Source organism: Dipodomys spectabilis, unplaced genomic scaffold, assembly GCF_019054845.1.
Source record: "Dipodomys spectabilis isolate Male_0828 unplaced genomic scaffold, ASM1905484v1 ptg000231l, whole genome shotgun sequence".
Classification (NCBI taxonomy): domain Eukaryota; kingdom Metazoa; phylum Chordata; class Mammalia; order Rodentia; family Heteromyidae; genus Dipodomys; species Dipodomys spectabilis.
Window position 1 is genome coordinate 2009951 of NW_024870908.1, and position 270159 is coordinate 2280109.

The window sequence follows — 270159 nt, forward strand, 5'->3', positions numbered from 1 at the left end:
AGAAGGAGTCTGAGCCTAGAACCTGCACTTAGCTTCCATTTCCTTCTGAGAAGCACCTCCCCCGAAATGTATCTGACCTTGAGGGACCACCAGTAAACTTCCCCAGTGGGACTGACCCTGCTGCAGCACACACTGAGCAGCATTATCCAGAAATGGTTGGTGCAGAAGTTTGAAGACTTTTTGTCATCTTGGCTTCTGACGATAACCTGGGCCCTAGTTTTTCTGGCTATTTGCAAACTGTCCTTTCCTCACCGGTAGGCATTGCTGCGTATGTAGGCTAGCTTTCATTTCTTTTGTTCACAGCCAGAAACCTTGGGATCTGCAGAGCTCACTGACATCTGGAGGCAGCTGTAGCGCCAGTGTGTGGAAAAGGGAAGGCTGGAGGCGTGAAGACAGGAGGAATGGAGTATCCCGACAGAGGAGGAGGAAAGAGAAGAGGTGAGGTTAAAAAGAGGTGAGTAGGAAGAAGGAAGGAAGAGGAGAGGAAGAAAGAAGGGGAAGGATGGGGAAGAGATGAGGAAGAGAGAAGGAAGGCAAGACAGGAGAAGAGGAAGAGAGAGGAGGAGAGGGGGGGAGAGGAAGTTGGCAGGAAGGGAAGGGAGAAGAGAGGAAGGGGAGGAGGTGAGTAGATGGGGAAAGGAGGGAAATGAGGATGGGAAGTGGAAGAGGAGAAGGGGAGGGGAGAAAGAGGAGGAGAGGCAAAGGAGGCAGGCCAGGATGGGGAAGAGGAGGAGAGTGAGGAGAATAAGAGGAGGAAGAAGAGTCAATTCTTGAGAGACAGGAAGACCAGGAGAAAGCGAGAGGAAGAAAAGTGGGCCTGGAGAGGTGGAGGAGTAGAGGAAGAGGAGGAGCGAATGAAATGGGAAGGATGAGGAGAAGTTGAGGGGGAAGACAGTAGGAGAGGAGCAAGGGGAGAGGAGAAGGAAGGAGGCAGAGCAGGAAGAGAGGAAGTGGAGGGTGAAGAGTAGTAGAGGTGGAGAGAGGGAGGATGAAGGAGATTAGGGGGAGGGGGATGGAGGAAGAGCAAGAGGAGGGGAGGTAGAGGAGGGTGAGGAGCAAGAAAGGAGCTTGAGAGGGGGAGGGGGAGTCTCAGGAGGAGGGGAGGAACGAGGAGCAAGAAGAAGAAAGGAGTGGAGGAGAAGTTGAGTTTGAGAGAGGAAAAGCAGAAGAGTTTGAGGAGAGGGAGAGGAGAAAGAGGACCAGGATGAAGGAATGCAGGGGGGGAGGAGGGTGGGAAGAGGAAGAGAGGAGAGTAAAAGTGGACAGAAGGTGAGCAGGAAGAGAAGGGGAGACTCAAAAAGGACAGGAAAGGAGAAGGAAGAGGAGCAGCAGAGGAGGAGGAAAGGAAGAGTTTGAGGAGAGGAGGGGGGAAGAGGTGAGAAGGAGAAGCAGCAGAGCAGGATGCAGTGCAGGAAGAGGAAAAGGAGCGGCAAAGAGGGGGAAGAAGAGTGGGGAAGGAGGAGCAGAAGGTTAAAAAAAGCGGGGAGAGGAGGAAGGAGAAGAAAGGGAGGCTGAGGGAAGGAGTAGCAGGGGGAGGAGGAGGCGAAGTGGAGGGTGAAGAGGAGTAGAGGTGGAGGAGGAGGAGGAAATGAATAGGAGATAAGGAAGAAGAGCAGGAGAATGAGAGGAAGTGGAGAAGAGGGGATGGAGGAGGAGCAAGATGAAGGGAGGTGGAGCAGAAAAGGAGGAGATACCCAAAAGGGAGCGGGGAGCGAAGGCAGAGAATAGGATGGAGTAGGGGAGTAGGAGAGAGGGAGGAGGACGGCAGAAAGGAGGGGCAGAAGAGGAGGAGAAGAGGGGCAATCGGAGGGGAGGAAGAGTGGGAATGGAGGGGAGGAAGAACAGGAGAGGAGGAAGCAAAGGCGTGGAGGTCAAGAGGAGAAAGGAGAGGAGAGGTATAGGAAGCAGAGAGGAGGAGGGGGGAAGAGAGGGGGAGACCACCAGAAGGACAGGTAAGAGCGGGAGCAGTGCAGAAGAAAGTAAGAGAGGGAAGTGAGGAGAGGCTGGAAGAGGAGGGGGAGGAAGAGCAGAGATGGGGGATGAGGAGACGAAAAGGTAGAGGGGGAAGAGGGAGATGGAGAGGTGGGGAAGGGAAGGGGAGAAGAAGAGCAAGAAGGAGAAAGGAGGAGGGGGAGGATGAATGGAGAGGTGGAAGGAGGAGGGGGAGCAAGAGGGGAAGAGGAGGAGTTGGAGGGGGAGAAGAGAAGGTCAGCAGGAGAGGAGTCTCTAGAGGAGGAGGGGTGTTTTGAGAGAAGGGAAAGGAGACAAAAGGTGGAGAAGAGGGGAAGAGAGGAAAAGGAAGAGGAGATTAGAAAAGGAGGAAAGGATGAGGATGAATGGAGGAGAAAGAAGAGGAGAGAGAGAGAGAGAGATGAAAAGTGAGGAGGGAAAGAGAGTGAGGAGGAAGAGGAGGGGCGGAATAGGAGAGGTGGAGAGGACCAGTAGGAAGAGATGAGGGAGATAGGAGGAGAGGAGTGGAAGAGGAGGGGGAGGAGGAAGAGGACAGTGAGGACCAGAAGGAAGAAGAGCTTTAGGAGGAGGTGAGGGGGAGAGAGGAAGTTGACAGGAGAGGTGGAAGAGAGGAGGGGGAGAGGAGGTGCAAGAGGAGTGGAGGAGGGAAAAGGGGAGGTGAAGAGGAAGCGTCGAGGTAGTGCAGGAAGAAGAATGGGAGGAGGAGGAGAAAGTGGAGAGGAGGAAGAGCAGGGCAGCAAGAGGAGTGAGGAAGAGAGGTGAAGATGAGTAGAAGTGGAGCAGGAGGAAGAGGAGAGGGGAAAGTTGTAGAGAGGAAAATGAAGAGGTGGCAGTGATTACCAAAAGGAGGGGAGGTAGAGGAGGACCAGGAGGAAAGAGAGAGAGAAGGAGGAAAGGAGTCTTGAGAGGAGAAGGGGAGGAACAAGGAGCAAGAGGAAGAAAAGGAGTGGAGGAGGAGTTGGGTTCAAGAGGAGAAAGAGGAGGGGAGCGGTGTAGGAAGCAGAGGAGGAAAGGAAACGCAGAAGAGTTTGAGGAGAGGGGAGGAGAATGAGGACTAGGATGAAGGAATGCGGGAGGAGGGAGGAGGGGAAGAGAGAGAGGAAGGAGCAGGAGGATGGTGAGAAGGAGAAGTGGAAGAGAGGAGACAGGAGAAGGAAGAGGAGGAGGAAGGATGAGGGGAGGTGGAAAGGAGGGAGGAAGGCAGGAGGAGGAGCAGGAAGAGGTGAGGAGGTGAGGAGGAGAGGAAAGAAGAGGCAGAGTAGGATGGAGGGGAGGTAGAGAAAAAGGAAAGGCAAAGAGAGCGTAAGAAGAGGGGAAAAGAGGAAGAGCAGAAGAGGAGAGAAGCAATAAAAGGGGTAAAAAAGCAGGGGGAGGAGGGGAAGAGGAAGAGTGGGAAGGAAGGAGGGAAGGAGGAGACAGAGCAAGAGGAGGTGGAGGAGGAGGAGAGGAAGGGAAGAGGACTCTCAGGAGGAGGAAGAGGAGAGGAGGAAGAAAAAGAGTGGAGGAGGAGTCAGGTTCCAGAGGAAGGGAGAGGTGGAGGAAGCTGAGGAGGAGGAGAGGTAAAGGAAGAGTTTGAGGAGAGGTGGAGGAGAATGAAGACCTGGAGGAAGGAATGTAGGAGGAAGAGAAGGAGGGGAAGAGAGAGGGAGGAACACAAGAGTGGAAGACAGGAGGAGGAATGGAGGAGCAAAAGAGGGGGGAAGAGCAAGGGGAGGACAGCAGGAAAGAGGAGGAGGCGGAGAGGAAGAGCGGAAGGGGAAAGGAAGAGGAGATGGAAAGGTAGAGAGAGGAAGGAGAGAAGGGAGATGGAGGGGAGGGGAGAAGAGGAGGGGAGAAGAGCAAGAGAGGGGAGAGTAGCAGGAGAAGGATGGGAGGAGGTGGAGGCAGAACAGGAGAAAGAGGGAGAAAAGGGTGGAGGAGGAGCACGAGAGGAGACGGTGAAGGCAGAGCAGGAGAATGAATGGAGGGGAGTGAAAGGGGTGGAGGAAGAAAGGGGAGGAGGGGAGGAGGAGTTGGAGTGGGAGATGGAGAGGAGGTCAGCAGGAGAGGAGACGAGTCTCTAGAGGAGCAGGAGAGTGGCAGGATGCGGTGGGTGAAGAGGAGCGAAGGGGGCTTGAGAGGGGGAGGGGGAGGGGAGACGGAGACAGGAGAGGGAGGAAAGGAGGAGGAGGCAGAGCAAGAGAGGAGCCGGAGGATGAATGGAGCGGAGGAGGAGGGTGAGAGGAGAGGGAGAGGGAGGAGGTGGGGGAGATGAAGTTGGCTGGAAAGGTGGAAGAGGGGAAGAGCGGGGAGAGTAGCAAGGTGAGGAGGAGGAGAGGTGGAAGAAGATGGAGATGAGGGGAGGTAGGAAAGAGGAGGAGGAAGAAGAGAGGAGAGGGAAATGAGAGGTAAGGAGAGGAAGGAGGGGGGAGAGAAGGAGGTTGCAGGAGAAATGGTAGAAGAGAAGGAACAGAACAAGAGGATAAGAGAGGAGATGGAAGAGGAGAGGGAGGAAGAGTTGTAGGAGGAGTTGGGTCTCGAGAGGAGGGGGAGAGGAAGTTGACAGGAGAGGTGGAAGAGAGGAGGGGCAGATAGGAGAGGAAGAAGAGGAACAAGAGTGGGGGGGAGGAGGTTGGGGAGGAAGAGAGGAAAAGGAAGTAGAAGAGAATGAATGGAGGGGATAGAGGTGGACAGGAAGAGTTCGGGGGGAGGAAGGGAGGAGGATGGGGAGAGAGGAAGTTGGCAGGAAGAGGAGCGGGGGGGGGGGGGAGATGAGGAGGGGAGAGAAACAGGAGGAGGGAAGGAGGAGATGTGAGAAGGGGAGAGGAGGGGGAGGAAGACAGGAAGGAGCAGGAGGTGGAGAGGAAGACCACGAGCAGCAGAAGGAGAGAAGGGGAAGAGGAGGGAGATGAGGAGAGGTAGAATAGGAGATGAGCAGTAGGAAGAGAGAAATGAAGAGAAGACCACTAGAAGAAGTAGAAGAGGTGAGGGGGAAGGAGATTGGAAAGAGGAGGACTTGAGTTTCAAGAGGAGGTGAGGGAGATGAAGAGAAGAGAAGATTGAGAGGAGGAGGAGTGGATGAAGAGAGAGGAGCAGGATGAAGGAAGGGAGGAAGGGGAGAGGGGGATGGGAGGAGGGGAGAGAGAAAGTGGGTGAGGGGAGGGGAGAAGAGCAAGAGAGAAGAGGAGGAGAGTAGCAGAAGGAGGATGGGAGGAGGTGGAGGCAGGGCAGGAGGAAGAATATGGGGAGGAGGAGGAGAATGAGGTGGAGGAAGGGGAGAGGAGCGGAAGAGGAGGTGGAGACAAAGTAGGAGTTGGAGGAGAAGGGAGGAGGGGAAGAAGAGTCTCTAGAGGAGAAGGAATGGAGGAAAAGAGGAGAGTAGGAGAATGGCGGGATGAGGAGGGGGAAGAGGAGCAGAGGGGTCTTGAGAAGAGACAAAAAGGTGGAGGGGTAGAAATTGGTGAGGAGAAGAGGAGGGGAGAAACAGGAACAGGAGGTGGAGGAGAGGGAGGAAAGGATGAGGAGGCAGAACAAGAGAGGAGCCGGAGGATGAATGGAGCAGAGGAGGAGGGTGAGAGGAGAGGGAGATGGAGAGGGAGGAGGTGGGGGAGATGAAGTTGGCTGGAAAGGTGGAAGAGTGGGGGGAAAGGAGGAGGAGAGCTGGAAGAACAGGGGGAGATGAGGAGGGGAGGGAGGAGTTGCAGGAGAAGTGGTGGAAGAGGAGGAGCAGAACAGGAGGTTAAGAGAAGAGAGGAGGTGCAAGAGGAGAGGGAGGAAGAGTTTTAGGAGGAGTTGAGTCTCTAGAAGAGGGGCAGATAGGAGAGGAGGAGGGGGGAGAAGAGGCTCAAGAGGAGTGGAGGAGGGAAAAGGGGAGGTGAAGAGTCGAGGTAGAGGAAGAAGAATGGGATGAGGGGGAGCAAGAGGAAGAGCAGGGGGAGCAAGAGGAGTCAAGGAAGAGAGGACGAAAGGAGAGGAAAAGAAAATAGAAGAGAATGAATGGAGGAGATACACGGGGAGAGGAGAAAGACAGGAACAGAGAAAGAAGAGGAAAAGGAAGTAGAAGAGAATGAATGGAGGAGATACAGGGGGAGAGGAGGAGGACAGGAAGAGTTTGAGAGGAAGAGGAGTAGAGGAAGAGGGGGAGGAGGATGGGGAGAGAAGTTGGCAGGAAGAAGAGCAGGAGGAAGAAAGGGGAAAAACAGGACAGGGGAAGAGGTGAAGGAGGAGGAGTAGAAGTGGAGGAAGAGAGGGAGAGGAGGGGGAGAAAGACAGGAAGGATTTGGAGGAAGACCATGAGAAGGAGGAGGAGAGGAGAAGGAAGAGAAGTGGAGCGGGAGGAAGAGAAGAGGGAGCTAAAGAGGAGAATGGAGAAGAAGAGGGGAGCAGAGGAGGGGAAAGAAGACAGGAAGGAGCAGGAGATGGAGAGGAGGGGAAGAGGGAGATGGGAAGAGGAAAAGAGGGAGATGAAGATCACGAGAGGAAGTGGAAGAGGGCAGGAGGAGGAGGGGAAAGAGAGAGGAGCAGGAGTCAAGTCCCAGGAGGAGGTGAGGGAGATGAAGAGGAGAGGAAGAAAAAAAGAGGGAGGAGGAAGATAAGGAAGAGGAGTCTGGAGAGTGAGGGAGAAGAGTAGGCAGGAGAGGATGGAGAGAGATCAGTAGGAGAGGGGAGGTCTTTGGAGGAGGAGGAGACGTGGAAGAGGAGACAGAGCATGATAAAAGGAGGGGAGAAGAGAAGTCGGTGGAGGAGGACAGGAGGAGGAGATTGAGTAGAAGAGGAGGGAGAGGATGGTGACTCACTGGCCGTAAGGACCCGGGACCCTGCATCCGTCTGCCTCGGCTCTCCCTGGCTTCCTCTGCGCTCACATTATCAAAGCTGGCAGACCCAGGCTCCCGTTCCCGCAGGGCTGTGCCTGAATGCCTGCCTTGTGGTGCGGATGTGACAGACCTACCTCCTGCAGCCAGAGGTGGCGCTCTTCCACCCTTTATCATCTCCATGATCACCGATGGCGTAGCACAGGTGACGGTCCCTTCCATGGCCAGCTCCTCATCAGCAGCCGCTCAGGGTGGGCACGAAGCGGCTTGGCTGTGGTGGGTGTGGACCTTCTCCCCTGACCCCCCTCCAGGCTCACGGAGACGTCCCTGGGGAAGGAGGCCACCTGAAACCTACAGACGGAAAGGCATGGGATGAGACCCCGGTTGAACTAAACCGTCTGGACGGGCCCTCTGCAACTCTCCCAATCCTATTCCTTCCCTGCTTCACCAGCTGCAATACAGAGCCACTGACCTCTCCACCCGGCTTGCCAGGCACACCCCCCCCCCCCCCCCCCCCGTAACCGGCCTTCACCTTCAACGGGGCACAATCTACTTCCTAGTGTGTGATGGTAGCCAGTGGTCAAGAAACTCATAGGAGCACTTAAAAAAAAATCAGGATTTACCCAGGCTAAACAGGTGACCACAGAGCAGACGCATAGCATGATAGGAAGATAGCACCTGCTAAAAGATGAACTGCCTGCCTTCACTCCCAAGTGCGTGAGCTTCCCCCATAGCAACCCTTGTCAATGACATTCACTTCCTAGGACTCCTCTATACAGAAAGAATGATTGTGGGGAACTCTGGAGCCCAGCTGTGAGCTCAGGAAAGGGTTAAGAGGCTGGAATGCCTCCTCTTCCTCCCCCTCCTCCCTCTGGACCCCGGAAAGGTCAGAACAAGCAAGATGGATGTGTAAGTTACAATTAACTGTGCCCGATGATGTCTGAGTCACAGCTGATTGGACCCCATGAAGCTCGGGACGATGGGCGTAAGATAGATGTCTCCTGTTACCGTCACGGCTTCCCACGGCTCCCTCGCGAAGGGGGGTTATTACCACAAACGATGTCTGATGTTAATGACTGTAGCCACAAGATAGATGGATGCCTTGTCTTCTGCACACACCTCCGTAACCTTCCCTGAACGAAAGAAATAAACTTGCTTGGGGGCGCTCGAGGTCCAGCAGCCAGTGAGCGCTGGACCCCCTGGTTCTCCCGCTTTCCTGTTTTCTCTGTCTGCTCATTTCTTCGGCCCTGCTATCCCCTCGTGCTGTCCTTGCTTATGGCTTAGCCACCAATAATAATCGTTTATTGTGCCCCAGACCTGGTTCAGGGCAGAGCACCTCCCGGCACCGACTTTCCTCTCAGAACCATCTGTGCCAGGCATGATATCACATGAACAGCTCCTTCTCACCGTGGAGGAAGGATGCTTCCAGAAGTCACGTGACTTGACGCTGTACCCGAGAAGACTACGGCGGGCTGTCATGTGTCTACCCACAAGTCTAGGTTGCACCCCAAACCAGATAGAAAAGACTCTATGAAGACAGTGACCGTGATTCACGTAGTTCAGTGCTGGGTTTTGCCAACACGTTAAAGGTTGGCGGCTTCTGGGGGTTCTGCAGATGCCACACATCGTGCTTTGTCTGTCGCTCTCACACCTCAAACAGCAACCCTGGGAAGTCGTGAGTTCTCTTCCTCCCTTTAAACATAAGGAACCAGGTAGAGATATTCTTCCTCCACACAAACCTAGTCCCTGGCCACCGCGCCCCAACACCAAGCCTCACATTCTCCCCCAGTACATCTGCGACTCCAACCGGTCCTATCTGACCATCAGGCATCTGAAGGTCATTTCAAAGGGACCACGAGTAGCAGCTGGGAGGCTGCTACCGGGAACCATGGTGACCAAGAATGAGAAGCTGTAGTAAGAAGGTTTCACACAAGACCGAGCACTTGACAAATCTGTGGGTGCACAACACAGTTAAAGATTAGGTGCTGTGTGGTCCACCTCTGGAACAAACCCAGCTTGCATCCCTGACACTTTCGTTGCCTAAATAGCTCTCCATTTCCAAGCCACCTAGTAACCCCCATTCGAATTACTTTTTACGAGTTTGAGTATTTCAGTTCCAACATGTAATTCCTCTAGGAAGGGAGGGAAGGAAGGGGGGATAGAGGGAGGGAAAGAAAGAGGAAGGACAGAGTGAAGAGGAGAGGGAGAGAGTTAGTTGATGACTTGATGTTGGTGATGTTTTCCCAGGTATATGTCTATGCCCAAACTTAGCACACTGTGTAGATTCAATAAATACAGGGGTTTTGTATACCAACTATCCTTCAACAGAGCTGTTAAGAGAGTGAAAAGAATATCAAGGTGCTCTGATAACACCCTCGAAGGAATCCTACCTGAGAGGGACAAGTGACCCCCTAGTAACAGCAGAAGTCAGGCTGGAGATCCGCTCAGGGGTGCGCACAGCTCATTATTGGCACAGCCAGGTGAAACCCCAGGACCTCTGACTCCCGGCTAAACCTTCCTTCTTGCCACCTTACCCAACTCACAGCGTGCAGGGCCCCGGAGCAAGTCTGTGAACGTATAGTTTATTTTGGCATGGGAAAGCGCTGTGTGTGTCTGTGTGTGTGTTTGCTATGGAAAATTGGGAAAATATAGAAATAAAGAGAGTGGTGACAAAAATAAAGTGATCTGTTTCCCACCACCCAGAGAGCTGTAGATAATTTGGCATGTTTCCTTCTAGGCCTTTTTTTTCCCTTCCCCTTCGCATAGCTTTGTGTTTGTTTTCTTTTTCCTTTTGCTATACTTGTGAATACTCTGTGTACACAATTTGTTACCAGCCTTCCCACTTACATTAGAAATATTTCCACATGTTATTACAGACTGTTCATAAACAACTGTTTCCTTCTCAATAACCAATCACAACATACTCCTACCCAAGGTCAGCTTACTCACAGCCCTTTGGGAACCGCTATTAACCATTTGCACTTAGCGTTTTTCTTACTCTACCTCCAGATGGCTAAGGCACAGGCGACGTCTAGATTTCTCTACTGCAGGGTTTGTCTCTGCTTTCTTGCCATGATGTCACAAGAAGGGATTCCATCCTCAGCCCACTCCAGATGCGTCTTTTCTCCTTCCTCCTCTGCCCATAGGAAGAGTTTTAGTTTTAAGGCCTTTCTTGGTTCACAGTAGAATTCTTTAAACACACACACACACACACTTAACTCTCATTTCTATCTCGCTTTTCTTTCTTGGTACTGTCATTGTTGTTTATTGGGGTTTGAACTCAGGGCCCCATGTTTGCTAGGTGAGCGCCCTTACCACTTGAGCCTCATTCCCAACTGTATGCGTCTATTAACTGCATTACTATTTATAAGATTTTGGTAAGGCCTCCTCTTGTTATGCTCCCTAGCATTCTCAATTTCTAAACTGTAGTTGTTCTTTTAGCAAGTTTTCATAATGTGGCTATTTATCCTTGAGCCTAGCCAGACATTAATGCTTTCATCAAGACATTAACTTAATTTCACATTAATCAAGATATTGATGCCAGAACTCAAAAACACTTTTAAAAACTCACATGATTATAAGGAATGGGAATCTGACAACTGTGTAACATTCTTGTCACTGTGTCGTAACTTACCGCGTTATGGGGAATGTTTAGGTTGGATGGTAAGCAGCTTTTTGTTGGTTTGCTATAGCAAACTACACTGGGGATGACGATGCCTGATTTTCTGTCTATATCTCATGACTTTTTGTGTGCGACATCCAATAGTACATCCAACGGTGCCCAATGTACTAGGGATTCTTAATATCCATCAGATTAGTAGGCAGAGTACGGCCGTCTAGGCAGGTTGGGGGCCCTGGGTGTACAGCAGAACCGCCATCCACTTTGTCTTCTACGTGGTGAAACCCATGATTCATGAGGGAGAAGAGGAATCCTTCTGTCAGCTTCACTTGAAGAAGGAGAGGTGGAGAGAGAAAGGACAGAGACCCTGAAGGGACGAGGGGACAAACTATGGTTCATGGCGCAAATGTGGTCCCCCTCGCCCACTCAATTTTGTAATAAAGTTTTATTGGAACCCAGCCATGTCCATTTGCTTACGAATTGCTGGTATATGCACAGCAGTACAGTCATGTTGGCAAAGTGTCCAGGACCTGTGAAGCCTGAACTATTAAATGTCTGGCCTTTAACAAAATAATGGTAGAATTCTGGTTTAGAAGATCCTGAGATTGTTCCAACACGGGTTTCAGAACCCGAGAGAAACGGCTGAATGCCTATCTCAGAAGAATCAGTGATGGGGGGGGGAGGGCAAACAGAGGGTCACGATAGTGAACAGTATTAAAATACCTCATATGCATGTGTGAAAACAGAATAATGAATCCTATTAAATCATTCATGAACGGAGAGAATAAGGGAGGAAGAGGCTGAATATGATCAAAGTGCATTATGTGCGTGAATGGAAATACCACAATGAACCTCCTTTGTATCACTAATATATGCTAATTCTAATATACAGCCATTGTCTAATTTTAATATGTAACAAATAGGGTTCTGAGCCCTTTGCATATTTCAACTCACTTAATTCTCACAGTCATACTGGGAAGTAGTTTTCATTTCTACAGATGAGGGAGCTGGCACTAAGAAAGGAGCACAAATCATAAACCTGGCACATGGTAGAAGCAAGTCAACTCAAACAGTGTAATTCCTTAGAGAGGCAAAGTAAAGGAAAAAAACATCAGAGGAAGCAGCTTCTAGAAAGATGTGAGATGGGCCCAAAGGGAAAACGGGACAAATGAAGACTTGGAGAAGAGAGGGCAAGCATGCCGTCAAGAATCCAAGGTGGATCCTACGAAATTAAGGAGAAGGAAGGGGTGGGGAGGGGAGGGATGGGTGAGAACGTCGAAAGGGCTGACACTGAGCAAGAGGCATTCGTGAACTGCTTTGTTCAATGACAGCTCCTTGTACAGCTAGAAAGAGACGGAGGAAAGGAGGGAGGGAGGGAGGGCGAAAAGGAAGTCACACCTAGCGATGCAACGGGTGAATCTACCACACAGAGAAATAGAAGTGACCAAAGAGAAGGATCTCCACTCATGAAGGACAAATGCATGCGCATGTTGCAGAGTGGGTACTGTGTGTGTTCCTAGCTTGCGAAGCCCAGTTTTCTTTGCTTGCTACCCGAATCCACAGATGTGCCACGAAACATCTCTGTGTAATCGACACAGCTCTAGGCAGAGATGGCTGAAATCCCCCGAGTTGCCTAATGGGAATTTCACAGGGAAGCCGATCCATGTTGTCACTTAGGACATCAGAAAAAACGATCAGCTGCTTCCACGAGAGAATGGATGTCCAACAAATAGAAAGCAAAAGCTGATCCAACCCAATGCGCTGAAGGCTAAAGTCATCCCAGAACGTCCCTCTTTATTTTCATTGTCTACTGGGCCAGCGGTACCTCAGACTGAACTCTAGTTACTATCTGAATATCATGAGTGCAGGAAACATGACGATTAAATGGGGAACAAGGAAGGACCAGGAGGCAAACCCTCCCTGGTCTGTGATATAGAGAACCCAGAAAATACTTGCTGACAGTGAACTTCAATGGATGCACATTTGCAATAAAGTCTAACTAGAATTGCTAGCAAGAACATCAGCTGGCTCACCTTGTTATGGAAGTGAGCCCTTGCATTGGGGGGTGGGGGGAGGGTGTAGAAATCCAAACTCACCAGGTAGGTAAGAGGGATGGCTCTTTTTAAAAGCAAAAAATAAATCACTTCCACAAAGGCATTCCACCCGCAGTTGTTCATTTCCCTCCTATTAAAGGCACCTAAACAACAACGTATTGATTCTTGGGAAGAAAACAGTGAGGAGACAATCAAGTGTTCATTCAGTAAGGACTTGGAAGCTTATTACATTAGAGCTGTAATTCAAAAAGCGTCGGGAAGAACTTTTGTCTAATTATACGCAGTAATCAGGTATTTACGGAGCACTGTTAATTCTGCAACAGACAACCAGTTAATCATGTCTACTAGCGTCGGGCTTGGTGCTTTTGTGCATATACGGCGACTACAAAACAGGCATCGATCCTGGCTTCTTCTGGGACAAAAGGAAAGCCACATCCTCTTCCAGGGGTCCCAGCCCAGCCCATCTGAACATCCAAATCTTGCAAGCCACAATCATGAGGCTAGGCCAGACAGCGGACAACCAGCCTTAGGGGAATAGCACAGGAAGGGCCTCTCCAAACAAGAACGTGGATAGTGACAGAGGACATTAACATATGGCCATGTGCCACCAACAAGGGCCTGAGCATATATTATGAGGTACTGAGTGCTGGCAGCCTTGCTAGAAGATAGGAGCTACTGTTTTCCCTTTATGGATGACTAAGCTGAGCTTTGGAGTTGACAAGAACCCCAACTTCCTGGCCTCAGGGATGTGTGGATTTCCTTGCTGGGGGAGAAGTTTGCTACCCAATGGAGAGAGGCTCCTGTGGAGAGGACCACCACCAACCCATGAATGCGCCATCTTGGAAACGGTCTCACATGCAGGTTGAGGAGGGGTGTATATTGTTGGTGAGTTTCGTCATGACATTTACATATAATGTGCGTACAGTGTACTCTGATTCTGTTCACCCATCCATTATCCTCGTCTCCTCTCCCGTGGCTTCTTTCCATTTCCCAAACAGTCCCTCTTTGACTTTCATGTCCTTCTGTGCTTAATCTAGCCTGTGTCTAGGAGAGAAAACACACGCTATTCTTGCTGAGTCTGGCTTGTTTTGCTTAATGTGATGATCTCCAGTTCCACCCATTTTGGTTGTGCAAATGAACCACATTATCTGTACCCATTCAATAGTTAGTGAGTATCTAGGCCCATTCCTTAGTGTGCGCATTGTGTGCAGCGCTGCTGTAAACTAGGGTATGCAGCCGTCTCCGCTGCACGCTGACTGGCATTCCTTTGGGTAAATGCCCAGGTTTAGGAAGTATACAACAGGTCATAGAATTTTAGGAACCAAGAACTAACAAGAAAAAAAAAACAACAACAATTAGGCCCCACCACAACAAATAATCCAGTGAATAAATAGCAAACGGATAGACAGTTCTCAAAAGAAGAAACACAAATAAGCTAGACTACAGCTTCCTGAGAAACCCTGAGGAGGTGAACTGAAATTTGAGCCTCAAGCTTCAGAATTTGAATCTTTTTGTTGGAAATGACCGCCTTAGGTTAATTTGTTACACAGTAATAACACTGTGTGTGCGCGCGCGCGCGCGCGCGCATGCAGCTCTGTGATTGAATAGTGATATAGAGAAAGCTAAAGAACAAAGAACAGTGTGGCACATACCCAAAACCTATTGTTTCTTAAGAACGAAGTCCAGAGTGTGTCAGCACTTCCCCTGGGTGCTTGGAGGCTGGTGCTACTGACCTCCCAGAGTCAGTGAAGCTATGTGTGTTCCTGTGTTGGGTTTAATTTGGGGACTTTTGGACTCTGTTCAGATTTTTCTTGTGTGGTGTATGTGTGTGTGTGTGTGTGTGTGTACGCATGTGTGTGTGCACGCATGTGTGTGTGCCAGTTCTGGGGCTTGAACTCAGGGCCTGGATGCTGTCCTTGAGCATTTTTTGCTCATGAGTAATGCTCTACCACTTGAGCCACAGCTCCACTTGTAGCTTTCTGGTAGTTAATTGGAGGTAACTTCCTGCCTGGGCTGGACTTTGAACTGTGATCCTCACATCTCAGCCTCCAGAGTAGCTAGGAAATAAAACCTGCAAAAACACAGTGGATCAGACGCCATATTTTAACAAGATCTCTCTGGGGTGTCTCTTATGCACAGTCAAATTTGCAATCTCCTACAGGAGACGATGTCCTGATGTAATGGGAACATCCTCCCTCCGCCCGACTTCCTCAGCTCGGGAGGCTTTTTGACAAACCCAACCTCCAAGGCATCTTGACTCTACCAAGACACAAATTCTCTGAGGATTTTCCATAGTGAGAGGAGGCCTGTGAGGATTCTTATCTAGAGACCACAGATCTTCCAGGCTAGGGCTCAGAGGCAGCTTTGAAGGGATGGAAGGAAGAATTGGTGCTGGAAGGAGAGAGAAGAGGAGAGACTTTCACAGAATGAAAGTTGGCACAGAAAGAAGAGAGCCAGGAGAGGGGAAAAAGGAGAGGGGGGGAGAGGGGATAGAAAGAGGGAAGGGGGAAAGGGGGAGGGAGGGAGAGAGAGAGAGAGATCGCATCACAGGGCTGAGCAATGACCTATCTTGTCTATTTTGGCAGAACACAGATTTCTCTGCAATGAAACCTGGTCCCCTGGCTGGGGCCAGCGGGGAGGGAGTGGAGGCAGGAGACGGCGACACTGGTGCACACGCTTATCGATCCCAGATAGACTCCCGCGGGAGTACATCAGAATGATTTTTCAGGATTCGATTGGACCCACTCCTTTCTTCAAATTAAATTCCTTCACTGCGGCTCTGTTCCTCAACCGCCACCCAGTTCTGTCCTAAAGGGGCTTTGATGCCCAATTAATAAATAAGACTTCCAAGAAGCTGAACCCCGCAGCTGGCTGATTAGAGCTGGGTGTGTGGACGGCAGGACTGCAGCTGGGCGACTTTCCTCCCAGTGGGTCTGCCTGGAGGAGGAGGAGGAGGAGGAGGAGGAGGAGGAGGAGAAGAGGAGAGGAAGGGGAGGAGAAGAGGAGAAGAGGAGGAGGGGGAGGAGGAGGAGGGGGAGGAGGGGGAGGAGGAGGAGGGGGAGGAAGAGGGGGAGGAGGAGGAAGAGGAGGAGAGGAGGAGGAGGAGGAGAGGAGGAGGGGGAGGAGAAGGAGGGGGAGGGGGAGGAGGAAGAGGAGGAGAGGAGGAGGAGGAGAGGAGGAGAGGAGGAGGAGGAGGAGGAGAGGAGGAGGAGGAGGAGGAGGAGAGGAGGAGGGGGAGAAGAAGGAGGGGGAGGGGGAGGAGGAGGGGGAGGGGGAGGAGGAGGAGGAGAAGAGGAGAGGAAGGGGAGGAGAAGAGGAGAAGAGGAGGAGGGGGAGGAGGGGGAGGAGGAGGAGGGGGAGGAAGAGGGGGAGGAGGAGGAAGAGGAGGAGAGGAGGAGGAGGAGGAGAGGAGGAGGGGGAGGAGAAGGAGGGGGAGGGGGAGGAGGAGGGGGAGGAGGAGGAAGAGGAGGAGAGGAGGAGGAGGAGGAGAGGAGGAGGAGGGGGAGGGGGAGGAGGAGGAGGAGGGGGAGGAGGAGAAGAGGAGAGGAAGGGGAGGAGAAGAGGAGGAGGGGGAGGAGGAGGGGAGGGGGAGGAGGAGGAGGAGAAGAGGAGAAGAGGAGAAGAGGAGGAGGGGGAGAAGGAGGAGGGGGAGGGGGAGGAGGACGAGGAGAAGAGGAGGAGGGGGAGAAGGAGGAGGGGAAGGGGGAGGGGGAGGTGGAGAAGAGGAGCAGGAGGGGGAGGGGGAGGGGGAGGAGGAAGGGGAGAGGGAGGGGGAGGAGGAGGAGGGGGGAGGGGGAGGGGGAGGGGAGGAGGAGGAGGAGGGGGAGGGGGAGGGGGAGGGGAGGAGGAGAAGAGGAGCAGGAGGAGGAGCAGGAGGAGGAGGAGGAGCAGGAGGGGGAGGAGGAGGAGGAGGAGGAGGAGGAGCAGGAGGAGCAGGAGGAGGAGAAGAGGAGCAGGAGGAGGAGGAGGCGGCAGCGGCCGCAGCACAGGGCTCCATTTGCAAGGGAGTTCCAAAAACGGATCCTTCTTGAGAGGCGCTGGCTTTTCTTTGCAGCGCCCTGCATCATAGTACCCCACTGAATGGGGATGTGGGGGTGGCAGTGGCTCCAGGAAGCTTGCACATGTTGAAAGGCGGGAGTACCCGGGAGGAAAGCGAGCAAGAACCTGTTCCTCCCAAGCTCCATCCTCCGCTCTGCTCCCCCCTCCCCCCCCCCCCCGCCCCCCCCCCCCCCCCCCCCCCGCCCCGGCAGCTTGTGCTTGGCTGGCTCAGGGGCGCATCTGTGCGTGCTGGAGGAGGACGCCCCGGCTCCCATCTCAAGCCACCCATACGCTCTCTCACTTAGTCTTTGTGGTCATTGTCCCTGCAGGTCACAGATGGGGAAACTGAGGTGTGGGGCTGTTCAATGAGGGGGGGCCCCCTGTGCACGTAGCAAGGGTGTGTGCGAGGTCGAGTCAGGATCTGAACCTAGATCGTGTGGTCTTTATTTCTCTCTGTGTGTGGAGCCCAGCTCTTCTGGAATCTGAGTCACACTCCTGCCCGGCAGTGGCGGTGGTTTCCGGTGTGACTTTGAGCAAGTCATACCACATCTCTCTGGGCCTCTGTGGACGTGAGGGTCAGGGAAACCACAGACCCCATTTCCTGGGGTTGTGAAGATGCCACGAGTAGCTCCAGCCTCTGGGATCTTCAACGTTCATTTTTGTGCAGCGGGTCAATGAGATCTTGGCAGATGGACTTTTAGAGTGATGTCAGGGGGTGGGATCGTTCAGCTATGGGGGACAGCCTTGAGCGGATGAACAAGAAATCCTAGGCTACCCTCATGGGCATCCTCCTCCGGCACCCTCCACTGCAGCCTGCCTTGTTCTGACTGCTCTGAGGGGAGCCTAGGAAACTGCTCGTTACCCCCTCAGTGGACTGGACAGCCCTCTAGGCGCTGGACCCAGGGAGCTGCTCCTTCTGCCGGTGACCGGAACGAGAGGAATGTGAGCAGGAAAGCCGCCCGTGCCCTTCTGACAAACTTCCCATTGCTCTGAAAGCCATAATTAGGCCAGATCTCAGCACGGCAGCCAGGAGATGTTAGAGAGACATTTCAGAGCCTCCTTTCCCCCAAGGCCTAGTTAACGGAAAGAAAAGAACGGGGGAAAGCTCATTCAAAAGGCTGAGTATCAGCACTTCGCCCAGATAAAACATAGCTCTACAGTGCTGGGGAAAGCACTGTTGGGGGATCAGGAAGAGCTCTAGTCTTAGAATCAGACAGGAAAGTTGGGTGCTGGTGGCTCACACCTGTCATCCTAGCTACTCAGGAGGCTGAGATCTGAGGACTGCAGTTCAAAGCCAGCCTAGGCAGAAAAGTCCATACCACTCCAATAACTACCAAAAAGCCAGAAATGGAGTTGTGGAAGAGCATCAGCCTTGAGTGGAAGAGCTTAGAGACAGTGCTTAGGCTCTGAGTTCAAGCACAAGCATTCACACACTCATACTCTCACACACACACATACAAATCAGACAGAAGTGAGTTCAAATCCCAGCTCCACCTCTTACCAGTCCTAGGGTCACTGGAAAGTTCCTTACATATTCAAAGTCTTGATTCCTCTGAGGGTAACAAATAATTGCCTGTTTGATTATTGTGCTGACTGAAATGAGATAATCCAGATAAAGCATACTACGCAACACCCTGGACATAATCTCTTCATCTATTTGTGAATTATTGTTGTCGTATTACTGAGCCTATTAATACTCAATTTCAGCTTTTGGGGGGGTCACTGGAAAGAAGGTAGCTTAAAATCCCTCTACTAGTGTTTCCCCATCTGTAAAATGGGAATAATAATACTATTATCTTCCCCAAAGACTCACTGTGAACAGCCAGAGAATTCATTTCAGATAGGCTTTTAGATGAAAACGAGAGCAAAGCTTCTGCACCGCCTGGGTTGTAACCATTGGAGCGACATCACCATTATCTCCTACCATAACACAAACCTTCCCTTTCACTACGCTCCCCCTCAACTGATTCCTTCTATGACCTCCATATGCCCTTGAGTCTCAGCTCCCTGCTCTTGAACCAAGATGCGGTAACAGACACTGGGGAGTCTTTGTCTTCCCGTGAGGATAAAAACACAGAGACCACCAAGGCTGGCTCCCTGCACTGCAAGACCCAGTGGCCCATGGTGAGGATGGTATTTCTTTCCCCTGTTCTGGCTGTATGACTGAGGTTGAAGCAAAACTGATGATGTATGCAGGTTCTGAGCTGAAGCCTTAGAAGGCTTCATGTATTTCCACTAAATCTCTTGTGTTTTCTCTATCCCTATTGAGAAGGAAAATGTTAGGGGAATGTGTGTCCCAGGATAGAGGGATGAGAGGCACAGCAGGCTCTCTGAGTTGAGATGATCTTCCCAAGCTAAGATGTCCTGACTAACAGAGATAGACTCCAAGATGACCAACAGAGATACGAAGCAAGCCAGGAGAAATCAACCTAGGTTGGTCAACGCTGAGTGATCCCCACAGGCATATGAGATGCAATACTAGTTGATAGCTAAGAGAAGGGACTGGATCAGGGCAGAGCAAACCTTTTCTGATCCACCAGCCAATAAAACCACTGAGCAGCAGACAATGGCCCCATGACACATTTCACTCCCGTGCAGGGCACGGTCACAATGCCATCTGTCTTACACATGAGCAGAAGCACTGTGACACTGGGGCTAATTCATATGCGGGGGCCCCAGTTTCCAAAGTTGAGTAAGAAAGTCAGCTGTCACCTTGATGTCCCAATGTGTGCAGAGCATGGACAAAACTGCCAAAGCCCTGGGTGGACTTCCCCAGTTCCCATGGTACTCATCGCCTCCGAATCCTTGTACGCATGCCCACAGCATCACCAGGGCCTTTTGCTTTGTTTCAAGAGGTGAGCATGGAGGCAGAGACCGGGAGACCTGCAGGCGAATTAGAATGTAAAAGCAAGGGAGAGAACAGGTATGGAAATGGGTCACCACAGCCATGTCAATAACAAGAGATACCAGGCAGCTGTGGTCAGGCACAGTTCTGGCGTGTGCACGATGGATATTCAGCCAACAACCTTCTGAATTAGGTGCCATTGTTTCCCCTACTTCATACACGGTGGTGTGGGGGCCTGTGAGTGGATTAGTTACGCACTGTGCAGGTGGCACCATAAACCCAGAGGCCTGGGGATAGCCATAGTTACTCTCTGCGAACGCTGTCACATCTAAGAACCACACAGAAACCCATTCGAGCTAAAAATAAAAGCAATTAACAACAAAGCAGAGGGAATTCCTAGACTGAGGTCATTTATAGATTCAGATACAGGAATGTCTTGGAGTCCAAAGAAGGGGAATCAACAGAAGGCCCTGGGCCAGGGACCTTTCTATTTCTAGTATTTCTAGGAGGCTCAGAGGTAAGTCTGCAGGCGCACTGTCACCACAGTCCTCAGAGAAATGCACAACTGTAGACGTTTCAGCCCCAATTTCTCATTCTGTTTTCTGGCTCCACTCTTCACATCTAATTTGGAAGTTGGGCCTTCTCTTTTGATGTTACACATTCTTGGATATTCTAAGATGGCGCTTCTGGAAAGCAGATCGTTCAGATATCAAACTAAAGTGTGGACTGACACACATGTCTATGTGTAATCCCAGACTCTACTTACACCTGCTTATATTTTTCTCTTATAACACTCTGTGAGCATGCACACATGTGTGTGCACTCATACACACACACAATGAGAGCGATTCCAATTCTTGAGCAACACGAGGAGAAAAGCAAGCTATCAGCCACATATGGGCAAGAGAGTCAGGAGGTGGTGTTGCTGACTCTGGAGGACCTTTGAATTTCTAGGTGGCAGAGACAGAAAGACAGGCTTTGTTAGCTTCAGTTCCAGCCCAGCCCGTCTGGTCTTCAAGGATATAAATTTGCCTCTCCCTTTCATCAAGATCTAGAGTCTTATTTCCAAACACTTGGAGTTTAGGTTAGCCTATGGCTCAATACAGTGTAATACATGTGGTTGTGTGGGGTGTCAAAGGCGAGGGGGAGGGGCAGGCCGTGGCCACCTCTGCTCTTTTAAGATATTCCTCTGATATCACGACATAAAGAAATAGGTGTCGACTACAGGAGAAGCCAGGAAAACACATGGAACTCCCCAGACTGCAGTACCAGGCTTCGCCAGGCAGCAGCCGACCCTCTGCCTGGCAAGAAGTGAGCTGATGCCAGAGGCTAGCGTAGAACTCAGGTGTGCCTGTTTACTCTCCCATCCTTAGAGAGAATGCTCAGAATGGGAACTCTCCCCTACGGGAGGAGACAACTGGTAGACCACAAGAACGTGGGTCATAGAGTTGGAAAGAAACCACAACACGTAACACAAGGCAGATTTCCAGTGCCAGCTCAAGTCACCAACATGCATTTATAGGGGTGTGTGTGTGTGTGTGTGTGTGTAATGACCTCTCAGATCCTCATCTGTAGAATGAGCAGTGAGCAGTTTGGAGAAGCCAATCTCCCAGTCATCTTTCAGCTCTCAGAGTCCTGGATTGTGGGGTACCAATGGGTGTGCCTGCCTTGCTCTTTATCACGGCAGGAGTGCGGGGATTTGACTGTGGGGGGGGTGCTGCTCACTCTGTCAGCTCCCCTTCTTCTAAAGGGTAACATTGTCACTCACAGCGTATCGCGCTGTGAACTTCCCTTCATGGTTTACTTGGATTCGAGCTCCAATGAATCATCCCCAGGAACAGGCAACATGACAAAGGCATCACTAATTAATCGGCAGTGACACAAGAGAGCATGCTCCCTGGCACACAAGGTCCGCTTCTCAACTGGCCTCCAGCATCCTAGATCTTACCATGGGGGAACCCCATTCCATTCTCTGTGTTTTTCTATTGCCGAACAGTGTGGTGTGGGGGAGGGACGGGGGAGGGGGGGGGAGGATAACCTGGAGAAGTCACAACTCAGGAAGATACCTTTCTACCACTGACATCTTCTTCCTCAAAGCCAGCGTTCACGGGAGCAGCTCTGGTCCTCCCCCTCCCCCCATCTTCCATGCACGAAAGTGATGGCCATTTCATAATGCGAAACAAAACGTTGATGATTGCTCCACGTGTAGTGACTGTAGACGTGAAGATCAGGTCACAGCACAACACTACAAGTAGGCTCTGAATCTTTCCTTTCCATGGAATTGTCTATCAGAAAGACTTTTTGTTGTTGTTGTTTTTTGGTGCCAGTGCTAGGGCTTGAAATCTGGGCCTGGGCGCTGTCCGTGAGCTTTTTCACTCAAAGCTAATGCTCTACCAACTTGAGCAACACGTCCAATTATGGCGCGCATGCATGCATATGCATATGTGTGCATGTGTGCGTGTGTGCGCATGCGCTTAGTTAGAGATAAGAGTCTCACAGACTTTCCTGCCTAGGCTGGCTTTGAACCATGATCCGCAGATCGCAGCCTCCTAAGTGGCTAGGACGACTAACCACTAGCACCCAGTTCAAAGACCTCTCTTTAACACCCAGGTCGGTGCACGCTGCACCACGTGTTTGATGCTGAATCTCCAGTGCATGGAGCAGTCACTGTTCATTGGGTAAATGAATAAATCTCTCTTAAAAAAAAAAAAAAGAACCACACTGCCAGGCACTGGCGGTTCACTCCCCAAATCCTAGCCACTTCGTCTGAAAACCTGAACATCTATCCCCCGCATCCCACACCATCCTGGCCATCGCTGCATTCCCGGGTCAGCTCCACGGGTCCCGTAGCGTCAGCCTGCTTGCCCTTCCTCTGCGGTACCTCTTCCCTTTCCTCCCAAGCTTACCTTGGAGTACACAGGATCTCCTGCAGGTGTGACTGGACATAGAGTAGGCACACTCAACAGCACTGGAAGTCATGTCCTTAGCTACTCCTCTTTCTAGCCAGTGGTGAGAGCGTATTTGGAGCCTGCTGTGAATTACTTAATACTTGCTCGCTGAGACAATCATACGTACACCCCCAAATTTAAAATTCACGCACACATTCCAACTGCTTAGCGACCATACATCCTTCAACTCAGCTTACTTTAAAATAATAACAATAATAATAAAATAGGTAGGCACTGGTGGCTCATGCCTGTAACCCTAGCTACTGGAGACTGAGATCTGAGGACCATGGTTTGAAGCCAGCCCAGGCAGGAAAGTCCAATGAACCACCAGAAAGCCAGAAATGGAGCTGTGACCCAAAAAGTGGTAGAGTACTAGCCTTGAGCAAAAAAGAGCTCAGGGACTGTACTCAGGCCCTGAGTTCAAGCCCCACCACCAACAAAAAATAAATAAAAAGAGTAAAAGCAAAAACAACCCTACACAGCCTCCTTTTTTTTTTCTTAAGTGGGACTCGGTTGTCTGGGACTCTTTGAAGTATTGCTGTTATGGATTCATATTCAAGGTCAAGGAGTTTGTTTGGGCTTTACACTGACTTCATTAGCTTCTTCTTGAAAATCTATTCTATCTATCAATGTCTGTTGTTCTAGAATACTTTGATCTGCAAATGAAGATCTGGGTTTTTTTTTTAATCATTGATTGTCCTCCAGTGATAAACAAACCACATCAAAGCACGCAGAAGGATTTTGCAGATGACAAGCTCTTCTCCCTAATATATGTTTAATGTCCCCCCATCACTGTGAAATAAACAGACTCTGACGGTTGCCTTTTACCCTGGCAAGAGGTTCACTCAGCTCTACAGGCCTGATTTTTATCCCCACTTGGCACCTGTATACCAGCAAGAGTAAATTTAGGGACAAAAGAAAATGTTGGGTACTGAAAAAAAAATAGGACATAGAATTATAAGCAGAGGGCAGGGAATGTAGCTCGGTGGTAGAGTGCTTGCCTAGCATACAAGCAGCTTTGGGTTCAATTCCTCAGTACCGCATACACAGAATAAACCAGAGGGGGCGCAACAGCTCAAGTGGTAGAGTGCTAGCCGTGAGCCAAAGAAGCTCAGGGACAGTGCTCAGCCTCTAAGCTCAAGCCTCAGGACTGGCCAAAAAAAACCCCCAAAATTGTAAGCAGAGATTTCAGGGTTTTAAGGGCAGGACTAAAATGGAAGAAGAAAAGTTTATCTCTGTGGGAAAAGGAAAACAAGTCACGGCAGAACTGGAATGATCAGGAGGAGAAACTATTGGAGCCGGGAATGATGGGTAATGAAAACCGAAGGATTAAAGAATAGAGAGAGACAAGTGCTTAGCAGCATAATGATGGAGAGTTAAGCCAGTGAAGCGGGTTAAGCCAGGCCCTGGGTAGCAGAATTCTCTGACATTTGCCCTCAGGACATTATCTTGTGTACAGATCTTAGTCTCAAACACCCCGACATGAAGATACCCACAGTAGCCAGAGATTTCCGACGATTTACAGCACCCAGGAAAGGCAGATCTCCTATTCAAAACGTAAGTCTCCTAATCTACACATCTTAAAGGAAACCCCATTAGGTCCGAAACCTCTCTACTGTGCTCTTCTAAGATGACTGCCACTCATGATCTGCTTTCACTGCCCCCCCAAAAATAACCACCCCTCAAAAACCTTCTCAGACATTGCCCTTTAATTTCTGAAGGATCTCTGGGCTGACAAATGACTCTCCAGCTGCCGACATCTCTCAATCTGAATTCATCAATAATTATGAACAGCAACCAAGAAATGCCATGCATTTGAAGAAACCCAACAGTGCAGCAGAGGATTTCAAAATGTAATGAAGTCACTAATATGTAAGGGAGCAGTTGACACATTAAACCAAAGGAGACTCATTTGAGCATCCTCTTACTAGGAGGAACAGGCCACAAAAGGAAAAACAACAGCAACAACAAAAAAAAAAACCACCAGAAACTCTTAAATAAACAAAAATCCAAAACCATGGTTGTCAAAGTAAGAGGGAACCTAGGAGAGTCCCATACAGGCAAACGTTAAAAGCTGGACTGGGAGTTGGGCCACAGAAGCTCATACCTATCATCTCAGCTACTTGGAGGTGGAGATAGGAGGACCGTCACTTGAGGCCAGCCTGGGGGAAAGAACGAGACTCAATCTAAAAAGTATCTAAAGAAAAAGGCCGGTGGGAGGTGAGCAGGGAGGCTGTGGCTCAAGTGGTAGAATACTGACCTAGGAAGTGCAAAGCCTTGAGTTCAAATCCCTCGCACTGCCAAAAATAAGAATTAAAAAAGAAAAAAAAAACTTAAAACCTTGACTACCTGCTCTAAGGATTCTCTCCTAACTAGTTAAGAAAAAAAAAAAAGGCGAACATGGAGGAGATATGAAGACATCAGAGGGTTATCCGAAAGACCTGATGTCTATTTAGAAAATGTCCCAGAAAAGAATGAAAGACACTTACCAACTAGTAATATACAGGAAAGCTCTCCGGCAGGGCTGCACACAGACATTCGGCAATGATTCGCGAGGTATGCTACCGTTTGCATTGGTGACTGGTACATTAGGAACTATTTTTAAATGCAGAGAGAAGAAACACAGATGTCCCATCGGACAGGGCCTGGATGGCGAAGAGAGAAACCCTGTACTGGGCTAGTTTTCCTAAGGTCAGTGGCTATCAAACTTGACCCCACAGTCAAGTCAAGCAAGCGCTTTATCAGGCAGCACCAGACCCCCGTTCCTGGAGGTAAGGGGAGCCCTCGGGCAAGTTCTGGGGCCACACAGCAGCTCTCTTCTTGGAGACGATTCATCCAGCGTGTTGGGGAGAACTGAACACAGCAGCGCCCTGCGCGTCTGATCAGATGGGAAAAGCCGGGGGTCAGAGTTCAGGACACCTTGGGCGGGATGAAGTCGTAAGTCATCAAAGCGAGGGAGACTGTTGCAGAGGTATCCTTGACCTCTACAGCTGAGAGCAAACGTGTCCGTTCTCACGCGGGATCCCTGGAGATTCACCCGCGAACCACAGATGCAAGAGTTTGTGAGCAGACTGTAAACCCCAGGGGTCAGGAGTGAGCGCCTGAGCAAGTAAGTGTTTCAGGAGACACTGGAGCGCTGTCCCAGTGTGGGAAGAGAGATCGATCATGCGCACACACCTGTCCTGCACCTGTAGCCCGGCTGAGACAAAGAATGTTTCACCTTTTGATAAGGACACACACTAGAGTCCGAACTACCCAACTGCATCTGCACAGGACAGAGTTAGAAGGTGAAGTTAGACGAGTTAGAAAGTTCATGAACACCTCTTTATAGAACTGTCTTCCCACTCATCTGTAGATGGTGTGCTTTTAGCATGTGGTTGTGCGCATGCGCACATGCATGTACACGCTCGTGTGAGAGCATGCTGGCCTCAGAGCTTGAACGCAGAGCCTGGGTGCTATCCCTCAGCCTTATTTGCTCAAGGCTAATGCTCTACCATTTGAGTTGCAGTTCTACTTCCGGCTTTTTGGTGGTTAACTGGAGGTAAGAGTCTGGAGGACTTCTCTACTTGAGCTGGCTTCAAATTGCGATCCTCAGATCTCAGCCTCCTGAGTAGTTAAGATTATAAGCGGAAGCCACGGCCACCAGGCTTGCTTCTACCTTCTTTTGCACCTGGCCATGTGTGTGTCAGTTTAAATCTCGGCTTTCAGCGTTTACTTTTGTTTGTGTTTTTTTTCTGTATAGACCAAGACAGAGAATTCCCGGGTCATGTGGTCATTCCACTTTAAACTGTTTGAAGAACAGATAATGGACGTGCAAAGCACTTACGCCACTTTCCATCCCCACGGGCTGTGCACAAGTGTTCCATTCCCGCCAGCTCCCAGAGCTTTGCCACGTTGGTGTGGTTTTCTGAGGACGACAAGGCTGAGTCGCCGTTTGATGATCAGGTGTATGGCGCTTCGGTTTCCATTTCCATCTCCAGGTGATGAGCGATACTGACCATCTTCTTGTGAATTTGGTCATTTCCTTATGGAAAAAAATGTCCAATCAACTCTTTTCTCATTGTTTAATCAGGTGAGGAGGGTTTTGTCGCTGTATTTTGTTTTTGCTTTGTTTTGCGTCAGTTGTAGCAAGATATCAACTCCTTACAAGATGTATAATTTACAAAGCATTTCCTTCCATTCCCGGGGAACTGTGCCCGTGGATGCCCAGAATAATCTTTTATACATCAACACAACTCACTGCTGAGCACTTTACACTCGCTCATGAGCGACCTTGTCCCTGCTGCTTCAAACAACAACGGCTCGGCTCCAAGCAGGCCCTGTGGCCAGAACTGGACAGGCGGCTGGGCTCTCATATTGACATCATGATGCCTTGGTGCTGGATGGAAGGGGGGGTGCTCTCGGACCCCTGTTTGATGTCACCAGATTTCCTCCAAAGGATAGGGCTTTTCCAGCTGCTTCAAGATGGTATGGCCGGCGCTCTTCAAGCCTCCAGACTCCAGATCAGCCAGGCTGTGAGAGGGATCCAGGGCACGGGACAGAACCACTTTCTCCTTGCTCCTTCCAGGGTCAGCCAGGAAGCACCGGGCTCCCCTCTGCCTGCCTGGCTTTGTCTCTACCGCAGAGGGAATTAATGACCACTCAGCGCACAGCGGTCAGAGGTGGAACCATTCATTAAAATCCAAAGAATGCCATTGACAGGCCTGTGCATCCAAACTCCCGGAGCAAGAGCCCCTTCCAGACAGCTCCACTGATTAGCGGGGGAAAGGAAAGTTTTAGTTTTTTTCCCCAAGAGAAAATTAGCAGCATGAAGCACATTTCCTAAGCATGCATATATATATATATATATATATATATATATATATATATATACATGTCATATATTATATAGGATATATTATATAATATTAATATAAATATATTCTTATATGTAATATATGACATATATAATATATATTCTATCATATATACTATGTGACACAATATATATTACATAACCTACAACATATATAATATATATATTATGCTATATAATATATAACATATATACTCTATATAATATACATTATATGCTATATAATATATATTGCATATATACATTATATGCTATATAACATATATTGCATAATATATGTTATATTGTATATAATTATATATAATTTTATATTATATACTATATTGTATCTCATATCTTATATATTGTATATCATTTCTATATATATATATGTGCAATCAAATTGTAAGAACACGCATGGAAGTAGAACAATCTGTGTCTTTCAGTTGGAAATTCACCCAGAACTTCAAAATGGATTCACCCCGGGGGGAAAAGGAAGAGCCAGGATTACCGCATTTAAAACACCAATGAATGAAAGTGACAAGTTAAGGTCACGACCAGCCTGATGTCTTTTTATCAAGTGCCAAGACACCTTTGGATTCATCTGGTCACTGATGGGCAGATGCACGTTTTTTACTCTGTGTGTGTGTGTGTGTGTGTGTGTGTGTGTGTTTTAAGGTGCCTGCAAGTGAGACACCAGCCAGCCAATGCCGTGTGACACCAGTGTGGGCGATGGTCTTACCTCAGACAAGCTGAACAAAACGCCGCAGAGGCTGAAGGGCTTCATCAAGTTAACACAGCCAGGGATTGGCTCCTGGCTCCTAAGCAGTGTCACTGTGGAAGACACCTTTCCACCCGGGTGGGCAGAGCACGGTGCCACGCCCCACGGCCGCCCCAGTGCACTCCTGACACGTGCAGAGACCCCCGGGAAGCGACGGCACAGAAGCATCGCACCTGTGGGGCGGGGGCTCTGTTGCTAGTGCCATGAGGGAGCAGAGTCCTCAACACTTCTCGGACTTCCGGTGGAGGATGGGCTCCATCCCGGGCTTGCAGTGAAGGTTGTCCGGGCTTGTGCGCACGGTCTCCTTGCTCGGGTTCCACAGCACTGCACGTGCCATGGGGTGAAAGCGACCCCAATAACCTTAGTTCTCCAGAGTGTCCAGCTGCAGGGTGTGGCCAGGGAGAGGGGACGAGAGGGGACCCACATGGGGACAATCTGCTCTCCTGGCAAAGTACACAGGAGACCCCAGAAACTTGTGAGGATGCGGAAAATCCCTGTAAATACATGCACGGTTCTGGCAGAGAGAGAGATGATGGGTATTGACAGAAGCCAAGGAGGAGAAGGAGAAGGATATTTGGGGTGTATCTTCCAAACACAGGTATCCCCCCCACACTGGTTGGATATCTCAGTCTGTCCTAACAAAACGGGTAGAAACTCTATGGGCGAGTGTGCAGACCTGGGGTGCATCCTTCGGTTTTCCCTGTGTCCTCCTCGATTGGAATGACTGAAATCCCAGAGCACTCGCCGGAGTTTTGCTCTGTGAGAATTTCACTCACAATCCGAGAGCAAGTGGGCTTCTGTCACAGTCTCCAACTACCGTCGCTGCCCACGCCTCACACACACATTGCCTTTGCAAACAGTTCCATTGTGGTATGTCTTGCTGCATCAGGAAATTCACCCATTTCCATGATATACTTTGGGTCACTTGACCAAACAGTGCAACTGGAATTACAAATCGGTCTGGAATATTCACACACACACACTTGACCAAACAGTGCAACTGGAATTACAAATCGGTCAACACACACACACACACACACACACACACACACACACACACACACACACACACACACACACACACACACACACACACACACACACACACACACACACACACACACACACACACACACACACACACACACACACACACACACCCTGAGATTACTTATCTCCATTTTGGGTTCAATACTATTCTCACCCTTGGATCCAGGCAACCACTAATCTACTTTCTCTGATCTTTTTGCTTTGTTTTTTGTTTTTCCTTTCTTCTCCAATTCCCACCCCCCTCCCACCACCACCACCACCACCACCATTTTGCCTGGTCAGAGTCTGAGCCAAGACACCGGACGCCACCGCTCCACTCCCAGAGTGAAACACTCAACTTCCTCCCTCGAGATGTGACTTCCAACGGCTCAAAAGTGACTTCCTTTCAGGCTTACTTTAAGGACTCTAAGGCTCTCTGCCCTTCCCGGTGTTCTGTTCATTACCCATTCTCTTGATGAATAAGATTAAAAAGAAAACCTATATTTCCAGTGAGCTCATTATACAGCCGTACCACAACACCACGACGTACATACATTATTATCCTTATTTTCAGGGACTGTCTTTGCCCTAGGTTAATTGGCCAAGGTCATCCAGCTTCTAATGACAGAGCCAGCATTTCAGCTCCTCCAAGACCAGGCACTCCCTACTACAATCTGCTGGCTTCCCTCCGCTTTGCCTATGCATGGAGAAAGGCTTTCTGTGTTCCCTTTCAAGTGCAATTTAATTGTAAATGCATTCCTGCAAACGCTCCCTCTAGCTCCCTCATTCTCTCTCTCCGCTCCTCATTCTGCTGAGAGGGAGTCATTAGGAAGGTACATTCTGTTTTTAACTCTTCTCTGCATTGTACAGAAGGTCTCCTTCTCAAACTCTGGTGGAGGAACCCCGGGGGCTCCACCATGGTGCCTTTATAGCCTTCCTGTAACCGTTCTGGAAAACTCTGTCTTTGAGCAACTTATCACCCAATGGTACAAAGACCTGCAGCCTGCCTCAGCCACACCACTGCCCGCAGACCCTCGCCAGTGGGGAAAAGCGGAAACGAGAGGCACACTGAATGTTTTCATCAGATCAACAGTGGATCGTGTGGGTGTCTGGTGAGCCAAGCACGGCATTGCTCCACCTCAGCCCTCAGCAGAGCCCGGCAAACATCTCCTCCCAACGGGGCCGGCTTGGAGTTCACCACGGCAAGGTAGAGTGATAAGGAAGTTGGCCTCACGGGGGTCACACAGTGATGCCCTTGGACAAAAGCTCACTCCCTGACAAATGTCCACCTTGCAACTGGAGGACATCTGGCGGGTCAAGTTCCACCCACTCTGCAGGCATAGATTTTTTTTTTTCTTTTTGCTCCCTTCCTTGGATCAAAGCCTAGATCCCCTACTTAGAAAGTATATGGGCTTGGGGCAAGTGATATTGCCTCTCCGAGTTACTAGCCTTATAGCTTTCTTTCCCTATAGTCTTATTCTTTCTTTCTCTTTACCCATACCTCTTCAACTATAACATCCCCTTTGCAAATATCGATTCTGCTGCCTAAATATTCACAAAGGCTACAACTCAAACCATTAAAAAATATGTACCCTGGGCTGGGGATATGGCTCAGTGGTAGAGTGCCTGCCTTGCATGCATGAGGGCCTGGGGTGGGGGAATGACTTCTCCAAGATCACACAGCCTGTCAGCAACAGAAGATGCTGATTGGCAGAGGCTCACTGGGAAGAGAACCAATGGAGAGGGGAGATTGGGAGCATGGAGAATATGGGAAGACACAGCTCAGGTCAGCAGGAGTCGGAGCATGCCCAGAAAGATTCATGCTCTTTAACCACCACAGACGCAGTTTGCAAACCTGGTCTGCAAATTCGGGAAGTGCGGCCCCCATGAGTCTCAGTAATAGTTCTGCTGGGCACACAGTTGGTGGCTGCTGACCCACGGCTCTGGGAGTCCTGGCCTCTCTTTTGCCATCTGAAAGAGGATAGGTGTGTTGCAAAAAAAAGCCCATAACTGCTTTGTTGGCAGACCACTCCTCTCTCCAAGATCCATCTGGAGTCAGGACTTTCTGAACACCACACCACCCTTCGTTCCTCTTCCTCGCTCTATTAGATCATAGGATTGTGGGTATATTTTGTGTAGCCTTCCAAACTCTCATGGATACATCATATATGTTTACATATACACTTTTAGCTTTGGTTGGTCGTGGGGCTTGAATTCTGGGCTTGGATGCTGTCCCTCAGCTCTTCAGCTCAAGGCAAGCGCTCTACCACTTGAGCCACAGTGCCACTTCCGGTTTTCTAGTGGTTTATTGGAGATAAGAGTCTCACGGACTTTCCTGCCCAGGCTGGCTTTGAACCATGATCCTCAGATCTCAGCCTCCTGAGTTGCTAGGATGACAGGCGTGAGCCACTGGCACCCAGCCATTGACAATTTTTAACCTGGATGTCTTCTCACTCAATCATTGCTTGGCAAGGATTGATGGATTAGTGACAGGCCATGGTTCACTACAGATGCAAAAGCTCTCCAGCCAAGTGCTGGTGGCTCACACCTGTCATCCCAGCTACTCTGAGATCTGAGAATCGCAGTTCAAAGCCAGTCCAGACAGGAAAGTCTGTGAGACTCTTAGCTCCAACGAACCACCAAAAAGTTGGAAGTGGAGCGGTAGCTCCTGTGGTAGCACGCTAGCCCTTGAGCACAAAAGCTCAGGGATGGCGCACCCTGATCCTCAGTTTAAGCCCCAGGACTGGCACCAAAAACCACAAAACAACAACAACAACAAAGCTCTCTGTACACACGCCGCACCGTGCCACTGCCTGCCCCAGCAGGGGGCATGACAGGTTCTCAGTACATGTCACAAAATGCATGATGGCTTCCCCCAAGAATTGCTACGTTATTCTGCTTGCATAGTGACGTTGCTTTTTGGTTTTTTTTTTAAGTGAAAAGTTCTCCAAGATTGACATGAAAACCATTTCTATCTCATTAGGAAAGAAATATCACAAGAAATTGTGTGCCTTTACCCATTTCCGCCCCCCATACTGGAGGAGAAACACAGTGACATTGACACTGGACGCAAGGCCATTCATGCAATGGAGAGCAGCCCTTTGTTTCCTCCAGGAACGCACACTACCACGCTCTGCTACTTCTCACAGCCCAAGTTCCCCTTGAAGAAAAATAAGGCTTTCCTTATTCGTTCCAGCATCTCCATCATGTAGCGCCCAGCCCTCCGCCCCTCACCTCCATGCACGCCCCCCACCCCCAGAGTCTAACACACCAACGGCTCTGCAGTCCCCAGACTGTTCCAGATGCAAAGCTGAGGGGTGGGGTGGTCAGGTCGCGGGGTTCTCAAGGTCTCTCCCCCACCCATGAATTTGTATAACGACTTCATCCAGGCTCACCCCCCCCCCCAGCCTGCTCCCCAATTCCTATAATGCCTTTTCTCTCCGCGAACACATCCCTGGCGAGTCTGCCAGCTCCGGGAATCTTTTTTGAGTCAGAATAATGTCTGTTCCCCTCAAAGAACAATGCCAGGTGCTGCATCAAGAATCCAAGAAACAAGAAAAGCACACTCCCGCCACACCCCCCCCCCCCATATACCCCGAAGCCAGGTACCAAAGGCCAAGCTGAATTCCCACCAGCACCCTGCAGGGTCCTGTTAATTCAACATTACAGACTCTGTGAGCAGTATTACCAGAGGGTGCACAGAGAAGAGAACAGACCCAGGTTGATCTGACTCACTCCTAATGGCTTATAATCATCCAGCACGGATTGTATATGGATCGTGTCATTTTCTTAACCAGCCCTCATTTGGTTATGCATTTACCTTATAGTCTCCTTTCCAGCATTGTAAATAATACCACAATGAAGGGTGGGTTTTTTTTGATACAGAGAGAGAGAGAGAGAGAGAGAGAGAGAGAGAGAGAGAGAAGCATTGGTAATTGCTGTCTTGGAGGTTCTACAGTAGAATTAAGTACAGATCATTTTAAAGCCCTTGATACACAGTGCCAGATTGGTTTCTAAAAGGGCCATAGAAATTCACATTTCTGCCAGCAGTTGTGGGAATATCATTGGATCATACCCCTATATGTTTGGGTATTTCCTTCCTTCTTTCTTTCTTCCTTCCTTCCTTTCTTCTACCTTTCTTTCTTCCTTCCTTCCTTCCTTCCCTCACTCACTCACTCTCTCTTCCTTCCACCCTTCCTCTTTCTTTTCTCTTTCTTTCTTTCGTTTGTGGGAAATGTGACACATTTTCCAGCTGAAAATAGCACTGCCCATTCTCATTTGCCTTTCTTTGATCACTAGTAAGGTTGAACATTTTCCCATTTGTTTTTAAATCCATTTTATTTCCTCCTTGTGATTTCCATTTTCTTGTCTATTTCAGCCTTCAAGATCTTGGTGATTTTTTTTGCAATGATTTTTTATAAGCTCTTTATGTTAAAAATACCGAGCCTTGGCTTGCCATCTCTACTTAGAATATTGTCCCATATTCCTTCCTTTTGAAGATGTTAGAAACCAAAGACTCCTTCTTTACCAAAAAAAAAAAAAACCCAAAAAACAAAAAAACATTCATTCATGTTTTATGATATTGTTTACCAAAAGCTCTTTTGGATCTAGCAACTTTGTTCAGTTTTAGTTGAATCAGTTGCTTGTGTTTATCAAAAGAAATTAAGTTTTTTGCTCTGTAAGGTTTCTCTGTGTGTCTGTTTCTCCTTCTGCCTGTCTGTCTCTGTCTCTCTTTCGTCCTTCTGTTTTAGTGTTGAATCCCACATGGGATCAGCTGGGTTACTTATGAAATTGCTAACCACTATTTGTCCCAGTGGGGTCTACAGAATAAACCTTTTCTTCCCTCTTGGCTCCCGATCATGGATGAAGACCTTTTCCCCAGAGGGACTGGTTTTAATCGTCCCTTTCTCAGGTTGAGCCAGGGCCTGGTGATAATTCTTCTTTTCTCTTTCTTCCACCCACCACCACCACCACCACCACCTACTGAATTCCTCCTTCGGCACGGTCCCCAGAGCTAGCCTTGCAGTTCTAAGCACAGGGTTTTTCCATCCTAAAGGTTCCTCTTCTTGTTTTTGTTTGTTTAAGTTTTGTCTTATTTGTTTTGTGTTTGCAATGTCAGCCCACGTTCTGGGAGGTCTGGGCTTCCCTGTACAATGCCAATGGAAAACTGTCGCTAGCCCGGCTACCCGCGGGAAGATCGTGTGCTTGAACCTGCCAATCTTGCCTACATGAAGTCACCACTCCCTAGAGCACGCACAAGCCTCAAGGTGGGCACAGGCAGACGGAGCTTCAGGAAAACCGCGCCAGGCTCTGAGAACCAAAGGGTCTTCTTCTTAGGGGAAACAATTCACTTTGGTCTACCATCTACCACAGAACCAACTCCTTATCTTCCCAGAAAGAGAATCCGTGAACAACATCTTAGAATGTGTAATAAAGGTGGCAATATGTGGACATTTAGAAATAAAGAGGTAACTTTCTAGAAGAAACAATTAACCATCCGGAGTCCTTACCTTTGCCGGTACCCGCAAGAGGAGAGACAGGACAGGAGGCAGACTTCCGCTCCTCCTCAGAAAGCAGATGGAAACTTCTCACTCTGAGCAGACAATGACTTTGACATGAAGGAGGAGAAGAAAGGCATATCTTGAGAATCAGTCTCTGAACGTGACAATAAAGGACAAAAGACAAAACACACCCCTGCTTTAGTGAGCCGTCTTCCTTTCCCCCACCCCCCTGCTCTCATTTTGATTCCATATCTAAAGAGCAGAAATGTTCTCTGTCCAAGCCTAAACATTGGCACCCCTAAACACTGCTGGGTGCTGGTGGCTCACATCTGTAATCCCAGCTCCTCAGGAGGCTGAGCTCTGGGAATCGTGGTTTGAAGCCAGCCTGAGAAGGATAGGCGGTGAGATTCATATCTCCAATGAACCACCAAGAAGCTGGAAGTGGAGCTGTGGCAGAACATCAGCCTTGAGCACAAAAGCTCAGGAACAGCACCCAGGCAGGCCCCGAGTTCAAGACCTGGTGCATACGCATGCGTGTGTGTGTGAGCATGCGTGTGCGCCGCACATACACACACACACACACACACACACACACACACACACACAAACTCCAGAAATGCTACCTTTGTATTCAGCTTTCTTTTGCATCTTTTTTTTTCCAGAAATGGAACAGTTTCCTCTCCCATACTACACTGCCCACCCTTGGGAAGAAGGTATCCTTACCTTTGGCATCTACCACAAGGCTTGAAACTTATCTATACAGGGTGAATATTTACTGAAAGGAATCATGAATGAATGAATGGAGGGGAGAGTAAAGAAGGAGAGGAGAAGGAGGAAGAAAAAAGATGACTTTCCCCCCACTTACTGTTTTCCCTGTTGGAGGAAGGTAACGATTGAGTTTTCCCTATACAGAGTGAACTGGAAAAATCTCCAGTCTGGGACTCTTCTTCTGCACTCTTCTTCCGCTCCTCTCATGACTCCAAAACCAGAGCTGCCTAGCAACAACAGCATTCAAAGGAAGACCTTTTTGAAATACAACTCAAGGCTGGAAACAAGGGCCAGGCAATCCGTGTAGCCACATGGAGTATAAGAGAGACGGTATACAAAGTGAATTCTCACGGCACAAAAGGTTGGGCTACGCTAGAGGCCAGAGGCCGTATGGTAATGCAGACGCCAAGGGAAATGCTGCCCCTGCTTTCCCACAATCTCAAGGGTAAAAGCAGCCCTCAGGGCTTCCTTCCTCTCTTTAGTTACAGAAACGGACATGGGTGACGACAAATCACAGCCCACGAAGCCAAACATTCGAAGCAGAAGGGAAAGTAGGACCGGGGTTCAGAATCATGTGAACAGTTACATCAGCATTTGTCAAAATTCCTGCATCCAATTCCACTTTAAGAAAGGGGGAAAGGGGAAGAGCTACCACTTTCCTACTTGAAAAGGAAAACATGCCTAGGAGTACAGCGTCCCTTTCACATATTTTTATTTACATATTTTAAACTTTATTTCGCATCATTTATAGACTCACAAGAAGTTGCTGAAATAGTACAGACGGATCTCGGAGACTTGTCACTCAGCTTCCCCCAAAGGGGACATCTTACGTCATTCCAGGAACACGATTAAGACTGGAAAATGGACATTGACACACAGAACGTTCTAGACAGCCATGGAAGAATGATGGGTTCCGGATCATGGAGTTGGGGGTGGGAGTGGGGTGGGAAATCGACAAACCCCATGACCATGAACCCAATGAGTTAAAAAAAATCCTTGTCAGCTCCAGAGGTATTGATGAGAAAGGACAGTACAGCTGAGTTGGGCTCAGGAAAGTGGAGTGAAGGTTCTAGAAATGACATGAGGCAAATGATGGATCCACAGGAAGATCAGGGATGTCTGAGGCTCTGGGGGTAGCTGGAACTTTCTGCATGGTGTAGGGCCAGGAAGCATGGGCACCCAGGAGGCTGATGGAGAAGGAAGAGTGGAGAGTCCCAGCCATGGCTGCCTTTCCATCCTCTCCTGGCCGACCTTGGAACGTACAGTACTGGGCCACAACCGGCCTTCACGCCTTGGCGGCCCATCCTGTGAGAACAGCCAGCAGCGCCGCCTGCTTCTGCGGGGCTGCTGTCCATCATTCACTACGTCCTGAAAACGCGCTCACCAGCTCAGCATAGGGAAATTCTGCGAGCCTCACCGTGGACCCAGTGGAACAAACGAAGAAGATGGCGTCTACCTCTGGGAGCCTTTCTAGCCAGTGGAGGACACATCAGGGAAATGAGCACCATCAGGACTGTAATGTAGAGGGAGCCGTGGGTGAGCCACCAGCCATGAGTGTGTGTGTGTGTGTGTGTGTGTGTGTAAGGAAGGAACCAAGAGGTCACCAGAGAGCTTGGGAGGCCAGGGTCTGGTATCCAAAGGTTCAAGGACGTAACATGAAAGCCTGTGTGTGTGTGTGTGTGTGTGTGTGTGAGTGTGTGTGTGTGTCTGTGTGTGTGTGTGTTGCACTGGGCAGGTGTGGGGGGGGGGAGGCTCACTTCACAGTCAGCGCCATTCTTTGCAGGCAGCCAGCATCTCAAGGACCTGTTTTCTTCACCGGGTGACTGACAGCCTGTGTTCTGTCAAATTGTTTGGGGGCATTGGAGGGTGGTGAAGAGGTTGTTTTCCTTCTCTCCGTCTGAACCTCTAAGAGAACTCCAGGCTCTTATCTTGCTTTTCCCGGGGTCTCTGTGGCGGGGGGGGGGGGGGGGGCACCTGGGCTGGTTTAATTAGTGTCTACCGTTATCTGTCTGCCACTTCTGAGAATGTTGTCAGGTTGTTGTTATTAAGGTAGCCGCAAGGACGCGCCTGCCCCCGGCCGGCCTGCTCCCTCCCCCGACACCCTCCGCCAGGCGAGGGGCGCTTTGATTCCTGACTATGCATTCGTATTCGTGTCTAGTCTGGAGAATGCTGGGCTCCAGACACACGTGAGTATCTCTCACCCCGTCACAATTCTCCTGTACCCATCCCGGCCACGGGAAGCGTGATGGTGGACGGGAGAGCCACAGTTCACCCGCCAGCTGCTTCCGGTCCGAGGTTACAGGGCACTCAGAACCGGGGGTGCGGATTCTAAGAAGACTCCGGGGAACAGAATCGCAAGGCGAGCAGTCAGAGGCCCCCACCGAAAGAGGCTCAGCTCCACCAAAAGTCCTCGAGCTCTGTACACTTGGAGAGGACTCGGGGCTCTTTGGCTCGCGAGTTAGTGAGGATCTCAGTCTGAATCAGACTCTGACCTCTATCATCCATTTGGCTTTTAATGTCAGGGCCAAGCACAAAACAAAACTATCACCACCACCACCACCATCATCATCATCGTTATCATCACCTCTATCATCATCATCATTATCATACTCAAGAACACAACAACCACTACTACCATTATCATCACCATCAACAACACCATGACCATCACCAACATCACCATGATCACGATCACCATCACACACCAATATCACCATTATTAACATCATCACCAACATCATCATCAACACCAATATCATCATCATCACTATCACCATCACCACCATCAGCATCATCACCAACATCATCATCCTCATCAACAGCAGTGGCTAAGTCGGCCTGAGCCTTCCTAGTCATTCCTCCAACCATCCTAAACTCATTAATCATAAACTATGTCACACTTTATGACTAGATTCTGCAACACCGGCTTGTTTCCTTGAGTATCACTTTCCCAGGAATAGACTAGGCCTCCAGCATTACTCACTGAACCAGTAAGCGTAACAGAAGAAAATCAACTTTTACTAAGCACCTATTAAAAGCCATCTGCTTAAACACACACACACACACACACACAACTTATTTCCAATCCTCACACAAACCTTGAGACCTTCCCATTTCTATGCTCATTCCTTAGCTATGATAATAAAGACCTTCCCAGTTAAGAGACCTCACCAAGGGCACATTGTGAAGAACAGTAATGGATGGCATCCAAACAGAAGACTGTCCACTGAGCATTCCCTACCAGAACATCTATCTATAGAGAAACTTCTTTGCTCTAAGTCTAGGTCATCATACTTTCACCACCTCCAAAACAGTGTTGGAAGGGGAGGGGAATTCAAGTGAGGGAATGGAAGGTAGGCCAGGCCAGCTTGCCCTACCCCTACACAGCGGAGGGTCTTACAGACCCTTCCCTTAACCCAAGCCCATCCTCCTATCAGCCACCAACTAGGGGCGGGGCTGGCTTGGTTCGAACAAACCAATCACCATCTGACAGACTGCCAAGAGGGAGGAGAAGAGGGTAGAAGGAGGGACAATACCAAACAGCTGGCCACTGACCACCAGTTTCAGGGTCCCGCTGCTCAGGCTGGAGAGTGAGCTTTCCTCCCTCATCACTAAATGGACTCTTTAAAACTGTGCTCACCATACTGCTGGGGAACAAGAAGCCATCATGTGTGTGCATCAGTAGCAGATGGCCGGGTGGTGTCAGGAACACTAAATTACACGGCCTCAGGGCTGTTAAGAATATTTTTTTTCTAGCCAGATTCCAACCTCTTAACATGAAGGAAAGGTGTGAATTTTTTTTCTTCTCCACTTGCAAAACTGCTCGTCCCCACGGGGCGGGCGGGCTGAGAAGTCTGGTCACGATGTTTTTGTTTGCACAGGGCTGCTTAGGAGAGCTCAGAGTTGTAGGCAGAGAAAATGGCCAGCACTGGCTTTAAGTCACCAATAAGAGTAGGTATTTAAACTAGGTTTTCCTTCACAAAGCACATAATGAGAAGATTTCAGATTTTTATCAGGGTTCTTAGGAGCACACCCAGAAAGGAGTCTGAAATATTAAGGGGAGAGAGAGATTGCCAACTGCAAAGGTCAAATGACGGGCTTTTACATAAATGTTTGATCCCAGGGAAACGCTCATATAAGGGGAGGGGGACATTTGCAAATACACGGGGGTTGTATTGGCAGAAATATACTATCTGGAGAGAACACCTTTGTGAATGGCGTGGTCAAAGTAAGTGACATTGTTATAAATACAAAGCAACACAATAGCATGATGGCTGAACAAGTACCATGCACCAGATATCATCCTGCTCACTATCCTAGAACGTTACCTATTCAAGACCTTGGTGGGCTTGTTAGTGTTAGCCCACTCTTACTGGTCAAGAACAAGAATCCCTAAGCTGGGTGCTGGTGGCTCACACCTGTAATGCTCAGGAGGCTGCGATCTGAAGATCGTGGTTCAAAGCCAGCCCAGGAAAAATGGTCCGTGAGACTTTTATCCTAATGAACCACCAAAAAAGCCAGAAATGGAGCTGTGGTTCAAGGGGTATGGCACTAGGCTTCTGAGGGGTGTGTGTGGGGGGGGAACAGGGATAGCACCAAGGCCCTGAGTTCAAGCTCCAGGACTGGCACAAAAGGAAAAGTAGGAAGGAGATGGAGGAGGAGGAGGAGGAGGAAGAAGAAGAGTCCCAAAGATTAAGTAGCTTGCCACATAATTAATAAGAAGTAAGCCAGATATTTATTTAGACCAACTTAATTACATTCATTATCCTATGCAGTAACTAAGTCTCCAGAGTTATAACAAAGCACCTCCTATCAGTAGAAACTCTGTAAAGAAGAAAACATTCTTTGGGAAATGTTTCCATTCCAAATGGCTCAATTCAGCCAGAATGATGTGTGGGGGCCTGGGGGGCTCTGGGGGGCCCTGCGTGGGCTGGTGGGGAGGACAGGACGGGGGAGGTGGGACTTTGGACCGCGCTGCTGTGCTGCAGCTCCATCCATGAGCCCGGGGCCTCCGGGGAAGTCCTTTAGACACTGACATCACTGTTAGAGTCCTTTCCCTTTCCTTTTCAAGATGAAGGGGTCTTACTATGTAGCTCAGGCTGGCCTAGAACTCATGATCCACTTGCCTCAGCTTCCCAAGTACTTTGTCTCCAGGAGTGCACCACCACCATGCCTGGCTCAGAGTTGGAATTCTTAACACTGAGTTCAAGGACACCCAAGGCTGGCCTATGTGAACACCGGAGAGCAGACACTGCCTGCTACTGCATCAGGCACACTGTGTGTGAGTGTGTGTGTGTGTGTGTGTGTGTGTGTGTGTGCGCGCGGGCACGCATGCACGCACACGTAAGGAAGAGAGACAGAGACAGAGAGAGGGAGGAGAAATGGACACAGAAAGGCCAAACAGGAATATAGAAGGGGGAAACACAGAAACAAGAAGAACCCAGAAGGAAAGAAGAACAGAGGGGAAGACAGAGATCAAGTCCCAACCCAGACGACAGGGGCTGAGAAACAGGAGGGCAGTGGAGAGGTGGAGAGGTGGAAAGGTGAGCATAGTAGGCGTTACAAAAGCAAAATCAAGAGCCCCAGATGGGATGGGGGAGGAGAAGGGAGGGAGGGGAAGGGGAAGGGGAAGGGGAAGGGGAAGGGGAAGGGGAAGGGGAAGGGAAGAGGAAAGGGAAGGGAAAGGGAAGCAGAAGGGGAAAAGAAAGAAAAGGGAAGAGGAAAGAAAGAGGAAGAGGAAGGGAAGGGGAAGGGAAGGGGAAGGGAAGGAAGAAGATGGGAAGGGAAGGAGAGGGGAGGGGAGGGGAGGGAAGGAGAGGGAAGGGAAAGGAAGGGAAGGGAAGGGAAGGGAAGGGAAGGGAAGGGAAGGGAGAAGATGGGAAGGGAAGGGAAGGGAAGGGAGAAGAAGGGAAGGGAAGGGAGAAGAAGGGAAGGGAAGGGAGAAGAAGGGAAGGGAAGGGAGAAGAAGGGAAGGGAAGGGAAGGGAAGGGAAGGGAAGGGAAGGGAGAAGAAGGGAAGGGAAGGGAAGGGAAGGGAGAAGAAGGGAAGGGAAGGGAAGGGAAGGGAGAAGAAGGGAAGGGAAGGGAAGGGAAGGGAAGGGAAGGGAAGGGAAGGGAAGGGAAGGGAAGGGAAGGGAAGGGAAGGGAAGGGAAGGGAAGGGAAGGGAAGGGAAGGGAAGGCTCTTCTGCTGTTCACACAGTGCTGGTTCAGGTCTGATCTTTCCAGCCCAGTATTAATCGGTGGATCCATTACCAGACCTCGTTGCCTCTGGGCAGACCTGTTCAACAAGACAAGCAGCACTTAATAAGCTTGGAAGAGGCTGTTCCTTCCTGGCAAAAGTCCAGTCCTTCTACTTTTCCCCCTAAGACGTCCACTGCGGATGTGCTGGGAACCCCAGAGACAGCAGAATTTTGATGTCACATCAGGAGAATTTGCCCTGGGAGGCTGTTTGGATCTGAATGAGGTGATTAGCTGGGCGAAGAGGCCCCTTTCTGGAAAGATCATCATAGTAATTGCTGACAGCTCTCTGGGTGATGGATGGGAGAGTCCAGAAATAACAAGAATAATGAATAAGCAATCAGTCTATTCCTGGGTCTGCTATTACTGACCTTCTAATTGGGTGTCTCCGAGTCTCCTGGGGTTCCCTGAACTACATCACTGTTCCCAGAAGACCCAGCGACCACTGCTGGAGAAATAATAAAGCCCGACAAACATCCTGACTGGAATCCATGGCCATTCTGGACACACAGACAAATGGTCCTCTGGTCTCCCCTTCCCCTTCCCTAAGATGTGTAGAACCCGAATGTGGAAAGTTCTTGATCAGAGAATAGGCGTGAATTTGAATCCTAGCCCTGCCAATCCCTGGCTGCTAAGCTTCTACTCTTAGGTTCACTTCCATCTCTAAAATTAGGGTGAACATTTCCCACCTCTGATGATTTTTGGGGGTGGTAAAGACTAGTGCTATTATGCAAATAGCCTGGCACACAGACTTTCAATAAATGGTAGCTATTAGTATGATTATTATAGGGGCCATCTTTGGCAAGCACGCAGAAGGCTGGCGGGATGACAAATAAGATGGCAGGGCTACATTTTCGAAAACTACCACCCAAGTGTGCAGTAGCCCTAATTAGAATTCTCATTAAGTCCCAATAATGAGAAATGTGTGAGAAGACACTTTTCCATCTCCCAAGGGAAAACGGGAAGTGGAAAGGTTTTTAAGTGCAGGAAAGAAAACTTTGCAGTGGCGCCTTGACTTCGTCTTCTTTAAACCTGACCAGCGGTAACAGAAATCTCACAGAACTCTTCCTTGCACTCACCTTCTGACCTAGATGGGTGCACTTCCTCATACTGCTATCCCAGGGTAGCACTTGAGAATGGTTCCATTTCCCCCAGAGCCCCAGGATCGGATGGTAGCCCCCCCCCCCCCCCCCGCCCCCCTAGTCCTGGAGCTTCAAGTGCTAGCAGAAGAGCTCAAGTCTCTGATCAACGCCAATGCGAACGGCTTTGAAACAGCAACAAGAAGCTGCCCGCGGAATTAAACCACCAATGGCAACTCAATGGGCACCCGTGGCTCACGCCTGGAGTCCGAGCCGCTTGGGAGTCTCGTACATTAGCAAATCGTCTCCAGAGTGGAGAGGCAAAAAAAATGGTCCCAGTTAAGAAGTAGCTTTGCCAAAGGGGAGGGGTGTGTATGAGTGGGAACAGCCAAGAGGCCGGGGATGGGGGGAGGCCCTGGAGGAGAGCATGGCACTGATCCCTCAGCTCCCTCTGGCCTAGCAGGAAGTAGCCTGCCGCATTCCCCACCACCTGCCCTCCCTCTGTCATGGCATGTCACTCACTGCACGGCGGGGTGGTGGTCTCAGACCTGGAATTCGATTGGCGATCCAGCCTGGTGCCGGCCAATAGAAGAGTAACCCTGTTGGCTGCCTGCATATGGCATGGTGCAGGGAGCAATTTGGGAGCTGTCCTGAGCAGAGGGGAAGGGGGCTGGAGAAAGCCCACTCCAGGGGATGCATAGAACCTAACGTCGCCCAGGGGTAAGTGGATGCCAACCCACTAGGGACTGTCAGCAGAGCATGTCTGCTTCTCTGAGAACTGTCCACCGAGAGACAGAGGGAAGAATACGGATGATCACTCCCCTTCCTCTGTTGGTGAAGTGTAATTTTTTTGGCTTGTCTGCACGTTGGATGCGAGGAGGAAGAAAGTAGATGCTGGAAAGCTTGTGAGACTCTGATCTCCAGTTAACCAAGCAAAAGCCAGAAGTGGCATTGGGGCTCAAGTGGTAGAGCTCCAGCCTTAAGAAAAAAAAAAAAAAAAAAAGCTAAGCGATGGCACCTAGGCCCTGAGTTCAGACCCTAGTAATGACACCAAAAAAAAAAAAAAAAAAAAAAGTGAGATGAGATGTTTATCTTAAACCACTCCAGCCAGCCCCAAAGCCAGGCCCCCAAATGCCTCCTTTCGGCTATCTGACTAAATTATCCAAACTTCCTGAATTTATAAACCAAGGGAAACTCATTTTACTTACGAGAACTAGAAGGGTCAGGGCTGGGGGGGTCCCTGAATGTCTAGCAAGTAGAGGATGACCGGCCAGGGGACCCCCACAGCTGTTAACCCCGCCCAGATGTCTTCAGCGTTCTCTTATTCCCTTTTCCTATTTCCATGCACCTATCTTCCAGATTTTGTGCATCTTTAGTTCTAATGTCCAGAACCTAAGACTCTTTTCAGAAACTTCTTACCAACACAAACAGCAGGCCACACATTTCCCAGGAGTTCCTTTTGGCTAATGACTGGCAGCTACGTGCAAGTTCTGACAGGCAATCAACATCAGAACGCCCCTTCCAAACTCTTGGCTGGCTGCTTCTCTTCCTGTCCACTTCCAGCTAGTCTCTCATCCCTTTCTTCCAGGATTCCTTCTTTCTTTTCATATAGTATGCTTGTCTTTCCAACACCGGAAAAAGCAGAGATCCAAGCTACGTCATGAGTCTGGTTTGACAACCAATGATGCGAAGATGTTTCTTATTAGTAGCAACTCCTGTTGTTTGAACATCAGCCATGATTAACTGCTGTACACAGTTTATCTCACATGTTCAAACAACACTGCAAAGGTTCTGACTGTGTTTGTTTTATAGATGAGAACCATTGGAGCCCTGAAAAGATCCACTGTTCCCCAAAAGTCAAACACCTAGAAAGGTAAAAGGGGGATTCGAACCCATGGTTATCTGACAAAGAGATACCTTTCCTTGCTGTGTTATCTTCTCCAAGGCCCATGCTCTGTCTCAGCCTGGTTTCTGGAGGAGGAAAGGAGAAAGAGAGAGAGAAACAGAGACAGAGACGCAGAGAGAGAACAGCAGAATGTTTCTTGTGTTCTCAAAGCACAGAACAATGTCTGGCACTTAGCAGGTAGACAGTCTGCATTTTCAGAAGGAGTGATTGAATGAGGGGCTCTGAGTGAAAACACCACACTTTGAAGTATTCTGAATAGTTGGTCCAGAATCAGATGGATCATCACAAGAAAGAATCAAATAAGGCAGAGCTGTGAAATCCAGGTTAGAGCCTGGCTGACTGTAGGTAGGCTTGATCTGAGAAGTCGACAGAATTCTCATCGCTGTGCATGAAGCTCAGGAGACATCAGCACGCAAAATAAACAAATAAATGAAAAATAAAATCATAGCATCAGAAACAGCTTAAAATCACCAGAAAGTTGTTAAGAGGCCCGTGCATCACAAACAGCATCTTTAAACTCTTCTAGTTTCTACTCGTTTAAGATGAAGACAATGAAGTACTGTGTTTGGATACTGAGATTTTAAAGGGGAAAAAACCACCCTAAAAACAAAACCAAACAACCTAGGTGCCCTTTTGTAATGTGTTTGCAAGAGGCATGATAAAATTTGAATCTGAAGCGGAACCTTTGAGCTTTCAGGAGAGAGGAAAGATTTGAGGGGATGTGACAAAATTATTTCTAGCAACCGTGACATCTCTTGATATGAAATGCTGTCTTTGAACTGTTCCCCTACGGTGAGAAGAAGGCTGTGCGATCTGACAGGAAAATAAGGGTGATGCCAGGCTGACAATGAAGAGACCGGCTCCTTCCCTTCTATAGCTGTGCCACAATTGCAACATCCGGAGAGACCAAGTTGAGATGAGCAACATCAGCTCATGGAAACTTTCGGTCTCCTTCCCCATGGAATGGCGGCAGTAATGTGTTCCAGAGTTGCCAGCCACAGGAAAGATCAGGTAGGCACAGGTTTTAGCACAGAGTAAAAGTTTAGTTCGGAGGACGGAGACCCTGACGATCACCTAACCTCAACTGAGTGACCCATTAGATATCAGGCACGAGTCTCTTCTCTCTGGTCAAAGGACTTAGCCACTCTTAACAGCTAAGCCCTACAATCTCAAGGATTAACCACAACAGAAGGTTATGGCTCCTCGTACAACGAGCTCAGCGAGCGGTAGGAACTATGATGGTGAGGAAAGTCACTAATTCTTGACTTAGCAGAAATTATGTACAGCTCAGGCTGGCCGAAGCTCTGCCATCTTGAAGGTGGGTTCTAGGGTTGCCCCTAGCTGTTGGAGGTTTGTAACGGATTGGGTCTGAGATGGCCTGTGTCACGTCTACCTGCATTGTCCCACATCAGACAGATGCATGCAGTGGGGAAGGGCTGGGGGGGGGGGGGGCATCATTCACAGGAAATCGCCGCCAACTCTGTGTCCTGGACCAGCTGGATACTCGGATCCCGCCATGATGGAAACCTCTCGCTGAGCCCGAGGGACACAAGCTATGCTTATCCCCAGAAGATGGAGAAACGGAGGCACATGAAATACTCAGTAAGGGTGCTAAGGTTTGAACCCAGCCTCGTTGGTCCTGTCCGCCCCTATCCCTATCCCGGTGTGCTTTGGCTTTGGTAGTGGAGGGGACTTAGATCTCCTTCAAGACCAGAGGCTGTGTCTAGGCTGCACAGGCTCTCTTCGATGCTTTCCCTTGAGGAACTTGCATCCAGCTGACAGAATGTGTGGAGAAGATATCCTCTCTGTCATCAGATTTCTGAGTTACCCATAGAGCCTCTGTCTGGCTACCTTGGATAAAACACCATGATTTTTGGAGTCTCAGTGTCCCCCATCTTGGAATGGATGTGGGTCTCTCACTCAGAGCACAGGCAAGAGGAGGAAACGAGTCAGTGTGCTACTTAAACCAGAGTCCAGCATAGGTGACGCTCAGCAGTTGACAATGGAAGTTATTATTAAGAGTATTATAATGATTATTTCTCAAGGCTGAGGCTGAATCTACGAGGAAGACTTCAGTTTTGTGGGATAAGCATCTCCTATGATTGATTTCTTAAAAACAAAACAAACCAGATCTAAGCCCAATATGGTAGTACATACCTATAATCACAGCCACGTGGCAGAAGTGCAAAGGGTTTTTGGTCCAAGGCTGGCCCCAGACAAAAGTGCAAGACCCTCTGTGAAAAAAGATAACTGAAGCAGAATAGGTCTGAGAAGGTGACTTCAGTAGTAGACTACTTGCCTAGAAAGCCTGAGGCCCTGTGTTCAAATCCCAGTACTGCTGGGCGCTGGTGGCACACACCTGTAATCCTAGCTACTCAGGAGGTCTGAGGATCATGGTTCAAAGCCAGCCCTGGCAGGAAACTCCATGAGACTCTGATCTCCAATAAACCACTAGAAAACCAGAAGTGGCGCTGTGGCCCAAACGGTAGAGCGCTCGCCTTGAGCTAAAGAGCACAGAGACAGCACCCAGGTCCAGAGTTCAAGCCCCAAGACTGACAAAAACAAAACAAAACAAAAACAACAAATCCCAGCACTGTCAATCATTTAATCAACCAATCAATCTAGAATGTGATCATTCCTGGGAGGTCCTTACAATTGCCACCTTCTAAACACTAGGCTGGGGGAGCTGATGCTAAGCGGGAAGAAAGACATCACTGTTAACTGTCTCCAACATGCCTTTACATAAATAGGCTCCCCAGAGAACTTTCTGGAACTCTGACAGCAGCCTGTCTTTCTTATCAAGGAAGGGTGAAGAGCTTGCAATCACGTCTACATCCTCCCCAGTGTCCAGCTTGTCTCCTTCTAGAGGGAGTGCTGGGAACACATCACACAACCACTCTCTAAACATGGCCCGGTGTAGTTCATGGTGGGGGGCGGGGGGGGGGGGCGGAGGTGGCACTGACCTGCTTGGGCACCTCCATTTCTTCTCCTGTGTGTGTGGGAATGACAAAAATAATGTGACTTCACCGCATCGCTAACGGGGAGAATAGAAAGTAATTATTAGAATAACTAAATCGAAACCTTCAGTACTTACTCAAGCCTTGAGCTGATGAGTGTCTACCACCGTATTTCTCTACAGCAGTCCACACATAGGCATGGCTACTATTTCCCTCTTAAAGATTAAGGAGATAGGGGCTGGGACGGTGCCTCAGTGGTAGAGTGCTTGCCTTGCATGCATGAGGCCCTGGGTTCAATTCCTCAGCACCACATAAGCAGAAAAAGCCTGAAGTGGCACTGTGGCTCAAGTGATAGAGCGCTAGTCTTGAGCTAAAGAGCTGAAGGACAGCGCCCAGGCCCAGAGTTTAGGCCCTATGACCGGCCTAGAGCGGTGTCGCTACTGGAATCTGGGATGTTGGCACATCGAATCACTGTTCAGCAGGTGGCTGAAAACATGACTTGTGCTATCATTACTTTGAAACTGGTCAGTAGAGCTTGATTTTAATGCATTTGTTTTCTTTTTTAAAATCATATAAATTAGTGTATTACACATGTGGGTTCTTTCTAAAGACATGCACACAACTAACTTGAAGATAATGAACTGCTGGTGTGACTGTCCGTTCTTTACTCTTGCCTTGGAAATGGTTCTTTTCAGGAAAAAAAAAAAAAAGAAATCCTTAGGCTTCACCCGAAGAAGTCCAGGGCACAGAAGAGTTAAGACCCATGTTGGAGGTCCCTGTCTGATGGTCAGAAACACAGCAAGTCATTAGTGGAAAGCCAGGGATCTTCCAAGCCTGCACAGCAGAAGCCACGGCTGAATGGTTAAGATCATGCGTGGTAAAATGTGTGGTCATCAAGAGCCTGTCTTGGGAAGAGTTTAGGAGTTTGACTTGTTGGCCCTCTCTATCCCCACAGCCATGAGAAAGGCCAGTCTCCAATCTTGGGGATGGTGGGCCGCAGTGTGTGTGTGGGGGGAAGCTGGGGGGGTGGAGCTCAGGACTGGAGAGTAAACCAACCCCATCTCCTCCTTCTGGGGATGAAGAACTAGAATGATGAAAGAAAGCTATGTTCTGACTCCAGAAAAAATGGGAGGATTCACATTCAAATCAACACCATTGGCCACATCTTCCGGAGCCAATCTCCTATTCCTTAGCAGACACAACCTTCCAACGTCAGGCGTGAAGCTAAAAGCAGGGGAGGACTGTGCCTTCCGCTCCGATAACTCACCGCTCTGAGTTCCATATTCAGGATGGTTGTGTAAGCTCCTCAGAGTGGGGCCCAGAAGAGCTCGACAGCAGTCGGACAGAGTGTGTTACACACACAGTGTGTCTTGGTTTCCAATGCGGCTCCACCTCACCGCAACTTAATCCAGGGACTTTGAGGATCTGCATGATTTTTCTAGTTCCCAACCAACTCTCATACTCCTTAAAGCCCCAGCTCTGGGGTTCAGATGCCACCTCTGCCCACTTACTATGAGAGTTTAGGTGAAATACTCAGCTTTGAAGCAGATCTCTAAAGATCATCTCCAAAGCACAGCAGAACTGCTTGGCTATTTTGTGTAACTTGATGTGCACTAGAATTCCTCCCCCATCCCCCACCCCACTGGGGTTTCTCAGTATTGAACATTAGCTCTTTAGGCTTAATATTTCTATTTCCTGGTAGCAAAATCAGACTAGGATGTGGGGCTCTACAAAGATCAATGGGTAAGTCTAATGGCTTCACATATAATCAGTTTTATTGCCAGGTAAGAAATTCATATTAATATAGTGAATACATATGTTTACAAATAAACATTCTTAGAAAACAAACAAATGTTTTTTTTCTTCGTTGTAGGAAGTATTATTGGTATCATAAACTCTGCAGTTGTGACAAGTATTTAACACAAGTATTTACTTGCAGAACATATGGTTACTAAAATATTTGCACATAAAATATGCTCCATTGACACACACACACACACACACACACACATACACACACAAAATAAAATGAAATAAAAGAACTGGGGAGGGGAGTTGGATGGGGAAGGTCCTGGCTGAGCCCTAGGCAGATGGAGGCTGAGACATTTGAGGAAGAAAGTCACACTCTGATCCCACTGGAAGTCAGGGCACAGCTACGAGAAAGGAAAAGCTTGTGGTAGGTGCGGAATGAAGAAAGTCTCCAGTGTGATCTGGCTTTTCTCCTCCACATCGCTCCACCTAGGCTATTGGATACTGCTCTTAGAGCCTGGGGGGCCTTACCTAGCTCCATAGATCATCTGGTAAGTTCTGTCTCCCCACCCCAGAGGACACCAAAGGATGAAGTAATGCTGTCAAAGCTTCCTTCCTCACTTCATCCTTCAGAGACAGTTGGAAAGGAGGAATTAGAAGTACTACATGGGCCCATCCTAAGACAGCCTCACTTGAGATGAACTTGATCTTCATCATATTGACCAGGCCGCAAATCAACTTCGTGGGACAAAATTTACTATGAAAGAAACAGCATGAGGAAGAAATGAAATACTCATGATTTGGATATCCAGAGAGAGAGAGAGAGAGAGAGAAAGAGACAGAGATAGGGAAAGACAGACAGAGACAGAGAAAGAGAGAGACAGAGTTAGGATAACGATGAGATGAAGTGGGTTTAGGTCACAAAAGAGCCAAAGTGAGCTAGAAGGAAGTGGAGAATCACAGACATTTTTAACTGGAGAGAAGCTCAGAGAGAAGTGGTGTTTCCTGGGCCGTGTACCACTTCTATGCGCAGTGGACATGGTTGGCAGCTTGTAGACTCAGCACTATTAAACACTGATCTACAAAGCATAGGTTTCTGGTTTCAATTATGTTCTAGTCCATCTGGTTATCCAAGGAGAAAGCCACCACTGGGGGCCGGTGTCTTTAACTACGGTTAATTACTTTGGCGGGGGGGAGAGAGAAAGAGAGAGAAGACACACATATACAGAAACACAGAGCGAGTTAGAGAAAGACAGAGATAGAGAGATAAAGAGAGAAGGTCCTACTCTTGGTTTAGATCCTTCCATGGGTACTAGCTCTTGAGAAGACTTACTTCTGCTCTCTCTTCTTAACAATTGGTGTGGGTTTTCCTGTGTGTGGTGAGAATTGAGATGCAGATGGCGGTGTGTGTTGCAGCTCACCATGCCTCGTCTGTGGTGTGTGCGGCCTCCACCTGGACACAGGTAAGGCAGACAGACCACACCAGACCCCAGCTTTGTTCTGCTCCACACTGCTTTATACATGCAACTGTATATGAAGTAATTTCTTTGCAAGACTTCATTTTTTTTAAAAACAGGCCTTTCTGTCCTCTCTCTCTCTACCTCAAAAATAAATAAAACCCTTGAAAAACTCAACCTAGCCCCAATCCCTTCTACCCCATGATTCAGATGGGAAATTAAGGCCCAGAGAGCTCCAAGCAGAGAGCTCCAAGCTGTCACCAGGAAGATAACTATCTGAATTTATCACCTCCATCAGGCCAGGGTGGAGGAGGGAGCAGGCAGAACGGGATGAGGAAGTCCCAGACTCTCCTTGAACCAGATCCCGTGGGTGTTCTCGGAGGTTCCTGTCCATTGCTAAGACCTTTAGGACCGAGCTGAAATGAAATTTGCCTCTCTCCCCATGCACCCAATTGGGATTTAACTAAACTAGCAGGACGAAAGGAAAACCATCTTCGTTGGGAAACCAAAGGGCCACTGGGTGAGAGGAACCCATCTTGCCAACCAACCTGGGGCCATTTTGGATGAAGAATGAAGGCGTTGGATCCCTGCAGAGGTAATTGCAGAAGGGATCATGAAAAACCGCACGGGTGTCTTTAGCCCTAACGTTGGAAGCAACATCTCGGGGGGGGGGGGGGGGGGAAGGCAACGGACATGGGGGAAGGGTGAGGGGCTCCCCTATAAAGGAAGGATGGAAACAGCTACTACTGCAGGAAAGAAAAACAAAACAGAAGGGAGAAAGGCTAGAGGGACACAGGTCACACTTGGGGAACGAGACTCTCACTGAACAACAACAACACATTGAAGGCACCACCCACGCTTATGACATTTTTCAGTCCAAAGCAGTTGAAGTTTGGCGGCCATGGCGGCAGCAGCAACGCACTGGGGGAGTGGCAGGGATGGGCAAGGGGAACATCGGGGCAGTTCCTAGAGACTGGTGTCATGGTGGTCTCAGGTCTTGGAGGTTAGGGAGACACCCCAGAAATCAGAGGGTTCTGGGTCCCCGTGTTGCCTCCCGTTGACTTTTCCAGCTGTGTTTTTTGTTGTTGGTGGTGGTAACAGGTGATATCATTGTTGGCATCTAAGTCTTAAAGATTTGTGGACCAAAAATTAGTTTATTTTTGTAGCGAGAGTACATTTCCTGTCTCTTTTTGTTTTTGTAATGATCATTTTTTAAAAGTTTTTCTGTTTTCTCTCTGGACTCTCTCTTTCCCCCCACCGTAAAAGCCCAGTGCTCCCATTTCCATGGCAATGGTCTTTATGGGGGATTTCTAGAATGTTCCTCCCTTTCCATCAACATCCGTGGGTTCAGACTTGTGTGTATGTGTGTGTGGAGTGAGTTTGTGTCTTGTTCTTGATTTTGGTTTTGACTTAGACGGTAAGAAAGGTGCTATCAGTACATTGGAAGGGGGCTTAGGGGTGCGGGGTGGGGGAGACCCATTAACTGTCTTCAGGCTCATCCATATTCTGGGTCCACAGAATTTGGGGGGATTAGAAATTTTCTTAACATGTGGACAAAGTCTTCCCAGGTACCTCTTCTTCTGAAATGCGTTCTTCTCTCATTTCAACCCTTGTTCTTCCTCCCAGAAAAGACAGCATGTGGCCAACGGTACGTGTGCTCCAATGGACACAACTCTAAATTGTGCTACTTATATCTATCTATCTATCTCTATGTATATATGTTATTTTTTTTCTCGTCATGGATTTCAGTTTCAAGTCAGGAGGAAAAGGGGGAAAAAAAAGAAATTCACCCCCAAAGTTTGGGCATGTGACCTGGCCGCCTTGGGCCGGACACTGAAAGAGAGAGCGTGCCTCAGTTTCCCCTCGGCCGTATTGCTGAAGGCCAGCCTATGCTTCGGTCTCCCTCGTCTGCCTGCCACCACAAGTCAGGCGTGACGTAGAAAAGGCCCGATTCTGTGTCACCAGCAGGTTGGTGGTTCGGTTCCTGTGGAGACTGAGTGGGTATGGAGTCAGATGGAGGGGAGGGCAAGAAGGTTGTGGCTGGAGTGTGGGTGTTTGGGTTTGTTTTTTGCCTCTCTCAGTGAAGTATGGTCTCCAGGGTGCTCCCGGTAAGCTCAGACAGTCACTTCTGTTTTGCTGTTGGTGATGAAGTATGGCTGTGTGGGTGGGAAGTGCTGGGGGCGAGTTCCCAGGGGGTCACTGGACCCGGATTCAGCCATGCCAAGCTTGCCCTTGTTACCATATGCCTGTCGGCGGAGAGACTGGTCGTTGGGGTCCCAAGTCTTAAAGTTGGCGGTGGTGGTGTTGTAGGCCAGGGGGTGTGGTGCCATCTTGTTGGTGCCGCGGGACTTCTGTCCGTTCTGCTTGGCGGGCCCGTGTTCGGGGCTGAAGGCCCGGGGTTCATCCTCCACTCTTACAGGGTGCAGAGGTAGGTTCCCCTTGGCAGCCAGCTCAGCCAGGTGCCTTCGCTTGGAGTAGAAGTCATCATTGACCTTGTCAGCTGTATAGTGGGTGGGATGGGTGGATGGAGAAGGGGAAGAGACAGCGGAGACAGGGAGTGAGAGGAGAGAGAGGAGAGAGAAAGAGAGAGAGAGAGAAAAGAGTTAGGGATTGGCAGGTCAATCCAAGAACAGCATAAAAAGAAGCCAAAGGTCCACACGAGACACAAAGAGAAACTTCACCTGGAACAAGACAGAGGCCCTTTCACAGACAAGAGCAGAAACAGGAGGGTCGAGGGAACGCTCCAGGGGACCCCTAGACCCTCCCACCACAATCCTGGCTCTCCTTCCACCATTCCTGCCTTCCTACAACTGGAGAAGTGCTTCTTCATCATCGATAAAGTCCATCCTCACCGCAGAAAACAGTGAACATGTTGAGGGATGTTCACATCACCACCTACTCAAGACAGCCAGTATCAACAGATGGATATTATTTTCTTCTAGTCTCTTTAATAACACAGAGTTTAATTTGGGAATTTTTTTCCATTGGTTTGTTTTGTTGCTTTTATTAATTTCTTTAGCATGAAGTAGCAGACTTATGTTCAAATCCAAACTCTGCCACCTGCTAATGCTGTGACTTTGGGTAAGTTATGAAATTTTGAATCCCATTTTGGTTTCTGCACGAGGTACGTACTTGCGATAAAAATGGATGTTCCAGCCAGGTGCTGGTGGCTCAGGCCTGTAATCCTAGCAACTTGGGAGGCTGAAATCTGAGGGCTGAGGTTTGAAGCCCAGGGAGGAAAGTCCATGAGACTCTTATCTCCAATTATAGACACATACACACACACACACACACACACACACACACACACACACACACACACACACACACCACACACACACGTATATATTCCATAGGGCCATTTGGAAGGTTAAGTAATTTGATGTATATGAGGTGCTTTAGATTTAGTCTTAATCATTATCCCCATCTTTATAATACCATTTTCATTCTTCCCATACCATCCTGTCAAACACTCTCTATGTTGCTATGAAATTACTAATACACAAGATTTTAATGCCCACATACTACTTCAGGGTAGGATTGTCAACATTAGCCATTCCCCAAATGAGAGAACAACATACACCCATATTTTGCTATCACAAATAAGGCTCCAATGGGAATCTCTTGCCTCAATCACACAAAGCCTTTACACTGAGTAATGGGGCAGCTTTTAACATCAGCCTCTTGAGCTCCATCCCACGGGAAGGAGGAGGCCCAGGCTGCCTCCTGGAATATGACAAACCCACAGGTAAGCTACCCACAGTTATCACAGCCAATAACTGCCATATACCCAGTGAGGTCCTCCTGGATGCTACAGCCAGTCAGGTGACCTGCCCTCTGACCCCAGACACTCAGCCAGCCCTGCCCAAAGCATGCAAACCAGAGGAACTGCTCAGCTGACCCCACATCATCAGCCCAATAAACGGTTGCTATGCGGATCCATTAAACTTTGGGGGTCATTTGTTACACAGCTGCAGATAGCTGATACCTGCCATCATTCACAAAAGCCCGTAGGTAGGTAGAAAGGAGTGTAGGAGCTTCAAGAAACTGGGTGCAACTCTGTGTGGTTGGGTGAAGAAAACAAGGGCGACCCGCCAGGCACCCAAAGGCTCCTAGACAAGATCGTGACATTCATGCCTGTTTCTTTGTCTGAGCGTCACAGGACTTGGTGGTGTTTTATAGGAGAGGAAGACAGGTATTGCTGTAGTGCCCAGGACATGGAACAGTCCTCCAAAGAGATGTTTTCAAGATTATTTCAATACCTGAAGGTTCGGTAGATAAACCATTGTCCGATGATACAGTTTCTATGAAATTCTTTCTCCTCAGCATTCCTGGTCCCCCACCCTCCACCCCTACCCACCCACCGCCACCCCGATGTGGAGCCAGGCAAAGGTGAGGTAGAGGTGCACCTGGCCACTCTCTGCTTCTTGCAGTGCATCCCTGTCTTTGTATATTAGAAAGCTCCTTGCAAAAGAACTAACGGATTCACTGACACAGTCCTGTAAAGCCCCATTAATAAACGCATTAACCTAATCAGTGGGCAGATGGCTGACAAGCCGACCAGGAAACAGATGAGTGAGACTTCCAACCATACTGGCCTTCTCCGGCTTGATTTTTCTTCATTTAGAAAAGAGAGGGAAAGAGAGGAAGGGGGGGGGGTGGTAGAGAGGTAGGGAGGGGAGAAGGTGACTTTTTTCCAATAAGCCTAATTGCCTTGAAGGAGCCAGGGCTGTAAAATTAAACTGTATCTTCCTCCATCTGTCTCTCTCTTCATTAGTAGCAGACAACTTGCACAGGTGTGGGGCGGGATGGAGCCTCGCATCGGTGGAAATAGAGAGCTTCGCGTTTCCAATACAAGCTGCTGCACGTCAGAAGGGCTCAGCAGGTGGCCGCCCACCTCCCTTCTTCCCTTGGGCTGAAGATGTCTCCAGGAGGCCTTCCCGTAGCTCATTCTCACCTGGTGATGTTCTTGGTGATATTCTCCAGTGATGGAATTTTTTTTAACCTGGTAGGCAATGCCACCATTAGAGCTTTTATAATCCTCCATCTGTCTCTATCTTTGGTTTAAGAATCTGATGATTCCTAGTGCTGGTGGCTTAAATCTTGTCATTCTAACTGCTCACATGGCTGAGATCTAAGGATTGTGGTTCAAAGCCAGACTGGGCAAGAAAGTCTGTGAGACTCTTATCTCCAATGAATCACCAGAAAACCAGAAATGGTGCTGAGGTTCGACATGGTAGAGCACTAGCCTTGAGCAGAAGAAGAGCTCAGGGACAGCACACGGGCCCTGAATTCAAGCCCCACAACTGATTAACAAAAAAAGAATCAGATGAAATGCAGGGATTAATCTCATCAGATGCAAGCACAGACTCCAAATTATTTCAGTGGCCTCCCTCCCAAGTCTGCATGGCCCAGACTCTAGATCCTTGGTCATCCTCCGTTCTTCCCATACAGATGGAGAGCTCATCACACGGTGTGCTTACTTTAACTAGATCTGCTTCTATAAAGCACTGCCAACCAGGAGTCTTGAAATGACAGTGATACCTTCATTTAAGTTCTGATGCCAGGAGTCTGCAGTCAGGGCAATGGCAGGATCACCCTCCCTCTAAAGGCTCTAGCGATGGGTCTTCCTTTACCTCTTGTGGTTTCCGGTGCTTTGAGCATTATCATGGCAGCAGGAGCACGGTGGTGAGGAGCTATTCACCTCATGGCAGCCAGGAAGCAGAGAGAACAACAGGAAGTGGCCAACGACAAGCTATCTCATCTTCCCAGGGGAATCTCTCAGTAGCACACTTCCCCTATCAGCCCTCCCCTTCACAGCTCTACCACCTCCCAATATCCTATTCAAACTCTTAATCCAACAATGGACTAACCTAGTGATGACCACAGAGCCTCTGCAATCCACTTTCCCAAAGCCACGCCTCCATCAACACCGCATCTACTGGGGAGTAGGCCTTTGGCCTCTGCGCCTGTAAAGGATACTTCATACTCATCCAGCAACATAACATCTAGCCCCGTGACTGGTACAAATCTGGGGTACGACGTTGTACATGGTGAAGGAAGTCAAGCTTTAAAGATCTTTAGAGTCAGCGGGGTGCCAGTGGCTCATGCCTGTCACCTTCGCTACTCAGGAGGCTGAGATCTGAGGATTACAATTCAAAGCCATTCCAGACAGGAAAGTCCATGCGACTCTTCTCTGCAATTAGCCTCCTAAAAACCAGATGTAGAGCAGTGGCTCCAATGGTAGAATGGTAGCCTTGAACAAAAAAAGCTCGGGGATAACGCCCAGGCCCTGAGTTCAAGCCCCAGGTCTGGCATACACACACACACACACACACACAATCTTAGAATCTAATAGCACTCTCTAACATATTAGAAATGGGTAGGGTGTTTTATTACCTGACCATCTAGTCTGCACCAAAAGAAACAAAACAGAGTGGTCTGTTCTGCCCAGGGATTGAAGAGTTGCAGCTTTGGCGAAGGATTTGCTCAGGCTTCATGCGTCTTCCTGGCAGTGTAAAGAGGCCTGGATATCCTCTTAGCCGGCATAGCTCCGAGGAAGTAGAACAAAATCAGTTGAGAGAGGCCGACGGAGCTAAACAGAAGGCCGTGTGGACATGGCCTCGCTGCTGCGTAGGCACGCACAGTGTTGAACCCACCAAGCTCTCCGCTGGGGGACTGACGCTGGGTCATACTCCATACGCTTGGAAACACAGTGGCAGTAGGTACTCTTACTGGCTTCCTTTTAGAAAAGAGAAGGCTGAGGTTCTGGAGGCTTTGGAAACTCGCTGGGTGTGGACACAAGGTATCTGGCTGCGGTGCCAGCTTTTACTCCACAAGACACAGCCTTCGTCAGTCTGTCTGTCCACACTATGGAAGGGGGCGATGCGTCTCTGTTGAGGATCTACTGGCAGAGCGGTCTTCCTTTAACACGGCAGGGTTGAGAATCGTGTGGGTGAAACGCTCCATGTTCCCTCCTCCTCCCCGTGACACAGATGAATGCACGTGTGTAAACAGCATGTTCTCAAGAGAAAACGCCAATACCTCGTGGCCAGAAATTCAATGAAGCCCCAATATTTTCCCCCACCCCACACATACTCACATACAAGACCAAACACGTCTATTTTTTTCCCTTCTTCCTCAAACAGGAGGGGGGGGAAAAAAAAGCTAGAGCACCCGCAACTCTCCCCCATGGTCAGGCTCTTATTCTTCCAGTATCCCGTTGGCTCCTTCATCACCCGAGGTGTGATTTCCAGCATCTTCTGAGACACACTGGCCAACTCACAGATGGGAAGGAGGGCCTATTTTGTCCTGAATCTGGGCTGCACACGAAGTGATAGGCTTTTTTTTTTCTGCCCATAGAACTGAGAAGAGACAAGGTTTCTTCATTATCGCTCCAGGCTGGGCATTGTTCGGGAACCTTCCATCTTTTCCACATTTAGCCGGCCTCCAGTGACAACAGGGTTCATGGAGTTCTGCCTGCCACGTGGTACCAACTTCTGTCTCTAAGAGTCTAGTTCTTCTGTTCTCTGTACCCCACCGCTCAGAGAGCTCCGCTCACTTCCTGTGATGTCACAGCAGAGCCATGCTGTGGACTGGGCACCCCACACCAGGCTCTGGAACATGGCCACACAGCCCCGCTCCTCCCAATGCAAGCAATTTCCCATAAAATTACATGTGTGGAGAAGGAAAGAGGAAATGATGTTGCTGATAGCTCAACGCGTCACCGCGTAAAGCAAAATGTAGAAGGGTGAACTTCTGCTTCCAGTGACTTCCAGTGACTTCCAGTCCTCTACAAAACGGAGCGGGGAAGATAAACTTCGAGAGCAGACAGGCACGTGTTTCCACGTGGGACTCTTCCATCAACAAGCTTAAGACCGAGAGCAAGTCACCCCCATCTTCTACGCCTCACCTATGAAATCTGACATGAAGCCCCATTTCCAGAAAATGAAATAAATCTAAATGAAGTAGAAGGTGATGGCATGGAGGGTGGAGGGGGGGTAACAGAGAGTATGATGCCAATGTCATTGCCCGAATACAGGAAATGCAATAGATTGTAGCTGCTACTGTTGTCAGTGTTAGAAAACAAAAAGAATATTTTTTTTTTAAAAAAAGAGGATAATCAGATCTACTTGGCAGAGTGCAGTGGAGAAATAAATGAGACAAGGCAGGTAAAAGCTCGGTACATGATAAGTGGTTCATATCAGGACTCCCTTAAATGTATAACCTCATCTGAACGTTGCTGTAGGTAGCTACTTATCTCCTACCCTGCCCTCCCCCTTGGCTTCACATTCCTCCAGCTCCAAACTTGATTCTCCAGCCTTCTTGAAAATCTCCTAGCAAGATTTTTTTTCTTTACCCTGTGACCCACCCCTCACTACTGACACGCTAACGAAGCCACGCAAGACAATTCCCACCACAGCCAGCTTTCTTTAAGAGAAAATTGCTGTTCCCTGCCGGCGCTTCCCCCAGATTGGAATGATGGATGCCAAGGATTATGGGTAGATCTTCAGTGTGTGCCTCCGTGTTCTTCCCCCGTGGAGGGCCGGGACTCCTGCTGTGATGGTTAATCTCAATGGTCAAGGGTGACCTATGAGATTTAGTAACATGCACTTCTGGATGGGTCCGTGGGGATGTTTCTAGAGAGAGTTAACTAATGGGGAAAGACAGGCTCTGAATATGAGCAGCAACAGCCTACAGGCTGTTGGAACTAAAGGTGAAGGAGGAGAAAGCCTATTAATATAGGTATAAAATCAGTCTCTCCCTCTCTCTGTCTCTATCTCTCTCCGTCCCTGTCTCTCTCCATCCTGACCACCGTAACGTGAACTGCTCTGTGCTGCCCTCCTCCCATGATACACTGAAACCGTGAGCCAAAATAAATCCCTCGTCTCTTAAGTTGTTTTTCTAATTTTGTCCCAAAGACAAAAAGTCTCACACACCATCTGATGACACCACTGGGAAACTGCAGAAAGGTAAGAGCTGAGGCCCTAATCGGAGGAAGCTGGTCTTGGAGGAAATGGCCTTGAAAGGCATTTTGGGACCTCAGCCGTTTCTCTCTTTTACCTCCAGCCACCATGATGTGTGCAATTCTTCTCTCTCAATCTCTCTCTCTCCCCCTCTCAATCTCTCTCTCTCTTTCACACACACACACACACACACACACACACACACACACACACACACACACACACACACACACACACACCATGATGCTTGGCCCAAAGCAAGTTCAGTGGCCGTGAACTGAAACATCTGTAAGCCCAAGTTAAACCTTTCTTCCCTTTAAACTGATTGTCTCTGACACTTCGTCACAGTACGAGAAAGCTGACGGTCACACTCTGATGATAACCAACTATAGCCATGGTGGAACCCGAAGGCTGGAGGAGCCTGGGTCCCTGGGCTACCCCCATCAGCCTGCCCTCCCCCGCCCAGGGTCTCACAGGAGAGACAAACACGTATCTTCTTGTTAAATCTCTGTATTGGTGGGGCCTTTTGGTTAAATGCCAGACAATATTTACTTTGACTTAGATAGAAATGGTTTCTGGGTCTCTGCTCTTTCATTCCCCCCCCCCTCCTTCACAAGCTAAATTAAAAAGTAAAAGGGGGACAGTTCATAGTATGCATAGAACACACAGGCATCTCTCCCTCTTCTTTTGAAATGCATGTGGTAAAGCTATACAGGTTCCCAAGGTTGTCTCAGCAGGCAGAAGCAAGAAAGGCAGGAAGGAGGAGGAGGAGGAGGAGGAGGAGGAGAGGGAGGGGGAGGAAGAGGAGAGGAAGGGGGAGGAAGAGGAAGAGGAGGAGAGGGAAGATACAAAATAAGCTACCGAGGAGGATGGAAAGGGTTAGGGAGGAGGTGGGGAGATGGGAGACATGCCTTTATGACGGGTTATCTCTGTTTCACCTCACCCAAGGCCATGCGAGGAGAGAAAATTGTGTTTGAAGCTGGTCTTAATGGAGCCCCCACTACCCATCATCGGATCTTTCCTGAAGCATGTTCCTCTAAGACAGGAAACCAGAAAGGAGTGTCCCGGAGCCTGGCCCTTGACCATCTTCACCCTGCTTCATCCTGACAGCAGGCTCCTGCCATCTTGGCTGGGGTGATTTCTGGAAATGCTCCGGTTGGGCTTTGTGCCATGAGCTGCTTTGGCTGTGGCCTCTGCCGAGTCTCCTGCCGTCAACAGTCCCGAAGCCTCAGGTCCTTCATCTCTGGCAGCCCAGATCGGGCTCCTGCCGGCCATGGGGCCCCTCATCACGGGGCTCAGGACAGAAGGTGTTTTTCTTGCTGTCTTTCTGTCCACCTAGCATGGCGGCTCCATGGATGGAGAGTCTTCTTTTGGGAAAGCGATGGTGTGTTCTGTCTTCTGCTCCACCTCTGTGCGGGTGAAACTGTCACACACCCGTGGGTTCAGAAGAACTCGCCACGTTCCACTTGACTCCGTCTTCCTGGAATCATCTCAAAGTAGCCAGTGATGAGAGCGGGGTACTCTGGGGGCCAGGACATGAACGATTACTATGTCCTTCCCAGGGAAGGCAATAAAGGAAAAGGAAAAGCAGCCTCGTGTTTCCCAGCCCCTGGGCCTGGCGTGCTGCCGTGGGTAAGTTCCCATGTTCACAGACGCTGGATGAAGGACTTTTTTTTCCTTGTACCTCAACCGTCCTCACCGCTCATGTTTAGCTTCTACTCGCTAAGGATGAGACTCATGGAGCGAACCAAGCGAAGCCACCTTCCAGCCTCAAGCCGTCATCGAACTCGCCAACTCCCAGACAGATGGGTAAGGCCAGCTGACCCCAGAGGCCCCAGGTCAGCACATGGTTTCCTGATCTAAATACATGCTGAGCACCATATAATATTTTTGTCTTTTTATTGCCAGTCCTGGGGCTTGAACTTAAGAGCCCGAGCACCGTCCCTGAGCCTCTCTATGCTCAAGGCTAGCGCTCTACCACTTGAGCCATAGCGCACTTCTGGCTTTTTTTGTTTATATGGTACTGAGGAATCGAACTCAGGGCTTCATGCATGTGAGGCAAGTGCTCTACCTCGAAGCCACCTTCCCGGCCCATGCTGAGCTCCATACCTGGTAAGCCAGAAGATGTGAGGTCCTCTGGTACCCGGTATCATTGTGGACAGGAGATAATGGATGCAAACGCCAAGGCTTTGTTCACCTACTCCCAACAAGAGCCCTGTCGGGCCCCGCCCTCCTCCATTCCTACCCCCAGTGGTAGACAGCCCACCTCTCCACTTCTCCACCGCCCCCCCCCAACTCCCCAGTGACCATCACAGGCCATTTCTTTCCTCCTCCCATCGCGATCTGTTCAGAGTTGGGCGGTAATTCCAAACTTCCCATTTTATACCAAGTGGCCACTTTAGAACCCGTGACCCACCACACCCACGGACGCCCAACGAACACCAGCCACACCACGTGATTTCCACCTGAGTGGCCTCTGCCCCTCAGTCCTTCTGGAAAGACCACAGGCTCTCCTTCAAACGTCACCCTCGGCTCCCTTTAAGAATGTGTTAACAAAAGGTAGACTCGACGCCCGCTCCCTGCCCCGGATGATCAGGCGAGGGGACGCTGGGGTGCACCGGGCGGGCGGGCTTTGCTCAGCGGCGCATGCTTGCAACGTAGGAAGACACTCATCGTGATCTTGATGCAATGGCATTTTCTGAAAACCAGGGAACCATCTCCGCTGGTTCATTTCATGCCCTGTGGGTTCCCAGGGAAGCTCATCGGAGCTCTAATGCTTGCATGTGCTTTCCAAAAAGGCTCAACTCAGGAGCAAGTGGGATTTGATTTTTATTAAAAAAAAAAAAACTATATCACCTCATTCCACCGCCCTCCCTCCCCCTCCTCCTGCACGACATTCTACTGCCTGCTACCAACACCAATAACCCAAATCAGGAAATTGCACAAAGCCAGAACATTTCATGAACTGCATGCTGAAGGCTGCCTTTGGGTGAACAGGTCTCCCAGGACAGGCTAGGGGGGATGTTGGCAGTTCAGTGGAGCTCTAGCCCAATTACACATTTCTTGTGCCTCCTCTAGTCTCTCCTGGATACAAACAATTCTCACTGGGATGCCTCTGTTTCTTTAGAAGAACGAACGAACGAACGAGGATTTGTTGAAGCCATTTTATCTCCACGACTTCTATTGTTTTATTTTTTTCTAAGTTGTTGGCAGCCCTGGGGTTTGAACTCAGGGCTTCACTCTTGCTAAGCAAATGCTCTGCCACTCGAGCCACCTCTTCCGTCCTTTTGGCTTTTAGTTCATGTCTGAGGCAGGATTTCATATGTGTTGGTCTGGACCAGCCTCAGAACATGATCCTCCTACTTCTGCTTCCCGAGTAGCTGGGGTGACAGCTAAATGTCATTCTAAAAGCAGCTGAGGAGCAAGATGTAGCATGTGTTCTAAGCCTCCATTTCTCCATGGTTCATGCCTTTTTGTGTGTATTTGTGCCTGTACTGGGACTTGAACTCAGGGCCTAGGCATTGTCCCTTAGATATTTCATTCAAAACTGGTGCTCTAACCACTTGAGTCACATCATCATTTCCAGCTGTTTTTTTTTTTTTTTTTTTGCTGGTGAATGGAGATAAGAGTCTCACAGATTTGTCTGCCCTAGCTGGCCTCAAATCACAATCCTCTAACCTCTGCCTCCTGAGTAGCTGGGAGTTTAGGCATGAGCTACTGGTGCCTGGCAGTTCATGCCTTTCTAAATATGCTTCTAGAATTCTGGCCTGAGAAGCTCATATTCCAAACTCTCTTAAAGAAAGATGCCAAGGTAATGCTTTTTTCCCCACGGGACAGGTGAAGGAATCAAGGAATAAAGATTCTGGATAATTCAGCCATCAAGTCTCTCTGCCACTGCTAACAAGAGATAGTGTGGGAAACCAAAGCTAAGACCATCCCCTTTCTGATGCTCTTATCTTCCAGTTCTGGCCCAGCTCAAACCACCACTAGGAAAACAGTTTTATTTCAGCAAACATTTTTTAAAAAGGCATATTGGAAATATATATATATATACATATATATACATATATATATATGTCTCTATATATATACTGGCATGTGAAATATTGATGTTCTAGAACAAAGAATGTTTGCAAGTCATTGGGTCTTAGCAAAAGACAGGTGTAAACTTAAGTAGACATAAGAGTCCAGGCCCTGAGGATGGAGGAGGCTGGCTCAGGGTTTACATTTTTATCCAGCATCTGTGGTGCTTTTTAAAAAAATTTTGTCAGTTGTGGGGCTTGAACTCAGGATCTAAGCACTGGTCCTGAGCTCTTTTGCTCAAAGCTAGCGCTCTACCACTTTGAACACAGCGCTACACCACTTTGAGCACAGCGCTACTTCCAGTTTTCTAGTGGTTAATTGGAGATAAGAGTCTCTTGGACTTTCTTGCCTGGGCTGGTTTCGAACCATAATCCTCAGCTCTCAGCCTCTAGAGTAGTTAGGATTACAGGTGTGAGCCACTGCTGCCTGGCCAATATATATATATATATAGAGAGAGAGAGAGAGAGAGAGAGAGAAAGAGAGAGAGAGAGAGTGTGGCTTTAGGAAACACTGGCTGTCTGGGGGGACGGGGGATGGTGGGGGCAGTGATGACGGGTTTCAGTTTCTTCATCTGTGAAAGCAGGAAATCTGAGTGAAGTGTATTTCTTTCTGCAAAGACTCTCTCATCATCAGCAAGAAATATCTCTGAAGCGGAGGTTAGCAGACTTGGTGAGAACCTGCCTCTCTATGCATACCTAGTATCTACTCTGTACCAGGCTCCATGCTAAAACAACAGTACTCTCTCAGTACTCTCCTGAACACAGTAACTCTTCAAACTCCCCCACACACACATATCCCGCTTCCATGAAGACTGGCTACGCCAATCACCTCTGTTTCAACAAGGACAGAAGCAGAAGTTCAGAGGAGGTGAGTGGCTAGGCAGGGACACACACACACACACACACACACACACACACACACACACACACACACACACACACACACACACACACACACACACACACACACACACACACACACACACACACACACACACACACACACACACACACACACACACACACGTTGATTCTAAGCAGAACCAGAGACCCTTAACACACATCCTGGTGCTGGAAGTTCAGTTCACTCCTATACATGTAGCCTCTGATTCACATCAGGACATAGAATTCCTAGGACACACTTCACCTTGATTATAACTGTCTGCTGGGCTGGAAAGTGGGGTGTCTTCCGGCAATGGGATTTTTAAAAACAAGTTCAGCCCAGAAGTTTCTCAGGGCCCGACGTGGGTGGATCATCCGCTATAGCCACTAGGGGGCAACATCCATGACTACAACTCAAAGATGAAGAGGGAAACCCCAGCCACATTTGCAGGATTCTCTTCCAAAGCAAAGTCATGGACAGCACAGGCAGCGGCAAGAAACTCCTACCTCGGGAGGGCCTAGCCTCACATCTCTCCTTTCTCATCTAAACTCCCGAGCAACACCAAACCCCTACCAACCTCCAGCCATGCCCCTTCCCACTCTCATACTGGCTAGGTTTCCAAACACATCCTGTGGCACTGGATAGTACGATCTTCACTGATCTGATGTCAAAAAGCCTTTGGGAAAGGTGGGATTAAACTGTGGTTATGACTGCGGGATTTTTCCCCCCCTCAGCTCGGAGATGTTGCTCACATGATATTATATATAGCAAAATTATATCAATAACTGCCCTGCACTGGACTGAGTACTTTTTCACATTTGTTATTGCAACGCATGTTTTAAACATGACCTTATCTTCACAGCCGTAGGCAATACGGTGTCTCCGTTTCACAGGTCAGAAAGTGGTTCCTTGGAGAGGGAGGGGATGAAGGGCCTCTCATGCTGAAGGGCATGAGATTGGCAAGCAGGTGGTGTTGGTATGGGGGGAGGGGGCAGGATGGAATTGTGATCTATCAGAATCTAAGTTCATGACACACCAGCTTGTGTCTCCCTTTGAAGAATATGCTAGAATGGCAGCTGGGGTGGGGGGCTGTTTTAGCAAATGTGGAGGCCCTAAGTTCAAACCCCAATAATGCCAAGATACAAGAAAAAAGAGGCCACACAAGACTTCCCAAACCATTCCGGACATTACAGGAAAGAGATGCATGCCCCTGCTTGGCTGTCCATGGCCTATCAGCCTGGATCGGACCATTTTGTGTGACCATAGAGGATGTTACAACTATCTAAATGGTCCTTTAGCAGAATAAACGTCTCTACCCTTGATGGGTCTGGAGGCTGAATAGAAAACTCTAGAACCAAGACCCATGCCTCCCCTACCCTCCCCGCCCTGCAAGGAACTGGTACCTGGGCCTCTCTGAAACTGTTTCCCCGCCCCAGACAATTTACAATAAAGGTGAATTTAGCAGAATGAATGGAATTAGCTTTGTTTGGTTAAAAACAAAATAGCTTCCAACCTGTGCTTTTGACCTGTCCTAAACTATTTTCTGATCGCATCCGACAATAACCAGACCAGCATGAAGACAGGCATGATGCAGACCGGGTCTAACTGCTGTCCTGGGATCCGAATGGCTTTGTTTTTCACAGGGGAGAAATGGCGGGGGGGGGGGGCGGGGGGGGTGTTAGAGAAAAGCTTGATGGCTCTCAAATTAGTAGGTCTGTCATGTCCCAAATCATTTGCATTTCTAAAAATGGACTTTGACAGGTAAACAGTTATCTAAATAAGACCAAAAAAACAAAAAAAACCCCAAAAATCTTCTGTCTCTCTCAAGACGCCAACTGGCCAGTCTGGGGTTTCTCATTAAACACAAGATTCTCTTTCCCCAGGTGGGTGTGCAGGGGCCTCCTCCCCAAACCCAGATGTGTTTGAGCCCCTGGAGGCCTGGTCAAGGGGTGAGCCTTAGAAAGTGGGCCTCACGCCCTCATTCAATGGGCTACGGGCTCCGTCGCCTAGCAAGATTTCCCCAGTGTGGTGGCATCTGTAGAGTGGTACCCAGCCAGCTGTATGGACGCCCCCTAGGGTCTGATAGCCATTCAATTCCTGGGGCTCCACCCACAGCCTGGTGAACCAGAAACTCTGCAGTTTAGCCCGGGCATCTGTTTATAATAACCTTCCAGATGAAGAAGATCTATGCTAGAGGGGCTCAAATGTGAGAACCCCAGGTCCCGTGGTCCCTCCTCCCATCACGCCCTCAGCTACCCCGACTCCATTTTCTCCTCTCCATCATCCACCAACACCAGCAGGCCAACCATACTTGTCTGCAAGAGGCAGCTCACTGAATGTCTCCAGCCCCAGCCCACGTTGTCAGTCCCTCCCACCTGGCCCCCTCAGCCCCCCAACTTAGGAAGTCAGAACGGTCATTCGAGAAGGCAAAGTGGTCATGATGGTGGCCAGCCCTGCCTGCATTGTCTCCTAAGCCCCCTTGGTGCAAGGTAACTTGAAGTTCTACCTCCATCTCTCAGGGTAGCTATTTCCTTCCCACATGGAGATCCAGCCAAGCAGAAGGAAATGTGAGAACCATGTTTCTGGTGTGTTCTGAAAAGAACTTCTCCCGTCACCCTGACAGTGGGAAACAGTTTAGCCGTTCAAGTCAGATGGACACGGGTTCAAATGGTTGCTCTACCACGTAGCAGTCTGATGACTTAAGACAGGCATGAATTTTATTGTCACTCACACCCATGACCTCATCTCTAAATAGGAACGACAACACCTGGGCAGAATTAGTGACCAAACAGATGTGAAGGGCCATGACTCTGGCACAGACAGGAAATTCATACATTAATCGAAGCGACCACCTGACCACCTGGTTAACTGATGCACTCAAGTCGACTGGCGCCTTCATCCTGCCTGCCACTCACTTGGCAAAGCTGAGAATGGCTCTCATTCCCAACAAGCCTCGCTCTTCTTTCTGACTCCAAGCCAACCACTTGGTTGCATTTATTTCTCCATCAAAAGTTGTATTCTTTCCCTGAATTAATGTTATGTGTGTGTGTGTGTGCACGTGTGCACACATGCGCACGCATGCCGCCATTTTGCTTTGTAGTTTCCTGAGAGGAGAAATAATAAGCTCTGGAGGCCTTACCTGGAATGGTTTCGGATAGATGAATTCTCCTTCAGGCAACAGATGTTGGCAAGCAAGGGGTAGCACATTGTCCAACAACTGTCTTGGGCACAGACACAACACACCCCGACCTACGCACACGCACGCCTGTGCACATGTGCACAAACATGCACATAAAACCTACACGCTGGAACTTAAGACGGACTTGAATGTCCCGCTCAGGGTGCGCGTGCATGTGTACGCAGACACACACACACACACACACACACACACACACACACACACACACACGCACATCAGATCACACACAGACACCAGGGCTCTCTGGCCTTCACTGTTTAATGTCACATTAGACAACACCTGGACAACAGAACCAGAAAAAGCCAGATGGTACCTTTCGGCAACGTAAGTGTCGACACCGCCCAGTCAGCATCAGAATTGCCTAAAAGAATAACAATCGAGAGATGCTAATCCGTTTGCTGGGCAGTCTGTGTCTGTAGCACCCTCAGACCTCCACAGTCCTATCTGTGTCAGCTTTAGCTTCCAGGGGGTAGTACCAGGCCTCAGGGGACCCAGGGGCAGTGGACATAAAACTATGTAAGGAAAACCACATGCTGTGATACGCACATGCTCTATGGTATGAATGCCTGGCAGAAGATCAGAAAAAGGGCCTTGGACATACTTAGAAGTCTGTGCTTAATCTGAGATGGAGAATTGCTAAGCAGCAAGCCTGGTTTGAATGTTAGCTCACAGGAAGAAAGGAGAGTCAGTCCGCCCAGAGCCTGTGCCCTTATGTCCAGATGTAAAGTTTTACTCTGCTTTATCTGAATCCCATTCCAGAAAGAGGGCACATTTTCCTAGATGCCAGCTCCTCATTCTCTGAATGCCAGGTGCCGTGGAACCTGTCCAGCACAAAGCCTATGTGGAAAACATACTGTCCGGTGAATCAATGAATTCCATTTTCTCCAAACAGTGAATCTTGCTAAACAAGAATGAAATTCCCCTCAACATGGAATTATGTGAGAATCCCATCATGAGTTATATGGTGCTTCGGGGAACAGAGGTGTGTCTGGAATTTTTTTATCCTAAGTCAGTTTCTTCCCATAGGATTCCCTTTCAGATGTAACCAAATGAGACCTGGAAGACTCTCATATTATTATCAGAATTCCAATGTGACCCCAGCTACAAGATACAGGAAGATGAGGAAGATCACAAACCCTGTCCTCAACGATCCTCTTTACATAAGACTGGGTTTTACTAAAGTGGGGGCTTCTCCCTATTGGCTGGATGCCTGACCAATCAGCGAGCGCTTATCAGCCAGCATCTTTTCTGGACTTAGAGGAGTCTCTCTGGGAGTCTCACAGACCAAGTCCTGAACACTTTCTTCACAATTTCCCTGAGATGATTATCAGGCTGCCAGCCGAGAGGAGATGCAGGGAACAGTCTGTGATCTGAATGCAGGGCACAGAGCCAGCCCCATTTAAACAGTTCTGGTTGGCCTCCCGGCCATGCCAAAGGACACACTCAAATGGCCACATTATGTCCTTGCAGGATCTAAACTCCACACCCTCTTCACTGAAGAGCGAGCACCCGTGACAGGAGAAGGGTGAGGATGTTAAAATTAAGCGGGCCCTGACTGGTAATGACTTACTGTTTCTTCTTCCTGGGAGCCAGACACAGCTGGAAATAGTGAGAGAGATTTTCCTTGGCGTGAGGCTGATGGGTCCTTGAGTCACTGGTTCCACGGAAGTCATCCCACCCCCAAGGCCAATCTATCACCACCTGCCTTGAAGGCAGGCGCTTCTCTTTCTGTGGCTTGTGTTCTGACTTGTCAAAGCCAGGCTTCTCACTCTCCTTCACACCTCCGTCAAATAAAAAAAGGTCACTCCGGCTACACAATGAATGCCCACGGCTCTCCGTTCTAACTTCATGATACTCGTGGACACCAGATGAATATATTTGGGTAAGAAAACAACAACTACAACAACAACAAGCTCATTCAGATGGGATTGGGATGGACCCAAGATGTAGAAAAGATAAAGGCTATGAGGGACCGTTTGATACCATGACTTATTCATGGGGGTTGGGGTCGCTCTAGTGTGAGCATCTTTCGAAAAACCACCCTGTGGTAAGAAGATGATCTGTGTAGTTCACTGTAAATGAGGATACCCCAAATCTGCCGTGCCTTGATTGGGCTCAGCATCATGGGAAAAAATCTTTCCCTTCAAACAAAGAGAAGCAATTTATACCTCAGCTAATTAAGCCTTGTCAAAAAAAAAAAAGCAGGAGAAGGGAAGAGGTGACTCATGTCAGTGTTTTAAAAAAAGGGGGTGCCTTCCCCAACAGGTCTTTGCCTCATTCTAATACTTGGGAATCCCAGAACTTTCTCCGCAGAAGAAAAAATCATTTCGTGGTAGAAACAGGCTTTTTCTGAGTCAGGAAGCCTTGGATATGAGCCCAAATAGTCACACTGAACCTCAGTTTCCCAATCTATGAAGCGTAGGAAGTGTAGGACTAAGGCCTTCCTCAAAGTGTGCTGTCTGGGCATTCCATTCCCTTAGACTTCTTTCTTTTTTTTAAAGAGAACGTTAAACTAGCAGTGATCAATCTCTGGCTGAAAGCATTGTGCCTCTCTTCTGGCTTTCCACAGCAAGGACAAAGAGTGAGTATCTGCCACATTGGAGTTATTGTTGCTGAGGGTATTTTTTTTTATACTATTGGAGAAATGTAACAAGATTCTGGTAGAACAGTCAATCATCTGTCAAATAGCAAAACAGAAAATGTTTTCTTAAAATAAGATTCCTTTTTTTTTCATTTAAAAAGAAAAACACGAAGGCATAACAGCATTTCATTAGCTATGTACAAATGCCGGTCCATTCTGTCCATTCTAGCCAGGGCTGAGGTCAGAAATCTTCCTCAGCCTAAGAGTTCAATGCTCAGAAACTTAAGGGGTAGGGGGTCGGGGGAGACTGGACAAGGAGCTAAAAGGAGATGAACATTAATGCGCAGGCAACTTCCTGCTTCCAACATCTACCAGAAAAGGATAGATCTTTATTTTCCCTGGTCTTAAAGGTAGGAGTTCCTCTGTGCCTGAACCATTGAGTAACCTTGAGAGGATATTTTCACAAATGCCTCTATCTTGCTAACACTGACCTATGAATATCCACAGGCCGTTTCCCCAGCGTACAGCACCGGCCAGGGAATTGTCCTCTCTAAACCTGATAGAGGATGATTTGCATGAACCAACAAAAATGAGCTAGTAAAGAAGGCGGGTGGGGAGAATTTGCCTTCAAAATGCCCTCCCCAAAGGAGGCCATGGATGGAGGAGATAGGTTTTGTGGTCTGCAGCAATGCTAAAAACAAGATGCAAGTGGTATTGTGCAATCCTGTAGTTCTTAAATGAGAATAGGGACCGCACTGGGGAAGCACATCTTTAGCTCCCTCGTTTTTTTTTTCTTTCCCCCACATGAAGAAGTGAAATCCTAAGTCCTGAGTGATCAGCTCTTCCTCCGCTGGCTAGGTTTGAGCTGCGGCCTGAGCCAGGACAGAGCCTCTGACTGACTGTATGACCAGCGTTCGGGATATTAGACCCTCCCGAGAGAAATTCGCTTTTCCAGCCTCATTTCTGACCTGTGCAGTGAGCAGAAAACTCGCAGAAAATGATGCAAACCATTAAAAAAAAAAAACTTTTCTCCTGGGTGGTAATGATTCCACTAATGAAGTGCATTTCATCATTCACACCACAATCACATTATGCCTTCACAAAGAACTCTGGAAAGAACATTTATTATGGGAGTTGTGGTTCACGGATGCGGGCAGATGCTAGACTCTGAATAATAGCTGGGTCATTGGAGACATAAAGACCCCTGTGCTTCTGTGAAAGCCCCGAAAAGTCCCCAAGAATCTCAAGAAAGAAGAGGAGTCCTACCAAGCATATCTAGGAATGGGGAGGGGTCCCCAAGAGAGCCCCTTCTGTCTTCTAAGGTTGTGTCTTTAGTTCCTCAACTATTGGTTCTTGTCAAAGACAAGCTCATTCATCCATCCAAGAAAACTTTCAGGACTTCAGACTTGTGGGGGGAGCAAGCTACACCAAGTGTATTCTTATACTGCAAAATTCAGCTGCAGATGTGTGTTGTCTAATGCAGCCCTAAACAGAAATCCTGGAGAGAGAAAAAAAAATGAGGGAGCTGTATGGGAAAACATCCATCACTCATCTACCCAAAGACTAGAGTGCTGGGAAGAAGAGACTGGGCCTAGGTGGAAAGAACAAGTTGTATAAGACAGTGGGATTGGTTCCGAGAGAAATATATGCCTGGGCTGATTTTTTTTAATGTGAATACCTAAAGAAGAATCAGATATCACAGACTCCGTTCGTCACCCAGCGGTGGTGCTCAGAAACGGAGGTGGGCCATCAAATCACATCTGAAGGCTCCAACCTTTCCATCAGCAGTGAAGATGTCCTCATTCTTACTCTCCTAGGCAGTCGCCCTTGACCCTTCCTATTAACACGTGCGTGTATTTGAGCATCCTCCGGATGCACGTGCTATGCAAACACACAGAATGGACTAGCGGGTTCTCGGGCGTAATGAGGGCTGAGTTGGGCACAGACATGAAGTGTGAGACTTGAATAGAAATAGTCAGAAAGACCTTGCGGGGCTACAGGCTTTGAGAAACCCCTGTCCATTTTACATAGCCTGAGACCTTGCTGTGACGTTGGCATCATACATTTGGATGGAATCATCAGAACCCAGGAACACGAGTATGTAAAGATAGGCTTCTGGCACACACACTAATGACCTAGTCTGTGCCTGCCCCTGTGTGAGGCCCCCAGTAGAATTCTCCTGTGAATCTCACTATTGTAAGTCATAGATGGACAGACAGCGCAAGCATCACAGACACACAGTAGTGTCTACACTTGACCTGCCTTTGAGTTGATAAGGGAATCGGAATATTCCAATTGATTCTAATAGAATCAATCCATATCCCATCCAATTTCTAATGAGGGGCTTTGCAGTGGCAGGGGCTGTGGGGGAGGGGGAAAGAAAAGAAGACGAGTAATTGAGAAGAAAGGAAAGTATGTGGTCAGTGGGGTTCTCTGGACATCTCCAAAGATGTCCAGGAACCAGAAGTATGTGGGAATCAATCAATTGTATAGACAGCTAGAGAACAGAAGGCCCTCCATGGATAAAAGGGAATTATTTCATTACTCTGGGGATGACGGGCAAGGGCTGTGGAGCTGTGGAAGGAGAATACTGGCAGGAGATCTGAGCACAGGGAAAATGGCGTCTCAGCGGGCCACACATGGAGCAACTTAGATAGTGAGAGATTCTGTTAAGGGAAGGTGAGGAAATGCATGATGAACAAATAGCTTTTCCAGACTAGACTATGAAATATTATTTTTATGGGCCTATGTATGCCCACTTTATAGAAGACCGAGGCCAAAGGAGAGGTCAAGCATTACCCAAGGTAACACCAAAGAAGTGGTAGAGCTGGGATCTGAACCTGCATCTGCGGTTAAGTGAAAAGGCTGACCTGAAGATCTCTCCTCTGAGATTGGAGGACACAGTGAGGAGAAGAGAGAGGCATTTCCATCTGGGCTAGAAACGCAAGAGAATGGGGACAACAGGAAGGACAACCCACAAGAGGGAGTTCAGGAAGTCCGGGTGATGGAATCTGGTTCTCCTGGATGTGAGGCAGAAAGAAAAGCCGAAATCGACCTCTCTCAGCCCGGGCTTCCCATGAGACACACCTAGCTTGTGAAAACTTCCCAGGTCTCAACTCCTGAAATGTCTGGCCTGGGTGAGACCGGGGTATGGGCATGCTTCAACGGCTCTGTGCCTGCGTCTACTGATGGGAACCACAGTGAAGATTACTGGCAATCCCCCCCCCCAACCCCGGGGTTCAGGAGCCACTGACTTCAGCTGCGGTCCTGGTTTCCATCCCAACTAGCTCTTTGGGGAGCAAAGCGTTCAGAGGCTCAGTCATTGCCACAGTCACTGTGGGAAGAGGGGGAGACCAAATGGGGAAACCAAGGCAGTGGTGGGGTCACTTGTGAACCCTGGATTAATAACAACAACAACAACAAAACACCAGCTCACTTCTCAGCTCTGTCGCCCACGGCGCTCCAATTCGGGGGGGGGGGGGGGGCAAGTCAGAGCCTGCTCGAGTCTCTGTGTCCGACAGCTGGGATTAAGAACTGTGCCTTCCCCTTCGGCTCAGCAAGGCCGGGTAGGTAATAAAGGGTCTAATGAAGAATTATACAAAACCCACGGTATAGCCCCAGGCTGCCCTCAACAGTTAAGCCACTTCTGTCTGGAAGGAGCGGAGCTGCCTGAGACCAGATTGTGGGATTGTGCATTGCTTGTGGGCGGGACTGGGTAGGGGAAGGCAAGGCCTGGCTGAGCTTGAAAGATCCAGACTCTGCATCTGGGCATGCTGAGGGTTCGCCAGGGCAGAGAGGAGATGCTCAGGGGGACCCCATGAGCATCCAGGCCCTCCCCCATCTCCAGGAAGGACCTCTCCCCACACAGGTACCACCCCCCCCCCACCCCACACAGGTACCGCCCCCCCCCCCGCCCCAATCACCCGGCTCCACCCTACTCCTGACCACCACATCAAAGCTGGATGTGAGCTGTGTCAGAGGAAGTTGCTGAGGGACTCTGGTTCTCAGAACCCCAGTTCCCAGGTAGAAGATAGATGGTAGATAGATGGATGGATAGGTAAGTAGGTAGATAGATAGATAGATAGATAGATAGATAGATAGATAGATAGATAGATAGATAGATAGATAGATAGATAGATAGATGATAAATATAGATGATGATCTCAATGATAATGATGATGGTGGTGGATGGTGATGATAGAAAGGTAGATAGACAGATGATAGGTGTAGATGATGATAAAGACACCTAGATGAAGAGATAGATAGATGATAGATAAATAGATAGATAAATGATAGATAGAGAGAGACAGAGACAGAGAAAAAAGAGATATGAGAGTAGAGAGAAGTAGAGAGAAGCAGAGATGGGGAAAAAAAGAGACAGAAATGATAGAAAATAGAAAACCCAAGAAGGCTGGAGAGAGAAGGGGGGAAGGAGGGAGGGAGGGAGGGAGAGAGAGAGAGAAAGAGAGAGACCTAAAAGGAGACCAGTAGAGCAGAGAGAGGAGGAGGCAAACAGGCCCGTGCAGGTGGCCCTTACCGACTGCCTTCAAGGAGGCGTACTTGTTGAGCTCTTTGCCCGGTGGCGGCTGCTCATAGGGGTTGGAGATGTGGCCCAGGTTGGGGTACGAATGTGGGTGGCCCATCTGTTGGAGAAGAGGCGAAGTGGGCACCGCGTTGTTCATCTGGGTGGTATCTGGAAGTGAAGGAAGACAGAGCAATGGTCATTTCTGTTCGCCCATCCTCTCTACCATGATCACATCCCTCCTGCCCGTGAGGGGACAGGAATGGCAGAGCAGCAGATCACATACAGGTGTGTCAGCAACAACCAACTTCATAATCTTCAATGGGGAGTCACGGGGGGCCGACAGGTAGCCCCGGGGCCAAGCATGCGACCAGCAATGTCCCCGCCTCCACACACCCCCTCCTTGGGTTTGTGTGACCGGCAGGGTCCTGCGGTAGAGGTCATTTTTGTCACCAAAACAATATCCGTACAAAAAGATGCTCAATATGAATAATAATCAGAACGGATGAGGAGCAGAAGAACACAGGAAGCTGTTCCTTTGCCAGGAGGCTAGGCAATATTGGAAGGACCATAGGGCATCAGAGCTGGCATTGGCATGGAGGACAGAGAGGCCTCATAAAATCATTGGTGGGTGTTTGCTGGCCTGCTTTATCTGCGGACAGGAATTGAGCAGGGTGTAGTGAAATGGGAAAGCACATGAACACGTTGACCAAATAATACTGCGTCCGACACAATGAATGTTTGAGGTGATGGATAAGCCAATTATCCCCATCTGAGCATTACCCAGTATGCACCTGGACCACAACGTCACACTGTATTCCTTACACATGCATAAAATTATTACGTGCCAGTTAAAAATAATATTTAAAAACTGACTGAACAAGGCGTAGAGAAAGCCCAATGACATGGGTACGCCAACAAGCTAATGGCTCAACGACAGATCTTACTTTTGTAAAATATACTTTATTAGCTGGGCATCAGTGGCTCATACCTGTAATTCTAGCTACTCAGGAGGCTGAGATCTAAAGACTGCAGTTCAAAGCCAGTCCTGGCAGAAAAGTCCGTGAGACTCTTAGGTCCAATTAACCACCAACAAAGCTGAAATTGGCACTGTGGCTCAAGTGGTAGAGTGCTAGCCTTGAGCTGAAGAGCTGAGGGACAGCGTCCAGGCCCAGAGTTCAAGCCCCATGACTGACTCTATATATATAATTGTTAATGTTATTGTAGAGGTACTATACAGAGGGGTTATACTTATATGAGTCAGGCAATGAGTACATTTCTTTTTGGACAATGTCACCCCTTCCCAGTTTTTCCTTCCCATCCCCACCTACAAGTAGTGTAGCTCATTTTCCACATAGTGTTTAGTGAGTCCCACTGCTGCATTTGTTTACCCTTTGTCCCTCCATTTCTGTACCTTCCCCCTTCCTCTCCCAAAGACAGATAAGCTAACAAACAAGACAAAATGAAAAGCCAACAAAAATAGCAAATCTCTTATTTCCATTTCTCGGAGTTCATTTCAAAAAAATATTATTTTATAGGTAGATCTCATTTAAATAAAACCAGATCTCAAACATTAGCTTCTCTAAGTAAGAGCTGAACCTCCATCGCACCCCTGTGCTCAAAGCACTGATCCAGCCTGCGAAGGAAAATGGTAAGCATTTCATTAAAGGGGTAAAAAAAAAAACCCATCTGTAGAGATGTTCCTCACAGGACATCTTAGGACAGCTTTAATATTATTACACAGGGTGCTTAATATTCCATTACAGAGTATTTGCTTTCAGGTAAGTTCGGCCCAGTCTTGCGCTACCTTGGAGGCAGTGAGCACTTACGGAGTAAGGAGGCGTGACGGAGGGACTCACCAAAGCCATCCCGCAGAAGGGCGGCCGTGAGACTATCCCAGAGCTCTGGCCCCAATTCTGCATGTAGAACCACACGAAGCCAATCTCTGGCTCTGGCAGTTTTAGCCATTCTGGGCTAGCTCGGAGGCACTGGATATTCAGACATATTAAATAAATCCCGTCTCTGAATTATCAAACAGACCTTTGTGGCTACAGTGGTTTTTTAAATGTGATTTTCATTTTATTGGACAAGAAGGTAGACCAGACCTGGCAACCCAGAAGCTCTGTTTTCTCCTCCCCACCCCCCAAAAAAAATATTTCCATTAAAGAAAGAACAAAATAAAAGTTCAGAGTGGGGAACCCTGGTTGACGTCAAAGAAAAGCAAAATAACAAGGTTGAGTGAAGAGGACAGAACGGGTTAAGATTTGGGTCATAATCTGTAAATACTGCTCTTAACAAGTAATACACACACACACACACACACACACACACACACACACACTTAAAGCTGTGGATGCAGATATACATCTGTATATATATCCACCTCTATACGATATTTAATTGCATTTTGCCTAGTTATGGTCATCGAGGAATCTGTAGCAACCACAGAATCTTGCTCTTAGCACAAATAAATTTTCTTCTAGACACATCTCTCTGTATCCTGGAGATATTTTCCCCACCTGGATGGACAAGTCCTATCTGCCCAGTGCCACAAGGAAACTTGCCTCACCTCGTGCAATTCATTACGACTCAGAACTGAGGAAAGCATGGTATTGCTGGGGGGGGGGGGGACGATGTGACATTGCATTCAATCAAGACCCTCCCTTGACAAATCCCTCCTGAGCAAAGAAGATCCTCATACAAATGATGGTTGCAGAAGTGAGATCCGTGGCGTAAGACACAGCTGCTCTAACTGGAAGCATCCAGTAGCCTCACCCCCGGGTAAGCACTGTGTAAAAACTATTATTATGTGGCATGTCTTAGTTGCTCAACAGAAATGGATTCTATTCACATCTGGTCAGTTCCTGTTAGGAAGGAAGGAAGGAAGGAAGGAAGGGAGGGAGGGAGGGAGGGAGGGAGGGAGGGAGGCAGAGGTACCCATACTGACAGGAAAAAAGACAAAAGAAAAATCAGAAACCTGGTCATCTTGGAGAAAGAGTTAACAGGAGTAACTTAGACAGAGTGGCTCATGAAGAATAGCACTGAAGGGCACAGGGGGGTCAAACCACGCTGCTTTTGTGGACAGACATTGTGCCACGCATGTGCAAGTGACATGTGTGCAGCCTCTCCTCTGGTCTTGTACCAGCCTCTGTGAGGAGCCATGGTGATGATGCTGTTTGTGTTCAGTTCTTACGGCAGAACAGTTTCACAGAAATACTGCAAAGATGGTACAGAACATCCCCCATATGCCCAGGCCCAGAACCGTATCATTAACATAGGCGTATGGTACATTTGTTAGCATGAATGAACCCGTATGCATCCACTGCTATTAACAAAAGCCAGCACTTCATTCAGGTTCACTCAGCTTTTTTTCTTCTTTCTTTCTTTCACCAAATGTCTTTTATCTGTTCCAGAATCACACTCAGGGGAAAGGCACGACTTAGTCACACATCTCCTTAGGTTGTTGCTTAGCTGTCCCAGCTCCTCCAACATGCCCTGGTTTAGATGGTTTTGACAGTCTTAGAGGGAAGAAGAAAGCCGGGTCAGGCATTGTGTGAAACGCCACTCAAGTACAATCTGTCTCGTGATTTTGCCCTCCGTGACTTGATATGAGCCACTATGACCTTGGGGAGCTGGCAGTTCATCAGATTCTTCCACTACAAAAAATGTCTGTGTCTTCCCTCCTTGCCTCCTGGAGTGTTTAGAAGAAGCTGGGGTGTGTCGTCCACACCTAAGGGAGCAGGGGTGGCTGGCTGCCTCCCGTGCGGAGAATTGTCTATGGGGTCTACTCCGAATTCATCCTCAAGAGTCGTGTCTCGTCTCTTCCTGCTTCACTTATCCATTTGGTGATTTGTTCCTAGCCCACGTGGACATGCTTCGATACTTTGGGTGATAATGCCATACTAGTAGACTTGGGCTTACTGCTCGGATCGCTCTAGGTGTGGCCAATGGGAACTTAATTGGTTCTGACCGCCCTTCACCATAACTCCATCTGGTTTTTTTTTTTTTTTACTATTATTTTTTAGTACTTCTTTATTTTCTGGTAATATAGCACGCTCCAGGCTCATCTTACATATTTCCTGTCCTCACCTGAGGATCATTTCATTTCTTCCAGAGGGCTGGTTCATTTCACTGTTGAAGGCTGTTAGAAATGGTGGTGGAGCCGGACGTTGGTGGCTCACACCTGTCATCCTAGCTGCTCAGGAGGCTGAGATCTGAGGATCCAAGCCAGACCTGGCAGGAAAGTCTGTGAGACTCTTATCTCCTCCAATTAACCACCAAAAAGCCAGACGTGGAGCTGTGGCTCGGGTGGTAGACCATTAGCCTTGAGCACAAAGAGGCTCAGGCACAGAGCCCAGGCCCTGAGTTCAAGCCCCAGAACTAGCAAAATTATATATATATATATATATATATATATATATATATATATATATGACAAAAAAAGAGGGCATAGCACAAGTGTATGTACAATGCCTGACTGCCAAACACAAGGCTCTTGAGCTCAAACTCCAATAACATCCCAAAAGGGAACAAAAGAAACACAGAAGGTTTCACTCAGGGGGGCTTTGTCTCTGCTCCTTGTGCAGTGGGTGGGATGAGGATTTCCCTGAGGTGTGCAGACAGGGGCATGTAGACGGTCTACAAATATCTACACAGGCAGAGACTGCTGTGCACGTCCACGTATGCTTCCAACTCACATCTATTCCTTCTAATGGAAAATTCTAGCCCCTTTCACCTGCTTCAACTGAGGGCGAAGAGGGGACGCCGGCCTCACCTCTGGGGGAAGGGGGCGGGGGGAGGCAGCTGCCACGCGGACCCAAGGAGGCCCCGGGCCCGCACAGACCATCTTCCTGCCCCGCCCCTCCGTGGGCAGCTTCCGGCTGTCACAGAGTGGCTCACTCAGTTAAACCTTGCCTTGTTGGTCTTCCTCAATGGCTCTTATATTCTACCTGGCCTGAGACCTGGGGGTCTTACCTTGGACCCTGTCAGGCAGGGCTCTGGGACCCACATGGCAGCCATGGTGATTTCCTTCCACCTTCTTTTTTCTCCCCATTCTCTCCAGGCCAACTCAGACAGAAGCCATAAACTTAAAAATGTTCCACTTAAAGGCTGGTCCTGCTTCTCTAGGTATTACAACATGATTTTATGGCTAAGGAAATCAAAATGGTTGTTGTGATTACAGGCCATTCTACAGATCACATTCAGTAATGCACCTGACATATGATGAGCAGCCAGGGTAAGCTAGCTGAAGTTCTACTGTCTCCAATTGCTGGGGTAACCAAACCAACACAATGAGGGTACCAGGAGAAGAAGAGTGCATGAGGTTTTTTTCCCAGAAAGCCCATTCTGGGCCCAGAGTGGTTGGTGATATTCCAGATTAACTAGTTGTATGAAAACTGGATGAAATGCGAGGGAATGGCAGGAGATAGCTCTGCCAGGGCCAACTGCAGAATATGGTGATTCTCACGACAACACATAAAGGAACAGAGATGCAGAGATCAGAACGGAACTCTGGCTTTTAGCTCGGTTTTTCTTTTCTGGCGTTTCCAAATCTTTATGCCTAGTATCTTTTTTTTGGGGGGGGGGCAGGGGGATGGAGAATAGGGAACCTGGAAATCACAGTGTGAAATGCCACGTAGATGGGTCTACAGCCACAAGCAAGTGAAAGAAAAACCCAGTGCCATTCAAAATGACTCTGAACTTGTCAAAGAAAGAACATAAGGGCTAGGCTGGCCCCCACCAGAAAATGTTCATGTGGGAGGGGGGGAGAGGGGAAGGGAGGGAAGGAAAGAGGGGGAGGGGGACTCACTTCATTTCACTAGACCTTGGCCACACAAGGACTGATCAGAATTTGAAATAGAAACCACAAAAAAAAAAGTATACACATACAGAATTTTACAACCTGTGGCAAATGAGCCACTTGGTATGAGCTGAGGGCTTCTATGTTTTAAAGTATGCAAACATATCTTCAACTTAACCTCTGAGGATGGGAGTCTTTGAAACGCAGAACTGTGAGAGCTATTTATTGAGTGCTCACTTTGGCCACGCCTTGTGCACAGTCTGGGGAGTAGACATTTACAAGAGAGCAGTCCTATGACAGGAGAGACGGAGTCCTTGTTGTCATGGGCCGGTCGGGGCTGTGGGATGGTAGAACAGAGGCTCCTGCGAAGGCTCAAGGCGGCTCTTCCAAACTCAGATTCCGAGGGCAGGGGACCATGTTTTGTTGTTGTTTGTTATTTGGTTGTAGGGCTTGAACTCGGGGTCTGGACACTAACTGTCCTTGAACTTGTTTATGCTCTGCATTGGCATTCTACCACTTGGAGCTGCAGTGCCACTGCTAATGAGGGACCTTTTTTTCCTTTTCCTTTTTTCTTTTTTTGCTCTATATTCTGTAAAAGCAAGAATACCAAAGGCAGCCATGAGAAGGAATGGAATATTAATTGAAGAAGCATTATGTGTATCTGGTCAAGAGATGCGACGTTTATCTTGTCATTTTCATTGTGAAAGCGTGTCCTTGTCCATTCTGACGCAGAGGATCTGTGCGGTACGGTCCCAGGTGCACACGCTGTGCCCCCTCTGAACGCACTGTGGGAATTTGCTCTCCCAGGTGATTGATCATCCTGGCGTGTGTTGGAACCCTGAAGAGATGATAGGGAGGGATGGGTGAAGTCTTCTCAGGACTGGATTAGCCACCAGGAGAGTGGGTGTCAACCTTAGTGCTTTGCCTCTTTGGTTCCTTACCCATCTGCTTCCCATCTTGGCATGATACAACATGATGCCTTCACTAGGTGTGGGGATCCAGTCTTGTGCTCTCATGAGACAAACTAACTTTGTTCCTAAGCCGGGGGCACCGGGGGCTCACACCTGTAATCCTAGCTACTCAGCAGGCTGAGATCTGAAGATCACGGTTCCAAGTCAGCCTGGCCAAAGAAGAAGTCTTTGAGATCCTCCTCTCTAATGAACCACCAGAAAACCAGAAGTAGAGCTGGGGCTCAACGTGGTAGAGAGCTTAAGCAAAAAAAAAAAAAAAAAACCAACCCAACAACTCAGGGACAGTGCCCAGACCCTGAGTTCAAGTCCCAGGACTAAGAAAATCAAACCAACCCAAACCAAAACTTAGTTCCTTTGTAAACTACCCAGCCTTGAGCAAGTGGAAACAGACTAAAGCAAATACTTCTCGTGACCACCGATGTCAGGCAGTTACCACCATGAATACTGGGGCGGCCAACCTCAGGCAACAATAAATACTGTTGCTCGGACTAGCATGGGCATTTGCCTTGTGCTCTGCAGCCCCATGCTATGGCTTCCTTTCCATTCCTTCTCCTTGTCTCCTTCCCCCTTCACCCTCCCCGCTCCTCTCCATCTGTAGCCATACTTTCTGGTCCCCTGTCACTGGCCGTCTGTGTCAGCAGCCATAGGGAGCAGCAGCCTGCCCGCCTTTCCTTCCTAGTCCTAATGTGTCATGGAATTTAAAACAACTACATATCCCAGTGTGTTGGGTAAGCGAACTAACCATTCACCATGTGTAAAAATGCTATTTCCTTCTGCAAAATGCTCTCCTTTATGGTTTTATATGAATGCGGAACCACCTTCCAGTTCTCAGCGTCAATAGCATATCCTCCTAGAGGCCTCCGAAGTCTCCCCACCCCACCAGCCGCAGTGAGCTGTGCTGGGTACACCACAATGGGCCTCCTCAAAGGCCGGCTAATCTCTCCTGAGATGACACCGCCCAGCGGCGGGCCGGTCATCCTGGTTTGCAGAAGTAACTCTCCATGGTATTTTTGCACAAGGACAAAAATCACGAGCACCTTCCTCGGAAGACGTCTCCATCATGAAGCAACATGAATGCACAATCTTACTCCTTTAGCTCCCGTCTCGGCCCCGCCAGGGCTCTGCCAGCAAGCGCCGCACACTGGATGGGTTTCCGTAGGCAGGTGTGTCCTGTCTCATTGTTCCTGAGGCCAGAAGCCCAAGGCCAGTATGGAAGCAGAGCAAGGAGAGGAAATCCACCCCGATCTTCCTCCAGCTTCAGGGGGAGGGGAAGCGTGGAGGGGGCAGCTGGCATCTTCTTTTTTATGTTTCTTTTTCAGTTTATTATCTTTAAATCGTTGTGGGGGGGCAGCGTTCATTTCCACATAATCAATGTACGAGTGCACTGCATCTGGTAGATCTCTCTGCATCTAAATTCCCCTCTTAATCAAGTCACCAGTCTAACTGGGACCCCCTCTCTCGGAACGAATCCAGTCCCGACAGAACGTCACCCTCCCGAAGATCCCACCACGCTCAATCTGAGCTCATTCCAACCACTTACACTTGCAATGGCCCCATATCCCCACACCAAGGTCCCGTTCCGAGATACAAGGAGCCAGGTCTCCCTGTGAATCTGAAGAAAGCACAATCCAATCCAGAACATTCTTTTCACACTTCTTAATAGGTACATCCCCCCCTCACCCTCCAGGCCTCTTGGAGATGGAGACGTGCGTTCACTTCCTTCATTATTTCATTCCTAGTACCCGGCCCTGCTCCTTCTGGGAACTGAATTCTAATAGAGGAAAGAGAGGAAGAGGAAGAGAGAACATTTTTCAGCCACCTGTGATGTGAAAGGCAGTACCTAAAAGTCAGATATTGCCCCAAGAAAAATGCAGGGAGATTTAATCTATTGGCTTAGCAAAATAAGACTGGCAGGCGGCTCTGAATTCTCTTTCTCTGTGAAGTAAGTGCCCAAGTGGATACATGTTTTTGTTTGTGGACCGGCAGATGTCTGGGAGAGGAAATGATAAAACATCCACCACAACGAAACACTAAAGGCAATAAAATAAATGGAAATCTGGGCTTCGCTTACCAGTAATACAAGGATACTACACTGGTCAGACTGTGAACGTGAGTGATCTACACACAAGGGCCTCTGGATCTTCTATCTTAGAGGTGGTATGAGAACATTTCACCCACAAGCCTTTGTGTCAGCTTGGGTTGGAGCTACCCGTAGGGGCCAATGCCTCAGAACTGGCTGGGCAGGGTGAGATTTCTTAGGGTATACAAGAAGAAGGTGAGTGATCCAGATGCAGGACAGAAAAGGGCCGAGAAGGATCTTTAAGACAGATCTTTCTAAATCGCCGGAGATGAGGATGGTTTTACACAAGAGACCTGGACGTTTGACTGTGTGACCTCAGCTGGGTGCCTTAACCTCTCTGGCCAGCCTTCCTTTATTCAAAAAATAAAATATGCAGAAAGTTGTCCTAAAAATACACCGGGATATGATCAATTATACAGGACTCTAGGCATCCACACACAGTGGGACCCAAGGAAGCTATTCTTAGGAGAGGAAGACAAAGGCACAGTACCTATGTGCCTCTGATCATATAAAATAATAATAATAAAAAAAAGAACTACAGGAAATGGAAACAAGAAGTGTTTTTTCTTTTCCTTTACTAGTTGTTTTCTCTTTGTCTCGTTTGTTCATTTATCTATCTTTGGGAGGGGCAAAGGGTGAATAGATGCAGCGGTGGTCCCCATGTTGAAAATAAACTATACAACTTACGGGTGGGGATGGGAAGGGAAAAAACTGGTAGAGAGCCAAGGAAGGGGGTGTCACTGTCCCAAAAGAAATGGCCAATTTACCTGACATACATCACTGTGACCCCTCTGCGCATGACCTTCACCATAACAATTTTTTTAATTTTAAAAATATAAAATAAGATGAATGATCGTCATTAAAACCAAAGCCAGGAAGCCAGCTTGGTTAAGAAGGTTTCCCTCCAAGGCAGGAGACGGGAAGTAAAAGGGAGTGTGACTTCTATCTAGCTCTGCCTGGAGCAGCTGTAAAGGTTAGGAGATTTCTACTTCCGTGTGCTCAGCTACAAAACAGTGCTAGCCATAGCACCCATCCATCTGCAACGATGATGATAATGAGATTAAATAAAGCATGGGAAAAGAGATGCATGTCTTGACTTGTGCTACTTGTCATAGAACTTCCTGCCCACTCTCCAGCTTCTCCAGCCGCTTTACACTTAACAGCACCTTCGACATTATGACTGGATCGGGAAGCTAAAAGAAACTGAACGGCCTCTGGGCAGCGAGACCTGGAAATGATCCGGTCAGCTGACGCCTGTCTGGCCACCTCTTCCTTATCTCCAGCTGTCTTGGATAATATTGTTCTTGCCTAACTATGCTTCCCTTTGAGGCCTCGCACAACGGAGGCTGGAGGCTTCTCTGATCCATGCTCCTGGGCCCTGGCACGGGCAGAGGCCCGGGGACCCGGATGTGGTTTGCTGTTGCTGGGGAACGGGCGGAATTCTCCCCGCATCTCAGAGTTAGAGGAGTTCGCCAGGCAGTTGAGTGGTTAAATGTTGGGGACTGCAAAGGAGGCTCATCTGTCAGTCGTGGGCGGCACCGGCTCCATCTGCTGCGAGTGTGATTGGAGGGAGAGGCTTGGAAAATGTGACAGGCCCGGGATAAGAGGCACAAGCTTCTCTGAGAGAGAGTAGAACTGTGGTCCCTGAAGGATCTCCCAGTCCCTTCGAAAGTCTTACCAAAGAGACACAAACAAGTCCCAGGCAGAGGGGCGGGGATGAGCTTGTTGACAGCCGATTCTCCAGGATTCTCCAGGACATCTCTTCCCTGTGCTCATATCCGGCCCCTCCTTGTACCTTGGAGACACTCCAAGCCCCTGGAGAGGATCATGCTAGCTCAGGTCGCTTCCCTGTGCTTGTACTTATTCTTCGAAGTTCAAACAGAACTTGCTCTTTGTAGAAATTCAGAATAGCTGGGAGCAGGGGGCTCACGTCTGTCATCCTAGCTACTCAGGAGGCTGAGATCTGAGGATTGAGGTTTGAAACTGGTCAGGACAGGAAAGCCTGTGAGACTCTTATCGCCAATGAACCACCAAAAGTAGAACTGTGGCTCAAAGTGGTAGAGGGCTTGCCTTGAGCAAAAGAGTTCAGGGACAATTCACTAGTAGGGGTACAATGAATCTCCCAGGCAATATAAACACTTCAACAAAACACAGACATCCCTTGCTGCCTCCATCATCTTACTGTGCAAGACAGAAATTCAACGAGAAAAGGAAATTACATGAATGGATGCATACTTGCAAACTGTTAGGACTTTTGTTCTTAAAGAATAAATATTGGACCCTAGCCATGCATAATTCATCTGCAGTGGGATACTGTGAATATGGATTTAATGCTTTCATCTGATGCATTTTTGCACCCCGTGGTACGTCCTCACTGGTCAGGTGAGGACCACAGACAGCCAGAGTCTCTTTGGGGGAGTTTGCACAACACAGTCAAGAGTATAAAAGAACCAGGTACCGGTGGCTCATACCTGTAATCCTAGTTACTCAGGAGGCTGAGATCTGAGGATCATGGTTCAAACTCATCCCAGGCAGGAAAGTCTGTGAGACTCTTATCTCCAATTACCAACAAGAAGCTGGAAGTGGAGCCATGGCTCAAAGTGGTAGAGTGCTTACCTTGAGCAAAAGAGCTCAGGGACAGTGCCCAGGCCCCCCTGAGTTCAAGTCTCAAAGCCATCACCAAGAAAAAAATAAAAGAGTACGAAAGAGCTCATGATAGGACTTTGCCATAGCATTGGTAAGAACAAGCATTTGCTGAATGAGTTTGGTTTCTACCCTGGGAGAGCTGGGAAGGACAGAGATAAAGGACAATGCACTGGGCAGTGTGTGTTGTGTGTTCTCTGAGATGGAGTTCTGTCATGCTGTCTGTGTGAGAAGCAAAACAGAGTTCTCCGTCACCCCCAAATCCCCAGTGTTTGGGGCTATGGGCGGGGACACCCCCAGCTGCTGGGGGTGGAGGTCCAGAGAACACTGCGTGTTTCCCCAGTCAGCGAGTGAAGATCATGAGCCCAAGGGCCTGCAAAGTCAGGAGCTCTGGGAAGAGTCTGTCGTTGGAGCCGTGCCTCCTCCCGCCTCAGGGAAAGCGGGCGGGTGGGTATCAGGGAGTCAGCATCAGGGCTCCTTCAGTTATCGTCTGAACCACGGATGAAGGACGGGGAGAAGAGCGGAGATGTGGGAGAACTGGAGGGGTACAGATCTGAGAGGCCATTATCTGTCTTGAGCTGAGGCCCACCCTACCGCCCACGGCCCTACGTGAGGTTATAATGTAACAATAAGCCTGCAATTAGATTTTACTTGTGGGGGCAAAAAAAGAAAGAAAAAGAAAACTGTGGTGAGTCAAAAAGCTCAGCTCCAGTTGCTGGGCACCACGGATTCTGTACGTGGGCAGGTCCATCTCTGGGGTGGAGTCCGCAGCCTCCACGGTGGGGACTCCCTGGCCATTCCGTGTGTATCAGCAGCAAGTAGCTCTGTCTGCACACAGGACTCGGGTTGCTAGCCAGTGGTTAAAACACAGGTTAAAACATGAGACCCTGGGTGGCTCTTGGTGTCCAGATGAGGAGCTATAAGCAATAAGATGGCATGGATCTCGGACTGTACAACCAGAGACCAAAGAGAAAAACGAGCTACCCCCTGCTTATAAGTGGCCATAAAGGGGAATCTCTGTTTCCTTATCACAGCATGGAGCCCAAGGAAAGTCACGAGTTGCTGGGTAAACAATCAGGAAGCTGAAAGTTGTCATATGAGAAAGACCCTATAAGGAAATTTCTATTTTTTGGTCGGTCGTGGGGTTTGAATTCTGGGCCTGGGCGCTGTCCCTCAGCTCTTCAGCTCAAAGGGAGCGCTCTACCACTTGAGCCACAGTACCACTTCCGATTTTCTGGTGGTTTGTTAGAGATAAGAGTCTCACAGACTTTCCTGCCCAGGCTGGCTTTGAACCGCAATTCTCAGCTCTCAGCCTCCTGAGTAACTAGGATGACAGGGGTGAGCCACCAGCACCCGGCTTGTAAGTTTCTTTTTTTTAATGAACAAGAGAAAGTAGCACCTCCGTGTTTACAGCAGCATTGTCACACTAGCCCAGGCATGCAAACAACCAAGGTGCCCGTCAGCAGATGGACGGATAAAGAAGAATGTGAGATGTACATACATGACGGAATATTATTCAGCCAGTAACAAAAAAATGAGATAACAATCATTTGCCCCATCATAACTGAAGGCCGTTATATCAAATAAAGTAGGCCAGACTCAGACATTCCTGAAAGGAGACCATCCAAGTACTATGCCTTTAACCTTCTCCTGGAATTCACTAGCTATGTCTGACTCTATTGATTGTGGCGGCTGGATTTTTACTCATCTTTTGTGTTGGGCTGCACTTTGCTAATCTTAGTAAAATGGATAATTCAGGCGAGATCATGGTTTACTGGATTGAGAGGCTGGGTTGTACAGTGGAGCGTTTTAAAGGCAAACCTGTGCTCTGCCCTACAGATGCCAAAGCTGCCCTGCATGCCGTGGACAGCAAACCCCACTGCACATCTCCACGAGGGGAGGGCAAGGATTGCTGGTTGAGGCTGGTGAGAGAATGGGTGCTATGTAGCACAGGCCAGAAAGCCCAGGAGGCAAGCATGCGTGCGTGCGTGTGTGTGTGTGTGTGTGTGTGTGTGTGTGTGTGTGTGTGTGTGTCTGTGTGTGTGTCTATGTATATGCCACATTACCGTTTCCAAAATCATATTGTCAAAGGACACAAGAGATTTTATTTCTCTGGGATACAGTCAATATTTCTGCGTGAATATGTTGCATAGTTAAAACAAATGTATTTTTTTAACAAAAGAGTTAATGCTGTTCAGAATTTAACAACCCTTTGTCTCTGAATTGGCTAGTGAGTGTGTGTTATGCATGTGTGCCTGTGTGTGTATTTGTATTTGTCTCTTTTTACTGACAAACATTTTCAGACAACATTCACTTGGGGAAGAGGAAAATGTATTTTCGGCAAACCGAGAAATCCCTCTCTCACTTTCGGGAAAGAGACGTTACTGGGTCATTAGGGTGTCTTTATGTGTTGAGTCTCTCACGCGCTGGTCTCTCTGGGAACACAGGGCAATGGCACAGAAGACATTTTCACTCCCAGATGAACAGATCAGCAGTCAGATATTACAAAAATCATGGAATTTTATAAATCCGCATGAAGCATAAAATTACAATATCGCTAAGATATTAGAAAATGTGCTTCCTTGGGCAACAGATAAATAGTCTGGTGACAAGCAAAATACATTATCTGGCACCTCAAATTATTTCCACTTTATCACTGGTTCATTCAAACCCTGCCTCCTCCCTTGAAGCCCATGGGAACTGACGGCGAGATCATTTACCCAAAGTCCATAGAAAAGGAAAAAATCATCCAGAGAGGTGCATTGTGATGCAGCCCTGGGACTGATGGCTCTACTTATTTCTAGGGGCCCAAATGGGCCACATCAGACTCAGGCTGTCAGGAGAAGCTGAAACGGCGTGGTACCTGCTGATACAAAGGTGGCTGTGAAATGCTTTTGTGGAAATCCCACAGACACAGAACTGAGGAACCCTCTGTGGCCCCCGCCGGAAGAAGACTCAATGCCCAAATCAAGATGATTGTGGGTCTTTAAAGGGCTTGCTACGTGTCAATTTTATGCCGTGACTGATGACTGAATTCAGTCAGATTCCCCAAGGCAGAGCAATCACCCAGTTACCTGGCTTCCATTAAATCTCTATTGCTGAAGCTGCCTCTGCTCGCTGAACTAAGTCCCTCTCGCGAGCTAAGAGGCACAAAGATCCCCAGGTGTCACAACTACGGTGGGGCTTTGCCAATGCCCCGGGCATCTCTGAAAACCAGCATGAAGTTAGTCGCCACTCAATGCTCACTGATTGACTTGACAACCGGCTGATTGAATAAGAACACTAGGCCAAGCAGAAACCCCGGTTTAAAAAGAAAATAACTATGAGTCTTCAAGGATTAAAAAAAAAAAGAAAGATGTATTCAGTTGGTTCACTTTAGAAAAGCAGAAAAGAGGAGGGAGGAAAGGAACGGGAGAGGAAGTGGGAAGAGGTAGAGAGAGAAGGAAGGAAAAGGGAGGGAAAGGTGGCTGTTTCAGAGACAACAAAACACTAGGGTGAGCACTTTTATCTAGGTTAGTTCATATAATAACTACTGTAAAACTACCCATCCGCTCACCAGCAGCACCGCACAGATGAGGAAAGTGTTGGAGAGAGAAAGCAATTCGCTTGGTGTCCCATAATGGCACATAGACATGCACATAAACACAGTCACAACACCTCCAAATGGTTTCCAGTGATTGGGACAAAGATAGGGTTCCTCCCCGCCTCCCCCCCCCCAGGCCCATCACTCACTACCTTCTCAGCCACACGGCCTCCTTTCTGCTCCCCAGAAAGAGGAGCAAGACTTGTCAAAGCCAGTTTCCTCTGTGGGAAATACCCCATCCATCCACTTCCCCTGCTAGTTCACCTCCCTGCTCCTCATTTTAGCACTGAGATGTACCTTCCCTCACTCTCCTTGACCGTCTAGTGTGTTTTCCCTGCATCCCATGTCCTTCATCCATGACGACTCATGAGCTGACTGTCTGATTTCTACAGCCTTGGAGAGCCTCCTGTTACTCCAAGAGCCCCCAAGGCTAAGAATCTTCTTCATTCCATGCACCATTGCAATAATTGTCTATCCATGAGCCAATGGATACACACACACACACACATATTCATTTTTGTGTGTGTACACACACACACACGCACTGGTTGCCTAAAGTCTTAAATATATGCACAAGAATTCACAACAAGATTTCCACACCAGCCAGACATGCAGAGCGATCCAGGAAAAGCCCCAAGAGGAAAGAGTGATCCAAGGCTGGGAAGCAGGATGAACGTTTCTACCCGGAGTGGTCGTCTGTCATCATTAGCTTTATGGTAGAGCACGACAAATGCTAGGTTCCTCTTCAACTTCCTGGTCCTGGCTGCGTGCCATTGTTTTAGGGAAAACAAAAACAAAAACCCGAAGTCAGGAATGTGACCCAATGCCCTTCTCTCTCTTTCCTTCCCTTTTTAAAAAGAATCACAGGAGACCAGTAAGCTGACATGTCTCCATAAAGTTTTTGGTCAGCTGTTGTGTTGTGTACATTTCACATCAACGATTCTTTATGGAAATGGCTATCAGAGAGAAATGTAATGGGACTGTGATTTTTTGGAAGCTCTATCTCTCTAATTAATACCCCAGAGGAGGATTTTTTTTTCTAACATAATGGCCTCTCTGTGTTAAAAGGGCTTCATAATATGGTAAAATATGTTAACTTTCCTGGCACTCTGACCCAAATGATAGCATGGGAAAGGAACACATCTGTCTTCCTGGAGCTTTCTGCCACTGCAAATGGTGTTGTTTTCGGTATTTGTTGTAATGAACTAATCAGCTGCTTATGCACTAATTGCATCTACATTAAAAACTTATTACTCTGGAAAGGGGCTCCACTGGCATTGATCTTGGTGGGGGGCGGGGATCACACAGTGGTCCTGACACAGGAAGCGGGCGACCCAGGGCAGGGGATCTCTCTCTCCTCTGCGGCAGGTGTGAGGTCTTCAGTAGGGCAGACATATGCAGGGATGGAAACCCAACAGGTTAAAGCTGTTCCCCCCAGTGTGCTCCGTTCCCTACCTCAGGAGAGGTGCGGGAAACTGCCATTGTCATGGTGACAGCCACTCATTGAGCTATGCATCGCCCCCCCCCCCCAAACTCTGGCCTGATACAGTAACGAGGGCTCACACAGGTAAGTAGAAACTGGCCGTGGACTGCACTGTCCAGATCTTAGACTCCTAGCCTTCCAACAGAGGCTGGAAAAATGACAAACGAGGGGCAAATGAGATCCAAACTCAAGTCAGGGCCAGGCTACTTCCTCGCCAGCTGACTCCTAGCACTTCCCAGGCCCTTTTCTCCTTTTCATATCGTAGTAGAAAGTGCTTCAAAGCTCACCACACCTGGGGCATCACTCAGGAAGACTACATTTCCCAGCATCCTTTGCTTGCAAGCTGGGCTCCTGGGATTACACATTGGCCAGTGAGGTGTAGGCAGAAATGACTGAATGTCACTTCCAGGCAGCCACTGAGGTCATGATTGGATGGCTACAAGATGGAGTCTGGCTGTCCAATGCATGGGCAGTTTGTGTAAGCAAACGAGAAAGCATTGTTGTATTAAATGACTAAAGAGGTTGGCTCATTATGGCTGCATACCTTACCCTAGCCGCCCCCCCTCCACACACACACACACACACACACACACACACACACACACACACACATTACCATTTCTCTCAGTTCTGTATTCAATCAACAGTTATCACAAAGCATCTCATATACCACAAGGCAGCCAAAATCTAAGGCCCATCACGACAGACACTGTGGGGGAGCACAGAGACAGGAAACAACTAGCTGAACAAATAGACCACTTAAATAATGACAACCATGGCATCTTCCGTGGGAAAAGCCAGCAAGTGTGCTGAGATGGAGCCTTACAGAGGAGAGGCTCTTCGGGAAAATGAGTCTTACAAAACTCTTCAGGTACAGCAAGGTCAGCAGTAAGGGGATGACCGCCATCAGAGGTCTTAAGAAGAGGGAACCACACTACACAGTTCCCTTGAAAGGGATCTGGGGTGATCTGGGCAGGGGAGGGATGAAGGGAAATGTGGGGAAGAGCTTTCACTTTAGTTTCCAAGGAAGCAATGGGCAAGGCAGAGTCGTCTGGTTTAGGAGTGGGTAGCTAGAGTAATCTGGGTGTGCTCTTCCTAATGTGTCCGGCACCTGGCCCTGGGTGCTCAGGATCGGTAGACAGTGACCTGCATCGTAGAGGGAGTTGGATATAGACGCTGGCTCAGTTGGTTTGCATAGTAACGGCTTCCTTGGGGGCAAGTTGTTTACTATCAGTAAGAGTTCCTTAACCCTGACGTGAACAGGCCTTCTGTGGTCAGCATGTCCTGCATCGAGTCTGGAAAGCACTTTTTTTTCTTTTAACCAAAAATGTAAAGCTAGTCCTGAATCATTAGCGTCCATTAGCCATGGGGAACACGTAAGAAGTGCTTAAAACATAATATATATATATGTTTGTATGAAAATAAGATAGTCACCAAAAAGTTGTAGGGAAAATAACAATCCAAGTAAAGAGAGTGTTGAGAAAAGAGAGAGGGCTGTTGGTGGAGTGATTCAAGTCACAGAGTCTTGATTTGACTGTCTAGCAAGTGCCAGACCCTGAGTTCAAAGCCCAGGACCATCAGAAAGAGGAAGAACGGAAAGATAAGGAGAAGAAAGAAAAGAAGGGAGAGGAAAATCAGGAGAAAGAGGATGAATGCAGGAGGAAGAGAAGAGGAAGAAGAGGAGGGAAAAAAGAAGAGGAATGTGGAGGGAACAGAGAGGAGGAGGAAGAGGAGGAGGAAGAAGAGGATGAGACAAAGAAGAGAAGGAAGAGCAGGAGGAGGGTATGAACGGCTGCTGAGAAGTGGGATTACAGGAGGCTAGGAAACAAGTGACCTTTGAGAGAGAAAAATGACCTTGGTGGAACATTCTACTCATTACTTCCTTCCTGTGCCATCATCCTGTGGCTTCCAAAGCCACCTTGAGAAGGTCACCAGCCAAGAGCGTCAGCCCTATCCCACCAGCCAAGGACAATTCCTTTTATGTCAGCCTCTCTGCCAGGGAGGCAGCAGTGGACAAGAAAGACAGAAATTCCCGCCATGGTGGTGTTGGCATCCTACTGGGGGCAGGAGGAGAGAAAGAACACAACAGGCAAAACAGGTTCAATAAAAGGAAACTCTTAGTAGTCTAATGTAGCTGGAGTTGGGTGGGAAGAGAGAGACAGAGAGGAGAGAGGGATAGAAGGAGGGAGAGAGGGAAAGAGAGAAGGAGAGAGAAACTGATTTGTAGAAAAGACAATTTCGGGCAAGTCTTTCCACTTTTCAGGACCTTGACTCTCTCCTCTACAAAGTGAGAGATAATAAAAACTGATATTTACAGGAAGCCAGACAGCATATATAACATCTCAAGTCCAATTTCCTGCCAACCGAAGACATTAACAAATTGTAGCTATTAAGATGAGGAGGACTTCCTATTGAGAATTCAGACTCCCTGGGCGGCTGATAATGTCCACCATTTCTTAAAGGTTGCACCGGGTCCGCCTGGTGAGGCCGACGCTACTTGGGGGGAAACCTGACTCAGAAGCCCCTATCAGGTTTTTACAAAGTTCAGCTGACATGATGTATTGGAAACAGTGTCCATTAACATTTTTTAATGCTCAGTACATCCCTCCCCCCACCCCACCCCACCAACCACCTCAGTAAATTAATCTTAATAAATTCACAGCAGAAAGGAATTTGTTCTCCGATCAGCAGGTGATAGTTACCCCCCCATCCTCCCCTCCCCCTGCCTCCTCCCTGTGGCCCTTCTTAGGGGAATGATGAAGCTGGGAATGGCCTACAGTCCAGTAGGGACACAGGGTGATGTGAGGGCCAGAGATAGCCTCAGTTTCCCCATCCACTAGAGTACATCTAAGCTTAATCAATCAGGTTCAACTTGTTGACACATTTGACCACTTCCCTGTATTGATCGCTTTCATAACTTTTCTTAATTTTTCCTAAGACGCATTGACACTGTGATGTTGATCCCCTAGGCCCTCCCCTAACAGGCTTCTCACCGGCAACCAGGGACAGTTGTACACGGAACGGGGGTTACATTGCAGTAAGCGGCCTCCCGTGTAACACGTGTTCTGTACCCACGGCACGGCGGGTTGCTGCTGACATGGACTCGGGCGCCACACCTCTACCGTGAGAGTCACCGGAATAGCTCGTTAAATTTCTATCTTAATGACTCCAAAACATTGCTCCCTTCCCCGTTAGCAAAGGCAGCATCACACCCTCCTACTCCCACTCAAGACTCCTAAACACGCAGCCTCTTTCTTACTTCTCCTGTACCATCTAGATCTCCAAAGAGATCTGAGAATTATCTGCATGTGTTCTGTCCCCGGGGTTGGTGGGGGAGGGGGGAACTCTCTCAACTCCCACCAAACACCCACCTTTCGGGGTGACTTACTAAGCCTTCCCTCTGCTGCCGGGGGAACACGGGTGGTCACCCAGCTGGATTGAATCTCTACTGACAGCCACGCCCTTGGCCCACCTCTGCCAGCTCATTTTCTCCTTTTCCCAGGATAAAATCAGCATGGATGTAGCACTGAAAGGAGGAAATTGACAGAAATGAGGGGTTTGGTTTTGGTTTGTTTCCCTCCTCCCCCCGCTTACAGAGCAGAATCCAAACCCCTCAGTACCCACATACCACTCCCAACTCCATCCCGCATGAACTGAGTGCTCTGAGGATTCAGTGTCTAGAAAAAAAGCTGAAAGACCAACAAGTGATAGGATGGAAAGATCTCCAAAGCACAGATGAGACACAGACAGATCCTTTAGTCCTTCCCCTGGGTCCTAGTTACAGATCTGAACCACACAGAAGGATTCCTAGGGCAGAAAATGATTCCTTTCCCGTCTACACACACGACATCCTAGCTATGGAAGGACAGGTTTGAGGCTGATTGGAAAAGGTGCAGCTGATGAGACTCCAATGAGAGTACATCTAACTGTGTATCAGAAGCTGCTCAGAAGGAAGCTGCAAGACTCGGCTCAGAGAAGCATTTTTCTGCCAATACAAGACAACAATAAGACAATGTTTGTTAGGAGGCAGGCTATTCGTGTGGGAAGTGAGCACACGTACAGCACAGTACGGTGACCTGAGACATCCAGTTAACATCACCAAGAGTGGCCCATGGCCAGGCGCCCAGGGCTCACACCTATAATCCTAGCTCCTCAGGAAGCTGAGATCTGAAGACTGTGGTTCAAAGCCAGTCCCAGGCAGGAAAGTCTCTGAGACTCTTATCTCCAATTAATCCCACAAAAAGCTGGAAGTGGCGATGTGGATTCAGTGTTCATAAAACACTAGCCTGCAGCAAAAAAAAAAAAAAACAAAAAAAAAAACCCAGAGCTCAGGGACAGTGCCCAGGCTCTGAGTTCAAGTCCCAGAGTGGCCCATGGATGTGGCAAAAGGCTTCCTAGACTTCTAATCCCCCGGGAGGCTCTCATTTCACATCTCCAGAAATGCCTGGACATTTCGGATAACCATAAAGGCTATCATTCTCTTCCCATCACTTCCCAGGGCCAGCCAGGACAGAAAAACAGGCATTTCTATGACTCCTTTGAAAGACGTAAGTCTTTAGTTTCTGCCCTGGGTTTGCCGTTTTCCCCCAGCAAATTATTTATAAGACTTTGGCTCTAATCCCAACCTTTCCCTGTCACCTTCCATGGAGAACGGGGTGAAGGAGAGAAATGAGGGTCATTTCTACCCCGAGGCAGAGAACCTAGCAGCTCCCTTTGGAACCACACAGACTGAGAAAGAACACTGGCTACAGGGTGACAGCATTTCTCTCCCGTCACTGGGATCCCACCAGAGGTCTCCGGATGGATCTATGTACATATTTTGACAAAGGGGTTGTTGAATATCAGGTTTGGAGGGCTGTACATTTAAATCAAGCCCAAAGGGGTTGTGAGGATTATCCCCAAAGAGCGGCTAGGAGACACTTTCTCATCTGACTCTGGGGCTTGTTATCCACATTTGGGTTTGGGCCTCCTCGTTCAGGACAGCAATGGTAGGATATGAGCTCACTTCGGTGGACTCTACCTAAGCCAGTGCAGGGCTATACAATCTTCAATCTGGAGATGAACGATTTTGTAGCAAATGACAGGCACCAGGGAACTGTCAATCAACTCGGGAACAGTGAGTCCCAGCCCCAATAACAGGTGAATATACAGAAGATGCAAGTCTCACTGCAGAAAATCTGATTTCTAACATCTGCCACTCATCTGCCACTCCCTTTCTGCCTGGCGAGTCAGGATGACCCTGCGTGTGTCCCCAGAGTATCAAGCACCTGCCCACCTCAGGGTGTGTGCACCTACGGCTTCCTCTACCTGGAAGCCTTTCTAATGTGCTTCACCCTTATACCACAATGCTTTAGCATTTCCCAACATTTAAAAACAAGTCTTGTTTTGAACCAATGAGGAGCCCAGGTTAGATAGAACATGAGAACTCTAGAGATGACTTCAAGTCGGGAGAAGATTGGGCGGCAGTTTATGAAACATTCCTCTCTTCTCCACTGTTCCTGGGAGAGGAGAAATATGTCAGGAATGATAGAGAGGAGGGGCATTCCTCACTGGAAGCAAGCCAGGAGAACAGCTGGGAGGTGGTGTCAATTGTTGAATCTCCCTGAACTACTCTGGTCCTTTTCCCTTATTTCAAAGCCGTGGGTCACACCACCAACTGCATAGACCTCTCAGAAAAATCAACAACAGCAATTTTAGCTACAACTCAGAGTGCTTTATAGGCACCACCTTCTGTTTTAAATGCTCTCTGCACAGGCATCCTTTCAAGCCTCACCCAACCTTATGAAACATGTACTTCTGTGATCTCTGTTTTACTGATAAAACTGGGGCACAGAAAGGTTAGGTAATCCTCCCAATTATAGCAAATAATTGGCAGAGCTGGGACTTGAATCCAGGCATCCTAGCTCTAACTAAAATCAGAGATCTTTAATTCTGTGCTAATCAAGAATTATAATGTATGCAGTGGAACTTTGAGACTGTAAACTGATTCACACATATTAGCAAATAATTAACTCGCTGCCAGGATAGAGGAGAGGGCCTAGGGAAGCAGATTTACATCTGTCTAAGATAGCCCAGCACTTAGAACCATGTTGAATCCAAGTGAGCATGTAATCATCTTAGTGGGATGGATAAGTGAGTGGATGAATGGACAGATGGACCAACAGATGGATGGATGGATGGATGGATGGATGGATGGATGGATGGATGGATAGATGGATGGATATGTGGGTAGGTGGATGGATGGGCATGTGGTGGTTGGATGAGTGGATGGTTGGGTGGGTAGATGGATGGATGTGTGAATGGATGGGTGGGTGGGTGGGTGGTGGATGGGTGGATGATGGATGGGTAGATGGATGGGTAGATGGATGGATGGATATATAGGAGGATGGATGGGTGGATATATGGAGTATATGGGTGGATGAATAGAGGAGGAAGGATGGATGGGCATGTGGGTGGGTGAATGGATGGATGAATGAATGGATGAATGGATGGATAATGGATGGATGGGTGATGGATGGCTGGTTGGGTACAAGGGTTGAGCGGATGAGTGCATGGATGGATGGATGCTTAGGTATGTGGTGGATGGACACACAGGTAAGATAAGGATTAAATGGCAGCAGGGGAGAAAAGGAATAGAGCCACTTGGAAGCAGTAGACAATGAAACACAGAAACAAACCTCTAAGTAGGTATCTGCTGATGCACGCTTGAGATGCCTTCAGCCAGGCTTCTCAAGGAAATTTACAAATTGCCATCTATGGATCTTCTTATAAAAACAGAAATGTTCATTTCCTTCTTTCCTGCCTCCCCATGTCGACACATACAACCCGCTTGCACCTATGCAGGGTTATACGTGTGCATAGAGTTCTGTGTATCAACGCAATCCCTTAGATGCGCCTAGACACTGGTGTGCACAGTTGTGCAAGGAGGCAGTTTCATCTGTGTGCAAATCGGACAGTGAGTGTTTTGCAGCACTGTGCACGCAGTTAGTGCTGGATTACAGTGCAGCACTTACTACGGGCTGCCTCTATTCCAAGCATATTCGCACGTACCACCTCATTCAGCCCTCAGCATTTCTGGATGTGCCAGTTACACGCCTGTGTGTGGCTCTGTCAGAGCTGTGCATTCACAGATTTCAATTAGGTTAGCACAAGCTCAGCCTGGCTGTCAATTTTCTGCTGCTTAACCAAAGCCACACAAACAGCATGGGGAAAGGTACACGTCCCTGGACTGGCAGAGAGAGTGAATTGAAAGGTAGATCGTAAAGGCCTTCTGAAATACCATCCACTGAAGAGACAGCAGATGCCCAGGCCGCGTTTCCTCGCTGTGTAAACACAGTCCCACTGCCTCACTTGTCTAAATGAGGCTTGCTCCATTTTGGCATCCCCGAAAACACATTTCTTTCTCTCTTTTTTCTTTCCTTCTTTCTTTCTACAGTTTCTTTTTTTTTTTTTTCAAAAACAAGATTGCTCCCTCTGTAACTGTTTCTAAGCACACTCCCTCATTCTGGGAGAGAGAAGGAAAAGGAAAAAGCTGAGAGGAAACCTTCTGTTACTGTACAGGGAACAAGGGAGAAATTCAAGGGAGAAGGAGGAATGGAAAAAAAGGCAGAAACGCTGTGTGTGTGTGTGTGTGTGTGTGTGTGTGTGCGCACGCACGTGCATGCGTGCGTGTGTGCATGTGGTTTGTGTGTGTGTGTTATACTTTGCCAAATGGAACTGACCACCTAGCCCCCTTGACCCAGCAGTATTCACCTAGGCCCAACAATGGATCAGTTAGTTCAAGAGTATGGGCTGGGTACCTCCACCAGCAGCACAGTTCTCTACCCATCAGTTTGTATGTACAACACACACACACACACACACACACACAAAGTGGGGAGATCAGGATTATTTTTCTCAGAGGAGACACCTTGCTAACAGTGTCACCGGCTTCACATTACATTGATATACTTATATTACTAATAGTCCTAGGTAGGAAGGTAGGAGAGTGAAAGACACTGGGGGCAGGGGGAGAGAAAGGAACTGAAATATCATCCTCTCCCATCCCATAGATCCCATCTGATCTATGCTTATCAAAATAATACTTCCATCCCTTCCTCCTTACCCAACAATCTCTGTGATGTCACTCCAATGCCCCGCCCTCCCACCTGGTCAAAGTCCAGCGCATCCCACCTGACCACGTCCAGTCCATTCTGTCCTAGTGGCTTCCAATCACCACATCCCATCGCAACCCCAGTGCTCCCATCTCAAGCCTTCCTGCTACTTCTCTCTCCTTCCATGGCATTGTGTTGCCACCATTTCAAGTTGTTCTGATTACTCCTACCAGAGGCAAGTTACCAGCATCCATATTTAAGAACGTTCATGTGTGCCACTTAGGGGAATGAAGGGAGAGGCTTGGAGTTTCCATCTTCCCGGGGCTTTCAAGGAAGCAGCAGAAGGAATCCTTACGAAATTTGGGAAGAATGTGATCCTGTTTTGTCTGGAGAGACTCAGCCAAGTCAGAGAATCGGGAGAAAGGAAAGACCCTAAACCTGGCATCTTAAATTCTCTACACGGATGTCGAGTAAGAAACCATGACTTCTTGGGGGTGTAAGAGCTTAAACTCTGAAGCCGGACCAATAGGTGGTCAAATTCTAGCAGTGTATCAAAGTGGTTATGCCGCTCCACCTAGCAGTCCCCAAACTCTTCAGACCACCAACACTTTATGTGACTATCATCTCGTGCACACCCATGCCTCATGTCTCCCTTAGAGCCAAGGACCCTGTGAGTGGAACAAACTCTGTCTGGAGCATGGAGGAGAGGAGAATACCTGGCAAATTGGGCACTGGTTTCCATTCAGAAGAAACCCAAGGTGTTTCTGCCCATATTTGGCCATCCTAGGTAAGTCACATGGTTTTGCGCCTGTTCCTGGGGAGGGGTGGAGACCAGGGGATGTCTCGTGGGCTGGCTGGGAGGAAGAGTGGGAGGGTTTCTTGAATTTCTTTAAACCTCTCATTCTCTCACCTGTAAACTGGTAAGTAAGTGAACCCATTTGCTTTGGTTTGTCTTCCTTAAAGTTTTATTAGCTTATATGAGATGTACCCTGGGGTGTCACTGTGACATTTGCATCGATGCCTAGAGTAGACTTGGATCAAATTCACCCATGTCACGCTCCCTCCTCGCCCCTCCTCCTCCTTAAAACAATGTCACCAGGTTCTAGTAAGCTCTTTCCATACATTCACATAAAGTTCTTTGACCTTGTGTGCCCTCCTGCACCCTCTCTCCCCCATCCCACTAGTACCCCCCTCCCCAGAACAAAACAGACCCTGGTTGACATGCCTGTCATTCGTTTCATTCTTTGTGTTAGTTGTGGGGCTCACTGTGGTATGCCACACAGGCATATATTTTTACCAGACTGGCTTCCCCTCTGCCACTCTCTTTCTCCATCCTCCCATCTCCTGTTGAGCAAGAGCGTTCATTCCCAAGTGTTAAATGAGATACATATGGGAAGAGCCAAGCGTGTAGTAGGCACTGATAAATGTTCATGAACCCAGCCTCTGCATTTAGCTCCTTTCCTACGTTAGAAGAAAAAGGAGGAGGAGGAGGAGGAAGAGGAGGAGGAGGAGAAGGAAAAGAGGAGGAGGAGGAGGAAAGGAGGAAGAGGAGAAGGAGGAGGAGGAAGAGGAGGAGGAAGGGAAGGAAAAGGAAGAAAAGGAGGAGGAAGAAAGAACAACAACGGCACAAAGGCACAAGCTAGATGGCTCTTATCTGGGAACAGAGATGAGTTTCCAGCCCCAACCCCACTCCCACCCCAGCCCTCAGATCTGTCGCCTGTATCTGCAGCAGGAGCTTCCGCCGCGTGCTCAGGGATGAACCATCTGCTCCACAAATGTTAATTATATCACAACACTGATTTCTGATGGGCAAAGAGACTAATACCCAGAGATATTTCGTTCTCAAACATTGCAGAAAACAAAAAGAAGAAGAAGAAGAGGAGGAGGAGGAGGAGGACTGCCATAATCTCTGGAGCAAGAAGTGTAATCAAAATGAATGAGCTAGTAAAATATTTTCTCATGGTCCAGGGAGAACTGGCAAATGTCCCCAAATGTCAGGTCCAGTCCCCTCTGGAAGGTCACAGTCCTCTGTGGTTGAGGATTGTCGTGGGGTGCAATCAGTGCCTGGGGGTGACTTTTGCCTTCCCTAAGGAGCCTGTAGACAGCAGAACCTAAAGACCCCCAGGGAGGTCATACACTAATGTCCTCCGGCAGCGTTCAGGAATGACGGACAAGCACAGGACAGCCTGACCATCCATTGAACGCTGCACCTGGGAAGAGCCAACAGCTAGAAAGTTCCACACATCAATACTCAGCAGGCCACCTTCCGCTCTAAGGGAAAAATGATGGGTCTTCCATTGTAAGCATATTAGAACGACCACATCTTCCATTTCCAACCTAACCTAGAAGCAAACTCTTAAAGGTCTACTGCGGTTGAGATGTGGGTTGTGGCTTGTTTCCCCCACCTTCCCCGATTGATATCTGTGTTCATTTCCAATGGCTGCTGTGACAAATTACCACCCGCCAACTCCGTGGCTTCAAAACAACACACAATGTGTGAGCCTACATTTGAGGAGGTCATAAATTGAAATTGAATCTCACCAGGCTAAATTCAAGGTGTATTCCTCTGTGGAGAGAGCCTTCCCTTCCTCAGCCATGAGATGCTCCCCAAGCCTCTGGCTCCAGGGCTTGCTCCCCTCTGTAAGGTCAGCCTGGCACTGTTCTAACACTCGCCTGCCCACGTCTACATTTTAAAGACCCATGTGGTTCTATCGGCCTCTCTTGATAAACCCAGGTGACAACATTAACAGGTCAGCAAGCAACCTGAATTCTTCTCTACCAAGAAATATAATTGATCCAGACCCGACTTGCTGATTTGAAACCCCTTTGTAAAACGATAGACAGACAGATAGATGGACGGATGGATAAACAGATGTAGATCTATAAAAATCTATTCCTAGCATCCAGGGATACACTCATTTTTAAGAAGACCCGTCTCCTGCCCCCTGTAACACCCGCTCTCTCTTCTGACACAGTGCTGTTCAGTCTACACACCATGGTGCACCGTGCTCACCTGGCCAAAACAGAGGGATATTCAGGTAAATGGCCCGATAAAGGAAAGTGGCAGAAGGCCAGAAATCTCAATGACAGAAAGGCCAAAAAAGATACCTCTTGTTCCCAGAGCTCCTCTCCCTCCTACCTTCCCCCTCTTAAAACATGGTTGTCGGGCATTTTCTCCATTGCTCTAAGAGCGATTCCACATTCCTCTCACGCTGGCTCTGTTGAAATCTCCTGGAGATGGCTTCTGTTGCTTACAACCTATGAATCCTGAGAAGTTCAGAGTTCAGATTCCAGTAGAGACACAGGAAGATAACCAGAGGACCTACCAGGTCGGTATGCCCACAGAAAACCTCCTCTGACTTGTGCAAAGGCTATTTTTTCTTGGAGGAGGGAGAAGAAGGGAGGGAAGGGGTATGGAGAACAATGAGAAATAAGTAGCTCACCCAGAAGAATTTATTTCTAGACTGTAGTAGATACATTGTGTGCATCTCGAGTATTTTCAGTTTCATTGTTGGAACTGGCCCCTTCATTCACTTACACTGGATGATCACATACATGAAAGAGAATTCCTGCTTTGTTTTCCCCCGATCTTTTTCCTCACACAATTTAATCTGGGAAGATGCACTGATCCCCAGAGACAAATCTGCAGAACTATGTTGAATACCCATTCATTCATTCAAAACAAAAGTAAACACCTACTCTGTGCCAAAACCCTCCAAATACAACAATGGGGCTCTCTAGACCCTAAAAGTCTATCCACTTAGTTATCGATAAAATACAATAAAATTCCTAAGAGTTCCTACTATGTGCTGGTGCATCCTGGCCTCTAGCCTTGCCGAGATTAGAATCTAATGAGAAAGGCTCTAAAGTGGGCACACACACTAATGTTCCAGAACTATCACCAGGGAAATCTATTTTTCTGAATGAGAGGAGTGCATTTGGCTAATTTATAAGCTCATAAAATGCATTTAGTTCAAGAGTTTGTAGAGGTTTAATTATGCAGCCTTGTAAATTTGGAAATACTCTTTATATAACAACAGTGGCGATAGATACTAATTGAGGGGATTTGAGGTAACTTGTCTGGGTGGATAAGAAGTATATATATAAAGACGCCAGTTAAATAAGTAGAGTACAGCTACAGAATCTTTATTGTCTTGTGAACGTAAAAGGAAGGCAAGCTTGGGGTTTTTTGTGATTCTGTGTGTGTGTGTATATATATTTTTTTCCAGTCAAATGGAGGGAGGATGTGATCCATTGAAAATCAGAGTGCCTGGAGGCCATTCTTGCATGTCTCTTTCATGGGCTCCCTCCCATACCACTGATCCTAGAAGAGGAAAGCTCATATGCAAGTGAGGAAAATGGCAATTAGGGCAGGGTTTACCCCACGGCTGGGTCAGTTCCACTTTGGAAAACAAAGAACAGAATCGGGGAGATGTTTCAGAGGTAGGCCAAGAGAATGAGAAGCAGGCTTATGAGGGATTCAACAAAAACGGACAGGCCACGTTCCTATTCTTAATGGCAGCTTGGGTATGGCACCTCCCTGGAGTTCCCTCCCTAGCTGTGACTAAGGTTAGACTATGTTAATCCAAAGGCCTTGAGTGTGCGTGTGCGTGTGTGCATGTGTGTGTGTGTGTGTGTGTGTGTGTGTTCACCCTGCAAGCCACCACTACCCAGACAAGGCTCCTCAGGCATTGTGAGGCAAATGAATGGAATCATGTTACAATTCATATTCTGATCCGGGAGGTTTGCAGTAGGGCTGCAAGCTGGATCTCTAAGAAGCCATAACCAGGTAATGATGATGAGACTGGAATCCATATACTTGGTCATCGTGGTGCTTACAGGAGATGGATCGCGTTATTGTGAGGATGTGGGGAACTCTCTGCTTGCTTATAATCGCTGGCTCTGGCGGGTGGCAAAGGCCACGGCGGCCAGGTCGTGGGAGGACTGGCATTGGGAACAGGGCCTTGCATGTCAGAAATAGAGAGATCGGGGCTGGGAAGGTGGCTCAGTGGTAGAGCACTTGTCTTGCATGCATGAGGCCCTGGGTTCGATTCCTCAGCACCACATAAGCAGTAGAGCGCTAGCCTTGAGCTGAAGAGCTGAGGGACAGCGCCCAGGCCCAGAGTTCAGGCCCCACGACCGGACCCTCCCCGCCAAAAAAATAGAGAGAACATAGGAAAAGATGTCCCAACCCGCCTGGGAGGGGTTCACTCTTGGAGGGTGCGGGGAAATTCACTAAGCCAACCAAAAGAAGACAGTGGGTCACACAGATGACAGAGCAGGAGGAGAGCTAGAAGGCTGGTGCAAATAGCATGTATTTAAAGAATTACTAAAAAAAAAAATTCCACATAATTAACCACTACTCTATACCACACTCTTTCCCTGCTGGTAGGTAGGTGTGGAATAAAACTCCCCAAATCTTTGCTCCGTGAGCAATAACCTTGGCAACCCAAAACAAGAGAAATTTTTCTCCCATCAAGACAGCTTGAGATCCAGGCATTTGGGGGTGGGCAGGGGGGAGGTGCATGGACAGGAGGGGTCGGTCATCTATACCTGTAATCCCAGCAGGTGGCTCACCAACTGGAGACTGGGCTGGGCTATCTAGGAAGACACCCCTCCACCCCCCCCATCCCATCTCTCTATATACAGAGAGCTTGAGATGGGGTAGGTGTCGGGGACAAGGCTTAGTCACCTTGCTCTGCACTTGAGTATTTCCTGAGCAGGGTTCACTGTGCCAAGAAAGCTCAGCGGCGGCGAGCTGGCTATAAGCATCAGGTGACGCTGGAGACACCTGCTGTGGCTGCTGGTGGCGCCGGTGGCGCCGGTGGCGGTGGATGAAAGGGTGTTGCACTTCCGTCACCGAGGGCAGAGTGGGTGCTGACGTCAGAAGTCGGAGCTGCTGGAGTTACATAATGCCGGAGCTGCTTGAGCATGCGATAAGGACATATTTAACCTCGGGGGAGCTAAATATAGGCAAATCAAATTTTATTTCCACATAAACTTTTTAAGTTTTTTAAAAAATACATATTATAGTTAGTGATTCTAAGCTAGGATTGTACATGGTCTCCGGCATTTCCCCCCATTGTGTCATTAGCAATGAAAAAAATAAACATGGTCGCTATTCAGGGTATAGCCGTGTGTGTGTGTGTGTGTGTGTGTGTGTGTGTGTGTGTGTGCGCAAGTGGGTGTGAGAAGGACATGAGTATGTGCATGAACACAGGCAGAGACCTAGCCACCGAGGTGAGTGTAGAATGCTGGTGAGCTGGCTTTCATGCACGCAGGGTGGGTGGGCCGGCGAGTGTGGGGTGTGCGTATTTGTGGCTAGGAAATTGGTGGATTACAGGTACGTTGCTTACACTTCCTGTGTAAGAGCAGGAGTTTGCGGGGAAGGGAAGCCAGGGAGGCTGTCTGGCGTGTGATGTGGATGCATTTGCAGCGGGGGTATGGACAGGGCGTGTGGGTGAACCCGCCTCGCTGAGCCTCAGGAGTGTGGGATGGTGCAGGTGTGTGGAGATCTGTGGGGAGGGTCAGCAGAGTGATAGACAAGTGTGTGCACAAATGTGTGTATGTGTATATGTGTGTGTATAGACCTTCCCACCTGTCATGCCTAGGATCAAAAAAGATGATGGCAGAATCCTGAGGCCTCCTCTCATGTATTTCTCAAATGTTCACTGAGAACTCTCCTTTGTCCCATCATCCAACTACCCTGAGACCAGACATGGAGTCGTTGGGTCAGGTAGCATTTCTTGGTAGATGCAGGCTCGTCTTGAACTCTGGTCTATAGATAGAAATGTTTCTACCTTGTAAAGATGGTCAAAAATAAACATTAAAAAAAAAACTTAGCCTGAGGAGGGGAAAAAAGCTTAAGAGTTCAAACTCAGTTCATTCTTTCTAGTAAGAATGAAAAGAATACAGTGTGACTTTGAAGCAAGGTTCCAGGCCTGGGCTTTCTTCTCCCTGCTCTGGCACTAGTTTGTGGTCTGCCTTTTTGGCCAGAGCCTTCCTCTTCTTGGTACTGGAATCTGGCCCCGCCCCTTGGCCCACTCTGCTGAGACATCTGTGTGACAAGTCGTGGGGTCTTGCCCACAGCACCCTTGGGTAGAGTCCAGTGTTCTCACCACGACAAGCACTACACTTCGTGACCTGCCCAGATGACCTATTTGTTTCTGTCGGTTGTGAGGGTTGATCTCTGGCTCTGGGCGCTGTCCCTCAGCTCTTCAGCTCAAGGCAAGCGCTCTACCACTTGAGCCACAGCGCCACTTCTGGCTTTTTCTGCTTATGTGGTGCTGAGGAATCGAACCCAGGGCCTCATGCATGCGAGGCAAGCCCTCTACCACTGAGCCACCTTCCTAGCCCCTAACCATGGATTTTTGAGATGCAGGACTGGTGCCAACTCTGCACCGTGCTACAACCCAAGTCTTGGTGTATCTGTGCCCTATGGTCTGGTGGCCACCAAGAGAACCTGGAAATGTAGGAACCAGATTTTATCTGTAGAACACAAGAGCAACCCTAGAACGGAGGCAGGTAATTGTCTGTTTATAGAAGTAGCTGTTTATTTTACATCGTCAAGGTTAGGATGTGACAGGGATCTGGGCAGGGTCTGCTGGAAGAGGCCGAGTCTCTTCCTGGCTCAGCTCTCCTCCTTCCAAGAGGTCAGGGGTTGTCAACCTGCATGTCACGAGGAGAAACAGGGTGGGAAGTACTAGCTATGCAGAAGCAATAGGGCTAGAGAGAGCGCCAGGAAATCATGACACTAATTAAGAAAGATGTCCTTGTTCTGCCAGAAGCTCCGTCTTCTCGAGGGGATCGATAAATCACAAATAATTGTTTACTTTGTCTCGGTCCCCTCCTCCCCCTTGCCTGTGATATTTGCCCCCACCCCTTCCTCCTTTGTATAATGTGAAGGCTGATGAAGGAGCCTCATTTTCACTAATGAAAGAAACTTAATTTTTTTTCAATCACTCCATCCCTCATGAAGACGAGCCAAACCTGCTTAGTGGTGGCATGTGCTGCCCTCTGTTTGTCCTAAGCGAGGCCCAGGATCGGAGAGAGGCCACATCTTCAGCATAAAATTTAAGCCTCGGCAAAATTTACTGTTATTGTTTGAGAAAGACATTTTGGGAACGATGACATAAAAGCATGAAAGTCACAAAAAAATGACAACATCCCTCCCCTTGCTCCTTTTTTAACTCCCCTACCCCCATAGTATACGTACAGCCAATAAGAAGATGGCCCCAAAGAGAACTTGGAATATAGGGAACCAGGCTACTACCTAACAGAACACAAGATAAACACTGAAGTCTGTGAGATTCTTATCACCAATTAGCCAGTCAAAAGCCAGACATGGAGCTGTGGCCCAAGAAGCAGGGCACCAGCCTTGAGTTAGAAAAAAAAGCTAAACAAGAGCACAAGGGTCTTGAGTTCAAGCCCCAGGAACAGCACACATGCGCTCCACACACACACACACACACACACACACACACACACACACACACACACACACACACACACACACACACACACACACACACACACACACACACACACACACACACACACACACACACACACACACACACACACACACACACACACACACACACACACACACACGGTCTTGGTACTCTATCCAACCACAGTATATTTTACAGCACATAACAAAGGTCAGTTAATAAGATGATGAATGTCTAACAAGATTTCCAGGGCATAGAAAATGTCCTCATTTGTAACATCTGTCAATTATCATGGGGTAACTACACCTAAAACAGCCAACTGGGATTACTCAATGTGAAATCATCAAATGTGCATGTAAGAAAATAAATGTGAATGTATAATAAATGCGAATCCAAACAAACTAGACCCTCACTGGTGCTGGCTCAGAGATGTGTGGTTCATTCCAGGAAAAAGAGTTTGTGTATATCTGGGGCTGGGAAGGTGGCTCAGTGGTAGAGTGCTTGCCTTGGATGCATGAGACCCTGGGTTCGATTCCTCAGCACCACATAAGTGGAAAAAGCCAGAAGTGGCGCTGTGGCTCAAGCGATAGAGCACTCGCCTTGAGCTGAAGAGCTGAGGGACAGTGCTCAGGCCCGGGGTTCAGGCCCCACGACCAACAACAACAAAAAGAATTCGTGTATCTGCCTCAACATTCTCCACTTCAGGAATAGCTCTTTTCTCCAATAGGAAGAAATCTGTCTCTGTGAACGTTCATGCCTCAGTCTGATAGGGTTCAGATTACACCAAGAGGGGCGGCCAGCAAGAGCTGGTGAACACAGCAACCCCAGTGTGACAGCATATGGCTTCTCTTGGGGGGTCTGGACAGCCCCCCACAGGCCTCTGCCCCACAAGAAACCCTTACCACCCTCTGTGTTAACCTCCCCCTTTATCAGACTCTGAGCTCTGCAAGATTGGCCCGAAAGATACAGCAAATTATGGCGAAAGGTTGAAAACCTTCATTAATACATGAAGTGAGCAGGCAAATTAGAATATAGGGAAGAAATGAGTCTTTCCCTCGGCCCACTTTTGCAGCTAAATTCTTCCCCCACTAACTTGAATATATCTTCATCCCTCTAACATATAAAACTGAGCACTAGGGAAAGCCTTGTAACCTTGTTATGCTCTCTGTAACATCCTGAATCGTATCTCCTCAAAAAAAAAAAAAAACCCCTGTGTGCTAATGTGCTTTAGCTGGGTTCAAAATGCTCATTTCTGCATCTCCACAGAAACATCCCCCCCCCCCCGCCTGTGAAATAATGGGATGGTAATAAAATAAAGGCAATAATGAGATGGTAATAAAATAATGAACTTGGGGTAAACAAAAAGGCGGAAGTATTTTGAGCCAGATGATGGAAAAATTAAGGAGGACTATGTGGCAGAGGGAAAGAGGAGTGCATACTTCACGAGAGAGGATCGATTGACCACAGGCCATTGTAATATCCAGACTTGGAGTTGGTGAGAATTAGAGACCACTGGTTCCTACTCGATCCAGGGCCCATTGCAGCTGGTCGGGGAAGTTTACAGTAAAATGGAACAAGTGGGGTTGGTAAGGACTGAGAAGATGTAAAGAACAGGATGGCCTGGCTCAGTCGTTTTTTGTTTTGGAAGGTGGGGGGTGGGTAGGAGGACTCACACTGAACAGCTCAGAAGTCAGTGTGTGACCAAGTGATCTGGGGTAACAGAAGACCTAATCAATACTTGGATCCATTAACTCGGTCTTCCGACTCTTGCTTCAACCCAGACCTAACTGGGATGCAGATGAGAAAGGCCTGCAGTGGATCTAGATTGCAAGCCTGGGTCTCAGAAATGTGCTTCGACTAAGGATGCTGCCATGTTTGTTTGGTTGTTGGTTTTGTTTTGTTTTGTTTTTCTCAGGTAAACTAGGATGCAGCAGCTCTTTCGGCTTGCATGGTGGGGAATCATCCTGCACCCAGAGTTAATTTCCTGCTTCAGCTTGGAGTTATCTCCTGATCGGCCCCTCCGGGGTGATCTGTATGACCCTTCATTGTTGGTACGGCCTGTGACAGCTCCAAAGGGTCGCAGAAGGGGCCACCGTATTTGTGACGAATTGTCTGTGACTTACCCATGTCTGTACCTAACAAAAAGTCGCAGTGGCACATTTCAATTAATTAAAAAAGATTTTTAAGAGGAAACCAGGGCTGAGGGTACGAAGCGCCCTGTATTCCTTTTGCAACTTTTCTGTACATCTAACCTGTCCTCAAATGAAACATTTTGTGGACAAAAGGCTGCTCGCGACTCCCAGCTCATGAAGATTTGGTCGAGGATTCAAGCTCTGGCTCAGGACGGGAGGCGATTGCTCTCATAGTCGAGTCTGAACTTACCCCTTTGTTTAAATCCCCCATGTCATCCTCAATATTTAACGACAACAACCACCACAAAAAAAAAAACACACAAAACTATACAGAATCAAAAAACGGAAGAAAATAAGCAAGAATATGATCACAGGGTAGTGCTTGGGGATGAAAGGTAGAAGGATGGTGAGAAGTTTTTGTTGGTGGTGGTGGTGGTTGCTTCTAGTTCAATTTTTCTTTGTCTTCTAAATGTGACACCACAGTTACTTTTGAGGGAAAGAGCAACATTAAAGAATGCTCACCTCCTCCCCTCCCACCTGCAATGTGAAGCACGATGAAGAGGGCCCTTGTGATCTGGCCCCTTCAGATGCCAGGAGTTCTAGATCATTCCCTAGCCTCCGGCTGCCTGCACACATGGTCCACGGCTTCATCATCAAGTGTCTGTGCGTGTGATCTCCAATGTCTTCTTGCCTCCCTGAGACCAGAACACAGACAGAAACCTTCCCTGACTCAGGCCAACCCTCACACACTCCTTCCAGCCTTCAGCACACCTTCCTGTCATTGCACACACCTTCCAGGCTGGCTGAGACTTGATCTGTTTGCAGGTGGAGTTCAACTCTGAGAAGTCCGAGGGCAAGGACAGTGTGTACCAAGTCGGGGGGACTTACAGAATGGGCAGAGGATGACATGCTTGGCCATTCTTACAAGGCAGCACCATCTACTCCGACAAGAAGAATTAAATAAGAACCCAAAGCCACACTAGAGAGAGCCAGAGCCAAGCTGGGGCGTCAGGCCGGAGATCAGAGGGGCCTGACAGGGATACAGATGACCAGAAAGCTCCCTGAGCTGATGCCAGAGGCTGAACAAGAGACTGGGCCGCAAGGCCGCCACCTCGGCGCCTCCAGACGGAAAGCTAATCACAGACTCCAGCCTCACTTGGCTTACCTGAAAGGCATCTCAAAGCATCAGGAACAAAACCTCTCTCAGACAGGATCGATTCCAGTGGTTTGTTACATCACACTCCATACAAATTTGGAATTTGGAGGACATTTTTTTTTTTAAAACATGGGGAAAACGGATGTTGTCGAATGCACTAGAATGTGGAAGAAACTGCTCAGGTCACCACGGAGAGGTCTCTTTACAAATGGGTTACATATTAGCATCACATAGGAAGTGCTAGAAGAAATAATAAAGGGTATGAGGATGAATGAAAAAGGTAAGAAGAAGGAGGGAGGAGGGGGGAGGAGAAAGGAGGGAGAGAGGGAAGAAGGAAAGAAGGAAGGAAGGAAGGAAGGAAGGAAGGAAGGAAGGAAGGAAGGAAGGAAGGGAGGGAGGGAGGGAGGAAGGAAGGGAGGAAGGAAGGGAGGAAGGAAGGGAGGGAGGAAAGGAGGGAGGGAGGGAGGGAGGGAGGGAGGGAAGGGGGAGATGAGAGGAAGGTGTTCAGCCTGCTCCTCGCGTCCCTCACAGGGCTGCAGGCCATCCCTATTAAAATGTCCTGAGCCCAAGATGTCCAGTGAATCAGAGAGCAAGGGTGACCGTGAGCACTGCAGAATTATAAACTTCCACTAAGAAATCAAACACTGGCCACCTCACCAGCCATGAATCTTGCAATGAGATCTTGCCAAACGAGATCCTTGTAACCTACTCACATGAACAGAAGGGAAACAATTTGCAATCAGGGCAGCCGTCGCCTCACATAAATAGGAGCCGGTGTCCCTGGAAACCCCGATCTTCCTCAACGACACAAACACTCCCTTTGTGAGGTCTCCGCTCCAATCCCCAGTAACTGAGGGGGAAAAAAATCTCTCTTCAAGATGACTCCATGTAGTCTTTGAAAAGCTTCCCATCAATGCCAAAGCCTCTCACTCTCCCTTCGTCTGCTGGTCAGATGCAGAGGACTCAGAAGAGGACTTGAGGACCCCCCCTCCAAGCGAAGGACCCCCCCAAGAAGGTGGAAGGGGCCTGGCTTTCTGAGTGACTGTGTGGAGCAGACCCCAGTAGGGTGCAAAGAGTAAAACGTGATGGTGGTACACATACACTGAGAGTGTGGATTTTCTGTTTCTTCTTCACAGTCCTAGTTCCTACGTAAATCCTAGTCCTTTGTTTTTCATGTTATTTTTTTAAATCTTTAAGTAGTTGTACAAAAAGGTTTCAAGTCAACATAGCCGTTTCTTTTGCCTTTATGTACTTTACTGCCACTGGAATGGAATTGTCAGGAAAGTAAGAACGCTGTCTCTGGGACAGTGGCTTACACGAAAAGATGTTAAGAAAAAAGAATACATATAATTATTTTTATATATGTGCAAAAATATGAGCAATGTAGGGAGCACTATAAGTGACAATCCGTGACTTAGAGCCACTGAAAAAATGAAATCAATAGATAGACCCAAGGCTGTGCTTCTATAAAGAACAAAGCTTTCGCTGGGCACCAGTGGCTCACACCTGTCATCCTAGCTACTCAGGAGGCTGAGATCTGAGGATCATGGTTCAAAGCCAGAAGTGGTGCTGTGGCTCAAGCAGTAGAGCACTTGCCTTGAGCTGAAGAGCACAGGGATAGCGCCCAAGCCCAGAGTTCAAGCCCCACAACCGGAAGAAAAAAAAAAAAAGAATAAAGCTCTGTCTGGGTATTGGTGTTGACCGTCATCACTGAGGTGAGTTTGTACACATGCCAGCACAGAATGAGCGCACTGCATGGCTACTTCAAGTTCTTAGGGCATCGTGGGTACAGATGCAGATACACAGACTCTGTACTGCTAAACCCCATGCTCTCCTGTCCCTAGTAGAACAAGGGACTTATGGACACCACACTCAGGAGGAGTCATGTCCGCCTCCTGGTGGGGTCTAACACGGGGCCACACCCAGAAACCAAACCCCACCTTTGAATCCAAAGGAGCCAGGAGCGAACGTTCACGAACTCCCAAAGTTTCCTTTTCCCTGGCCAGCAGTGTTCGGTCTCGCCCTGACCCTTTCCTTCACAATGCTACAGGGCAGGGATAATTATTTTCACCTCACAAGGTAGAATGTTCAGGGAAGAGCTCCTCACCCAAGCTTCTTGACGTGGCCTTAATTGCTGTCATTGTATTCTTTTCAACTGGCCAAAATGGAAGCCACAACACTCACCTGATCAGCTCATTAGAAGGATGAAATTAAACTAGACATAGAACATATAGGCTCTCCTGCAGATCTCCTCGCACTTAGAAGAAGTTCAAAAAAAAATAGATAAATACATCACCACCCTTCCCTTCTTGTCTCTATAATAGCCATCGTGCCCTTACCCGTGTTCCGGTCCCAGAAGCTCAGCAGCAGGCAGAGGCTGCGTCCTCAAGTGACTTGCCAGCCAGTGTTCATAAAACCCTCAATAGTATTTAAACTCTGTCTGGGCACCTAATTATCTTGATGATGCAGAACTCAAAATAGCACAGCCTGTGTGCACCCCAGGAAAGGTCCCGCTCACAGGCATGGGCCTATTAAGCAAGAGCAAAGCATCTAATAAAAGAATTTTAACAATTGCAGTGGATAGAGCAGCAGAGGCCCAGAGGCCAGCCGCGGGAGCTGGGCTCGGGCAGCTACCCTTGCTTTCTGTCCCAGCCTCTCTCCACAACGTTGACGGTTGACTCCGGCCTCCTGTACCCATGCCACAGACAAGAAGACTTCACCTTGGAGAGAGTTGGGACTTCTGGAGTGTAATTCCTAAGCTCAGCCGGTGGCTTCCTAGTCTCCTGGAATCAGGTCCTAGTCAGTGCTTAAGAGTTTTTCACCTTTTGGAGAAGAGCCGCAGGGAAATCCTTCAGGAGTTGTCTCTAGGGTTTGCTCTTCCTCCCCCACAAACTCCACCCCCCTCCTCCTTTCCCCTTCCATTCATTCCAACTGTTCTTTCTCTTCACTTCTTCTCTTTTCTTTATTCCCCACCCCTCATCTTCTCTCCTCTCCTGCTCTCTCTTCCTCCTCCTCCTCCCCTTCCTTCCCTCCTCCTCTTCCCCCTCCTCCTCTCTCCTCCCTCCCTCCCTCCTCTTCCTCCCTTTCTGCCTGCCTTTTTCTGTCTATCCCTCTACCTCTGTCTCTGTGTGTCTCTCCCTCACACCCTCCCCCCCGTCTGTCTCTGTCTCTGTCTGTCCGTCTGTCTCTCTCTGTGTCTCTCTGTCTCTTTGTCTCTGTCTCTCTGTCTCTCTCTCGTTTTGTTGGGCCATTGGGAATGTGCAGAGCTATCAGACATCGTATTTCTCCTCAAGGAACTCACCCATGATAGACGGAGACAAAGCACAAAGGAGATGACCCCAGCAGTGAGCTGCTCAGATTTCTGCAAGCACAGAGCAAAGACCCTGTAGGCAGGAGCAGGGCTCAGAGACAGCTTGTCCACAGAATGAGAAGCGGGCTGCAAGACATGGAGGGACCCCGCAGGAAAGCTTTCTCTTCAAGGCCACCTCAGCCTCTCTGTCCAAATTGTGGTCCACGCTGAAGATGTCACAATCCACACACGTGGGCCAACAGCCTCTCTGACAGCCGGTCCGACAGGGGTCCGACAGCCTCTCTGGACCACCGGGTTCCTTCCTGGGACAATGAAACATCTCCTATCTCGCCACTAGCTAGGACTTGTCTCAGAGTCAGACCCTTTCCCGCCTGGTGCCAATGTCAAGTATCGATGATCATCTCTGAGATAGACATCATCATTAAGACAGAAAAAAGAAGGCAGCTTGGTGTCTGTCTGTAACCTGTCCTCAATAATAAACAAAAGTCATGGAAGCCAGGTGCCAGTGGCTCATGCCTGTAATCCCAGCTATTCAGGAGGCTGAGATCTAAGGATCACAATTCAAAGCCAACCTTGGCAGGAAAGTCTGTGAGACTCTTTTCTCCAATGAACGACCAAAACAAAACAAAAGCAGCCTGGAAATGGAGCTGTGGCTCCAGTGGTAGAGTACTAGCCTTAAACAAAGAAGCTCAGGGACAAACCCTGAGTTCAAGCCCCAGGACTGGCACCAAAAAACAAAAACAAAAAAAACCCCACAACTATCTAATATCCAACCGCCTCGGTGCAAAGCACTGCTCAGTATTTGTGTGAGCCAAGAAATGAACAATAAACACTAACATTTCTTACCCGCCTAGTACGTTCTTGCGGCAGACTGAGTTTTCCCCTGACCCAGAGTCTCGTGTCGAGGTAGTCCTGCCCACAAGAAATAAAGCATCAAACTTGCAACCAACTAGATTTGAGTGATGAATTGTGGGATGTTAGGTTAGACCTCTTAACTCTACAACTGTCAATATTCCATTTTCCCAAGGATGGAGAACCACACTTAGACTGCAGGACTGTTGATCAAAGAAGCCTCAGACAATGTGGTCTCTGCCATAGGACAAGAACATGGCAGAGGAAACGATGGCTTCTAAGTAGCTGTAAGTCACCACCAGGTGACCCTTGCTTCTTGTCCTCCAGAGAAACACACAGCACTAGGGACAAAGGGTCAAGACTGAAGACACAATTCCTCCACCCAGGACAGGACAGGTCCATTGGGTTTGTCACCGTCAGGAAAGGCAATGGTGAACCCGCACCTCAAGTTAGTCCAGATTATAGTGGATACCAGTGGGTTCCAGGTTGTCTCAATCCACCTTGAATGGATGGGAGTCTAAGCTGTGTCTTCCTTTGACTCACCTCACCATCCCCTAGGAAGTAGTCAATTGCTAATCATGACAGGCTCCAAACACTTCATGTTCTAACAGATACAATCTCACTTGGGCATGGGGAATGAAGGGCTATAGCAAACCCCCTTCCTCCCCCGCCCAACACTTCCCCATCTTACTCACCCTAGCTAATAACTCTGACCAGGAAACAACCTTTCTCCAAAGCCCTTCTCTCCTCTCAGCTGGTGAAAGCTCCAATTGGTTGATTGTTCATTATCCCCCCATTTAGACACACAGTGTGAACAATGTTGTCAATCTCTCTGCATTCAGCCGGGGCTAGGCAATAAGAGGTAAATTGACTGCACAGTGGGTGGGCCACGAGGAGCATGGGCTCCGTTAATAGTAACAGGGCCCTAAAGTTCAGTTGTGAGAAGAAGGGACATGACAGACACCCGGACCCCAAGGCCTGGGCTAGGTCTGAGTCAGCACTCCCTCCCCCGGTTAGGCCTCCCCTCAACCATGGCGGAGCTCTAAGCTGTAGGGGACCCATGGAGAAGGTAAGGAATAGAAGATTCACACATGGAGTCACCGCTGTCTCCCAATGAGCAGGAGTCATATTCACCTTTTTTTTGGTAGTGAGAATATATTGGGAGAGGCCCAAATAACCTGCTAGATGAGGCCTTAGGAGACGTCCACCCTCCTGTGATTCTCAAGACCTACCCAAAAGCCTGATACTTACCTCATACCTTTGCTTTCACAAGGAGACACACACACACACACACACACACACACACACACCATCCCCTTCCACCACCACCCCACCCCCCCCCCACCCCCCCCCCCCCCGTCATTCAATCCAAACACTTTCTCCTCTGAGTAATCTCCAAGTGGCCTTTCTCTGCTCTACCAGGAGGAATCAAAGCAACCCAACCACCCATCTATCTCTAAGCCCACATCCCTCACAGGCAGCACTAATCGATTTCCCACCAGGCGCTCTTACTAATGGACCAGATTAGACACTCAAGATTTAATCTTGTTGCCATCCTGGACTCAAGCCAACCAGAGCTTCTACGTAAATGAATGAGTTTGTCCCTTTGGGAAACCACAAAATGTCTTCTTTCCTGCTCATTTCCCAAAAGAGCAGAAAAATCAAACTGATCGTATTCTGATGTGTCCATTTGTTATCTTGTCTCCTTTATTCTTATTCTCTCTCTCCTCTCTTTCTCCCCCCCACACACAAAAAGTTAGCTTCATCTGTAGAGAAGATGTGATAGTATCTCCTCCTCCATTATCATTAGGAGGTTAAAAAAACATGCACAGGACATCAAACAATGTCTAGCAACATGGTCAGTCCATGAACATCAACATCCTCTTTCCTGCTCCTCCCTTCTTTCCTTCCCCCCAGTCACCAACAGTGATGCAGAATATTTGTTCCTCATAGAAAAGTGGGGTTGAATAACTCTAGGGAACAAACCTTTGAGTCCAGGCAACACTCTATCTTCCTTTCTTTTTCCTTTCTTGCAAGTTTTGTTCCTTGTGGTCCTGGAAATGAACCCAGGTCCTCACACTTGTGAGGCAAGCGTTCTATTAACTTGACTCCTTTAACTTTTCTGTTTGTTTTTCAGATAAGATCTCTCTCCTTCATCCAGGCTAACTTCAGAACAGGATCCTCCTACCTCTACTTGTAGGTGAGCAGGATTACAGGAATGTCCCACCATGCCTAGATGTAACTTTATTTTTTGTTCGTTTGTTTCTAAGAAAATGCCAAAACATCTTAGGGGTACTTCTCTCCTCTACCACCATCACTGCGTGATTGGTTTCCTCTATTTCAGAGATTTTTCTGTTCTATTCCCCAGCATTTAGGAAGAGTGAGATTCTTATGTCACCCTGATATGTCATGGCTTTCCAGAGGTGGTACAGTTTGGTGGTAGCTTGGCAAGAAATGGCCATGTTGTGTCCTGAAGGGACAGCAGAGAAGAACCTTCGGCTGAGTGACAATAACGCAGTCCAATGGTAGCTGGACTTGTAGCTCTCAGAGCCCAATGCTAGCTCCACTGTATTCATTTACCAACCAGTAACAGAGGGACTGGAGTCCTGTTATGTGCAAGGCATTCATTAGATCCACCAGCCTCTGTCCAATCAACTCCAACAGTGATCTGTCACCACAAACCTGAGAGCCACATCTGACATGGACTGAGAGTTCTCAGTAACACTCGGCACTATTTAGTTAGGAATTTTATGTGGACAATCTCATTCACCCCCCAGAGTGTCCCCAGAAATGGGATGGTTATCATTACTGTCATCTACCAAAGAGGAAAGTGAGGTGGAGAGAGAAGAATGAATAGGTCTTTTACACAGTCCTCAAGTGTGTGTGTGTGTGTGTGTGTGTGTGTGTGTGTGTGTGTGTGTGTGTGTGTGTGTGTGTGTGTGTGTGTGTGTATCTGTGTGTAGGTGTGTCTGTATGTGTTGAATGCATGGCCTATTATCACAGCAATAATGGTCCTTATAACCAGAATAGATGCTGGCTGATACTGCTTATTTCAAAAAGGGTATCCATTTTTACATATATATGTATACATATACATATATATGTATATATTAGATGATCCATTAGAGGTTTCCTATTGATATTGATACTTTAATGCCTGAATTTGGGGCTGAAAATGCATAAGTGATTACAATGGGAAAGGCACAAAACCCAGCAGCAGAGGAACTGATCCACCCATCACACATACAGCTTCTTGGCCTGTGGTAGGCTGGGTAACGCAATAGAGAGGCAGGAGACAGAATGTAATCCCCACCCAGATAGGATCTCTTTCACCACGGGGAAAACAGGCTGCTGGTACCTTGGAAAGAAGTCCACCTACTTCACAAACTGCCTACCCTACCATACTTAAGGCACAAATGAGAGATGTCCCTCCCTCTGCTTCCATCCCTACAAGCAGCCCCAATGCATCCGCCCCCTCCCCAGCTCCTCCCTCCTGGGAAGGGAAGGCAGCCTGCCCCAGCTCCGGAGGGCTTCTTGGCTGTTTCTTCTGCCTTCTTTGCCAACCTTCCAGCTTTCCAGACCTATCGTTCTTTCTCTTTTTTTTCCTCTCTCTCTTCCCTCCCCCTCCATTTTCCTCTTTCATAAATATTTGCAAGGAGTCAGGCTGCTCTGTCTCCTAGTATTTTTCACACCTTGGCTTTGCCACCTTCAGAGTGGAGCCGATTTGGGATAAATATTTACATGTAAAAGTATGTTCCCTTGGTCCGCAGCATCCTCTACCCCCCCCCCCCCCAAAAAAAAACACTACCAATGAAGGGGAAAGATTTCAGGGGCATCGAGAAACCATGGCACAGGCACACACCCTAGTGGAGTCCAAACACCTTCTATTCCATCCCCGGTTATGGGGAAGGCGTGGATGTGGGAAGAAGCGGCTGCTTACGACAAAATTCTCACCCCTGTCATGGGTGTTTGCAAAATATGCCGAGGGACTCCAAGGCTCTGGGAGGGAGGATGTCAGTTTGGGAGGGTGTCAGTTTTCAGGGCATCACCTAACCAGCCCACGAGAGCCTCAGATGAGAGATAACAATTCCGTATTCAAACTAGTTTGGCCACAGGTTAAATATGTCCATCACATCCAATGGCCTGGCTGCACCTTCCCTTCCTCCAATCCTCTCTCTTCTAGGTGCCACGGGAAGGGCATGCCCACAGGCCTTCCTCCTGGGACTGCTGTGTCTTGTCTTCCCTGAGGTTATGTCAGCCTGAGCCACCCCAGTCCCACCAGGTCTCACGGACCATACTACCCTCACCCCAAGATGTCTGTCTTGTTCCCATCCTTCCTCAAGTCCTTACTTCTGTCTCGAGGATTTCTCACAGCCCAGTCCTCCATAACGAGAAGATACTGTTCCTGATGTGAAAGGTAGATGGACGGGGTGGCTTCAATCTCATCCAACTCTCAAAAATAACAACAAAGCATCGCCTGTTGTTCAGTATTGGTCTGGGACAACTCAGCCAAGAGTTAGTTCAGTCACGTGTTTGGCTTAGCCCTAAACATGGAGCCCTGCACGCAGGGCTCTAGAGCTCTGACCAGGAAGAACACTGTCTTGGGTTTACCCCAATTTGCTGACACAACCAGTAGGATCACTTATCTAAATCAAACACTGAATAGACAGATTGTTGTCCACACCTTGTGGGAAACTATGAAGAGAGATAGCTTAAATAAATTAACTTATTGATGACAATTAAAATGATTAATAATGAGTACTAAGAATCCCAGTTGATGGCTAATTAATAACTGCATGTGATGTGTATAAGAAATAGTATCAATGAAGAATAAACATGAACTAATGGGCATGCATATCACCTCAAGTGGAAATGTGTTGTAGACAATCTATTAAACAGAAAAGTAACTTACTAGAGACTAATTTTTTTTTAAATCAATGCCTAGGGCTGGGAATGTACATAGCTCAGTGGTAGACTGCTGGTCTCACATGCATGATGCCCAGGATTCAATCTACAGTGCCACAAACGTGAGGTAACATTAAAATTAAATAAAAACTAAAACACATTAGGCCTTCTTGGTATCACATCATGAAGCTGCACCATGAGAGGTTCAAAAGAACAATGTATTCAAAGTCAGAAAACTCGAAGCCATTAAAAAAAAAATCAATGAGGCCATTTAGGCTTCGGTGACCTCTTCATTGGCACCTGGCTTCACAGCCACAAATCGAAGGTCTGGCTCAGAGGAGAAAAACCAGCCAAGGGTGCTATGGACTTTGCTGTGCTAGAACTCTCTTCCTCCAAGGCGGCTGGTAGACCAGTAGTCTCTGCAACCTCTGGGAGCACATAAGAATTATGGACTCTCCCTGCCAGCTGCACCAGGATCTGATTTTCTTCCTTCTAACCAGACCCCACCCTGTAAAGACATCCTTGAGCCCATCACTATGTGCTGGCTCAACCTTCACCTGAATTAGGAAGTCAAGAATTACTCTCCGTTCTTGCTGGCTGTCTCCTAGCTCTGCCTACGTGGCTCTCTACTGAAACAACCCTCATTCCCTCCCTCCTTCCCTCCTTCCTTGTCTGTTCCACTTCCTTCTGGGTCTTTGGAGCTCAGCTGAAGTAAGCTTCGGGCGGTATTTCTAGGAACTGTCACTCAACTCCTGGCCCTCCCTAGGCCTCCTGGGATTCCACCTTACCCGGCTCTACCTTAAGATTGATGGGCAGCACACCTCCCCACTCCAGGCAGTGAGCTCTGGAGGACGCTGTGGGAAGCATCTACAATGTACAATGTGCAATGGGCGGCACTGTATTGGTTTCCTATGCCTGCTATATAACAAATAACAACCAGCTACATGGCTGAAAATCACAGAACTTGGTTCCACTTCTAGAAGCTAGATGGCTGAAATCAAGGACCCTCACTTGCGCTAAGTGTGTGTGTTGTACACCCACCAGGAGCCAGTGTTTGGGTCATACCCTGCATATCAACAGTTACCTCCCTTGTTCAGCAATCCTAAAGGACAGACTTCATCTTCGCTGTGTTTCAGATAGAGGAGCGAGGGTCACGGGTGGCAGAAAGCACCAGAGCCGGGATCTGAGCACCAGGCCTCTGAGCTCCATTCATTACATTCAGTACGCTTTTACAAAGGGCCTATGTGAACCAGGAATGATAGGATTCAAGACGCACGCTCTCCTAGACTGGATTTTAGACACAGATTCACCGAGGTTGGCATTTAGATCCAAAGTTAGGGTCATCTCATATTGTCTGGCAATCAGGCTGCCCCTCTACCCCTCCTCCTCCAAACACATTCCCAGCCAAACCTTCAACTACCTCCCGACTCCTTCAGCTTTGTATGTCACTCCAGCAAAGCATAAAACACAGCTCCGACAAGCCACCATGGAGTCAAAAACCATTAGAGGGAGGAACACCTCCAGAAGTGCCTAGGAACAAGTGCCCAGGGAGCTGACCTTCTTATGTGTCCTCCATCCCCTCCCCCACCCCACGCCAGGTAGAATCCACCCATAATTCTCTGGCAACCTAACAAGAGTGTCTGGAGTTCCTCAGGAATCAGCTTATGTGTGATTGAGTGAGTGATGAGTATTTTTTTTTTAAAAAATAAGGACACCCAGGCTAATACTAATGAGGTATAGTCCTAGCTTCAAGGTCACAGCCCATTGAAATAATCAACCCAAGAATATCTGCAGAGATTATCCCAAGTAGAAAGGAAAAGGGGAAAATGAAAATCTGTCTTGGAGTGCCCAGACTTGTCTGAACAAGAACTATTATTTGAACTTGGCCTATTTTGTTTCCTACAAGCACAGATAAAGACCACAGGTAGTCAGAAAGCAAGGAGTCAGGGGAGATTTGTTCATAAGAACGTCCACAGGGGAAGTAAGTTCAAGGACAACTAAAGAAAGAGCTACACTTGAAACACAGGAAGGGCTATCGGTCAGTTGATATAAACCAGTATGCTAGGTTTACCACTTACGCAGCTTAGTCTGGACATAATATGGGTTTATTATTGGTTTCATTAGTGCTTGGAGCATATGTGTTGTTAACTCCATGGATTATTACCCCTGCCACAGGAGAAAAGTGAATCAGAACAGATGTAAATAGACACACAACCAGAACGACAAAAAATGGACAGATAACATAGATGTGATGATCGTGATGATGATGATAATGATGATCAACCGATATGCAGAGGATGGGTGGATGGACCAAGAGATAAAGGGAAGTATAGGTGGATGGATGGTTAGATGGACCAATAGATAAAGGGAGGTATAGGTGAGTGGGTGGATGGATGCATGCATGGATGAATGATAGAAGGATGTGGGAAGGAGGGATGGACAGATGGGTGGAATGAAGGAAGGAAAGAAGAGTGAGGGGTGGATGATGGATGATGGAAGAAGGATGAGGCAAGGAAGAAAGGAAGGAAAGAAGGAAGAGAGGGAGGGAGGATAGGAAGAAGGGAGGGAGGGAAGGAGAGAGGGAGGGAAGAAGGGTGAGTGGGTAGATGAATGGAAAGAAAGATGAGGTAGGGAGGGAAGGAGGGCGGGAGGTAGGGAGGGAGGGAGGAAGGAAGGAAGGAAGGAAGGAAGGAAGGAAGGAAGGAAGGAAGGAAGGAAGGAAGGAAGGAAGGAAGGAAGGAAGGGTAAGTAGATGGATGGATGGATGGGAGGCTTAGCTAGATATCAATACATATTTGTGTTTACTGAGTGGGAAAAAAGTGAGATGGGGAATGAAATGTAAAATATTAAAATTCACATAAAGCAAACCTATACATAAAGATAATATATACATTGTTCAGTAAGTTTTCCATCTATATGTAAACATTAAAAAAAGATGAGGAACTAAGCAGAGAAGGTACCGCGAAGTTCATGATAATTGCCCAGTAGAAAGGGATGGCATGTAGCCCTGGGGGAGAAAAAATAAACTTCTCTATGGCACGTTCCTTCCTGGGTGGGAGCAGCAGTAAGTATTTGAAGACATTCTGAGCAGCGGGAGCCTGAATGATAATTATCTAATTCCTTGCATTTTCTGAACTATTTTGTATGTCTTCAAAATAAACTTTAATAAGGAGAAAATAAGGACTATGGGAAAACCTCGATGATGATGGCCTTAGTATTTCTGAAGTCCCTGTGCTTTTTGGAATACCAACCATTTATTTCCAGGAACATTTTAACCAACACAGGTAATCCCCCCAGAATGCCAGGCTCAAGTCCAGATTTGCGGCGTAACCTTGGGAGATGCATGGGTCTCATAAATGAATCAATAACTGCAATGAACAAAGGATAGGTGATATTGGCGATGCCTTCTAGGGTTATTCTGGGAAGAGGCTTATATCGACGGAGAATCAGATTCGTTGACTCTTTTGACTATGGCCACCCAGCTGTTTTCCCTCTTTATTTGAGGGTCTGGGCCTTTTTCCCAGTTTCTTTTGTGTTCAAGCCCTGCCTCCTCTCGTGGGTTCCAAGAACATGGCTGGGAAACCCAAATGAATGAGCCCAACGCTTTCAGGACAATTTCAGCTCCTTGGCTGGGTCCCTGGAGCAACTGAATATTCAACACATTAACTCTGACCTCTCTGTCCAAGTTCCTTTACACCCGACACCAATAATGAGCCTGAAGGCAAGTAAAACAACATTCCCTGGGGCCTCTGTGTCCATTTCCCTCCAATGAGTGCCAAGTCCAAAGAGAAGGTGCCAAGTAACTCAGGGATGCTTTGGCAAAAACCAAGATGATCCTCTTCCACCTTGGAGAGCTTGGTCACCAGTGGTCCAGACAGACACATTGCCTGGAAGGTACTATCTTTCTGACCCTCACCGTTGCTAGGCAACGGTGAGAGCCCTCTTCACCAACACACAGTAGATGTCCCATCCACACCTTGCCCCTCCTCACTATGACCAATGAAATCCTTTTCCACACAAGTTAATTGAGGCCTGAGAGCCAAGAAGATACATCCAATGAGTGGGTGTACTGTCAAGGAAGTAAGATGGGGTAAAGGTAAGAGAGACCCTAAGCTGCAATGACATGGGGTTTGACCAAAGGGATAAAGTCAGTCTTCCTACACATTCTCTGGCCCTTGCTACTGTGAGCCAGGATGCTGAGGAGGAGGCATTGTAATGCTCTCTGAAAGGAGTCACTGAACACCTTCTCCCCACATGGAGATCTCTGCAAAGGATCCAAATAGGAGATTGCATCTTGGACCAATCCAGACCCACAAATCAGGACAATGATGGGCTCGAACCATATAACTTGATCTCAAATTTACTTAAAATAACGACAAAAGAAAGAAAGGAAAAGAGAAAACCCTCACAAGTCACTGGTCCTCAGTGAGGGGGTACAGGACAGAATCAAGTGTTCACTTGCTCAGAACTGACCGCAGGGATTTCAATTCAGTCGTGTGGAATAAGGAACACGTACGCTGCAAATAATCCCCAGAAAAATATAAGGCATCCCTAGAGAGGCCTCCTAGAGCTCATGTAATGGCAAGGGTTTGGATGACTCAAAGAGGAAAAGCAGACTCTTTCCCTCCCTCCTTCCCTCCTTTCCTCTTTTCCTTCCTCCCTTCAATTCAACCACTACATATTGGATATTTCAGCTTAACTAGACACCAGATTGCTTTACAAACTTAGCAAGAACAAAAGTTTTCTTTCTGGCATCCGACTCTGACTAACCATGGGCTAAAACCAACCCACTCCCTTCAAAAACAAAAACAAACTTTACCCCCCTTTCAGGGTGGGTTTTTTTTAAAGCACTGTTGCCATCTGGGATTGTTTTTTCTGGGATTGTTTTTAGAAGACAAACGGTAATGGAAAAAGGCTGTGAAGTCACAGACCTGGCTTGGAATCCTGGATCCCACTTCCTGTGTGTCTTTAGGCACGTTCCTTACCCTCCCTGGGTCTTCAATCCCTTATCATCTCCAAATACAAAAATCAAAGGGATATCCATGGACACCAGCCTGAACAAGTGACAAATGAAGACCACCTGGCTTTACCTAACCAAGGACAACCATTTGTTTTTCTTGGCCTTTATTTTTTTCTTTCTTTCTGCTCTCTCTTGCTTCATTCATCCTTCCTTCTGAGGAACACCAGCTACCTATTTACAGAACCAAAATTTAGGGGAAGAGGATTGGGATTACCTTGAAAAATACAAGGTTGAATTTTCACCCAATTGGTAGATGAGAGATTTAAAAATGAAAAGCCACACAGGGCACAAAGGGGCTCATGCCTGTAATGCTAGCTATAGGGGAGGCTGAGAGCTGAGTTTCACAGGTTTTCCCGTTCGTGAGACTCTTCTCTCCAATTAACTAACAAAATGCCAGAAGTGGAGCTATGCTTCAAGTGCGAAGACATTAGCCTTGAACAATAAAAGCTCAGAGACAACACCCAGGCCCTGAGTTCAAGCCTCAGGACAAGGAAGGAAGGAAGGAAGGAAGGAAGGAAGGAAGGAAGGAAGGAAGGAAGGAAGGAAGGAAGGAAGGAAGGAAGGAAGGAAGGAAGGAAGGAAGGAAGGAAGGAAGGAAGGAAGGAAGGAAGGAAGGAAGGAAGGAAAGGAAGGAAGGAAGGGAAGGAGGGAGGGGGAGGGAAGGAGGGAAGGAGAGAAGGAAGGAGGGAGGGAGGAAAGGAGGAAAGGAGGGAAGGAGGGAAGGAGGGAAGGAGGGGGAGGAATAGATTGCATTAATAAAAATAAGTATAAACTAAATATAAAACAACCTAATACGTAGACATATGCTAAGAGTATGCATGTTATCTCAAAAAAAAAGAAAGGAAAACAAATAAGCAGGGAGATACCAAAAGATCCATCTCATCCACTTTACAGAAAAAGAAACCAAGGCACAGACTAGTTCAATAAGTTATCCAATGGCCTTCTACAACCAGGATTTGAACTCGGGCCACCAGGGTGCCCCATATCACCTTCTTCAAGCAAGGAAGAAGCTGCAGTAGCTTTTGCCTGCCTGGCTAAGGGGGTGAATTTCTTACAAGTTACACTTCAGCTTTGGGAGCCCAGCCTTCAATATGTCCTCAATACCTTCAAGCTCATTAGGGAAGGTGAGTAACGGTTCTAACAAGGCCTGGCCATGCAAACATCTGCTCGGGGTAAATAGATCTCCTGCCTTGTGGACGTGTGAGGGTTGGAGATTCAATGCTGTCTGTCTGGGACCCAATTCCTCAGCTCCCTAGGAGATGCACGAGGCTACTGTGTCCCTCACTACTGGTGAGCACTGGCCTTCACTACAGCTCTTGAGTTGGTTCCTTGGCCTCCCTGACCACACACACACAACCCCCCCCCCCCCACACACACACACACGCACGCACCAGAAGGCTGTCACACCAGTCACCTCTGGTTCTTGCACGGGGTGGGGGGAATGATGCTCTATCGCATACCTACGACCAAAGTTCATCTTTCTAGCTCAACATTCATCCTTTTTTTTTTGTCTCTTGCATGAAAAGCCCTTTCAGCAGGGAAAATTGCAGCTGCATTTACAGTTTCTGCACCAGTCCTATCTGGAGGGGGGGGGGGGGGCCAGGGAAAGAAGCCAAGTTCAGACAGCCACAGACGTCTTTGTGTTTTGTTCCGCTGTGGCAGAAGGGCGGTGCTGGGGGAGTGGCAAGGGGTGGGACCGGTCCAGAAAATGGCTGAGCATAGGGGAGCCAGTGTGAGCAGCTGGATGCTCACCCAGCTGCTGCCTGAGCCCTGGGCATCCCCGGCCGACAGGGCCCCGGAATGGGACTACAAGGACATTTTGATACAGTATAAAATCAAAGCCTTTGGCTTCTGGAAAAGTTGAATATAATCTTACTATCTGACCCAAAAGTTCTTCCTCTAGATATCAACTCAGGAGAAATGACAGCATATGTTCACACTCAGACCTGCATATAAACATGCTTACCAGTAGTAAAATGCTCTTAAAATGCAAAGAGCCCAAATGCTCACCACCACCACAGGTAATGGAATATTATTCACCAATGAAAAAGAAAAGTTCAATCACGCTATAGCATGCACAGATCTCCATACAGTCCAGAGAAGCTAGACACAAAAATAACCACAAGCTGTATGGCATCTTTGACACAAAATATCCAGGAAAAAGTAATCAGTGGAGATGAAGGTTAGACTAGTGGTGGGACAAGAATTTCCCCGGAAGACAGCAAGTGGAATGCTTGTGCTGCCACCTCCAGTTCCTTTAATAACTCCAAAAGAAAAGTATAAGTTAAAATGATTTGATTTTTATTCAGAATCGCAAAACGTTCATGAATACCAAATGACTCAAGACTCGGGGCAGCTAGGTCAGAGTGGCCGTCCTGAATCCTCCTGCCCCCAGGAGAAGCTTCATCTGCTTCCTTGTTCGCTGAACACTTAAGAGACAAGACTTGCCACTTTTAAAACATCTATTGTGTAAAGCAGAAATTTCACTCACAAGATAGGGGGGAAAAAATCAAACTTCAGCCGCCATAAGGCAAAAAAAAATCTAAATAAATATGAAAGAATAGGGACTGGGAAGGTGGCTCAGTGGTAGAGCGCTTGCCTTGCATGCATGAGGCCCTGGGTTCAATTCCTCAGCACCACATAAGCAGAAAAAAAAAAAGCTGGAAGTGGCGCTGTGACTCAAGTGGTAGAGCGCTAGCCTTGAGCTGAAGAGCTGAAGGACAGTGCCCAGGCCCAGAGTTCAGGCCCCACGACCGGATCCAAAAAAAAAAAAAAAAAAAAAGAAACAATAAATGAATGAGAAGAAGTGCATTTATTTCATTCCTGTGACTATGGAAATCCAAGTATATCTAGAGCCAGAAACTCAAACAACACAACTAGAACTCTCTTTCCTTCTCCATGTCTGGTTCAGCTTCTTTTTCTCCTGGGGTGGGCTTTGTTCTGGGGGAAATCCTTTCTTCCCTGGAAAGAACACAAGCTCATTGTTTGCATGGCCCTGTACATCACCTAAGAAGAATGCAATGATGTACTCTTCCTGAGTTCCAGTTGAAGTCCCCGAGAAGGCACGGATTGGTCTGTGGTAGTCACACGACTACCTCTGAGCCAATCCCTGTGACCTGAGTGATTCAGCACTCTGAGTGGCCAGGCCAGTCAAGGTCAAGGTGCTCTCTCCTTAGAGCTGAAATCTTCAGGCCAACCTTAAATAAGCTGTGTCGACTGAGGATAAACAGGATTCAGTACCAAGAAGGAAACAAAAATGTCTGACAGCCAGGATGCATCAAAGACCTAACACATGTGTCACCCTGTCACATCTTCCACAAGCACCTTGGGCAGTTTCTAGTAAATAAACTGAGGCTCAGAAAGCTCTGAACCGGTTTTCAAATGCTATTGACTTAGGAAGGGAAGGAGATTTGAGAACTTACACCAAACTTACTTCTGGGTGTAAGAATCTGATCTGGGCTGGGCTGGGCTAAGACACAGAAATGAAAAGTGTACTATCTTTGGTGCTGGTGTGTCATGATGATAACGATGTGGTGTCAGGAGGTACAGAACTTAACAGCCCAGATTAAGAAAAATGAAAACGAGTTCTAATCCCACCTCTGCAGGCTGCCAGCTGTGCAAAGATCATGCACCGGTGGTTGGGTCTAGTCCTAGGCTCAATTTCTTTGCAAGAAGCTGAAGTGGGGCAGGGCTGCAGGGGCCGAGACAAAGAGGCAGAAGGAGCAGGGTGCACGTGGGGATGGAGAGATCAAGGCACCTAGAGGAGCTAGGCAAGTGCCAACTTCAAACACCAATCCAACCATTCTAGACTTCCCGTTCAACTTGGCGTTTCCCAGCCTTGAAGTTCTGTACCCACAAGCCAGGTAGAGCCAAGTTCTCAGTCAGAGACCGGGGGGGGGGGGGGATGCAAGGGGGGCAGGGATGCTGGAGAGCCTGGAAGGATGAACCCCTGACTGCTCCCCTCCACAGCTGAGTCTGATTCCTGCCCACAGCAGGAGCCATGGCCATGCCCGGAACGAAACTGGCTGCTCCAAAAGTTCGGCTCCTTGTCTGCTGCCCTCTCATTTTCTCTCCTGAAGGCTGGCTGCCATCCTGCTGGCATGAGCCCAGTGCCCTCCCTCCTCCCATCGTCTCCCCACAACCAGGCTAATTGGGTGGCTTCAGGAAGCCCACCATGGGGGGAGATATCCCACCCCTCCCCCTCTCCTGCTGAGCAAGAAAAGGCTTTGGAAAAAAAATAGGCAGCAGAGAATGCAAAGATCTATCTTGGTAAGCAAGGGAGAGGGAGGGTGACAGACTGAAATAAGACAGGACCTGCTTGGGTCATACGTAATACCGCAGCATCCCCCGCCCGCCCACCACCACCGTAGATGCCTTTGGCCCTCAGAAGCACCAGACAGAAGGGAGGAGCTCAGTTCCTTTCCTAGCTGTACATTCCCATGGAACATTTCAAACTCTTAATAATACAAGGGAGGCCTGAGCAGGGAAGAAAGGGAACAATCATAGGAACTAGCTTCCATCTAGCACCTGAGTGTTTATGATGTTTAATAATGTTATGTTTTTCACGGTGCTGGAGACCCAACCCAGAGCTTCATACAAGTGATCTAGTATCGAGCTGACACAGCCAGCTTGATACATTTTAATTGTTACTACTTGTACTTGATAGTTAACACCACTCCTGTCCTAATCAATCTAGATCTTTACAACAGCCCTACAAAGGTGTACGTATGCCCAGCTTACTGATTTTTTTTTCTTTAAAGAATTGATGCTGAGGGCTGGGAATGTGGCTCCGTGGTAGAGTGTTTGCCTAGCATGCATGAAGTCCTGGGCTCCATTCCTCAGTACCACATATACAGAAAGAGCCAGAAGTGGTGCTGTGGCTTAAGTGGTAGAGCAAAAGAAGCTCAGGGACAGCTTCCAGGCCCTGAGTTCAAGCCTCAGGACAAGGAAGGAAGAAAGAAAGAAAGAAAGAAAGAAAGAAAGAAAGAAAGAAAGAAAGAAAGAAAGAAAGAAAGAAAGAAAGAAAGAAAGAAAGAAAGAAAGAAAGAAAGAAAGAAAGAAAGAAAGAAAGAAAGAAAGAAAGAAAGAAAGAAAGAAAGAAAGAAAGAAGAAAGAAGAAAGAGAGAGAGAGAGAGAAAGGGAGAAAGAGAGACAGAGAGAGAGAAAGAAAGAAAGAAAGAAAGAATTGATGCTGATTTTGTTAGGCTATCATGATGGCATATCTGTTAAGTAATGTAGTAGAAAAACAAATTGAAGCCCCTTATTTTTTAAATTTATTGATATATACATACATATATGTGGTATATACATATATACATATGTATATATACACATACACACATATTTATACATATATGTACACACACACACACACACACACACACACACACACACACACACATATATCTTCTGTTGTAATAGATTTCTGACCATACACCAGTGGTTCATGCCTATAATCCTAATAAAGAGGCTGAGATCTGAGGATTACAGTTCAAAACCACAGACCAATTGTAGACCAAACTGCAGACCAATGCAAGAGACGCTTAATCTCCATCCAGTTGACCATCAAAAAGCCAGAAGCAGAGCTGCGGCACAATGGTAGAGCCCTAGCCTTGAGCGAGAAAGATGAGCAAGAGTGCGAGGCCTAGGAGTTCGAGCACATGTGTGTGCTCACACACAGAATAGATTACTGGGTGTCAATGAATCATTCATCAATTATCCTAGCTCCAACATGCCTCAAATTCCCCTTGCACCCCATTTTCACTGTCAGAATTCCCCATCTCCAGCCAGAGGCAAGCACGAATCTGTTTTCTCTCTGCAGAGTTGCCTTGTCTTTCCGGTTCATTGTAGAGCCGGGCCACCATGTCAAGTGCACACCTGCCTTCTTTCACGTAGCACGCTGTTGGTGAGATGAGCCCCAGCGAGACAGGTATTCAGCTTCCGCAAGCTTTTAAACCCTTGAATTATGTGCCAGTATACAGAGATACCACTGATCACTTATGCATTTGCTGATTGATTGACATCTCCGTTGCCTCTACCTTGGAGCTATGATGAATAATGTGTGTATGAATATTCATGAACATGTCTCTGTGTGAACATATGTTTTCGTTTCTCTCGGGCAGATTCCTTAGAGGGAAAATTGCTGGGTGGTATAGTAAGTTTCTATTTAACAGTTTAAGGAACTTCCAAAACTGTTTTTCCAAAGCTGCTGTACCATTTTTACCTTCCCACCCAAGCCCATCCCATTAAATACTACTACACTCCGACCTTGAAACCAAACTTGACGAGCTAGCATCGAGAACAGGGAAACTGGACGTGTGAGTTGATATGGAGATGAAGGCAACAGGCTTTAACACCCCCAGCGAGAGGGAAAGATACGGATAGTCAAGAAGCCTGGCTTCAAGAGCAAGGTAGAGAAGGGCCAGTCGAAGAACCACAATGCTCTTGTGCAAAGCCCCAAGCAGCCTCTGAAGTGCGGGTCCTTGGGGCTATCCCAGAGTTCTGGAAATCTTTAGTTGTCCTGGAGATCCTGAGTTGATAGCTTCATGAGGTCAGGAGACAGAGTATTAGAATGATTCATGGTTCCCTCAAGGGCTTGTCAACACTGACAAAGAAACCTCAGTAAGGGAGAAAACATGGCCGTCAATGCAATTGTCCAAAACAACCCTATCACAAGGATTCTCACACACCCTGGGGAGACGAGGAATGTCCAGGCAGGAGAAGAGCTTTTTTAAAAGTCCTGTATGTAGCCGGTGCTGGTGGCTCACACCTGTAATCCTAGCTACTCAGGAGGCTGAGATCTGAGGATCACAGTTTGAAGCCATCCCGGGCAGGAAACTCCATGAGATTCTTATCTCCAATAAACTAGTCACAAAAGCTGAAAGTGGTGCTGTGGCTCAAGTGGTAGAGCACTAGCCTTGAGCACAGAGAGGCTCAGAGACAGAGCCCAGGCACTGAGTTCAAGCCCGCGGAATGGCAAAAAGTCCTGTATATGAAAACAAGAATAAGAGCCAGAATATATGGGTGGGTGGGGTTTCTGTGACCCAATCTGAACCACGTTTGGGAGCCCAGCTGATCTTTATTTTTTTTTTAATTTGTCGGTCGTGGGGCTCGAACTCAGGACCTGGGTGCTGTCCCTGAACTTTTGTGCTCAATACTAACACTCTACCACTTTTGAGCCACAGATCCACTTCTGGTTTTCTGGTGGTCCACTGGAAATAATAGTCTCACACACTTTCTTGCCCGAGTTGGCTTCGATCCTCTGTCCTCAGATCTCAGCCTCCTGAGGATGACGGGCGTGAGCCACCAGCCGCTGGCTTCACTTGAGACTCTTCCAGTTCTGCCTTCTCTTTTGCCACTGGCTTCTTTCCCATTCGCCCTCCTCCTTCCTGATTCACTGAGGTGAATCCTGCCTGTGGGACAACAAGAATATTCTATGACCTCAAATGTGCAATAATTCACCTCAGTATCGTTACCCTCTATGCATAACCAAAATTCTATAAATCTGGCTTGCTGGAAGAAGATAAACCATCAAACTCATGCCAACAGAAGAAGTTTGAGATGGGGGGCTTTGAGCCTCTGCCAGGAGAGGATCATTGATAAAGTTCTAGAAGAGGATCTTCCTCAATGTCCAGCAAAGGCTTTGCATCCACCATATCTGAGCTCCAGGCCTTGCTCTACCCATAACAAGTCACAGAACTTCCAAAATACCTTGTTTTATCTCTACCTCCATTTCCACATGATACCAACCAGCAAAGCTCCTTGCATGCTATTAGAAGGACTCAAAGATGTGTTCTCCAGCAGAGTCATGCTTTGAGCAGTATGGAGGTTCCTCAAAAAATTAAAACAGAACTACCAACAATTCCACTCCGGTGCATTTGCCAAAAAGATTACAAACCAGAATTTCAGTAAAGCCACCAGCACAACCATGTTTGTTGCAGCACTATCATTATAGGCAGGGTATGGAATCAGACCAAATGCCTCTCAATGGATGAACGGATCAAGAAACTGTGGTATATATACACAATGGAATTTTACCCAACCATTAGAGAGAATGATCTTGTACTATTTGTAAAGTAATGGAAAGACTTGGGAAAAATTATGTCAAATCAATCAGGCTCGGAGAGACAAATGATCCATGTTTTCCCTTATATGTAGAAGCTAGAGTAGCTTATGAATCCATAAGTAAATATGTCAGGTGGTCTGCAAATGTACACAAATGTATTAACTGAAATATGGTCAATCTAAGGGACTTTCTTTAGAAAGTCAAACTCAAAGTTCAGCAAAATACAACACCAGGAAGCAGGTACTAGAAAAGGGTAGGGTTGGGACAAGGGGAAAAGGATAGAAGAATGAAGAGGAGAAGAGGGAGAAAATGCTGACAAGATTCCAATGTATATCCTACAAAATTAAGAAGCGTGGGGGAGGGGGAGGGATGGGTGAGAATGTTGACAGGAGTGATATTGATCAAAATCATTCATAAACTGCTTTGTTAAATGGCAACTCCTTCGTACAACTACCTAAATAATAAAAAGGGGAAAAATTACAGTGTAGAGATTTTAAAAGGATAGAACAGGCATTGCTCGATGAACAGTCCATCCGGACTTGTCACCGTCTGCCAACCCATGAATCTTCCTCTGGCAAGAACAAAAATCTCCCCCAAGTTCAAGGAGCAACTTATCCTTTAAAATAAGATAACTTCCAACCCAAGCAAGATCATTATTATTTTCTTTCTCCTAAGCAGTGACAGAACTGGATGCCACATATTGATTAGGGATTAAAGATGACAAAATGAGTCTCAGAGAGTGAATTCTACCCAAACTTCAAGGTGAGTGAATGATGCACCAGAGTGAAGGGGGCGGGGGGAGAAGGGGAGGGGGAGAAGAGGGCCAAGAAAGACAGAAGGCTAGAAATAAATTACAACATCATAGAAGAAATGTTTCCAGACCATTTCTCTGACTTTGCCATGTAATCCAATTGCCCATAAAAAGCTACCACAGGGCCTAAGATGGGGCAGATGGATGGTCTGTTCTCTCCCTGCCCCTGAGCATCTCAGAGGTGCTGCAGAAGCTCTGAGGTGGGGACCGCCTCCAGAAATGAAAACCACCCCAACATCACAGGAGGGCAGAGAGACCTGCCAGAGAGGAAGAGAGTCACCTCCTTGAGGCCCACCAAAGTAACAGCCTCCTTCCGAAGGCTGCCCTGCCTGCCTCATGCCCGGGAGTTGAGTTGTGCCATCTGCCAGGGGTTCAGAGTTAACACACACGAGGAATCAGAACCCGCCAGAACTCAGAGCAGACTCACAGGATTGTGAGGCCAGGCGAAGGTTTGGGGATGGAAGCTGGTGGAATCGGAAATGGCCGAGGGGAGATCTCCTTCTGACCTAGAGCCCCAACGTCAGCAGAGCTGCACACACACACACGCCTGATGAGCTGATGGGGGGTGCTGGGGGAAGCTGGGAGCGGGCCCCAGACCTTGGGAGAGGGAGGCTGCCACCCCATATTTCATCTAGATCCTGGAGTGGCAGGATTCTCCCGATGTTTCAAGAGAAGTTCCAAGTCTGGAATTTAAAGTAGAACCCTTTAAATAAAATATACTTTTTAAATTTTCTGTGATTTTTGGTGTATATATGTATGTATGTATATATATGTGTATATATATATATATATATATATATATATATATATATATATAAATCTTTAAGTAGTTGTGCAGTAGGGTTTCAGTCTGGCAGTGTGCAATGTAACCCAATCAGGGACACCCCTTCCAGCAACCTCTCCTCCCAATCTTTGTAGTCTTAGGATCTCTCGGTCAGTTGACTTTTCCCCTGTTTAACTTCCCATCAGCCAACAGTGTTCCCAACTATCAGAATCATATGATCAAAAAGGCAAACGGGGAAGTGTTGGTGCACATGGGGGGGTGGCGAGGGCGGAGAGGGGGAAGGAGACTCCCAGCACTCTGCTAAGTGGGACATAAATTACTTCTGCCACTATGAAAAACAGTGTGGAGATCCCTCAAAAACTAAAAAAAGAATTGCCGTAGGATCCAGCCATCCTCTCAGCAAAGGAGCAAGGAACTTTCTGAATTTCAAAAGCCAGTTTGTTAAAAACAGTTTTATATGCATACACACACACACACACACACACACACACACACATATGTGTGTGTGTATATATATAATATGGGTGTGTATATATATATATATGTAGATAGATACAGACATACACACACACACACACACACACACACACACACATATCCCAAATCCTTGAATTCCATAAATTAGGTATGTATTTGCTGAAAAGGCACTGCAGGGAGTGTGTGTGTGTGTGTGCGCGCCTGTGCATCAAAAATTATCATGCCACCCAAGCAAACCACGATAGCTAGCTGCCCAGATTGGCCTGAGGGCTCCAATTCTGCAGCCCAGCACTAGCCAGTATGTCTCTGTTGGTTTTGTAAGCAGTGGTTTGTTGGTGGTTTCGTTTGATTCTAGCCCTAGTGAGATAGCTGATGAATTTAAATATATATATATATTTAAATATATATATATATATACATATATATATATATGGTCTGTAATCTGAGGTTCCAACACACACACACACACACACACACACACACACACACACACACACACACACACGGTGAGATAATTGCCATCTCAAAACCAATCACCTTACACGGTCACCCTTTTCTCCCATCTCTGAGAACACATAAAGAGTTTCTGTCTTGGCATGCTTCCAGTGATAGTACTATACAGTATTATTAACTACAGTCACATGGTGGTAGAGCAGATCCCCGGAACTCATTCAACCTGTATCACTGATATTCAGTACTGACTGGCCCGTTGCTCTCTTCTCCTCTCCGCTTGGTCCATGGTAACGTGGAAAAAAACCATAGTGGGGGGGGGGGGGGGGTCTGTGTTAGGTAACTATGCAAGCCAGCCATTAAAAAAAGGGTAGGGGAGCAGCAGTTTTACTTACATGTGGAACCTAATTAGCATTTTTCTCAGGAGAACTGTGTTACTATCTCTCATAGGGTGAAACTTCCAGGAGGCAAGAGTAAAGGGCAGAGGTACACGGGTACTTGTACACATCCATGCATGTGTGTGTGCGTCTGTGTGTATACACGCTCATCATTTCCCATCAACCTACATGAACTTCCCAGCAAACTGTCTGCAAAGGGCTTGCAGGTGGATACACCAGGCTCGGTGGAACGCACAGTCCCCATCACCACTCCTCTCCTGGCAGGAGCAACAACGGAGCACCAAACCAGCCGTAGATGACAAGTTAATGAATGGATGCGGCAGCGTTCCAGTAACATTTTATTTACGAAAACGGGCAGCAGCTAGATTTGGCCCGAGGGCCAACCCCAGATCTAGAACGCTGGCTGACAAACACTAAGTCCTCAGTCAATGTTTGTTAAATATATTCGGCAGCCTTTAACGTCAGGCTCCTGACATGTACAAACCCTTGTCTGTTAGCTAACGATCTGTCCTTTAGATGGTGGTGGTGGTGTTTTCTTTAGAGCCATTCCATGCCACAGATGACAAAAGTGAGGCCCAGAGAGGAAAGACTACTGTCCAAGATCTCAGAGCTAGGGGAGACTGAGTCAGACTGACAACAGCAGGGCGTGTGCTGACTCTGGGGCTGGCCAGCCTCCCAGTGGTTACACCTGACTCCTGGTTGAGCCTTTTCCCCCAGGCAGTGCCATCCTCATGCACAGAGAAGCCAAGATAGGTGGTCGGTGTGCATCAAGCCCTGAGCAACCTCCAGAAATGCTCGAATCCTTGGGGTTAATTGCAGGTGACACTTTCTCCAGAGTCCCTTCCTTTCCAGCTACAGCTTGGAAGTGCCATCTGTTATCTCCCAAGGAGAAAAGTCACCTTCCATTTACTGGCAAAGAGTAAGATTCCAAACTCCAGTATGGAGGTGAGGCAGGGTAGTTCACTTTTGTAATCCAAGCCACTCAAAGGACAGAGACGGGAGGGTGGTGGGCTTGAGGCCAGTCTGGGCAAAAAAAAAAAAAAAAGCTCAAAATGCTATTTGGAAAAAACACACAAACTAAAAGCCAAAGCACTGGAAGTATGGCTCAAGTTACATAGGAGGCCTTAAATTCAATCTCCAGAAAAGAGTCTTGGAGCCAGAGTGGAGAGTGGGGTGGAGAAGCATTTGCCCAGCTTAGGCAGGGTCCTGGGTTCCAACTCCAGCACTGCAAAATAAATGTAAAAAAAAAAAAAAGTGCTAAGAAGGATCTCTGCACAGTGGCACACAAGAAAGTATGGGCAAGAGAGTCCAATGTGGAACTCAGGTGAGGACAAGGGACCGTCTCAGATGGGGACAAGTCTGTGGTCTTCATGGGACACTCAAAGCAGCCAGGGGGTGGGCAGGGTCTGCGCCTGATGAGTTCTCCGGGAATCTGATTTCTGTGACAGGGTCTGCCTGGACCCCAGGCAGCCGTTCGTAGGAAAATTGGGGCTCCGTGAAAGGCCTTTGGGAATCTACAAGGCCGCCAATTGGACAGTTACAACTCTTCCCAAATTTTACCTGCTTAAAACATCCTCTGTCCGCTGTACCTACCTTCCCTCCTTCCTTCCCTTCTCTCCTTCCTTCCCTCCTTCCCTCTGTCCTTCCTTCTTTCCTTTCTTCCTGTTTGTTTGCAGTACTGAGGATTCAACTCATAGCCTAGCCAAGTATTCTACACATTGAGCCGCCCCTCAGTCCTTCTGCCTTTAGCCTATTTATCAGACAGGGGCTTGCATTATTGCCTAAGCCAACCTTGAACCACAATCCTCCAGCTCCAGAGCAGCTGGGACCACAGGTGTGCACCACATGCCTTGTATTTTCTTAATATTTGTCTAGGCTGTTCCTCTCATCTATACGGGTCTTAAGGCATGGAGTTGGTCTCTGCGCAGCTCAGGGCCTTGACTGAGTTGGTGCTCAGTGAATACACAAGCCTCTGTATATTTCGTGGTAACTCTAAGATGGGCCTTCCCTGGGCACTTGAAGGGACCCTCACTGAATCCTCTTTAGGCAGTCTATGGCACAGATAGGATTAGATATGAGAACTGAGATTCAACAAGAAGGAAGTGGTTCCCTGAAAGTCACCCAGCTAATAATACTCAGCAAAGCCTAGATTCACACCGAAGGGTTCAAAACAGTTCTCCTTGTGACAACACATGATCCCTGACACACGCAGCTGGTGTCATGTAGAAAACTTGTGAAAAACCTGATTGCTCAGCCCCTGTGTCCAAGCTCATGAATTCATCAGAACCTCTCAGTGGGCTGGCCAGCCGTCCGGAATCCTTCAGGGGACTTCTAAAGCGTGTTTCAAGTTCAAGGACCATTATACTTGAAGTTTATTGCATTGCAGACTCATTCGCTATTTATGAAGTATGCACTCAGATTTACACATGTGCAAGGAGACCATCGTGAGCTCTTGCCTTCATGGATCTCACCGTGCTGGGTTTGGAGAACGAATATCACATCTGCCATTCACAGACACCCAAGGCCCTCCCCCACATCATTCAGATGTGCCAGCCCTGCGGAATGCAAGGATTCACCAGCATAGAAAGGCAGCGGCAAAGACACCCACTGCCCAGCTTCCTTGGCTTACCTAGAAAGCATAAAGCAGAGCTGTGTGTGGCAGGCTAATGGTTCAGGTTGTTCTCAAAACAGAATAAGAATGAACATGTCTCAAATTAGCCCCAGCCAGACGACTCCTGAGAAACAGTTTCCACACTGTATGGTCACACACAGCGGTGTGGCAGAAAATACTGCTCTCCTCTCCTTCAAAGAAGCATTTGACAAACCCAGCAAGAGGGCAAAAGAGGACAAGGGGAAGACTATATACTTACATACTCATTATTAAGGACATATGGCTCACTACACAGTATTCTGTCTCTCCTATGTGTTTGTGTTTAATAACACTTTTTTTTTTGCAGGATTTGAACTCAGGAAAGTCCTTTTGTACTCTTACACACTGAAATTATTATCTTTTTTAGAGGAATCAGTCAAGAGTCAGAGAGTCTTGAGAGACTTACCCAAAGATCCCTAGCTAGTAAGAAACAAAGTTTAAGAGCCAAGCATGGTGGTATATGCCTGTAATCACAGCCACTTGGGAAACAGCCTATTATGGAAAAACCACAAGAAACAAGCTCCTATCTGAAAAAAAACAAAAACACTAAACTAAACTCAAAGGGACTGGGGTGTAGCTCAAGTGATAAAGTATTTGTTTAACAAGTACAAGGTCCTGAGTTCAATTCTGAGTAAGAAAGAAGGGGAGGAAGGAGGAAGGTAAGAGGAGGGAGGGAGGGAGAGAGGGAGGCAGGCAGGCAGGCAGAGGAGGAGGGGACGTAAGCAGAAGAGAGAGAGAAAGAAAAAAAGAGAAAAGAAAACAGGAACTTGAAATCAACTTCCACTATATAATACTTTATCCCTCATTACACCCCAAAACAAGCCAATTAGGAGATGTTCCAGAAAAGTCCTTCACCAAGGAAAATATACTTCATCTTCAATTTCAAAAGTATAAATCTCACTTAACAGGGGAACTGGCCTGTTAGGTGATGCTGAGACTTTTTGGAATTAACGTTGTCTTTCCCTCTAGCTTCTAGAAAACCATGTACATGGTTTTGAGGGGTTTTTCCCCCTATTTTAAGCACTGTTACAACCAGAACAGTCAAAGTGAATTAGTTGGGGGGGGGGGGGGAATGGTAGATTTTTTTTTCATTTTTGCCTAGTCATGTGTAAACAAGATCTATTAAAATAATTAAATGCAAATTCAGTAATTTCCGCAACATTTAACTCAAAAACAGCAGTCGTTTTTTTTTTTTTTTTTTAATAAGAATGGGTATATTTAGTACTAAATTGGCTCTCGGCTTACTTCTTTATCTAATGGCCTTTGAAGGTCTTTTTTCCAAGGATGAGAAGTGCTGGGAATATTTTGTCAACTGCTCTAAAGGGAGAGGTGGGAAGGAAAAAAAAAAAAAAAAAGTATCTTCTACCCTCACCAGAAAGCAAAGAAGCAGAACTGCAGGGGGAGGGGAGGGGGTAGACTCTGACATCCTTCATTGTCTCTCTTCTCCAGTGACAATGACAATCTTTTCTTCCCCAGGATCTCTTTCTGCTGGACAAAGAGAGAATGGAAAAATACAAAGATGCCAGGACCCCAGCAACCTCCTTGAGATGGGAGAGAGAGAATGTGTGTGTGTGTTCCAGACCAACACGCACAGCCAGGCTCTGATCCACTGGGGCACTCCTTCCTTGGGTGTGGCCTGGAGATGGGCAGAGGGATGGAGAAGGCAGACAGACAAGGGAGGACCCAGCCCGAAGAGAAGAGCCGAGTCACGCCTCTTCAGTCCTACAGCGGTGTCTCCCTAGGCCAGAGAGAGGATCTCTGAGTCAGCAGCCGCTTCCTGAACTAGGTTACCCTGGCAGTATTTATAACCCCCGTGGTACTGTGAGGTTCAGAGAAGTCATGATCTGTCAAGATGCAGTGGCATGCAAAAGGAAAAAGTTGGGGAGGCTCAGGAAGGAAAATACCCAAAGTCCCAAGCATGCTCCAAGCATGCGTGAGCATCGGAGCAGGGAGAGGATACAGGCCTGGGAAGAGCAGCAACCCAAGGGCAAATGGGATACCCTACTCCCCCTGGCTTCCCATCGTGTCCTCAGATTTATCATTTATCATCTTCTCCCGTAAACATCCCGCCTTGGATTTTCACAGCTAAGTGGTTCTTTGTAGGTCTTCATCTGAAATTCATGGCAGCTAATGTTCACCGATCCTCACCTTACATGGGATCCTCATCCCAAAATAGGAATTTTTCTTGGAGCTGGGCACCAGTGGCTCACGTCTGTAATCCTAGCTACCAAGGAGGCTGACATCTGATGAACCCAGTTCAAAACCAGCCCTGGTAGGAAAATTCTGGCCCATGAGACTCTTATCTACAATTAACCACCAGAAAACTGGAAATGGCACTGTGGCTGCTCACAGTGGTAGAGCCCTAGCCTTAAGCAGAATAGCTCAGGGACAGCGCCCAGGCCTAGAGCTGGTTCAAGTCCCATGACTGATAAAATAAATAAATAAATAAAAAAAAGAATTGTTCTGGGAAGTGGCCACACATCACCTGACTAATATTCATATAATTTTACCAGAAACTTGTCATTTTATGCACTAGCTACTTAATCCTATCTGTAGCACAGAAAAATGAGTATTATTACCCTGACTTTCTAGACAAACAAACCAAAACCCAGGAACCGGAAACACAAGACCAAGGCTGCCCAGCTCCTGAGCGGCAGAGGGAAACCCCAAATTGGGTCACTTGTATTTTTTTTTAATTAGGTTATCTTCAGCAAAAGTTCTTCTCTTCTGCATTTGGGGATCACATTTTATTTTTATCCAGGCCTGGATAAACAGGGAGAGCTACTCGAATTAAACAGAACGAAGAATGGTTTTGAAAGCTCCAATCCCCCAAACTTGAGTATCATGACCTTAATGTTAACTGCCTCCTCTTCCCCCGCACCCCCCCAAAAGGAATGTATATGGTGAAGCCTGATTCCCAAGTGTACTAATGTGAGGTTATGAGGGTGGAGCTCTTGTAGGTAGGCAGGAGCCTGCTGGTCATTTTCTTAGGCAGGTGAAGACCACAGCACAAAGCAGCAGCTCTACAAAGAGAGAAGTGAGCCCTCACCACAGCATTCTCCGGAACTACGAGACGCAAATATTAAGTTATACCGTCTATGATGTTTTTGTGACGCCTCCAGGAATTATCCAACTAGTATGGGACAGTAATCAGTCACTGCCAAGCACTCACTGGAAAGTCTGGTAAAAAGATGACACAAGGAAAAGCACCTCCCCACTTGCCACGCCAACACCCCCCACACACCCCATTTCTCAGTTTTGCGTCGAGGAAGTCCTCCTCACCCCCCCCACCCCCGTCTGTGGTCTTGCTATAACTGGAAATCACCAAGTCCCACCTTCCGCTGACTGAGTCAGCATTCCACCACTGTGACAGAGCACCAGACAGAACAACTGAAAGAGCAGGAAGGTTAACTTGGGCACACAATTTCAATCCATGGCTATTTGGCACAGTGGCTTTTAGCTGGTGGTGGCTCATTGTGAGGGAAACAAACAGAGGCAAAGCTGCTCACTCGTGGGGAAGGAGAGGGAATCTAGAGGGATTCCAGGACCTCAGCTTTAATATATGCTCCTTTAGACAATACTTGCAAACGCTAGCACAGAGTCCACACACTAGACCAATGGATGCTTCCTGACTTACCTTGCAGTGCTGGGAATCAAACCCAGGCCTTACACATGCCAAACAAGCACTCTTCCGCTGAGCTACATCCCCAGTCTGGACTTAAATAGTGATAGAAACAATATTGAGGCCAAGATTGGAGCTGATAAGGTGACAGTAGTATCTATCCTACTTTGTACACATCTGGAATTCTTCCTGGCTCTGGTTCCCAAGCTTTGTTCTCTTGTAGATACTGAATAAGTCATTTCACTAGTGGGGAGTGTTAACATTCCAGGAAGGTGCTTCCTGGACTTTTAAAGCCATATTTAAATGTATGATATATATGTATAGGTGTATATATATTTATGTATGTATATATATGTATACATATATATAACCATTTCCCATGTGTTCTGGCATCCTTACATAAGAGTTTGGTCCCAGAAATGGATGGCAAAGACTCTCCATGCATAAACCAAATAATGTCATGACAACAGAATTTTTGCCAAGGAACCAGAGTCATCTGAAATTGCTTTTGTGATGTTGATCTAATGTCTCATTAAAATTAGGCAAATCAAAGCGAATGCAAATGCCATCACACTGAGTGAGGAGGGGGGAAAAATGTGTCTCTGGGAGAAATGTATTGTTTACGGTGTGTCTGATTGACACAACCAGCCTCCCCTTGTTAAAGCATTTTTGCACACACATACACACACAAAATTAAATTTAAAGAGAGTGTAATTTGCTAATTACACAGTGCAAATTTCTTAACAGTGGAATAGGTTTCATGTTGCCTCTTTAATGACCCACCTTTTTTTCTCTTGTGCTGTCTTAGCTCATCATCTCGGAATGCAGAAGATACCAAAAATAATGACACATAGCAAAAGCTTACAATATGGAAGACATCGTACCAAGAGTTTCACCTGCACTGCCTGCCTGGGTGCTGTCTCCCCAGACTCCATGAGGAAAGTTCTAGAAAATCCAAACAATTCCAGATATGCAAAGCTAGAATCCAAGCTCTGTCCCATCAACAACCACTCTATCATGACATCTGCATGCCAAGGACTGTGCCGGGCAGTTCACAATAAGCTCCATGCCATATTCAGTTCCGGGTCATGGAAAAGGATGTTGAAGGCTCGGGGAGTTTAAGTAATTCACCCACTGCCACTAAGCTCGACTGGATGCCAGGCAGGCAGGCTGGCTGGCTGCAACAGGACAGTCTCATACAACAAAACACGATCCCACCCACCATGCTCACAGAACAGAGGGGGAGGAATCCGGAGTTCAATGAATATGCTGGATCCATCTTCCCAGCTCTGTGAATTTTGGCAGGTAGGTTACTTCTTTCCTTGGGCCTTAGTTTTTGCCTTCTATCATAGGAGAATTGGTAATAAATTTGGAAGAAAGGCTTGGAGAAGGTTCAATAAGATCATTTGGGTGGGACTAACAATGGTCTCCATAGACTACTTCAACCAAGCAGATCACTCTACATAGCATCCCCAGAAATCTCTGGGACCAGGAAGATCCCTCAGGAGAGCCTATAACTTCAGCTGATGCCTCTCCCCTGTCCCCACCCCAAGCCTGGAGCATCTCTCCCCTTTAAGAGGCTCCGCAAAGCACCCAGGATTTAAGTGGTTTTCACATGGATTCAGGAATGAGCACGGTCTCAGAATTCTTTAGTTTAGGACCCGGGGGGTTGGGACAGGCCAATTTCTCTTGCTCTCCCTCCAGGCTGTCTCCAGAGGGGCGGACACCAGGTGCTAGAGATTAGAACATAGCAAATGATGGAAACTTCCCAAGTCTGTGATTAGGGGGCCTGTGGACTTTCATCACTCCCTCCAGGCAGATAACTAGAAGTTTCCATGGCCCTCCCACACATGGGCCGGGGAGATGAGCCTCATGCCCACTGGCTTCACTGACCTCACCTCCTGGCACTGTGCCACGCTAGATGGAGGGAGAAGCAGAGAGAGTCCTACGTGGGTACATGGGTCTCTACCACAGACCAGAATTTCCTTTCTGCTCCTGACAAGTGCACAGATCCAGAGAGAACCAGCATGAAGACTCACATCCCTGCCAGTGAAGGAAGAAGCTGGCTAAAGAATGTCTCATTGGGCTTGGCAGGCCACACCTGGATAGAGAAAGAAAAGATACCGACTGGGGATGCAACACACCCTGGAGGCTGATCGCTCCCCCAACTTTTAGTTGTACATGAAAATCACCATTAGAAACATTGCTAGAAAATGTACATCCTTGGTGGATTCCCATTTGGGTGGGCAAGAAGTGGGTGGGGTAATTCTGATTGGGTGGGCAAGGGGGTAAGGTTTATTCTGATTGGGTGGGCAAGAGGCAGGAATGATTCTGATTGGGTGGGAGGGGGAAGGGTGGGCTGAGCTCTCTGATGCTTGGAGAGGTTCTTACTCTATACCATTTGGTTGCCAGCTTTACTGCACAGTGAAATTATCTGCACATCAGGGCTTTGGATTAGGTTCCTGTGACCGCCTGCATGAATTACCACAAACTGAGTGGTATCAACAACAGAAATTTATTCTCATACAGTTCTCTAGAGGTCTGAAGTCTGGAATCCATGTGTCAGCAGGCTCTGTTCCCTCTGCTGGCTAGTGAAGATCTGGTTCCTGTGTCTCCTATTTTGTAATGGCTCCTGGCATTCCTTGTGGTTACATCATTCCAAACTATACCTCTTGTCTGAGGTATAGTGAGTCTTTTCTCCTCTTCTGAGGATGCTGGTCATGAGCTTATGGTTTCAACCTTTATCAATAATAATCACATCTCATAATCCCTTCCTGATAGCATCTTCAATGGCTCTTTTTCCAATAAGCTCCCATCACTGGCAGATAGCAAGGTAGATATATAGATATAGATATATCTATATATATCTATATATAGATATATCTATATATATCTATATATCTATATCTATATATCTATATATCTATATCTATATATCTACCTTGCTATATATTTCATCACCATCAGATTTCTAACACAGATCTCAAAGCCACACACCCAGAATCCCTGAGAATCTGTGTTTCTGACAAATCTCCCAGATGATGGTGAGCCTGATGGCCTAGGGCCTGAACCTGGGCCTGGAGGACCCCACAACCCAAGGCAAATACTCCTCAGCCAAGTGATTTCATGTCACCGTGAAGACCGAGTGTCAGACATCTACACTGAGCTGAACTATGGAAGATGACAAGGACTCTTTGACCTCATCTTTCATCCCTGACCATGTAATGAATCCCTGCCCTCCTCTCCAATGACCCCAATTAATCCTCAGGAAGCAGGAAGGCCCGTTGTATTAAAAAAATAATAAAAATAAAAATAAAAAGAGGAGGGAGATGGGGGAGAGCTTAGCCAGAAAGGTCTCTGAAGTTTACCACTCATAAGAGTTTGGGCAAGTGATTTCTCATCTCTCAGAGACTCAGTTTCCTCCCCTGTCAAAGTAAGAATCTTGGCTAAACCCAACAGCGGATTCTTTTTTTTTTTTTTTTTTTTTTTGGAGGGGGGTCCAGTCGTGGAGCCTGTACTCTGTCCCTCAGCTCTTCAGCTCAAAGCTAGCGCTCTACCACTTGAGCCACAGCACCACTTCCGCTTTTTTCTTTTTGCTTATGTGGTGCTGAGGAATCGAACCCAGGGCCTCAGGCATGCAAGGCAAGCGCTCTACCACTGAGCCACCTTCCCAGCCCCCCAACAGCGGATTCTTAAAAGGATGGAAAGGGCTAGATGATGACACAAGTACTTAATAGCAACCGCCAGAACTGTAAGTCACAGAAAGTCAAGTGACCTGGATGGAGAGGCACGTACATGAATGGCAGGAAGGGCCCTGCCTCACATGTGACCAAATGGTGACTCAAAGGCCACATGCCCTGGCCTAGCAGGTCCTCTCCTAACCCAGGTAAGTCCCAGACTGCCCACCAGCACTACCCATGCATACACACACACATACACACAAACACACACACACACTGCTGCCTGGCTGGCCCTATCTCCAGAACCCATGATGACAGAAATCACACCAGATGTTTCCAGACTCCTCTGTGCTTTCCAAGGACACGCCTCATTAGCTCTGATACGGTAGGCTTACATGCACCAGCTCCAAGTTTATTCCCATCCATCCCTTCTCTTCATCAATGAAGCATCAATGGCTACTCAAGAACAAGACCCAGAGTAGGATGGGCAGGAAAGACCTGAGAAGAATCTTGTCTAGGCTCTTCTATCTGCCTCTAGAACACCCAAGAAGCAACACCAGAACGTAGAGGGGTGTTATGAAGACCTCATCATAACCATGCATATTCTGTAATCCCAGCATTCCAGAGGCAAAAAGCAGGAAGATCGTGAGTTCAAGATCAGCCTGAGCTGAGCTCACACCTTGCAGCTGCACACATGAATTAGCGGTGTTATTTATTCTCCCCTCAGCCTCCCTGCCTAACCTGTGAGATAGAAACAACACCTATGCAAAGCTTTGCTAATGAGGAAATGTCTGTCAAGCAATCAACAAATGAAGACTGATCTATAGGTGTTAGCTATGTCAACAGAGCACTCACCCCCGCCCCCACTCCACAGCCCCTGCTTTTGAGGGGAAAGTGGTTATCCTGTCCTCATTCTGCAACTCTGTATCCTCTTTAAAACAAGAAAGAGAGTGCCCTCCCTGGCAGAGATGCCCTGCCCAGCAGGGCACATTCGGGTATCTCTCAGATTCCAGAGAAAGTCCCACCTCTAAGAGAGACTGCAGAAGAGAGTCATCCCCGAAAATCTGCCCACCAACCCAGAGTCAGGCTCTAGCCTGGCCAATCGCGTGTGCTCGCCCTGTGGTGGTTTCCTAGGTAACCAGAACTCCTGTGCCAACCCAGAGAGCCTGGGTGCTGGGCAGAGGAGAGGACACACAGAGAGAGGATCAGAGGAGGGAAGAAAGACAGGGACAGACTCCTGAAGACAAGGAGAGGAGACAGCAGGGGGAGAGGATGCAGGAGGGAGAGAAGACGCAGGGGGTGGGGGAAGGATTAAGGGGGAGATGTCCTGTCTGGGAGAGGGAGCTGGGAAGGGAAGGAGAGAGGGGTCTGAGTCTCTGCTTGCTTTCTCCATGCACGTGTACGTACACACCACACGTGCACACTTACTTTGAGTAGGTGTTCTTTTTTCTTTTAAGTAAAAATGGCTGAAACCACAGTGGTATCCTCTCTCTTGGTCCATTCAGGCTGTTGGGCCGCGATGCTATAAATGGGGTGGCTTTATAGACAGTGTTTCTCATAGTTTGGGAGACTGGGATGCCTAGGGGGTCAAGGCTCTCCTCATGAAGAATCCCATCTCATGACAGCCTGAGAGACAGAAAGGCTGGAGCCCCTCTCTGCATGTTCTTGAGATGGGCAGGGACCCCCCCCCCCACACACACACACCTGCAATCAATCCCTGCAGACCCCACATCCCAACACCCTCACAGCCTAGATGATGTGCAAGGAAGATATGCACCCTCCCTGGAGGGGGTACACATTTATATTCACACACACACACACACACACACACAAAACTTAGAACTCTCTTACCACTCAAAGTCACTGGGAGATCTATTGGTTTTTTGGTGGGTTTTTAATTTTTGCTTTGTTTTGTTTTGGTGACACCTTGGAAATCTGTCCAAGTCAGGCCTCAGAAGCAAATTTATTTGTGGAGTTGCTAGTAGGAGACAGGGAAAGAAAGTCCCCAACCCCCTCCAAGAAGCCCACCCTTACTTACCCTGAGAGGCTGCTTCTAGGCAGAGCAGTCAGCCTCAGCCAAGAGAACAGATTCCAAGAGACAACCACAGCTGGGGAGACGCAGATGCAGCCGATCCACACCAGAGTGTTTTGATGTGGAAACCAAGACTTGGAGAGGAAAGGCCGTGTGCCCCTACATCACTCACCTAGAAAGCTATGGGGCCGGCTTCAAACCTGAATTCCTCCCATACCACAGCCCAGCTCTATAGCACCTCCCTGAGGCCCTGCCAATTTGGGCTCCTGACGGGTAGAGACGGTCCACAGATCACCAGATCCACGGGCCAGTGTGTCTCCACCTGCTCTACGAAGCTCAAAGGAGAGCACCTGGGTTTGGGAATCTCTTTTCCTTTCTGGACTCTTTGTGAAAAGAGGAGTCACGGTGGGACCTGCCCTGCAACCCTTCCTTCCATGGCTACCCAATCTCCAAATAAGGCCACGATTTATAAATGCAGAGGAGAAATCCCACCCGCAGAGGGGCATGAGGAGAGGAAGTGAACTTGGCTGTAGAACCCAGGCATGGCTTTGACTTTGAATTTCTTCTTTACTCTGGAAAGGCCAAGAGGGGTCGCTTACTTAACAGCGATCTGGTCCTGGCTGTAACACTAAGCTATTGTCCAGTCTGAAGCACAACTTACATGGTGGGAAGGGGGAGTAGGGATGGGGGTGAGTTTGAAAGAGAAGGAGGACAAATGGAAGAGAATGGGCAGAGGGGTGGTTGTCAAGGGCACCGAACAAGGATGGGTAGGTAACTTGAAGGAGCGAGATGCAGAAATAACCTGTCACCCATAAAGTCACCGGAGCCATGTCTGCGAAGCCTCTGGAGGTAAGACAAGATAGCCTGAGCTAAGGTAGACTTGTCGTGCTAAGTCACAAAGGAGCCCCTCTCCGGGGGACTGCTGTGGCCCCCCAACACAGTGAAACCAAAAACACTCAACCAAGGGACACAGCTGGTAGCCCATCCGAAAGAAAGAAAGAAAGAAAACCACCAAGCTGGGTGTGGTGGTTCAGGCCTCTAATCCTAGCACTTGCAGGAAAGATCACAAGTTGGAGGCTAGCCCAGGCTACACGGTGAGACGTTGTCTCGAGAGAGAGATCTGCTTTTATTAAGCCCATTTTACAGACAAGGACAACTGAGTCAGGGTCATCCTGCTAGAAAACCCAGGAAGTCTGAAAGTACACGCAGGTGAGAAGAGTCTCAAACCAGGACCAACCTTGGCTGCAAAATACAAGAATGCACCAGAAAGATCAGTCCTCAAGAAAAATAACACCGTGAGGCAATCGTTTTAAAAATCAAAAGTAATTCCAAGAAATCCATGTTGAGCACAGAAATCAAACTTTTAAATACAGACAGAAATCAGTAAATGTGTTATGCCCAGGCTGAGCCAGAGCCTGAGGCAGAAGGGGAAAAAAAATCAGCAATAATTCTCCTCACCCTGCATTTCAGCCAATGCCTCTGAGTGACTTGGTCCCAGAGGCTCATGAGTACCCTACATTTTGCATTCGTGTTCATCATCCCTGGGTCCCCCTAGGTCCCCCTGGATCTCCCTGGGTCCTGTCCACCAGCACCTTGCCTGTTCCTAAAGTTGTTTCCAGAATGCCCTTGAACGGGGTTAGGACAGAGCCCTGATGAGTTCAAAGGTTTCGCTGGCATCAAACAGCTTTCGACCTTTGAACTCACTGATCTTTAATTGCTTCTTTTTACAATAATGAGAGAGGGGGAAGAAAAGGAGAAAGAAGAAGAAGACAGGGAAGGAGGAAGGGAGAGAAAGAGTATTATGTAACTCTAGATGGGGGAATAGTCATCAAAAATACTTCCTTGCCTAACATCATCCTGTTATTATTTTGACATCTGTGTAGGCTGGGGACTGATTCTCTTAACACTGTGTGTGAGGCATATTTATATCTCTGGCTGGAGCACGGAGCCTTGGCAAGGTCTTGGTTAAGCCTACTCCAGTAGACCCTGCTGGGAGCCACACCAGGCCCTGCCCACAGGCCCCAAGAAACATCCCTGTGTTTACCATGCTAATGGGCTTCCCCTGAGTGACAGGGTGAGAACCAAGCCCTTCCCACCCACAGGCTAGCTCCTGGGTCCCACTGGAGACAGTAGCTTTGGAACCAGCTGAGCCTCTTCCCCCTAAACCAGAAGCCACGATTTAGATAGGACACCATCTGGTGCCGAGCAGTAACACTTTGTGTTGGTCAGTGTCCCATGGCTGATAAACAACTGGGAAAAAAAGAAAGATTCCTCGTGGCTGACAGCCCAGATGTTTTGGTCCAGGGTGGTTATGTAGCATCATGGTGGGAAGAACCAAGCTGCTCACTTCATGGTGGCCAGGAAGTACTGAGAGAGAGAAAGGAAGGAGCTAGGGTTCCCATGGCCCTTCCAACAGAAGCGCTTTGGGGAAGATTCCAGATCCAAACTATCACACGCCTGTTGCTCCCACTGCCTGAGGTCTACCACTGCCCATGGTCTATCGCCATTGCCCAAGATCTACCACCCCCAAAGTCTACTACCATTGCCCAAGATCTACCATCTCCAAAGTCTATCACCATTGCCCAAGGTCTCTACTGTCACTCAAGGTTTATGGTCACCATTACAGTAGGTCTACCATCACCCAAGGTCTACCATTGCCCAAGGTCTACCATCATACCAGGTCTGCCATCACTGAGGTCTACCATTGCCCAAGATTTAACATCACTCAAGGTCTACGACCACCTGAGGTCTATCATCACCGGACATCTGCCGTCACCTAAGGTCTACAATCTTCTGAGGTCTACCATCTTCCGAGGTCTACCATCTCCCAGGGTCTACCATGGCTCAAGGTCTACCAACCCTTACCATGACCCAAAGTCTGTCATCACCCCAGGTCTACCATCACCTGAAATCTTCCATCACCCAAGATCTGCCATCTCCAGGCACTGAGCTTGGCTATTTCCAGGTAGTTTTGTGCAATCTTTACCCTCTGTGGTGAGTTCTAATCTCCCACTTCTCAGGGGAACCTGAAGAACCTACCTCATGGCTCCAGCTGACCAGGCAGAGTGAAGGATTTCAAACAGCAGACATATATTCCAGGGACAATGTGGCCAAGGACACCGGCTCTCCGGCTGCTGCCCTGGCAAGATGACTGACCACTGGAGTCACAGTTAGCTCAATTCCCACCCATCCCCACCGTGCTCCACTTCCTTGCTTCCTCCCAGCTGTGGGTGGCAGGGAAGACACGCTCCTCTGTTAGCTTCGTGAGAACCTGAATTTTGACAGACTAAAAAGCGCTTTTGCAGTGATTGAGTGAATAGCAGCCAAACTCGCTTATTGCCTGGTCCTACCAAAGCTCTGTACCACAGAGCCCAACTTCAACTAAACTTACAGATCTGCCCGAGTCACAAGCCACCCAAAGCCGTGTGATGCCTGCTCCCTCTCACTTCTTCCTGGTCACCCGGGGTGTGAACAGCCCACACCAAACAACCCGACTGCTTGAGTCTGAGCGTCTCGGTCCCATCCAAATCAACCAAGGCCCACACGGCCCTCGCTGTTGCCCTCATCCAACACTAAGAGGCAGAAGACATGTTTGATCAGGAGGGAAACTGAGGTTTGTAGAGGTGAAGTAACTTTACCTAAGACCACCGATCTCCTAAGGAACAGATGCTGGATTTGAACTCGGGCCATGAGGTGGTGTGCTGTTTCTTATCCAAATTCCGTCACTTCTAACTGCTGTTGAGACAGTGTTGTACAGATATCCATCTCCACAGCATGGGGGCATACGGATGGCTAACCATGGGGTCTATGGGCAATTCTGACATGCACAGATCAACATGCAGTTCTGACATGCACAGGTCAACACAGAATCTCTCTGGCCCAAGAAAGTGGGCTTTATGTCGAGCTTTTATTGGATGATCAGCTCCTTCCCGAGATGAAGCATGCTTCACGTCCACCCTGGAAAAGGCACTTTGTTCCTTCCGCCAACGTCCCTGTGATCACACCCCAGAAACGCTTCTGTCACTCACCCCGTACTAGCACGTAACCCTATCTCCCATACCTGCACCCAGCCAGCCAACACTCCGTCCATGGACCCCAGGCACTGGGTCCGTCCGTGGGCTGTCCTCTGATGAGTCTATGCTGAGACTCTGCCCTGCAGGGCCTTCCTCACATTGTACTGAGGGAGTCCCATCTCCCACCCAGGAAGAACATCTGTGTCAAAAGCTTCATGCACGCCATGTGTGGTGGCATCAGGGAGCATCTGGAGACCCAGTTGTCCCCCTCCTTGTGGACATGTCTGGGCCAGGGCACCAAAGACAGAGGGTAACTTGGTCAGTAACCCATAGCTGGGTACCAGGAATACTGTAAAAAAAGAAAGAGCTGGACGCTGGTGCTTTCTTCAACAAGACTAACAACAAAGTTGAAGTTCTCTTGAAGCTGAAGCTGTGAGAACCAAGAGAGCTACTCATATATAATGATGGCTAAAGTGTGGAGACCTATTAATGCCACAAATACCCACCTTCCCCGCCCTTACTCTGAGAGAGCATGATGAAGGGATTTGGCATGGAGACATCAGGGAAAGTTTCCGAACAACTATTTGAGTAAAAATTTGAAGAGTAAGTGAAAACAGCCTTGAGTTAGGATAGCAAAAAAGAGTGAACCAACCATAAGCAACTATGTGTGCCAAGATCCTGTGGCATGGATATCCCCATGTCCTAAAAGGAGATCAGAATGATTGGAACGCAGAGAAAACAATGAGAGCATAATACAAGAGGGAGACAGAATGTGGAGGGGGCCAGAGAGAGGCCACCAGGGTAAAGCTTTCTCCGGGTTCTGAACGTCGGCTTTGAGGCCATCGGAGCCCTCTCCACCTAAGGCATTCATTATTTACCTTTCTAGAAACCATCTCGAGAGGACGTGCCTCAGCCCTCTTCACGCAATCTTCCCGTTGCCTTCAAATCAGTGTGAAAATCATCAGCTATTGTTAAAAGAAGGTTCTGGTAGAAAGTCAGAGCCTTGATGCACCAGTAAGAATTTCCAGGGTTGTGTTCGTAGCCAAATGACTTACAAGGCTCCTTGCCTCCCGGAAATATGGGGAAACGAAGAGGTTTAAAATAGAAGGAGCCATCATTCGCCACACAAGAGAAAGGAGGAGGGAAGAGGATGAGAGGGCTAGTCAACCACAGCCAATGGCACGGTAGGGAAGCGGGGCCGGGGGGGGGGAGCCTGCATGTCGGGGCTGGTGGTGCCCCCCTCTTACTCCTCTTCATCCTCACTCCCCCTCTGTAAAGGAGATGTAGTTCCACTTTCCTAGCTGACAGCTGTGGGGTGCTTCTGATGACTTCCCTAAGGCCAGTGCTAGAGCCAGAGCTCAGATCCCGTGGCATGTTCTGCCAGGCTGGTCTACAGGTCAAGGAGGACAAAGAAAAACTGATGAACAATGGTGTTGTCCAGTGAGCTGGGCCTCTCCGGGAAGACCAGGCAACCTGGATGGCTTTCCTACTAAATCCTGTCTCGTGGGAAAACAATCCCCAATCACCATCCCCACCATCATCATCACTACCACCACCACCAGGTCTCCATCTTTGGCAAACTCAAATGGCTCTGCCTCCCTCCTCCAATGCCAAAGCAACGAGGAAAACCCTCACAGGGCAGACTGCGGTGTCTGAAAGGAGTAAGAGGTAAGAAAGGAGTCAACCCAACTAAATGGCACGCAGCAGCAGCAACAGCAGTACTCTGGTTCCACTCCAGACTCCCACATGCACATCTCTGAATCGTCCATGTAAACTTCAACTACATCAAAGCAAGGGAGCGTAAAGAATGTCGTAAGAGTCAGTGCCAGAGAGAACAGCTGTGGTTTACAAAAGACAAACCAAGAACGGATCGTTTGCTCCATCCTCAAACCATCCAGACCCTGTCTGGTTGGACAGCAAGAGGCCTGGTGGGTACGGGAGCACGGCGTGGCGTGTCCACAGGGAAGGAAGCCATGTTCTGATGGAGGCAAGCTCTTGGTTGTGTAAACTAAGTGACTTCGGTCAGGGGGAGGTGATGTGGAAGGCATGGGGGCTTAGACTGGTCAGGTGACACTTCTGTAGCGGCCGTCACCACAGATGGATTCAGGGGAGGTGACTTTGAGCTCGAAACCAAGGCCACATCCAACTGCTGGAGGTAAAGGGGCATGAAAAGCACAAAGATAGGCAAGCTGAAATGGCAGATGGGATTGAAAGACATGAGGAAAGATCTGGAAACTCTGAGCGCCACGAGACTAGGGGGGTTGAGACACGGGCAAGGTGCTGTGAGAGAGGAAGACAGAGGAGTTGGTGGGCGTTTAGACTTTAATCAGGTGGGCAGAGAAATCCCATGGGAATGTCACGGAGGAGTGTGTAGTTGAGATGCTGGATGGATTGCTGGATGGGAATGGGTCACCGAGGGGTTAATGGCAGGGAGATGAACTGGAGGCTCTGGTTCCAGCAGGACCCTGACCAGAGAGGAAAACTTCCAACAGGATAAGTTGGTTGATGCAGAAGAAAGGAAAGAAGGAATCAGACGTTGCTCATGGTATGAATCTGAGACACCACGCTTGATAGACTGGATCCACAGAGGACAGACAGAGGGGACATCTTGAGGACTACGTGATCCTTTCCGTGTGTGTCTGTGTGTGTGCATGTGCCAGGACCAGGGCTCGAACTCAGGGCCTGGACGCTGTCCCTCAGCTCTTCAGCTCAAGGCTAGCACTCTATCACTTGAGCCATAGGGTCACTTCCGGCTTATGTAGTGCTAAGGAATCAAACGCAGGGCCTTATGCATGCGAGGCAAGCACTCTACCACTGAGCCACCTTCCCAGTCCACAGCTCAAGGCCCACAGCTCCACTGCTAGTTTTTTGGTTGGTTAAATAGAGATAAGAGTCTTGTGGGCCTTCCTGCCCAGGCTGGCTTCAAACCAGGTTCCTTGGATCTTAGCCTCTTGAGTAGCTAGGGTTACAGGCAGGAGCCACCGGTTTGCCTGGCTGGACTGCTTGATTTCTAACAAGTTGGGAAGAGGAGCTCATTTAAATTCTCTGAGACTCCGTTTTTTCCAAGGCATAAATAAGAATAATCATCTCAACATTAAGAGAGGCTTGACTTCGCTTAATGTAATTCTTTTCTAGAAAGTACCTATAAATCCACAAGTAAGTACAATGGATGGTAGAAGACAAAATAACACTTGGACATGATGAATTATATAGGACTCTAGACGTTCACACAGTGAGCCCGAAGGAGGACGTTCTTAGGAGAGGATCACAGGGGCTCAGTAGCGATGTGCACATGATCATATAAAATGACATGTACTGATAAACTCCAAGAAATGGAAACAAGCGGGTTTTCTGTTGTTTTGCTTTGTTTTCTCCTTTGTCGCTGTTCTTTGCTTTCTGTACCTTTTGACTTGTCTGTTAAGTGTATCGTTTCGGGGAGAGTAGGAGGGGAGGCACAGAAATAGTGGGACAAATGGTGAACCAATGCAACAGTGATACTCACTAGACACCAAGACGAAAATGGGGTGCGTGGGGTGGGGAGTTGGGAGGGAAAAGCTGGGAGAAATCTAGGGAAGAGGTGACATCGTTCAAAAAAGAAATGTACTCATTACCGGACTTAGGTAACTGTAACCCCTCTTTACAATAACAATTAAAAAAAAAAAAAAAAGGCTGGAAGGATCAAATGACCCGCCTAGCCCAGAGCCTGACCCCAGGTAGCACTTTCTTTCCATCTGCTTCTTCTGCTTAGTCTGTTTTAGGTTTGGCTGCCACTGGGAAAGACTATCTGGTTAAAGAAATCTAACTTAATAAAAGAAAAACAGAAAGGACTCCTGGCCACTTAGAGGCCTATTACCACGTTGGTTCTGTGTACTCTCCCGAATAGGCCTTCACGGTGTATCAGTCAGCTCTATTCCTGCTTTAGATTACACTCCACGCGCCATTGTTTTGGTGTAACTGACAGCTTTGGAGCATCTAAGAGATGTGATTGATCCATTAGTTATCAGCCAGGGAGGGAACAGGAGACGATTTCCCTAATGACCCTCGTAGGTAGAGCTCTTCTAAGATACATCCTGCCTCCCTGCAGCCCTCCTCCTATGCAATCTTTAATCATCTTTAGAGCCAAATAGTGCGGGTGACATGCTCAAAGGGAGTTATTGCAGGAAAAACACACACACACATTTTATTTCCACAGCCCAGGAGTATATTGAGGGAAGGATAAAAAAGAAAATCCCTAAATCACTAAAGGAAGCATCAAACTCGGCGCCGATTAGATGCTCGTGTGTAGCCTGGCACTGCACTGCTTGCTTCTTTTCATGAGTTTTGTTGTTGTTGTTGTTTTTAATGACTGGGGTTTCTATTATCTGTAAGTCAGATGTACCTGGTGCTCGCTAGGGGATTTAAGACTCTCCATGAGAAGCATTAATTTGTTGTTGCTTTTTAAAATACACACTTTTTTTTTTAAATTTTCTTTCTTCATGGGACTGAACTCAGGGCCTAGCACTTGCTAGGTAAGTGCTTCCACCACTGCCGCCACACACCTGCTGCTCTTTGCCTCTTCTTCTTTGCCTTCTGTTTTCCAGAGAGAGTCTCTTGATTTTGCCCTAGTGGGGCTTGAACCTTAATCCTTTTACCTCTGCTTCCAGAGTAGCTGGGATTACAGGCGTGAACCACGACATCCCCAGCCTTGACATTCACGGTTCTTTGCCCTCTTGTTGTCTAACCATCTTTTTCTAACACAATTGCTGTCCATTCCATTCAGTCACATAGACTGCAGGGGAGGAGAGGGGAAAGAAAGAAAGAAAGAAAGAAAGAAAGAAAGAAAGAAAGAAAGAAAGAAAGAAAGAAAGAAAGAAAGAAAGAAAGAAAGAAAGAAAGAAAGAAAGAAAGAAAGAAAGGAAGGAAGGAAGGAAGGAAGGAAGGAAGGAAGGAAGGAAGGAAGGAAAGAAAGAAAGAAAGAAAGAAAGGAAGGAAGGAAGAAAGGAAGAAAGAGAGAAAGAGAGAAAGAAAGACAGAGAAAGAAAGAGAGAGAGAGAGAAAGAGAGAGAGAGAGAGAGAGAGAAAGAGAGAGAGAGAGAAAGAAAGAGAGAAAGAAGCAAGGGCCTACCAAATTGTTAATCAGTTAGTTCCATCCATCCTGACTTTTGCCCAATTGAGGAGGGAAGGAGAGAGGAGAGGAAGGAGGAGGAAGGGAGAGGAGGGGGAGGGGAGAGTTGTTAATAAATTGGTGGAGGGAAGAGTTGTTAATCAATTGGTTCCACCCATCCTGAGTTGCTAACTTGGGACAAAAGGAAAAGAAGGGGAAGGGAAGGGAGGGAAGAAGACAAAAGGGGAAGGGAGTGAGTAAGAGGGGAAGGGAGGGAGAGGAGGAAAGCAAGGTAATGAAATGGGTAATTAGACTAATTATATTTTCTGAACTCCAAGTCAAAGCATGAGCGCGCCCCTCAGAAGCTAGGCATTTCGTGGAGTGGCATCTCACCGGATCCTCTCCCCGGTCCTGTGAGACAAGCACTGCTATTCATTCACCCTATTCTTCAGATGGCAAAACAGAGGCCCAGAGTCCTGGGAGCTGGGAAATAGCACTCTGCCCTTGAGAGTACACGCTCACGCTGCTTCTACACAGGGCGGCTGGCCCCCAGAGTGACTTCGCAGCTCCCGTTCTGAGACTCTCCAGGATTCTTTTCTCCTTTTTAGGCCCCAGAAAAGGACTCAAACTCAGTACCTGCTACTTTCACTCATTGGCTCGTACTCTACCAACTGAGCCATGCCTCTCCAACCACCTCCAGGAGTCTTCTTAATCATTCTTCAGAAGGCAGGGTACCCCGGGAATACAGCTCAGATGTGGACACAGAAAGATGAGTTTCATGATGGGGGAAAGATGAAAGCATTAAACTGACCATGTCTCTACCCTGTGGATAGCTTTTACTCTTTTGCTGCATACCTATATATCCCTAAGTCTGTCCGCATCACAAGTAGAAGGATTGCATTATTCATATTAGCTTGTAACCCTACCTGTTGGGAAATGTGCCAATAGCGCAGAGCCATCTTTGTATGGCAACATTTATTCTCCACTTTCACGATGATCCAGCACCGCAGCATTTCCTTACATTACGTCTCTTTGTGGGGCATTTAAGTTTGAGACCAAGATGACTTCTTTAGGATAAAGTCCCTAAGTTGCTTCTCTTTGTAATATGTATAAACCTCTCTCCTTGAAGACTTACAGAGACAAGTGCGAGAGCAAATGGAGAAAGAAACCTTGAAGGAAAGATGCCAAGAGCCGGGTTCCCAAACACGCTCTGACCCCCCCCCCCCACACACACACACACCACCACCACCACCACCACCAATCCGAGCATCTGGAAAAGCAGCTCAGGAAGGGACATAAGGTAGCTTCAGGACATCAGGTAGAGTCCTACCCCAGGAGGAAAATCAGCAGGAAGGAAAAAGGACTCATTATCCTCCCGACTTTTTTGTTGCTGTTTCTTTGTCTAATTTTCTCCTTTTGACGGGGAAGGTTTAAGCCACGCGTAGAGAAGAGACTCACGCTGTCAGGAGCCGCGCTTGTTTTAGTTACAACACATGCAGCCAGCCCCACTATTTTCTACTCCTTTTCTGCTGGTGACAATTCAGTCGCTTAACAGCGGGGAAGACACACCATCCCCTCCCCACAGTGGACGGAGCGAGCCAAACTAGGTCACTTCCCAAGGAAGCCTCATTTCCGATGCTGAGCCAAAGAAGCAGAGAAGGGGTCCCCTGCTGTGAGCAGGGGCAGGGCGGCGGATAAGCAGTCAGAAAATGGAGGCCACGTTGGCTGGCCCACCTGCTAATTTTACTGACAAGGAAAGCAAGACGAAGCCATGCTCCTCAACTTGCCTGAAATGACCATAGCAAAAGATCGTGGCCATTCCAGGGCAGGAGGGAGGGGCGGGGAGGGGGGACGGGATGAGGGGGGACTGGGAGGGGACCCAGGTGTGTGAACTACTAAACCCAGAGCATTCAGGGAGCACTGGTCCATGCTACAAAACTGGCAAAATAGCCAGAGTGAGTCTGCAAATCCTACACCCACATGCACACACAAGCACATCCTCATATATGTCTGTGTGTGGTCACATGCAAACACACATATATGCATGTGGCTAGAAAACTGGCAAATTAGCAAGAGGCCGCAGATCCTACATACACAGCACAGCACAGATGTGCATGCATGTACAATCACAAGTGCTCGTGTATGTGTGTGTGGACACATGCAAACACACACCAGCATGCATTCACACATATATGCTTGTGCACACGCAAAGACATGAGGCTAGAAACTGGCAAAATAGCCAGAGCAAGGCTGCGAATCCCACACACAGAGCACTTGTGTGTGTGCACATGTGTGAACACATACATGTGTGTAGATCTGCACGGGCACATGTACATGCACACATGCAAAGATACGTGCACTTGTGGGTGCAGAGACACATTGTGTGCAAGTGTATGCATGTACACAGTAACACATGCTCAATGCACATGTATGCACATATACAGCTCCTAACCAGAAATCTGAATGGCTACTCAAGTCTTAGGGGACTTGCCTGTAACTCCTGGCTAATGTGTGTTGAGCCTTGGGGGCATGGGGTGGGGAGGGAATGGGGTGAAGATCTCCAACCTGGAAAATTTCCCAATGAAAAGTCCAGCCCCTACACACTGGACCAAAAATACTTGTTGCATGATGAAAGAGCCTAAAAAGCTGAACAACAGACTTACTCAAGGAATAACAGAAGAAGTCAAACATTAAATGAATAAGTGATCACACGCCGTTGAAGAGTTGCTTCGTGTCTGCACATGTTTGACAGTGCGATCTTGAGAATCTACACACTATAGAATTCTCTTTTAGTCAACAGCTTGTCTTAGAACTCAGTTTCCTTTCTAGATTCCTTTGCTCGCCAGTGAACTTACAGCAAGCATTTCATAACCCGTTCCCAGTAGCTCAAGAGACTTGCCAGCGATTACACAATGCAGAGATGCCTGGATTTTCCCTGGGTTCTACTGAGCTTTCCCTCCTTGTCCTGCTGATCAGAAGTTCTGATACACTAGTGTCTGATTTTGAGTCAGGAAGAAAAAAATTTTTTTAATGGAATCAATTACTTGTTTCATTGTCATCCTGTGTGACAATGCCATTTATCAAAACAACAGGGTAAGTGGGGGAAACAGATAGCTGTTTCTACCTCAACGTTGCATCTTCTAAATCCATCTCAAGATGATCTTGGGGTGGATGGTTGTCTCCTGGGGTGCTACCTTTTGTAAAGCCCCCAGCAGGCTCAGCCACCCACGAAGAAGAAATGTTGGCTACTGAAAGCTACAGTTTGGATATTGACTGTCCTCAAACACACATGTTAAAGGCTTAGTCCTTAGCTACTGGTGCTACTGGGAAGGTAGATGACATTTTGGGAAGTGGAGCCTAATGAGAGAGGAAGTGATATCATTGGGGGTGGAGCTGTGTACTGAAAGAGGATATGGGGACCCTGGCCCCTCCTCTTCCTCTTCCTGTTTGCTTCCTGGCCACCATGAGGAGAACAGGCCTCTTCTGCCTTGTGTTCCCAACACATTTAATCGGGGCTAAGATTTCTGAAGCTGTGAGACCAAAGAAACCTTTCTCTTATTAAGTTAATTGTCCTGGGTTTTTTGTCACAGGAATGGAAAGCTGACTAACACAGGAAACAACAAGCCTCGGAATCTACTGGACAAGGTTTGGACCCAACTCCCATGCAGGGCCATTAACAGCCAAACACCCTTACGGAGAGGGGCTGAGGGTCTCATGAGATGATGTGTTTTAAGTGCTCCGTGAGCTTTAGCAGTGTTATTGTTTAGGATTGGGGAGTAATGAGAACGCCACAGGGGTTGTGTGAGCCTCAAATGAGACCAAAGATGTAAAGACACAGGGATGGGTTCCAACATTCAGAAGCAACTCGGTAAGTGTTTGTTTCTTGTTCACTTTTTCCAGATGGTATTATTGGGAATTTTCTGTGTGTGCTGTTTCTCTGCAGGGGGGGGCGGGGGGGGACCATTATGCAATAAATATCTACTCACCCTCCAGAAAGCCGCTATCAAAGAATTATAATTCCCGGGGGCCTGTGTCACATGGGACCAGGAAGGCCCTTTGGTGTACCACCTGGTGAGGTAGACAGACTGCAGAATTAGCTACGAAAATAAAAATGGACAATTGACCTCCGTCTGGCATCTGGAGTCGGCTCCAGAAGCCACAGCCGGAGCCTTTGTTCCCAGAGATGATCGGTCCTGCATAATTGCCACACCCTGGGTGGGCCTGGTGGACAGAGGGTCTGACAGACAGAGAGACGAGTGGCCAGTGGGGGGAAGAAGCCAGTTCCCCTCTCCCCATGATGGAAAGACCCAACCATCAGAGGATTTATGAAAGCCACACAGTGTCTCCCAGGGGAAGGCTAAAACATGGATCCCAGAGGCATCAGAACAGAAGGGGGGTGGGGGGAATTAAAGAGCTGGGCCTTGGGCAGATGCTCAGAAATAAGCTTCTGGCTTACCTTACTTTATCTTTCTAGAAAAACACCACACCAGACACCACTGGGGGAGGAGAGAGAGAGAGAGCTCACAGATACCAACCTTCATCTTCAACCTAAGGAGAACGTATATGGCTCTGTGTCCAGCACAGGACTGAGCGGCCTGCCACAGGAGAGCACAGCCCAGCTCCACAAGAACACAGCAAGACAGAGAGATCGACCACAGAGTTCACGGGGAAGGAAGGGGCCGACTCTGCAAACGGAGCATGAAGCACGCACAGAAATGAGCCAAACAGACACAGGGAGAGCGCTGTGAGCAGAAGACACGTGGCTGTTGAGGCAGAGCAGAAAATATTGAGGGAACTGAAGAGAGTTCGTGGCGGCTGGGTTAGAAGGTGTGGGGCGGAGTGAGTTTTAACTTTCTACTTCAGAGCCATGGGGAAGCCCTGGAGGGCCTGAGATGGGGGTGGGGGGGAGTAACAATTAAATTCCCTTTCACAAAAGTAGGCCCTGATTGCTCTCATGGGGACTGTCTCAGTAAGGACGAGAGGTTATCCATACCTTTAAAGAGGAGAGATGGCTTAGAGCCAGAGAAAGAGCTCACCCCACTGTCCCCAGGAGGTAAAGAGGAAGGTGTGCACACCCCACATCTCCCCAGCCCCCCGCCCCAGCCCAAACCTATCTACAAATTCTGTTCTGTGGGAGCTTCGAGCCCATATCCAGCATACTTACAAGCAGTTTGAATCTTTAAAAAAGAAATAAACAATGTTGGTTGTTGGCACACAGTAGTTGTACAAGGGGTCTAGTGTAACCTATCCATCGGTGCAGACCACATGCCTCAACCCAACTCACCTCCTCCACCTCTGTCTGTCTCCCTGCGACCTGTCAGGCTTTAGAAGACCTGAATGCAGGCTCCGTCAACAACCCTCTTTAACAAGGTCCCTTCTGGCTCTGAATGCCTGCATTCATGATCCACCTGCGCCCCCAAAAAGCCTGTCACAGGGGAGCCCCTGGGGAGCGGAGAGGAGGAGGGAGGAGGGAGAAATGTACCCTGCATCCACATCCCATCCCCCTCGGACCACAGCCCCCTGGTGATAGTCTATTAATATGATTTGCAAATGCAGGAAAATCAGTGGGATCGGATGGCTCTTGGGAGACGGTTTAAACCAACATGGACCCTAGACACCCCACAGGAGGGCTGAGTGCACAGGCCTGGCTGTCTCAAAATCAGGACGGCTTTCCTAACAGGGAAAGCAATGGCCTGGGTGTCTCGGGAGGAGCAAGCTACAGCTAGGAGAAGCACAAAAGCTCTCTCTTCTTGGGCATGAGGGGGCCTCTCCCACACAGGCAGGGGGCAGCAGCGATACCTAACCCTGCCAGGTGCTCTCTTACCACCACCACCACCACCCCGCCTGCCTGCATCCATCTGCATCTCCTTCCTGGCTCTGAAATGTTCTGGTTGATGTCTCTCTTTCCTTGATGTGAACACTTATAGGGTAAGGCTCTGTGGGAGGTCATTGTCACTCTAGCATTTTCGACCACAAACAATCGATAAACGTTTCTTGAGTGAGTAATACCCCATTGTTGGTGTCTTCTCCCTGGACCTGCTGTATACAGATAGTATTTAAACCAAGATGGGGTGGAAGGGAGGGGGTGGAGTGAGACCTGGAGACCCAATGCCTGCCTGCCTGCCTGCCTGCCTGCCTGCCTGCCTGCCTGCCTGCCTTGGCATCTGCTGCTCTGCTGCTCCCTGTGTACGCCTGGGCATACTCCTCACTAGCACGTACATCTATCTGCCCCGTGAGGGGCATTAAGCAGTTACTTTGATGTTGCTGCACAATTCATATTGGGGGATGTTAATTGTATTTCATGGGGATATTCCCAGGCCATGCATATAATGTATTTTGATCATATTCATTCCCTGTGACTCTTCCTTATGATCCCTTTCTCTCTCTTTTTAAGGTTGTTTGTCTTGGCATGTGCCTGTATTGGGGCCTGAACTCAGGAGCTCCCACTCTTCTTTGGCTGTTATGATCCAGGCCTAGTCCTCTACCGCTTTGAGTCACAGCCCCGCTTCCAACTTTTTGGTAGTTAGAAATAAGACTCTCATACACTTTACTGCCCAGGCTGGCTCTGAACCTTGACCCTCAGAGGTCGGAGCCTCCTGAGTAGCTAGGATGATGGGTGGGAACCACCACCAGTGCCTGGCTTGAACCGTTAATAGCCTTCATTATTCTATTTGCATATGCATATGGAGTATTTGGGTCACAGACACCCCCACTTCACCCTCCCCATTCAGCAGGACCCCACCTCCTGACAGTTCTGTGTCACACTATTACTCATATGAGAGAGTGTGTGAAATGTTTCCATGGGCAAATGAGTATAAGCCAGAGTGCTCAGACGTACGAAGGGCGATGAACACATGGAGAAATGAACGTTCAATGCAACTCAGGGCTGGGGAGGGAAGGAGAAAACCAGGAGCGAGCCAGGGGAAGGGGTGACATGGTCCAAAAAGAAACGTACTCTTCACCTGACGTACATAACTGTTAACCCCTCCGCATGTCACCTTGATAATCACAGGATTTTTTTTGGGGGGGGGTCCAGTAGTGGGGCTTGAACTGTCCCTCAGCTCTTCAGCTCAAGGCTAGCGCTCTACCACTTGAGCCACAGCGCCATCTCCGGCTTTTTTCTTTTTGCTTATGTGGTGCTGAGGAATCGAACCCAGGGCCTCGGGCATGCAAGGCAAGCGTTCTACCACTGAGCCACCCTCCCAGCCCGATAATAACAATTTTTAAAATGTTTTAAAAAAAAAAACAAAAAGAAATGAGCATTCAACATCTTTTAACCACAAAGGAGATGCAAATCAAAACACTGACATCAAGACTCCATTTCCCACCTCCACGCCCTCCCCTCTGCTTGGCCCCGTCAGAACCAATAGGAATGCCAGCAAGGAGATATGCAGGTGAGGAGCGGGGAGCAGGGAAGGGGGGGGAGAAGCAGCACTCACACCAGGCTGGTGGGAATGCAAGCTAACGCCACCACTGTGGAAGTCAGTATGGAGGTTCCTCCAAAAAAAAAAATCAACTGGAAATAGATCTGTTAGGCAGATAGATGAAGGCGTGTGACTCAACACACAAGACAGAGGCCTGAACCGCCGTGTCGAGGCCTGAACCGCCGTGTCGACTGGAGTCAAGCTATGGAATCTGTCTCGCCATTTTGACTCCCGTGACTTTTTTTAAAAAAAAGCTTAACAAACGACTCCTGCCTAAAATGACAAACACGCAGAAACTCCAATGAGCACCCTGTGACAGAAATACGATCGTTGTCCCCCTTGGTATAGACAGGGGAAACTGAGGCACATGAATCCTCAGCACATGGTCCCAGGGTAAGGATTCAAGCAGACAAAGCTCCGGGGTCTATGCGTTTAACCACTGTACAGAGAGGCTACGTGGACACCATACGCGCGCACACACACACACACACACACACACACACACACACACACACACACACTACTTCTGAGACAAAAAAGATGAAACCTGTGGGGTCAGGTACACACAGCCGTCACTCCAGCCTCACGCACAGTGACCTTTGTCACCTGTGGAGAAATCTCAGGATTCCATCATCCCTTCCGAAACATCACAGACTGCCTCTGGACCTCTGCAAACACTTCCTTCTGCCTGTAATTCCTCCCTAGCCTCCTTGGGCCACACATGGCTTTACTTTCAGAGATCTGGACCCCCTGTGCTTCTTAGAGAAATCTGTGTGTGTGTGTGTGTGTGTGCGCGCACACCAGTACTAGGACTCGACCTCAGAACCTGGACACCTGGGACCTTTACCACTTGAGCCACAACCCCACTTCCGGCTTTTTGGTGGTCGATTCACAGCTGGGACCTGGTGCAACAGTTTCACCTAAACCAAAAGCCTATCCCGACGAATCTTTACACTCTCATACGGCAGGAGAAAAGGTTTTCCTTATGAAATGACGTCTCCGTCTTTTTTTTTTTCTTAATTCAAAAATTAGATCAGAATGTTGTACATGTCGGGCAGAGCAAAAGGAAAGAAAATTCGGCAGGCAATATATTCCTGCTCTCTTGAAGTTTATATTCTAATGGAGTCTCAAAGCCATAATCATGAAAATGTGCAAACGAATGAGATCATTTGGAATGTAATCAATGCTATAAAAAATTAGATAGAAAGATGCAAAAGCCAGACTGGCAGGGCAGGAAGCGTTTTGGAGAAGACCGTTTGTAGAAGTGTCATCTGAGCTGAAATCTCCACGGCAAAAGAGGCATGGCCACGCAAAACACCTGAGAGAGCACAGACCAACAGGAGAGTGCAAAGGCCCTGGAGTCGGGGCAAGCCTCTCTGTGTGTCTGAGGAGTAGGAAGGACACAGTGTGACTGTCCTGGAGTAGCAAAGGCAGACCAAGGTCGCGGGAAAGCAGGACCGAGGAAAGGCGACACATGCCAGACAGAGACTGCAGGTAGACTGGGGCCGGCCCAGAGGTGTGAGGACAAGGACCGATTTGCATTTGAAGGGCAACACAGGCTGTCATTTGAAGTGCAACCTGTAGAGGGAGCAAGGGAGGAACTGCAGAAACCTGAGAGGAGCCTCAGGGTGCCTTGAACCAACATGGCAGCCGGAAGGCCAAAAGGCTCAGGATCTATTATGGAGGGAGGAAGAGATAAGGAAGGAGGGAGAGAGAGGGAGAGAGAGAGGCAGAGGGGGAGAGAGGGAGAGGGAGAGAGGCCAAGCACCTAACCACCACCTTTGGAGATGAAGATGCATGGCTGAGCTTCTCCAGGAAGCTGAGGTACAGGCCGACCTCCCTCCCGCCGCTGGGAGCTGGGGGCCTGGCAGCTCCCGAGCTGAGCTCAGCTCCTGCCCTTCCTTCCCATTCTCCCCTCCACCCTGCCTTCTGCTTGCGGGAGCTTTTGCTCTTGGCGGTCACTGCCACGGAATAGGCGTGTGGGGTCTGTGCGTTCCCCAGCGTGCCAACTGCTCCTCGATGGGGCAGGAAAAAAAAAATCAAACCACGATCCTGGTGCCAGTCCGTGCCACGCCATGTACTGGTTTAGGCACATGTCTGGCAGCTCTGATGCCTCTTTCCAGGGGCAAGGCGGTAAGAGCCTGCCTTCCGCTGTACCTTCCTCCGGCCTCTTTATCTTCAGAATCTCCTGGGCGAGTAATGGAAATAAACACAGCCCTGGCTCGGACACGGGGAACAGAGTGATTTTCTGCAAATAACCCAGTGGGGGAGGGAGAGGGCCTGGCAAAGCTGACAGTGAAGGTTCTAGAAAGGCCGGGGTGATCTTGGTCTGGTCATGGAAGCCTCCCTGATTGTTAAGCTTTAAGCAGAAGCCAGGCTGATGGACCCCCCCTCGCCTCCCCACATCATCCTTCCACGTGTGGAAGATCCATGTAGACACTGCGCTGGAGTTCACCGGGAGCCATCTTGGGAGCGTTGGCCGACCATGTGAGTTCTGAGGGGATGAGGGAGAGAGAGCCACTAAAGTGTTCACCAAAACGCAACCGGTCAGACACGAGTCACTCGGGGTGGGGGTGGGGGGGTCAAACGGACACGACGTGGAATCTTTGTGGAGCTACCAGACGGTTGGGAGGGAGAAGGAACAAATCGGTCTATCCACCATCTACGACCATCTTCACCACTTGTAGCTGTGTTTAAAGAAACACGGGAGGTACGTTAAAGATCAGAGAAGGCTCCCCGGAGGAATGAGCGCTGAAATCTGAAGGATGCAAAATGTGCATTAACTAGGAGATGGACAGTTATTCAGGGGGCGTGGGGATGAGTCCTACTCAGTGGGAACAGTACATGCGAAGGTCCCGAAGCAGGAAGGAGTAAGGAGAATGTTACCTGAAGATCAAAGCGATTGGAATAGAGTGAAGTAAAAGGGGAGTGGGGGGATGGTAGGCGTCTCACTCCATGTGTGACAGGAGTGGGGGAAGTGGTAAGACTGTCTAGGACTCAGAGTCTTTCTTTCCATTGCTTCGAAGGAAGTAGCCGTGTTAAGGGAGAGATGTGCAAAAAGAACGCGAACTACAGAATGAGCAACGTTCGGCACAGGATGATCTTTCGAGAGCCCAAGTAGTTTAATAAGGGGAGAATCAGAGAGGACAGGAGCCAGGGAAGAGCTCAGGGGAGTGACGGGGTGTGTATCAGGGGGTGTGCGTGCGCGCGTGTGTGTGCGCGTGCGTGGGGGGGGTGTGGATGTGTGTGTATCTGTGTGTGTTTGTGTGTATCGGGTGTGTGGTGCCCCACCACTTGGATCATGCCTTTCCATCCAGCATTTTGCTGGTTCATTGGAAACAGACACTTGTGGACTTTTCTTCCCGGGTGGGGGGGGGGGGCAGGGGGAAGGGTACTAGGGATTGGGGGGGGAGCGGCTCTTGGCACACCGGAGAGAAGATGGTGAAGGTATGAGAGGCCTGTGGGCACAGCTCGAGGTGAGACACGGGGTGTGTGGGAAAGGCAGGGTGTCAGGGCTGTCTACAGAGCACAGGCAAGGAACGGGGGCCAGGACCCCATGTGCGTGGGAGGAAGGAGGTCCCGGCAGCTCTGAGCTCCGAGCCCCGACCCTTGCCCAGTGTGGACGAGATTTCCTGTCTGTGGCCAGCACCCTGCTCCACACCTCATGCCACCCCCACCCTCCTCGGGGCATCTGCACTCTGCCCCGCTGCCGCTCCCTCCTCTCCTCTCCTCCTCCACCCCGTGGTCAGGTGCAGTGCAGAGTCAACCCTGTGAAGCGTGTTATGTAACAGTGCTGTGAGAACTAAGAGCGAAGGAAGTCTGACAATCATTCTGTTTGAAAAACAAACAGAAATATCTTCCAGAGGCCTGGGGCAACAATGTACCTGCTGCTCCTCCCCACGCCGGTGCACACACACGTGCATGCGCACACGCACACACACACACACACACACGCTGGCCTGCTGACTGCTCAGCCTGCAAACCCCCAGGGACAGGCAAGGAAGCCATTGCCCCTTCCCAATCCCAGCACGACACCTTCAAGTTCCACATGTGGATGAGCGTACATATGCCTGTGTGCATGTGTGGATAAACATGTGGGAGCACATGGGAATGCTGTGTGTCTATGTGAGCATGTGTGTGGATGTGTGGATGTGTGCCTGTGTGCGGGTGCATGCATGGATGTGTGCACTGGGTGTGTGTTCATTTCTGTGTGTTGTGTGCCCGTGTGTGCATGGATGCGTTCTGTGTGGGGGTACATGCACAGGTGTGTGTGCTGCGTGTGCACGTGTGCACTTATGTGTGTTGTGTGTACATGTGTGTGTGCACATGTGCAAGTGTTGCATTATTCCCCGCTGTCCTGGGAGTTATGAAACTGCATTGAGAACACGTCTGATTCCTCAACTAGAAAATGAGGATAATGATAGCCCTTAATTTACAATTACTTGGAGGGGATAAAATGAAATAACCCACATAAATAGGGCCTTGTGTGGCAGTTGGCACACAGTAGGCACTCATTAGAGGAATTTTTTCTGGGGCTGCTTTTTAATGGGTGCTGAGCTCTTTTGCCAGGCCCTTGCCAGGCTGCTGCTTCAACTTGCAGGACCTTATTTAACATGCTGGGCGCTGACCATGGTCCTGAATTATCTTCAGCAGTTGGGAACTTTTTTCTTTTTTCTTCTCCTTCTTTTCCTTCTTCCAGTTCCAGCAAGCTGGTTATGTCACCCCATCCATCATTCCTCGGTAATTCTTAACCATGTGCCTTTCTGCCGACATAATTTTAAGTCTCCTCAGGAAAAAAAGTAAACTTCATGGAGGTATGATTTATAATCAACAAATACAACCCTTTTAGTCTCACATTTCGATACGTTCTGATGTATTTATGCACGGGCATTGCCTTTCCTAAAAGACAGAATAGTCCCATAACCACAGAAAGTCATATGCTTGTTTGGCTGGTGCTCTACCACTTGGGCCATGCCTCTAGCCTAGCCTTTTCCTGGTTAATTGGAGGTGGAGTCTTAGACTCCAGTCTGCCCAACTTGGTTTCAGTCCGTGGTCCGTCAGATCTCAGCCAAGTAGCTAGTAATTAATCTCTCAGGCCTAGCCTCAACTACTGCTTTTCTGATACCAGAGATTTGATTTCTCACTTCTAGATTTCAAGTAAGTGGAATTACATTGCATGTACTTTTATATCTGCCTTCCTTCTCCTGGCATGTTTTTGAATCTCTTCCATTCTGTTGCATAGATCAGTAGTTTATTTATCTTCATTATACAGTTACAGCTCATAAGTGATTCGCCCATTTCCTTGTAGATAGAGCTGGGTGATGGGTTTTTTTTTCCTAGTTTGGAGCTATGATAAATACAAATGTTCTAGACATCTATGCATATGCCTATGTGAACATATTTTCTTTTCTTTTTTTCCCCCAACTAAAGGTAAAAATGATGAGCCACAAAGTATAGATGAAGCGTTATGTTTCCATCATGCAGTTTTTTGTAGCACTTTGCACTTGATATGAATGAACGTTCTAGATGCTCTCAACATCATTAGATACTGTTACTATTCATACATCATTCTAATGGGGGGTTATCTCCTAAAGGTTTTGATTTGCATTTATCCCCGGTGACTAAGAATATAGGGTCTCTTTCCAAAGGTTTATCAACTACTTATGTATCTTCTTTGGTGCATTGTCTGCTTAGATCTTTGTCCTCTTAGGTTTGATTTGAATATTCTCACAGGTTCAAGGTATTTATTATTTTTGTCAATGGTTGGAGCTTGAAAGATTTTTGAAACATATTTGGGGGGGCAGGACTGGGGTTTGAACTCAAGGTCTCCCACTTGCCAGGTAGATGCTCTACCACTTGAGCCATACTCCCAGCCCTCCAGATCTACCCCTTACTTACTGACTGACCCATACACACGCAACCTGAAAAATCATTTTATCTTTTCTAATTCTCATTTCAGTTATCTACAAAAACCAGTATGCTGGAGGATTGTCTGCAGGCCTAACACCAATATGTATGAGGTCTCTGTTGCATACATCCCATCCCAGATACATCAGTTATCTGTAACCATGGCAATGCTGCCCCTACCATCCCTCCAAACACTGTAGCTGGGGGGGGGGGGGATGGGGAGGGGTAACAATAGCAAATCTGTGCTCAGTGATGTTGGGGCCTGGGTGGTCTGGGCAGATCTTCCCACCTCTGCTGGTCCCATTCACATGTCTGGGACAGGCTGGCTGCTGACTCACCCGGGGTCATTCTCTGAGTGTGCCCTGCTGTGTCCTAGCTCTGGCTCACACACGCCCCTCATCCTTTGACAAGCTGCTGGGGGAACTTTCTCTTGGCCATTGGCAGAGCACACATAAGACTCAGGACCGGCAGAGAGCATCATATCTGCCATATTCGATTGGCCAAAAACAAATCCTAAGTGTGGGCCAAATTCTACAGGTAGAAGCGAGTTCTCCTCTCTGGGGAGAGGGGGATGCAGGGGACTGCAGGGGGGACTCCCGGGAGAACGGGGCCTAAGCCTTCAACCCACCCAACAGAAACCATTGCAACACCCTCCCCAACATCCAAACCGAAGTCCCCTCCTGTCCTCACCCTCCACTACGTCCAGACTGAAACACAAGCTCTGTGATCCAATTTCCCCCTGATCGCAGAAAAATGAACACCCCACACACACCCTCACCCCCTGACCTGCCCCACCAAATGCCCTCACTTCGGGGAGCTGTGTGAGCACCGCTTCTCATTAGCAAGTCTAGCGGGACCCAGAGGCGAGACAGAAGCTGAGAGAGAGGCTGCGTCACTTGTACAGATGCCCCACTAACTCCATCCCCTCCCCACGTTTGCCCAACCAGTGCCCCCCCTCTCCTGCTGCACAGTCTGAATTCCAAGGAAACCACCGCACACTGCTGTGCTTGGGAGAAGTCGTCTCTGGCCTTAAAATGGAGATCGGTCACACTCACACTCATGCTCACACACACACACACCAGGCCACCTCTCAGATCATCCTAGATTGGTCAACAGCCAGCCAATCCCAGACAAGTGACAGCCCCCCCAATCCCATCTTATAGCATACTTCTTGATGCACCAACGATGCACTAAACCCCCTTGGGCTTGGGTCTTGAACTACAGCAGGTGGGTTACAGCAAGTTGTGAAGGTCTGTCTCACCATGGATGCCGACAGCATGGCCTGACCGGCCCACAGCGACAAGTCCCCATGGTTCTTTGCAGCCACAGACTTATCAGTGGGCAATGGGCTGGTTATGTGTAATACAGCAGAGGGCTCTACCAGCACCGTGCCTGGCTGTGACGGCACACAACACATTGGCCCTCAATCCAAGTGGGGTCAGAAAGATGCCTGAAGCATTTGGACTTGAGCCATACACGCCCTTCGGTGGCTTGAGGACCTAGTGATCATTTTAGAAGCATAAAGATGTCCAGGATCCTAATTTTTAAAATGATAGCAATGGGCCAGTTGCCAGTAGCTCATACCTATAATCCTAGCTTCTCAGGAGGCTGAGATCTGAGGATCATGATTCGAAGCCAGCCTAGACAGGAAAATCTGTGAGACTTATCTCCAATGAACCACCAGAAAAACACTTTGGCTCAAAGTGGTAGAACACTAGCCTTGAGCAAAAAGAGCTACAGGGACAGCACCCAGGCCTGAGTTCAAGCCTCATGACAGACAAAAAAATAAAATAAAAAACCACATGGTTATATACATGTTGAGCATCGAGTCGTTTTAAGATGTATCAAAATCACATAAAATAAGAGAAATGCCTGAGGCTGGTTGTGCAGGCTAAGCCTTGGGGATGTTCGCCGCTCATGAGTTGTCATGAGTCAGGAACAACAAGGCTCAGAGAATCGGGGACATGGAGGCTCACAGTCTGAGATGTGGAGATTGAGAGAGGCTGGGACATGAAGGCTCAGAGAGTCTGGGAACAGTGGAGGCCAGAGCCTAGCCTGCACTAACCACAACCTAAGGCTCACATGCTTTCATGTGTGCCTGGTGGAACTCCACTGAACCCAAGCCTCCTCTCACACACGCATCTCTTCCCGCCTTGATGGTCCCCTTGTGAAGTCACTGGGGGAATTACCCAGGATCCTGTGCTGAAAGGAAGAACTTGGACCAACCCGTGAGGACAGTCCCGCCCTCCACTCCATGAGAATGCATGATTGACAGGACACCGGAGCTCATCAGCACTATCAATGCCTGGGTAATGGGAGTGGGATCTCTCAATCTCTCACCTGACAGAGGAGAATCTGAAGATCACAGAGGGCCAGGGACTCACCAAGGTCATGCAGAAAGGGCCTAGCAGGAGTGGGATCTCTAGACAGTCATTCTCCCCAAAGTGCCTGGAGTCAGACCCATTCAAACCAGGGCACCCAGTGCCACAGGGTCTAGCCATTGTTGACTCTCACCAACCCCTTACCATGGACACCACAGACCGACAGGACCGGCCAGGAGCATGCGTGCTGAGCCTCCCAAGCCATGCAAACTCTGCGGAGTCATTTATTTGGCTGCACATAAACCGGTGGCTTGTTGTGCTGACACTGAGTGATAGACCCGCAGCAGCGGCGCTAATCAATCACCCAACCCATATTTATGGAGATGTCCCCCTGTCAGTGTGCCGGGCAGCTTCTCCCCTTTTCTCATGAAAGAATCTTTGGAAATTCATTTTCCTCCCTGTATTCTTCTCCTCTAAATGTTTTCTGTAGAGCTTGCCTCCCCAGAAAAACCACCTTTATTAAGGAATAATTAATTCCTTGCTACCATATTTTATTCATCAAAGCCATAAAGGGCTGCCAGTCGGGGCCTCTGGTCTCCAAGAGATAACTACACTTCCACTGTGACATGATGTGGTGCTGTCATAACTCTAGCCAAGAGCAGAACAAGGTGGTGTGTTCCACCTGCTTGTGTGGTCCGGATCTTGGATTGTACCCCCTACCCTTTCCCCCCCCGCACACACACACACACAAAACAGGTTCTGAAATCAACTTTGAATGCAAATAGTTTGTTCTGGAAGTGATCTGAGAAAGGGGAGGAGGGAGATCTGCCAGAGAGGGAGAGAATGCCAAGCTAGCATTAAATGAGCAAGTCGATGGTGTGGACCAATGGGTTCCAGCCCCCTGGGGGGTGGGCAGGGGAGGCTGCTGGAAAATGGCACAGAGTATCTCAGAGGGCTCTGGCTCAAGCCATGAAAAGGCTTGATACCCACCGCTGGCTGATGGCTGTACCCCAAAGCAGCAACCCTGCAGTATTTCCCAGCCAGCTCACATACAGGAAGATGTGCCACAGGAAACCCCCTCTTGGCTGAACAAGTGGAAAATCTGTGAGGACACCATCAGTGTGTCTGGGAATGGACGGTCCTGAGAGAGCTGGGACAGGGCACCAGGCCACACGAGGTGACAGGAAAAATTTGGGTTTTTATAGTCCTTCAAGAAACAGTGGTACACAATAAGTACTCAGTGCTCCCAATGTCAGACCTGACGCTGATCATCTGCTGTGAATGACCTGTGTTATCTCCTCAGTTCACGGCCCATGCCATAGGGAAGGACACGTCCAGCCCCAACACAACCCAGGCCTGCCCAACCCAAGCATTCCACCACCATCCCCAGACACAGTGATTGGCTCAAGGAAAGTCACATGACCTTCAGGACGACCCCGTGGCATTCCACACCATCACCTGCACACAGGAAACTGCTCCCAGGGTATGTTGTTGAACATAGAACCTGGGGCTCGGAAGGTGGCTAAGTGGCAGAGTGCTTGCCTTACATGTATGAGGCCCTGGGTTCAATTCCTCAGCACTACATAAGCAGAAAAAGCCAGAAGTAGCGCTGTGGCTCAAGTGGTAGGGCACTCACGTTGAGCTGAAGAGCTGAGGGACAGCGCCCAAGCCCAGAGTTCAAGCCCCATGACCAGGAAAAAAAAAAAAAAAATAGAGCCTGGCTGCAAATAGAGCCAGGTAGAGCTAAATAGGAACGCCTCCCCTCCCCAAAGCAAGAAGAGGCAGATTTCTTTTAAATAAATGCTACTGAAACAGGGGGTCTGTCCACTAACACGGGCCTCTGTTAAGTGGGTGACTTGAGAAAACTGGACACATGCCTGCAGTCAGAAATACCGCAATGATCACAAAGACAAAAATGTGTCAGCACCTGAGAAAGGTTTTCACCTAGGAATCATACACACACACACACACACACACACACACACACACACACACACACACACACACACACACACACACACACACACACACACACACACACACACACACACACACGCCCCTGCTCTGGGCCTGGCAGCCACTGGTCTACTTTCAGTTGGCATCGTTTTGCCTTTCTACAATCTCTCAAGGATAGAATTATATATTCTTTATACCTGGCTTCTTTCTCTCCATAGCCAGCCAGGTCCTGTGTCCACCCCTACAATGAACTTTTCCACCCCTGACAATTCATCCACTGTATGAATGAATGTACAACAGGTTGTGTGTTCGTTTTATTGATGGGTATTTGGGCTGTTTGCAACTCAGGCTGTTGCAGCAAACACGGGGGGGCGGGGGGGGGGAGGGAATCCCAAGTATTTTGCAGTTCCATAAATACAATCTATGACCCCTTCTTCCCTCTCCCCTCAGGCAACGCACGACCAAAGGGAGAAATCTCCACATCTCTGTCTGACCACACAACTCCACGTAAAGGCTGATATCTTGGATGCCAAGCCAGTAACTCTCTACCTTAACCCCTAAAATGTCGATGGCCATCCAAGAGGGGTAACCCTGATTTCTCCTCTTGTCTAAAGTCCCTTGCTTCCAAGTCCTCTTCAAATAAAATGGAAATGCTACTAATCATCAGAGCTAAGTGGAGTTGTTCTCACCATACACACACACACACACACACACACACACACACACACACACACACACTCACACAGGGTCAATGCTTTCTATTCACTGTATAAGTAATCCTCAAAATAATTATGAGCAGAGTCTCAATCAGCACGGTAGTTCCTTAAAATACAACTGCCATAGAATACAGTGATCCGACTTCTGGGTCTACAGCCAAAAAAGAATTATAATTGGTATCTTAGAAAGCCATCTCCACTCCCAGCCTCATGATGGCATTTATTCACAAGTTTTCTCTGTATCAGAAACACCCAGCTATCCCACTGACAGAGGGAGGGACAGAGAAAATATGGCATATCTCTATGATGGAATATCACTCAGCCTTAAGACACGGAAAGAGAAGTCTAGAACGTACAACACAGAGTGCTCATAGTCAAAATTCTCCTCAAACCTGGGTGCCCGTGGCTCACACCTGTCATCCTAGCTGCTCAGGAGGCTGAGATCTGAGGATCCCAGTTTGAAACCAGCCTGGGCAGGAAAGTTTATGAGACTCTTATCTCCAATGAAACACCAAGAAAACCAGAAATGGAGCTGTGGCTACAAGTGGTAGAGCGCTAGCCTTGAGCAAAAAAAGAGCTCAGGGACAGCGCCCAGGTCCTGAGTTCAAAGCCCAAGAAAACTGTCCTCAAAGTATACCCTCGTCTTATCAATTCTGTAGCAGAAACTCCCCTCCCAACTCAGACACCTGCCGGCCTGGGGTCCCTTCCCACCACCCAACACACCGCCATCTGACTTGTGAGCTGGGAATTATGGCCTGCCCTCCAGAGATTCTCTGGCTACCAGCAACAGGAGGGTTGAACCCTCCAGAGACACCGAAGCTCAAGGAATTAAGTTGTCTTTGTGAAACTGGCACCCGACCTCAAAGATGTCCGTGTGTCCAAGGCTGGAACTGCAGAAGAGAGTCTCTGTATCCATACGGAAGCCACCGCCTTCCCCCCCCCCGCCCCAGCTCCCCACACACCCACCCAGGCTCCCTCGTGCATAGTGCTGGGCCACTAGTGTCCCTCTAGCCCTGCCCTGACAACCCCAGGTGCTCAGAAGGCTCAGTTCAAAACTACAGGTGGGAGGAGAGCAGTCTTAGGAGACGATACTGAATATTGAATTCTTTAGAAAGACTAAATCAAAGCCTAACAAAGTAAGTACCAGGAAATGCGGGGTGGCTGGAGTGGGGGAGGAGGAGAATGCAGGGAGGTAAGGGGAGATGTAGAAGAACGAACGGGGAAATGAGCAGAATGCAGGCAAGAATGCACTGTGTATGCCACAGAACTGAGAAAAAGAAGGGGGAAGGGTAGGAGGAAGACGGTGAAGATCAAGAGGCCCTGCACCCATGGCCTGCTTTGTTAAATCACAAAGAAACCAAATCAATCAATCAATACATAACCTAACAATTTAGAAAAGTGAGGGAAGGGGTGGGGTGGAGGGGGGTGAGAATGGCAGCAGGGGGGACACTATTCACAGACCGCTCTCCATCGAATGGTAACTCCTCCGTTAGAACCGGGTCTACCAGTTGTCAGTGGGGAGAAACACAGATGCACCTGTGACAGGGGGACCTGACTTCTCGAGGCGGTCACAGGAGTGAAGAGCGGGCGTGAGCTGTGCTCAGGACCTGCAGTGTTCTCCCAAAGACCGGGCACTACTGAGACGTGGTGGGGCCTGTGTCCTTGAGGACAGCTGGGGGGGGGGCCGGTCACCTCCTCCTCTCTCTGCTCTCTCCTTTCTCTCTCTCTCTCTCTTTCCCTCTCATTCCCTGTCTCTTCTCTCCCGTTCTTCTCTCTCCTGTTCCTCCTTCTTTCTATTCCTTTCCTCTCTCCCTGTCTCCTCTCCCTCTCTCTCCTTGCTCTGTCTCCTCTCTCCCCTCTCGGTCCTCTCTCTCCCCCTCCATTCTCTCATCTCTGTTCTCTTCCTCCCTTGCACCCTTTCTCCATCCCTCCCTCCTCTCCCTCTCTGTCCCTTTCCTCTCCTCCTCCATCCCCCCTCCCTTTCCAGCTGGTTCTTTCCTCCCTGTCAGCCACCAGCCGACCTTACCCCCACACCTCCACCACTGGTACATGCTGTGTCACCACAAGGCCAGAGGCTTCCCGGCCAGGCCACCAGGCCCTGAAACCCCAGCCCTGCACCGGCAAACCTGGCTTCTTTCCATGCTGATCATCTTCACGTGCAGTCTCCTCACCAGGATGGGGGCATTTCCTAGCACAAGATAGGCCAAGAGCAAACCTTCCCCGCGTGGCCCGCCTGACCCATCCCATTCCCAAGCACTCGCCACGGGCCAGACTCCCCCGTCCCCCCCTAACAACACAGACAAAGGAACAGTGGCTTTGATGATGTGGAAAGTCAAGAAAAGATGGGTCTGACTCCTCCTCTCCCCAGGTGCCAGGCATCACTGAGCGCCAGGTACAGGCGGGGAGCAAGGGGGCAGGGGGTAGGGGGCAGGGCGAGGCCCCCCAACTCCTGGCAGTGAACGTGAGTAAATAAAGTCAATAAGTAAACACAGTCCATAACCAGGGGAACTCCAGGAGAGAGCAACGGAAAAGTACCCCAAGGGCTGTCTTTGAAGTCCCTGGGAGTTTACAACATTTTGAGCATGACAAATGACCAATTCCCACTGGGAGGCCTGATTCCTCAACAGGAGGAGAGAAAGAGAGAGGAGGAGGATGGAAAGAGAGAAAGAAAGAGAAGGGGAGAGGGGGAGAGAGACAGAAAAGGAGAAGGAGGGAGAAAGAAAAGGAAGGGGAGAGGAAGAGAGGGGCAAAAGGGAGAGAAGAGCTAGAAGGAGACAGAGAAGGAGGGAAAGAGAAAGAAAGGGAAGAGCCCTGCACTCTGCCCTGGCTCAGAACTCATCACTATTTGGCTGGGACAGAGCGATGGCTGCCCCCCAGGGGGTACCCCCCCTGAACCCCCAGATGAGGCTGTCTTTGAAAATGCTCCTGCTGCTGTTCAACTCTCTGTGGAGTCACAGGAAAAACCAGGGCCATGATTTTTTTTTTTTTCCCAGACGCCCTGTTGGCGCGCTCACCAACAGAAGGAAATAAGCACATAGGAGAGCCAGTGAATTGCATTAATTAAGGGCATTATCACTCGCTCTATTTAATTACCTCCTAGCAGTCGCTCCCAAACTGCTGTCAGAAGACTGTTAACAAGTGTGCCCAGAAAATAAAAAAGAAAGAAAGAAAGAAGAAAAAAATAGGCAGTATAGAAGGTCGATGCTTTGCACGGTCACCTATTAAAGATCTGGAAACGGCGGGCGCCGGTGGCTCACACCTGTCATCCTAGCTACTCAGGAGACTGAGAGCTGAGGAGCATGGCTTGAAGCTAGCCTGGGCATGGATAAGAGTCCATGGGACTCTTATCCCCGACAAACTACCCAGAAAAAGCCAGCAGTGATGCTATGGTCAGGTGGTAGAGCACTAATCTTGAGTGAAAAAGCTCAGGGAGAGCACTCAGACCCTGAGTTCAAGCCCTAGGACTGGCACGTGCACACGTACATGCATGTGTGCGTGTGCGCTCGCACATACACACACACAGAGAAAATGAAGACACAAGGACCACCTGTGCAACAGGGCTTTGAAGAACAGGTTACCGGTAGCAGCCCTGCTCTCCAGATCTAGGAGCAAACGTGAGGAGGGGAGCGCAGAGGCCTCTGGGTAAAAGGCAGCCCTAGGAAATCTTCTGAGGACAGTTGGTGAATGAATGCTTAGCCCCTCCCCTCTCCCCCTGGACAAGCGCTAGCTGGAGAGGCGGGGTGTATCCTGGGAGGGGTGATCTCGGCCCCCACGTGAGGCTTCAAGGCAAACACCCACCCAGGGGCCAGCGCCAAAGGCCACCCCCGGTTCCGACTGTTACAGCACAGGCCCCAGGCTACAGAAGAACCGCGGGGCCACCACCTCTGGGTCTCTAGGCCCATCTTTCCCAGAGGAAGTCAGCCAATAGACACGACGCTGGTGAAAAGGTGGTAGGGTTGGGAGGTCCTGGACACTCTAAGGATGCCAAGGCCATTCACCAGCCCCCGTGTCCCACCAATCCTCTGCCCTGCAGTCGTTGGCTTCACAGACCAGGAGACAGAAGGGCAGAAAGGCACGTCTCCCCCTCCCGCTGCACCTCTCCCCTCCCTCCAGGATGCTGGAAACAACTTAGACTCCCCCCCCCCCAGCCTCCACCCTGCCTGAGTGTCATAGAGGTGACAGGCACACCGCTCACACCCTTCCCGAAGGTGTCTCTCCACCCTGCCTGGTCACAGCTGCCAGTGTCACAGGACCCTGTGTGACAGGACAGGAGAAGGGGCTTGTCACCGGGCTGCGTGCCCAGACAGGGACAGCAAACTCAAGGACAGTATTAAGTTACTCCCCATCCTGTGTGAGCCATGTGAAAAATCACTCACCATCACGGGGGCGCCTGGGGAGCAAGCACACACGGACCAAAGTTTCCTGTTAGCTATTGGAAAAGAAAAGAGGGTACCCCCCCCAACCGCCATGTCCCTTCGATCTGGCCCAATCTTCCCCTTGCTCTCCCTCCCACACACCACGCCGTGACCACACTGGCTTTCTTCTTCGGTACCACAATCCCATGTGCCTGTTTCTACCTCAGGACCTGTGCACATGCTGTTTTTGCTGCCCAGAATTCTATTTCCCACAGATCTTTCCCCTGGCTGACTCATCTTGATCCTGGGAGTTTCTTCTCTAACGTCATCCAGAGACCTCTACCTCTACCTGAATTCCTCTCGGACACCCCATCTTTTCGCCCCCGTGTCACTGCCTGCAGCCATCCTATCCCATGTATCTGCGGGCAATGATCTATCAAGCTGGGCATCAGTGCCCCATGCCTGTCCTCCTGGGCTAGTCAAGACTGAAATCTGGGGATCCAGGTTCGAAACCAGCCAGGGCAAGAAAAGCCCATGAGACTATCTCCAATTAACCACCAAAAAGCCAGAAGGGAGCTGTGGTTCAAGTGGTAGAGTGCTAACCTTGAGCGTGCACACACACACACAGTCTCCCATTCAAGTATTAACTAGGCCCAACCCTGTTCAGCTTCCAGATGAGGTCAGGGGTGTTCCGCGTGGCTGTAGACACAATTCTTAAAAGCCTGATGAGTGTGCATGCGTGAATAATGAGTGAGTGAATGAATGAACTGGGTCCTCAAGTGATTTCCTTGAGCACGGAATCTCTGTATCCTGGCACTGGGGCTCTCTGCCCTCAGCCACCGTGATAGAGGGCAGAGAAAAGTCTCCGTACATACTCGTGCGGCGTCAGGGACTGACCGGTCCATTCACGGGTAGGGGTGGAGAGGGAGGGCGGGGAGGGGTGTGTCCCCACGAGTGGTAAGTCCCCGGTCTGACCTCTCCCACTTTAAGGTATGTTACTGGGAGAAGTTCAAGCAAGAGAGGCAGTGAGGCAGGCAGGGGGGAGGGAGGGAGGGAAGGAGGGAAGAAGAGGTTCTCCACAAAAGCCTGGCAGACGCCCCAGCGTGAGTGCTGTCTTCACACAGATGATGCATGTGCTAATCAAAGCAAGTGTGACATCGGCATTTCAGGGCGTGTGTGTGTGTGTGTGTGTGTGTGTGCGTGCATGCGTGTGCGAGTGCGCGACTCACTGCCCGTCCGTCGCCTGAGGCACACGCTTCTGTGGGTGACTGCCATGAAGAGGACTTCGTCACACTGTGCCTCCGGCTGCCTCACCCCTTCCTCTGCCCACAGCCCACGAGGCCCCACAGCTGCCTGCCATGTGGCCACTGTGTCCTTCCAGGCAGCCACCAGAACCCGAGGACGAGGCAGGGAGGGGGTGTGTGTGTGTGTGTGCATGTGTGCGTGCTGGACATCTGCTCGTGGTGCCCTGCCCCGCCTCCAGGAGGCTCGGTGGTGGAGGCCCGGCCCCAGGGACTCTCTAGGGTGACTCACATCCCAAGCCTGGCCCATCAGGAGCGCCCATGTGCCCGCAAGGATGCAGATGGCGTGGGAGAAAGCCTCGGATTTCTTCCAGGAACTCCCGAATGGGAGGAGAGAGCTTTCGAGGAGCACAAGAAGGAAGAAGAGCATGAACTCCAGCCTTTAGCATCATCGACTTCACTGTGCCACCTCAGGGGAAATGCACGAACCTCTCTGAGCCTCGTTTTCCCCTCCGTTCACAAAAAAACGGGCGTCCGCCCGGTCAGTGCTCACAAGATGGCACCCCAACACACCTGTCTCCCACCTGCACACTAAGCCTTCACCCAGCTCTGTCCTTGCTGGCGGAGGTTCTCTGCTCCGTCTCTTTCTAGCATCTTTTTCTGCCCCACGCTCCACCCCTACCACCTTCCACCTGACGGCTAGATCCGTCCTCTATCTAGACAAAGGACCGGCCAGGTGGCCTGGCACAGGGGCCTTCCGGCTTCCCATGGCTCTTAATAAAAATTCAAACGTTACTTGGCATTTCAAGCTTCGCCATCTCAAATCGGAGACACACGAGTCCCACGAGGCCACTTGAAGGATCCCTCCCAATGCTACTAGTCCCCTGAGAGACACCCCAAGGCCTTTGGGGCTTAGAGATCCTGGGCTAAGCACCCACAGATACCAGGGATCCAAGCCGACTTACCGCGTTCAGTGGCATGGAACTGCAGAGCTTTAGACTAGGGTGTGAACAGCATCCCTCAGAGGTAAACAGTGCAACAGCCCTGGGGTTCGATCGATAAACTAAACCACCTAGAAAAGGTAAAACCCAGCAAGTAGCCTTCGGCCACCACATCCAACTCGGGGGAGAGGGGGGGGATGCACAGCAGCCAGCAGCAAGTTTTGAAACAACACAGCCCTGCCTACCAGAAATAAATGCTCTTCATCTCCAGCTGATGGTTACTCTGTGGGAAAATGAGCTCAGCTTTATGAGACCTTTGGTTTGGGGGGGAAAAAAATCTGGATTTTTTTTTCTATGACATCTCCCAGCTCTTAAATGCTAGATTAATTCCATGAGAAATAAGCAAGTACGTCTGCCAGACAAATGCACGCATGTGTGCACATGCACACACACACACACACACACACACACACACACACACACACACACACACACACACACCATGCTAAGAGACTGCAATAGGCAGGCACAAACCCAAACAACTCAAGCAGCACTAGGGAATCAGGCATGGTAGTACATGCCTGTAATCCCAGCTATGCAGAAGGTAGAGAGAGGCAGGAGGATCAATATCCGAGACTAATCCTGGGGCAAAAAGCATGGGAGAGGCCCTATCTGGGGGGGAAAAAAAAGTCAATCTACAAGAACCAGGGACGTGGCTGGAGGGATAGAGGCAGAGGCATCTAAGATACAATTGCAAATTGCTATGTTCCTTATTTCCACCCTGGAAAAATAATACCTACACACACATCTGATAGAAGAGCTAACAGTGGAGTGGGTATTATTTCCTAATCCACATTAAAATTAATGCACAACTATTAAAGATAAATAAATAGAGTCCATCTGTCAGAATGGCAGTGCTGTCCCAAATTCCTTCCAGAGAAGGCTGGTTCAGAGCAAACACACAGCAACGCTGAGAGATGCATCAGCAATGGGGAGAGGGAAAGAGAGAAGAGGAGAAAGACAAAGAGGGGTGGGTCAAGAGTCCTGGGGCTTGAACTCTGGGCCTAGGCGCTGTCCCTGCAATCTTAGGCTCAAGCCTAGTGCTCTACCATGTGAAGCCACAGCGTCACTTCCGGTTTTCTGGTGGTTCCTTGGAGATAAGAGTCTCACGGGCTTTCCTGCCCAGGCAGGATCCTCAGATCCTCCGATTTCAGCCTCCTGAGTAGCGAGGATGACAGGCGTGAGCTACCAATGTCTATCTGTCCTGTCCCACCCAACCTCCCTTCAGCACCTGAGACAGGGGCTCTGTGAACATGAGCCCACCCTCGAACTCCCGGCTACTGTTCTCAACTCACACTTCCAACTCCAGGTGCTTCCAGGGCCTCCTGGGGGGAAGACGCCATGTTTGTTGCTGTGTCAGTGGCAGTTTTCATCTTCAAAGAATCATGGGATCTTGGAGTCCACCTCTCTCCATCTGACAGGAGAGAGTCTCCAAAAAACCCATAATGGTCCTCTGAGACGAATCTTGCCAAACACTATTTAGGAAGTTATGCATAAGGAGTCAGAAGGTGTATGTTCTCAGTTGCCTTTGAAATACATTAAAAAGGGAAAAAAACGGTTTGAAAGTAAAAAGTTTCTCACCAATCAACTAAAAAAAAAAAGCAAGAAAACGTAAAACTTCAGGGGAAAAGTAGGCTAAGGACATGAACTGATAATTCATGAGAGAAGAAATACAAATAAGCCATCAGCATATGAAAAGATACTCCTGCCTTAAGATCAAAGAATATGTAAATTAAAACTACAAGAGAGGTCCTGGTCTCTCTCTCTCTCTCTCTCTCTCTTTTTTTTTTGGTGTTGTTTTTTGTTTTAAATTAACAAAGGGCTATAACATAATAATCTTCCCTGCTAGCTACAGTAAGGGGAAATAGGAACCAGCGTTGGCAGACTATTATTGGTCCCTACCAGAATTTAAACTAAGGACTTCACACTTGCCCAGCTTGCTTGCTTGTGGTAGGTGCTCTACTACTCGAACCATACCCCCTGCTTTTTGCTAAGTTAGTTGGCATCTAGCAAAGTTTTCTGCCAGAAATAGCTTCGAACCATGATCCTCCTAATCTTTGCTGGGCACAGTGGCTCCCGCCTGTAACCTTAGCTACTCAGAAGTCTATGATTGGGATGATGAAGGTTCAAGGCCACCCCAGACAAAAACTAGGTAAGACCTCCTCCGAGAAACTTTTTCTTGTATCCAGAAGAGGCTCGGCATCGTGGTCCCCACCTGTCGATCTCAGTTACCTTAGGAAGCGAAAACAGGAGGATTACAGTCTATGCCAACCTGGGCAAAAACTGAGGCTCTATCTCAAAAGCAGCCAGAGCTAAAAAGGGTTATTGGTATGACTCGAGAGGCAGAGTGTCCACCTAGCAAGGATGAAACCTACGTTCAGAGGCCAGTATCTTCAAAATCAAATAAATGCTCTTTATACATGTCTCCAAGGGGGAGGGGTGGAGAGGAAAAAGTCAAAACCTGCATCGAGAATCACCAGATCCAAGATTTAAAGCTGGCAAACCAGCAACACGCCCAGAGCACAAGAACCTGGCTGGAGAGCAGGTGCTCTGTTCATATTCACAGAACATGATGCTTAAAAAAAAAAAAAAATGCTGATGACAAGGAAACCTACTCATAATAAAATGGTGAACTTAAAACCCACAGGCCTGGGTGTGCTGGTAAACCCTGTAATCTCAGCTACCCTGGAGGCAGAGGCGGGGGACCACAGTTCAAGGCCAAAGTTCGTGAGACTCTAACTCAAAATCGAGCTACAAAACAAAAGGAAGACCGTGGGTAGGGCTCAACGGGCAGAGCACTTGCCTGGCAAGAACAGGAGTTCGGTCCCGAGTGCCACAAAACAAATAATGTAATATTATTTCAACAGCCATGTATTCCTAGAAAGACAAACAGAAGAAGAGGAGGGGGGGTGAAATAAGAGGGGGGAGAAGGGGGAGGGAAAGGAGGAAAGGGAGGAGGAAATGAAGGAGGGAGGGAGGGAACTGCAATTATGTCTGCGTAGTAGGATTAAACACAGTTTTCAAACCAGGTTTAGGGTCACCTGTCTGTAATTCCAGATACTTGGGAGGCAGAGATAAGAAGATCTTGCATAGATGCCAGCCTGAAGGGGGCAAGGGAAGAAAAGAAATGATAAAAATACAATTTTCTTTGGATTTTTTTTCAAGTCTCAAAACGTAGAAAATGAGGTGGGGGAGGGGGGGACAGTATCAGCTGATACCTAGTGTACTAAAAGCTTAAGAAATTACCACAACCCAAGAGGAAATCCTATATGTTCCCAAGAACAAAATATAAATCTGGTTCTCAAAGAGGGAAAAAAAATTAGCTTACAATACAATCTTTTCATCAGCAATGCTAGCTGCAAGAACACATGAAGTAATATTTTTCAAACGCTTTTTACAAAGTAGAATTACTTAAGACGTTATATCCAATTAGGCTATTAGGCTGTCATGCAAACACAAAAATATAATAAAAATATTATCACACTCAGAAGACCTCAAAGATCTACTACCATAGAAAGCCTCCCATTAAAAAAAAAACTAATAATAATAATAAAGCCAGCTGCCAATGGCTCATACCTATAATCCCAGCTACTCAGGGAACTGAGATCTGGGGAATCTCAGTTCAAAGCCAGCCCAGACAGAAAAGTCCATGAGACTCTTAAACTACTCAAAAAGCTGGAAGTGAAACTGTGGTTCAAGTGGTAGTGTGCTAGCCTTGAGCACAAAAATTCAGGGACAGTGCCCAGACCCTGAATTCAAGCCCCGGGAATCACACACGCACACACACACCCATTTCAGGATGCATTATGTAATCAAGAGGAAAGCCACATCTGGGAGATGGCATCTGACATACAGATGTAAGGAATTCAGTGCTGCCAAGCTGATGGATTTAGTTTGATGCTATCTTTCAAGAACAGACAAAGACAAAAGTCAGCAGACTGTAACGCACTATTAAAAAAAAAACCACAGAATTCAAAGTCTCCAGATACAACTCCACTGGGGTGCCTAGACCAGCCCACCAGCCCCTCCTGAGCCTGCAGTAATACACCCACCACCCACAGACACAGATACTACAGCAGTGTGAGATGCCAGGGTGCTTTCATTGGACATTCAGAGTTCAAGAAGCCACTGGTTTAGATCATGTGAAATTCAGACAGGAGAGAGCGTGCTCAGTCCTTGTCTTACTACAGGGGAGATAAGAGAGATACCCATTCTTTTTTTTTTTTAAAGCAAAGATAAAGACTAAAATAAAGATGGATAAAACAACAGCCAAATTAAATGACCTATAGCAAGTCACATTTGAGATGGACCTTCACAAAGGGTAGAAGGAGGGAGAGAGAGCAAAGAAATTCCAGAAGGGACTATATAGAAAAGCACACGCTTCACAAAATTAAAGGCAACCAAAATAACTGACATTTAAGGATTTAATAGAAGTGATAAATATATCCGTGCTGATGGTGGGGCGTCTCCGGATTACAGGAGCTCAGTATTGACAATATATTAGCATGTGTGTGGGGCATGGCCTACAGGTGCTTGTTGCCTTCTTAAAAAAAAAATAGCCGTTAAGCATAATTATCCAGACCAAAGGAAGGACACTGGAAGTAAGATATATAAGGTCAGGATGAGCGATCGATCAAGTTTTGTATAGGAGGGACTAAAAATAAGCACTCAGCACAAGTGTCTATTGCATGTGGCAGAGAGCAGGAACAAGGGGTTGAGAGCAGTGCAAAAGATGAACCAGAGAGAAGCTGGGCGGCACCCCCAGGAAGCAGCAACTAGAACCCCAGATGGTGCCTGATGGAAGGGGCAGCCGGAGGAACAGACGAGGGGAGGCACACATCTGAAAATTCTTGGAGATCCCAGGTAGCAACCTATTTCCGCCATGATGGGGGAGTGGCTTCTTCCCTCTGTGTTCTCTGTTTAAGGTGACATTGGAGACAAAGCTACCCTTTAATTGGCTTCAACCGCCTCCGGTTGTACCACTGGCCTTCCTGCAAAACCCCTGTGCTACCCACGTGATTCAGGCAGCAGGGAAGCATCTAGAAAAGCTGAGCTTTCAGAGGAATGGGGGGAAAAAAACACTTTCCCTGCTTTAGCAGAGGTGGTGGCAGAGTTAGGATGACAGCAAAGGGACCTTGAGTCCCAAGCCTTTCTGTTCAAGGTGGGACACAGCCCAAGAAGACAGTAGCGGACTCGGCAGTGCCCGCCCACCCTCTGCAAAAACAAAAAGAAACATCACTGACTTGCTTTTCCTGGAGTAATCAGGAAAGACGAAGGGAATTCATGATTGGATCCAGCGTGCTTGTGGCCAAGGAAAACTAACTGAAGGTCGAGGTGAAACTCTTGATTAGTCAGGATGCCCTGGGTCATCCGATTTGCTGCTACGTTCAAGTTTAACTAGAAACGTCTTTGGGTGTGATGTCCACTGCCCAGAAAGGGGAAAAAAAATGGTGTTTATTCCAATGAAGCAAGCGATCGTCTTTATTTATAACTTGAGGCCGCTGAACGTGGCTTCAAGTCCCCCACCAGGATGGGCAAGTAACTAACTTGTGCCCTACAATTCCTCTCTCAAACTCAATAATTCTTCATTAAGGGGTCACTCTCCTCCTCCAGACCACAAGCCTTTGTCCCGTACATTAGGCCTCTTCTTGATCATTGTTACCTATATATTTGTATGCATCCTTAAACATTTGACTTCCATGGAGTCATTATTTGGACAGCTCCATTCTCTGAGTCACCACATACGTGCAAGCCCGTGTGTGTGTGTGTGTGTGTGTGTGTGTGTGTGTGTGTGTGTGTGTGTGTGTGTGTGTGTGTGTGTGTGTGTGTGTGTGTGTGTGTGTGTGTGTGTGTGTGCGCATGCGCGCACGTGCACCCATGCCTACACACATTTTCTTCATGTGATTGTAAGAAGTGGTGTGTGAACTACCTCTCTCCCACTGGATCCAATTTTAATTGAATTATCACTATATATAACAACACACATTTAATGTTAACCTCCACACAAACACACACACACACAGACACCAAGCCCTGCAAGGGCAGGGAATGCAGGTCATGTAATTCTATTATTGCATTCACAGGGATACCCTACCAATATTCTGTTGGGTGGTTGAGTGAGTGTGTTTTCGCATATAGATTATTGAGACGCAGTACTGGAATCTAAGCCGGCTGCCGGTGGCTCACGCCTGTCATCCTAGCTACTTAGGAGGTTGAGGTCTTGAGCACTGGGGTTCAAAGCCAGCCCAGCTAGAAAAAAGTCTGTGAGACTCTTATCTCTAACAAACCAGCAAAAAGCCTGAAGTGGAGGTGTGGTTCAAGTGATAGAGTGCCAGCCTTGAATGGGGAAAAAAAGAACCAACCACCATACAAGAGCATGTGACCCTGAGTTCAAGCCCCAGTACTGGCACACACAAAAAAAGAAAAGGAGAAAAAAAGTAGGAATTTCAGCTGATGTCATAGCAACTGTGGATATTTATGCAAATAGCAAGATACAGATATAGATGATACAGACAGAAGGAGACAGAGATAAATACGGACAGATGCAGTGGTAGATAGATCTGAGTCAACAATCATTTTCAGACTGAGTAACCCAACGTTGAATTGAAGATCTGCTTCTGGGTTGAGGATTCTGACCGACCGATTGTTCGCTGTGCATCAGAAATCACCAGCTAGGCACCTCGCAGCACACACGTGAGCTTCATTCTTAGTTTTCAGAAAGTACAGTCTGCTTTGTGAGGACCTTGGGTCTCTTCCGCCTGCCTAGCTTCCATGCTCTACTATTTTGGGTCAAATCGAGTCCATTCTCCTTTACGGAACTCTCTTTTCCATCAGTATCGTTGTAGCAGAAAATTCGATAAAGATACCCTGCCTTCACCCGGCCAGAGAGGGTCCGCACGTACGCCATCTCCCCAAAATTTGAAGGGTGAGCATGCAGACACCAGGACTGGAAGTAGTTAGGTGTTCATCTCCATTCTCCCACATGTCTGCAACTCACAGACTTCTTGCTCCCTCTGAGATCTCATTCTTCAGCTCCTCAACACAACCATCCAGGACTGACTTTCTTTTGCTCAGCATCCTTCCCTGAACTCCACTTCCAGCCCTACCCCAATGCCCCCAAGTGAGCATGAGTGCTTCTGTGACATGCACACCATGAATGCATGCCTGCATGGAATCTTCCAAGGAAAACCGGAAGGAAGGAAGGAAGGAAGGAAGGAAGGGAGGGAGGGAGGGAGGGAGGGAGGGAGGGAGGGAGGGAGGGAGGGAAAGGAGGAAAGGAAGGAAGGAGGAAGGGAAAAGGAAGAGAGAGAAGGAAGGGAAGGAAAGGGAAGGAGAGGGAAGGGAGGGGAGGGAAGGGAGGGGAAGGGAGAGGAGAGGAGAGAAGGGAAGGAAGGGAAGGAGGAAAGGAAGGGAAGAGAGGGGAGGAAAGGAGGGAGGGAGGAAGAGAGGGAAGGAAGGGAAGGAAAGGAGGGAGGGAAGGGAGGGAGGGAAAGAAAGAAGGAAAGAGAGGGAAGGAGGGATGAAAGGAGGGAGGAAAAGAGGGAGGGAAGGATGGAGGAAGAGGGAGGGAGGGAGGGAAAGGGAAGGGAGAGAAGGAAAGGAAGAGGAGGGAAGGAAGGGAAGGGAAGGGAGGAAGGAAAGAGGGAAGGGAAGGAGGGAGGGAAGGAGGGAGGAAAAGAGGGAGGGAGGGACGAAGGGAGGGGCCAGCCAAGTGGTGACAGGACAAAAAGCCCACCTCAAGCCTGGGGTGTCCCTGGCTCTCTCCACCACAGCCCAATCAATGGCGCCATCTGGGGATCCTAGCAGAAAGAGCTCTTGGGCCACCATCACACAGAGCGCGCGTGGCTGTGAAACCTCCGTGTGTTACTCATTCCGAGTCGCCTCGCTCACAGGCTCCCTCCACATCGGTGGATTTGACTAAGCGCGTTGTCTGCCAGAGGAAAAAGAGTTACCTGGAAAGCCTCTGCCGGGAGCCAGGCTGCTCCCGGCGTCCCTCGGCTGCTGCATGGAATGGGCTGGCTCACCACAGCCCATGTCTTCTGGACAGCCAGTCCAACTCGCCCAAAAGTCACATGTAGCAAATGGCTGCCATATTAAAAAGAGCAGATAAAGAGCATGTCCACAAGCATGGAAAGTTCTACCAGACAAGACTGACCCAGAAGAACGTCCAAGTAAACGCCTTGCTGGCACCTATACAGTTCCGTACAACTTCCTCCTTCCAACACCTCTCACCTCATGAGGGGGTCTCTTCCTTGGTTTTAGAATTTGCTTTGATTTTTTTTTCCCCTACCTCAGGACCTTTGCATGTGCAGTTCTTGACTACCACAGTCTACCATCCAGCTCTCCACCCCCATGACTCCCTACCTTACAAATCTTAATTCAAAGGGCACCTTTCTAGGCGGGCCTTCCCTGATTACCTGTATCTAAAGCCTCCCTCTACTCTTTCAGTATGAATACTTTGAATACAAATATTCACAACTGTTTATTGTTTATTTTTTCTTCCACTCCCTGCCCTCCATTCTCTCTCTCTCTCTCTCTCTCTCTCTCTCACACACACACACACACACACACACACACACACACACACTCCAACAGAGGGAAGATTCTGCCTAATTTATTTATTTACAGCCACATCCCTAGCATCTAGAATAATGTCTGGCTAGTACAGACACCCCTTCAAAAAAAAAAAGGCCCAAGAGACATTTTTGTGGGATAAATAGGTTAAATATGATACAAAGAGAGGCCAGAATCTTTGAGGGGGTAAAAAAAACACATCCTCTAATGAGAAAACTAATAGAAATAACCCCACCGGGCCACTAAAAATCGATCCAAATACTACTAGAGCCAGAATAGAGAGAGGAAGTCTGTCAAATATTAGCTTTCTCTATTCTCAATCTCTCTCTCTCTCTTTCTCTCTCTCTCTCTCTCTCTCTCTCTCTCTCTCATTTTTTTCCCTTACAGGATTTTCTTCCTCTTTAGCTTGCTTTGATTAATTGCATCTAGGATCCATCCAAAAACACAACCCTGGCATTTGTGATCACGGCCATCAGGCAGGCAGGCAGGCAGACAGACAAAGACAGACAGACAGACAGACACCGGGGCGCAGCAACCCGGCTCGTCAAATGCCGGAGGAGATTCGCGAAATGTTTGTTGTTTCATTTTTAAGCACCAGCAAGGGGAAGATGGATGCCTTCCTCCCCCCAGTTAGACTTCAAATGAGGCTGGGGTTCTCCTGGCTTGACTCAGGCTGTGCAGGAAGACCTTGCTCCCATTCAGAACCAAGAGACCTGGGATCCGACCCGATCCGCCGGCCTCTTCCTCCCAGCAGCCTGTCTATATGTGTCTCAGAGCCTCCCTCTGGATCTGTGGTCTGTGGTCTCTGGTCCCTGGTGGTCTCCCCACCCTGGGATGGCCTGAGGATTTAGGGAAGAGCCGGCAAGCCAAGGGCTTCTCACAATTACCTCTGCCCGGCTGAGACGTGGACGGCAGCCAGACTCAAGGTGCTGGACCCAGGTGCCCAGGAACCCATCCTAACCCCAGGCACTGCCCTGAACCAAGGGCTTTTCATTCTTTCACTGACTCACTCACGCATTCATTCATTCATTCAACAAACAGTGCCTACAGTGTAGCAAGCTATGATCTAGGCACTGCAGATAAATGAGTGACTTAAGATAGGTTAAAAATAAATAAATACTTAGCCAGGCACCCATGGCTTACGCCTATAATCCTAACTACTCAGGAGGCTGAGATCTGAGGAGTGAGGTTCAAAGCCAGCGCAGGCAGGAAAGTCCATGAGACTTTTATCCCCAATGAACCACCAGAAAAGTGGAAGCGGAGCTGTGGTTCAAAGTGGTAGAGTGCTAGCCTTGAGTGCCAATTCTCAAGGGCAGTGCCCAGGCCCTGAGTTCAAACCCAACAACAACAACAAAAAAAAAAAAGCATGAAGGGAAATAAAAGAGTAACATGACGATACTCATTTATTCACACTGAGCTCAATAAATTAAATTACCACGGTTATAAAGCAAGTCCCCAGGACACCAAAACCAATTATTGTATCACCTCTCCCATCTTCCAAAAAGTGGCATTTGGGGGCACATGGTGATTGAGTACATGTAGTTTTAGTTCATCCATCTATTTGGACCATCGAAAACACACACACACACACACACACACACACACACACACACACACACACATACACACACACACACACACACACACACACACCACCCCAGACAAGAAAAGTGTGCACTCACGAATTTCCACAAAGCAAAGACAAAACATAAAGAACACTGAGATAAAAGGAAAAGACTCCCTTCCTGAGACCCCGGATCCCTTCCTGAGTCTACCTGGGCTGACTGATACCTTTTCAGGGAAGTTTCATATGAGAATAATGGTTCTCGCTGCAGATCAGGGTTCATGGTAAAGCATATTCCCTGTGAACCACACCAGGGCACCACCTGTTCTTATAAATAAAGTTTTATTGAAACGCGGCCCCCAGACATTCATTTATGTATCGGCTATGGCAGATGCCTTGGCACTCAGACAGTGGTTCTGAGTCACAGTGGGACCACACTGCTCACAAGCATAAAATATTAAAAGCCGGGCAACCAGTTTCTCACGCCTACCATCCTACCTACTCAGGAGGCTGAGATCTGAGGATTGCAGTTCAAAGCCAGCACAGGGAAGGAAAGTCCGTGAGACTCTTATCTCCAATGAACCATAAAAATAAAAGCCTGAAGTGGCGCTGTGGCTCACGTGGTAGAGTGTCAGCCTTGAACGAAGAAAGCAGCAGCTATGCCAGAACACAAAACAACAACACACACACAAACACACACACACACAAAGTAAAGGACAACACCCAGGCCCTGAGTTCAGGCAAAAAATAAAATATTTACTATCAAGCTCTTTGCAGAAAAATAGACTCCCTTTTCTGCGTCTTTACATAAATGGAATTACATCTGGCATAGGTACTTTTGTGTCTGGCTTCTGTGAGATTCATACAAGTAATTGTAGCCGGTGATAGATGACATTGCATTTTATGTTTACAATGCAATTTATTCTTCCATTCAGCCATGGGTGGATGCTTGGGCCGTCTCCAAACAGACACTGTTATGAATGGAGCTCCGGTTCACATTCTTCTACACATCTTCTGGTGTGGTTCCAACACTAACATTACAGAGCCTCAATCCATTGTGAGCATACCATCATGCATCGATCGCTTCCCTCCTGACAGTGGAAACTGAGTCAGAGATTCCCAGATCAATTAGCGTGTAGGAACTTCAGAGTCACAGATGAGTCCCGCCCCAGAGGCTGGAATTCAAACCTCATAGGGGATGGACATACCCTGAGCTTTCAAATTTCTTTTTTGTGTTTTAAGATCTCCAGGTAAAAGCTAGGCACCAGTGGCTCACACCTGTCATCCTAGCTACTCAGGAGGCTGAGACCTAAGGGTTGCAATTCAAAGCCAGCCCAGGCAGGAAAGTCTATAAGACCCTTATCGTCAAAGAACCACTAAAAAGCCAGAAAAGTCTGTGAGATTTTTATCTCCAGTGAACCAGCAAAAAGCTGGAAGTAGAGCTATGGCTCAAGTGGAAGAGCACCAACCTTGAATGAAAACAATCTCAGGGACAAGACCCAAGCTGAGTTTAAGTCTCAGTGCTGGCATGCATCCATGTATGCACGTACACACACACGTACACACACACGTACACACACATACACACACACACACATACACACACTTATCTCTGGATGACTCTAAGCTGGGGAACCGCTGGTTTAAGTCTACCTCTGTAAGGCCACCACACGGGGGGTACAGGACTTCCTTCAGAGACAATGTCAATGTCCTGGAATTAGATAGTGATGATGGTCACACAATCTCATAAATGTACTAACAGCCACCAAAGTATGTACCTTAAAAAAACCTGAAATTTTATATTATTTATATCAAGAGAGAGAGAGAGAGAGAGAGAGTGTGTGTGTGTGTGTGTGTGTGTGATGATGTTTCAGACAAATTTTAGAACAGGGCAGTGGTACAAATGCATTCTCTTCAGTTTCCTAAGGACTAAGTTTTCCAGATTAAAAACCATGACCTAGTGGGTGTTGCTAGATCAAGCCTTTCCTGAAGGAGGAAGCCACAGCACCATGGATATCCATCCATATGCATACATGAGCAGAAAGATGAATGAGTCAGCCTGGCACCTATTAGAAGAACATAGCATTCTCAATAATCAATTAATTCCCACTACTACTAATTTTATCACTCATTTACACACAATTCTCATAGATAGATGGTCTCAAGACTTTCACCAACCCTAAACCAGGGCAACAATTGTAACTCATATTTATTATAGGGGAGTTCACAAGGCTCAGAGACATCAAGCCACCTTTCTGAGAAGAACACAGCACGGAAATGCCCTAGGTCTCTGTCATTTCTCATGATCTGCTCCTGTGTACTCTGAGAAAGAAAAAAAAAGGCTTGGTCAAGGGTAATATTTTACAGACACACAATCTGGGCCTGAGATGGAAAGAATTCGCCGACATCAGACTTCAAATAAGCATTCTCATATAAACACATCCTGTCTCAAATTTCCTTGAAGCTGCACTCGAAAGACGAAAGAAATGATCTCATGACATTAACCTCGCTGGATCAAATCTTTCCTGAAGACCCACCGGACAATTTAGCTTCCATAACCAACACGTTCTCTCTAGCAGTGAGCTCAAGATATAGTTCTGTTGCAGAAACAGCAGTGGGGGGAATACCAAATTATTGGTGCACACCATCACCACCACCCCTCCAATTTATAGGTCCAATTTATATGACCCTTTGTTCACAGAGAGGTTTTCATTTCATTCATTACTCGGCTCTGACCTGAAGGATTTCAGAAGCCCCCTCGTGACGGCTACAGAAGAGACTATCACAGTGATATTTTATTTCCTCTTGACTCTGAATATTTTTTTGAGGGGGGTGGGTAGAGGAGTCAGCCATGGGGCTTGAACTCTGGGCCTGGGTGCTCGCTGTCCCTGAGTTTTTCAGCTCAAGGCGAGCGCTCTACCACTTGGAGCCACAGCGCCACTTCCAGTTTTCTGGTGGTTCATTGCTGATAAGCATCTTGTGGACTTTCCTGCCCAGGCTGGCTTCGAACTGTGATCCTCTGATCTCAGCCTCCTGAGTAGTGAGAATCACAGGCGTCAGCCACTGGCACCCGGCTGACTCCAAATATCTTTTTAAAAATAAATAAGCCATTTTAATGCCTTCTACCTGAGGGAGCGCATCAGCTGACCCTGAGCTATGTTTGTTCCGCCAGCCTTTCATGGCTCACTCAAAAGCTCCCTCCCCGCCGGGCATCTTTGGACCTCTCTGAGCCTTAGTTTCCCCTTCTTGTCCCCAGAATCCATTGTCTGCAATGCCCAAGATGTGGAGTATGGAATGACAGCAGCCCGGGGCAGTCGGGTGGTGGAGGGCACTGTCTGCTTGGCTGGCAGGAGCGAACTGGGCCTATGCCATCAGGCTGGGCCAATGCCATCAGGCTGGGCCAAGTGCCAGGCCTGGGGAAGCGGGTGTAGCCACAGCCAGGGGGGTCCCCAGGCTGGACTCAGCGCTCACATTGACGCAGGACGCGCTGCTGATCCCATTTTAATTATGTTCTGACTCCCAGGCAGCCATGCTGGAAGTCCCTGGCTGAGCAAGGCCGGCTGGAACAGGTGCGCGCCGTGACCCCTGCCGACTGGCTGGACCTCTCCGGAGACCCTGGCCAGGCGGGCACAGGACAAACGGTTCCTGGAGCTATAACCGGAATCCTTCCCCGCGCAGCCTGAAAGAGCTGGTTCTGGGGCCCTTCAGTCTCTCTGGGCCTTTCTGCCCCCTGCTGTTCCTCTGACTAGGACACAATCCCTGGCTCATCCCACACCCCGCTCTCATCATCCACCAAAGGATCACCTTGTCTAAGAAGCCCTTAGTGATCGCCTTGTGCCCCGGCCTCTAGGCCTCCTGTATCATCCACCCATCCAGACATCACCTACATTGTTGTTGTCATCATCACCGTCACCCTAACTTGGGGGAGTGGCATATAGGCATGTAGTCCCTGCTCAGCTAAATACAGGAAGGATCTTGGAGGCCTGAAGTGTCACCAGGGCCAAGGGACAGGAGTGGGAATCAGAGTTGGGCCTGCAGGTGTCCTCAGGCCTCTCCAATGCTCACTGAGTCACTGACCACCAAGACCCCCTGGCCACGCTGGGCGGCCTCACCTGGAACTTGCCAGCTGGTCTCCTGCCTGGGCTCCTGCCAGTCCCCAGGCCTTCCCAGCAGCACAGTGCAGTCCCCCTGCCCCTCCACACCCGACCCTCCTGCACAGCACCCCCGGACCCTAGCTCTCAGGGGTACCTCCTCCGCAAAGCCCCCCAACACTGCCCCCCACCCCGCTTCCTGCTGTCCCCGCTTCCATCTGTCACTCATGAATGACGAATATCACTGTGAGAATGGTTAGACCGCCAGGGGTAGAGGATCTGGGGCTCATCCACCCCGTTCTCACCCCCTCCCCCCCACAAAAAGAAACATACTCAAGGCTTTGAGGGAGCAGAAGCATGCCCCTCTTGGTTCAGACTTCCACTGCATTGGGTTTACACGCACGCACGCACGCACGCACGCACGCACACACACACACACACACACACACACACACACACACACACACACACACACACACACACACACACACACACACACACACACACACACACACACACACACACACACACACACACACACACACACACCGTGGAACTACTCAGCCATCCAGGAACAAAACTGCTCAGACACTGAATAAAAATGAGCAGGAAAGAAAGGGATTCAAACTCGCTTTAGAGCATCTATAAAGTGCCCGGGACTTTGTAGGGATGTTTGTGGGAGGAAAGAAAGAAAGAGATGAGAGTGTAAAGGAAGGGGAGAGGCGGAGGGAGGAAGAGGAGGAGAGGGGAAATGGAGAGCGTGTGGGAAGGAAGAAAGAAGGGGGAGGACACGGCTGGAGAGGGCAGGGTCAGTGGGGTCAGGCAAGGGGAGAAGAAGGGCAAGGAAGGGAAGGGTCAATCAGGAAAACTCCCTCCTCGGGCACCAACCCAGACATGGGAAGAGAGAAAAAAAGAAATCAATAAATAGAAGAAAACAAAACACTCCTGCCTGCAGTCTAGCTGGGGATGAATCATTTGAATACAAAAAGATATTTTAAAAAAATCATAAGTAGAGTTCATGACGATAGAAGACCTAGGCCAAATGCCAAGAGAATACACCAGGCCCACGGACATGGGAGGGAGGGAGGGAGGGAGGGAAGACCTGCATTGACCTATTTATACAATATTTCCATAAATCTAGAGTCCCAAGGACTATACATAATTAGAAGTCCTAATTCTCTGTTGCGGGATTTGGGCGCCTTTGAATATCAACAGTTAAATGGAAACTATCTTTGCGTGGTTGGCTGGGTTCGTGTGTGGTTATTTTTTTTTAGTCTCTTTTGGAAAAGCATTTTAATTCAAAATGAACACACACACACACACACACACACACACACACACACACACACAATCCCTCTCCCAAACTCCTGCTTGGAGCATTGACATTGTTAGCTTCAGGGGATGCACAGCAATGCTGGGCGGTTGGCGTGGGGGTCAGACCACACATGTGCTGGGTCGCCGTGACTCAGTCTACCCCATGAGGCCTCTGCCTGCTTCCAGGTCTCCAGAGGATCTTCAAGGTCACAGTCTTGTCCAGCCCTTCTCTGCCGTGGACACTCCCCAGAGGAAGTGCCTGGCAAGTATTCTCTCAATGAAATGAATGAAGGCGCCCGGGAGCGGTGGCTCACGCCTGTCATCCCAGCTACTCAGGAGGCTGAGATCTGAGGATTGAGGTTCTAAGCCAGCCTAGACCAGAAAGTCCAGCAGACTCTTAGCTCCAATTAACTGCCAAAAAGCTGGCAGTAGAGGCTGTGACTCAAGTGGTAGGGCACCAACCAACCTTAAGGAAAAGAAGTTTGGGGAAAGCGCCCATGTCTTGAGTTCAAGCCCCAAGTTCAGCACCAAAAAAAAAAACCAAACAAACAAAAAATCACCCAAACCATAAATCATATCAGGTTACTTCCCTCACATAAAATCCTTCAACAGTTTATATTGAGATAAACAGAAGATCCAACACCCTACCCGCCTGGCTTCATTTCTGACATTGACTAACATCCCTCTATCCCTCGTCCCCAAGGCCTAGATCATGCTGGCCCAGCTGAGATCGACCAGACCAGACCAACCCAACCCAACCGGGAGGAGGGACAAAAAGAGACATACATTTGGCTCTATTCCACACCCTCAGATTCAACCAACCTATATTCAAAAACATTTTAAAAGTCATACTGAAAATAGGCAGACTTTTTTTTGCCTTGGACATTTGCCTCTAAGAATATAGGTAAAAACAACCATTCTGTGTACACTGAAGTACACAGAACGTGTGTGGATCACGTGCACAAACACTCCATCATCTCACCTAAGAGATCTGAGCACCTGTGGTGGGGGGGGGGGTGGTCCTGGAACCAACCCCTACCCCCCATGGGCACTGAAAGACAACCATCCTGCTTGCAGGTACAAGGTACCAAGATTGGGGGGGGGGGGGTAATTTGTTACGTGGCATGGTTATTCTCAGAGCTGACAGATACAGAGTATGGCCATTTACCAGATCCTTCCTCTCGCCAAAGTCACTTAACCTTTCTGAACCCCAGTATGCTCTATAAATTTCTGAAGACACATTGATCTCCTCTCACGTGGCTTCATGCAGTCACAGTGGAATAACAGAGGAAAAGGAACCCTGCCTGCTATGTAAGGCAATCACAGATCTAAGTTGGCCTGAGAGGGACCCATGGAGCGTCATGGAGCGTCAGGACAGCGGAGTGTGACTCAGTAGCCGGACCGCAGGCTGCCTGTGTCCAGCCCATGCCACTCTCAACCGACAGCCATACTGTGCACATTTCCTCCTTTCCAACCCAAGTGTGCTTCAGACAGCAATGACAAGAGCCAGAAGTCAGATGGCATCTTTACTACTAGCGTGTGCCTGAGAGAAATCATGGCAGGTGGGGTGAGGGCTGAGGGGAAAGGTAAGTCCGTTTCAATTTACTTTAGGTGTGGGGAAAAATGGACCACAACCTCGATGTCCAACAAATGTCCACCAGACAGTTCCTGGACACAATGAAATATCAGACCACCATTTTGCACTGCTGTTAAGTGGAAAATGGTGTGTGTGTGTGGTGTGTGGTGTGTGTGTGTGTGTACGCACGCAATGCTTCTCAGGACCCCGTTAGATCCACTGATTCCTGTGATTTAGGGGAAAACTAGGGCAGAAGATGAAAGCATCTAGGCAAGATGTCAGTTCCTCTCTTTCTGCTTCAGTCTGGAAAGCTTGGACTTTTAACCGTGTCATGAACTATAAGTTGCGCCCAACATAAGTACACTTACCCACTCCCCACAGATTGGTACTGAGAGATGGGGCCTGGGGGGAGGGGAGAGTAATCACCTTTACATGATGCCAAAGGAGAGGTCCCAGGAAGAATCAGTATCCTAGAAAAAAGGAAGAGACCAGAGTAGGCTAGCTGGCTGGCTCTTTCTCTCTCTCTCACACATCTATCCATCAACCCTCCCTCTCTCCCTCTCTTTGTCTGTCTTTGGTCTCTGTCTCTCCCTCCTTCCCTCTGTTTTTGTCTCTGTGTGTCTCTCTCTCATCTGTCTTTCTCCCCTCTCCCTCTCTTTATCTCTGTCCACCACTACTCAAGGACACAGTAGGAAGGCAGGCAGCAGCCAGCAACCAGGACAAGTGCCCGCACCAGGAGGCCAACCTGCTTCGGCGTGGCCCCTAGACTCCCAAATTCCAGCTCACCTGCCTGCTCCACAGCGTTTCACTCTAGCAGCCGGTTCCGGCTACAGGCCCCACAGGAATGCTGCCCTAGCTGATGCGGGATTCAGAGGTGGGGCCTCATGGAAAGGACCAGAGTTCAAAGCAACAGGTGTCCTTCAACAAGTCTCCAGGAAGCTGGGTGCCCAACCTGCTCCCCGCCATACCAGGGCACAGGGAGGAGCCCGCCTACAGCCCAGAGAAACACCCAAACCAGACCCTCGGTCCCCGAAGGGTAAGAAGGGGCTACCGATGATGCATTCTGTTGTAGCTGTCTGAATAGGCTGATACAGCCTGCACAGACTGAAGGCGGGGGGGGGGGGGGGGGTAGACACCATTTACACATCTGTGAAAGCCTTCCTAGTACTTCCTGGTACCCAGTAGGATGTAGAGAAACCCGGCTGGCTTTATTCTCAGAGGACAGTTCCCCCTTCCTCAAGCCTCCGACACCCCACACACACCAACCCCCCCCCCATTCCCCTGCCTTTCTTTATTCACAGCCCTTGCCATAGCCTGAAGTTGTAGATTGGCATGCTGATTTACATATTCATTACTCGGCTTCCCTATCAGCATGCCCCAGCTCCTGGTAGGTGCTCAATAAACATTTGTGAAAGGAAAGCATGGAAGGTTTTTGACCCAGGGAAACACAAGAAGACGGAGGGGGACCATTCCAAAATGCCAATGGGTAAAGAGGGACTGCAAATGATGGGCACAGGGCCCTCTGGGGAGGCTGTCCACGTTTAGAAGGCCGGGGAGTGCCACGGGGCTGCTAGAGGAGATGCGAACCCAGTGGAGAATTCAGAGTCCAGCCAGAACAGGTCACAGGACGTTCTCGGGAGAGCCGAGAATCATTTCAAGGAAGTAATTCCAACCTTGACAAACGCATGAGCTGCAGAGCAGCAGGTTTTCCTTAGGATCCTGTGTATTAATTATTTCCTGGCCTGAGGCATTCCATGTTAATTGCTATCAATTGAAAAACTCTTATGTTTATGTTTGTGTTTGCAAAAGCTGGGGGGGGGGGGAGTGGAGGAGAGTCTTTTTTTTTTTTTTAATAACTGAGGTTTCCCCCAGACACTGCCTCCACCTTGCCATGTAGACCAGTTGCTCAGACCTTCAGCATACCAAATAGCATCATCACATGCCATATTGACACGCATATGTTCCTTCCCCTCCGACTCGGAGGAAGGAGTCAATGTTTGGTTTTGTTTTCCCTCCTTCTGCATATTTCTCCATCTTTCTAGTGCAGGAGGATTTCATAGCCCAAGCTCCTGCTGACATCTCCCAAAGCAACTAGTGGCCAAGAGTAAAAGCACAAGGAATCCCTGGGAATCGAGAAGTCTACCCTAAAACAGGACAGGCACTGGAATCTAGAGGACACACAGATAGTACCTCCTAGCCTAGATTCTATTACCAGACAAGTTAGCCCTTCCCATCCACATCTACCACCTCCACTACCTGTTATCAATCCTGTCTGGTCCCAGTTCACTGACTGCTTTTCTAGAGCAGGGAATCAGTACATTACAGCCCAAGGGTCAAGTCCAACCTACCTCCTGTGTTCTGTAAATAAAGTTTTATTGGAACACAGCCATGCTACTCATTCAGGTTTTGCCTGTGGCTTCATCTTTTCCACAAGTCCAGAGCCAGAGAGCTCAGGACCTGCAAAGCCTACACAGTCTGCTTTCTGACCTTTTTTTTTTTTTTTTCAACAGATAAAGCTGTGACTTGACCATTCCACACCAATGGAAGATAGCCAACAGCAAGATCATGGAAGTCTCAAATACAAAAACTGCATAGGTTCATTTCAAATCTGCAAGCAGCCACGTTAAAAAAAAAAAAAAAAAAAACACACTAAAAATGAAACACGGTTAATTTTAATAATACGCATTATTTAACCCAGTATACTCAAAGTATTGTCATCACAAGTTATAATCCATTTTTGGAAATTAATGGTGTTGAAAATTATTTTTTTGTTATACTAATTTCTTTCCTGCAATCTGATGTGTATCTTACACTTACAAAGCATGGGATTCCTACTACCCATACATCAACGGCTTAATTATGGGCTGGCCTACTGGAGAGGACCACTCTGAGAATCTTCCATGGTCATCTCTCTCAAGGGACACCCAGAGCCAGCAACTACTACATAAAAGGGTGGCCCGAGTACCTTGCAGTGGGAGCATCTAGTGTAGTCCATGCTCCATAACCGCCCCCCCCCACAAGATCAGGCTGGAACCAGGCTGCCCAAGACCATATTCTTCTCCTCCTCACTCCCTCCCCCCATTCCTGCCACCAAGTCTCCTTTCTCATTTCTCCTGAGAGCATTTCCCACTTCAGGCTCTGCTCTAGCTAGCTTGTCTGAAGGCAGGGAGACACGGGTACAAATATTTATGGAATACTTATCATATGTCAGACACTTGGTAACAATTATCTCAGCACAAAGCTAGGAGGTGGGAAATATTATCTACATGTTAAAAGATAAAGAAACTCTAACAGCTGGTTTTGTTGGCACACACCTGTGATCTCGGCACTGGGAAGGCTCAGGCAGGAGAATTTAAGTTCGAGGCCACTTGGGAATATGTGCTGAGACCTCATTTCCCTGCCTCAGATAAAAGAGGGAAGGAAGAAAAGGAGGAAAGAGGGAAGAAAGAGGAAGGAAGGAGGGAAGGAGGGGAAAAGGAGGAAGGGAGGAGAGGGAGGGAGCTATAACAGAGGAACACAAATAGCTGTATAACATATATGGGGTTATTTTTAAATTACACTTACAAAGATATGTAATAATATTGTTTATGGCATGCTATCCCTTGGGTAACATAAGACAAAAAATCACACCGAGTGAAGATAGCTTACAAAAACAAGCTGAAAAATATCTGAAAGAGCTATTACTATGGTGTGAATAGTGTATGCCCTCCAAGTTCATCCTGAAATCCTAACCTTGTAGAACTAAGAGGTGGGCCTGGGGGGCAGGGGGGGAGAAGGGGGGGGGATGATTAGATCATGAGGGTAGCATACTCACAAGCAGCATTATCTCAGAGAATTGAGGAGTTTGCCCCCCCCTCTACCAGGAGAGGAAAACTATGGCACCAACCACGGGGAAGCCAGCCTCACCAGTTCCCAAGCCTGCTGTGGCCGCCATCTTGAATTTCTTAGCTTCCAAAATTATAAGGAGTTAAATTTGAGTTGTTTATCAACTACCCAGTTCCGGGTGGGTTTTGTTGTTGTTGTTGTTGTTGTTAACAGCCCAAGCAGATGAAGACAGACATATTCTGCAATGTTATCAAAAACTGATTCATACAATTTAGAATAGATGGTTGCTGGTTTTTCGTCCATCCTCTACCATTCTCTATTTCCCAGTTTTTCTGAGGTGGATAAGGGCTTCATTACTGAATACATTTGGCTTCCCTTCATTTGGTTTCATTCTATTCAGTTCTGTTTGGTTCCACTGGTTGCATTCTGTTAATAATCAAGTGGGGTTTCAAGTCCCAGCTCTACAACTTTCACATGAATTAACATCTCTAAACTTCCATTTTCACACCAATGAGAGGGACAATGGCGTATTCCACACAGGATTGTGTTATGCAGATTAGGTGAGGATTGGTATTGAAAGTATTTAGGGCACCACTCAGCACGTGGTAGGTTCTCAAGAATTGGTAGGTCCATAGAGACTGCCTGGCAGCCGGGACACTGGCAACTCACACCTGTCATCCTAGCTACTCAGGAGGCTGAGATCTGAGGATTGTGGTTCAAAGCCAGCCTGGGCAGGGAAAATCCATGGGACTCCAATTAATCTCAGAAAAAGCCAGAAGTGGTGCTGTGGCTCATGGGGTAGAGTGCTGGCCTTGAGCAAAAGGAGCCCAAGGACAATGCCGAGGCCCAGAGTTCAAGCCCCAGGATAGATAGATACATAGAGACATAGATATATAGATGGTCATAGTCCAACTCCAGGCTTCCCCTGATACAGTCCACAGATTCATACCATAATCGTGGAATCCTGTCAATTGTCAATTCAAGTTGCCCCAGCCTTGGCCATTCTGAGCCCCTTCTGTTGAGTGGGGGGGACACTCTGGCTCCCACCACAGCATGGTGACACCCACCTCCCCCAGCTCCACTCCTCAGGGTATCCAGACCTCCGGCTCACAGCTGAACACTAATAGCTTCCAGGGGCCAGGGACTTCTTCCCTTGGTGTGATTAATGAGACTTGAATTGGCCCAGTGATAAATGAGTTATCCTAAAGGCACCGAATATTTAAAACTGAATTCTCCTTTGACTAAAATAGCCAATGGGTTCCAAGAGCCACCCGTGCCCAGGGCCCTGGTAGCTATCACGTGACACCTGCCCTGCTGAATGAGTCCCTGCCTGGCAGTCACCAACCTCCGGGGCTGAGATAACCCTCTTGGCTGTTGCTACGAAGCCACCACGTGGCCTTCACAGCTTTATCTTAAGTGACCAGACTTGTTTATTATAGCTGCTCCATGTAATTATGTGGAGCACACCCTGGACCATGTGCTCCTCTGATTAAGGGCTCCAAAATAGAATTCTTCCCCTGAAAATGAGCCCTCAAGTGGATCTCTTCGCTACACTACTGTCCTGGAGAGCCAGAGTCCTTGGAGAGAAGTTTCGGCATCAGATCTCGCACACTGGTACGGTCTCTGCCCGTTGGGTGGGGGGAGCTCAGGCTTGCTTTCCCAATACCACAGGGGCCTGCAAAGTCCTGCAAAGGTTTCCAGGTTCCTCGGCGCCAACCCACCCCTCACCATCTCCCCCAAGTCCTGGAGAAACTCGGAAAGCGCCATGTCCCTCAGGAACCAGCATACATTATGCTAACCCCCCTTCTCTCAATCTCCTGGAACAGAGGCTGACAAAAGTGCTTCATAAAAGGCCCTGAGAGGGTCTAGATGGCCTCCATCCCCAACTATGAAACTCTATGGTTGTCCAAGCAACCATCGACAACATGTAAACTAGTGACTATAGTTGTATGCTAATAAAACTTTATTAAAAAAAAAAAAACAGGAACAAGCAGGTGTGGGCAGTATATGGCCTCAACCCTTCACACTCACTCAACAGCCTAGACTTCCAGCTGCAATCACCTGGGCTTGTGGACGTGGCTACTTCTGCTCTGACTGGAAAATACATTTGGTATTCACAAAAGACAAGCCCACAAGCCGGAAGTACCAGCAACTGAGTGCCACTGAAAGCATCCCCTGGATAACACCGAACTAAAAAGCTTAGTAGATACAACCCTGACTTCCCTACTGCAGGAACTGCGGGAACTCTGTCCCCAAGTTTCTAGCAGGATGCATCTTCAGCAGTCTGAGGCTGTAATACAACCTTGATTCACTTCCCTGGCTTGCTTCTGCTCACCTAACAAGAAGCCTTTCCTGGGATTACTCCCACATAAAGGGACTTTCTTTACATCCTCACCTCAGGGTTTTCTGTTGACCCTGCTGACAGACAGACACCTTAAGGGGCGGAGGGGGTAAGAGACCACATTTCACCCCACAGCCGCTTGGAGGCTGCAAACCAAGAAAAACCCATGCCTGGATCAATTCTGTCTTTCAAACTTGCCCAGGATCACTCTGCAAATGTCTCTCAAAGCCCACTGCCTGTTGTTACCCGCCGTTCCAGTCCTGGTTCCTCTCTCTGCTGTTAAACACACAGCTGGGATTTTTAGCTGGGAACCCATGAGCATAACCAGGAATATAGAAGAATTCGTGCAGGCCTGGCGTGTCGTTCAGTGGTAGAGTGCCTGACTACCATACATGAGATTCTAGGTTCAAATCCCAGCACACAAAAATTAAAAGATAGTAGCAGCAGCCAGGCACAGGTGGCTCACGCCTGTAATCTTAGCTACTCAAGACTCTGAGTAGGACTCAGAAGGTTCAAGGCCAACCCAGAAAGACAAATCCAAGAGACTCTTCTCTCCAATGAAGTAGCTGAATGTGGAAGTGAAACCAGCCTCCAACGTTACGCAAGAGCTCAAGGCCCTGACTTCAAGCCCCAGGACCAGCACAAAGGAGAAGAAGAATTTCAGTATGTGATGCTGAACTCGAGTTTTCCTCTTGGCTTTTCTTGGCAATCTGTAAAATGGGATTTCCATCCACTCAGCCTCTCATCAACATCTACCAAAGGAATAGAAGTGTGCATCAAACCGCCTACCTCTCAGGAGCTTCTGTGCTTGTCAGAAAAAAAATAATAAAGTGCGTGGTGCTGGCTCGTGGCTTTGGGTCTGATGTTGGACAGCATGTCATGGTGGCAGAGACCAGCAGTAGATGAGGCTGTTTCCTTCATGGCAGCCAGGAAGGAATGAGAGCAAAGGGGATAAGAAGTAAGACACAGGATAGACTCTTAGCGGGCACCAGTGGTTCACACCTGTCATCCTAGCTACTCAGGAGGCTGAGATCTGAGGATCACAGTCCAAGGCCAGCCTGGGCAGGAAAGTTCGCAAGACTCTTATCTCCCAGAAAAAGCCAGAAATCACACTGTGGCTTGAGTGGTAGAGCACTAGAGACTCAGGGACAGCACCCAGGCCCTGAGTTCAAGCCCCAGGACTGGAAAAAAAAAAAAAGATTGACCTTTCCAGACACACACAACCTCCCTCCTCCCTTCAGACTCACTTCCTCATTGACATGAAATTGTGACTCCATCGATGGATCCTTCCACTCCTGAGAGAGGAGCCCTGAAAAAAATCCAGTCACTTCCCAGAGCTAAAGCCTTGGAGACCAATGACAGAGGCCTCCCTGCCTCAGCCTTCCGGAATGTTCCCTATCCAAACTGCGACGTAAGGCAAAGCTTAATCAGATGCTGAATTTCACTGCTTGCCGTCTGGAGGCCCAGACCCCTCCTTTCTTTTGCCGGGAGAGATGCACTGATTTGTTTACCCTGTCAGTTTACACGTCTTATCATTCATTTATTCCACCTCATTTCACAAAGGATTTGAGGCAGCAAGGAAAATATAAATAAACAATCATACAAGGGCAAACAGGGAAGATAGAAATTAGTACAGAGGTGTGTCGGGTTAGTTTTTTTCCTTGTCATTGTTGCTGTCTGTTTAGAATCTCTTCCTTGAACATCTCTCCTTTAAATACTCCCTGAGCCTCCCCCTTTTCCCTCTCTCCCTCCCTCCTCTCCTCTCTCTCTCTCTCTCTCTCTCTCTCTCTCTCTCTCTCTCTCTCTCTCTCACACACACACACACACATACACACAAACACACACGTAACAGTGGACCCCTGACCCCTAACTGACCAGCATGTCACAGACCAACGTCTCCAATGTTCCTTTCCTCATCCTGGGCTAGGACTGACCATTAAGCACCAGGTTCAAAAATCTAATAATGCGGAAATGAAGTCCAGGGCCGGGGAACATAGGAGCACTGGTTGAGGGCTTGCTGGACCTCCAGCTCAGAGACACGGGCTCCCCAAAGGCCTTTCAGAAAATCGGGAGCGGAAGGCAAGGCCTGTTTGGTTGGGAACTTGGCTGCGGGCTCTGGGGTGGACAGAGGGGAAGCGGTCACTCACACTGTCAAGTTCCTTTGGCTAGGCAAAGCTCCTTCCTGGCACTTGTCGCTTCTCGAAGGGAGGATGGGGGGACGTGGGGAAGGGGACCCTCGCTGGTTGTCATCGTAGAGAATCCAACAGTAGGAGTCACAAGGATGCGGGGCGTGCGTGTGAGGGCTGAGGACTCCCCCTGACCAAGTGGAGTCTGGGGGTGATGTGGGAGGCAGAGATCCTCTCTTTCCCCCCTTCTTCCCTCCCTCCCTCCCCCACCTTCTCTCTCCTCCCCCTCCATCTCCTCTCCCTCCTCCCTCCCCCTTTTCCCTTCCCACTCCTCTCTCCCTCCTCCCTCTCCTTTCCTCCTCCCCTTCTCTCCCTCCCTCCCACCCTCCCCAGTACCCCTTTTCCCTCCCCCAGCCCCCCTCCTCTCTCCTCCTCCCCTCTTTCTCCCTCTCCCTCTCTTTGAACACGACGGGAACCAGTCCCAGCCCTTCACCAGCCTTTCCTCCTCAGACGGACGCTTCTCGCACCAGCTTCTCCCCTAGCCCGAGCAGAAACCCAAGAGCCTTGGGGGCCTGTGCCCTTGGGCTGCAAGGCCTTGCCGACCTGCGGGGCTGCCCCTGGAAGCAGCCTGTCCTTCACCTCCCATCTCCACAATGAAGCACAGTGGTTGGGATCCCCAGCTGCCATCGGACTGTCAGTTACCATCAGACTGGCACAGCACCAAGGATCTGAGAGGCCCCAGCCCAAGTGACCAATGGCTCTACGCAACCCATCCCTACAGACCAAGGCAGCCGGTGTGGCCCTGAGCTTGTCTGGCTGATGACACCTCCACGTACCTCCCTCACGCACCACAGACAGGGACAAACAACTCCAATGGCCCTAGGGAAGACAGGGTACGCAGGGCCTTTCCACTTCCTTTAGCCACTGTGGGAACTACACCGAAAGCTGGGCGGTGTCGGGGGCTGGTGGTCCTGGGGTTTGAACTCAGGACTTTGCCTTTGCTAAGCCAGCACTCTACCATGCTGCTTATTGGCTGGCCATTTTGCCAACAGCTTGTCCAGACTGGTCTCAGACTCTAATCCTCCTGACCTCGCCAAGCTGAGTCACCAGGATTACAGGTGTGAAACACCACACTCGGCCTTGGTGCCCAAGGATGTGACCTGCATTATTTTGCTTTATCTGTCCAGCAATCTGAAGCACTGGATAACGACACCAGCTCTCAGCAGCTCCCCCCCTGCCCCCCTCTTGCCAGGAAACCTGGGAGCTGCTACTTGGGAAGGGACAGCATCATATCTACCACTCACCCTAGAGTAAGAATTGGTAGTCTAGATAGGGAAGTGATCTCTACATCAGGGAGGCAGAGGCCCTACCCCAGACCCTGAGAAGATGAGGTTCAGCACGGGGAACTCACAGTGGATTTGTGCTTGCAGACAGAACCAAGCGATGCCAGGACGGGACAGGCTCTCTGCCGTTGTCTGTATGTCTGCCCATCACGGCTATGACGAATCAGTCACTGGATACCACACTAAGGGCCGGGGGGGTCTCAGGACACAGGGGCGGGAGGTCAGGCGAGGGGGTTGGAGTGGAGAAGATACCTTGCCAGATTTAGGAAATTAGATGGAGGTCCCGTCCTTCCTTCACCACCTCCTACAGTCACGTCTGGGACCAATCACCCAGCGCTGGCTCCCGGCCTGCAAGGTGGACGAAAGCTGGCCTGCCAGAGTCTGAACGTCTGTGCTGCCCCTAATAGGATGGTATTCAGAGACGGCACCTGTGAGGCGGCAACGTCAGAGACTAAATGAGGGTCCAGAGACCTCGCAAGAAGAGACACCAGGGAGCTCCCACGCCTTGTTCCAAGAAAGCAGCCATTTGCTAATTAAGGAGAGATTCCCACCAGAAACCCAACCCTGCCAACACCAAATTGGTGGCCCTCCAACCTCCAGGACTGTGGGAACCTGAGTTCCTGGTGCCCTGAGTCACCCAGGTGTCAGTGGCCCCTTGGTAGTAGCAACTGGAGGCGAGGGATGCATTCAAGCTCCAGAGAAGGCAGCAAGGTGGCAGAGCGTGTGTAAAATGTGAGACACGAATGCATCGGCGCATGGCGCTTCCCTGGGAGAGCAGACAAGCACCTTGCTCCCACGGGTGACTGAGGAGGAGAACGGGGGCTGGGCGTTGGCCCTCTTCCCTTATTACAAGCTGCGGACAGACTGCAAGTCCACAGACTGCCCGAAGCCTTGGTAAGCCCATCCTGGGAAGTCTCAAGCTCTACAAAGTCATCTCAAGTTCCACTCACTTATCATCAGCAGTGGTGGGGTTGCCAGCATGGGGGCGGGGTCAGAGTTCACAGAGGAGGAGCCAGCCATGTGGTATAGGAAACTGCCTGGGGGGTGGGGATTTTTCTGGCCCAGGTTAGAGTTCAGACAATCAGCATAGGGATAAGAAACAAGTTCAGGAGCCGGGTACTGTCATCCTAGCTGTCATCCTAGCTACCTCTGGAGGCTGAGCTCTGAGGATCACGGTTCGAAGCCAGCCCAGGCAGTTAAGTCTATAAGATCCTTAGCTCCAGTTCACCACCAAAAAAAGTGGAGCCCGTGGCTCAAGTGGTAGAGCGCTAGCCCTGAAGCACAAGCGTTCAGGCTCAGTGCCCAGCTCAAGCCCTGGGACTGGCACCAAAAATAGAAATAAGTTCATGCTTTCTGCAAACCACAAGCAAGTCTACCACCCTGCAAGAATAAGGACGGGGTCTGGTATTATGCAGGAGCCTGGGGTCTGGTATTAGGCAGAGACCCCGAGGCCAGAAGAAGAGCTCAAAAAAAAAAAACAAAAAAAAACCCACAATGGCTGTTTGTCTGCTTGAATGCCAGATGATATAAGTGGCTGGTGTTTAGGGGGCCAAGTTAAATGAAGGGGGGAAAAAAAAGCATATCTTTAAATGCTAGCATCACACTCCGCAGTAGCTCGTGGGAAGTCAATCTGTCTGAGGCAAAAGCAGACTCCTGTCTCCCGTCTGACTCGGAGCATATGCTCCTTGTGTACGAGGAGAACAGAAATACTCGCGTTATTTATGTTACACGCTGGAGCTCCTGTCCCGCCCCCGCCCCCGCCCCGCTCCTTTCTCCCTACCCCTGAACCCAGACCACAGACAGGCTTGTGCACACAGGACGGCAGACACTCCAGGCCTCCCTGTCCTCCTGGTAAGAGGACCCAGCCAGCCCTGATCAACTCCACTCCTCTCCCACCGTCGAAACACAGAGCAGCACTATAATCAGATCTGCGCTGCTCCGCCATCTCCGTCTCCTAGCAACCCTCAGCGCCGAGACTGGAACAAAGACTTCATGATAGGGAAGGTAGCTGGGGCTGAGATTGCTCCAGTGCGGCCCCCAATTATCCTAAAGGCCTTTAGCATCCATCACCCCCCAACAACCCAACGAGACACCTGGTAGAAAAGTGGTGACAAACAGCATCTCCTTCAGAGTTCGCAAAGACCACATTCCTCCACCCAGTCTTCCAGAAGTTTCCTTCATCACTCAGCCTCCCCTCTCCTCACTCCCGATGGCAAAGCTCCTCTGGCCAGGCAAGGCTAGTTCTTCCCACCTGATGAGCAGCCTTCCAGCACAGGCTTTCCCCATCGCCCACATGTCCACGCCTGCCTTCCCTCCCCTCACCATGTTCCACACCTCTGGTCTACCTGCCAATGGCCTGGCTCTCCTTCCCCCAGGGAAATGGGAACTGACTTCTGCTGCAGACATCCCGTCAGTCCCCAGGACCAGACCTAACTGGAGAAATAAGACACTCAGTTAAGACAGGCTCCAAGGAGCAGAGCCACAGGAAAACAGCACAGGTGGCCGCCCCATGGGGTAGAGCTGAATGGGTAGCTACAGTCACTTGCACGCCCATGCTTCAAGCAGAATGATGGGCTAGTACCCAACGACGGACAACGAGATCAAGAAACTGTGGTATGAACACACAGTGGAGCGTTATTCAGACATAAACAGGGATGGATTTGTCACATCGGGGACAATGGTTGAAACTAGAGATCCTCATGTTGAATGAGAGCAAGCCAAAACTCAGGAAGATTACCACGTGTTTTCATTCATATGAGAAGTTCAGACTTAATAAGAAGAATATGATATAATTGTAGAAGGGGAACTGTTTGGGGGGAAATGGAGAAGAGCAAGGGAAAGAAGATAGTGAAGGATGAATATGATAATGATACAGATGATAGATGAAAACTGCATAATGAAACCAATTAAAATCTATTTAAAAAGTAGAGTGGGGTTAATAGTGATATAGACGGGGTACATTAGATCAAGGTACATTATGTGCATGTGTGTAAATATCACAGACTCCTTTGTACAACTCATTTGTGCTAATAAAATTGTTTAATCAGGGCTCAGTGTCTCACTCTTGTGATTTTAGTTACTCAAGAGTCACTCAGAGAAAGATCACAGTTCAAGGTCAGCCCAGGCCAAAAAGTTACTGAGACACAAACACAAATATGCACACACACACACACACACACACACACACACACACACACACACACACAACCATCCCAAGCAATAAAGAGCACAGTAGCCAGTGACTATGGTCCCAGCTACTGCTGGGATCTTCAGTAGAAGGATCAGAATCTAAGGCTGGCCCTGGGCAAAGAAAAGGCGACTCTATTCCAAAAAATAAATAACTGAAGCCAAAAAAAAAAAAAAAAGGGCTGGGGACCTAGCTTAAGTGGTAGAGCTCGTGCCTGGCAAGCACAAGTCCCTGAGTTCAAACCCCCAATGCTGCCAAAAATAAACTTTAAATAAAGAAGAACGATATACTGAAATAACTAGAACAGGTATCAAGGTATATTTAATTTCAGAGGAGAAGAGATCCAGCCAGAAAGAGAATTTTCTGGGTATTTTGGAGTAACGGAGTATTTGGTGTTTGTTTGCTTCCTGTTGAATATTAAGAATTCATTGGCTTCTCTTCTGGCCAGTCTTTATTTACAGAGGGAGAAGTGGACCGGAGGAAGGGGTGAAGCAAACCCAGGGCCTCCACTGGAGCTATGCCCCCCACCCTGCCCTTTTATTTGGCTTCTGAGGTAATGTCTTGCTGATATTTTTGACCGGGCTAGCTTTGAACTCATGATCCTCTGCCTCCTAAGAAGTCGGAATGACTGATGTGCACTGCCAACCCTAGATACACCAGCCACATCACCATGGAAACCTTCCTCTCCCTCCTTCTAGACAGTCTGGAGGCAACTTACCATCAAAAAATTCCTGCCCCGGATTGGGTCACATGACTCCTGAAGACCAATCAGACACTTCCCTGAGACCTGAACCTTAGGAGAGCGCACAGAGGAGTGAAACCTGGTTGGAAGGATTTGTCTCTTGAGGGCCACTCTGAAACGAATACACCCTTTCCCCCTCACTGCCTCGATCCCCGCCAACACAAAAGCTTGGACATTCCCCATGTTCTACCAGCCAGTCCAAGCCCTTGAAAGAGTTCCTTGGTTGCTTACGTGTGGCCGTATCGGCGTCTGTTGCTGAGGACCACAGCACCCTGCCTGCCCTGCATGAACAGTTGGACCCTGAACCCTGAAGGATGAGAGAAACTCAACTATTGCAGAACAAGGAAGATTAAGAATGGCTCCGACTTCCTCGTCCTCAGCCAGGCTGTTTAGGGGGTCTGAAGGTTTAGCACTGAAAGAAAAGAGGCAGAGCAAACTCCTGCAGGTGGATTCTGCCCGAACCCAGAGAGGACTGCCTTGGGACCTAGGAGTTTATCACAGTAAAGTTGATTAAGGCAAGCCAGGTAAGTGTTAATCCCACAGAATTACCCTCCAGAATCTTCTTTCCTCCTGTATATCAATAACCGTCATGTGACAAGATGCTTAACAGATAACAACCATGTGGAAAACACTGTCATCGACACACATGTGAATGGCTTTGTTGCAGCTGTTCTGAGAGTCTTTATTTGTCTAAGAACCTTCAATGCTGGACTGCGTTTCAAGAGACAGGCATTCAATGCGACACTCACTAGAAAAGACTACTAGATGGCCAGATGAAGCAACTGAGACACAACACAAGCAGGTAACCCAGCACCTACAATGTAGTACTGACTCCAAAATCCAAGCTATGGTCTCTAAGAAGTACTTCACTTTGTTCTCATTTTTGAACAGCATTTCTCCACCTGTATATTAAGTATTATCTCTTCCCCACCCTCAATGGATACACTCCAACTGGCCTTCCTTTATGTCCACAAGCAAGGTAAAGTACTTCCCTACCTCAGGGCCTTTGCAAATGCAGTGTTTCCACCTCCTGTAACCACCTTCCCACCCCTCACTTGTTTGGGGGGCCTTGATTCACTCTTGGGACTCTCTTTCAGGGCCACATCCTCAAAACAACCCTACCCATGTTCTGTCTCCCTGCCTCACTTGTGTTCTTGTGATAGTTATCATAAACACGGTCTCTGAAATGTTTTTATCTATTACTCCTTTGAACCCTCTTCCCCCGCCCCCCCACCACTGGCATGCAGGTTGGAGGAGCCAAAGGCCAGGCTTAGGTTTTTCATTCATTAGCGTATCGTGTTCATTTTAGCTAGTGCCATTAAAAGATTCAAAATAGCCAGGCATTGGTAGCCATCACCCAGTGATCCTAGCTACTCAGGAAACTGAAATCTTCGGATCCTGGTTCAAAACCATTCCGGTCAAGAAAAGTCCATGAGACTCTTATCAGCAATCAACCACCAAAAAGCCAGAAGTCGTGCTGGGTTCAAGTAGCAAAGTAACTAGGTTTGGGGGGAGGGTGGGAAGCTTAGAGACAGTACCCAAGCCCTGAGTTCAAACCCCAGGATTGACATTAACACACATTGACACACTCATACGGACACCTGCATCAAGGGTGTAGGACTAAAACACGTTCTGGCTTGGAATTCTGTTCTATGTAGCTTTAGAATAGTCTGACTTGGTGCAGGGAAATAGCTCAGGGAATCTAGAAGAATAAAAAAGTTATGCTTCGAACTATTCATTCATATTTCTACTCATTCATTAAACAAAGATATGCTAATCACCTACTATCTATCCAAACACCATATGTTAGGCACTCCTCACTTGGGGCCTTCCCAATTCATCAATTGGGTTAAGATTCCTTCATTTTACATCAGATGTTACCTCCCCTCACTTCCAAAATCGCACACATGTCCCGTGAGGGTCATCTCCTTTGTGATCTCGGTGGCAGAAATAGGAACCTGGAGCCCCAGCTCAGGGATACCTCTACCCCATCCTGCTCCCACAGCAGACATGACTAATCGATTGCAGCACCCTGAACACCCCCTGAGCTTTAGAATCTAGTCTTAAAATCCTTTCCAGTACTGCACTGGAGGGGGAAAAAAACCTCCTAAGTCTGCCTGGCTATAAGAGAAAAGAACCCTCTATTAGCTAAGATGCTATTGTGGATGTACCCTAGTCTAGGCCTAGGGCAGCTGTCTGATAAGCACCCTGAGTACTGATCTTGTGGCCGGGCATCTGCCTCCTACCAGGCCACATACAGAGGGATGACTGTATAAAAATCAACAAATCCAGCAGGCCATCAAGGTCAAGAAACAGGAAACAAAGCAAGGAAACTTCCTCCCGTGAACCTCCAGCCACAACCACCCACCCTACTTCCTTTCAAACTTTTACTAGAATAATCCCACTTGAAAATCCAAACAATACAGATCCTGTGGGTTATGTTTTATTTGTTTGTTTGCTAAGCTTGGCCTGCTTTAGCTCCAGCGTGAAGGTTACAAAACCTGGTGGTGTATTTGCTAACTACTCAGTTTTGCCCACAGACAAGCCAGGATCTGCAACCTGCCTAATAACAGGATTTGTCATTGATCTGTGGCTTTTTAAATGTATTTTCATTGTTATTATAAAGGTGGTGTACAGAAGGGTTACCATTTCACAAGTCGGGTCATGAGTAAAGTTTTTTTGGTAGATTGTAGGACTTGAACTCAGGGCCTGGATACTGTCTCTGAGCTTTTTTCACTCAAGGCTAGTACTCTACCACTTTGAGCCACAGGGCTACTTCCAGTTTTCTGGTGGTTAATTGAAGTTTAGAGTCTCACAGACTTTCCTGACTGGGCTGACTTCAAACCCCGATCTCAGCCTCCTGATTAGCTAGGGTGACAGGTGTGAGCCACCGGCGCCTGGTGTGATGATGTTTCTTTTTGGGTCCTATCATCCCCTTTCTTCACTCTCTCCCAGTGTTTCCTTCCCATCTCCACGCACAAGTTGTATAGTTCATTTTCATCATAGTGTCTAGTGAGTACCACTGCTACATGTGTTCACTCTGGATCTGGGTCCGCTTTGTGTATTTCCCCCTGTGTAACTCCTTCTCCAACCTCTGAGTTTTCAGACATGAACAGTTATGTGCTGTCTGCTCATGGTTTCATAGCACGCTGTGATCCAAAGCAGGGGGGGGGGCCTACAGGTTACACCGCGTCTCTAAAGTTCAGGGTTTTATTATACACATCAATGCAGTATCATCATTTCGTAAATCTTGAACACAACCCCCACCCCTACCCCCTGAACACAAGACTGAAATAAACGAAATAACAGGAAAGTCGGTTGCAAAGATTGATTGATTGGTTGGGTGGACCAAACGTTGCCTCTGGGTGGCATTTCCCTTAGTGAGGAAATGCTGGGGTGCATTTCCACGCGTGCTGACACATCCACAACTCCTCCCGGCTCAGCTTCTGAAGGCAGTGGAGTTTCGAACACCAAAAATAAAACTCCAATGAACTGACAAGGAAAAAAGGGACAGCAGCAACTACTTGACAAAATGTGTTGTGTGTCATTGGACATCATCTACTCCTCCTACTGATGATGATTTTAAAAACAAACAAACAAACTCTACTCTGTGTCGGACACATGGCAGGAACTACAGGAATTCTCTAAGGGAAGTGGTCTGCATTGCAGAGTTGTTCTCACAGGGGCTGTGGGGGAGGTGAGACTTCACCACAGCAAGGAGCCAGCACTACAGAGACCCAGGAGGAAAGGGCTCCCAACAGGAGGAAAGGCAAGTGTATGGTTCTTGAGGTAGAGGCAATGCTAGCACAACGAAAACCGTGAAAACAGAAGAGTGGACTAGGAAAAAGTGATCTACACACACATACACACACACTCATAATATATGTATCCTCTATGAAGTTATATGTGTGTATTCATTTTAACATATTTACAGAGGGAAGAAATAGTTCACCAAATAAAATACCCAAACACATACACATACATACGTACACACACACACACACACCCATGAGTGTAAATATGGGACAGTTTGTAGGAAAAGAGGATGATCAGCATGAATAACAAAGTATATCAGGTCTTCATATGAAGATAGGGTGGGGGTTAAAGCTGATCAAGGTACAACGTGTGCGTGTGTATGAAAATACATTACAGAAACCTTTTTATAAATTACCATGCACTAACAGCAAAAAAAAAAATCCTGTTTTACAATAACAGTATAGGATCTGAACTCAGCTACCTCTCAGCTGATTCGCAGGACAAAAAAGTCCATAAGAAACGATCTTTTTCAAACATACTTAGGCAACTAACCTGGCCAGCTATTACTGAAGCATTGTTCCACTGGTGACCTTCTTCAACTGTGAACGGGTGCATGAATTTTTCTTTCAACGGTACATCTGCAGGATGAAGTCCTTCCTGCCTTCCCCGTCACCACTCAATCAAATAAAGCAAACACCAGGCCTCACCCTGGCACAACTGCTGATTCATGGGCTCTTGATAACTCAATGTTTTGTTAAAATGTCAAGAATGTCTGAGAATTTCCAAGGGCTTCCTTTGGAGTACAGGTGAGATATTGCCACAAAGTCTGCCCCCCTGCCTTTCGACCCTTAAATCGATGTTGGAGCACTACCAAGTAAACAGGGTATTTGTGGTCAGTAATTGTGTCCTAAATATTTAGTCATTATTTCTAAAACAGTCTGAACCAAACGTGTCATGGCGATGCAACTTAAAAAAAAAATCTATGTGTTGGGGCTAGGAAGGTGGCTCAGTGGTAGAGCGCTTGCCTTGCATGCCTGAGGCCCTGGGTTCGATTCCTCAGCACCACATAAGCAGAAAAAAGCCGGAAGTGGCGCTGTGGCTCAAGTGGTAGAGCGCTAGCCTTGAGCTGAAGACCTGAGGGACAGCACGCAGGCCCAGAGTTCAGGCCCCACGACTAGACCAAAAAAAAAAAAAAAAAAAATCCATGTGGTTTTTTTGGACCTCAGTTTCACTATTTACATGGGGAAAATGAACTGACTGTAAACTCTGTGGAGACACACTCACACAGAGAGCTAATATCTGTATGTTTAGCACCAAGTCCTAGCAACTAGAATTAAGTACATACTCAATAAATACTCAATGAGCAAACAAATTCTCATTTCAATGAATACAGTGGGGAGGGTTGAAGGAGCAAGGCAGGGGGAGAGGAGGTGAGGAAGAAAAGGAGAATACAGATAAAGAGAGAAAATTCAGTGGCTCACACCTGTAATCCTAGAAACTCAGGAGGCTGAGATCTGAGGATCGCCATTCAAAGACAGCCCTGGCAGGAAAGTCCATGAGACTCTCATCTTGAACTAACCTCCAAAAAGCCAGAAATGGTGCTGTGGCTCAAGTGCTAGCCTTGATCAACCAAGCTCAGGGACAGAGCCCAGGCCCCGAGTTCAAGCTAGAGGATGGGGATTGGGAGGGTAGGGGAGAAGGGGGGAAAGGAGGAAAAGGAGGAAGGGGAGGAAGGGAAAGAAGGAGAGGAAGGAGAAGGAGGAGAAGGAAGGGAAGGAGGGGGAAGGGGAAGTAGAGGTAGGGAGGAGAGGGAGGAGAGGTAGGGTGGAAAAGAGGGAGAAGAGGGAGGAGAGGAGGAGAGGGGGAGAGGGAGAGAGAGAGAGAGGAAAGAGAGGGAGGGAGAAAGGAAGGAAGGAAGAGGGAGGGGGAAAAGGAGGGAAGGAGGGAGGGAGAAAGGAAGGAAGGAAGGAGGGAGGGAGGGAAGATGAAAGCGGAGGAAGGGAGAGAGAGGAGAAAGAGAAAGAAAAAGAGAAAGGGAAAGGGAAAGACAACAACTCATGGAAGCATAAATTGTCTCCAGTGTTAGCTTCATTTGATTTAGACATTATCTTTTGATTTTGAGAACTATTTCTTACCTAAGAACGGCTGGTAAAAGGCCAATATTCTTTGGAACAGGGAATTTAATACTTGCTTTTACTTCATTTCCTTTTCTGGCAAAAATCAAGAGTTAAGCTGATCCTCGCTTCTCCAATTTTTCCTGCCTCATCTTTAATCATCTCTGAAACCAGAATGGCAGGGCACTGAACTCAACCTCTCAGCTCCCTCCCGCCCCAGGGTCCTCTGGGAGAGACTTTCCTGGCTGAGTGATTCCACCCAGGTACTGCCAGACAGACACAGCATCCAGCACCCACCCGAGACAGGTCAGCAGGCTGGGAGGGAGGGGGACTGGGTAGTGTCTCTGCCTCCATACAACAGAGCTGTGTTTAAAGGAGAAAACTCGGGACTCTGCTTAGAGATTGACAGAATCACGGTGCACACACAATCCCACACCTAATACCTAAACTAATGAGTTTAAGTCTCCATTTAATGAAATATTCCTAGTGTGATTACACTTGCTTGCATTAATGGCGTTCTCAGATGAATGTAATGAGATTTCCCTTCTCGACTTATAATTAACTTTATTGAGTACGCTTCTTGGGAGTTTTCAAATCTGTTTCGTACAACCTTGCTATAAATTATTTTAATATACATATGTGTTACAATACTAACTACATTGCTCAATGTTATGTTGACTGAATTCTGAAAGGAGAACAAGTTTTTAACACTGATCCACTCGAGAAAGGGCAGCCTGACTGAATGGGAGAATCCTGTGAAAAGAAGCCTGTATTGACTCAGGCTCTGGTGGCTCACGCCTGTAATCCTAGCTATCCAGGAGGCTGAGATCTGAGGATCGAGGTTCAAAGCCAGCCCGGGCAGGAAAGTCTATAACAGTCTTATCTCCAGAAAACCAGAAGTGGCACTGTGGCTCAAGTGGTTGAGAGCTCAGGGACAGCACCCAGGCCCTGAGTTCAAGCCCCATGACAGAAAGAAAGAGAAAGAAAGAAAGAAAGAAAGGAAGGAAGGAAGGAAGGAAGGAAGGAAGGAAGGAAGGAAGGAAGGAAGGAAGGAAGGAAGGAAGGAATAATTGTGGAGGGGAAAGGAAAAACAAATCGTTTAAATAGGGACACAGGTGGATCCATTGCAACAAGGAGATGTACAAGTCGTTATGTGGAAAAACGAACTTTACAACTTTGATGGGAGGGGGGGAGGATTGGGTGTGGATGGGGGAGGATGGGAAGGGGAAACAAAGGAGGAGGCTACAATGCTTGATAAGAAATGTACTCATTATCTTGCCCATGGAATTGTAACCCCTCTGTACAGTATTTTCACAATAAAAATAAAAATTAAAAAAGAGAGAAAGAAGGAAGGAAGCAAAGAAGGAAACAAGGAAGGAAGGAAGGAAGGAAGGAAGGGAGCAAGCTATATTGAATTCCTGGTAGACTCATGCTGAGATTTTAGAATACCACCACCACAATGCAGCACGCTGAATTTACTACTAAAATCAGTGTGATCCTAGCCAAGCTAAGATACTGCTCTTCTTTCATGTAATTGGTATAAAACTTGTCAGATCTACTTTTTAAAAAATCTCTATTCTTAAGACTAAAATTCTCCCAACAAAAGTGAGCAGAAAGAGTCAGGCTCACGCCAGCTATTGGGGAGGCTGAGATCTGAGGACCACAGTTTGAAGCCAGTCTATGCAAGAAAGTTTGTGAGACTTATCTCCAATTCACTGGGATAGAGTTCTCTCCTTGTTCGTTTGAAATGGGGTCTCTCTGGGTAGCTCCGCTAGCCTCCATCTCCTCCTCCTCCTGCCTCAGACTCCGGAGTGCTGGGATTACGGGTGTGTGCCACCACCACACTTGGTCATAGTACACACCTGTTCATGGAGTTAAGGAAAATGAAGTGCGTGCAGCAGAGATGGCACACACGCTAGCGTTTATCTATTGTACTTTTTATCCACACCGTCATTCACCTAGAGCCACAGAACTTCATCCAGATATTGGATAATGAAAACGTTATACCAAAGGAAATGCACATAAGGCCAAGGGCAGGCTTCTCCTGGAATGAGAGGATTAGAACTCGGTGTCTGTTAAACTTAAGCAGACCCTGTATTGAGTGCTCTCTCTGCAGAGGCCTGCAGCTGGAGGAAACGCCAAAGCAAATCTAATTAGGAAATGCCATGTGGCTAGCGCTAGTAGCAATCTTCTAGAAGAACCCAGGAGATGACTTTCAGAAAGTGATTCTTTTTTCCCCCTTTAAAGGCTGTTTTTCTGTTACACACACACAAAATCTCATTTTCTGAGCAGAATATAAGACATGTTTGGAGCCATCAAGATTCTGACTGGCCTGGTCAGCCGGTATAAATAAAATATTAAGATCAATACCCCGAATGGAACAAAAGCTCTCATATCTTAAATGGGACTAGAAGAAAAACATTAAGAAGGGAACAAAAGGCTAAGAATGGGACCAGCTGCTCCAGCATTTCCCTAAAGAGGAACTGACAGGCTCCCCAGTCCTCATCTACACACGCGTGTACATACACGCATACACTGTGGGACACACACAAGCACATGCGTGCACACATGCACATACATACCTGTCATGCAAAATCGCACATGCCTGTGTACACACAACCACACTGGAGCACACGTGTATGTACATCCACGCAGTGTGCACACCGGAGAACATATACACACATACATGTGCGCCTATGTGCCCACACATGCAAGCACACATGCACACATGTGCTCACACTCTCCCTTCTTAGGAGGCCTGAACACCTCATGGCAAATGGAGTGTGCCCTGTGGACGGGTTCTCTTTCCTAGTGTCCGTGGATCGTCAAATGACGTAGCACTTCCTTCAACAACCCACACGGGACACCAGCTCCTGCACCTCAGGAAGAGGTAAGTGATTAAAATCGCGGGTCCCTCACCCTTTCTGAACCTCAGTTTCCCCATCAAGGCCATGGCAAGAACAACAAACACCAGGACAGTCGTGAGCACTCTGCAAAGCCCTGTGCTGAAGTCCGCGTGAATGCTACCCTCTTGCATACGTTCACCCTTACGCTCTCGTGTCTATTTACCTTCGTATCCACCCCCTAGCTAGGAAATTACTCCCAAACTTTTAAAAATATTTGGGGATATCCTCGCCAGCATTTCCAAAAGTCAAGTGTGGGATGCCATCTGTCCTCAGTTTGGGGTGAGAGCATACTTGCTCAGTCTGCAGTGTAACCCAAACCAAACGCCGAAGCCGGCGTGCATGCGTGCACGCGTGGGACACCATGTGCTCTGTCCTGTGAGGAAAAAACCCACAGCACCGTCCAGGCCACCACTGCTTCCATTCCAGCATTGACTGGTTGAGTTGCTTGCTGGTACCAATCCTAGGGCTTGAACTCAGGGCCTGAGTGCTGTCCCTCAAGGTAAGCATTCTGCCAATTGAGCCACAGCGCCACTTCCAGTTTTCTGGTGGTTCACTGAAGATAAGAATCTCCCACGCTTTCCTGCCCAGGCTGGCTTTGAACCACGATCCTCTGATCGCAGCCTCCTGAGTAGCTAGGATGACAGGCATGAGCCACCAATGCCTGGCAAGCAGGTGAATGGTTCTTGTTTTTTGTTTTGTTTTTACAGACTCTGGGAGTGCCTGCAAGCACTTTTGTACTGCAACCATAAAGTTAGTTAGTGCTATTTTATGTCTCTACTACACTATCAGAGAATATTCCAAATCCAAAATTCTACTAACAGGTACCACAAGTCCTGGAGCACAGAAGGACATTTGCAGAGAAACTGGGAAAAATCCAAACAATGGCTACATTGTAGCTTAAAGGAACTTGTCACAAGTGAGCTATGGCAAATGTGGTGGCACTGTGGTATGAGGGGTTAAAGTTGGTTAGGGGAGGGAGGAACCCACAGAGCTGCAACTTTGCTGTGAATAAGAGCATTCCGAAAAAAGACACTTTGGGAAAATGTCATTAAGAAACGAATTGAGGCTGGCTGCTAGTGACCCATGCCTATAATCCTAGCAACTCAGGAGGCCGAGATCTAAAAATCCCAGTTCAAAGCCACTCAAGGCAGGAAAGTCTGTGAGACTCTTAGTTCCAATTTACTACTCAGAAAATGCCAGAAGCGGCGCTGTGGCTCAAGTAGTAGAGCGCTAACCTAGCGTGAAAACAACTCAGCCCAGACCCTGAGTTCAAGTCATACACTCACACACACACACACACACACACACACACACACACACACACACAATTATAATAATAAAGAAAGAAATGAATTGAGCTACAGGATTATGTCATCCGCCAGAAGGAACAGTTTTACTTTTCCCCTATTTGGATTCCATCTATGCTCCTCTCTAGCCTTTTTTGCTCTTCCGGTAGACAATGAAGATGGGTGGAGGGGAGAATGCAGTCAAGAATTCAGTAGATATACCACCAAATTGAGAAATGTAAGGGAAGCGGTGGGTCAAAGGGAGATAAGACTGTCCAAGAAGGTCACACAGATCAAGAGGCACTGGCTCCATGTACTGCTTTGTGCTCTTACACAACTACTTCAAGGTAGTAATCATTTTTGAAAAAGAAGTGAATTATAACCTGTTGGTCCAGGTGATAGTCATAACCCTTTACCCACCTCTCCCATCATTAAGAACTACTCAGCTACTCAGGAGTCTAAGCTCTGAGAAGATCAAGGTTCAAAGCCACCCAGGCACAAAGACTATAAGACTCTTATCTCCAATTAACCACAAAAAAAAAAAAAAAAAAAAACACACCAAAAAAGGAAGTGGATCTGTGGCTCAAATGGTAGAGTACCAGCCTTGAGCAAAAACAACAACAACAAAAAATCTAGAGGACAGTGTCCAGGCTCTGAGTTCAAACCCCAGTACCAGTATTTAAAACAACAACAACGCTGAACAGAGCTATGTTCGCTCTCCATTCCCAAAGGAGGAGGGGAGGGGCGTTGCGGGAGGGAAGGCAGAGAATGTGTGTAGAACTCAGGGACACAGTGAGCCTCCAGAAGCAAGCTGTAATTACACAGAAGCAGAGGAGGGCTTACAGAAAACCACCATCTCCTTGGACTCATCACAGAAGCCAAGGCCCCTTTGATGATTGCACTAAATATTTTTAGACAATATTCACTGCATGCCTGGAAAGAGCAGAAACTACGTGAGCGACCGAAAGAGGGGAAAAAAAAAAAAACCAGGCTTACATAAAAAGGCAAGTCCGCACACCTCACGGGAAGACTTTAACCCCAGGAAATTTACTCAAGAGGTGAGCCAAAATTTGCCCACATTGAAGCTTTCCCCTCCCAGTCTTGCCTCTCAAAACCCTGGAATTCTACCACGAAAGTTAATTCTCTTCCCAGTTGGACCTGTACACGAACAAAAGGCAGACAGACTCTGAATCAATGGCAGTACTAAAAGGAGGCGGCCCGAGACAGAGAGAGCAACTAGAATTATCTTGAGTCATTAACAGAGACAAAACTGACACTCAGGTCAGACGCCAGTGGCTCACACCTGTGTCATCCTAGCTACTCGGGAGGCTGAGATCTAAGGATCACGATTCAAAGCCAGCCCAGGCAGTAAAGTCCAGGAGACTCTTTATCTCCAATGAACCACCAGAAAACTGGAAGTAGTGCTGTGGCTCAAGTGGTAAAGCGCTAGCCTTGAGCACAAAGAGGCTCAGGATCGGTGCACAGGCCCTGATGATTTCAAGCCTGGCAACCAACAAATAAAAAAAAAAAAAAAAAATTGACGTTCAACAGAGACAAACCCCATTCTACTCCAGCAACTTAATATGCTTAGCAAATTATGACCTAAAAAGAGCATGCTATGTCTTTCTTGGTATAATGCAAACTCGTTATATAAAGCTCCATGATGGGTACATTTTTAATTCTGCCATGGAGGTCGGCTTTAGTTTCCCAGTTATCAAGCTGTATTTCTTCCCTCCTTCTTCTCTATCAGCCAAAATGGGCTCCTGATTGCTTGACTTCTTTGGTCCCTCGTAACTAATTTAATATCAATTATTTAGTCCTATCGCTCCAGAAAATCGCCCAAATCATTCCTTCTTCTGTGTCTGTGATAAAGCACTCCTATAAGTCAATAAAAAGATAAACAAGCCATTACATAGAAACCTGTTCTCCCTACTAAAGACTAAATATCAATTAAACTGACTAATGTAAATATGTCAATGGTTACATGTATCTTACTTTTTTTTGGCTGGTCAGTCCTGGGGCTTGAACTCAGGGCCTGGGTGCTGTCCCTGAGCCTGTTAGTACTCAAGGCTAGCACTCTACCACTTGAGCCACAGTGCTACTTCTGTCTTTTTTTTTTTTTTTTTTTTTTTTGAGTATCTTATTGGAGATAAGAGTCGCACAGGGACTTTTCTGCCTGGGCTGGCTTTGAACCACGATCCTCAGATCTCAACCTCCTGAGTAGCTAGGATGACAGGCGTGGCTTGTTTCTTACTTTTTTTTATGTTAGGGGAAAAAAAACATTGTGTAAACCCGAGCAGGATAATATGAAATGAATAATGGTAGAAGTTCTTGGAGAAATACAATGTGGAAATGTGCGGCATTAATCTGTGAATTCTCCCCAAGGGTTTGCCACAAATGTTTTAGTATCACTCTGCCAGAAGTCTATTACAGAGGCTTTCTCTTTCAGTATAAAAAAAAAATCACTGATTATTCAGACACAAACATAGACCCAAAGCAAGAATCATAAACCAACGTAGCCTGTCCCAAGAGATTCTGGGATTATTTAACACCAGGATGGCCATCTCTTGAATAGTAATTCACTTTCCAGCGTCATGTTAAACTAAAAGCGCTATTTAAGCATCATCAATGAAGTGTCCTGCCCTTTTTCTCGGTGGACTGTTGAAACCTGTTTCTTATTCAATGAACAACTTTAATGAGTTTGTGATACCACTCAAGTATGATTCAAAACCTTTTGGGAGATTGAAACTCCAAATTAAAAAATAAATGAACAACCTTGTGAAGTCATGCTGGTGGCTCACGCCTGTAATCCCAGCTATTCCGGAAGCTGAAATCTGAGGATTATGGTTCAAAGCCATCCCAGATGGGAAAGTCTATTAGACTCTTATCTCCAATTAAGCACAAAAAAAAGCAGACGTGATGCTGTGGCGCAAGTGGTAAAGTGCTAGCCTGGAGCACAAAAGCTCAGGGCCAGTGCCCAGGCCCTGAGTTCAAGCCCCAGGACAGGCATGAGAAAATGAAAACCCTGTGAAATGGGTTCACCTTTCAATGCCAGTGACTGAACATCTTTGGAGTTCTCTGCTCCATCACTCACTGGGGGTACTGGGGACCCACAAGTTTCAAGTTTCAGCCAGTCGCTCAGAGACAGCTACAAGAACATGCACACCTGTTCCCACCGAAGCTAGAATTGGACACCACGGTGGTCTGGTCACAAACACCACCATATATCTTTCAGACTGTATGATCTGGTCATTAAATTTCCAATTGTGGGTATTTATTTTTGCTCTAAAATGTGGCTATCTCAAATGCCATTTTATGATCCAATTGCTATATGAGTAACACCAAATGCTTGAATATAATGAAGCCTAAAACATTCGATTTGGTGATCCATATAAACACTGACTTTACTGCCACAATTTCCAAAACTGGGCAAACTGTCTGCATGTGGAACTGAAGAACTATCACAGCTTAAACCCCATGCTTTAACTCAGTGAACACAGATATTTGAAACCTAGGCTGAGGCTCAAGTGGTAGAGTACCTACCTCGCAAGCACCAAGCCCTGAATTCAATCTCTAGTACTGAAGGAAAAGACAAAGAAAAAAGAACTGTGGAAAAGATTTTTTTTTTGCAATTTTATAGTCCAAATCTATGATTTACCGATAACTATATACATACGTTAATAGAAGCAAGCATGCATGCAACTTATAGGAGAGCTTTAACTTCAGAAAAGATCACCCAAATCATAATAACATGCACCGCCAAGGTGGTTTCTGTCTTCAGAAACCAGCCCCAACCAAATGAATACCTGGCATTGTCTGGATGCTATTATTTTCTTGTTGTTTTGTTTTTACATTTATTTATTGCTATTGTAAAAGTGATGTGTAGAAGGGTTAGTTACATAAGTAACATTTCTTTTGAACAATATCACCTGTCTTCTCGCTCTCTCCCAGTTTTTCCCTCCCATCCCTACCCACAAGTTGTATAGTTCATTTTTCACATAGTGTCTAGTAAGTATCACTGCTGCATTTGTTCAACCTTTGTCCCACCATTTCTGTGCACCCCACAACCCTTCCAAAGACAGATAAATGAACAAACAAAAGGAAATGAAAAACAAATACAGCAACAAAGAGGGGGAAAAACACCTCTGGTTCCTTGGAGTTCATTTCAATCAATATTATTTCATATGGTCAGGTGCACAATGCTATTGTGCCTATGTGATCCTCTCCTAACAATATCCTCCTTTGGTCTCACTGTGTGAATGCCTAGAGACCTGTATAATTTATCATGTTCAAGTGTATTTTTTTTCTTTTAACATCCAGGGTGTTTACTGATAGATTCAGAGGCACATTCTAACTACCACAAAAGAGGGAAACCATGCAATCTATGTTTCTTTGGGTCTGGTTTACTTTGATTAATATAATGTTTTCCAAGCCTTCCTATTTCCTTGCAAATGGGGCAATGCCATTCTTTCTGATCAAGGAGTAGAATTCTACTGTGTATGTACATATACCACATTTTCTTGATCCACTTGTCCACTACAGGGCAGCTGGGTTGAAGCCCATTGAATGGGAGATTTTTACCAGCTATGTATCAGACGAGGGCCTCATATCTAAAACTTTGAGCTCAAAAAATTAAACCCCCAAAAATAAACTCTCAAAGAAACAACACTCCCATTAAAAAATGGACTTACAGAGAGACTTCTCAGAAGAAGACATAAGAATGGCCAATCATCACATGAAGAAACATTCAAAATCCCTGGCCATAAAAAAATGCAAATCAAAACAACATTGAGATTCTACCTCACCACAATTAGAATGGCCAATATCAAGAAAACTTACAGTAACAGATGCTGGGGGGCGGGGGGGAGGTGGCCAAAAGGGAAAGCTACTACACTGTTGGTGGGGATGCAAACTTGTTCAACCATTCTGGGAAGCAGTGTGGAGGTTCCTCAAAAGACTAAACATAGAGCTTCCCTATGACCCAGCAATTCCACTCCTGGGCATTTACCCAATAGAACACAAACAAGGTCACACTAAAGCAATCAGCACAACCATGTTCATTGCAGTATTGTTTCCCACAGTTGATGTTATTTTGAACCAACCCCTCTAAAACACTGCTTTAATATGGGGTTACCTGAATATATGAATGCTGGAACTGAGCGCCAGTGATCCATGCCTATAATAATCCTCACAAATCAAGAGACTGAGGCTCAATGTTCAAAGCTACCCCAGGAAGAAAAGTCTGTGAGACTTTTATCTCTCCAATTAACCATCAAAAAGACTCAAATGGAGCTGTGGCTCAAAGGCTCAGGCACCAGATTTGATGAAAAAGCTCAGAGGCAGTGCCCGGGGCCCTTGGTTCAAGCCCCAATACCAGCAAAAATAATGGCTGAGAATAACCACAAGAATACCTTATTGTCAAAAACAATACCATCTTATTTTTCCTCTATTCCCACTGATGAGTATGTCCATACCAAAAAAAATGTATACATACATAGTATGTTGTTTATATATATGTACATAATATTATGTATACCATATACATACACACATACACACACAGAAGGAATGTCTTTTAAAGTACACAACTATCGCCAAGGATTCACCAAAAGCCCTAAAGACCACCTACAGGAACGCAATGCCCAAAGCACCTCCTCTTCTGGAGTAACAAACCAAATTTACCACCGTCCAACCATGTATCATTCCAACACAGCTGCAACGAAACACCTGCCTCACCCGACACACCCTCAGATTATTTTGTGGGCTATTTTTTTTTTACTTTGAATAGATAAAAATCTGTACTGGCATCTGTTCATTGAAAACATCCCAAAACATAAAAGGAACAACTGGTCAACCTCAGAAGGTACAGTAGTGGTCCAGAAAAATGGTAAGACCATTGGCTAATCATGTGGATATGAACCAACAAAATAAATGACCGGCAAACAGATTAGCAACCTCAAATGAACAAACAAAAGTAACCTGTGAATGACCCAAATGTCCCTCCATGACAAATGAACCAGAAGGGTTCTTAGTCAATAGACCAAGGGGAACCAAGCAGGGAAAACACAGAAGACCCTCAAACTAGGTACATTGCTAACAGAGAAGGTAATCCAGTGAAACCCCATGATGCCACTCTCAGCTCCATCCAGAAGAGAGAAACAAAAACTTCTACCACCATCAGCAAAGAGAAGCCCTTAACTAACCCAAACGTACACCAGGAAAGCTGGCAATGGGACCATCCTACAAATCACCACGCAGAACCTGAAGCAAGGTGTGTATCCTCTACTTACGAAGATTATTTATGGGGGTTCTCGTATCCATGTTCTCGTAATGCTGGACATGGACTACGATGTTCAGGTCTCTCTCCATGTGGTCAGTGTTGCAGTGATCCTGAGGTCTCATGACATCTGCCAGGGCCCTGTTTAAAAACGAGAGAAAAAAAAAAGAATTGAGATCTGTTCATTAAAACAAGGCGATCAACACCTACCATGCGCCAGCTCCTGAACAAAAGACAAGGCTGTAGGGTCCATGGAAAATCTCATTCCATTTGGGGTGAGACAGAGAGAGAGACGGCATAAACTCAGTGGCAGTCAGAGGAGACACAATGACTCCACATAGACCATTTTCCTTGCTTTGTACAGCAGCCATGGAATATCGGTGCCATCTGCCTCCCACCCCCTTCTGCAGGCAGCTGCTAGAATTCAATGACAAATACACACACCACGGTCCTAGGTTGCATATCACACACAGATACTGGTCCTCTAGAACAGAAATGGGCCAACATCTATGGAGTACTTACCGTAAGGCAATTATGATCACACTAACCACATTAGGTACCTTAACTACACAAAGAAGAACACTATGGGGGGGAATTGTGAACCCTCCACAAATGGGAAGTGGGGGGAGGCAGAAGCAAATGAACTTGCTCAATGTCGCACAGCCAGTGGATAGTGTCTCAGTCCTCATATTTTTGTTGTGTGTGTCTCACATACTCTCCTGCCTTTGAACCACAATCCTCAGATCTCCGCACTTGGCTGAGAGGATGGGAGCACAGTTCAATCGCGATCAATGACGGTCAAGGTTAGATGGACGCTTAGGAGAACAGCATTTTCACATGGAACAGAGACAACCAGCATCAACCAGATCAACCAACCCACTTCTTCATCTACCCTCTGCCATGGATGTGCCTTGACCTACAAATACCTTTAAAAGATACAGAATATTGTAGAGACTATTGCTCACATAGGCATCTTTTGCTTCAATGGTGTTTTAACCGGAAACTTTGTGCTGCCTTTATCTTTTGCACACCCAACACCAAAATTTGCACACCCAAGTTCAAAAGTCCCCAATGGCTGAAGGAAGCATTTCCTTGCTCCCTTCCAGATATCCATCATCACCCTAGGCAGCCCCCATATTTCACTTACCTGGAAGGAGAATGGGTTCCACGTGCAGCAGCCACTATCAAGATGATAGGAACCGATCAATCAGAATAGATGCCAGCTACCAACATTCAGCTGGTTCATTACCAACCAGAACACCCAATTCTGTTACGCATTTCTACCTCTGACCCCTGAACACCAATGCAATGAACATCTTCGTATAGACTTTTTCTTAAACTAGGGAGAGCTCTTTCCAGTGCACATACTCAAAGAGTGACTAGGCTATGTTTTGGAATGTCCCAGATGTACCTAGCTAATCAGACCCTTGGAGCTCACAGAAAGGGAGATGGAAAAGGAAGAGGAGCTGTGGGGGAGGAATGAGGGGCCAACACCCATCACCTATGAACGCAAGAGCTCCAGCCTGTCTGCTGAGACCTACCCACCCCAAGAGATTCTCACCCTGACATCTGTCCATCAATGCATCGACAACACCCAGAAACTTGAAGGGAATTGCTGGGTCCATTCGCACCTTACTGGGTCAGAATCACCCCACCTCCCCAGAACTGGGCCCAGTAGAAGGCCTTTTCCTAGGCCCTCCCTGTGTGTCTGCTGAAGACTCAAGTTAGAGACATGCCAGAGCAAGAGAGGCCTGAGGGAAGGTCTGAAGATGATACAGTGACCTCAGAGGGTAAGAACCAGGGCTGATGAGAAGTCTCGGGTGAGGAAGAGACATAGTACGGCCCAGAAAGAGGTCTTGCATGAATTAAAAAAAACACACCACGGAATCCACTAAGAAACAGGAGAATAAAACAACAGCTCTCGATCGTTTGTTCACTCAATAAATGTTTATTGTCTACTATGTGCCATGCATGATGCGAGGCCCCGGGGGTACAGCTGTGCACAAGCTGAACGAGGTCGCAGCCTTCCTGGAGCTTACATTCTATGGGAGAGAACAAGAAAATAAATAAAATATGTTAAATAAGTAAAGGCCGCAAATAAACAAACAAGCACACAGAGGGTAGTGCCGTCAAAAGAGACTGGTGCACAGCAGCGATTTTCCACAAGAGCCCGGAAACACCAAGAAACGATCCAAATGTCCTCCAACGCATGGATGAGCGAGCGCACACACGCGTGTGATACGAAACAGAATAGCACTCAGCCACAAGAAGGGAGGAAGCCCACACAAGCCATACAAAAAGCCCAGCCAGAAAAGCCAAGCACAAAAAGCCACGAACTATGAGTCCTTGTATGCAAAATGTCCACAACCACAACGGGCAATTGCACGGACAGCGAGCAAGCGGTGGCTCTTCGGTTGCCAGAGGCCGAGGGTTGAGAGAAAAGTCATGGGAAGGGGCAACTAATAGATATGGCAGGTTTTCTCTTTAGCGTGACTAAAATTACTGAGCTAAACAGTGGACATGATTGGCGCAATGTTGAGATTGTAACAAGAAGTCACTGAATTATATACAATCTTGTCATTGAGCGATGTGGTGCGACTTCATGAAGAGGCGACACTTCAGGAAGGAGGAGGATTCAGGAACCTGATGGTACAGTTTGCATTTGGAAAGTTCCAGAAGGCCCATGTGTTAAAGCTTGGTCCCCAGCTTGGCACTCTTGGGAGGTGGTGAAAGCTGGAAGGGGTGGTACGGGCTGTGAATTCGGTCTTCTAGGTCATGGGGGTGGGGGGAAGGGGCCGTGGCCTGGAAGGAGACTCCGGAACCCTCATCTCTTCTGCTTTCTTTCTCAGTCTTTGACCATCCCTCTATCACGTACTTTCTGCTCAGGGGTACTCTCCCACCGTGGGACCAGAGGCAACAAGGCCTACTGGTCAGGGCCCCTTCAGAACTCTGCATTCCCATAAAACCTTTCCTCTCTGTAAGTCCATGTCGCCTCGAGTATTTGAGCAAGTCACAGAACGCAGACCAACACACGGAATCCACTGAGAAACAGAATAGACAGGAGAAGGCATCTCAGAGAGGACACACGGAGGTGCAAAGGGTCTGAGGCAGGAAAGAGATAGATACTTGAAGACCAGCCAGGGATAGCAATAAAACTAGAGTCGGGCAAGTCAAGAGGAGGGCACTTGGAGGAAGGAAGGAAAAACTGCCCCCAGTCAGCCAGCCCAGCTAATCAGCCAGCGGAGGGCCTGAGCGGAGTTTTGAAATCCAAGTTCAGGCTCCTTCCTACCTCTGTGCGGCAAGCGGGGAAGTTGTGAGATGGGGGACAGAGGCCTACACCCTCTCCCCCCTCCCCCAACCACCTAACTTGCCTTTCGCACTCCTAAACAGGTGCTTCATCCTGGACGTCAAGGGGTCGCTGAATTCCTCTGTAATTGAACGGAAAATTATTTATGCATTTTCCTTGAGCAAGAAGCCAGGCTGTTCCCCCAGACACGGGGATTTCCCCCCACCAAAAAGATAGGAAAGGAAGGTTATTGGGAGTGGCTACCATGAGTGTGGACCACACTGCCATCTACAGAGGCCCTGGGCTTCTCCAAGGTGCTGAAACTTGGGGCATGCCAGTCTCAAAGCCAAGGATGCCCCCACCCTGCCCCGCCACTCTCTAACTCCACCCCAGTCCACCCAGCTGGTCCACCATTCCCAGAATATGCAGTGGAGATGAGGAGTCTTAGCACCATTCACTCCCTGGACAAGAAGTCTCCAGAGTCAGCCTACTCCAAGGACTGCATAAAATGAGCCAGCCTAGGGAAAGAACATGCCTGTTCTGCATATGGTCTTTCATCCTTAAAAACCTAAGAGCCGGGCACCGGTGGCTCACGCCTGTCATCCTAGCTACTCAGGAAGGCTGAGATCTGAGGATCACAGTTCAAAGACGCCAGCCCAGACAGGAAAGTCCATGAGACTCTGATCTCCAATTAGCCACCAACTGGAAGTGGCGCTGTGGTTCAAGTGGTACAGCACTCACCTTGAGCTGAAGAGCTGAGGGACAGCGCCCAGGCCCAGAGTTCAAGCCCCACAACCAACAACAACAACAAAAATAAGATGAAATCTGGCCCTGGCATGGTGGTACACACACCAGGCATAACTTGCAGCCACTTGGGTGGCAGAAGATAAGAATATTGCAATTCAAGACCAGTGCAGGGGCTTAGGGCTGGGGGGAGGGGGGGAGAAGCTGTAAGATCCTTCCCATCCAATGAGCCCAGGTTACAGGAACACACATGTAATCCTAGCTACACCAGAGGTGGTGACTGGTAGGAGGATCTTAAGTATGAAGGTGGCTTGAGCCAAGAGCGCAAGACCCTTATCAACAAAACTACAGCAAAGTGCCATGGTTTGAGTGGTAGAGAGCCTGCCTAGCAACCACAAGGCCTTGAATTTAAACCCCAGAAACATTGGGGGGGGGGGGTAAGAAGAGGAAAGTGGAAAGAGAGGGAGGAGGGGGAGATCAGTTTAATTACATGGATGACAGTACAGTCAGACTAGTCATGGATGACTGACTAGTCCATCCCCATCCGGTATTAAGAATCAGAGACTCTGAACCCAGCAAGGTGCCTCTCAGCACCACCCTGGCTGGGTCATGCTGCCTGCATTACATCCATTCACGCCCAAAGGGATCATACGGGCTATGTCCTTTTTTTTTTTAATTGTTATTATAAAAGTGATATACAGCCGGGCACTGGTCACTCAAGCCTGTAATCCTAGCAACTCAGGAGGCTGAGATCTAAGGATCCCAGTTCAAAGACAGCCCAGGCAGCGAAGTCTGTGAGACTCTTATCTCCAATAAACCACTAGAAAACCAGAAGTGGTGCTGTGGCTCAAGTGGTAGAGCACTAGCCTTGAGCTGAAGAGCTGAGGGACAGCGCCCAGACCCAGAGTTCAGGCCCCACAACCAACAACAAAAAAAAAGTGATGTACAGAAGGGTTACAGTTACACAAGTCAGGTAACAAGTACATTTCTTTTTGGACAGTGTCACCCATGCCCCAGCTCTCTCCCAGGTTTCCCCTCCCATCCCCACTCACAAGTTGTGTTGTTCATTTTCAACATAGTATCTAGTGAGTACCACTGGTGCATTTGTTCACCCTCTGTCCATTTCTGTGCCCCTGTTTACTCTCCCAAAACCAGATACACGAACAAACAAAACCAAAAAAAAGGCAACAAAGGGGAAAAAAATCTCTTGTTTCCATTTCCTGGAGTTCATTTTTGACAAACATTATTTTGTAGGATCAGATGCAAGTAGACGTTGTGCCTTTGTGCTCCTCTCCTGAGACTTTTTTTTGGCCATACTAACCTCCCCAACCCAGACAACTTGGCTTGAAAAATACACACTATACACATATGCACTCACATACCCCTGACAGATCCACAGGCCAAAGGCAGAGCTGGGCAAGCACAAGAAAGCAGAAGTAAGCCAGGTGTGGCACACACCTGTAGTCACAGCCCTGGGGAGTCAGAGGCAGGAGGGTGGTGGGTTCAGGGTGGGCAGCCTGGACTACACAGTGAGATCCTGTCTTGAAAACAGCACCACCACCAAACAGACAATACAGAGTGTCTGGGCTCCTTGGTCGCTTTTCACCAGGATAAAGCAGGGATGGTCTCTTCAGATCCAAACAAATCAGCCAAAAATACTCAAAACCCTCCTGGGGAATATTCCAGACATGGTTTTGTTTATTTATTCATGAGGAACATCGCCCTCTGTGCCCATGATGCTTTGAAATCGTAGCTAATAAGAGTAGGAAATCATCCCAACCCAGCCACAGATTCTTCAGTGATGTTTATCACACTTCTGGCCCCAAACTCCAGTACTTGCACATACTTTCATTTACAACCTATCTCCTAGTCGTTCGTGGGCCCGTGCATCTACAGATTGGCAGTGTGTTGGGGTACATAATTTTTTTCAAAAAAATTTAAATGTGGACATGTGCAAACGAAGAAATTATGACAGCCAAGGGAAAGAACCAACCATGCGTCATTAAAAACAAACGAATGCCTAAGGACCTGGCACTGGTCTGTGGTCTATAACTTGGGCGCTCCTTAGACTTTTAACTTGCAATTTTAGTACCTAAGAGAATTGGTTTTAAAAATGCAGAGTCTGACTCAATAACCAGAGGTGAGAGATGAGAGTCAGCTGACGTTTTGAGAGGACCAGCCACCCAGTACCCACCTGATGAGTACTGAGATCTTAAGTACTGTGAGGGTTAGAAGGGTCCATTCCCCCCCCACACCATCCATCCACATACTTGATCAATCTTACTCTAGGTATTCTTGGATGATGAGATGAACATTAAATGGATGAACTGCATCAAGCAGATGATCAACCTTCATGTAGGTGGGTGCCATCTTATCCTGTGATGGTCCAACGAAAGACCACCCCTTCCCCGGAAAGGAGAGAATTCTCCCACAGAAGGCCTCAGAACCAAAGCGTTGTATTACTTCTGGGTCCAACAGCATTCAGCCTGCTGGCCTTCACCCTTGACCTGAGACTTGTCCCCAGACCCAGGACTTACAAGCTCCATACATTGGTTGTTGGGCAGGCTACAAGTGCTTTCCTTATTGGAGGAGGGAGGGAGGGAGGGCACTCCACATTGCCAGATGCCAGTGGCTCAGAGTGGCTCAGGCTAGAATCCTAGCTACTCAGGAGGCTGAGGTCTGAGGATCGAATTTCAAAGTCAGCCCTGGAAAGAAAAATCTGTTAAGACTCTCATCTCCAATTAACCACAGGGGGCGGGGAGGAGGGAAGCTGGAAGTGAAGCTGTGGTAGAATGTCAGCTTTGAGAGAAAAAAAAAAAAAAGGCTAAGAGAGAGCATGAGGTCCTGAGTTCGAGCGCCTATGCTGGCACAAAAAAAAAGAAAGAAAAAAAGAAAGAAAAGAGAAAATGCTTTGACATTCCTTAGCTATGTTCCAGGCCCTTGTGTTAACATGATCGTGTCTGAAGTTGAAAAATGAATGAATACCAGCAATTTCACCAGATTCGACTCTCAGTATTGCTTGCTGACAGGCTTCCTTGTGTGTTACCTGACCCCCAATATTTTTGCCACTGGCTCCGTGGAGGCAGAAATACCTCTACTACCATAGACAGTCCACACTGAGCCTGGAGGTCTGCGTGCGCGCTGGTGGGTCCGATTGGATGTGTGAACTATGTAACTATGTCCACCAGGGCACCAGAAACCACAAGAGTCAACTGCCCGGGTATCAGCACACAACTCTGAAGACAAGATGATCCTGTCCTTGTTTCCCTGGCTGTGATGATCACAGAAGATAGCAAACTGACCAATCAATAAATTAGTAACCCCAAGCTGGCGTTGGTGGCTCACGCCTGTCATCCTAGCTACTCAGGAGGCTGAGATCTGAGGAGCACGGTTCAACGCCAGCCTGGGCAGGAAATTCCATGAGACTCTGATCTCCAATAAACCAGTAGGAAACCGGAAGTGGTACTGCAGCTCAAGTGGTCGAGTGCTAGCCTTGAGCTGAAGAGCACAGGGACAGCACCAAGCCCAGAGTTCAAGCCCAACGACCCACAAAAACAAACCCAAAAAACAAAAATTAGTAATCTCATAGTAAACCACAATACAGAGTGAAGCAGGTAATCCTGAGAAATACACAGAATGGGAGGGGAAGGGGGGAGGGAGAAGGGGCCAAATAAGGCTGAGGAGTCAGAAAAAGCCTTCTGGGAGCAAGACTCTGAAGCTGACGTTTGAATAACAGACGGACGGACGGACGCATGGTGACAAGCTTGCCATCTGAATTCTGATGGAAGAGAATCGGAGCCCAGGTGGGGATGGGCTTGGCCCCTCTCAGGGAGGAACAGGGGAAGGTCACTTCACTTTGCCATCACCGTGTGCGAACAGAAGATGAGGGTCTTTCCCAACAGAGCGCTCTGACAGGTGCCCGGAGCTCATGCCTGTAATCCCGGCTACTCGGGAGTCTGAGATCTGTGGATCACTGTTTGACGGGAACCTGGACAAGAAAGTCCATGAGACACATATCTTCCATTAGCCAGCAAAAAAAAAAAAAAGAAGCCAGAAGTACAGAGTGTGGTTCAAATGATACAGTGCTAGCCTTGAGTGAAAAAGCTCAGAAACAGCCCTCAAGCCCTAAGTTCAAGCCCCAGAACTGGCACCAGAACAAAAAGCAAGGGGAACGCAGCCACCAACCAGCGGCAGACAAAGCCTACAAGCAAAACAACTTCAGAGGGTGACATTGTCCACCCAGAAATGTGCTCTTCACAACTTCAGAGACGTTCCCTGACCAACAGCCATACACAGGCACACGTGGCCCTGCTCGGGCTCAGACAGCTGGGCCAGGCCACGGGTTCACCCCCCTTCTCCCCCCAAAGTGTGGTGATGGACAGATGGGAGAGAAGCTGGAAGACAATGTGAAAACACAACCAAAACAAAAGAAACACACCAGGCACAGGAAAGGAAGAGTACTGAATCCTTCTTCGCAAAGGATTCTAGCTCTCAGGATTCTGTGCTATGCCCTTTCCCAACTTGGATTTTTCTTTTTTTTTTTTTAATTCTGTTTGAAGATGAGCAGAAGAATGACACGTGAGCTCTGATTGGCCTCCAGTGGAGAGAGCTTCAGACGCTGTTCCCTGCCCTCAAGGTCGCTGCTCACCAGCGCCTCCACCAAGAGACCTGGCCCAGCCAGGGGCAGACGTAAAATATATATATACACCTCGGCCCCTTGATCCGGGGCGAAGGCACACAATGTTTGTTTGCTGGGCGCTCAGCCTCTGTCAGAGATAAGAGGAGGTGGACAATCCTGCAGGTGTGAACTCAGAGGCTGCCCACTGCCTAGCAGGCAAGGTCCCTACCCTCTGGCTCTGAAATCAGAGCACCGGGGAGCTGGTGTAGCCTCTTGGAAAGCAAGCCTCCTCCCGCGCCGCTGCAAATGGCAGCCTGTCACTGAACCTACCTCGTGGGGGAGGGGTGTGAAATTAAATGAGAATTTACACATAAGCTTATGGCAAAATTGCAAAGCCAAGCCAGGGTTCTTCGATATCACCCAGACAACACTTCGCGGTGTGCTGGAGCTAGATAGACTCCAACCTCTCTTCCCTAGGCTGCACACGGCGCCAGCTCCTCCTGAGCTGATGAAAATGCAACTCCAGAGAGGTTCGGAGACCAGCCTGGTGACACAGAGCAAGGGTTGAACACTGAGATCTGAACATCACTCTGCTCAGTAGACACAAGGGGACAGGTTCCAAGAAGAAGAACACGAGAAAAGGTCATTGTGGCTGAGCAGGGAGTTACTTGGCAAGCCTGGTCCTTGGGGAATTCTCAAAGAACGAGAATCTCAGAGAGGTGAAGCAACCTTCCCAAGGTCACACAGCTAGAAAGTGACTGAGCTAGGGTAAGATCTCAGTATATTCGGGCCAGTCAGTCCACCCAGTTGGCAGATGACAGAGCCACCTGTCACAGACCTGAAGGAAAAGCCCCGGCTCTGAGACACATCTGGGGGATGCGGGGATATTCTGTTAGGGCTGGGAATTCCAGAACAAAGAGCAGGGAATTGTGATTGGCATAGTGATGGATCTGTTGAGCATGCTTGGTCCTAAGAGATCCAGGCAGACACATTTAGGGGCTCGGTGTCAAGTCTGCAAATTATTATCCAATGTTGTGAGCAAAAAAGGGAAAGAGAGAAAGATAAGAGATGGTAAAGAGAGGGAGGGAGAAAAGAGAGGGGAGGGGAGGGAGAGACCAAAGGAAGAGGGGGGAGAGGAAAAAGGATGGAGTACACAAGAAAAAAAATCTAAGAATGAAATATTGAAGCAATTAAGCCAATCTGGGGGGGGGGGAGAACCTAAAACCATTTAGATTAGTAGTTCTCAACTGTGTTTGGGGGGATGTCCCTCCTCTTCTACATCTGGAATATCTGGAGATTTTTTTCTTCACTTTGGTGACAGGTGCAGGGTATGGATTGCTGACTATCAAGCCCGAGAAGTGAACGTGCCAAGGTCAAGAAACCTTAGCCTGGGCACAGGCCAGGGGAAGATTCCTTATTCCAGCAAGATCCTTGTGTGTTTACTGTGGTTCACAATGACAAACTATGGGAAACTTTAAAAAAAAAAAAAAAAGCCATACGTGGAAGTATCTGGCAGGCAACACAAAACCTCATCGCTTGGGGAGCTGAAAGACAAACCCTTCCTTCAGAAAACCTGCTGAAGCTGCATAGAACCAGCGTCTCTGCGGCCCTCCCAGGATAGCCTTCATTCCCTCTGCCCGGTCCCTGTCTGTCTGTCTGTTCTCAGCCCTCATCATCTCAGGCCTCTGAAGCTGTACACTGCTGAGCCGGAGAGTTCTGTTGGGAAATCAAATATGGGGCGGGGGGGGGGGGGGTTTCCACAAGTGTGCAATGGTTTTGCAGCCACCTGCTATGTCCTTGATAAAGAGTGCTTTGGGGTGGGAGACAACCCAAGAATCCCTTGCAGCTCCAGACAAGAATGAAGAGGCTGAGGCCGCCTGGCCCCCTAGCAGCCTCTCGGCGGCGGCCCAAGCTTGGAGTGCTGGCTGCACCAGACGATGCCCAGGTAAGAGCTAATGAGCCAATCACCACACGGCAGGCAACTCTGACTGACAACAGGCTAGCAGAACAAGAGGCATTCGCAGAAGACCGGGGAACAGCCCAACAAACACGAAGGTGACACACGCATAGAAAAGCAGCAAGGAAGTACAAATTAACAATCACACCAGCCCCCTTCCTTCCTCTCCGATTCACCGTCCATCGCCTGATCCAGTACCAAATAATTCCCAAACCCAAGATCTGTTTCTCCAAAGCGTAGACTACTTGGCATGGGGGGTGGGAGGGAAGGGGAGGGAGTAGAGCCGATTTCTGGGGCCCATTCCCAACCTATTGATTCAGAATCTCTGTGAATGGAACTCAAGACCCTGCTCTTGGGAACCCCAACACCCACCCCCCCCACACACACACTGGCACCACCTTCCAATCCTGAGACAGGGTCTGAGCACATCTGCTTACTGCAGGCACAAGTTGAAAGCAGGAGACCGGAAACTATACAACCTCTCATCATGTGACTTCGGCCAAAACCACCACATCTGCACTGTGGGTTCCTCGTATGAAAACGGTAACTAAAAGCACCTGTTTCATAGGGTAGCCTTGAGAACTGAGTCCCTTCCCCCACACACATATACACGTACACATACATACACATAGGTGTACACACACACACACACACACACACACGTACCATGGTGAGCCCCAGCAAGTGTTTGTCTTTTTTTTTTTCTTTAACAGTGATTGGCTAAATGGTAGAATCACCTGGGATAGTTTTCAAATACACAGAGACTCGGGCCCTACCTGAAACCGTCACTTAAATAATGAAAGGTGGGATTCCCCACACCACAAGATCTCCTTTAAAGATTTACAGGTGATTCTCTCTGCCCCCAAAAAGCAACAAGGTGGGGGGAAGCTGCCTTAGAAATCAACAATTCTCTGCTTCAATTAGAGCCACTTGCTAGTATGTTTTTTTTTTTTCAAATGGACTTTCTTTATTCTAGAATTGCCAAAATAAATACCTGGAGAGCCTGTCTGGGGGCACTGTTGTCCCAGGACTGAGTACGCCCTAAATGGTGCCTGAAAACAGATCTTTTCTGGCACCTGCAACCCACTCCACTAGTCACACACCTCTCAAAAAAAAAAAAAAGCTGGTAGGGGGCACAACAAGGAATCCAGGTGCCTCCTGGGTCCTGAGGAACTAGTGGAGATCAATTTGGCCCAGGTCAAAGAAGTCTTGAAGGTTGCTGGGGTCTCTTCCTCCCAAACACACCCCCAAAGGCTGACTTCTCTCCAACATCACCCCCTCCTCCCACACCTGGAAGGGCCTCCTGAGGGCGGGCTCTGGTCAGGCAAAGCTGAGGGGAGACTCGGGCTGCTGTCCACCTGCATGCAGCCTGCCTGTCTCTCAGCAATGTCCCCACAGAGCCACACCACTGACGTGGCCCTTCGTCCATCCATTTCTCCCTCCACACTTAGCACAGACCTTGGGGACTGGCGTCCCCCTGAGGACTGGGCCTTGAGGAGGGGACCCAGCAGCTGGTGGAGTTGGTGATGGGGTTATTACTCTGGGGTTGTGGGACAGTGGGGTTTGGATAGACCTGGATTTCCTGAATCCTCCACAAGCTTGTTTCTCAATCTCAAACCCCACTCCCTACCTAAACCAACCAGGACTTCCTCACCTCCTCTCTTCCGGGTCCCCTCCAAATCCTTCCCCTTTAGGGGACAAAAAAAAAATTCATCAGATACTCTGCGTATAAATAGAAAATAATTACTACTGAGGTGGTGATGTTCCTTTGCCTATTTTTGGTGGGTGTCTTTGTTCAGATTTTTTAAGGCACGCACAGGAGCGCGTGCACACACACAGGCGTGCACACACAGACACACTGGCCCCTGGTGGGGGGGGGGGAGGGGGCGGGACACAGGGACTTCATTGCCAGGACTGAGAAGGAAAAATAAAGGGGTGCGGGACAATTAAGGCGTCCACCCCAGCCCTGTCTGCTTCTTTGACCCAATCCGGCTTTTCCACGACCTCACACCAACTCCCAGGCTTCTCACACCCGCACACGCACACGCACACACACACGGCTCTGTGGCTGCAGTCCTGCTCCCAAAGTTACTGAGTTGTGAGGATTTACACACACACACACACGCACGCACGCGCGGGCGCGCAAAAGGCAAACAGCTCCATTAATTTCTAACTGCCTTTCCTCCCATCTGCTGCGACTTGCATAACGAATAAAAAGCAGGGGGGAAAGTTGACGAATCGGGGTGCAGGGGTGTGGGACGAGGAGTGGAGGGGGGGGTGTGGTGGAGGAGGGGGTTGTCCCGGGGGAGGGGGGGCAGGGGCGGGCAGCATGCAAGCATGCCTGCGGCCTCGGGAGGAGGGTGGGAGGGGGCAGGAGGGAAAAGCGGGGCTCCTGGTTGAGGGGGGCACACGGGCAAGATGAAGTCGCGGTTCCCCCACGCGAGGCTTTTGTTCTTGCCCTCCTCTCCCTCTCCCCCCCTTTTTTGCCAGTTCCCTCTCTCACGCGGGGCCTCACACACACGCCCCCCCCCCACACCCCGTCCTTTGGAGGCTCGCCTGCCTCTGTTTACCTAGAGGTTTAGCATCTGTCTGGAATTGGAGGTTGGGGATGGCGGTGGAGGGGGGGGGGGCGCATGGATCCCTTTCTCCCAACCTCCCTCCGCCCTTACTCCCGCAACAGGGGTGAGGGCTGAGCCGCCCCCCGCCCCCCGCCATGGCACGCAGTCAAGCTCGCCCTCGCCTCGGCCCAGCCCCGCGCCCCTTCCCCATGCGCGCACGCGCGCGCGCGCACCAGACAAAGTTGGCTTCCCAGGGGACCTCCCCCCTGCGGGGAGAGCTGGGGTGAGGCGGGGAGGACTCGGAGGGAAGGAGGGAGCTTTGCCCCCCCCTCTCCCCAGAGGAGAACCGAGCGGAGGGGGGGGAGGAGGGAGGGCAGCCCACCTGGACATGTGCTCCCTCTGGGGTCGGTGCGCCTTCTCCAAGCCCAGCTTGGTGAAGATGCCCACGAGCACCATGACGGCCACCACCCCGCAGATGATGTAGACGATCAGGTTGGTCTTGTCCTTGGTGGGGTCGTGCAGGGGGTCGTCCTTGCGCGCGGGGGGCTTGCCGGTGTTGAGCCAGAGCGGGGTGTCGTAGTTGGTGCAGGTGCTCTGGTTCAGGCGCCGCTTCTTGAAGGTGCAGCAGAACCGGAAGCCGCACGTCCCGCAGCAGAAGATGAAGTCGCCCGAGCTGCAGTTGAATGGCGGGTCCCACTGGCCCATGACATCGAAGTAACCCCGACAGAAGTCCGGCGTGGGCGCCCGGGTCGGGGGTGCGTCCGAACCCCCGGTGCCCTCGGCGGCCTCTCCGGAGGCCGCCCCGGAGCGATTGCCTCCCGTCAGCACCACCACGCCGCCCAGTTGCGCCAGCGGCCCGAGCCCGGCTCGCTCCTGCGCCCGGCACACGCGGGCGCACAGCTCCGTGAGGCAGCAGCCGAGGAGCAGCCGGAGGACGCGGCGCATCGTGTCTCCCAGCCCGGGCTCGACCGCTCGGCCGCCTCCGCCGCCGCCGGAGCCGGAGCCGCTGCAGCCGCCTCTCGAGTCGCGGCCGAGGCTGCTGCCGGGGGCTGCGAGCCGCCGCGGGCCGCACATGCAGGGAGCCGCGCGGGGCGCCCGGGGGGTCGGCGGCCACGGCGCCCGGCTCAGCCTGCGTTCGCCTCCAGCGCGCCGCGCGCCGAGGGGCCGGGCCGGGGAGGAGCGCGCGGGGCCGGGCCGGGCGGGGAGGGATGGGGAGTAGAGGGGGGGGAGAGTGGAGAGGACGGCGGGGCGGGGGGCCGAGCGAGCCACGGGGTGCAGGTCCGGCGGGCCACGGAGAGAACGGAGACGGGGTGAGGAGAACCGGGGAGACTGGCCGCGCCGCCCCTCCGCCAGCGGCTCCGGGACCCGCCGCCCCGCGTCCGCTCGCCCCGGTCCGCTCCGCTCTCCGGCTCTTTCCAAGTGCGCCGGGGAGAGCGGAGCGACACTTGTGGAATGAAGGGAGGGCGCGGAGGGCGGGGGAGGGGAGGGAGGGCGGGCGGAGGAGGCGCGGGTGGGGGCCGGGGGGCGGCGCGAGCGGAGCGGGCGGGGGCGCGGGGAGAGGTGACTCGGGCGGGCGGGCGCGAGTTGGGGGCGCGCGGCGCCGGGCGGGCGGGCGGCCGGGCGGCCGGGGAGGAGCCGCGCGGAGCTCCCGCAGCCTCGGAGGCGGGAGGCGCAGCTCGGGGGCTCGCGGCAGGTAGAAGACCGCGGCGGGACGCCCGCGTCCTCTGGGCGCGGGGAGGCGCGGCTCGACCCTGTCCGGGACGCAGAGGTGGCTCCGCCCGGGGTGCGTGCGCAGGAGCCGCGATTGGACTCTGCCCAGCAGGGACAGGGGTGACGGGGGTAGGAGGTAGGGGGGAAGGAGGGAGAGTGGGGACACCACCACCACCACCACCCTCCTAGGGCGCAGGGATGCGCTCTGCAGCCCCGCACGCGACCCTCGCTTCCCGGGCTGAGGCCGAGTCCGCGCCCCGGGGCCCGGGGTGGGGGGAGTCGGGTAAGACCACATCCCCAGGGAGCGGGGCTTGGGGAGAACTGGACCCCGAAGCTCCGGGAGGTGGAGATGGGGTGGCAATGGCGTGTCCCGGAAGGGCTCTCCTAAGAACTTCCTCAGCCCACCGCCCCGACCCCGGGCCTGCAGCTTTCTGCCCCCCACCCCTTGGCCCCGCGGCGTTCTCTGGGTTCCGCGGGAGGGCGGCGCAGCGCGAGGCCTGGGCGCCCGGCCTCGGCCACCCTGCGGCGCCTGGAGCCCGAGCCAGGTCCTCGGTCTCCCCGGAGAGCAGACGCGGAGGAGGAGGAGGAGGAGGCGCCCCCCCAGATCCGCACCCACCGGGAGGGCGGGGAGGGGCGCGCGGAGCTGGCCCTTGCTTCTTCCGTTCCTTTTCTTTCCCCATTTTCCTCTCCTTTCTCCCCCCTAGTGGATTCCAGCCACCCCGTTGGACCTCCATTGCTCCCACTTCTTCCTGGCCTCAGCTTGAATTTGACTCCGCTAGCCCCCCAAAACAGAATTTGTACCCAAGCTGCTACACTAAATTTAGATCTCCACCCACCGTCCCCCCCCCCCCAGCGTTTTGTGTTTTAATTACATTAACCGGGTATACACTTTGCAGTCGACTAGGCTTTTTTTGGGGGGGAGGGATGGGTGGAAGCAATGTTTCCACCGTCTTCCTCACCCATGTGGTGGCAGTTGAGGGCTAAATCAGGGCCTTTCCCAAGGACCAAGAAGTCACACTTCAGATGATATGCCAGGTACGTTAGGGCACCACTTACTGGAAAAAGCATAGGACTCTCTAGCAGGTTTTCTCTCAATCAAAGAGCCTTTGGTTCATCGCCCCTTCTCCTTGAATAACCTTACCTTTCGACGTTTGGAAGGAAAAATAAAAGATGGAGAATTCGCACCCGGGCCACCTTAGGAAAAGCTCATCAGAGCCTAGACCCAGCACCTCCCCTCCACCTGAATATCATCTCCTCCTCGATGAGAAAAACGTGAGAGTTTTAGCCACATGCATCATATCTATTAGGATCCTCAAAATAAGGCAGAGTGGTGTATCTGTCATGACCTGAACCCCACGCCCACCACTGCTTTGCGAATCCACAAACACTTGCCTTGTGTGAGAGCTAATGATAGCTGACATTTATCAGGGCTTGTGACATTCCCCACTTACACACACACAGTTTGTTTGTTTCAAATGAAATCCTCCTGGATGCCTAGCACAGTGCCCAGCGTACTGCCAACAATCTGAAAAAGATGAAGGAACCACCGAGCAACTGATGTCACTTGGTTCTCTACCCGTTGGGTGATATTATGGGAGCTCTGGGGTTAGAGCCTGCGTCTTAATGCAATTAAACAGCCCCAGGGTGGTTCTGAGCCAGGAAAGCTGAGCACATGAGTTCCAGAGATGACCTTTGACCCAAGGGAGCCAAGTGATTCTAGGGTTGGGTCCTAACCACCAAGTCATTTTATAATATGTATTGGGGGAGGGGGTGGTATTTATCTCTGAGCACTGTGGTATAGACTCCATGGTAGAAAGGTCCTGGTTTATCCAACAACACCTAGAAAAGTGAGGAACGTGATATTCCATCAGGAAATATTTGTAAACTCTGTGTGTGTGTGTGTGTGTGTGTGTGTGTGTGTGTGTGTGTGTGTGTGTGTTCGTGTGTTCGTGTTTGTGGGCTGGTTAATAAAGATCTCTTGTGGAAGATTGTCTTAAACCAAGCAAGGAAAGCCAGGTGTTTGAATGTGGATGCCAAGAGTCAGGAGCCAGTTACACAGTGCTCAATCAGATGAGGGAAGGCGCTTATTCCACAGGCTTACTAGGGTTAGGAAACTGAGGCTCAGAGATAAAAAGTCCTAGGACTGGATGCACACTGCCTGACTGCTCACCCCAGACACTGCCATAATGGCACATCTCAGTACACATCTGGGAATCCCAGGGACCACCCCCACACACAGAGACACACAAAAAAGTAGGTCACAGACACCCTCCTGCAAGAGATGGGGGTTCTAAGGTACTTCTAAATTTGATGTTGTTCGTTGTCATTTTTCTGCAGAGACAAAAATATGACCAGAAAGTCCACTTCAGAATATGCCTCGTATCCCTATCACCAGAACATTAGACTCTGGCCCTCAGAGGAGGCTCCTGGCTTTAATTAACAGAGACTGCCCCCTGTTTGTGATGCGGGAACTGCAGGAACTGTGTTTCAGAAAGAAGCAGGCAGGACCCGGCCTGTGTGGCTTACTTTCCTGAGGAACTTGGAGCCTTCTATCTCCCCAGCCCCGTGACCTTGTTGCTCCTGGGGCAGCAAGGGCTGCCTTCTGGAATATCACTCCCGGCCCATTTCACAAACCTTTGGGGGAGAGATAAAAACATTTAGGAAAGGAAAGACTCATCGGCTTCATTTCTTCAAAGGAAGAAAGCTGATTTCCTCGAGGCAGTAAATGTAGGCTCTTCCCCTGATGGGTGGAGGGTGATTTGTTTGGGACAAGCCCATTGGAACAGGTAACTGAAAGATTATTTCTTTAATTGGAGATAAAGAGTCTCCCGGACTTTGCTGCCTGGACTGGCTTCGGACCACAATCCTCAGATCTCAGCCTCCTGAGTAGCTGGGATGACAGCTCTTGTTCACTTTTCATATCTGAAGGAGAGTCTCCATTTGCTCCAGCCATAAATATGCGAGACTGCAGCATACGCTGCAACAAGAATGCATGCATGATCCCCAGCAATTAGGGAAGACAGCCACGACACCAACAGGGGTTTTTGCCTACCAGGGCACCCTGGCAGACACACTCACAAGCAACTCCACACATCAAATTATGTGCGCTGTAGCCCTAACCTGAATGAGCAGTTCATTAGTTACCTTCCTCAGGTGGCTTTTCAGATTTCAATGAGGTTTCTAAGCAACTGTTAGCCTTGAGAGAGGGGGGTGGGGGGGGGGGGAACAAGCAAAATGTAGTTATCACTTTGCCAATTTTCAGAAACACATGAGTTTCATATAGATAATCTATCAATATCAATATACAATATTGATGTAGATGTCAACTCTCTGTATGAAGAGATAAGAAACACAGACAGAAGTGAGAGAGGTCTGAAGCTTGGTACCTCTAGACCAACAGCGGCCCAGGAAATGTTTTTTGTTGAGCCCCACCAAAGCACACTGGAGCTTGAACTCAAAATCTCATGTTCTTGCTGTGATTCTCGCCCCTCCCCACCAGTGCTGTACTGCAGAGCCACGCCTCTACTTCTGGCATTAACCATTATGTCCAATTAACTTTTGGCTAACCAGAAAGGTTAATTGGACATAAGACTCCCTTCAGCTGGCTTCCAACCACAATCCTCAATCCCAGCCTCTTGAATAGCTAGGATTACAGGCATGAGCCACCAATGCCTTGTTCTCTTCTACATATCAATAGGTTCATATTTATTTCAACTTGTAGTTTTTTTAAGAAAAACAAAACACACACACACACACACACACACGGAACGCTTGAATTTACAGGCTGGAGGTGTGTCTCATGTGGTAGCATGCCAGCCAGGAGCAAGAAAGCTGAGCTAGCACAAGGAAACAGTAGTGACTTTAGAATACATACTCCAAAAGCAGTTCTCGAATGCTAGCCAAAGAACACTATCGGTAGAGGTGGCTGTAGAAAATGGACACAAACACAATGGGTCTGATGGGAGGGTGTGTGAGAACATCTAACTGGTTGAGTATTTTTGTTAAAATTCACTTTCTTGAGCACTGTGGGAGCAACTAGATAATGTTGTGTTCGTCCGCGTTTGGGTGTATGTATGAGTGTGTATGAGTGTGTATATTTTTTTTTTCTTACGAGAGAAGTCTAGCAAACCTGTTCATCAAGGCTAGATAACCCCATTGTTTTGGTCACTTCACTATAGATCTGAGGATGGACTTCCATTTTAGAGCCCAGGAGTACCTTGCTCCCCAAGTCAAGTTAAAGCAATTATCTGAATAATTTAAGTCCCTCCCAACTGTTTCGTGAAGCCGAAACAGGTTTTGGGGTCATGCATTTCCTAAGCCGGCTATGTTTATTCCAATATGTAGGTTTATCCTCAGTGCAATGAGAACCCCTCCTCCTACATCGATACTCTTCATCATATAGTTTTTAAAAACAACCAAGGCAAACATATTCTCAGAGCCAATGGAACAAGGGCAAAAACAGGACCAGGTAGAGGTTTTACTTTTCCCTATATACTTCTTATGTTCTCTCTTTATAACCACCAATAGGTTTTACTATTCAGAAAAGTAACTGGTTAAAGAACCTGTAAAGGGTAGGGAAAAGAGAAGGAGGGACTGGGTATACATATGAATCAAAAAGAAAAGGAGAAAGGAAAGAGCTGGGAAGAGCAGGAGTTAATGACAGCCAGAGCCCCAGCCCCATTCCCAAGTCTCTCCTTCACCGATTCTTGACCCTCATCAAACCACTTCCCTTCTCTGGGCCTCAGTTTTTGTTTTTTAATCTGAAAAAAATAGGTCAGCAGATTTAGATCCTTTCTAAGGTTCCAACTTCAAAAGTTATCAGCAATATTCATGGGCAGAGCAAATGTGCTTGGGCAGCCTATGAGATTGCACCATTAAAAAAAAACTATACCTACAGGACACTCATCCTTGGAATCTGGAGTCTTGAGGGATAGAAAGTGAGTCATAGTTAGCATCTTTGCAAATCATGTGGATAAAGATGGTGCTTTTATGAAGCAAACAGAAGTCTCTGCCTTTCCCTTGCAATTACCCTCTCCCCCTCCCTCCCTCCAAGGCCCACGTGGTGGACCAAAGATAGTGAAGCCAATCAATCAGGATACCAGCCACTAGCCACCTCAGAAACTCATTCCAAAGGCTGGTGCTGTCATCCTAGCTACTCAGGAGGCAGAAATCCAAGGATCCAAGTTCAAAGTCAGCCCAAGTGAGAAAGTCCATGAGACTCTTTATCTCCAATGAACCACCAAAAAGCTGGAAATGGAGCTGTGTCTCAAGTGATAAAGTGCCAGCCATGGGCACAAAAGCTCAAGGACAGGCCCAGGCCCTAAGTTTAATTGCATTGCTGAAGACCCTCTGGTACTTCAACGCCTTCGCTTTCAGACAACAAAACAGCCTGTTTCCTCCCTCCCCCTCTCCCTTTCATTCTGCCTTTTCTTTTCCCTCTGCATCTTCCATTCTTTCTTTCTTTTAGAGAACTACATCTCTAACCTTTTTCTTTCCTTTCTTCCTTCCCTTCTCCCTTCTTTCTTTCCTTTGTTTTCCTTTCTCTTCTGGCCTTCTTTCTTTTGAGAAGTTAATGCCCAGCTTTCTTTTTATTTTTCCCTCCTTCCTCCCTCCCTCCCTCCTTCCCTCCCTCCCTCCCTCCCTCCCTCCCTCCCTCCCTCCCTCCTTCCTTCCTTTCTTTCTTTCTTTCTTTCTTTCTTTCTTTCTTTCTTTCTTTCTTTCTTTCTTTCTTATTTTTTCTGCTGATCCTAGGGCTTGAACTCAGGGCCTGCACTGTCCGTGAGCTTCTTTTGCTCAAGGTGAGTGCTCTACCACTGGAGACACAGTGCCACTTCCAGCTTTTTTGAGTAGTTTATTGGAAATAGGAGTCTCACAGACATTCCTGCCAGGGCTGGCTTTGAACCACGTTCCTCAGACTTCAGCCCCTGAGTAGCTAGGATTACAGGCATGAGCCTGGCTTCTTTTTTTCTTTCTTTTGCAAGCTTTGATTGCATAAGGAAGCTGTGAAGGAAGAGAACTTGCCCAAACAGTACAGCAAATACCCTTGGATACTGGTCAGTCATTCCCAGGGCCTAAGGCCATGTCTCTGCCCACAGGGGTGAGAAGATGTTTGATGGATGACTTATGGGTGCAGAAGTGTGAAATTTCACCTCTCTTACTCTGAAGGACAAACTCCTCTAGGCATGACTTACACTCCAGAGTCTCCTGTGAATCAGGCTAGAGAGAATCAGACTGAAACGTGGCCAGAAATCCCTCCTTTGCCTGATTTCTTGGCCTTTCTTTGCAGGTATTTCCTGCAAGCAGTTCTTTAATAAATCAGCTATACATGAATATCCATCTCAGGATCTTCTGAAGAATTCAAGTGCTATCGAGTTTAAACTCAAGATCAGATGAACACACACACACACACACACACACACACACACACACACACACAAATATCATTCCAAATGAGCTGCAAAGAAAAGCCAGCTAGGTAGTTTCACAAAACAGGATGATTCAAATCATGGCTGATGTCATGACAATTTCTCCGTGCTTGTGCTATATAGAATTTACTACTGAGGCTTGACAACTTGCTAATGATTCTATGTGTTTAAAAAAAAGTCTCATCTTGCCTTTGCCCCATGTATATAAGACCAATAGATTTCATTTAAGAAATTAATTAAGCCCTCCTAATTACATTTATCCGGGGACTTATTGACATGTGAAAAGGTTATTAAAAACTCAGTGGGCTCTTTCCTTCCTTGCATCTTTGTTCACCAAACAGAGGGTTGGCTTTGGTACTTCAAAATCAACTTGCAAAGCTGAAGAGAAATATCTTATTTCCTTTTAGACTCTCACAGAAGATGAAGTGGGGCAGGAAGACACGTGGCCCAGCCCAGAGTGTGACTTATGGCTGACATCAATCTCTTCCTTACCCTGCTGGCTCCCAAGGCGAGCCCAGATTCCAGGGCTCTATCTTTCAGGCTCAGAATCTCTGGACAAAAGCCTAAAAGAAGTCAGCATTAGCCTGGCACCAGTGGCTCACACCTATAATCTTAGCTACTCAGGAGGCTGAGATCTGAGGATCCTGGTTCAAAGCTAGCCTGGGCAAGAAAGTCTATGAGATTCTTATCTCCAATTCATTAGAAAACAAAAAAATAGCATTGGAGCAGTGGCTCAAGTGGTAGAGAACTAACCTTAAGGAAAAAAAAGCTCAGGAACAGTACCTAGTCCCTGGGTTCAAGCCCCATGATGATCAAACACACACACACACACACACACACACACACACAAAACCAGTATTTTTTTCCAAGTTCATCGTCTGAACTTTATGCATTCTAAAATTTAAAACTCATATTGGCTAGTCCAGTGATTTCCAATTAGAGCAATCAGGGGAATATGAGCATATTTAAAATGTTTTGTTCTGACTTGACAGTAGCTTTAAGTGAAATTGATCTCTGCCAATGACTGATTAGTTCGCAAAACCAAAAGACTCAATACAGTTAAGGTTAGAACTGTCTGGATCCAGGCATTCAAATGCTATCTTCAAGGCTCTATTTCTGAGAGGCCAGGCTGCTGCTCCGTGGTACAGCCCTTGCCTAGCATGCATAGACCTGAGTTCAATCCCAACACTGCATGGCAAAGATTCTGTCTCTCTTTGTCTCCTAGTTCTCTCTTCTCCCCAGGTTAGCCTGGGTCACTTGCTCATTTTTAGACCAATCAGTGTCTATAAAGGTTTATCTCTACTAACTCCATCTAATCTGACAAAAGAAATCACCCCATCCAGGAAGTAAGTCTCCTGTTGCTGGCAGAAGAAGGGAAGGCAAAGAAGAGAAGATCTTGATTATTGGACCCAAGACTTTATGTTCTTTCTTTCCTTTCTCCTGTATTTATTCCTTCTTTCCTTTCTTCCCTCCTTCCTTCTCCCTTCCTTCCTTCTTTCTTTCTTTCCTTCCTTCCTTTTTTCCTTCCTTCCCTCCTTCCCTACTTCCCTCCCTCCTTCCTTCCTTCCTTCTTTGGCACCATTAGCGATTGAACTCAAGGAGTTATATTTGCTAGGTCAGTACTCTAACACTCAAGCCATGTCTCCAGCTCCTTTTTGCATTGATTATTTTCAAGCTAATAGCTTACTTTGTACCTGAGTTGTGATCCTCCTATTTGTGTATGCCCCCCTCCCTGGGGATGACAGGCATGTGCCACTATGCCCAGCCATGGGCTCAGATTGAGCCTCACAAAACGCAAAATTCTTTTTGTGAGGACTAGCCTCAAACCATGATTCCCCCCACCCCTAATCCTCCCTAGTAGCTAGGATTACAGGAGTGAACCACCATGCCAGGACCACAATTTATGTTCTCTAAAACTCTCCCCTAAGTTTGCTGGCTAACTACATTGAGGACCAGAGAGAAATGTGTCTCAGGAGTCAATAGGAAAATGTCTTTTATGAGCAGGGAGGGAGTGTGGTGTCTGTTTTAGATGTCAGTGCTACATAGCTAAAACTTGAGCAGGCACTTGGGTGCTAGCCTTCCATGTTTTTTTTCTATCTTCTAGTAGCAAATAAGTGTAAATAATAAGTGTGGTAAATATAAGCCCCAAGGAAGTCTCAGAGTCCCTCATCTGCTCTCACTGGACTGTTCAAAATCTTGTCTCTCCCACATGGAGAGAAAGGCCAGTTCCCATTGGTTAAACAGGAGTTTATCAGTCCACACATACCATGCCAGCTGGCCAGAGACTAAATGCAAGTCTGTCTGTCACCACTTACCATAAAGCGAAAAAAGTTGGCATTAGAAAAAGCTTTGGAAAAACATGTCTGCGTCTCCCCAGGGAGACAATTGTGAGTGTAACAACACCTCCTAAGTGCATGTGCTGACAGGACCAGGGGCCACGTGGCAGACTTGTCAGAAAGGGAAATCTTACTGTAATATAAATGATTTCTCCATGAGAAGAATTGAATTTCAGTTAGCGCTGTTAGGTTTCTCTCTTGATATTTGTCAACAGGGGAGAATGTTTTCATCTTGAAATGAAAAGTTGGTCTATCTATAGCTGGCTGTTTGCTTCTATGCTGGAGAGGCCAGGGAGGGAGAGAGATTGACATGAACACATCCAGATAGACAGCCCACATCTACAACACTCCTATGGCGGAAGGTGGGAGATGGAAACACAGCCCAAAAGGACCTGAAGTCTAATTTGGAGAGTACATTAAGATGGCAGGGAAAAGATGTGGGAAAAGTTGCTGAGAGTAGGTCCTGGTTGTGTCTTTTGTACCTGTTCTGCTTACAACAGCAATGTTGTACACTGAGACCAAAATCACCATCTCATTTTAATAACACGGATAACGATTTGTGCATACACAGGAGATCCTGATGTTTGCCAATTAAGAAAGTTTAATCTCAACGGCAGGTAGAGCAAGCCAGTATTTATATAAATATAGAGATACTAGATAGTGAGCAAAGAGCTGGAACCTAACACAGTAGGGGAAGTATTTTTAAAAAAAGAGAGAGAGAATGTTGTAACACAGATAACAATGATTTGGATATGAAAACTCTGTTTGAGGACAATTATGTGATACAGGATGTCTCTTATAAAAAGGATATTTAAGCAAATGGACAGGAAGTTCCACACACAAACATCCACCTGTCAGCAAATCAGCCTTTTTAAGGGGTGGTTTTATGGATCTTATGCAGCATTGAAATGCTCACCAGGTGGGGTCGTTAATATTCTTTTTAATCTTCCTTGTTTTCATTACCATATAGTAATTGTGCAAAATAATGAGTTTCATTATGACATTTTTATACATGCTGAAAATGTGTTTTGATCACAGCTAACCTCCCTCCATTACTTTTTCTTGTACCCTTTGTCCTCCTGCTGGTCCTAAGATTTTTTTTTTCCTAAATTTTTATCAGTGCTAAGGATTGAATCTAGGGCCTTGCACATGGGAGGTGAGCACTTCACCCATAAGCTGCATTCCCAGCCCTTGAGATTATTATTCTGACTTGCCTCCTTTTATCTTTATTGTGCCACTTCTCCTGAATCTCCAGCTTGAAGGCCAAGGTCTTAGGATTTCTCAGCCTCCAGAATTCTATGAGTCAATTCCTTGTAAACACACACACACACACACACACACACACACGTTCTATTGGTTTTATTTCTCTGAAGAACCTCAACTAATACACTTGTCAAATGCTAGATAAATATTCATTGAACTGAACTGAACTGACTTAGACTGGAAGAGCCTCATGGGTGTGGACAATGCTAAGGGTACTGGGCAATGTTGGAAATGAGTGCATTACAAATGGCACCCCCCAGAGTTGCACAGTATGAGAGCCCCACTCAACTCCATCCCCTTTCCTCATTATGGTTGTTGTCTAATCAAGAAAACCCCATATGACCCATCTCTGTTGTCCAAAACATAGAGTTTCTATCTATTGTTAATTAGAATCCAACACATTAGGTCCATCTGTTCCCACTGTGATAAGCAGCTACATCTTTTGGTGATTGTTTTCCTTCTTTTCTCTTTTTTTTTCTTCTTTTTTTTCTTTCTTTTGTGCCAGTCCTAGGGCTTGAACTCAGAGGCTAGGCACTGTCCCTGAGCTTTCGCACTCAAGGCTAGCACTCCACCAGTTGGAGCCACAGTTCCACTTCTGGATTTTTGGTGGTTAATTGGAGATAAGAGTCTCATAGCCTTTCCTTCCTGAGGGCTGGTTTTGAACCATCTGATCTTCAGATCTCAGCCTGAGCAGCTAGCATTACAGGCGGAGCCACTGGTGCTCAGGCTCAACCAATAATGTATCAACAGAACATAGCTTGGTGTTTATATAAACATATGGTTTATCCCTGATAATTCAATATTTTCCCAGGCACCAGTGGCTTTGCCTATCATCCTTACTACTCAGGAGGCTGAGACCTAAAGATTGTGGTTCAAAGCCAGTCCAGGCAGAAAAGTCAGACAGACTCCATCTCAACTAGCAAAATGCCAGAATAGAGGTATGGTTCAAGGGGTAGAGAACCAGCCATGAGCAAGAAAGCTAAGTGAGGGTAGAAGATCCTGACACCAAGCTCCCAAAACAATAAATAAATACAAAATAATTCAGTATTTTACTGTACCTCAGGGTCATCCTTCAGAATATAAAGGAATCAACATTCAAGTCTCCAACTAAAGCATATTAGAATTTCACTAGCTGGATAGCTAAGTACTGAAGGTTCTTTTTTCAAGTATTGGATGTTTACTTTTTTTTCCCTACATGTCCCTGTCTTAAAGGTCAAAAGAAGGACATGATATCACATTAGTTAAACACTTTCGCTAGTTGGCTACATGGAAACAGAGCTTTTAGGATGACTCTGAGAGAAAAGCACGAAAAAGAGAAGTCAGATGTGCAGGCTGCTCCCTCCCCCCCACACCCAGGGCAGACATTATTAATTGAGCCCAGCACCTATGTCTCCTGAAAGTAGCTAAGCCTCAGCAACCTTGACAAGAACACACTCCACACAGAGTTGATTGCCAGAGGTAAAATACCTTTGTTCCACTTCAGATTGGAAAACATGCCCTGGAATGTTTAGGCGAAAGGTCATCTCTTACTTTTCTAAATTGGAAGAGAACGTATTCTAGTGGGCACTGCGGCTAGCCCTAATGTACTGAGTGTCAGTAGAAAACTGAAATATTTTCCACCCACGTCTGTTATTGACTTCCCCTGAAGGTTTCCTCCTGGTTTCTCCAGCCTACACTGATTTTTTCTTCTCTCTGATTGATACTGGTCTTTAGAACTCAGGCCAAGCAGGATGGCAGCCTATTGGATTGCTAAAGTCCCTGGCAGCAAAGACAGAGGGTTAACTTGTGGCAAAAACAAAAACAAAAACCACAGCAAACACTGAATATAAGAGAGAGGTTTCGATCAGCATCCCAAAAAGGAAAGACAACCGAAAAAAAAAAGAGGAAGAATCATACCTTCTCAATAAGCTTTGAGAAAAACCATCTCAATAAAAGGGGAAAGAAGCAGAAGTGAGATTAAATTCAAACCACAGCAAAATATTTCCCCCTGACCTTTCAAGCCTCACATCTTCAACCCGGTGATGGTGGAGTTAGAGAGGAGTTAGAGCAGGCTGTACACGTCCCAAAACTCAGGAGATTTTGGGCTGGGTTTAATAATTTAAGATTTCAAATGACCTTTCTGCACCTTTTGTTTGATGAGATTATTCATACTGGATCTTTGTGATGCTTTGAATCTAAAACTCTACTCATCTTTCCTTGAGTTTGGTCAATGCAGCAACTCACTCTTCCTAAACTGGGTTGTTTGCTCACCTTCATTCAGGCTGCCCCGCTATCTGAAATTCTTTTTTCTTTCCCTGTCGCAAAGATTCTCTGTCTCTTACTTGCTACTTGGGTCCCACAAAAACGAACAGCTTGGGCTACTTGTGTCCAAAAGACACCTGAGGGGAAAAAAAAAAAACTAGACTCTGCTCATCTGCTAGTGCTGTGGATTCCGGCAAAGTTCTTATCCTCATTGGGCCTATTTACCCCATCTGTAACTTGGACTTCATAAGCACTTGTGTCAATATCGACTTTCATTATTGCCACATCATGTGATGTCTGGTGATCATTTGTAGCACCTCATTTTCTGTATGACAAACTCTCAGGCTGAAAACCATGCTGTGTGTCCCCCAATGACCTTCAAGCATCTCAAGGACATTGATATATCCACCTCCTGTGTCAGTTTGCTTCTGTTGAGTAACAAGCCATCCTTCAAATTCATGGGGATAAAAATCATACCAGTGGAGTTTTGTGCTTGCTTGCTTGCTTGCTTGCTTGCTTGCTTCCTTCCTTCCTTCCTTCCTGCCTTCCTTTCTTCTTTCTTTCTTTCTTTTTTCTGTTGTGGGGCTTGAACTCAAGGGCCTGGGCACTGTCTGTCCCTGAGCTTTTCTGATCAAGGCTAGCATTCTGCTGCTTGAGCTACAGCTCCACTTCCAGTTTTTTGGTAGTTCATTGGAGAGAAGAGTCTTATGGATAGGACTTAGCTGCCTGGGCTGGCTTTGAACCATGATCCTCAGATTTCAGCCTCCTGGTTAGCTAAGATTACCAGCATGAGCCACCTGTGGCTGGCTAGTTTTGTGTTCCTTGAGTCTCTCCTGCAACAGACCACTGGGGCCACTGCTAGAGCTTGTGACTCAGGGGTTCTAAGGTGAAAGTGTACATTTCTGGCAACTCTCTGCTATTGCTGTGGGCTTAGGAGCCTGCGTAGAGAACGGCCCATGTCTCTGGTCCACCTGTGGGCCGGCAGGTTGGCTTTTCTGGTCCTGCTTGGGCTCACTCAGAGTCAGACGTGAGCACTGGCTGATGGCAGCTGACAGGAGGGACTGGGCTGATGAACTCAGAACTGTCCTTATACCTAGAGTTCCCCTGAGAGCAGAGGTCACAGACTACTCAAGATCTAGACTGGTACTCTGTCATTTTTTGTTGCTTTCTTTTGTTTTATGCTTGTGCTTTGAGACAGGATCTCTCTAAGTAACTCAGGCTGGCCTTGAACTATTCAACCTCCTCCTCAGCCTCAGAGTACTAGGATTACAGGTATGCACCACCGCACCTGCTACCTTGAGCCCATCCTAATGCTCAAAGCCTGTCTCCTGCCCAGCTGAGGCTCAGGGTGTGGTGATATGGTGTTACAATCAAGCTGGGCAGTGGAGCCCTGCAGAGTTGATGTTCTATGCATTGGCAATGTGTTATTCACCTCCTTGGCTTCAAGGTTTTCAAGAAGGTGAGGGCCATAATTCTCACAGACTGTGGCAAGGATTAAATTTGAGAAGCGGTACGACATGGAGGTGTTTAGATTTCCTGAGCAGTTTAAACTTTTGATACCTCAATTCACTCATCTGAAAAATGGGCACAAAGCACAGCCCTCCTCTCCCCCCCCCCAATCTCACAAAACCTCTAGGTGGATCAAATCGGACAGTGTGTGCAAATCACTGGCCTTGTAAAGCACTCAGAATTTTATTTTACTTTTTTTTTTTTTCCTGGAGAGAAGCCTTTTATTTGGCCTACTGTTGTAATACCAGGGGCCAGCACAGGAGGGTGTCTCCCGACTGGCCCACAAAGTAATTCAAGTGAGCCTGCTTATATAGTCAGAAAGGGGGTGTGGCAAAGGTATCTTCACCAATCTCATGCGATTCACATGCATGAAGACTGTTTGCACCAATCAGGGCAGAGCCCCTATTGCAAGTGGGGGAGGAGAGGCCGCACTCGCACCAATCACAGCAATCCTTTAGGGTGTTTGCCCCAATCATGGCACAGTCCTTCATGCAAATGAAGGGCCACACTGCACCAATCATAGCAGCCTTTTATGTAAATGAAGGATGGTGTTTGCACCAATTGTGGCACAGTCCCTCATGCAAATGCGGGGGGGAACACATGTGCACCAATCACTGCAGTCCCTTATGCAAATGAAACACTATGTTTGTACCATTTGCATGTCTTGTCCTGGACTATGGAGGGAAGGTATCTCTTCCTTGCCTGGGTAGAAATGGCTAGAGTCATCTGGAGTTCATTAAGCTGTGACAAGCTGTTTTAAAACAGCCAGGCAGGGACAGTGCCCTCAAAGGGCCAAAGTGGAGAACACAATGATTACAAATGGGATCGCATTGCCTAGTAACCGTGAATGCTGAGCCCAACAGAGCATCAGGAAACTTCTGTTCTGTGGCCACCGAAAAGGTGACTTAAAACATGGCACCCTCAAGACCTCGGGGTGCAGCAATGCTGTCCAAGGTGCAGCTTTTGAAAAGCTGTGCAGGCAGCCACCAGCCACCTGGCCAGATAAACCTGCGGTGGTGCCTCACCGCTGGGAGCAGCTGGATGGCTCTGCCCATTTTTGTTGAACCTCTAGCCCACAGCTCCACGGCTTCCACTTCCAAAGTGAAAAGTAGGTCACCGCGATTTTTCATATTTCAGAGGCAGGCGAGACACGAGAGGGAAGGATGAAGTGGGTGGAGCCAGTAGCAGGGATGAGAGGTGGGGAGTTAGAGAATTCATAAATCTTTGTGTCCTTCCCTAGATGTACGAGGGAGAGAGAGAGAGAGAGAAAGAGAGGCCCCGCCTGGCCCCCTCCCCATGCTAAGTGAGCAATCTTGTCTGCTGCCCGTGGAATTGTCTGGGGAACCCCAGCTAGAAGTCCAGCCACATGCTTTGCTAAAGCTTTCAGAGTGTGTTGGGGGGGGGGGGAGGGCTCCCTTCCTCCAGGTGACTCCCATTTAGGCCTGTGTTAATGGGTCCCCTGCCGAGGAGCCCTTGTCAAGCTGTGCAGGTTAAAAGTGCTTCCTTCAAATAATCACCATCAAACCTGTACAAGGCCGCAGGCTGCCTGCCGGGGAGCTCAGCGTCAGAGGCAGGCGCCCCTGCCTGCACCTGTCTCTGTCCATCTCCTCTGTCCAGGAGGAGGGAATCTGCTTTGCAGGTTCTCAGGGAGGCTAGAGCTTGGTCCTAACCACCCAGGATCACCTTCCAGCTCTGGTCCAGGAGAGCAGGTGGGTAATGAGCATGGCTGAAGACTCTGGAGTTTCCCCCTCAGGGAGGCCAAGGGGGATTTATCCATCATGCATCTGGGGATGCGCCTAGACCAGGGAACAGGTGCTGCTTCAGGGACCAGGGATGCTGAGATGTGTGAGGTCATGCTGGAAAGGCGAGGGGCAGCGAGGGGCAGAAAACAAGTGCACAATAAAAGCCAAGTCAACCATAGGCACTATTATAATGATGACAGTGAGAGATGCCCCGAAGTGACCTTCAAGAAAAGGTAACATTTGACCAAATGGTCAGCCAAAAACACTCAAGCCCAAATCGGAAAGGTCTCAAGGCCGGGTGCTGGTGGCTCACCCCTGTAATTCTAACTACTCCGGGAGGCTGAGGCTCAGAGGATCAAGGTTCAAAGCCAGACTGGGTAAGGAAAGTCCATGAGACTCTTTACCACCAAAAAGCCAGACGTGCAGCTGTGGTTCAAATGGTAGAGGGCCAAACTTGAGCAAAAAAGCTAAGAGATAGCACCCAGGTCCTGAGTTCAAGACCTAGTATTGGCACGAAATAAATAAAATAAGACAATACTGGGCTTTCTCCAAACAGAATCAAGGATGGCCTCCAACCCTAATAGGCACCAGGTACAGGAAGATCTTAGCAGAACAGTTCACAGAAGTGACAAATGACTTCCGGCCAGTTTTCGTTCAATTAATAATTAATGATTTTCCCCCTTTGGGATGGTTCCCAAATAAGAGATAGTAGTAATGCCTCTGGTTTCTACCCCAACATTATATCAATCTTTCTAGAGAAATGTAAGATGATAGAAGGATTAGGTGCTATGGATTTTAATTCTTAAAAAAAGAAATCCCTTCACTCTGAGTTTTATTAGTTTAGTGTTTCTATTGTGACCAAAATTAATTTTAGACCCATGGAAGAAGTAACCATTACTCTTTATTTTCTTTAAAATATGTTTTACCTTCAAGCAGGCAAGCAGGAAGATGAAATTCACCATTAAAATGAGCCTGGCTAATTTGCAATATTGCCTTAGAGAGGGGAAAAAGGAAATGAGAAATAACACAAAGAATAATAGAGAAATATTTTGGAGAAGGAAAAAAAGGCAATTACCCCAAAAGAAAACTAATAGCCCAGACCTAAAGGACATTGCAAGACATTTTTATTTAAAACAAAACAAAACTACATAGCAAATACTCCTGGCTTTCCCTACTCAACTCAACCACCAAAGATATGAAACTGGCCTACGTTCCCAGAAAGCTTTAGTCATGGACATGACATTTGAATTTCATAGAATTTTCATGTGGCATGGATATTTGTCTTTTTAATTTTTTCTAGGTTAAAAATATAAGAAGTATTGTCAGCTGGTGAGCTGTATGAAAAGAAACCACAGGCTTATTTGACCCAGGAGCCATATTTGTTGACCCAGTCACCTGAGTCCGATTCTAAGCATCATTAAGCATCATTCCACCTTCTCAATGGTGTTTTCTGCATAGATTAAAAAAAAAATAGGTCCAGGCACTGGTGGTTCACACCTGCAATCCTAGCTTCTCAGGAGACTGAGATCTGAGGATTGAGGTTCAAAGTCAGCCTGGGAAGGAAAGTCCATGAGACTTATCTCCAATTAACCACCAGAACGACTAAAGTCGATCTGTGGCTCAAGTGGTAGAGTGCTAGCCTTGAATGAAAAAGCCAAATGAGAGTGTGAGGCCCTGAGTTCAAGCAGCAACATCGGGGCACGCGAATGCGCGTGCGCGTGTATACACACACACACACACACACACACACACACACACGTATTCCCCATTGAGACACCTTTAAAAAGGGTTTTCTGGGTTGCTGTCATGTTTGGGGTTTTTTTTGGCATGTGAGCTATGTGGGTATAGAAGACACATCTCAAATACATAATTACATCTTTGGGGAAAAGTCTAAGTATGTTTCCATTATATACATATTGAAAGTGATTTTAAAATACCTTTTGTTGGGAGAAAATATTACTTTGGGTTCATTTAAATATATCTTACCGTGTATTAGAACCCAATAGGAAATTATTAGCTCTCGAACTGCAATAATATTGTGTTAACCCAGGAAAAATGTATAAAGTCAGCTCAAAGAAATATGAGGCTACCAGTCATTAATGTTCCAAAACAAAGAATAATCACAAACTTAAATCTAATATATTAAGAAACTAACCTTACTTCCCCCCTAGAGCAACTGGCTTATTATATTTGTTAAGAAATATAACAAATATGTTATCTTGAGAAATGTCTGTGTTTGAAGACAAATCTTCCTTCTGCCTACTAAAAACACACGTGTGACAGTCTTCATTAATCTGTGCAGTGAAGGTGCATTGCAGGTATTTGCCACTAGGGGCAGCAGTGTACACCATTTTACATTCATAGCTGGCTGATTTGGGTGTAAAATTTTGTGTGAGGAAATTCCTTGCTCAGTCGCTTTTTGAGCCTCAGTTTCTTCAAGAAGGGCTTGGGCTAGATGAGCTCTGAGGTCCCGGCAGTTAAAATTCCATAAGTTTAAGATTTGTGTTTTGTTTTGTTTTTGTGCTAGTCCCAGGGCTTGAATTGGGTGCCTGGGCTTTATCTTCTCAAGGCTTAGTGCTCTACCACTTGAACCACAGCTCTACTTCTGGCTTTGGGGCGGTGTAATTGGAAAGAAGAATCTCACAGACTTTCCTACGGGGCTAGCTTCAAACCAGGATCTTCAGATCTCAGCCTCCTGAGTAGCTAGGATTTTTACATGGAAGAGCCACCAATGCCTGGCATTGTATTTCTGTGAAGGAAGATACTTCAGTAAGAAAACAGAGTTTCAGGAAGGAGAGAAGGAAGTAGGAAACAATCCAAGATGGGAACCGATGGGGCCCGGCAATGAGAGAAGGTGACCCCTGAAGAGTTGAGGTTGGCAGAAATCTGAGTAAAGACATGACTTTGAACTTGACCTGGACTCAGAGGTGCTTTACAAGGTGAGAAGAATTGCAAGACAAGGACACGGTTGTTGCCCTGGAGATATGGAGCCGGCTGCATCAGGACTGGAAATCCAAGGGCCGTGATTTTCTTTCTGTATCTCAAGGTCTTTTGTTAAAGAAGGTTTCACTACAACAGTAACTCATCCAGCCATTCTTTGTATCTCTCTCCTCGATTAAATGTTCCTGCTACAGATGTGGGCATCTGACCCACCAGGGCTGGGACAAAGTGGGGGCTTTTTCTCCCCCTCTGAAGGTTTGGTGGGTTAAAATATCAGAGTTTTATCCAGTGAGCTGCAAAAGAGAAAATTCATGGAATTGGCCCTGGGCAGACCCAACACGAAGGCTGAAAAGCAATAAACGTAACTCAGTATTTCAGGGTGGGTTTTTTTTTCTCTCATTTTAAAGTCACTCAAAGAACATATCATGAGCTGAATTCCTCACTGAATCAGAAGGATCAATTAATGTGTAACAATCTTCCAGCAAGAAATAATGTCTGGGGGTGGGGGTGGATTTTTCAAGGTGTTTTTGGCTCCTGGTACTCAAAGTTTCGCTCTGTATGTGCCTTAACCCCACTGGTCCCCACACCATTTCCTGGTTTATTGAAGAACCAGCTGTTGAACCCTCCAAAGAGAAGAAGCAGTACTAAACGCGAAGATAAAAGGACTGAGCCAACAGAAAACCCTGCCTTCCTAGAGCTTGCATTTTGCAGAAGAGGCAGAGAACAAAGAGGAAACCTTTTCCCTGTGCTACAAATACAGAGCAGAAGCCAGGGAGGGAAACAAAGGCTCCCTTCTTTGGGCTCGGAGGCTAGCTTTTAAGGGATGAATCCATAGGCACTTACTGAGCACCTATTATGTGCTGGGTTTTCTGTTGGTTCAGTGCTAGTGGAACACAGAGACTTAGTGGACCTTATGGAATGGATAACAATCACGGTTTTCATAGCTCATGGCCTTGAAGGCAGGTGTGGATAATCCTGCTGCACAATGAAGGTTTGGAAACCAGGAAAATGTAAATGAGTCTTCATCATAGGAAAGTACCTGGATCTGGAGTCTAGCTCAGGGGTTCTTGGATCCTAAGCATGTTCCATTTCTGTATGGATGGAATCGGGGAAGGGTCTGGGGCATTAATAGTCCTTTGTGGGTTTGTGGATGTTCACAGCACCAAGCAATGACCCGTGTGGAGGTGACAGAGAGACCAGTAACCCCCACGCGCTGAATGGCCACACTGTACCCCACGCGGATGCACAATTACAATTATGCGTCCATTGAAAATAAACAATAAGCCAGAGGCCCTGGCTCACACCGATCACCCTAGGTGTTCAGGAGGCTCAGATCTGGAGGATTGTGGTTTGAGGCCAGATGGAGCAGAAAATGGCCCACAAGGCTCCATCTTGAATTAACCAGCTAAAAGGTCAGGCTGGCACAAGTGGCAAAGCACCAGCTGTGAGTGAAAAAACTGAGCTAGAGCACAAGGCCCTGAGTTCAAGCCCCAGTGCTGGCAATAAATAGATACAGAGAGACAAACATATATATATATATATATATATAAACAGCACAAGGCCCTGAGTTCAAGCCCCAGTGCTGGCAATAAATAGATACAGAGAGACAAACATATATATATATATATATATATATATATATATATATATATATATATATATATATATAAACAGCACAAGGCCCTGAGTTCAAGCCCCAGTGCTGGCAATAAATAGATACAGAGAGACAAATATATATATATATATATATATATATATAAACATATAGTTTAAAATAAATATTCATTGGGTTCTAGCTACAATACATGCTGTAGAAACACTATACAATGTCAAACTTAAGTTCACACAAAATAACTTTCTAGTCAACTTGTATTATTTGACAGATGAAGTGGAAGCTATCTGAGGACCTTATAAATCAGGTTTATCATTTTGAATATCAATCATTGATGATAAACTCATGAAAGCACTGACAATTTTTTTAACTTGATTAATAGCTATGCTTCTAGCTGGGTGCCCGTGGCTCATGCCTATAATCCTAACTACTCAAGAGGCCGAGATCTGAGAATCACAATTTAATGCCAGCCCGGTCAAGAAAAAAAGCTGTGAGATTCTCATCACCAATAAACTATTCAAAAAAAGATGGAAGTGGCACTCTGGCTCAAGTGGTAGAGTGCTAGCCTTGAGCAGAAGAGCTCAGGGACAGCACCCAGGCCCAGAGTTCAAGCCCCAGGACCAACAAACAAACAAACAAACATGCTTCTGAATAATTTGACTCCTAAAAATAGATCTTTTTTTTTTTTTTTGGTCAGTTGTGGGGCTTGAACTCTGGGCCTGAGTGCTGTCCCTCAGCTCTTCAGCTCAAGGCTGGTGCTCTACCACTTGAGCTACAGCACCACTTCCAGTTTTCTGATGGTTTATTGGAGATAAGAGTTTCACAGAGTTTTCTGCCTGGACTGGCTTTGAACCATGATCCTCAGATCTCAGCCTCCTGAGTAGCTAGGATTACAGGCGTGAGCCACCGGTGCCCGGCCTAAAAATAGATCTTAAAGAAGACAAATCCTCACTTAGAGATAATGACAAAATATAAGAAGTTAAATGAAGTCCACATCAGTCTAGTGAGATGTTCTGTGATTTTAGAAATGCTTGCCAATTGGTTTTATGAAAAGGGGGAAAATGTTTCTGCTGTGGTGGTAAGTGGAAAAAGTAAGATAAAACTTCCCTTATATAGAATCATCTGTACTGTCACAGAACTGTATATAAAAAGAACATTAGAAAGAAATATACCAAGGATGGATGATACTTTATTGGCTGTATTTGGATAATGCCCGGTTTTCTTTGCACCTCCTCCTCCTCCTCCTCTCTTTTCTTCTACTTCCTCCTTTCTTCTCCTCCTCCACTTCAATATTTCTCTGGGCTACAAGTTTTCCACAATGCTTAAGTGTTGATTTTTTTTTAAAAAAAGAAAAATATGAAGTACCATCTGGCTGTTGTCCATAGAAATAAGGACTAAATGTGTACCCTTTAACTTTAGAGATGTAACTCTACAGATTTGTCCGTAACTATACTTTTTTGGGGGGAAAAATCAGTGATGATTGGACATTTCCTGTCTCAGAATAGCCCTAAGTTTTATTTTTTTAAATCCCTTGGAAATAGGGATAGGATTATAGTATAAATAGTCTCTCACTCTCTCAAGTTGTTCCTTTAATAGAAGATGGGGGAAAGTAGCCTTTATAAGGGCTGAATCCCACTAAAGTAAGACTTTGACAGAAACTCAAGATTTCAAAAGAATGAGCTTTTCTTTTCTATTTCACCAAAAATAGATCACTATTGCCAACCAGTCTTGATGAAAATACTCAGAAAGAGTATTTACAGCACGGCATGGGTGACTCACGCCTGTCATCCTAGCTACTCAGGAGGCTACAATCTGAGGATCTGAGGATATGAGGATCATGGTTCAAAACCAGCCTGGGCAGAAAAATCCATGAGACTCTTATCTCCAATGAATCACCAGAAAACCAGAAGTGGCATAGTGGCTCAAAATGGTAGAACACTATCCTTGAACAAAAGAGCTCAGGGACAGCACCCTGGCCCTGAATTCAAGTCCCATGATTGAAAAAAATAAATAAATGGGGCTGGAAAGATGACTCAGTGGTAGAGTGCTTGCCTTGTATGCATGAGGTCCTGGGTTCGATTCCTTAGCACCACATAAACAGAAAAAGTGGAAGTGGTGCTGTGGCTCAAATGGTAGAATGCTAACCTTGAGCTGAAGAGCTGAGGGACAGCACCCAGGCCCAGAGTTCAAGCCCCTTGACAGACAAAAATTAAATTACATATAAAAATAAATAAATAATTAAAAATAACTCCCCTGGTCTCATAGATGGGGTTATATCCAGGTGTTGTAATTACATTGTATCAGGGAAATTAAAAGCCAAAAAGACTGAGCCTTCCTGGGTGAAATGCAGACTCCTAGAGACAAGAGATCACCCTTCTAGCATTTCATAGATGCCAGCTCGGCAAGGCACCTGCCCAGCAGAGCTCCTCAATGCAGGGACTATATGACATTCAGTATCTGAAAGTTCTTACTTTTGGAGAGGGGAGCAGTCTGGGAACTGTAGGATTGCATAGCACCTCATTACATGCCGGAAGCAATCCCCCAACACACATATACACACACACACATACACACACACACATACACACACACACACACACACACACACACACACACACACGCGCGCGCGCTCAGACACCTGCATAAGTGTCTTTATAAGGCCCACTGTAATCGAGCTCACTGATCATTCATTCATTCATTCACTCACTCATTCTGTATGTTCAGACACTGGGGAAACAGTACAAAGATCCAAGTCTCAAATCCCTCTCCACTTTGACTACGTGCGCAACCTTCACACAAGTCACTGGAGTTCTCCCAGCTGAGACTTCTATTGTTCTCATCTGGGAAAATTAAAATGGCAATAATGACCTTTTTTTAGCATTCAAACATAATCAGAATGAAATACTGCGGGGAAAAATGTCTAGATGGCTCACCCCTGTCATCCTAGCTACTCACAGGGCTGAGAGCTGAGGATGGAGATTCAAAGCCAGCCTGGGCAGACAAATCAGGGAAACATTTATCTCTGGTTAACCAAGGAAGACCTAGTAGTGGAGGTGTGGCTCAAGTGGTAGAGCGCTGGCCTTGAGGAAAAACACAACAATACAACAATAAAAATAAAAACAGCTTAGGGAAAGCACCCAGGCCTTGAATTCAAGCCTTCTGTACTGGCATTAAAAGAAAGGGGATAGAGGAGTGGGAAGAAAGAGTAAAGAGAGAGAGAGAGAGAGAGAATTAGAATGAGTGCCTAATAAGATCAATAAAAGATGCAATAAATATTATTGTTATCGTAATTTCCCAGAAGGACTCGAGCTGGCTGAATGCATGCAAAGGTGAATAATATAAAAACAACCAGAGGAAAACCATCACCCATGCAAGGGGAAGAGAATTGCAATGCTGAACAATCCCTAAGCTACGTGCCAACCAAGACATTTACCTGCTGTTGCCTATGTTCACTTTAGAACAACAGCAACAAAATATCTGCATGAACTCATGCTTGTCATTAATTTTTCCTTAAAGAAAAAAAAAAAAAAGATGTTGCAATGACATATTCTTACAACACAAATTGCCCTCTGGGGGGAAAAGAAACCAAAACTGCATCTACAATTTTCTAGATTTCTCTTCATCATTTCTGCCTGTTTCTACTTTTGGGGCTCTGGGAACGACAAAGTAAACAACTTCTGTTGCTAGGAACATTTCAATAAATGCCGACAGAGTTGCCCCATGAACCAGTCCTCTTGCTTTCCCTACAACCAAATTACACACAGATGCAGGGCTGAGTCGAAAGATGTTTGTTAAAGGCTCCTCATTTCAATTCTCAATTTAGTCACAGATTCCGAATACAAAAGGAGAAGGGGGAAAAAAAATCCACAAGGTTGGATGGATAATATAAATTCTTTCTCTCTAGGCTAGCTTCGCTTCTCTGCCTTGAATTTAATCATTCTGCCCCATTTGTATTTATCCTTATGCAAATTGGTCTGTTTTAAAAGTCACATGGCAAGTCTAAATCCAATAGCTGGGGTGGGGTGGGGGAGCGGGAGGGGTGGTGGTGGTGGTGGTCAAGATTTAGATCTGGAAATTTTGTGATCGTTAATCTTACCTCTAAATAAAATCCACAGAGTCTAGTACATTTGCCCCACCTTGGCTAGCTCACCAGACTTCCCACTTGGAAGATTAAATTGGAAAGGATAATGCGTTTAGAAAAACACTGGAGTCTATATTAGAATAACTTGATTAATCGTTCTGAGCAGTAATCAGATTAATTTGTCTGGAAGGTAATAGAGCGTAATGGTTCACTGCAGGGGTGCGGAAGAAGGGGGAGGGAGTGTGGAGTTTGAGAAACCTGGCTACTGAAGTTGCCTAATGCCTCCAGTGATCACCCCCTATCTGTGCCCTCAGTAATCCTCTCCTGAGAGTGTGGGATAGCCTGCTGACTTGCTCTGACTAACGGACCATGTGGCGCAGTGATAGAATGTCCCATGTGTAACTAGGCTGCACGCAGGGAGATTCTGCCCCTTCCTGGTGTGGTTTGTGTTGTTGGAAATAAATGGCATGTGACAAGGAGCAAGAAAGAAGGAGAGGAAGGGAGGGAAGGAAGGAAAAAGAAAAAAAAAAGAAGGAAAAAAGGAAACAATTGTTATTAATTATGAGATTACATTTTGTCCTTGCAGATTTCTTGCTTTCTAGTTGAATGACTTGTTCTACTAGTTCTGAATTTCCAAGAATTGATGGAACAAACTCTCTTTTTTAGAGAAGGATCCCTTTTTTTCTTCTATTTTTCTGAGATTCCCGTGTTCATTCGGTGGGCAGGTACTCTTTTCCATGGCCTCCCCCCACCCTTTTTTTTTATTCCCATTCTGATGATCCGAACCTTACAGCTAGACAGTTCAGGCTTCATTTGCTCACTTCATTGATCTGACTGCCTGTCTGCCAGTCTGTCTGTGTGTCTTAAAATTCTCTGTGTCTCATTCCAGTTTCTGACCCCACTTAACCAATATTCCATGGGCCTACATTCTACCCAGCGGGTCTTCCCTATCTACTCCCATGTCTGTTGCCTGCTCTCACCCCTAGGGGGCAGGCAAGACCCTCTTCCTTATCCTCCCTATTGACCAAACCCAATTGAGCCACATAAAGGGGTGAAGCTTTTTAACCACAAAATCACAAGTTTCTTCTCCTCTTGAGAGCACCCTAGCCAGCTTTGTCTGTTTCTACTGCTGAAAATAGGAACAGGTACTGTTTCTGAGCAGGGACCACATGCAAGTCAAGCTTTCTTCCTGTGTCAATTTTTTTTTTTTTTTTTTTTGGCGGTCGTGGGGCTTGAACTCTGGGCATTGTCCCTGAGCTCTTCAGCTCAAGGCGCACTCTACCACTTGAGCCACAGTGCCACCTCTGGGTTTTTCTGTTTATGTGGTGCTAAGGAATTGAACCCAGGGCCTCATGCATGCAAAGCAAGCACTATACCACTGAGCCACCTTCCCAGCCCCTGTGTCATTTCTTATTTACATTTCCCCAAACTCTATGAAACATTCGGTCTTAAAGTTGGGGGCTCTGGCTTGGAGAGACTAAGAGACTTTGTCCAAGGTGGTACGTCAGTAAGTAGTGAGATGCTCCCCAGATCTATCTGCTACCAGATTCAGGTCCTAGGGGGCCAAAAGGTTCTGGGGCCATGTGAAAGAATTCAAGGATGCTCACAGAGGAGTAACTGAGCAGGAGCAGATTTATGAATGCGATGCAAAAGCCAAACCAAGTAAAAACGCCCCCTTCCGGATGGAGCACGGGTAGGCTCACAAAGAAGCATGCAATAGTGGTCTCAAGGCCTTGAGCTTTTGTTGGGGTCTACACACAAGGTCTCTGTTGGAAAACTGGGTTCATGTGTCATTAAGTGCTGAGACTGAGTTGTGTATCATCAATATCTAGCACAGGTTTTTTTTTTGGGG

General features: G+C 48.1%; 1 protein-coding gene across 2 annotated transcripts; it reads right to left on the bottom strand.

Moving 5' to 3' along the window:
* Positions 1-52677: 52677 nt before the first annotated feature.
* Positions 52678-243393, bottom strand: Shisa9 (shisa family member 9). 2 transcript variants are annotated; one of them, XM_042698420.1, is made up of 5 exons: positions 242831-243393; positions 229299-229426; positions 74812-74967; positions 68007-68054; positions 52678-53063 (listed from the first exon to the last, which is right to left on the bottom strand). In XM_042698420.1, exons 1-5 carry the CDS (start codon positions 243391-243393, stop codon positions 52678-52680), a joined length of 1281 nt encoding a protein of 426 aa, XP_042554354.1. The 2 variants fall into 2 exon arrangements, with proteins under 2 accessions (XP_042554354.1, XP_042554355.1); XM_042698421.1 differs by lacking the exon at positions 68007-68054.
* Positions 243394-270159: the final 26766 nt, after the last annotated feature.

Excerpts from the sequence above, each read along its gene's own strand:
- Shisa9 (XM_042698420.1), bottom strand. The coding sequence starts at position 243,393 with ATGCGCCGCGTCCTCCGGCTGCTCCTCGGCTGCTGCCTCACGGAGCTG. Across the intron at positions 68,055-74,811 it reads CGCCTCCTTGAAGGCAGTCG|GCAATTCTGATGCTGACTGG; the intron begins GTAAGGGCCACC and ends TTATTCTTTTAG. Across the intron at positions 53,064-68,006 it reads GACACTTACGTTGCCGAAAG|CTGACAAGGTCAATGATGAC; the intron begins GTACCATCTGGC and ends CCCACTATACAG.